This window comes from Scyliorhinus canicula, chromosome 8, assembly GCF_902713615.1.
Source record: "Scyliorhinus canicula chromosome 8, sScyCan1.1, whole genome shotgun sequence".
NCBI classification, from domain to species: domain Eukaryota; kingdom Metazoa; phylum Chordata; class Chondrichthyes; order Carcharhiniformes; family Scyliorhinidae; genus Scyliorhinus; species Scyliorhinus canicula.
The window spans coordinates 84,466,573-84,754,930 of NC_052153.1; the positions used below are offsets into that span (position 1 = coordinate 84,466,573).

General features: G+C 47.6%; 3 protein-coding genes and 1 pseudogene across 9 annotated transcripts in view; 3 read left to right on the plus strand and 1 right to left on the minus strand.

Annotated features, from left to right (window-relative positions):
- Positions 1 to 52,690: 52,690 nt before the first annotated feature.
- Positions 52,691 to 96,843, minus strand: c8h9orf64 (chromosome 8 C9orf64 homolog). Of its 6 annotated transcripts, XM_038804874.1 has the most exons (6): positions 96,722 to 96,813; positions 96,528 to 96,585; positions 85,084 to 85,447; positions 73,036 to 73,295; positions 64,818 to 65,013; positions 52,691 to 53,323 (listed from the first exon to the last, which is right to left on the minus strand). In XM_038804874.1, the coding sequence occupies exons 3-6, from the start codon at positions 85,418 to 85,420 to the stop codon at positions 53,094 to 53,096; spliced, it is 1,023 nt and encodes a 340-aa protein (XP_038660802.1). In that variant the 5' UTR covers positions 85,421 to 85,447; positions 96,528 to 96,585; positions 96,722 to 96,813; the 3' UTR covers positions 52,691 to 53,093. The 6 variants fall into 6 exon arrangements, with proteins under 6 accessions (XP_038660802.1, XP_038660800.1, XP_038660803.1 ...); XM_038804872.1 differs by lacking the exon at positions 96,528 to 96,585 and having other exon boundaries at positions 96,754 to 96,843; XM_038804875.1 differs by lacking the exon at positions 96,528 to 96,585 and having other exon boundaries at positions 96,722 to 96,806.
- On the plus strand, positions 83,322 to 83,491 carry LOC119970821 (annotated as a pseudogene).
- Positions 96,844 to 96,927: 84 nt separating the features above from the next.
- LOC119970367 (kinesin-like protein KIF27) lies at positions 96,928 to 241,807 on the plus strand. 2 transcript variants are annotated; one of them, XM_038804869.1, is made up of 18 exons: positions 96,928 to 97,096; positions 106,667 to 107,063; positions 113,903 to 114,103; positions 118,618 to 119,606; positions 130,201 to 130,344; positions 141,493 to 141,717; positions 144,401 to 144,588; positions 149,794 to 149,927; positions 150,943 to 151,116; positions 171,546 to 171,751; positions 173,762 to 173,959; positions 175,121 to 175,231; positions 187,123 to 187,299; positions 198,620 to 198,835; positions 200,302 to 200,508; positions 209,858 to 210,056; positions 216,468 to 216,635; positions 238,370 to 241,807. In XM_038804869.1, the coding sequence occupies exons 2-18, from the start codon at positions 106,766 to 106,768 to the stop codon at positions 238,813 to 238,815; spliced, it is 4,281 nt and encodes a 1,426-aa protein (XP_038660797.1). In that variant the 5' UTR covers positions 96,928 to 97,096; positions 106,667 to 106,765; the 3' UTR covers positions 238,816 to 241,807. The 2 variants fall into 2 exon arrangements, with proteins under 2 accessions (XP_038660797.1, XP_038660799.1); XM_038804871.1 differs by lacking the exons at positions 96,928 to 97,096; positions 106,667 to 107,063; positions 113,903 to 114,103 and adding an exon at positions 117,309 to 117,596.
- A 12,052-nt stretch (positions 241,808 to 253,859) lies between these two features.
- gkap1 (G kinase anchoring protein 1) overlaps positions 253,860 to 288,358 on the plus strand; it is a gene marked incomplete at its 5' end in the record, with an annotated part of 79,303 nt that continues 44,804 nt past the window's right edge. The window contains 6 exons of the mRNA XM_038804878.1: positions 253,860 to 254,123; positions 267,042 to 267,203; positions 268,971 to 269,048; positions 271,932 to 272,058; positions 276,638 to 276,660; positions 286,616 to 286,759. Of these exons, the coding sequence (XP_038660806.1) occupies positions 253,860 to 254,123; positions 267,042 to 267,203; positions 268,971 to 269,048; positions 271,932 to 272,058; positions 276,638 to 276,660; positions 286,616 to 286,759 (798 nt within the window). The remainder of the gene's footprint in view (positions 254,124 to 267,041; positions 267,204 to 268,970; positions 269,049 to 271,931; positions 272,059 to 276,637; positions 276,661 to 286,615; positions 286,760 to 288,358) is intronic.

Consider the following 288,358-nt stretch of genomic DNA (forward strand, 5'->3'; position numbering starts at 1 on the left):
CACCGGGGGACGAGACATGGGTGTCCCCTGTCCCCCTTGCTCTTTGCGTTGGCAATTGAGCCCCTGGACATGAGCTGAGGGAGTCGGGGAACTGGAGGGGCCTAGTGCGGGGTGGGGAGGAGCATCGAGTGTCGCTTTATGCGGACGACCTGTTGCTATACGTGGCGGACCCGGTGGGGGCAATGTCGGAGGTGATGAGTATTCTCAGCGAATTTGGGGGCTTTTCTGGGTATAAGCTCAACCTGGGTAAGAGGGAGCTGTTCGTTGTGCACCCGGGGGATCAGGAGGAGGGGATTGGTAGGCTCCCACTGAAGCAGACAGGGAGGAGCTTTAGGTATCTGGGAGTCCAGGTGGCCAGGAGCTGGGGGGCCCTGCACAAGCTTAACCTCACAAGGCTGGTGGAGCAAATGGAGGAGGAGTTTAAAAGGTGGGATATGCTACCGCTGTCGCTGGCGGGTAGGGTGCAGTCCGTCAAGATGACGGTGCTCCCAAGGTCTTTGTTCCTGCTCCAGTGCCTCCCCATCCTTATCCCGAAGGCCTTTTTTTAGGAGAGTCAACAGGAGCATCACGGGGTTTGTATGGGCACACGGGACCCCGAGGGTGAGAAGGGTGTTTTTGGAGCGGGGCAGGGTTGGGGGGGGGGGGGGGGGGGGGGGGAGGGGGCTGGCACTGCCCAACCTGTGTGGGTATTACTGGGCTGCCAACACAGCAATGGTGCGTAAGTGGGTAATGGACGGGGAGGGGGCAGCATGGAAGAGGATGGAGATGGTGTCCTGTGTGAATACGAGCCTGAAGCCGCTGGTAACGGCGCTGTTGCCGCTACCTGAAAATTAGGGGGCAATGGAGACGGCATAGGGGGGAGGTGGGGGGCTTGATGGAGTCCCCGATACGGGGGAGTCACCGGTTTGTCCCAGGGAGCGTTGATGGGGGGTTTCTTAGCTGGCACAGGGCAGGTATAAGGAGGTTGAGGGACCTGTTTGTAGATGGGAGGTTTGCGAGCCTGGGTGAGTTGGAGGGGAAGTTTGGGCTCCCCCGGGAACATGTTTAGGTACATGCAGGTTAGGGCGTTTGCCAGGTGGCAAGTGGCGGGGTTCCCTGTGTAGCCCCAGTGGGGGATCGGGACAGGGTGCTTTCGGGAGGAGGGAAGATTTCGGACGTGTACCATGTTAGGCAGGAGGTGGATGAGGCCTCGGTGGAGGAGCTGAAGGGTAAATGGGAAGAGGAGCTGGGTGAGGAGATTGAGGAGGGGACGTGGGCGGATGCCCTGGAAAGGGTGAACTCCTCCTCTTCTTGTGCGAGGCTTAGCCTCACACAGTTCAAAGTGCTGCATAGGGCTCATATGACCGGGATGAGGGTGAGCAGGTTCTTTGGGGGTGAGGATAGGTGTACTAGGTGCTCGGGGAGCCCAGCGAACCATGCCCATATGTTCTGGGCATGCCCAGCGTTGGGGGACTTTTGGAAGAGGGTAGCAAGCACGGTGTCGAGGGTGGTAGGATCCAGGGTTGAGCCAGGCTGGGGACTCGCGATAGATAAGAACATAAGAACATAAGAACTAGGAGCAGGAGTAGGCCATCTGGCCCCTCGAGCCTGCTCCGCCATTCAATTAGATCATGGCTGATCTTTTGTGGACTCAGCTCCACTTTCCGGCCCGAACACCATAACCCTTAATCCCTTTATTCTTCAAAAAACTATCTATCTTTACCTTAAAAACATGTAATGAAGGAGCCTCAACTGCTTCACTGGGCAAGGAATTCCATAGATTCACAACCCTTTGGGTGAAGAAGTTCCTCCTAAACTCAGTCCTAAATCTACTTCCCCTTATTTTGAGGCTATGCCCCCTAGTTCTGCTGTCACCCGCCAGTGGAAACAACCTGCCCGCATCTATCCTATCTATTCCCTTCATAATTTTAAATGTTTCTATAAGATCCCCCCTCATCCTTCTAAATTCCAACGAGTACAGTCCCAGTCTACTCAACCTCTCCTCATAATCCAACCCCTTCAGCTCTGGGATTAACCTAGTGAATCTCCTCTGCACACCCTCCAGCGCCAGTACGTCCTTTCTCAAGTAAGGAGACCAAAACTGAACACAATACTCCAGGTGTGGCCGCACTAACACCGTATACAATTGCAACATAACCTCCCTAGTCTTAAACTCCATCCCTCTAGCAATGAAGGACAAAATTCCATTTGCCTTCTTAATCACCTGTTGCACTTGTAAACCAACCTTCTGTGACTCATGCACTAGCACACCCAAGTCTCTCTGAACAGCGGCATGCTTTAATATTTTATCGTTTAAATAATAATCCCGTTTGCTGTTATTCCTACCAAAATGGATAACCTCACATTTGTCAACATTGTATTCCATCTGCCAGACCCGAGCCCATTCACTTAACCTATCCAAATCCCTCTGCAGACTTCCAGTATCCTCTGCACTTTTCGCTTTACCACTCATCTTAGTGTCATCTGCAAACTTGGACACATTGCCCTTGGTCCCCAACTCCAAATCATCAATGTAAATTGTGAACAATTGTGGGCCCAACACGGATCCCTGAGGGACACCACTAGCTACTGATTGCCAACCAGAGAAACACCCATTTATCCCAACTCTTTGCTTTCTATTAATTAACCAATCCTCTATCCATGCTACTACTTTACCCTTAATGCCATGCATCTTTATCTTATGCAGCAACCTTTTGTGTGGCACCTTGTCAAAGGCTTTCTGGAAATCCAGATATACCACATTCATCGGCTCCCCGTTATCTGGTAATGTCCTCAAAAATCCACTAAATTAGTTAGGCATGACCTGCCTTTAACGAACCCATGCTGCGTCTGCCCAATGGGACAATTTCTATCCAGGTGCCTCGCAATTTCTTCCTTGATGATAGATTCCAGCATCTTCCCTATTACCGAAGTTAAACTCACTGGCCTATAATTTCCTGCTTTCTGCCTACCTCCTTTTTTAAACAGTGGCGTCACGTTTGCTAATTTCCAATCCACCGGGACCACCCCAGAGTCTAGTGAATTTCAGTAAATTATCACTAGTGCATCTGCAATTTCCCTAGCCATCTCTTTTAGCACTCTGGGATGCATTCCATCAGGGCCAGGAGACTTGTCTACCTTTAGCCCCATTAGCTTGCCCATCACTCCCTCCTTAGTGATAACAATCCTCTCAAGGTCCTCACCTGTCATAGCCTCATTTCTATCAGTCGCTGGCATGTTATTTGTGTCTTCCACTGTGAAGACCGACCCAAAAAACCTGTTCAGTTCCTCAGCCATTTCCTCTAGATAGATAGAGATAGAGAAATACAGCACAGAACAGGCCCTTCGGCCCACGATGTTGCGCCGAAGTTTTGTCCTAGGTTAATCATAGAATTTTGGACAATTTTTCACGGCCAATCCACCCAACCTACACATCTTTGGACTGTGGGAGGAAACCGGAGTACCCGGAGGAAACCCACGCACACACGGGGAGGATGTGCAGACTCCACACAGACAGTGACCCAAGTCGAAATCGAACTTGGGACCCTGGAGCTGTGAAGCAATTGTGCTATCCACAATGCTACCGTGCTGCCCTTAAGAAGTTAACCTACACTCCATTATTCTACCCTAATCCATGTACCTATCCAATAGCCGCTTGAAGGTCCCTAATGTTTTCGACTCAACTACTTCCACAGGCAGTGCATTCCATGCCCCCACTACTCTCTGGGTAAAGAACCTACATCTGACATCCCCTCTATATCTTCCACCATTTATCTTAAATTTATGTCCCCTTGTAATGGTGTGTTCCACCCGGGGAAAAAGTCTCTGACTGTCTACTCTATCTATTCCCCTAATCATCTTATAAACCTCTATCAAGTCGCCCCTCATCCTTCTCCGTTCTAATGAGAAAAGGCCTAGCACCCTCAACCTTTCCTCGTATGACCTACTCTCCATTCCAGGCAACATCCTGGTAAATCTCCTTTGCACCTTTTCCAAAGCTTCCACATCCTTCCTAAAATGAGGCGACCAGAACTGCACACAGTACTCCAAATGTGGCCTGACCAAGGTTTTGTACAGCTGCATCATCACCTCACGGCTCTTAAATTCAATCCCTCTGCTAATGAACGCTAGCACACCATAGGCCTTCTTCACAGCTCTATCCACTTGAGTGGCAACTTTCAAAGATCTATGAACATAGACCCCAAGATCTCTCTGCTCCTCCACATTGCCAAGAACCCTACCGTTAACCCTGTATTCCGCATTCATATTTTTCCTTCCAAAATGGACAACCTCACACTTGTCAGGGTTAAACTCCATCTGCCACTTCTCAGCCCAGCTCTGCATTCTATCTATGTCTCTTTGAAGCCGACAACAGCCCTCCTCACTATCCACAACTCCACCAATCTGAAAATTTACTGACCCACCCTTTAACTCCCTCATCCAAGTCGTTAATGAAAATCACAAACAGCAGAGGACCCAGAACTGATCCCTCTGGGATATTTAGGGTAGCAGCGGAGCCGGGAGTGCAGGAGGCGAAAGAGGCCGGTGTTCTGGCCTTTGCGTCCCTAGTAGCCCGGCGTAGGATTTTGCTTCAGTGGAAGGATGCGAGGCCCCCAAGCGTGGAGGCCTGGATCAATGACATGGCGAGGTTCATTAAGTTGGAGAGGGTGAAATTCGCCCTGAGAGGGTCGGTGCAAGGGTTCTTTAGGTGATGGCAGCCTTTCCTGGACTTCCTGGCGGAACGGTAGGGAAATAGGCCGGCAACAGCAGCAACCCGGGGGGGGTTTGGTTCGGTGGGAGGGAGAATTGTGTACAAGGGTTTGTTGGATGTGGCGGGTGTTATCTCTCTCCTTTTTGTTGTTTTCTTTTGTTTGTTTTTGTAGTTGCTGGGGTGGGGGGGGGGGGGGGGGTTGGTTTTTGTTCTTTGGTTTTTACTATGGTTGTTGGATAATATTGTTTTATTGTTTATATTTTGTGAAAATCTTAATAAAATTATTTTTAAAAAAAAATTATGAGAGGTATGGACAGAGTGGATAGCAACAAGCTTTTTCCAAGAGTGATGGCTGTCAATTACAAGGGGTCACCATTTCAAGGTGAGGGGGGAAAGTTTAAGGGAGATGTTCGTGGAAAGTTTTTTACGCAGACGGTGGTGGGTGCCTGGAACACTTTGCCAGCGGAGGTGGTAGAGGCGGGCACGATAGCATCATTTAAGATGCATCTAGATAGATACATGAACAGGCAGGGAACAGAGGGAAGTAGATCCTTGGAAAATAGGCGGCAGGTTTAGATAAAGGATCTGGATCGGCGCAGGCTGGGAGGGCCGAAGGGCCTGTTCCTGTGCTGTAATTTTTTTTGTTCTTTGTTCTCCTTACTTTGAGCTGGCACCACCATTTTATCAAGATAAACTTAAATGTTTTAATTACTAACTCTTATTATCCATATATTTATATTTAATCTAATGAAAAATGTGAACTCTTCATGAAATTAGCTCTTTATTTAATTTCAACTTTATTCTTCCAGATCTGATTCATTAAACAGCGATTGTAATTACATGATTAATTACACAATATATAAAAAAAGATAAGTTAACGTTAATGCATTATATCAAATTCAGTTACATTTTAGTGCTTATGTCAATGATCAATCTCACTTACTTTTCAGGTTTCTTAAATTATTTTAATGTTTTCCTTTAGACTTACCAGTGTACCTTTTGTGTTGTGAAATCACTGTGCGATTCTTTTCCATCCATTCAGTTTACATTTTCAGTCAGAGAGGCCGCTCATTCGAGGCCTTGCTTTTCATTCCACTCAATTCCCAGTCTCACTCTTCACAACAGTCTGCTCCCAATGTCACTCTCTCTGAGTGCTCCTCTTCCCGCCTCATTCCCCTCTGATGTCTTGGCTCCCAGCATCACTCTTTAGAGCGGTCTGCTCCCAGTCTCAGTCTCAACCAATGATGCACTGATCCAACCCCACAACCACTACGTTGCCAAAGCATTATTGCCTGATTCTCATTCAAACATTCACTGAGAATGTGATTTTGCATATCAATGCATATGAGACACTTGTCATTATCAATCGAGGCATAAATTACAAAAGCAGGGAGGTTATGATGGAGTTTATAGAACTTTGGTGAGGCCACAGCTGGAGTACCATGCGCAATTCTGATTGCCACATTATAGGAAGGGTGTGATTGCACTGGAGCGGGTCTGGAGGCGATTCCCGGAATGCTGCCTGGGCTAGAACATTTAAGTTATGAACAGAGGTTGGTTAGGCATCAGTTGTTTTCGCTGGAGCAGAGAAGACTGATGGGGAGAACCTGATCGAGGTGTACAAGATTATGAGGGGCATGGACAAGGTGGATAGGGAGCAGTTGTTCCCCTTAGTTAAAGGTTCAGTTACGAGGGGACACAATAAGAAATCTTACAACACCAGGTTAAAGACCAACAGGTTTGTTTCAAACACTAGCTTTCGGAGCACTGCTCCTTCCTTAGGTGAAGAAGCAGTGCTCCGAAAGCTAGTGTTTGAAACAAACCTGTTGGACTTTAACCTGGTGTTGTAAAACGTCTTACTGTGCTCACCCCAGTCCAACGCCGACATCTCCGCATCGAGGGGTTCACAAGTTCAAGGTGAGGGGCAGGAGGTTTAGGGTTTTTTTAAAGGAAAACCTTGTCACCCAGAGGGTGGTGACGGTCTGGAATGCACTGCCTGGGAGGATGGTGGAGGCAGGTTGCCTCACATCGTTTAAAACATACCTGGATTAGCACTTGGCACGTTCTAACATTCAAGGCTGTGGGTCAAAGATGGCAAATGGGATTAGGTAGACAGGTCAGCTGTCTCTCATGTGTTGGTGCATCTGAACCATGTTGGGCGAGATGGGCTGAAGGGCCTCTTCTGCACTGCAGTATTTTGTGACTCTGAAGGTTTGATAATACAGTTTCAATAATTAGACTTGTTATTATGGAAGCCATTAGCTTCTCTGAAAGAGCATATTCTATGCCTTTCTCTGTAAGCAGAGCAAGGGGTTATCTACAGTTCTGATGTAAGGTCATCAACCTGAAATGTTAACTCTGTTATAAAAGCAAATTGCTGCGGATGCTGGAATCTGAAACCAAAGAGAAAATGCTAGAAAATCTCAGCAGGTCTGGCAGCATCTGTAGGGAGAGAAAAGAGCTAATGTTTCATAGAATCATAGAATTTACAGTGCAGAAGGAGGCCATTCAGCCCATCGAGTCTGCACCGGCTCTTGGAAAAAGCACCCTACCCAAGCCCACACCTCCAGCCTATCCCCACAACCCAGTAACCCCACCAACACTAAGGGCAATTTGGACACTAAGGGCAATTTAGCATGGCCAATCCACCTAACCTGCACCTGTAAACCGGAGCACCCGGAGGAAACCCATGCACACACGGGGAGAACGTGCAGACTCCGCACAGACAGTGACCCAAGCCGGGAATCGAACCTGGGACCCTGGAGCTGTGAAGCAATTGTGCGAACCACTATGCTTCCGTGCTGCCCGTTTTGAGTCCAGATGACCACGGGCTTTGACAAAGGGTCATTTGGACTTGAAACATGAGCTCTTTTCTCTCCTCACAGGTGCTGCCCGATCTGTGGAGAAGCTTCAGCATTTTCTGTTATTTAAGAATTCCAGCATCCACTGGAGTTTGTTTTTTTGCTATTTAAAGACCATTTCTTTATTTTATAAAAATAAATGTGGCTATAGTGACACTATGTGGCTCCAAAATAGCATCACATCTGAACAGATCTCATAAAATGGCAAATTAGTAAATTGAGTTGATTAAAATGGACCAGTTTTGAAAAAGACAGATCCATGTTCCGCAGTTGTTCAGTTAATAGGAATCAGATCATTCCATTCTGTCATTAAGTGTCCAAATTTTCAAATCCTATTTGAGGAATTCGAAATTAGATATTTTTAGTTTTTAACTTGTTTTGGTTCCAGTTTTCAGGTAACCATGTTTACTAGAATTAGAATTGCCCTCTTAATTCACATCATAGGGGTTTACTCTTGCATTTGGGGGATTGTCATGATGTGGAGATCTGAGGCTGCTCCATTTGGTGATTTTAGTTAATATTGCGCCTCATTCTGGATTTGGGAACACAGAAACTGTAATATGTAGAATATTATTTCTGTACAATTTAATAACTGAGGGCGGCACGGTGGGAGGACCGGGGTTCGAATCCTGGCCCTGGGTCACAGTCCGTGTGGAGTTTGCATTCTCCCCGTGTCTGCCTGGGTTTAAGCCCCACAACCCAAAGATGTGCAGGTTAGGTGGATTGGCCATGCTAAATTGCCTCTTTATTGTAAAAAAATAATTGGGTACTCTAAATGTATATTTTTAAAAATTTAATAACCGAACTGTAAGTAAAGATAGGTGCAGAATGCATAGACTGAGATTCTAGCATCCGACTACAGGTGGCGTGGTGACAGGAGTAGGTCACTGGAAAACAGGCCTCATGGCGATCTGAGGTAATCTCTTGGACAGCACAGAGAGACAGAATCTGAACAACAAGCACAGAGTACAATCACATATTGAACAGCTCCTGAGTCAACGTGAATTAATAAGAATTAACCATAGTTGTTTGTCTTTAGCCGTAATATCCAATTGTAATCTTACATCATGGAAACCCTTTAGTGATTTAGTTAATTAACAGTTTTTTGCATTTACAAAGCCATGTTCTCTGATCTCTTCAACTACAAAGACCTTGCAATCCATGCATACAGAGAACATGACAGAAACAATGTGTGAATGTGCACGTCAATTCTGTTTCAATCAATTCCTACACATGGAACTTGGCAAGAGATGAATGAGAGGAAATGGCAGATATTCCATCATTCAAGTTTGCTGTATCTACTATTAGTTGGATGCGATGCAATTTCTATGAATCAAGGGAACAGAGCTTTTGCTTTTTAGAAAGGGATGCTGTGCTGCCTTTCATTCATCTAAAAAACGGTGACCTATATGTACTTTAACTTTGAGTTCGGGGCGGTGCAGTGGTTAGCACTGCTGCCTCATGGCGCTGAGGACCCGTGTTCGATCCCGGCCCAGGGTCACTGCGTGTGGAGTTTGCGCATTCTCCCCGTGTCTGCGTGGGTCTCACCCCATAACCAAAGGTGTGCAAGGTAGGTGGATTGGTTACGCTAAATTACCCCGTAATTGGACAAAAATAATTGGGTACTCTAAATTTATTTTTTTAAATGTTGAGTTCCAGGACATGTTGATTGTATGGTGAGACCTATAAACAAGTTGGCAAAGAGGATGAATCTGTCAAGATTTCTAACAGTAATTTTCTTCTTGGTCTATTGAGGTGCCAACGACGTAAGTAGAATTAGGAGCGAGGTTCTGTTGAGGAAGTATGAATAGCTGGGGAATAAATTAAGAAGCAGAACTTCAAAGGCAATAGTTTATGGATTATTACCTGAGCCACAAGCAAATTCACGTAGGATAAATCAGATTTGAGAGTTAAATATGTGGCTCAAAGATCGATGTGGGAGAAATGAATTTTGATGCATGGAACATTGATTTGATTTGATTTGTCACAATAGCCAAAGTACAGTGAAAAGTATTTTTCTGCGGCCGAAGGAACATACACAGTACGTACTTAGTAGACAGAGAATAATCAACAGAGAACATTGACAAATGATACATCGACAAACAATGATTGGTTAAGTGCGGAACAAGGGGCCAATACATGAGCAAGAGCAGCATAGGGCTTCGTGAATAGTGTTCTTGCGTGGCACCAGTCGTGGGAAAATGGTAGCTGTAACATTGGAATGGTCTGCATCTGAACCATGTTGGGACTAATATTCTGGCGAGTTGTATAACTAGGGCAGTAGAGAGGGTTTTGAACTAAATAGTGGGAGCAAGGGATCAAGTTGGTAAAGATCTGATAAATTAAATATAGAAGACATGAAAAAAGAGCAAAGTCATAATAAGTAAAATGACAATCAGAATGCGGTAGGAAGGGACAGAGTGTACAAACCTGAGTCCACTAGCAGATAGGACGAGAAGTTAAAACACAGAACTGAAGGCTGTTTGAATGCACACAGCATAACAAAACAGATGAATTGACAGCACAAATAGAAATAAATATGTATGACCTGACAGCCATTACAGAGACATGGCTGCTGGATGATGAGACTAGTACCTGAATATTTAAAGATGCATGCTATTTAGGAAAAACAGGAAGCTAAGAAGAAATGGGTGGGGGTTGGGGGGGGCGGGGGGGGGGGGGATGGGCAGGTTGGTTCGACGTTGACTGCAACTGGATGCAGGGAAGCTAGAAACAAACATCTGACACCGGAGGTCATCTAATACTGTTTTATTTAACTATGAACTGCTGTACATGTTGTAGCCATCTGGGATGGCCACTTCCAGAACACAAAATGGATGTTTGCAAAGACTATAGGGAAACATGGACAATGCTAAGAAAGCAGACAGGCACAGAGCCTGGATGCGTATTGAGAAGGCAACTCCCAGACGAGACTCAAACTGTAGGTCAAATAGCATATTGATGGCCCATCTCCGGGAACATAGGAATAACATTCAAGTAACCGATACTATAGCAGACACCCCGGCGCCAGAAAGACAAAAACAAAGCAAGGCCAACGGCCACCAAAGACACGCCCAGCCATCAGGGCACCCACCCCTTTATTGGTCGAGATCAATACCAGTGATCAAGATGCGGTCCAATTGATTGGGACCAAGTTCAAGGCCCGCCCAAAAGCGCGCGAACCCCCTTTGGGTATAAAAAGAAGACCCCGAGAGAGAATCGCTCTCTTGGACTCGGCTCTCGAAGCGGAGAGACCTGTCCACCAGCTGCACCAGAAGCAAGTAAGTCCAAGGTCAACGCTCGCAATCAGACGGACGACCTTAGCTGTTCTCCTGTATACCTTCGCACCCAACAGCCTCAGATCTGAACAACGACCATTGTTCCTCTGACTATTGGGCACCCAAAGTTAAGTATAGGCATTAGTGTTAGAGATAGTTTAGTTTATGGTATTTGTGCATGAGTAGATATTACTGTACGTGTAAATAAATAATATTGATTTTGAACTGATGCATTGGTCTTTGATCAGTATTCGGGTTTGAACCTTGTGGCAGTATCGAAAGATACCTGGCGACTCTAGAGCAAAACATAATTAGGATTCAGGAAGGCGACCATATTTAGAACCAGATAAACAGAGCAACAATGTTCAGCTGTGGGTTGACACTCTACTAATCCTACTGATGACCTCTTAGTGGCTCGACCAGACTTACTAGCTACCACATGGCAGTAGTGCCCACTAACTTGTGCACTCTGACTGTCTCAGTATCTGGGTCCTGAGAGAGGGAGAGTCTTAATGCCCTGTGGGCTTTATGGTGGTGGTGTCCTGTCTGGTGATTGGTTGTTCTGTGTTGTGTGTTCATTGGTCGTCCTGTGTGTCAATCACTGCCTGTCTGCATCTCATTATATACATGAGTGGATATTATGACATCTCCCCCTTTTTTAAAGATAAGTTTTGGAACGTGAAGGTATATACATGCCTGACTATGTACAAGTGGTGAGTTAATGAACATATGTACATTGGAAGGTGTCTATCGTGTAGATACAGAGCAAACTGAACAAAATTTACAAGAGTAAAGTCTGCAGATTCAGTCTTTGAGGCGGGCGATGAATTCTTGTCGATCGCCGCAGAGGTGGAGCAGGAGACGCCGGCACTTGGTCAGCCGGGATTGCTGGCATTGCGGCGGTGTTGTGGACAGGCGGGGTCGCTGGCAGATCGGTGGCCTCGTGGCAGGAGACATCCGGTGGAGGCATGATAACCGGCGGAGTAATGCGGTTAGGCGGTGGGCGGGGAACTCTCCGCAGCGCCCTCCTGTTGTGCCAGAGAATAGAGCCATCAGCCATTTGAACAATGAAAGGCCTTGGGGCGGCCTTCCTGATAACAACAGCTGGGGCCGACCAACTGGACGCGAACAACATCTGCTGGAGCCAGCGCGGGCAGATCCGTGGCATGAGCATCATATGTGATCTGCTGGTCCCTGGACCGATGCACCTTTTGCAGCACTGTGAGTTGGTCAAGGCCTGGAATGTGAATGGCTGGAACAGTTGTCCTCAGGTTGCGTTTCACGAGCATCTGCGCCGGAGACAAACTAGTCGACAGAGGGGTTGCCCTGTAAGCCAGCAGTGCCAAGTTGAAATCGGAGGCTGAGTCTGCCCTTTCTCGGCCTTCCCATTTGATTGCGGGTAATGGGGGCTGGTGGTGATGTGTCTGAAGTTAGAGGATCGCGCAAAATCGGACCACTCCTGGCTGTAGAAACATGGGCCGTTGCCACTCATTACTGTGAGTGGTATCCCGTGTCTGGCAAACGTCTCTTTGCAGGCTTTGATGACTGACTTGGACGTGAGGTCCGACAACTTCACCACCTCCGGGTAGCTGGAGAAGTAGTCGACCAAGAGCACATAATCACGCTCATCGGCGTGAAAGAGATCTACCCCCACTTTAGACTACAGAGAGGTCACAATCTCGTGCTGTTGCAGCGTTTCCTTGGGCTGAGCTGGCTGAAACTTCGGGAAGGTTGGGCAGTTGAGGACCGTGTCAGCAATATCCTGGTTGATGCTCGGCCAATAAACCACCTCCCGATCTCTGCGTCGACATTTTTCGACCCCAAGGAGACCCTCATGGATCTGTCCGAGCACCGTAGCTCGCATGCTTTGAGGAATGACGATCCTATCCAGTTTAAGAAGGATTCCCTCAATGACCGTTAACTCATCCTTAACGTTGAAGAACTGGGGTCATTACCCTTTTGCCAGCCATGGGCGAGGTGTTGCATCACACGCTGCAGTAGAGGATCCTTGGCAGTTTCTTCACGTATTTGGACCACTCGTTCATCAGTGGCTGGTAGGTTGCTGGCAGACAACTGCACCTGTGCCTCTATGTGGCAGATGAAGTCGCCCTGTTCACACGGCGTGGTGATGGACCGGGATAGGGCATCCGCGATAATCAGCTCCTAACCCGGTGTGTAGACAAGTTTGAAGTCATATCGGCGAAGACGAAGAAGACTTCGCTGTAGCCGACATTTCATGTCATTGAAATCTTTCTAGATTATGTGGACTAAAGGCCTATGGTCTGTTTCCACCGTATACTTCGGCAGGCCATATACGCAGTCATGAAACTTGACTATTCCTGTCAGGAGACCCAAGCACTCCTTCTCAATCTAGGCATACCGTTGGCTTGGTCGGCGCCATGGCCCTGGAGGCATATGTCACTGGAGCCCAGGACGAGGAGTTGTCTCGCTGGAGGAGCACCGCCCCAATGCTGTCCTGGCTAGTGTCAGTAGATATCTTGGTGTCCTTGGTTGGGTCAAAGAACGCCAGTACTGGGGCTGTGGTGAGCTTCGCCTTTAGCTCGAGCCACTCCTTTTCATGGACGGGCAGCCACGAGAACACTGTTGGCTTCTTTACAAGATGCCGGAGGGCCGTGGTGTGGGCTGCTGATGCACGATCAATCACTACTGAAGCGAGATTGTAGTCCAATTGAAGGCTTTAATGAACAAGTAGTTACCCCAGCAGCTCCAGTACAGAATGACTGCTGTGGGTGAAACACAGTCTCTTATGCTCCGCCTGCTGGGCGGAACCAGCAGGCAGGTTCTACCACTCATACTACAGCATAAGGTACATCCCACCTAGGTACTGCGATACCCCTAATATAGCCTACCACATTCACCCCCTGTGTAAAAAAGAGTCCGGCGGGGGTGGTGGCCTTGCTTTTACAGTGGTATAGGTTATAGCGGTACCCTTCGGTGCCTTTGCATGCAATACACATATTTACAGACAATTATTTACAAGTTCATTTTACAATGAAACTATCAGCCGGTCGGGGGCCCTGGCCGTCCTCTGCGATCGTCGCAGTCCCGGCGGTGATGCTGGCTTCGGCTCGGGCATCCGTGGCTCTGGGAGTGTGTCGTCTTCAGCTTCATCGCATCCGGATGGGGCCAGTGGGAGGACGGATCCTCCTGGGAAGGGGGCTGTGGTGGTGTGCGCAGGTGAAAAAATGGTTGGGGTTGGTGGGGGGGGGGGGGATCCAGCCGGGGCCAGATCCCGGAGGGAGACCGTGTCTTGTCGGCCGTCAGGGTGTGCCGCATTGGCGTACTGGGGGTTAGCATGGAGGAGATGTACCCTCTCAACCAGTGGGTCCGACTTGTGGGCCCGTACGTGTTTGCGGAGTAGGACCGGTCCGGGGGCTGCCAGTCATGTTGGGAGCGAGGTCCTCGAGGAGGACTTCCGAGGGATGGCAAGGAGACGTTCATGAGGTGTTTCTTTGGTAGTAGTGCACAGTAGTGATCGGATGGAGTGAAGTTCATCGGGGAGGACCTCCTGCCAATGGGACACTGGGAGATTCTTGGACCATAGGGCCAGTAGGACGGCCTTCCAGACCGTTCCGTTCTCCCTCTCTACCTGCCCGTTTCCCCGGGAGTTGTAACTGGTCGTCCTGCTGGAGGCAATGCCCTTGCTGAGCAGGAATTGACGCAGCTCGTCACTCATGAAGGAGGATCCCCTATCGCTATGAATGTAGGCGGGGAAACCGAACAGGGTAAAGATGCTGTGGAGGGCTTTAATGACGGTGGAGGGTCCTGAGTCGGTCTACTTGTACACTGGCACAAGTGCCGCAGGACAGGGCATCAGGAGGCTCGTTGAGCTTCACGGGAGGATGCAAGATCTCGTAATTATAGGTGGAGAGCTCGATCCTCCACCGTAAGATCATATCATTCTTAATTTTGCCCCGCTGTGCATTGTCAAAAATGAAGGCTACCGACAGTTGGTCAGTGAGGAGAGTGAATCTCCTGCCGGCCAGGTAATGCCTCCCATGCCACACAGCATCGACAATGGCTTGGGCCTCCTACTCAATGGGGGAATGGTGGATTTCTGAGGCATGGCGGGTGCGTGAAAAGAAGGCCATGGGTCTGCCCGCCTGATTGAGGGTCGCAGCCAGAGCTACGACTGATGCGTCGCTCTCCACCTGGAAAGGGAGGGACTGATCGATTGCGTGCATCGTCGCCCTGGTGATATCTGCTTTGATGCGACTGAAAGCCTGGCGGGCCTTTGCCGATAGGGGAAAAACCGTGGACTGGATTAGTGGGCGGGCCTTGTCCGCATAATTGGGGACCTACTGGGCGTAATAAGAAAAGAAGTCCAGGCAACGTTTCAGGGCCTTGGTGCAGCGGGGAGGGGAAACTCCATGCGGGGGTGCATGCATTCAGGATCTGGGCCTACGACTCCATCATGCACTACGTAGCTGAGGATGGCTAGGCGATTGGTGCTAAACAAGCATTTGTCCTTGTTAAGTTAAGGATTTTTGCGGTATGGAGGAATTTGCGGAAGTTGGTGTCGTGGTCCTGCTGGGCATGGCTGCAGATGGTGACATTGTCGAGGTACAGGAACGTGGCCCGCAGACCGTACTGGTCAACCATTCGGTCCATCTCCCGTTGGAAGACCGAGACCCCATTTGTGACACCAAAGGGAACCCTTAGAAAGTGGTAGAGCCGCCCATCTGCTTCGAATGCAGTGTACTTGCGGTCGTCCGGGCGAATGGGGAGCTGGTGGTAGGCTGATTTAAGGTCTACTGTGGAGAAAACCTTGTATTGCGCTATCTGGTTTACCATTTCCGATATGCCGGGAAGAGGGTACACGTCGAGCTGCGTATACCTGTTGATGGTCTGACTGTAGTCTATGACCATCCTATGCTTCTCCCCGGTCTTTACAACCAAAACCTGAGCTCTCCAGGGGCTGTTGCTAGCCTCGATAATACCTTCCTTTAGTAACCGTTGGACTTCCGACCTAATGAAGGTCTGGTCCTGGGCACTGTACTGTCTGCTCCTGGTGGCGACGGGTTTGCAATCGGGGGTAAGGTTTGCAAACAGGGAAGGCGGCTCGACCTTGAGGATCGCGAGGCTGCAGACAGTGAGGGGGGGGGGGGGGGGGGGGGTATGGGGACGCCGAATTTGAACGTTAAACTTTGCAGGTTACACTGGAAGTCCAGTCCCAGGAGTGTGTCAGCGCAGAGATGGGGGAGGACGTAGAGTCGGAAATTATTGAACTCCACGCCCTGGGCCGTGAGGTTGGCTATGCAGTACCCCCGGATCTCCACAGAATGGGACCCAGACGCCAGGGAGATCTTTTATTTAATCGGGTGTACAGCAAGGGAGCAGTGTCTTACCGTATTGGGATGGATGAAGCTCTCCGTGCTCCCAGAGTCGATCAAGCAGGATGTCTTGTGCCCGTTGATGAGTACCAACGTCGTAGCGGTTGAAAGAGTTCGGGGCCGAGACTGGTCCAGTGTCACTGAGGCGAGTCATGGCGGAAGCTGAGAGATCTCGTCGGGCGATACACGGCCACCCAAGTCGGGGTCCTGAGAGGTCATCCAAGATGGCTGCCCCCATGAATCACACATGGCCGGCTGGGAGCTCTTATCAGGTGGTACATGGCCAGCCGAGTCGGGGTCCTGAGATGTCATCCACGATGGCTGCCCCCATGAATAGCACATGGCCTGTGAGGAGAGGAATGTCCACAGTGCGGACGTAGTGCTCTTTTAATAAAGTCATTGCGTCCTCAAAACCGTCTGCGTCTTCGATAAGCGTGTAGATTTCTGGGCTCACCCTTGAGTGGAGGACTTGCATTTTCTGTTCCTCCGTGTCGGTAGTTGGGGCCGTCCTGATGTACCCGTTGAAACATGCCAGCCAAGGTTTAAAAGTTGCTGCTGCATTTGCCGCGTGGGGGTTGATTTGTAGACACTCTGGCTTGATGCAGATAGCAGCCATTCTTCAATTTTGTTAATTAAATTGATGCACGATCAATCACTACTGAAGCGAGATTGTAGTCCAATTGAAGGCTTTAATGAACAAGTAGTTACCCCAGTAGCTCCGGTACAGAATGACTGCTGTGGGTGAAACACAGACTTATGCTCTGCCTGCTGGATGGAACCAGCAGGCAGGTTCTACCACTCATACTACAGTATAAGGTACATCCCACCGAGGTACCGCGATACCCCTAATATGGCCTACCACTGGGAATGAATTTCCCGAGAAAAGTTACCATCCTGAGGAAGCGGAGGACCGCCTTCTTGTGCTCCGGGGTCTTCATGGCATTGATTGCCAGCACCTTGTTGGCGTCAGGTTGCACACCCTGCTGTGAAATGTGCTCACCCAGAAACTTGATAGCGGATTGACCAAATGAGCATTTGGCCCTGTTGAGCTGGAGGCCATTTTTATGAATCCGCTGGAAGACCTGTCTGAGGCGGGAAATGTGATCCTCGGGCATTGTGGACCAGATGATCAAGTCGTCCACATAGACTGTTACCCCCTCGATGCCCTCCATCATTTGCTCCATAATGCGATGAAATACTTCGGAAGCTGATATGACACTGAAGGGCATGCAGTTGTAGCAATAGCGGCCGAACAGAGTGTTAAACGTGCACAGCTTCCGACTGGACGCGTCCAGCTGTATTTGCCAGAAACTCCGGGAGGTGTCCAGCTTGGTGAAGAATTTCACTGGTTGTGGTGAATGTAACGTAGTAATTCACACTGTATTTACCAATACTATTGTAAGCGCAGTAGCGTTATCCGACCATTAGGGGGAGTAGCTCTGGGAATGCTCAGGAGTTTGTACAGGGCTCCACCCTTGGCTCCGCCCATGACTCCTCCCCCTTGACTGCTGTATAAATAACCGTGTCCAGGGCCAGCCTGCAGTTCATCGAGAGTTCAACAGGTAACAGGCTGGCTCTGTAGTAAGTAGATTAAAACCACTGTTCATATCTTAAAACATGTGTCTCGTGAATTGATGGTTCTATCAATTTAATCTACTTAAGAACAGTCAGGATCGATCATGGAATCAGCCCTCAAGCCTGGACGCCTGGAACTCGACCCACAGGATGCAGAGGCAAATAAATCTTCTCCCACTGGCTGCGGTGCTTTAAGGCCTACCTGGCAGAAGCGAGCACAGCCGAAACAACAGAGGAACAGAAGTTAAGTCTACTGCACGCGAGGGTGAGCCACAGAATCTCTATGCAACTAAACTCGGCCGGTTCATATACTGCAGCGCTAGCGATACTCGATAAGATGTATGTAAGGCCCATTAACGAAGTTTACGCATGCCATGTGTTCACGACTCGCCGCCAGCAGCCTACAGAATCACTCGCCGAATTTTTAAGAGAGCTCAATAATCTATCTAATGACTGTAACTATCAAGCGGTTACCGCGGCTGAACATAGAGAACTTGCTGTACGCGATGTTTTTGTAGCGGGCCTCAGGTCTAATTATGTGCGCCAACGACTGCTGGAAAAGGGGGCCCAAGACTTAGAAACAACTGTGGAAATTGCTACCATGTTGGAGGTCTCCTTCCGCAGCCTCACCTCGTTCCCCGCGGACCCCGCGTTCCAATCATGGGCCCCTGACCAGCGACTCCCCCAGGCCTGTGCCACGCGGCCACCCAGCCACCAGGCTGCTCCAGCCAGCCACTATGCTGCTCCAGCCAGCCACTATACTGCTCCAGCCTGCCATTTCTGCGGCCAGAATCAGCACCCGCGGCAGCACTGCCCGGCCCGCAACGCGACCTGCAGCAGCTGCGGGCAGAAAGGCCACTACACGAGAGTGTGGCTCGCAAAAAGGGCCCCAGCTTCCAACTCCCCAGCGGCACAAAGTAATCGCTCCCCACACCCGCAGGCCCGCGGGGCCCGAAACGCTGCGGCCTATGCCCCGACCCCGCCCCCTCCCACCACGTGCGATCGATGGGGGCCGCCATCTTGGCAAACCTCCACCACGCGGCCGGCCACGTGCGACTCATGGGGGCCGCCATCTTGGATGCCATCTTCCTCGCCGCCCGCCACGTGCGATCCAAGGGCCCGACCTGCATCTCCACGCTCGGACAACTCATCGGAAGAGTACGACCTCCCCGGGCGCTCGTCACGCGGCCCGCAACTCGGCGCAGTCACCTTGGATCAATCACGCCCGAAGCATCTGCGAAATTCGATGGCAGAGGTCCAAATCAACGGGTACAACATGCCATGCCTTTTTGACTCCGGGAGCACTGAGAGCTTTATACACCCAGACCTGGTAAGATGCTGTTCGCTCCCCGTTTTCTCCGTGCAGCAAACTATCTCGCTTGCTTCAGGCTCCCATTCAGGGGCGCACAGCCGCGACACTCACAATCCGAGGCGCTAGCTACTCAAAATTTCAGCTCTACGTTTTGCCCGACCTCTGCGCGCCACTCTTATTAGGCCTAGATTTTCAATGTAACCTTAAGAGCCTCACCCTCGGCTTCGGCGGGCCCCTGCCCCCACTCACTATCTGCAGCCTCGCTACACTGCGACTCTCCCCCCTCCTCTCTTCGCCAATCTCACAAAGAACTGTAAACCCGTAGCCACTCGTAGCAGGCGATACAGCCTGTAGGATAGGGTATTTATCAGATCAGAGGTCCGAAGGCTTCTCAGTGAGGGGTTATAGAGGCCAGCAATAGTCCCTGGAGAGCTTAGGTGGTGGTCGTTAAGACCGGGGAAAAATTCCGCATGGTTGTCGACTATAGTCAGACCATAAATAGCTTTACGCTCCTCGACGCGTATCCCCTCCCCAGGATTGCAGACATGGTAAATCAGATCACCCAGTATCGGCTCTTTTCCACGGTGGATCTGAAGTCTGCATACCACCAGCTCCCAATCCGCCCGGAGGACCGCCACTACACGGCATTCGAGGCTGATGGCCGCCTCTTCCATTTCCTCCGGGTCCCCTTCGGCGTCACTAATGGGGTCTCGGTGTTCCAACGAGCAATGGACCGAATGGTGGACCAGTACAGGCTGCGGGCCACGTTTCCGTACTTGGACAATGTCACCATCTGCGGCTATGACCAGCAGGACCACGACGCCAACCTCCACTGTTTTTTCCAGACGGCACAGAAATTAAACATCACCTACAACAAAGAGAAATGCTTTTCCGCACAAACAGACTGGCCATCCTCGGCTACGTCGTGGAAAACAGAGTCCAGGGCCCAGACCCGCTTCAGAACTCTCCCCCCCCCCCCATTGCCCCAAAGCCCTCAAACGGTGCTTGGGCTTCTTCTCCTACTACACCCAGTGGGTCCCACAATATGCGGACAAAGCCCGCCCACTCTTTAAGGCCACACGATTTCCCCTGTCAGCTGAGGCACGCCAGGCCTTCAACTGCATCAAGGAGGACATCGCCAAAGCGGCCATGCGGGCGGTGGATGAATCCACTCCATTCCAGGTTGAGAGCGACGCCTCAGAGGCAGCTCTAGCAGCCACGCTAAATCAGGCAGGGAGACCAGTCGCATTTTTCTCCCGTATCCTCTCTGCTTCAGAACTCCGACACTCCTCAGTCGAGAAAGAAGCACAAGCCATTGTGGAGGCTATTCGTTACTGGAGGCACTACCTCGCAGGTAGGAGGTTCACCCTCATCACCGACCAAAGATCGGTCGCCTTTATGTTTGATAACTCGCAAAGGGGCAAAATAAAAAATAATAAAATTCTTCGGTGGAGGATCGAACTCTCCACCTACAGCTATGATATTAAGTATCGACCCGGGAAGCTCAATGAGCCTCCGGATGCCCTATCCTGCTGGACATGCGCCAGCGCGCAGATTGACAGACTGAAAGTCATCCACAACGACCTCTGCCACCCGGGGGTCACCCGGCTCGCCCACTATATCAGAGCCCGAAACCTGCCTTTCTCCAACGAGGAGGTAAACGCGGTCACCAGGGACTGCCCGATCTGTGCGGAGTGCAAACCGCACTTCTATAGACCAGACAGGGCCCACCTGGTCAAGGCTTCTAGGCCCTTTGAATACTTCGCGATTGATTTCAAAGGGCCACTCCCCTCAACTAACAAGAATGTTTACTTTCTAAACGTAGATGAGTTCTCCCGTTTCCCATTTGCTATCCCGTGCCCCGACATGACCTCACACACAGTCATTAGGGCCCTGCATAGCATCTTCCTCACCCTGTTTGGTTTCCCCAGCTACGTGCACAGCGACCGGGGTTCGTCCTTCATGAGCGACGAGCTGCGTCAGTACCTGCTCGACAAGGGCATTGCCTCGAGCAGGACTACCAGCTACAACCCCAGGGGGAACGGGCAGGTGGAGAGGGAGAGCGCGACGGTCTGGAAGACCGTCCTACTGACCCTCCAAGTCTCCCAGTGGCAGGAAGTCCTCCCAGATGCGCTCCACGCTATTAGGTCCCTCTTATGTACAGCGACCAATCAGACCCCTCACGAGAGGCTCTTCATTTTTTCCAGGGGCACTACCACGGGGGTCTCACTTCCGGCATGGCTGAGGACACCGGGCCCGGTACTCCTGAGGAAACACGTCAGGGCACACAAAACCGACCCCCTTGTTGAGAAGGTGCGCCTGCTCCACTCCAACCCCCAGTACGCCTTTGTCGAGTTCCCTGACGGCTGCCAGGACACAGTATCCCTCCGGGATCTGGCACCCGCTGGATCCAGCGCCCCCTCTACCCCCACAGAAGGACTCCTCACCCTACACCACATGCTTCCGCCCCCTTGCGCTCCCGAGCCCATGAGCTCGCTCCACCAGTTCCGCGCCCCCACGCCGGCCAGCCCCCAGCGCCCCCAGTCGAACCAGAAGAGTATGAAGCTCGGACACAACCCTCCCTGGAGTCCGCCATTGTACTCCAGCACACAACACCCATCCAGCCACCGCAAGAGGCTGCAACTCCGGTGCTCCGCAGATCACAGTGGACAGTTTGACCACCGGACAGACTTACTTTGTAGACCACCACCCCCTCTGAACTTGATTTTTTTGCAGGGGGTGAATGTGGTGAATGTAACGTAGTAATTCACACTGTATTTACCAATACTATTGTAAGCGCGCAGTAGCGTTATCCGACCACTAGGGGAGTAGCTCTGGGAATGCTCAGGAGTTTGTACAGGGCTCCACCCTTGGCTCCACCCACGACTCCTCCCCTTGACTGCTGTGTAAATAACCGTGTCCAGGGCGAGCCTGCAGTTCATCGAGAGTTCAACGGGTAACAGGCTGGCTCTGTAGTAAGTAGATTAAAACCACTGTTCATATCTTAAAACACGTGTCTCGTGAATTGATGGTTCCATCACTGGTTAACTCTTCACGCTTCGGGATCGGGTAGTGCTCCCGCATGATGTTGCGGTTCAGGTCTTTGGGATCAATGCAAATGCAGAGTTCACCAGAGGGCTTTTTTACGCAGACCATGGAGCTGACCCAGTCTGTTGGTTCCGTGACCTTTGAGATGATGCCCTGGTCTTGGAGGTCTTGCAGCTGCTTTTTCAGACAATCCTTGAGAGGAGCCGGCACCCGGCGTGGTACATGGATCATTGGGGTGGCGTTCGGCTTGAGCAAAATTTTGAGGCGATACGGGAGCGGGCTCGTTCCATCAAACACATTGTGGTGTTGTGTGAGAATGTCGTCAATCTCGGCCTGGAGATTGACATCGGGCGAGGCAGTCGCCGGTGTCGAGGGCATGGTGTGGACTCGCTGGACCAGATTCAGGAGCTTGCAGGTGCGAGCACCGAGCAGGGACACCCTGTCAGGCCGGATGATCTTGAATCATAAAGTTGCCTTGATTGCCTTGAGAGATACCCCTAGCCGACACGATCCACTGGCAGCTATGGCATTGTCATTGTAGTCAAGGAGTTGGCAGGCTGGTGGAAGAATGCTTGGTTGGTCACGGATGCTGTCGAGATCTGACTGTGATATGAGGTTCGCAGACACGCTGGTGTCCAGTTGAAATCAGATGCGAGCCTGGTTGACTGTGAGGATAGCACACCACTCGTCGTTGGGATCCACACTGAGGATCGAAAGGAGGGTTGCAGGTGCAGTGGAGACCAGCTCGCATGTGGTTATGATGCCCACCCAATATGGAGACTCGAGGTAGTCAGCATCGGGGTCCGTTGGGCTGTTGGGATCAGAATCCTGCATGTCTTGTTGTACCTAGCGGACGGACACTTATGCGCCGTGTCTGGGATCGCTGGCTGATTATCGGTGGAGCGGACCTGCAGCAGGCCGCGTAATGGCCAGGCTTCCCACACTGTAGGCATCATCGTCCTTTGGCTGGACATTGACGCTTTAAATGGGCGGAGCCACAATTCGGACACATCATAACGCTGATATCAGCGCGTTCCGTGCGCCAATGCACATGCGCAGTGTGGTCGGCCGACGTACGCATCTGCGCATTAGGGTTTTCGGCCTCATCGTCCACCCGGTCGTGGCGCGCATGCGTAGGGACCCGGGAAAAGCGCGCGAAACGGCCACTCTCCTCGATACTCAGGCCTTGCATTTTTTCAATGGCCTGCACCCGTTCTGCCTTGTGGGAGGCCAGTTTTGCATTTTCTGCCGCCCTGATGTGGGAGTAACGATTCTTGGCATGTTCATGGACTACGCATGTTTCGATCGCGACGGAGAGGGTTAGCTGTTTGATTTTTCGGAGTGGACCCAGAAAACGATCTGATCCCGGATCATGGAATCAGCCGTCGAGCCATAATTACATGACTGCGCCAGGATGCGGAGATGGGTCAGGAAGGACTGAAAAGATTTATCCTTACCCTGAAGCCTCTGTTGGAAGATGTACCGTTCAAAGCTCTCATTCACTTCAATGTCGCAGTGGCTGTTGAATTTTAGCAGAACTGTTTTGAACTTTGTCTTGTCTTCGCCATTGGCAAACGTAAGCGAGTTGTAAATATGGATGGCGTGATCCCCTGCGGTCGAGAGAAATAGCGCGATCTTCCTTACATCTGATGCTGCCTCGAGGTCGGAGGCCTCGATATACAGGAGGAACTTTTGTTTGAAGATTTTCCAATTGGCGGCGAGGTTGCTGGAGATGTGGATTTGAAGAGGAGGCTGAATGTTTTCCATTTCGCTGGATGGCCGCTTGCTGGTTTTGCAGATTCACTCGAGGTAGGTTCGGCAGGATTAATAGCACTCTGGTACCATGATGTGTTAGGCAGGTTGGTTCGACGTTGACTGCATCTGGATGCAGGGAAGCTAGAAACAAACATCTGACACAGGAGATGATCCAACACTGTTTTCATAGAATTTTTTTTCATAGAATTTACAGTGCAGAAGGAGGCCATTCGGCCCATCGAGTCTGCACCGGCTCCTGGAAAGAGCACCCTACCCAAGGTTAACACCTCCACCCTATCCCCATAACCCAGTAACACCACCCAACACTAAGGGCAATTTTGGACACTAAGGGCAATTTATCATGGCCAATCCACCTAACCTGCACATCTTTGGACTGTGGGAAGAAACCGGAGCACCCGGAGGAAACCCACGCACACACGGGGAGGATGTGCAGACTCCGCACAGACAGTGACCCAAGCCAGAATCGAACCTGGGACCCTGGAGCTGTGAAGCGATTGTGCTATCCACAATGCTACCGTGAACAATGCTACTATGAACTGCTGTACATGTTCAGCTGTGGTTTGACACTACTAATCCTACTGATGACCTCTTACTGGCTCGACCAGACTTACTAGCTACCACATGGCAGTAGTGCCCACTAACTTGTGCACTCTGACTGTCTCAGTATCTGGGTCTCGAGAGAGCAGGAGTCTTAATAATACCCTGTGGGCTTTATAGTGGTGGTGTCCTGTCTGGTGATTGGTTGTTCTGTGTTGTGTGTTCATTGGTCATCCTGTGTGTCAATCACTGCCTGTCTGCACCTCATTATATACATGAGTGGATATTATGACGGGGGGGGGGGGGGGGGGGGGGGTAGCTTTATTAAATAAGGGTGACAATGTGACAATGGTACAATAGAGAGGGATGATATTAGTTCAGGAGATCAAGATGTAGAATCTGTTTTGGTAGGGATAAGAAATAGTAACGGTAAGAAGTAATTTGTGGGAATGGTTTATAGGCCCCCAAACAGTATCCACACTATAGGACAGGATGTACAGGAAGAAAGGGAACACAAACCGCTTCCAGACGGGGAGAAGCCGGGAAAACAAACGGACCCACCCTCCCTCTCAAACTCAAGCGATGCCCTCTCTGTGTCTCTACAGGAGAAGCTCTCCCACAATTCCCAGGAGTGGGCCCAAACTGGCGTAGTGGTCTGGACATATGAATCCTCACCACCTTCAAGGAATGGGCCTTGGAAGTGACTGGGGTGGCCGAGGGCAGAGTGGTCACCAATTCGGAGGTTGGTGCATCCACAGAGGTGAGGATCTACCAGGCCCCACCCGGTGTCAGACGTGAGACGTGAGTTGTTATTGCCATTCTGACTGACCCATCCCTCCCACTGACCACATGTCCATTCTCCGCAGGTCTTCCAGCCAATAGCGTTGGCACATCCAGGGTGGCCCCCTCCCACCCTTCCATGAGATCACCTTGGAGGAGAGTCCGAGGATGCCACGATCGATGCATCACAACTGTCATCCCCACCCTCCACTGGCGCAGAGACACACACCTCGGTGGGAAATGCTAGTGGACAGGCTTCTAAGGCACAACCTGGTGAGCATCACACAGTTGCTGATGTACATCAGGTGGAGGTAGGAGCACCCAGGCGAGACAGCAGTCAAAGGTCTGCTTGATCCCAGGACCCAGCCAGATGCTGAGCCTATTGAACAGGTATACATGGAGCTGATTGAGACGTTGGGGAGCGGCCGGGACATTCAGAGGGAGATGTCAGCGACACTCCAGCAGGAGAAGACCCAGAGGCTACGGGCGCAGGAGATGTCGCGGCAATGTGTGGCACTGAGGCCAACACTGCAGTGGTGACTGCAGTGGAGAGCCTGGTGCACGACGTCAGCAGCATTAGTGAAGGTGTCCAAGGCGTGGCAGTCGGTGGTGGCCATAGCTGAGGGCCTCGGCAGAATGTCCATGACCCAGTACCAGGTCGACCTTGATGAGATGCTGCGGGACATGCCCTGCTCTTAGATGGGAATGGCCAAGGCGCTGCGGAGCTTGTCCCAGTTGCAGATGGGCATTGCCGAAGCACTGCAGAGCATAGCCTAATCACTGAGAAACATCACTGAGGGCGTCAACACAATGGTGCAGAAATCGGGGAGCCACCAGGGCTGGCAGAGCTAGATGATGCGGGGCAGCCAAGGTTCAATCCAGCTGCCCCTTCGTCCCAAGGTGAACCCCGGGGCCCTATTGATATCGAGCGGGAGGAGAGGGTGCTGGGTGCCAAACCAGACTCGTCCCATGGATTGGGGACAGTGGCCACCAGCTCCCCCGAATTCAACCCCTCTGATGAAGCCGCGTCTTGAAGTCAGCACATGTTTCAGGGCGGCAGGACTGTGCTGTGCCGTACTTCGACAAGTACGCCGGGGCCCTCCGACCCCAGAGACACCAGAGGACGCCCACCAGAGGCATCAAAGGCTATGGGGCGAGGAACAACGCTACAAAATACAGTAAGGTATTCATAAACTTGCAGAATGAATGCATAATTTAATTTCAATTAATTTCAACATACCGTATATTGGGTGTTTAAATTGACCTGGCATATAAGATAACCCCATTTTCTCAGTGTCCAAATCCATGTTTCGGTGTATTAGACAAACATCCATTTTTCAGCATTGGGCTTAATTTTTAGCTCATGTTTACGGTTATACTCACCTTATAAGTTGGTGCATGGGATCAAGCAGGTGATACAAGCCATGTTGCCAAGAAGATGCATGGGAGTTTAAGAAATGTCCACACAGAGCAGATGGTAACTGACAAACAGAAATGGTCATCCAGCTAAAATAGTGAAGTAATAATAATAATAATCTTTATTGTCATAAGTAGGCTTACATTAAGACTGCAATGAAGTTACTGTGAAAATCCTCTAGTCGCTAAATTCCGGCACCTGTTCGGGTACACTGAGGGAGAATTTAGAATGTCCAATTCACGTAACAGCGCGTCTTCGGGACTTGTGGGAGGAAACCGGAGTACGTGGAGGAAACCCACGCAGATACAGGGAGAACGTGCAGACTCCACACAGTGACCCAAGCCGGGAATCGAACGTGGGACCCTGGCGCTGTGAAACAAAAGTGCAACCCGCTGTCTACCATGCACGAAGCTGGTTTCAAGCTAATGTTGTATCATTTGTTAACTCATCAAATAACTATGCTGCCGCAAAGGAATTTGCGGTTCGTGAAAAACGGTGCAAGAAGGAAGAAGATATCCAACCTGAGGAAGATGCCAAAGACCAAACACGCCATTGAATAGGGGCCAGCCACTCGCCTGAACTTAAGAAATATGTATCTGAACGAGTCCTCTAAAATTGTCAGAATGGCTACATTGTCATCAGAAATGCAACGCGTTTATACACACTTAAGTAAGCCAAATCAAACTTTTGAGCCCAGCAAAGATTCTAGAGCAACTGGCGGTTGGTGTAACTGCTTTATGGAGCAAAATTGTCCAGCATTGCAGTAGAAGACAAAGATCACTTAGAAACTATCAAAATACCTCAGTTCCATTTTCCAACGATTCATAATCAGACAGTGGCAAAAATATGAGTCCTTATTATGTCACACCAACAACATGGATGAAATGCGCATGAACTTTGATATGCCCAGCAACTGACCTGTGGAGTGGGAAGGTTAGGCAGCCTGGGCAAACGGCACAGCTTATTAGTTTGGGAGAGATCCAATATAACCAATGACATCAAGAGAGGTCTGTAAGAATTGACACTCAAACAAGTTATTCCAGGGGATCTAATGCTTGTAGTTCAGTATTTGGAGATATATGCCTCAACAAGCCATTCACGGATCATGTTTGCACCAAACAAAATTGGTGAATAGTTGATGGAGAAAAAAATAACACAAAGAATGCCCGCTGCCCCACTTGATGTTTAATATGGCTTCATCATCAAATCATGCTGTGCTGTTAATAGACAAACTCATCAAATTGTTCAAAAACTGCCAAATATCCAATTCGATGAAAGGAGAACAAGATGATTTGCTGCGGAGAGATAATTATGGAAGTGCCACATCTGATTCAGAATGGGATCTTTATGAGGATCCCATAGTCAAAGTGAGCCAAGATGAATTTGACAAATTCCTTGCATCGGAGATCAAAAATTATTAATTTGATGGTTCAAAACATCCTTGTAGAATTATGTCATTAAACAACACGTGACACACTATTTTCATTTGAAATACTGGGGTGTTATGATTTTTTTTCCACATTTCTAAATGGAGACCACCTATACCAGCACCAATGGTTCACATTTTATACTCCGCATAAGTCAACAACCGTTTTCGGAAGGATTTTTCCATGCTTCAAAGATCAACCCATCAGCCATGATCTATGGTAGATAAGTGTGGTTCATTTTGGCAAAAGGATTCACAAGAATGACACAATAACTAAGAGGTTATTGTTATGGACAGGAGTGGGGATTGATTTTTTCTGTTGCCACTTGTCCTGAAGTAGAAGGTATTTTGATTTCCGCCTTTAGAAGCAGTGGTGTATTTCCCAGCACCTTAGTTCTGGTGTGATCTATTTTTTTTATTAATAACCCCATAGGAAACTAAAGATAGGATGAACTCTTGTAATCAAACATGGGAGGAGGATAGCAATTTTGCCTCCTTGGCATTCTTTCAGTGACAGAGGGATAGAGAAAAGAAAGATTTACTGGGCAAAGACTACAGAGAAAATAATTGTTGTTACACCTATATCCAGAGTCTAGCCTCAAAATCCAATGAGGTATCCTTTCGCGGAGGTATGTAGGCTTAAACCCAATGCTGTATAATTTGCTTTTCTGATAGTGCGACTTCACAAGAGGAGACAGGCATGCAGCGGTGAATCAATCTTATAATTAATGGTACAAAAGCTCCAGTAAAAACAGTGTAGTTGGGACCAGGCATTCAATCTGTAATGTATTATTTTTTTTTTTTTTTTTTTTTATAAATTTAGATTACCCAATTATTTTTTCCAATTAAGGGGCAATTTAGCGTGGCCAATACACCTACTCTGCACATTTTTTTGGTTGTGGGGGCGAAACCCACGCAGACACGGGGAGAATGTGCAAACTCCACACGGACAGTGACCCAGAGCCGGGATTGAACCTGGGACCTCAGCGCCGTGAGGCGGTTGTGCTAACCACTAGGCCACCGTGCTGCCCTTCTGTAATGTATTATAATGTGTGCATTTTAAACAATACTTGGACATTAAAGGGGTTAAAATGTAAACTGTCTGCTGGGAGGGTATACAGATAGCTAATGGATCTGGAATAAGTTAATTTTGGGTACCTTTGCAATAGGAAATTAAAGAGAAACATATTTATCCAAAGCGTGGTAAAAATGTAGAACATGGTACCATAACAATGGAGGCAAATAGTTGACATACAGGGAAACTAAATACTTTAAGTACATGAGGGAGAAAGGAACACACCACAGATCAGTTGGGCCAAATGGCAAATGTAATAGCATAAGTTTACAGATGTAAGTGTATTGTAAAAGAAGGAAGTATTTCAAATTATAGGGTAATAAACATTAAACTTGTCATCCCTCCCTCCTACACACATTTTAAGAAGTTGTTCAGCGCAGTTAATGAGGATATCCAATTGTAGACGTTCAAACTCTTTGGAACCACTTTCTTTTGTGTCTCTGAGTAGTGTACACAAGGTTTTCCTTACAGTCTCTCAGTAGACATCTTGGTGCAGAAATGCATTCTTGCAGACCAGAAGAAAATGTGGTTGTCCTCCCAGTGAAGCGTTTTTGTTCAGTGACTCCCTGTAATCAACATGATTTTGATCAAAAGTACTCGGTGCAATTTAAATCTTAAAGATTTGATCCTTCTATCATCATCCTGACAAACTTTCGGGGCAGCACGGTGGCGCAGTGGTTAGCACTGCTGCCTCACAGCACCGAGGACTCGGGTTCGATCCTGGCTCTGGGTCACAGTCCGTGTGGAGTTTGCACATTCTCCCCGTGTCTACATGGGTCTCACCCCCCACGACCTAAAGATGTGCAGTGCAGGTGAATTGGCCACGTGAAATTGCCCTTTAATTGGAAAAATAAATTAGGTACTCTAACTTTACAAAAAAAAAACATCCGAACAAATTTTATAAACCCTCCCATCATTGTGCCTTTTTCAATGGTTTGCTGGATATGGTGAATACCCACAAACTAATTTCAGACCACTTTGACTTATTAACAACATTATAACGGCAGTCATGTTATTCTGAACCAGCTGTTCAGCTCAACAGGCTGCAAAAGGATTACCGTGAAACCCTTAAAAAATTTTTTTTAGAGTACCCAATTTTTTTTTCACAATTAAGGGGCAATTTAGCGTCGCCAGTCCACCTACCCTGGGTTGTCAGGGTGAGACACACGCAGATAAGGGGAGAGTGTGCAAACTCCTCACGGACAGCGACCAGGCCCGGGATCGAATCTGGGTCGGTGGTGCTGTGAGGCAGCAGTGCTTACCACTGTGCCACCGCGTTGCACTACCGTGAAACATAATGTATAACTTGCATGTTTTCCATGGCGGGTCGCAGTGATTTTTGAATATAGCATGCAATTTATAACCTAGATTTTAAAATCCTGAAGCTAAAGTTAACAGATGAACGTGAGTACCAAAAGCTGATGTCTTTAATATTCACTAGCATTCATGTAAACTTTGACACATATTTCAAACAGTGATGCTGACCTTTTACATGCACCAGTAATAATGTTGATCTCCATTGAATCTGGACCCTTGCCCAAAGGCACAAGTGAACTTCAGTCTCTTTTTTTTAAAATATAATTTTTATTGGAATTTTTTACAGAAAATATAAAACATAACGACAAACAATGAAATGCAACAAAATAACCCATAATAACCGTACCACCCCCACCGTATCGATGCATGTATCCCATCCCCCACCCCCCCAACCCCAATGAACAACAAAAGAACTTCAAAATAAATTGAAATTAAATAAACAAACATAGTCATCGTCTGCACCCCCCCCCCCACACACCTTTTCCCTCCCCCCCCCCCCCCCCCCCCCCCGGGTTGCTGCTGCTACTGTCCCCGTACCCTATCGTTGAGCCAGAAAGTCGAGAAAAGGTTGCCACCGCCTAAAGAACCCTTGTAGCGACCCTCTCAGGGCAAATTTGACCTTCTCTAGCTTAATGAAACCCGCCATGTCATTGATCCAGGTCTCCACGCTTGGGGGCCTCGCATCCTTCCATTGTAGCAAGATCCTTCGCCGGGCTACTAGGGACGCAAAGGCCAGCACACCGGCCTCTTTCGCCTCCTGCACTCCCGGCTCCACCCCAACCCCAAAAATCGCGAGTCCCCATCCTGGCTTGACCCTGGATCCCACCACCCTCGACACTGTCCTCGCTACCCCCTCCCAGAACTCCTCCAGCGCCGGGCATGCCCAGAAGATATGGGCATGGTTCACTGGACTCCCCGAGCACCTGACACACCTGTCTTCACCCCCAAAGAACCTACTCATCCTTGTCCCAGTCATGTGGGCCCGGTGCAGCACCTTGAATTGGATGAGGCTAAGCCGCGCACACGAGGAGGAAGAATTAACCCTCTCCAGGGCATCAGCCCATGTCCCGTCTTCGATCTGTTCCCCCAGTTCCCCCTCCCACTTAGCTTTCAGCTCCTCTACTGACGCCTCCTCCGCCTCCTGCATAACCTTGTAGATATCAGATATCTTCCCCTCTCCGACCCAGACCCCCAAAAGCACCCTGTCGCTCACCCCCCTCGCGGGAAGCGAAGGGAATCCCTCCACCTGCCACCTAGCAAATGCCTTTACCTGCAGATACCTGAAGATGTTCCCCGGGGGGAGCCCAAATTTCTCCTCCAAGTCCCCCAGGCTCGCAAACCTCCCATCAATAAACAGGTCCCTCAGCTGTCTGATGCCCGCTTTGTACCAACCCTGAAATCCCCCATCAATGTTCCCGGGGACGAACCTATGGTTCCCCCTCAACGGAGCCTCCATCGAGGGTGCTATGTCTTTTCGTCCGACGTCATTTCGTCCAACGACACTTCGTCCACGTCTTTTGGTCCAACGTCTTTTTGTCCGCCCGTCTTTTGGTCCAACGTCACTTCGTCCAATTATCCAATTACAAATAGTTTAATTTAGTTTTTCAATGTTACTGCTCAAGGATCCTCTCCACCTATTTTGCCTCTTGAAGTTGAGTTCTGCATTTGTGCTGCTTGATCTCCAGACATTATTAAGATAAGCTGCAGGATATTCACCCATGTATGCTCCAGCGTGATGAGAGCCATTGTATCTGATGGAATATTTGATCATTTCAGACCTGTAATGTCAGAACCCACTGCCAACCAGAGGTTTTAATCACTCGACGAAAATCGAGTTTAAATCTGCTTCTTTCAGAACTGCACTCATTGTCTAAATCCAATGAGACTCCCACTTATATCTGTGTCTGTCAGAATTGTAGAATATCAAATCATCTTGTCCTCTCCCCATTATTCTCTCTCGGGTACAGTTCTGGAAATCTAACTTTTAGGGAATTTCGGGAATTTACAATTTACATCAATTTTAAGTAATTTCGGGAATTTTAAGTAATTAGTAAACTTTTAGATTTTTTAACTGCATTTTTAGATTTTTTAACTTTTTAACTGCATTTTTCAACTTGCATTTTACTTGCATTTTATCAATTACTTGCATTTTAGCAAGTAAATTAACGGAGTTAATTTGTAATTGGATAATTGGACGAAGTGACGTTGGACCAAAAGACGGGCGGACAAAAAGACGTTGGACCAAAAGACGTGGACGAAGTGTCGTTGGATGAAGTGACGTCGGACGAAAAGACGTGACACGCCATCGAGCCCCCCACTTCTCCCCTATGTCGCCTCCACTGCCCCCAAATCTTGAGGGTAACCGCCACCACAGGACTCATGGTGTACCTCGTAGGAGGGAGCGGCCACGGCGCCGTTACCAGGGCCCCCATGCTTGTATCTCCACAGGACGCCCTCTCCATCCGTTTCCATGCTACCCCCTCCCCCTCCATTACCCACTTGCGCACCATCGACACATTGGCCGCCCAATAATACCCCGAGAGATTGGGTAATGCCAGCCCCCCCCCCATCTCTACACCGCTCCAGGAAGACCCTCTTCACCCTCAGGGTCCCATGCGCCCAAACAAAGCTCATGATGCTGCTCGTAACCCTTCTAAAAAAGGCCCTAGGGATAAAGATGGGCAAACACTGAAAAAGGAACAAGAACCTCGGGAGAACCGTCATTTTGACGGACTGCACTCTACCCGCCAACGATAGCGGCACCATGTCCCACCTTTTAAATTCCTCTTCCATCTGCTCCACCAGCCTGGTAAAATTAAGCTTATGGACAGTCCCCCAACTCCTGGCCACCTGCACCCCCAGGTATCTGAAACTCTTCACTGCCCTCTTAAATGGGAGTCTCCCAATTCCCTCCTCCTGATCACCCGGGTGTACTACAAATACCTCACTCTTGCCTAAATTTAACTTATAGCCCGAGAAGCCCCCAAATTCCGCTAACAGCTCCATCACCCCCGGCATTCCCCCTTCTGGATCCGCCACATACAACAGCAGGTCGTCCGCATACAGCGATACACGATGTTCCTCCCCACCCCGCACCAGACCCCTCCATCTCCCTGACTCCCTCAACGCCATAGCCAAAGGTTCAATCGCCAGTGCAAAGAGCAAGGGGGACAGGGGGCACCCCTGCCTGGTCCCACGGTAGAGCCTAAAGTACTCCAATCTCCTTCCATTTGTAACTACACTCGCCATCGGAGCCGCGTAGAGCAGCCTCACCCATTTGATGAATCCCTCCCCGAATCCGAACCGCTCCAGCACCTCCCACAGGTACCCCCACTCAACTCTATCAAACGCTTTCTCCGCATCCAGCGCCACCACTATCTCCGCCTCCTCCTCCACCGCCGGCATCATAATAACATTTAGCAGTCTCCGCACATTCGTGTTGAGCTGCCGTCCCTTGACAAATCCTGTCTGATCCTCGTGTATCACCCCTGGCACACAGTCCTCTATCCTGGTGGCCAGGATCTTCGCCAGCAACTTAGCGTCAACATTGAGGAGCGAGATAGGCCTGTATGATCCACACTGCAAGGGGTCCTTATCCCGCTTTAGGATCAGAGAGATCAGTGCCCGCGACATCGTCGGGGGCAAAGCCCCCCCCTCCCATACCTCATTGAAAGCTCGCACCAACATGGGGCCCACCAGATCCGCATACTTTTTATAAAATTCCACCGGGAACCCGTCCGGCCCCGGCGCCTTACCTGACTGCATTTGCCCAATCCCCCTGACTAGCTCCTCCAACTCTATCGGCGCCCCCAGCCCCTCTACCAGCTCCTCTTGAACCCTTGGGAACCGTAGCCTGTTCATGAAGCTCTCCATCCCCCCTCTCCCCATCAGAGGTTCTGACCGGTACAGTTCCTCGTAGAAGTCCCTAAAGACCCCATTTACTTCTGTCCCCTTCTGCACTACATTCCCACCCCTATCCGTCACTCCACCAATTTCCCTAGCCGCATCTCGCCTGCGGAGCTGATGCGCCAACATCCTGCTCGCCTTCTCCCCATACTCATATACCGTGCCCTGCGACCTCCTCCACTGTGTCTCCGCCTTTCTGGTGGTCAACAAGTCAAATTTGGCCTGCAAACTGCGCCGTTCCCCCAGCAACCCCTCCTCCGGTGCCTCCGCGTATCTCCTGTCCACATCCAGGAGCTCCCCCACCAGTCTCCCCCTCTACTTCCTCTCCCTCCTTTCCCTATGGGCCCGGATGGAGATCAGCTGCCCCCGGATCACTGCTTTCAGAGCCTCCCAGACCATCCCCATCCGGACCTCCCCCGTATCATTGGTATCAAGATACCCCTCAATACTTCCCGGACCCTCCTACACACCTCCTACACAGCCAGCAGCCCCACATCCAGGCGCCAGAGCGGGCGCTGGTCCCGCGCCTCCCCCATCTCCAGATCAACCCAGTGCGGAGCATGGTCTGAGATCGCTATGGCCGAATACTCTGCATCCTGCACCTTCGGGATCAATCCCCTGCTCAGGATGAAAAAATCTATTCGGGAATAGACCCTATGGACATGGGAGAAAAAGGAATACTCCCGCGCACTCGGCCTCCCAAACCTCCAGGGATCCACCCCTCCCATCTGGTCCATAAACCCCCTCAGCACTCTGGCCGCCGCCGGTCTCCTACCCGTCCTTGAACTGGACCGGTCCAGTGGGGGATCCAGCACTGTGTTAAAGTCTCCCCCCATGATCAGGCCCCCTGCCTCCAGGTCCGGAATGCGGCGCAACAAGCGCCTCATGAAGCCGGCATCATCCCAATTCGGGGCATATACATTAACCAGCACCACCTTCTCTCCCTGCAGCCTACCCTTCACCATAATATATCTGCCCTCCTTGTCCGACACCACCTCAGCCGCCTCGAACGCCACCCTCTTCCCCACCAGGATCGCCACCCCCCGGTTCTTCGCGTCCAATCCTGAGTGAATAACCTGCCACACCTGCCCCTTCTTCAGACGAACCTGTTCTGCCACCTTCAATTGGGTCTCCTGGAGCATAGCCACGTCCGCCTTCAGCCCCTTCAGATGAGAAAATACCCTGGTTCTCTTAACGGGCCCATTCAGCCCCCTCACGTTCCAGGTAATCAGCCGAATCAGAGGGCAACCCGCCCCTCTCCCCCGCCGGCTAGCCATAGCTTATCGACTGCTCGCCCCAGGCCAGCTCGCCCCGCCTGACCCGTTCCCCATGGCGTTAACGCCTCTCCTCTACCCCCCCCGGCCCACGCCAGCTCCTTCCTGGCCATTCCAGCAGCAACCCGGTATCCCCCCCACCCCCCCAGGCTAGGACCCCACCTAGCCGCGACGCACCCTCCATGGTACTTCCGTGAGTCAGCTGACTTCTGGTGACCCAGCAGCTCCTGCCAAAACCCATCTCCTCCCGGCATGGGGTCATCCCCCTCTTGCCACACCTCCTTGGCACCGCTTCAGCGCGGGAAAGAAAACCAGTAGAGGCCACGCCCCCACCTCCAGCTCCGCCCCCCCTGCCCCGCAGCGCGGACAACCAGAGGAAAGCCCGCGCTTTCACACTGCCACACCCCACCCTTCCGATGCAGCACCTCAAAATCCAGTTTCACCCCAACCCCCGGCCCGGTACAGAAGAGAACATATAAAGCACATACCCCCAACGTTCCCCACATACCCCACACCCATACCCAACAGACAAACCCACCCGGAAACAGAGCAAAAAGAAAAGCAGCATAAAAAAAACACGTGTCAAATTGAAGAACAGCAACAGCGAAAACAGCAACGGCCATAGTGTGTCCCCAGATCCTAGCTCGAGTCCAGTTTCTCCGCCTGTACAAAGGCCCACGCCTCCTCCGGGGACTCGAAGTAGTGGTGCCGGTCCTTATATGTCACCCACAGACGCGCAGGCTGCAGCATTCCAAATCTGACCTGCTTGACATGCAGCACCGCCTTCGTCCGGTTGAATCCGGCCCTCCGCTTTGCCACCTCCGCACTCCAGTCCTGGTAGATTCGTACTACCGAATTCTCCGACTTGCTGCTCCTCTCTTTCTTGGCCCAGCGCAGCACACACTCCCGGTCACTAAATCGATGGAACCGCACCAGCACCGCCCGCGGGGGTTCATTTGCCTTAGGCCTCCTGGCCAGCACTCTGTGAGCTCCCTCAAGCTCCAGGGGCAAATGGAAGGACCCCGCTCCCATCAACGAGCTCAACATCGTGGTCACGTACCACGGGAGATCCGACCCCTCCAGCCCCTCCGCCAGGCCCAGGATCCTCAAATTCTTTCGCCTCGTGCGAACGTCCAGCTCCTCCAAGCGGTCTTGCCACTTTTTGTGAAGTGCCTCGTGCAACTCCACTTTCCCCACGAGGACCACGGCCTCCTCCTCCCTCTCAGCGGCTTGCTGCTGCAACTCCCGGATAGACACCTCCTGGGCCGCCTGAGCTCCAAGCAGCTTGTTGGTAGTCGCATTCAGTGAGTCCAGCAACTCAGCCTTCAGCTCCGCAAAACAGCGCAGAAGAGCAGCTTGCTGCTCCTGCGCCCACTTCCACCAGTCCTCAGGTGTTCCGCCGGCCGCCATTTTGTCCTTCTTCCCCCGCTTTTCTTATGGAGCTGCTGCAGCCTTTTCCTTTGCCCCACTCCAGGTGAGCACCATAAATTATGGGGAATGCTCCTCTAGACACCTTCCCCCACCGGGATTCGTTGCGACAGCGCCATTTGGGGCCCTCAAATCGGCCCAAAAGTCCTTAAGTAGCGGGAGCTGCGGTGACTGCAAAGCCGGTTTTCTGACCGCTCCACTCCTAGTCCAGGCCATCCACCGGTGGAGAATCTGAGAAGGAGTGTTCCCACACGGGGAAAATTCGAAACAGCACCACTACGAGCCCTTAAAAGAGCCCCAAAGTCTGAAAATAGTGGGAGCCACTGAACGTGCGGCTTAGCTCCGCATCACCGCTACCAGAAGTCCGTCCCCGCTTCTTTAATGGCCTTGATGAGATCTTTTCACAGTTCTTCCCTCTGCTGCTGGAATTCAGCTTTCATAAAGGCCCTCAGGTCAGCTTGAGACCTCTAAGATGGCCCTTCCCCCGCTAGCATGCTTGCAGAGGCTTTTGTTTGTTGCTGTTCAGACAAATCTTGCACTGTTTCTGAGGGTCTGATAACCAAGAAACATCCTATTCCTGGGGGAAAATACTCCTTGAACATTCACCCACGCCTTTTCATCGAAATTCCAACCGGTGCTGCCCAAAAAAGAGCTCTTTTCTGCAACCTTAGGCAGGAGCTGCCTCTGTGTGCTCACTCACTTTATGATGCACACCAGAAGTCCCCGAACTTCAGTCTCTTGATTGCTGTTTATGAAATTCAAAATCTGATGCCAAAAGAAAAATCACAAACAGCAAATAAAACAGGATTACGAAATGTCTGCAGGTAAAAACAATGTTAATAAAAACAGTCTGTGCTGGATAAACGCAGCATGCCTGGCAGCATTGTGGAGTGAGCGGGCACAGAGTTAATGATTCAAGTCTGTATGACTTCTTCAAAGCCAAAGAGGGGTAGAAATACAATGGGTTATATAACTGGAGAGAGGGTGGAGGAGGTGGGGCAGAATAGAAGGTCAGGCATCTAATGTACTTGTTGGACGGCCTGAATTATATTACAAGAACACTTGTAGCTAAAGCTATAAACAATTTATTAACATTAACTGTGGGTCAAATATATACAAAACAACAAATGAATAACAGTATGAACATGCGCAAGCAACCTCTCTCCCAGCTCCCAAGTCAGTCTGAGGTCACTCTAACATTCACTTATATACTATGAGACTCCTAGTGGTTAGTTGGTGAATTACAACACAGCCATGATATCACTACAACTCCTTTCCTTTGAAGGAATAAATCAATACATTATAATCTGTATATTTACAGGTGATATCATTAGCCTGTAAGTCTAACAGTATTAATCTTTTCTTCAAAACTTTTAAAACTGGTTTAACACATAAATATAAATATTATTTATTCAGGGGCCTCACGGGTAGCATGGTGGTTAGCATCAATGCTTCACAGCTCCAGGGTCCCAGGTTCAATTCCCGGCTGGGTCACTGTCTGTGTGGAGTCTGCACGTCCTCCCCGTGTGTGCGTGGGTTTCCTCCGGGTGCTCCGGTTTCCTCCCATAGTCCAAAGATGTGCGGGTTAGGTGGATTGGCCATGCTAAATTGCCCGTAGTGTAAGGTTAATGGGGGGATTGTTGGGTTACGGGTATACGGGTTACGTGGGTTTAAGTAGGGTGATCATTGCTCGGCACAACATCGAGGGCCGAAGGGCCTGTTCTGTGCTGTACTGTTCTATATATAAATATGTACAAATAGTCTAAAGCTGTAAATTGCAAATTCGGGGAATTACAACACAACCATGATATCGCTACAAGGAATAGGTCGGAGCTAAGGAGAGACTAACAACGATGTCATAGACATAAGACAAAGGGTTTTCAAGAGTGCGCGATGATTTCTTCTTAAAAACCAGCCCATGCGTGACGATTTCTTCTTAAAACCAACCCTTCCCCTGTCTGTGCATTGTAAGAAATGCAGATCGTGGCATAAAGATAAGATCGCAGAATGTGTTAATAGGAGTAAAGGTCAGTGTTCAGTGAAAGCAAAACTGCACAAATAACAGATGGCCCTGTGGGGGCAGGGTGTTTGCATTGGGACAAACCAATGAAACAGGGTTAAGATGGAGGGTAAAGTTCATAGTCTAAAGTTGTTGACCTCAATGAGTCAAGAAGGCTGTAAAGGGCCTAATTGGAATTGTATTGTTCCTCCAGTTTGATTTGGGCTTCACTGGAGCATTGCAGAACATTAAGGATGGACATATGGGCATGAAAGCAAAGTGCTGAATTGAAATGGCAAGTGTCAGGAAAGTTGGAGTTATGCTTGTGGGCTGAGCGAAGATGTTCCGCAAAGCAGCCTGCGTTTAGTTGCCCCAATGTAGTGCAGACCACCTTGGGAGCAGCAAATAGTAGACCAAATTGAAGGAGCTTCAAGTGAAATACTGCTTTACCTGATAGGACTGCTTTGGGCCTTAGACAGTGAGGAGGCAGAAGATAAAGGGGCAGGGTCTGCACATTCTGTGACTGCATGGTAAGGTGCTGTGGGAAGGGCATGAAGAGTTGGAAGCAATGGAGGAGTGGGCCAGGGTGTGTGGAGCGTGCGGTCCTTGCAGAATGCTAACAATTTTAATATTCTTATGGGCTTCCGGTGGCAGCCATGGTGTGACCAATAATAATAATCTTTATTAGTGTTACAAGTAGGCTTACATTAACACTGCAATGAAGTTTACTGTGAAAATCCCATAGTCGCCACACTCCGGCGCCTGTTCGGGTACACTGAGAGAATTCACAATGTCCAATTCACCTAACAAGCACGTCTTTCATGACTTGTGGGAGGAAACCGGAGCACCCGGAGGAAACCCACGCATACACAGGGAGAACGTGCAGACTCTGCACAGACAGTGACCCAAGTGGTGACCCAAGCGGTGACAGTGACCCAAGTGCTAACCATTCTGCTACCATGCCACCCAGTCTCACACAGGGTGGCTTCTGCGTGAAGTTGTAGGTTTTAGAACTTACTGCGCATTTGATGGGCGTTTTTTGGTAACGATAGTGAGGAGAGAAGTGTGCGGTGGACTCTTCCCCAGTGTTGGATGATGATGGGCTACCAGACCCGATTAAAGTTGGTGAGCATCCTCGCCCAGGAGTTGGAAGGGCCTTGTGGCGCAGCAGCAGTAGAAAACATAGTGGAAGGGAATGGGTCGTCATCGACAGCCACATTGCAGATGGAACAGACTGGGCTTCATTAATGAGACATTCAGCCAACAGTGCAAGGAGATACAAGGGGACTGGTCAATGGTGATTGAGGGTGTGATGGCACCTCTTTGCCGGTCCCTAGAGCGATTGGAGAAGTGGCTGAAGGCATAGGGGACGACGATCAAGGAGGTTGAGAAGACGGTATCGGACCAGAATTACTGAAACATCTCGCTGGAGGCCGAGGTGGTGATGATGGGGGAAATGTGCTAGGTGCTGCAGGCGAGGGTCGATGAGCAGGAGAATCAGTCAAGACCACAGAACATGCGTATTGTGGGGCTGCAGGAGGGAGTGGAAGAAATGAGTGCCGCCAGTTATGTCGAGGATGTTCGGGAAGCTGGTCGATGAGAAGGTCTTCAAGAGGGTCCCTGAAGTGGATCGGGCCCACTGGTCCTTCAGACAGAAGCTAAGGGTGGGGGAGCCATCCCGGCTGTGATTGTGTCAATGCACACATTTTAAGACAAAAGAGAAGATCCAGAGGTGGGCCAAGGCAACTTTGGGCTGCAGCTGCGAGGGGAATTGGGTCCAGATAGATCAGGACATTGAGGTTAAACTGGCCAAGAGGAGGGGGTTAAACAGGGCCAAGGTGGTGCTCTTTCAAAACAAAGTTCAGCTCAGGGTGTTGTACCCCACCAAGTTGTGGGTGAAGGAGAAGGAGCATTATTTTCAGACACCAGAAGAGGCTAATCACTTGGTCCGGGACCAAGAGCTGGGGGAGGGTTAGGGATGGGTTGAATTGTGTCTTTTCATAATTGGTCAAGTCTTTGTCAAACTGTATTGTTAATATGTTATTGATTTTTGCAAATAAGCGTGATTTTGATGATGTGCATTTCTTGCTGTGATTGGGCTTTCCTGCCCACGATACTCATTTAGGAAAAGGTAGAGGAGGGGGGAGGTCTTGGGAAGGTGGGATCTTTTGTCTGGAAGGTGGTGGGAAGCGTGATGGGTCGCCGAGGGAAGTGGATGGAGGAAAAGGAATGGGGTATGGGTGGTGGAGGTGAAGTCCTTTGTGCCTCCAGGTGGAAGTCACCATGCTAGCATGGTGTGCTAGTATAAAGAAGCAGAATCGGGGAGGGGGCTGTGATGAGTAGCCAGACAAGAAAGGGGGAGGACATTAAGGGAAGGGAGAGGGAGGGGTGGGGAGGGGAGGGTTAGTGACACTGTTGTTTTTTTTAAGTTGGATCGAGGGGAAGATGGAGGGGCCACCAATTTCTGTGGGCTCAAGTCACTTGGGAAGTAGATAGTTGGGTGGGTTTGGGAGTTGGAGATGATGGTGGATCTTAATAGAGGGGATCGAAAGCCTCCGTTTTGGATTGGAACCTTGAATGTCCGAGGGTTGAATGGGCCGGTCAAAAGATCAAGGGTGTTTGAGCACCCAGAGTTTAAAGGTAGATGTGATTTTATTGCAGGAAACGCATTTACGAATAATAGACGAGATGCTGAGAGAGGGATGGGTGGTATAAACTTTCCACTCAGGGTTTGATTCTAAGGCAAAGGGGGCCACAATACATTCTGTAAGAAGGTGATATTTGCAGTGGTGAGAGAGGGACGGGGCCCGTGGAGTAGGTTTGTGATGGTGAGTGGGAGGTTAGCTTGGACACCGGTGATTATGGTCAATGTGTATGTGCCCAATTGGGATGATGGGGACTTCATGAAAAAGTTATTAACAACATCCCGGATCTGGATTCCCACAAGTTAATAATGGGGGGGTGATTTTAATTGTGTGCTGGACCTGAAGGTGGACCGGTAGAAGCCCAAGAGCAAATGGTGTTGTTAGATGTAGATGACCTACCGCCATATGTAGCAGATCCATTGGATAGCAGAATAATTAAAACATTCTGGGAACATTTGGGGCTTTCTGAGGGTACAAATTGAATGTCAGAAAGAGGGAGGTCTTCCCGGTGAATGGATTAGGAAGGAACATGAATCTGGGGGCTCTGCCGTTCAAGATCGTGAGTGTGCGGTTTAGGTATTTGGGGATCCAGGTGGCGCATGACTGAGTAATGAAGCACAGATGGAACCTAACAGGACTGGTGGAGGGAGTTAAGGTCATCTAAAGAGGTGGTATGCCTTGTCGTTGTCAGGGAGAGTACAGGTTGTGAAAATGAATGCGTTGCCTAGGTTTATTTTTAAATCTCTCTTCCCAAATTTTTCTTCCCAGTGATTTTATGGATGGTGGATGGACTAATCTAGATATATGGGTGGGTAAGATACCACGTGTTAGGGTACTGTTGCAGAGCGAAAGGCAAGGATGGGGGCTATCGCTTCCCTATTTGCTGCAATACGGCTGGACAGCCAATGCGGAGAATCATAGAATTTACAGTGCAGAAGGAAGCCATTCAGCCCATCGAGTCAGCACCGACTCTTGGAAAGAGCACCCTACCCAAGCCCACACCTCCAGCCTATCCTCATAACCCAGTAACCCCACCCAACACTAAGGGCAATTTTGGACACTAAAGGTAATTTAGCATGGCCAGTCCACCTAACCTGCACATCTTTGGACTGTGGGAAGAAACCCAACGCACACACGGGAAGAACGTGCAAACTCCGCACAGACAGTGACCCAAGCCGGGAATCGAACCTGGGGCCCAGAAGCTATAAGGCTATTGTGCTAACCACTATGCTACCATGCTGCCAGTGGAGAAGGTGAGGCAATGGTGGGCAGGGGGGAGGGGGGGTGGAAATCAGACTGAGTACTCCTGCAAGGTGTCGAGTCCGAGAGCCATGATAACGGCCCTGCTCCAGTTTGCCCTGGGAAGGTACTCGAATAATCCAGTGGTGGTCTCTTCGATAAAGATTTGGAACCAGCTGAGGAAGCACTTGATGTTGGGATGGGGGTTGGTGCTGGCCCTGGTGTGTGGGAACCATAGGTTTGCGCCCAGTAGGATGGATGGGATGTACGAGAGGTGGCGAAGGGTAGGAGCAAAATGACTGAGGGATCTAATTTTAGAAGAGTGGTTTGCAGAATGGAGAAATTGGAGTTGCTTCGGGGAAGTGAGCTTCAATACTTACAGGTGCGGGATTTCGCACAGAAAGAACATCACATGTTCCCTTCGTTACCAGAATATACGCTCCTGGAAAACCTCCTGGTTCTAGATCAATGGGGAGAAGAGAGGATTGGGGATACTTATGGATGGCTGTGAAAGAAAAATGTGGAGATGCCGGCGTTGGACTGGGGTGAGCACAGTAAGAAGTCTTACAACGCCAGGTTAAAGTCCAACAGGTTTGTTTCAAATCACTTGCTCTCGGAGCACTGCTCGTTCACCTGAGGAAAGAGCAATGCTCCAAACCTGGTGTTGTAAGACATCTTACTGGGAAAGAAAGAGACATCATCAGTGGACAGGATTAAGGGCAAGTGGGAAGAGGAGCTGGGGACCCAGCTTGGATGGGTGATATGGAACAAGGCACTGCGCTGGGTCAACGCGCCTTCCTCCTGTCTGAGGAAGAGTCTCATACAATTCACAGTGGTGTGCAGGGTGCACATGAACAGGGCCCGGATGAGTAGATTCTTCCCAGGGGTGGGAGATCACTGGGAGAAGTGTGGGAAGGGGCTGGCGAATCACACCCATATGGTCTGGGGGTGTAAGAAACTAAATGGATTTTGGGGGGGTGTAAGGCTTTGTCAGAGATACTGGGGTTTGGGGTAACGCCGTCCTCCTTGACGGCGATATTTGGGGTGTCAGAAATGCCTGAGCTGCAGCGCGGGAAAAGGGGCCGATGTGGTGGCGTTCGCCTCTTTGATTGCCTGGTGAAGAATATTGATGAACTGGCGGTCGGCAGCGCAGCCAGAGATGATGGCGTGGATGGGGGACGTGCAAGAATCTGAACCCGGAGAGGATTAAGGATTAAAGGGCTCTGAGGAAGGGTTCTGCGTACGATGGTATCCATTCTTGTCCATGTAGAGCTGTTTGTTACCGGGGGGAGGCATATAAAGGGGAAGAAAAATGTATTGTTGCTCGTTCTGGTGAGTGCGCTTTACACTCAATTGGCTCTGTTTTATTACTTAGCTCTAGAGTCGCCAGGTATCCTTATGATACCACCACGAGGTTCAAGGTCAAATCAATGACTCAATACACCAATTAGTAAGGTTCAAATCAAAACACCTTTATTAATACACAGTTAATTGCTACTCATGCATACAATACTAAAAGACTAGGCTATTCCTACCACTAACAGGCCAATACTTATCTGGACAAGGGAACCCGCTGGGTCAGGGAACAATGGCCTCTTGCTCGATCCTGAGTCTGCAGGCTTCCAGCTGGTATGGACTAAGGGGTCAGGAGCATCTATCTCGTAGCGTGCGTTGACTGGACACTTACTTGATGGTGCAGCAGTTGGCCACGCCTCTCCTTCTTACGGTCAAGTTCTTCGAGAGCTGATAAGATGTTCTGCTGGGAGGGCCGGCTAAGAGAGCGAACTGAACTTGGGACCTGTCTTTTATAGGTCCCAGGGGCTTCGCGCCCTTTTGGGCGGACCCCGAGCTTACTTCCAATCGATTGGATCCCATACCAATCGATTGGTTTGAATTCCCCAATACTGGGGCTGTTTCTCGACTGCTGGGCGGTTCTTTCTGGCTTGTTTATCTTTGTTTCGGACTCCCGTTGGCGCCGAGGAGTATAACTTGCTATTGAGTGTCTCAAATGTAGCTAATTGTTCCCGGGGATCGCTCATCAATATGCATGGCTGCTGGTTTCAGTACTGTCTGCTTTCTTTGCAGGCAGAATACACAGGAACTCTGCAAAACAGCTTGTTTGGTTAGACTGTCCATTTTTCCCTGCTGTCTTTGCGATTCTCCATTTTGTTTGGGGAAGGACCAGATATACTCTTAAATACTGTACCACTGCGAGCTGTCTCGCAGGCTTTGCGTTTTACCATCCAAATGTTTCTGGATGTAAATAGCATGGGCAAAAGAAGGGTCCATCTAGCTGCTCTAATTTGACTAACTGTGCCGTCCTTCAGTCGTCCATCTAACAAAAGCTGGGTGGGGGTGTGTTCGGTCAGAATCGTGATGGGGTCAGTCCGGTGATGTAGGAAAAATATTGCACTGCCCAGAAAACTACGAGCAGGTGCCTTTCACAGGCTGAAAATCCTTGCTCCACAGGACCTAAGATTCTGGAGGCATAAACCACTGGTCTTAGCTGCTTGTGCCGTTCCTGAAGGAGCACGGCCGAAAGGGTCAGATCTGTACTTGCTACCTCAATTGCAGAGGGGGAAAGTGGGTCTGGAACTTGGAGTGTGGGGGCTGCGATAAGGGCTCTTTTTAAATCGTCCACAGCATCCGTATGCTGCGGAAGCCATTCCCAAGGGGCTCCTTTCTTTAGGAGGTCGGAGAGGGGGGCTGCATTGGTCGCGAAACCGTCAATGTGGTTCCGACATTAGCCAACCAGTCCTAAAAATGACCGGAGGACTGAAACATTCTGCGGAAGGGGCAATTTAGCAATCGAGTCAATCCTTTTGTGCTCGATCTTGCGTTTGCTGTGCGTGATAATCGTACCCAAATATATCACTTTACTATCCAAAATCTGGGCCTTTTTGCGGTTCATTTTACAGCCAATTGTCTGTAGTAGTTCCAGGAGTTCAGACAGAAGCATGATGTGCTCTGCCTTGGTGTCTGTCTGCAGTAATAGGTCGTCCACATACTGGACCAGACATTCGGGGCGAGAGAATTTAGACAAACCATTTGCCAGCTATCGGTGGAAAATGGAAGGGGAGTTGTGGAATCCTTGTGGAAGGCATGTCCACGTATACTGCTGTCCTTTAAATGTGAAGGCAAATTTGTACTGGCACGCCTTTGCCAATGGAATGGGCCAGAAGCCGTTACTGATATCCAAAACCGTAAAGTACATAGAACATAGAACATAGAACAGTACAGCACAGAACAGGCCCTTCGGCCCTCGATGTTGTGCCGAGCAATGATCACGCTACTTAACCCACGTAACCGGTATACCCGTAACCCAACAATCCCCCCATTAACCTTACACTACGGGCAATTTAGCATGGCCAATCCACCTAACCCACACATCTTTGGACTGTGGGAGGAAACCGGAGCACCCGGAGGAAACCCACGCGCACACAGGGAGGACGTGCAGACTCCACACAGACAGTGACCCAGCCGGGAATCGAACCTGGGACCCTGGAGCTGTGAAGCATTGATGCTAACCACCATGCTACCGTGAGGCCCCCTTTGAGTTGAGTCCCTGTTTGAGCATGGTCTCGGGACTTGTGGCTACCGTGGGGGCTACTGCGGGGGTGACTTTATTGAGTTCCCGATAATCGATGGTCAGTCGCCATGATCCATCTGGCTTTCTCACTGGTCAAATCGGGGCATTATTAGTAGAGACTACTGATCTAAGTACGCCCTGCTCTAATAAGCTGTCGATAACTTTTGCGATTTCTCCCTCTGCCTCTTGGGGAAATCCATATTGCCGTTGGGGTCTAGGGTCAGATCCTGTAATTTGAACCGGTCCAGACATTCTGCCGCAGTCGTGCCGGTGACTGGCAAATGCTGACCTGTTCTTTTGCAAAACTGCCCTAACCCGTTTGTCCGTGCTGAGCGTGGTCGGATCAAAACAATACTCTCCGACTGCGCTGATCCTGTTTGCATACTCACCTACTGTGAGCGTTGCGGGGGCTCTTTCTGACCTTGCCATCCTCCAGACACATTGATTCACTGGATCAAATGACAGGTTGTGTGTGTTCATAAAATCTATGCCTAGAATGTGTTCGGCTGTGGGGGGCAGATCTACTAATACAATGAGATGTTTGGTGGTAATGGTCCCTAGCTGAATGGGTACAGGGGCTGTGATGTGTCCCTGCTGTGACTGGCCTGTAAAGCCGCTGAGGGTGATTGTGGCTGTAGTGGGCCACGTGTCCGTTTGAAACATATTGGAGGAATTAATTGTGATGCGGGACCCTCCTGTGTCCCAGAGTAATTCTATGGGCTGTCCCCGTATCTTTGCTGCGACTACCGGTCATCCGGACGTATCCCAAAGGGTGACACAGACCCAAGTGGGGGAGCCCAAACACCGTCAGTCCATGCCGTTCATGTCTCCTTGGTCTGAACGGGTGCTGACACTATGAATAGGCTTTGTCCTATTTCTGTTCAGAGTGCCTGTCTGTTGGCCTCTCTGACTTCTGCGGGGGGTTGTTCTTTTCTTCATTCACCCAGGCGGGGTTTTGGTGCGCTCTGACTGCCTGAATATCAGCCTCTGCCTGCTGATCTTCGGGTTTCCTAACTGCGGGTTTACTATGGCCAGATTGCTCCCAAGCACGGGACAACCCTTTTAGTACCCATTTCTCATTGTGAGCGTCTTCTGATGGGTCATAATTCACGCCGCTTTCTGCCCTGCCTCTGTGGCATGGGAGATAAGGGTGCGGGTCCATTTGGCCATGTTGTCTGGAGTCAAATGGGTGCGATCTAAGTTTCCAAACACTGCTGTGAAATGGATCCACAGCCTTCCTGCAAACACTGTGGGGTGCTCGGTTTTCTTTTGCCTGCACTTGTTCAGGCCTTCTACGGGGTCACCTCTATTGTATCCAATTGCATCGAGGATCGATGTGTGCATCTCTTCGAGGGTGCCTCCTCCAATGTTCTGAGAGTCTGGAAGGGCTGCCACTACTGAAGGGTCTAAACTTAAAACGGTGAGCTTCACCTGCTCACGCTCATCCAGGCCGTACATGGTCGCCTGTTGTTTTACTCTCGCGAAGAATTGGTGGGGGTCTGAGGTGGGGAGGAACGGTGGATTTCGTCGGACGCGTCCCGTAATTGGGTCACGGTTAAGGGGGTGCTATAAGAGAAATCTGGTGCGTCGTCTGCGGATGCTTTGCGTTGGATGGTGACTGGATTCATGGGTGCTGGTGCTATCTGCTCTGTAGGGGGTTGGGGTGCTTTCCTCTTCTGTGGTTTCTCTTGCACACATGTTCCCTGAACGTATCTCTGTGCCGTTTCGTTTAATTCCTGCCAACCGGGGCCATTTTCCTCATCTAATTGAGTCCCAAAGGTGCTTTGGAACCCATTCTGAATGGAAAGCAGAGACTGCAGTTCTGCAATCTGCTTCCGGCATTTCACGTGGTCCACTGAGCTTTGCCTCTGCTCTGTGGTGGCAGCATGGAGTGCTCTTAACGCTGCCTTTAAGTCGCTGCATTGCTTCTGCAATGCCTCTACCTGCTTCTCAGATTCTTCTTTTATCAAGACTGTGCTTTGCATGTCCTGATAGGCCTTTTCATACTGGATTTGGGAGCTGCTTAAGTGCGCCAGACAAGACTGGTGTGCCCTCTTGGCATCATCCACCTCTACGTCTTTTGCTGGAAGCCTCCGTCTCAATTCGATATTCTCTCTCTCTACATCGCTGACGTCAATCTTACCCATACTATTTCTTTCCTCTAAATCTGCGCGGAGCGTCCGAACGACCTCCTCTGTGCCTCGCAATTGTGCCAAACAGGAGACCATTGCCATCGGCTTACGAGCTTTTCCTAAACTCTTCTTGTGTATTTCGCCGAGGTTCTCCCACCAAGTATGTCCTATACTCTGGGGATCTGTTTCCTCATTTGAACAGAATTCGCTCCAAAGGGGCCATCCCTTCCCTTTGAGGTACTTTCTGATCTCGACTTCCCAAACAGAACACTGTCCTACTCTGCTGCTGGTCGCTGCGACCACAAAACTCTTGAGGGTTCATGAGGCATTCCATTGCCTGCATGACCATCTTTCCCATCTGTGCTCTCTTTAAATTTAGAACGAGGGGTACAAAGGCGGTGCAATAGACACGGGTACGGCTTTCGCTATTTTCCGGAATATAAACTCCCGACAGTTTTTCGCAACAAAATCTATCGTTTTACCTTATAACCCTGTTAGTTACGCATGCAAAAACACACTTCCCAATTATGAGGATTGATCAGAACTGCTTGAACACTTGGGATAGTTTCTGTTCCCAATTGGACTTCTAATTTCAAATTGCTGGGTTCTCTCGGAGTGGGGGTGCCACTTCTAGTCGAGTCCCGTCAGAGGTCGTCACTAAATGTTGCTCGTTCTGGTGAGTGCGCTTTACACTCAATTGGCTCTGTTTTATTACTTAGCTCTCGAGTCGCCAGGTATCCTTATGATACCACCACGAGGTTAAAGTTCAAATCAATGACTCAATACACCAATTAGTAAGGTTCAAATCAAAACACCTTTATTAATACACAGTTAATCACTACTCATGCATACAATACTAAAAGACTAGGCTATTCCTACCACGAACAGGCCAATACTTATCTGGATAAGGGAACCCGCTGGGTCAGGGAACAATGGCCTCTTGCTCGATTCCGAGTCTGCAGGCTTCCAGCTGGTATGGACTAAGGGGTCAGGAGCATCTATCTCGTAGCGTGCATTGACTCGACACTTACTTGATGGTGCAGCAGTTGGCCAAGCCTCTCCTTACGGTCAAGCTCTTCGAGAGCTGCTAAGATGTTCTGCTGGGAGGGCCGGCTAAGAGAGCGAACTGAACTTGGGACCTGTCTTTTATAGGTCCCAGGGGCTTTGCGCCCTTTTGGGCGGACCCCGAGCTTACTTCCAATCGATTGGATCCCATATCAATCGATTGGTTTGAATTCCCCAATACCGGGGCTGTGTCTCGATCGCTGGGCGGTTCTTTCTGGCTTGTTTGGCTCCTTTGTTTTGGACTCCCGTTGGCGCCGAGGAGTCTGACTTGCTATTGAGTGTCTCAAATGTAGCTAATTGTTCCCGGGGATCGCTCATCAATATGCATGGCTGCTGGTTTCAGTGCTGTCTGCTTTCTTTGCAGGCAGAATACACAGGAACTCTGCAAAACTGCTTGTTTGGTTAGACTGTCCATTTTTCCCTGCTGTCTTTGCGATTCTCCATTTTGTTTGGGGAAGTGGCCAACTCAGGTGGCTACAGTACAAATAATTTTTTTTTTTTTTTTTATAAATTTAGAGTACCCAATTATTTTTTACAATTAAGGGGCAATTTAGCGTGGCCAATTCACCTAACCTGCACATCTTTGGGTTGTGGGGGTGAAACCCATGCAGACACGGGGAGAACGTGTACAGTACAAATAATGTATATTAATGGTATGTGTAGATGTTCTTTGTAACAATATTTGGTTCGAGTTTGGAATAAAACAATTAAAAAATATTCTTGCATAATTAATAAATTTAAAGGGGTCTGCTCATTTCTAATCTTTTACATAAAATTAAGCTGCTGCTTGTGGTTTCCAAGTGCAATTAAAAAAAAAACTGGAAACATACAGGCATTGCGTTGGCAGAAGTCTAGTTTTATTAGTTGCCACAGGATTGCTCAAACTTAACAAGTAAAATTCACATTTCCAGAACAAAATTAAAATGAAAAATGTTATCTTCAAAGTTTGCATGAGAGTATTCATCATTTTCCCCAAATTCAATCTGTTTTCAACATTTAACATATTCTGCTAACAGTAAAGTCCAAATGGGGTAACCCCTATCCCCATCCAGACTGGTTGTGAATCAAACAATAAGGTTTTGCGATCAGCTGCGCAGTAACTTCCATTAAAAAACACAATAAGATTGCATTTTTAATCTTGATTTACAAATAAATGCTGGGTACATATTTGGACCTTTATAAAGCTATGGGTTAGTCCACAATTAGAATATTGCTTCAGAAAGGATGTCAGAATCCTTGAAAAGATTGTGGAAACTTACCAGAATGGAAGGGGATTTCAGCTACAAGGTGAGGTTGGAAAAGCTGGAGATGTTCTTGAAGATTTGCTAGAAGTGTACAAGTTTACGACAAGTTTGGATAAGACGAACAAAGAAAAACTGTCTCTATTAGTTGATGGTACATGGACTGGAGGGTGCAAAATTACGGTTTTGGGAAAGAGATGGGGAGAATGTGAGGAAGAATTATGTAAAAAAAATTAAAAAATTGTAAAGACCTGGGCCGGAATTCTCTGGAGAATCGCCTCGAATCGCTCGCGTGCGGTCTACGCGGCGCGGGTAGGGTCCATTGACAGAGGCCCCCCCTGCGATTCACCAGCGAAAACTGGCCGAATTCCCATGTGGTTCTAACCACCTTTTGCCTGTAGGGAACATTTAGTGGCAGCTGCAGCCCTGGTTGGGGGGGGGGGGGGGGGGGGGGGGGGGGGGGGGGAAAGAGATCCTTCATGGGGGGGGGTGGGGGAAGGGGCCTCATGGACGGCCAGGCTAGCGATCGGGGGCCACCGATCAGCGGGCAGGTGAGATTTCGGCGGGGGGGGGGGGGGGGGGGGTATTTTTGGGGCCGCTCCGCGGTGCGAGTCCATCATGTCATGTGGGGCTGCCGCCTAAGGCCGCCGCCATGCACTTGTGCGGACTCCCGACCGGACGTGCAGGGCCCCGTATCGACAGGCCGAGCTGCGTGGAGCACTCCGGGGCCCTGCTGGCTCCCTTCAGGTAGGGGAATCACACTGGACTTTCTTCAGGAAAGTCCAGAGTGAAACGCCAGCATTTTGACACTGGAGTGGGGACCTAGGCCCATTTATTGGAGAATCCCACCCCTGGAACCCAAAGTTGAGAGGAAGCAGAGATAATGGTTGATTTGAAAAATAAATTGAATGGACACTTGGAGGAAATAAACTTGCTGGGTTATGGGAATAGAATTGGAAAAATGGAATTTACTGAACTGCTCTGCAGAAATGCAGCATTGAATTTAATGGACTGAATAGCCTCCTTCAGAGTTTGAATGACTATGTGCAGTTCTGATATGATTGGCTTTGCAGATTTCAAATGCCCCTTATTTCAAAGGTACAAAAGGAAGCTCCCTGGCTATGTAACAAAGTCCCAGGTGAAAGCTAGTGCTGCTCTCACTTGGCCACAAGCACAATTACTAGACCAGCTTACTGAAGATGTCCATCCAATTTTCTTTGGCTTCCTTCTGATGGAAATAACTGGATCTTTTTTTATTTTGTTTTAATTTTTTTTTTTAAATTTAGAGTACCCAATTAATTTTTTCCAATTAAGGGGCAATTTAGTGTGGCCAATCCACCTACCCTGCACATCTTTGGGTTGTGGGGGTGAAACCCACACTAACACGGGGAGAATGTGCAAACTCCACACGGACAGTGACCCAGAGCCGGGATCGAACCTGGGACCTCGGCGCCATGAGGCTGCAGGGCTAACCCACTGCGCCACCGTGCCGTCCCTAACTGGATCTTAATTCTGCACCCTCAATATGGAGTTATTGGGAAATCATTAGACAGAATTAACTTGGATCGCTACGTGCACTTATCAGGGGGCAGCACGGTAGCACAGTGGTTAGTACTGTTGCTTCATAGCTCCAGGGTCGATTCCCGGCTTGCGTCACTGTCTGTGCGGAGTCTGCATGTTCTCCCCATGTCCCCGTGGGTTTCCTGCAGGCACTCTGGTTTCCTCCCACAGTCCAAAGATGTGCGGGTTAGGTGGATTGGCCATGATAAATTGCCCTTTGTGTCCAAAAAAGGTTAGCTGGTGTTACTGGGTTACGGAGATGGGGTGGAGGTGTGGGTTTGAGTGGGGTACTGCACATAGTCATTCGAACTATGAAGGAGGCTATTCAGTCCATTAAATTCCATGCTGCATCTCTGCATCAAGGTGCAGACGCGATGGGCTGAATGGCCTCTTGCCGCACTGTAAATTCTATCATTACAATGTTTTGTAAAAGACCATTATTTCAATTTGCCATTTCGGAGATGTGGACTAAGATTTGGGCCTACAAATTAGTACAAGTGAGCTCCCCAATCTCCCCCACGCCAAAAATAAGTTGTGTGCCGTTGCTTCATACAAACTGTTTAGTGTCACTAGTAGTAGATGCAGCGAACACGATGGATGGGAATATCTGCCATGTCCTTTCGGTGATCTCTTGCATAGTCCCACAGGTAGTAATCGATCAAAACAGAATTGATATGTGTATTCGTGCATCCTCTCTGCGCTTGAAGTTCCAGAATGCGATGCAATATTAACTCAATGCACCAAATTGAGCAGCCTCGAATCTCCACTTCCTGACAGTCCCCTGATCGGAAGAGGGTACCTATGATAGGAATTAAACAGGCAGCTCTTACTCCAATAAAAATGAATACAGCAACAAAATCCTGAACCAAAATGGTAACAAATTCAAAACGATTGTGAAACACTACTTACATTTTTTGGACGAGTGTGTTTGACAAACAGTTCATGACAAAATGCAATGTTCTAGTTAGCAACTGAATAATTGTGGGTCATGGATCAGCCTGTTCCAAAACGGTCTTATATTTTAAAGCAACTCAATTGTTCATTTGCAGCTCCATAGGGCAAGATTTTCCAGACATAGAATATTTTCAGCTGTTAAGACCATTTACAGGTCTATAAAATGGCCATAAATACTCTATTGTATGCTTTATAACTGGATCAACAATAACTTCAGTGTATATCAGTCATAGAGGTCTACAGCAGAGAGGTCTACAGCACAGAAAAGGCCCTTCGACCCCTCGCGTCTGCACCAGCTAAAAACAACCACCTAACTAATTTCCTTGGATCCCAATGGCTCTTTTGCGGTGCATTTCACAATACTAGACACTGGGTTTTTCATCTTTAGAACTTGTTTAGCTTAGAACGATGGGGCGAAAATATCCTCTCTCTGCTGGCAATGAGTCTTTTTCAAGGAGTTTAGGCAATCTCTTAATATGCATGGACTCCCAGAACAAAACGGTCCAGAACTTGGCACTCATTCACAATCTTACCTCACATAAGCCTGAAGATGAAGAATGTAGGAAATGAATTTAGCTCACTTGGCTAAATCGCTGGCTTTTCAAGCAGGCCAGCAGCATGGTTCAATTCCCGTTCCAGCCTCCCCGGACCGGCACCGGAATGTGGCGACTAGGGGCTTTCCACAGTAACTTCATTGAAGCCTACTCGTGACAATAAGCGATTTTCAAATCCAAAAGCAGATGGTGCCGGTCAAAGGTTTGGGTCGAGATAAATTTTTGTGATGTGGAGATGCCGGCGTTGGACTGGGGTGAGCACAGTAAGAAGTCTCATAACACCAGGTTAAAGTCCAACAGGTTTGTTGCAATAAAGTTTTGTGGCAGACACAGAGCTTTATTCTACATGTAACTACACTTGACCTGGGGGCTTCTGACCTCAAGAAACCAGTGGATGTGGTCTTATGGTATGGGCAACAAATGATGGTTGCGCCAGTGATGCCCATATATCATGAAATAATTTTTAAAAATTGTCGCAGTAATCACTAAATGTTCCTGGATTTAAGGACTGGCTGAGGACAACGAGATCAATCCACTGTCTAGCCTTTATCTTCCTTCCCTTATCCTAGCTATCTGCTGCAGAAGTATGCTAAAGGGAACTTTCCATAGATTTCAGAGAATTTACAGTGCAGAAGGAGGCAATTCAGCCCATCGGGTCTGCACTGGCCCTTGGAAAGAGCACCCTACTTAAGCCCATGCCTCCACACAGACGGTGATCCAAGTCGGGATTCGAACCAGAGACCTTGGAGCTGTGAAGTACATGTGCTAGCCACTGTGCAACCATGCTGCCCAAGTTGGTGCAGTTATGGGCATTAAGATCACAAGACATAGAGCAGAATTAGGCCACATGGCCCATTGACTCTGCCCCACCATTCAATCAAGGTTGATATTTTTCTCATCCTCATTTTGGGGCAGCACGGTAGCATGGTGGTTAGCATAAATGCTTCACAGCTCCAGGGTCCCAGGTTCGGTTCCCGGCTGGGTCACTGTCTGTGCAGAGTCTGCATGTCCTCCCCGTGTTTGCGTGGGTTTCCTCCGGGTGCTCCGGTTTCCTCCCACAGTTCAAAGATGTGCGGGTTAGGTGGATTGGCCATGCTAAATTGCCCGTAGTGTCCTAAAAAGTAAGGTTAAGGGGGGGTTGTTGGGTTACGGGTATAGGGTGGATACGTGGGTTTGAGTAGGGTGATCATTGCTCGGCACAACATCGAGGGCCGAAGGGCCTGTTCTGCGCTGTACTGTTCGATGTTCTATGTTCTATTCTCCTGCCTTCTCCCCATAACCCGATCCCCGTATTAATCAAGAACCTATCTATCTCTGTCTTAAAGACACTCAGTGATTTGGCCTCCACGGCCTTCTGCGGCAAAGAGTTCTACAGGTTCACCACCCTCTGGCTGAAGAAATTCCTCCTCATCTCAGTTTTAAAGGATCGCCCCTTCAGTCTGAGGCTGTGCCCTCGGGTTCTAGTTTTTCCTACTAGTAGAAACATCCTCTCCACGTCCACTCTATCCAGGCCACGCAGTATCCTGCAAATTTCAATAAGAACCCCCCTCATCCTTCTAAACTCCAACGAGTACAGATCCAGAGTCCTCAACCGCTCCTCATATGACAAGCTTTTCATTCCAGGGATCATTCTGGTGAACCTCCTCTGGACCCTTTCCAAGGCCAGCACATCCTTCCTTAGATACGGGGACCAAAATCTCTCACAATATTCCAAATGGGGTCTGACCAGAGCCGTATACAGCCTCAGAAGTACATTCTTGCTTTTGTTTTCCAGCCCCATCAACGCAAATTCTAACATTGCATTTGCCTTCCCAACTGCCGACTGAACCTTCACATTAACCTTAAGAGAATCTTTCCTTTTTTAAAAAAAATTTAGATTACCCAATTATTTTTTCCAATTAAAGGGCAATTTAGTGTGGCCAATTCACCTCCTCTGCACATTTTTGGGTTGTGGGGGCGAAACCCACGCAGACACGGGGAGAATGTGCAAACTCCACACGGACAGTGACCCAGAGCCGGGATCAAACCTGGGACCTCAGCGCCGTGAGGCAGCTGTGCTAACCACTAGGCCACCGTGCTGCCCTACCTTAAGAGAATCTTGACCTCGGACTCAAACTCCTTTGTGCTGATTTCCTGAGCGTTTTCCCATTTGGAAATGTAGCTATCTGGATGGTCACTTACAAAGGATCCTGGGTAATACGGCCACCTGCAAAGGACCATGGGGAATATGGTCAACCCAGGACTCAGACGCTCAGACCTTATGTATATTGGCAACTCAGATAACTAGACGCTATCGAAACCCCCAGCTACTTTGCATTCTAATGGCCCATTTCCCCAGAACAAAAGACCTGTACTCAGGTAACAGATACAGAAGCAGACTCATCAGCACCACTCCCTTTGCTCAGTGAGCCCAAAAAGCCGAGGTCAATGACCGCTTAGGACAAGCCCCGCCACCAAGGCACCCGCCCCTCTATTGACCAAAATCAAAGGCAGTAATCGAAGCCTGCTGAATTATGGAGTCGAAAGCTAAGGACCGCCTAAAAGAGCATGAAACCCCAGAAGGATAAAGAGAGACATTGCCATGTGTTCGGTCTCTCTTGGCCCCGGCCTACGCCTAAAACCAAGTGTAGCATGACGACCAGAAGACAAGTTCAAGACCAACGATTGCTACCAGACGGATGAGCCCAGCAGAAACGAAGTCACTTCTACAGACCCAGCCACCAAGATCCGAGCAAAGGCCCTGTTCCTCTGCATAAAGCTGGGTGCCTGAAGTTAAATACAGGTTGTTGTTGTGTTAGATCTAATTTAGCTTGTAGTGTTTTATGTTGCACGTCGAATTAATTCTTGTGTGTAAATAAACTAGCATTGAACATGAACTAATTAACTGGTTGTTTGGTATTTGATCGATATCCGGTAAAACCTTGTGGTGGTATCATTTGATACCTGGCGACTCGGAAAAGCAATATCATCATTAATAATGGTCATATCAGTATCCGGTTAAAAAGAGCCACATCAGGGCAGCACGGAGGCCTAGTGGTTAGCACAACCGCCTCACGGCGCTGAGGTCCCAGGTTCGATCCCGGCTCTGGGTCACTGTCCATGTGGAGTTTGCACATTCTCCCCGTGTCTGCGTGGGTTTCGCCCCCACAACCCAAAAATGTGCAGAGTAGGTGGATTGGCAACGCTAAATTGCCCCTTAATTAGAAAAAATAATTGGCTAATCTAAATTTATTTTTAAAAAAAGAGCCACATTATTGTCGTCTCCGGTGCGAATTGGCAACAGAAAATAGTCTATGCCTCCATTTCTCCTTCCAAAGTGCATAACCTCACATTTTTTTACATTGTATTCCATCTGCCTCGAACAAGTATGCTCTTTTGGATACTGATGAAGGGGATGGCCCATCAGGTGCCAGCAGCAGCCAGAGAGGTGGTACCATGGCTAGCCCTGCTGTACAGAGAAGGGAGCAAAGCATAATAGAGCAATACTATTTGAGGATTCGATAGTCAGAGGCCCAGGTCGCAAGAGATACAAGAGACACTACAGGATGGTGTGTTGCCTCCCTGGTGCCAGGGCCATGGATGTCTCGGAGTGGGTACAGGGCATCCTGAAATTGAGGGCAATCAGACAGATGTCATTGTCCACATTGATACAAATGACACAGGCAGGAAGAACAGCAAGGTCTTGCAAAGACATTACAGGGAGTTAGGTAGCAAGCTAAAAAGCAGGATCTCCAGGGTAGTAATTTCAGGATTATGCCCCAAGCCATATGCTAACTAGGAACAGAGAGATACTACAGTTGAACATGTTGCTAAAGAGCTGGTGTAGGGATGTCTTCCAGCGAAGGTGGGACCTGTACAAGGATGGCTTGTACCTAAACTGGAAAGGCACCAGTACCCTGGATGGGAGATTTGCTAATGTGGTTTGGGAAGGTTTACACTAGAATGGCAGGGGGGTTCGAACCAGAACAGCAGGCCAGCAAGTGTAGAGATTAAGGAAGAGCTGGAGACTAAGACAAGTATAGCTAAGAGGGAGAGCAGGCAGGGGTAGGTCGCTGAACTCAATGGGTTTGGTGTGCTTTTGCTTCAATGTAATGAGTATAACAGGTAAAACGGATGAACATAGAGCCTGGATAATGTGGGGAATGGATAGTGTTGCTATTATGGAGACATTGTTAAAGGAGGGACAGAACTGGCAGCTTAATATTCCGGGATATCGATGTTTAGACAAGACAGAGTGAATAGCAGAAAAGGGAGGGCGGTGGGGGGAGTTGCATTAATGGTTAGGGAACATAACACAGCTGTGATGAGGGAGGACATCTTAGAGCGATCCTGCAGTGAGGCATTAGGGGTAGAGCTCACAAATAGGAAGGGTGCAAACACAATGTTGGGGTTGTACTGTAGGCCTCCCAACAGCCAGCGGGACACAGAGGAATAGATATGTAGTCAGATTCTGGAAAGATGTGAAAATAGCAGGGTTGTTGTGATGGGTGATTTTAATTTTCCCCATATTGTCTGGAACTCCCTTAGTGCCAGGGGTTCAGATGGAGAGCAATTTATTAGGTGTGTCCAGGAGGATTTTTTTTTTGTTGAAACAGTATGTTAACAGACCAACCAGGGAGGGGGCCTTACTGGACCTGGCATTGGGGAATGAGCCCGGTCAGGTGACCAAAGTTTCAGTAGGGGAACATTTTGGGAATAGTGCTCATAATTCCGTAAATTTTCGAAAACTCATGGCTTAGGACAAGAGTGGTCCTCAAGTGAGGGTGCTAAATTGGGGGAAAGTCATTGACAACAGAATTTGGCAAGAGCTGGAGAATGTGGATTGGGATCGGCTGTTTGAGGGTAAATCCATGTTTGTCATGTGGGAGTCTTTTAAAGACTAATTGATTAGAGTGCAGGACGAGCATGTCCCTGCAAAAAGGAAGGACAGAAATGGCAGGATTAGGGAACCATGAAAGACACGGGAAATGGTGAGACTAGTCAAAAAGGAAAAGGGAATCATGTATAAAGGTCGAGGCAACTAAAAAGACAAAGCTTTTGAAGAATATAGGGAAAGCAGGAACAAACTCAAATTAGGAGTTAGGAGGGCTAAAGGGAGCTATGAAATGGCAAGCAGGATCAAGGAAAATTCTATGGCCTTTTATGCATATAAAAAAGGAGCAAGAGGCTAGACAGGAAAAGTGTAGGCCCACTCAAGGACAAAGGAGGGAAGTTACGTGTGGAGTCAGAGCAGGTGGGTGAGATCCTTAATGAGAACTTTGCATCAGTATTCACCAAGGACACGGACATGATGGATGTTGAGATTAGGATGGGTGTGTGAATACTGATAAAACACATCAGGATACTGAAGGAAGTGTTGGATATCATAAAATGCATTAAGCTAGACAAGTCCCTTGGTCTGGATGGGATATATCTTAGGTTACTGTGGGACGCAAGAGAGGAAATAGTTGCAGCCTTAACAGATATCTTTGCATCATCTTTGACCACAGGCGAGGTTCCAGAGGACTGGAGAATAGGCAACGCTTTTGTTTTGTTTAAGAAGGGAAGTAGGGATAATCCAGGTAACTATAGGCCGGCGAGCCTGATATAGGTGGTGGGGAAGCTGTTGGAGAAGATATTGAGGGGCAGGATTTATTCACATTTGGAAGCGAATGGACTTGTTAGCGATAGGCAACATGGTTTTGTGTGGGGAAGGTCATGTCTTACCAACTTGATGAGAGTTTTTTTGAGGAGGTGACAAAATTGACTGATGAGGAAAGGCTGTGGATGTCGTCTTCATGGACTTCAATAAGGCGTTTGACAGGTTCCCTCATGGCAGACTAGCACAAAAGGTAAAGTTGCATGGAATTCTGGGTGTACTAGCTAGATGCATAAGGAACTGGCTCGGCAACAGGAGACAGAAAGTAGCAGTAGAAGAGAGTTTTTCAGAATGAATATCTGTAACTAGGGATGCAGAGCGAATCAGTGCTTGTACCACTGTCATTTGTAATATATAAATTATCTGGATGAAAATGTAGCTAATCTAATTAGAAAGTTTGCAGACGCCACTGAGATAGGTGGAGTTCACAGAATCATAGAATTTACAGTGCAGCCATTCGGCCCATCGAGTCTGCACCGGCCTTTCGAAAGAGCACCCTACCCAAGCTCACAGCTCCACCCTATCCCCGTAACCCCACTCAACCTTTTTGGACACCAATTTTTAATTTAGCATGGCCAATCCAGCTAACCTGCACATCTTTGGACTGTGGGAGGGAACCGGAGCACCCGGAGGAAACTCACGCAGACACAGGGAGAACATGCAGACTCCACACAGTCAGTGACCCAAGCTGGGAATCGGACCTGGGACCCTGGAGCTGTGAAGCAATTATGCTACCATGCAGACAATGAAGGGGACTATCAGAGAATACAGCAGAATATAGATAGATTGGAGAGTTGGCAGATGGAGTTCAACCCAGACAAATGTGAGGTGATGCATTTTGGAAGATCAAATTCAGATGTGAATTATACAGTAAATGGCAGAACCCTTAGAAGCATTAACATACAGAGGGATCTGGGCATTCAGGTCCATAGTTCCATTAAAGTGGCAATGCAGGACTTCCGGTGGCGCCCTCGAGGAGACAGGTCGCAGGTCGGATCGCTCCCGCCCGAGATGGGCAAACGGACCTTTGTCAACGGACTTTTTTGGGACCTGGCAGCCTGAATCGGTGGAGGAGACGATAGGGAAGAGGCTTCCTTTCCGGGGTATGGGCAGCTGGACCAGAAGTGGTCGAGTGGAGCGGCAAGGATCGAAGCGGGAGCAGCAGGGACCCCAGGCTGGGCGGCCAAGCATGGCGGAGCGGAGCGGAGGCTCACTGGCCAAGGGAGGAGCAGATGGAGTTCTTCAAGAACTGCTTCGCCGAGCTGAGGAGGGACACGCTGGACCCGATGAGAGCGGTGATGGACCGAATGGTCGAGACACAGGCGGCCCAAGGGAAGGCGCTCAGGGAGGTCAAGGCGAAGCTCTCCAGTCAGGCGGGCACGGTAACGGAGCTGGAGCACGAGGTGGAGGAGCTGAACGCCCGTCAGAGGAGGATGCAGGAGCAGCTTGAAGAGCTGGGGAACAGAGCCAGGAGGCAGAATTTACGAATCGTTGGCCTCCCCGAGGGCTGTGAGGGGTCAGATGTGGGTGCATACGTGACGGGTATGCTTGTGGCGCTGATGGGACCGGAGGCCTTCCCTCAACCCCTGGAGTTGGATGGGGCACATAGAGCCCCCGCAAGGAAGCCCAGGACGGGCGACCGACCGAGGGCCTTGGTGGCCCGCTTTCACCGGCTTGCTGACAGGGAACGTGTACTGCGATGAGCCAAGGCGGAGAGGAGCAGCAGATGGGAGAACTGCGAGGTGCGCATTTACCAGGACTTGGGAACGGAGCTGGCCAAAAGGCGGGCAGGATTCATCAAGGTAAAGGCAGCCCTCTACAAAAAGGAGGTGAGGTTTGGAATGCTATATCCTGCAAAACTTTGGGTTACGTTTGAGGAACTCCACTACTATTTTGAGACACCAGAACAGGTTTGGACCTTTATTAAAGACAAGAAGCTGGACGTGAACTAATGGGCACTTAGTTCTTTCAGTGCTGTACAGTGGCGGCGACCTGTTAACTCAAAATTGCTCTGATTAGGACTTTTACTAAAAGAAGAAGCTGGACTGGAACTAAAGGACTTGGGGCTCTCAGACCTTTTGTGTGGCGGCGGTTTGTTAAACTATCCTGTACTGTAATGTTTTATCCAAGATTGTTTTCAGCCTGGACAGAGAGTGGGGGCTGGAGGGCGCACTGTTTAGGGTCCTTTGGGGGGGATTGCAATGGGGGGGGGGGGGGGGGCCTGTGCTTGATACCTTTTGGCGCGAGATCGGGGCCTCTGATAGGGGGATGGGCTAGGGGCTAGTCACGGGACTTGAAAGGGCACGGTGGGATACAATTAGGTTAATGGGTCCCTGGCGTGTGGGGGGAGGGCCTAAGCGCTAGGACGGGAGACAGGTAGGCGCCAAGGGCAGGGGTCAGTGTGGCTAGCGTAGGTCAGAGGGCACCAGGGAGATCGGAGGGGGGGCGGGGCGGGCTAGGGCCAAGCGCAGGGCTGACCTGGCAGGTCAGGCCTTGGGGAGCAGGGGAGACCAGGCGGAGGGGGGCGGGGAGAGGGAAGAGGGTTAGGGCCACGTTAGTTTAGTTGAACACGTGTGGCATGGGCAAACAGAGCTGGCAGGGAAAGTGCCTTATGGAAGGATCTTTGGCTTCAACACTTATTAACATGTTTATTCTTTCCCACTGTTTGTTTTCACTATGTTAAGGCTCTTTGCACAGGGCCATTTTTCTCTCTGTAACTGTTACAAATTTGTGTTAAATAAAAAACTTCAAAAAAAAAAAAGTGGCAATGCAGGTGGATAAGGTGGTCAAGCATGCATATGGCATGTTTGCCTTCATCGGCCGGGGCACTGAGTCCAAGAGTTGGCAAGTTATGTTATAGTTGTATAAAATTGTAGTTAGGCCACATTTGAAATATTGCGTGCAGTTCTGGAGACCACACTACCAGAAGCATGTAGATGCTTTGAAGAAAGTGCAAAGAAGATTACCTATATGTTGCCTGGTCTGGAGGGTGTTAGCTGTGAGAAGTTGAATAAACTCGGATTGTTTTTGTTGGAATGTTTTTGTTGGAAAGACGAAGGCTGAGGGGAGACTGACTGAGGTCTACAAAATTACGAGAGGTATAGACAGGGTGAATAGTCAGAAGCTTTTTCCCAGGATGCAAGGTTCAATTACAAGGGGGCACAGGCTCAAGGTGAGATGGGGAAAGTTTAGGGGGGATGTAGATGAAAAGTTTTTCACGCAGAGGGTGGTGGATGCCTGGAATGCATTGCCAGTGGAGGTAGTGGAAGTTGGCATGATAGCAATGTTTAAGATGCATCTGGATGGACACATGAACGTGCGGGAATGGATGGATACAGATCATTTGAGCAATAAGTAGGAGGTCTAAATAAGGAATCTGGATAGGCACAGGGTTGGTGGGGCCTACGGGCATGTTCCTGTGTTGAAATGTTCTTTGGAACTGACAACTTATTATCCAGTCCAAAGGACAGTCTGACAGAACAGTTTCCATGAGCTGCTTTTCAAAGGCAATCCTCTACTTGGGAATGCCCTTACCATTTGCAAGGACTGCAGCGGCTCAAGAAGGTAACTCAGCACCATATGTATATATATACTCTCCAAGTTCTATATCTACCTCTTCATTCTCTTGGGTGAAGACAGGTATAAGTATTCGTTCAACACCCTAATGTCCTCTTGTTCCACCCAGAGTTCTGTGCAGGTCCCTAATGGGCCCTAGTTATCCACTTCCCATCGATATACTTATAGAATATCTTCGCATTTTCCCTACTTTTACCAGCCAGAGAATTCTCATATCCCCTCTTTGCTCTCCTAATTGCTTTCTTAAACTCCATCCTGCACTTTCTGTATTCCACTAATGCCTCCATTGATTTGTTCCTCTTCTACTTGCTAAAAGCCTCTCTTTTCCTTCTCATCGTATCCTGAATGCCTCTGGTCATACGAGGTTCTCTGGGTTTGTTACTCCTCCTAGAGGGAACATGTTGGGCCTTTACCCTCTCCATTTCCTTTTTGAACGTGTTGCTCTGTTTATCTGGTTCTAAATATGGTGCTCAGTGTGGTCGCCTTCCTTAATCCTAGAGTCGCAAGTATCTTTCGATACCGCCACAAGGTTCAAACCTGAATACTGATCAAAGAACCAATGCACCAGTTAGTTAGTTCAAAGTCAAAACTATTTATTTACACACAGTAGTGTCTACTCATGCACAAAATACCATAAACTAAACTATCTCTAACGCCAACACCTATACTTAACTTTGGGTGCTCACTCAGTCAGAGGAACAATGGCCATTGTTCAGATCTGAGGCTGTTGGGTGCGAAGGTGTAACAGGAGGACAGCTAAGGTCGGCCGTCTGATTGCGAGCGTTGACCTTGGACTTACTTGCTTCTGGTGATGCTGGTGGAGGGGTCTCTCTGTTTCAAGAGCCGAGTCCAAGAGAGCGATTCTCCCTCGGAGGCTTCTTCTTATACCCAAAGGGGGCTTCGCGCGCTTTTGGGCGGGCCTTGAACTTGGCCCCAATTAATTGGACCGCATCTTGATCACTGGTATTGATCTCGACCAATAAAGGGGTGGGTGCCCTGATGGCTGGGCGTGCGTCTTTGGTGGCCGTTGGCCTTGCTTTGTTTTTGTCTTTCTGGCGCCGGGGTGTCTGCTATAGTATCGGTTACTTGAATGTTATTCCTTTGTTCCCGGAGATGGGCCATCAATATGCTAATTGACCTACAGTTTCAGTCTCGTCTGGGAGTTGCCTTCTCAATACGCATCCAGACTCTGTGCCTGCCTGCTTTCTTAGCATTGTCCATGTTTCCCTATAGTCTTTGAAAACATCCATTTTGTATTCTGGAAGTGGCCATCCCAGATGGCTACAAACGCCCCCTTAAGATGCACTTACATAAACCACTGGCACTGAATTGACTTGATACAGTAGTCAATGGTCATATTTCCCCAAGACTTCTCTCTCATTTTTTCTTACATCTACAGTTTCTCTCTCTTGCACAAATCTGGGGAATTACATTCCGCTATTCCATTCAGCAGCCGCTTGCCAACCAGTGAAATGCTTCTTCAATTTACTGTGCCAAGTGCATCATGACTGTAGCCAGAGACAGGTATGAGAGCAACTTTCTGCTGTGTTGGTACAACATGTATTACAAACCTTGTTTAAGTTTTTGCATGAGTTTTTCAGAGTACTTCATGGCTCCAAGGTAGACAAGTGCCTGAGGGATTCTGTAGTCGGCAAACATAGTTAGACTGGTCATATCATGAAAGGCACCATCCTCCTTTCCTTCCAATAGGCCCCAGATATCCGCGATAAGGATTTGTGCCCTTTTGTAAAAAGCAACTTTCTTGCCCTAAATAACAGAAAGAAATAATTGTGAAGAGTACAAATTTTCAATACATCTAGTAACATTTCAAATCCATAATTTATTTTATTCAATGGATGTGAGCATTGCTGTCTGGGCCAGCCTTTATTGCCCATTCCTGAGGCATTCAAGAGTCAACCACATTGCTGTGGATCTGGAGTCACATATCGGCCAGATAAAGGACAACAGATTTCCTTTCCCAAAGGACAACATTGAACCAGATGGGTGTTTTGTTTTTAAAGCAACAATGGGTTTAAGGTCACCATCATCAGACTTTTAATTCCAGATTTCTTTTATGAATTCAAATTTTACCATCTGCCATGGTGAGATTCGAACTCGGGTCCCCAGAGCATACCCTGGGTCTCTTGATTACTCCGGTGACAATAGGTCATTGCCTCCCCATATATATCACATTTGGAGAAGTTTGAGAGTTCTGTTTTTATAATTGGTGGCAGTGTATGCTGTAATATTATTTTGCAACCTATCCCATCACAAATAAAAAAAATACCTACACAGAACTATAAACTCTTAATCCTGTGATGTGACCAGTGGCTAGCCTGATCACAGGGCAGTTTACAAATGACAAGGCAGCATCAAGCTGTGGCAAAACAACAAGAAAGATAGGGTGTGACATAGATTTGGAGAGGAAGCATGAGCGAACTGTACCATCATGTATCTTAATCTTAAGTTCTGAGCAATGTGTAGCCACCTGGGGTGGCCACGTCCAGATTCCAAAATGGACACTTGCAAAGAGTAAAGGGAAAATTGGACAGTACTAGGAAAACAAGCAGGTGCAAGGTTTGCCTGTGGATTGGAACTTGCAGCTCCCAGACAGAACTGATACTACAAGCCATTAGCATAGTAATGAGCTATCTCCGGGGACAAAAGAGAAACATTTAAGCAAACGGTACCAGAGCAGACTCCCCGGCGCCAGTGGAGACTAAAACAAAGGCAGGCCAACGGTCACCTAGGGCTCGCCCAGTGATCAAGCAACGACCCCTTTATTGGAGAAATCAATACAAATGATTGGGACATGGTCCAATTAATTGGGGCCAAGTTCAGGAACCGCCCAGAAGGGCGCGAAACCCCTTGGGGTATAAAGGAGTCCCCGAAGACAGATCGCTCTTCTTTTTCTTCACCTTCATCTTGGCCTTGGCTCTCAGCGACGAGAGACCCGCTAAGCACCAGCCAAGTAAGTACAAGGTCAACGCACACTACGAGATAAGCGCTCCTAGCTACTATTCTATACCAGTTCGAAGCCAGCAGTCTCAGAACCGGACAACGGCCATTGTTCCTCTGACTGAGTGGGCACCCGAAGCTAAGTATAGGCTTTTAGTAATAGTTGTAGTTTAGTGAGTAGAGTTTGTGCATGAGTAATAATTGACTGTGTGTATAAATAAATGTGCATTGATTTCAAACTTACTAAATGGTGTATCGAGTCTTTGATCAGTATTCAGTTTTGAACCTTGTGGTGGTATCAAAAAGATACCTGGCGACTCTTGAGCAAAGGTAATTAAAACAGAGCAAATTAAGGAAAGCATAACGAGCAACAAATGACGCCAGAGTCTCTAATTAAAAAGCCCTGAACTACAAAGTAATTAGACTGCAGAAGAAAATTCAACACAAAAAATTGTTGTGGAAATGTTTATGTACTACTTCTTTAGCCGTTTCCTCAGTAAAAGAAAAGCAATTGTAAAATTAAAAGGGAAGCAAATTTCTTCACCTCATGAAGGCCATAAACTACTTCCAAAAGGGTAATCTTGTCAGGCCACTGGGCTACACCTGCTGAGGCTAGTTTTGTGTGGAGTATGACAATACTTTGATACATATATAGATACATAGATAGGAGCAGGAGGTGGCCTTTTGGTCCTTTGAGCCTGCTCCGCCATTCATCACGGTCATGGCTGATCATCCAACTCAATAGCCTAATCCTGCTTTCTCCCCATAGCCTTTGATCCCATTCTCCCCAAGTGCTGTATCTTGCTGCCTCTTGAATATATTCAATTATTTAGCATCAACTACTTCCTGTGGTAATGAATTCCACAGGCTCACCACTCTTTGGGTGAAGAAATGTCTCCTCATCTCTGTCCGAAATGGTTCACATCAAATCCTCAGACTGTGGCCCCTGATTCTGGACACACCCATCATTGGTAACATCTTCCCTGCATCTACCCTGTCTGGTCCTGTTAGAATTTTATAAGTCTCTGTGAGATCCCCCCCTCATTCTTCTGAAGTCCAGCGAGAACAATCCCAACCTAGTCAACCACTCCTCATATGACAGTCCCGCCATCCCTGGAATCAGTCTGGTAAACCTTTGCTGCACTCCCTTGAGAACAAGAACATTCTTCCTCAGAGAAGACCAAAATTGCACACAATACTCCAGGTGTGATTGGAGCAACACATCTCTGCTTCTATACACTAAACCTCTCGCAAAGAAGGTCAACATACCATTAGCCTTCTTTACCGCCTGCTGCACCTGCATGCTTACCTTCAGCGACTGGTGCACAAGGACACGCAGGTCCCGTTGCACACACCCCTCTCCCAATTTACAACCATTCAGGTAGCAATCTGCTTTCCTGTTTTTGTTTCCAAAGTGAATAACCTCACACTTATCCAAATTATACTGCATCTGCCATTGATTTGCCCACTCACCCAACCTGTCCAGATCATGCTGTAGGATTCCTGCATCCTCGTCAGTTCACCCTCCCACCTAGCTTGGTATCATCTGCAAACTTTTGAGAGGTTACATTTTGTTCCCTCATCCAAATTAGGGCAGCACGGTAGCATTGTGGATAGCACAATTGCTTCAAAGCTCCAGGGTCCCAGGTTCGATTCTGGCTTGGGTCACTGCCTGTGTGTAGTCTGCACCCCGTGTGTGCGTGGGTTTCCTCCGGGTGCTCCGGTTTCCTCCCACAGTCCAAAGATGTGCAGGTTAGGTGGATTGGCCATGATAAATTGCCCTTAGTGTCCAAAATTGCCCTTAGTGTTGGGTGGGGTTACTGGGTTATGGGGATAGGGTGGAGGTGTTGACCTTGTGTAGGGTGCTCTTTTCAAGAGCCGGTGCAGACTCGATGGGCCGACTGGCCTCCTTCTGCACTGTAAATTCTATGGTATGGTAAAATCATTAGTATATATCATGAATAGTTGGGGTCCCAGCACCAATCCCTGCAGCACCCCACTAGTTACTGCCTGCCAATTTGAAAAGGGCCCATTAATTCCTACTCTTGTTTCCTCTCTTCCAACCAGTTTACTATCCACCTCAATACATTTCCCCCAATTGCATGCGCTTTTATTTTGGCACAATAACCTCTTATGCGGGACTTTGTCAAGCGCCTTCTGAAAGTCCAAATACATCACATCGACTGACTGGCCCTTGTCAACTGTACTGGTTAAATCTTCAAAGAATTCCAACAGATTTGTCAAGCATGATTTTCCCTTCATAAATCCTTGCTGACTGTGACTGATCCTGCCACTGCTTTCTAAATGTTCCGCTATAAAGTCTTTGATAATGGATTCAAGAATTTTCCCTACTACCGATGTTAGGGTTACTGGTCTATAATTCCCTGCTTTCTCTCTACCTCCCTTTCTAAAAAATAAATTTAGAGTGCCCAATTCATTTTTTCTCAATTAAGGGTCAATTTAGCGTGGCCAATCCACCTAGCATGCACATCTTAGGGTTGTGGGGGCAAAACCCACGCAAACATGGGAAGAATGTGCAAACTCCACACAGACAGTGACCCAGAGCCGGGATCGAAACTGGACCTCGGCACCATGAGGCAACAAGGCTAACCCACTGCATCACCGTGCTGCCCCCTACCTCCCTTTTTGAATATTGGAGTGACCCGAGCTACCCTCCAATTCGTAGGGACTGTTCCAGAGTCTATAGAATTCCGGAAGATGACCACCAACGCATCCACTATTTCCAGAGCCACCTCCTGAAGCACTCTGGGATGCAGATTCTCAGGCCCTGGGGATTTATCTGCCTTCAATCCCTTCAATTTTCCCAGCACCATTTCTCTACTAATGCTGATCTCCCTCAGTTCTTCCCTCTCACTAAACCTTTCATTCTCCAACATTTATGGTACCTGATTGGTGTCCTCTTTTGTGAAGACAGAACCAAAGTATGTATGTAATTGCTCAGCCATTTCTTTGTTCCTTATTATGCATTTCCCTGTTTCTGTCTGTCGGGGGCCTACATTTCTCTTTACCAATCCCTTTCTCTTCACATATTATTAGAAACTCTTTGTGTCAGTTTTTATGTTCCCTACACACTTCCATCGTATTGTACTTTCCCCTTCTTAATCAATCCCTTCGTCCTTCTTTGTTGAATTCTAAACTGCTCCCAATCCTCAGACTTATTATTCTTCTTGACCAATCTGTATGCTTCCTTGGATTGGATACTATTTCTAATTTCCTTTGTAAGGCATGGATTGGCCCTCTTACCCATTTTGCTTTTGTGCCAGACAGGATTGAGCAGTTGCTGTAGTTCCCCCATGCGTTCCTTGAATGTTCGCCATTGCCTACTTACTGCCATCCTTTTAAGTATCTCCCCCAATCTATCAAGGATAACCCACGCCTCATATCTTTATTAAGATTCAGCACCCTAGTCTCTGAATCAACTACTTCACTCTCTCTGTTGATAAAAAAAATTCTATCGTGTTATGGTCGCTCATTCCCAAGGGGTCTCACACAGCCAGATTGGCAATGATTCTCTTCTCATTACACAGTACCCAGTCTAAAATGGCCTTCTCTCTAGTTGGTTCCTCCACATATTGGTCAAGAAAATCATCCCATGTATACTCCAGGAATTCCTCCTCTATGGCATTGTGGCTAATTTTATTTGCCCAATCTATGTGAAGATTAAAATCACCCATGATCACCGATATTCCCTTATTACAGGCATCTCTAATTTCATGTTTAATGCCATTCCCAACATCACCACTGCAATGTGGGGGTCTATATATGGCACCCACTAATGTATTTTTCCCCTTCGTATTTCTCAACTCGGGCCATACAGAGTCCACATTGTCAGAGCTAATATCCTTTCTCACCAGTGTGTTAATTTCCTCTTTGCTACTATTAGGTATCATCACCAATAATTCAACATAATTTTCTACTGGCTCGATAAGGAATAAAAAGTCATCTAGCTTATTAAAAAAATCAGCAACCAATGTTCTTAGAAGTCAAGCAGGTCCACCTCCAGAATTGTTATTGGGAATCTAAACACAGAATCCATATAGAGCAGAAGCAGGCCATTCGGCTCATCGAGTCTGCACCAACCCTCCAAAAGAGCATCTTATCTAAACTCTCCTCCTTCTCCCCCCCTCTCCTCCTTCTCCCCCCCTCTCCTCCTTCTCCCCCCCCTCTCCTCCTTCTCCCCCCCCCTCTCCTCCTTCTCCCCCCCCTCTCCTCCTTCTCCCCCCCCTCTCCTCCTTCTCCCCCCCCCCCTCTCCTCCTTCTCCCCCCCCCCCCCCTCCCCCAATATCCCCACGCATTGATCAATGTTAATTCACCTGACCTGCACATCTTTGGACTGTGGGAGGAAACTGGAGCACCCGGAGGAAACCAAAGTAGACACGGGGAGAACCGCCAAACTCCACAGTCACCCAAGGCACCGTAAACAGCAGTGCCACCGTGCCACCCAAGTAAAGAACACAGCATGAAAAAAATCCAAATGCTTGTCTTTTAATAAGAGCATGCAAATTAAATGATACAGCAGTGAAGTACAATATAATGCACTTAAATTTGCTTTTAAGTATTGATTTTTAATACTAATCTCAAAGTTACTTTGAAAACTGAGCTGTTCATTACTGGAATATTAATTGTTAATTTCAGTAAGCCACAGTCAACAAGAGGATTTTTATTTCCACACAGCAAGTTGTTGTGATCTGGAATGCGTGAAAGGGTGATAGAAACAGATGATTCAATACTAACTTTCAAAATTGGAAGGGAAAAATTGTGCAGGACAATAGGGAAAGAGAAGGGAAGTGTGACCAGTTAGATAAGCCTACCAAAGAGCCAGCAACATATAGGCTGACTGGCTTCCTTTTGTGCTGTAAAACTTATGATTCTGTGCCGAAGAACAAAGAAAACAAATTTCCAGTTCAAAACATTGCTACAAGTGCCACCTGTTCCTAGATGAGGCTTTCAGTAAGCTGCTTTCCTGCTCTGTGTAACAATCTCCTCAGGACTAGAATGGTACAAAGTGGTGGACTGCAGTTGCCAGGCAAACTTATATGCTACTAGCAAGCAGATGGGTCCTGCCATAGGAGCTGCTGCTGGCTGCATCCCAGGAACAAGAGCCTGGGCCACCTTGGTCTCATTTGCTATGCCCATAGAACATAGAACATAGAACAGTACAGCACAGAACAGGCCCTTCGGCCCTCAATGTTGTGCCGAGCCATGATCACCCTACTCAAACCCACGTATCCATCCTATACCCGTAACCCAACAACCCCCTCCTTAACCTTACTTTTATTAGGACACTACGGGCAATTTAGCATGGCCAATCCACCTAACCCACACATCTTTGGACTGTGGGAGGAAACCGGAGCACCTGGAGGAAACCCACGCACACAGGGGGAGGACGTGCAGACTCCACACAGACAGTGACCCAGCCGGGAATCGAACCTGGGACCCTGGAGCTGTGAAGCATTTATGCTAACCACCATGCTACCCTGCTGCCCAGTTAGGACTTTGCTGCTGAAACTAGCCAAGAAGATGAAAGGGATTCGGGAGTTAGGAAATTAAGATGTCTGGTCACTGTGAAGTGGCAAATGAAACAGACAGAATGTGTAATAATTTAATTCACAAGAACTGATTTCTATTCTCTCCAGGCAAAAACCTTGAATGCTGCGATCAAACTTCGGCATCGAGACAGAAGGGGAAGAAAAAAGCCAGAGATTTGCCCAGAGTGGATACTTTGGTACAGAAAGCATAAGTGTTTAATGGAGGTAAGCGGGAGGGAGCATAAAAATTGCAGGACACTATGATGAGCAACAGTTAAATTCAGAGCACTTTTCCACATTGGGTAAAACAAACTCCAAGGTAACTTAGCACTAATTAGGATCTAAAAATATTTTATTGTACTGGCCAAGGACAATTATAATTGCAGAGCACCAGATGAAACAATCATCAAGTTAACTGCAGTTCTACTTTGTGAGACTTTTGAAAGTTAGTATTGAATCTGTTTCTATCACCCTTTCATGCATTCCATATCACAACAACGTGCTGTTACAGGATCACCACTGTCAGGTGATTTGCACCTTTCTCAGCCGTACTGAAAAATCACTGGAACACGGTAGCCTATCTACCCAATGGTACGGATCAAATTACACATTGCATGGAACTTGAATCACTCCACAGCAGGAGGATGAAATTGCACAATTAGTCTTGACCTCTGGCCCAACCCAATGTTTTGCAAATAGATATTAACAACATATGGAACCACAGAATTTACAGTGCTGAAGGAGACCATTCAGCCCATTGAGTCTGCACTGGCCCCTGGAAAGAGCTCCCCACTTAAACTCATATCTCCACCCAATCCCTGTAACCCAGTAACCCCACTGAATCTTTTGGTCACTAAGGGCAATTTATCCTGGCCAATCCACCTAACCTGCTCGTCTTTGGACTGTGGAAGGAAACTGGAGCACCCAGAGGAAACCCACGCAGACATGGGGAGAAAGTGACAGTCACCCGAGGCTGGATTTGAATCCAGGACCCTGCAGCTGCGAGGCAGCAGTGCTAACCACTATGTCACCAGTTAAACGTGCACCAGTTAAATATATTTCGCAAACGGAATTCGTTTTCCATTAGGCCACCAAGTGAGAATTGAAAAAAAATACCTTATGTTCAGCAATAAAGAACAAAATTGCAAGAAATCATTTTTGCCAGCATCATCATAATGCATAGTAGAAGAGTTTCCTACATTCAAAATCTGACAATTCCAAACACAGCAAATTTTCTCATCAATCAAATAGAGAAAATCTACATTGATCAAAATGGACTTACCTGAAATGTCGCTTCATCCCGATATGAAGGAAAATTTTCCACCACAAGCCGTAGCAGCTTCTGGGCACTATTTTCACTTTTCTTAATGCAGTTAAGGAATGAACCATCAAATCTCTCCAGCAATATGTTTCCAGCTTCCTTAAGTACTTTGAGACGTTCTTCAATCAGAGGCATTGGAACATCAGTGTCTGAACGTAGCACATATTTCAACTGACCCAGTGTTATGGTAGCAAAATATGAAGCACTGGTAATAGGAATACCTCAACAGGAAGAAAGAATACCAGCAATATTAACATAATGACTCCACCTACGATAAAAACTTGAAGTCAGATCATGGCAGGTCAACAGGGAAATGCATCATTTAGTACAGCTCTTATCAAAGTTACAAATCATATTCAATGTATCAAAGGGAAATGATCTCTCCTCAGGTTTCTCAATCTGGGGCGGCACGGTGGCACAGTGGTTAGCATTGCTGCCTACGGCGCTGAGGACCCGGGTTCGAATCCCGGCCCTGGGTCACTGTCTGTGAGGAGTTTGCACATTCTCCCCGTGTCTGTGTGGGTTTCACCCCCACAACCCAAAGATGTGCAGGTTAGGTGGATTGGCCATGTTAAATTGCCCCTTAATTGGAAAAAATGAATTGGATATTCTAAATTTAAAAAAAAAAGGTTTCTCAATCTGTCTGTAATCTCTGATACTGTTGATTCCATCATCCTCCTCTATTGTCACTCAGCTGAGTTGGACTGCTCACTCTCACCCATGTGAATAAAAGCAAATTACTGTGAATGCTGAAATCTGAAACAAAAGAGAAAATGCTGGAAAATCTCAGCAGGTCTGGCGGTATCTGTAGGGAGAGAAAAGAGCGAACGTTTCGAGTCCGATGACTCTTTGTCAAAGCTTTGAAGACAGACCTCACCTATGTGAACATAGGCATAGTCACCTGCAATACCTTCTCTCATGTCCTGACATTGCCATCTCTGATATCCCACATGGAACTATTCCTGGATCCATGGCGACAACACCGAAAGCACAGTGTTATATGTATGGTAACAACACCCAGCAATAACACCGTGATCTCTCATTTTTAAAAAATATATAATTTTTATTGGAATTTTTAACAGAAAATATAAAACATAACGACAAACAATGAAATGCAACAAAATAACCCATAATAACTGCAACACCCCCAGACCGTATCGACGCATGTATCACATTCCCCCACCCCCCCCAATGAACAAAAGAACTTAAAAATAAATTTAAATTAAATAAACAAAGTCATCGTCCGCCCCCCCACCTTTTCCCTCCCCCCCACCTTTTCCCCCCCCCCCCCCACCGTTTCCCTCCCCCCCACATTTTCCCTCCCCCACCTTTTTTTCCCTTCCCTCCCCCCCCACCTTTTTTTTCCCTCCCTCCCCCCCCCCCACCTTTTTTTTCCCTCCCTCCCCCCCACCTTTCCCCCCCCCATCCTTTTTTTCCCCTCCCTCCCCCCCCCCCCCCCCCCTGCACTCTACCCGCCAACGATACCGGCACCATGTCTCACCTTTTAAAATCCTCCTCCATCTGCTCCACCAGCCTGGTAAAATTAAGCTTATGGACAGTCCCCCAACTCCTGGCCACCTGCACCCCCAGGTATCTGAAATTCTTCACTGCCCTCTTAATTGGGAGTCTCCCAATTCCCTCCTCCTGATCACCCGGGTGTACTACAAATACCTCACTCTTGCCTAAAATTTAACTTGTAGCCCGAGAAGCACCCAAATTCCGCTAACAGGTCCATCACCCCCGGCATTCCCCCTTCTGGATCCGCCACATACAACAGCAGGTCGTCCGCATACAGCGATACACGATGTTCCTCCCCACCCCGCACCAGACCCCTCCATCTCCCCGACTCCCTCAACGCCATAGCCAAAGGTTCAATCGCCAGTGCAAAGAGCAAGGGGGACAGGGGGCACCCCTGCCTGGTCCCACGGTAGAGCCTAAAGTACTCCAATCTCCTTCCATTTGTAACTACACTCGCCATCGGAGCCGCGTAGAGCAGCCTCACCCATTTGATGAATCCCTCCCCGAATCCGAACCGCTCCAGCACCTCCCACAGGTACCCCCACTCAACTCTATCAAACGCTTTCTCCGCATCCAGCGCCACCACGATCTCCGCCTCCCCCTCCACTGCCGGCATCATAATAACATTTAGCAGTCTCCGCACATTCGTGTTGAGCTGCCGTCCCTTGACAAATCCTGTCTGATCCTCGTGTATCACCCCTGGCACACAGTCCTCTATCCTGGTGGCCAGGATCTTCGCCAGCAACTTAGCGTCAACATTGAGGAGCGAGATAGGCCTGTATGATCCACACTGCAAGGGGTCCTTATCCCGCTTCAGGATCAGAGAGTTCAGTGCCCGCGACATCGTCGGGGGCAAAGCCCCCCCCCCCCCCATGCCTCATTGAAAGCTCGCACCAACAGGGGGGCCCACCAGATCCGGATACTTTTTATAAAATTCCACCAGGAACCCGTCCGGCCCCGGCGCCTTACCTGACTGCATTTGTCCAATCCCCCTGACTAGCTCCTCCAACTCTATCGGCGCCCCCAGCCCCTCTGCCAGCTCCTCTTGAACCCTTGGGAACCATAGCCTGTTCATGAAGCTCTCCATCCCCCCTCTCCCCATCGGAGGTTCTGACCGGTACAGTTCCTTGTAGAAGTCCCTAAAGACCCCATTTACTTCTGTCCCCTTCTGCACTACATTTCCACCCCTATCCGTCACTCCACGAATTTCCCTAGCAGCATCTCGCCTGCGGAGCTGATGCGCCAACATCCTGCTCGCCTTCTCCCCATACTCATATACCGCGCCCTGCGACCTCCTCCACTGTGTCTCCGCCTTTCTGGTGGTCAACAAGTCACATTTGGCCTGCAGACTACGCCGTTCCCCCAGCAACCCCTCCCCCGGTGCCTCCGCGTATCTCCTGTCCACATCCAGGAGCTCCCCCACCAGTCTCTCCCTCTCCTTCCTCTCCCTCCTTGCCCTATGGGCCCGGATGGAGATCAGCTCCCCCCGGATCACTGCTTTCAGAGCCTCCCAGACCATCCCCACCCGGACCTCCCCCGTGTCGTTGGTATCAAGATACCCCTCAATACTTCCCCGGACCCTCCTACACACCTCCTCATCAGCCAGCATCCCCACATCCAGGCGCCAGAGCGGGCGCTGGTCCCGCGCCTCCCCCATCTCCAGATCAACCCAGTGCGGAGCATGGTCTGAAATCGCTATGGCCAAATACTCTGCATCCTGCACCTTCGGGATCAATCCCCTGCTCAGGATGAAAAAAATCTATTCGGGAATAGACCCTATGGACATGGGAGAAAAAGGAATACTCCCGCGCTCTCGGCCTCACAGGGATCCACCCCTCCCATCTGGTCCATAAACCCCCTCAGCACTTTGGCCGCCGCCGGTCTCCTACCCGTCCTTGAACTGGACCGGTCCAGTGGGGGATCCAGCACTGTGTTAAAAGTCTCCCCCCATGATCAGGCCCCCTGCCTCCAGGTCCGGAATGCGGCCCAACAAGCGCCTCATGAAGCCGGCATCATCCCAATTCGGGGCATATACATTAACCAGCACCACCTTCTCTCCCTGCAGCCTACCCTTCACCATAACATATCTGACCTCCTTGTCTGACACCACGTCGAACGCCACCCTCTTCCCCACCAGAATCGCCACCCCCCGGCCCCCCGGTTCTTCGCGTCCAATCCTGAGTGAAAAACCTGCCCCACCCACCCCTTCCTCAGATGAACCTGGTCCGCCACCTTCAAGTGGGTCTCCTGGAGCATAGCCACGTCCGCCTTTAGCCCCTTCAGATGAGAAAATACCCTAGTTCTCTTAACCGGCCCATTCAGCCCCCTCACGTTCCAGGTAATCAGCCGGATCAGAGGGCAACCTGCCCCTCTCCCCCGCCGGCTAGCCATAGCTTATCAACTGCTCGCCCCAGGCTAGCTCGCCCCGCCTGACCGGTTCCCCATGGCGATAACGCCTCTCCTCTACCGCCCCGGTCCACACCAGCCCCTTCCTGGCCATTCCAGCAGCAACCCGGTATCCCCCCCCACCCCCCCAGGCTAGGACCCCTCCTAGCCGCGACGCACCCTCCATGGTACTTCCATGAGTCAGCTGACTTCTGCTGACCCGGCAGCTCCTGCCAAAACCCATCTCCTCCCGGCATGGGGTCATCCCCCTCTTGCCACACCTCCTTGGCACCGCTTCAGCACGGGAAAGAAAACCAGTAGAGGCCACGCCCCCACCTCCAGCTCCGCCCCCCCCACCCCGCAGCGCGGACAACCAGAGGAAAGCCCGCGCTTTCACACTGCCACACCCCACCCTTCTGACGCAGCTCCTCAAAATCCAGTTTCACCCCAACCCCCAGCCCCGTACAGAAGAGAACATATAAAGCACATACCCCCAACGTTCCCCACATACCCCACACCCATACCCAACAGACAAACCCACCTAGAAACAGAGCAAAAAGAAAACCAGCATTAAAAAAAAAACACGTGTCAAAATTGAAGAACAGCAACAGCGAAAACAGCAACGGCCATAGTGTGTCCCCAGACCCTAGTTCGAGTCCAGCTTCTCCGCCTGTACAAAGGCCCACGCCTTCTCTGGGGACTCGAAGTAGTGGTGCCGGTCCTTATATGTCACCCACAGACGCGCAGGCTGCAGCATTCTAAATCTGACCTGCTTGGCATGCAGCACCGCCTTCGTCCGGTTGAACCCGGCCCGCCGCTTTGCCACCTCCGTACTCCAGTCCTGGTAGATTCGCACTACCGAATTCTCCCACTTGCTGCTCCTCTCTTTCTTGGCCCAGCGCAGCACACACTCCCGGTCACTAAATCGATGGAACCGCACCAGCACCGCCCGCAGGGGTTCATTTGCCTTAGGCCTCCTGGCCAGCACTCTGTGAGCTCCCTCAAGCTCCAGGGGCAAATGGAAGGACCCCGCCCCCATCAACGAGCTCAACATCGTGGTCACGTACTACGGGAGATCCGACCCCTCCAGCCCCTCCGCGAGGCCCAGGATCCTCAAATTCTTTCGCCTCGTGCGAACGTCCAGCTCCTCCAAGCGGTCTTGCCACTTTTTGTGAAGTGCCTCGTGCAACTCCACTTTCCCCACGAGGACCACGGCCTCCTCCTCCCGCTCAGCGGCCTGCTGCTGCAACTCCCGAATGGACACCTCCTGGGTCGCCTGAGCCCCAAGCAGCTTGTTGGTAGTCGCATTCAGGGAGTCCAGAAACTCAGCCTTCAGCTCCGCAAAACAGCGCAGAAGAGAGGCCTGCTGCTCCTGCGCCCACTTCCACCAGTCCTCGGGTGTTCCGCCGGCCGCCATTTTGTCCTTCTTCCCCCGCTTTTCTTGGGGAGCTGCTGAAGCTTTTTCCTTTGCCCCACTCCAGGTGAGCACCATACATTATGGGGAATGCTCCTCTAGACACCTTCCCCCACCGGGATTCGTCGAGACAGTGCCGTTTGGGGCCCTCAAATTGGCCCAAAAGTCCTTAAGTAGCGGGAGCTGCGGTGCGGCTTAGCTCTGCATAGCCGCAACTGAAAGTCTCCAAAGCCGATTTTCTGACCGCTCCACTCCTAGTCCAGGCCATCCACCGGTGGAGAATCTGAGAAGGAGTGTTCCCACATGGGGAAAAGTCCAAACAGCACCACTATGAGCCCTTAAAAGAGCCCCAAAGTCCGAAAATAGTGGGAGCCACTGAACGTGCGGCTGAGCTCCGCATCACCACTACCAGAAGTCCGTCTCCGCTTCTTCAATGGCCTTGGTGAGATCTTTTCACAGTTCTTCCCTCTGCTGCTAGAATTCAGCTTTCATAAAGGCCCTCAAGTCAGCTTGAGACCTCTAAGCTGGCCCTTCCCCCGCTTGCATGCTTGCAGAGGCTTTTGTTTGCTGTTGCTTCAGACAAATCTTGCACTGTTTCTGAGGGTCTGATAACCAAGAAACACACTATTCCTGGGGGAAAGTACTCCTCGAACATTCACCTACACCTTTTCATCGAAATTCCAACCCGTGTTGCTTAAAAAAGAGCTCTTTTCTGTAACCTTAGGCAGGAGCTGCCTCCGTGTGATCACTCACTCCATGATGCACACCGGAAGTCCCCCCACCGTGATCTCTCATGACCATTCCACTGTTGCTAAATTATAAATTTAGAGTACCCAGTTATTTTTTTCCAATTAAGGGGCAATTTAGCATTGCCAATCCACCTACCCTACACATCGTTGGGTTGCGAGGGTGAAACTCACGCAGACACGGGCAGAATGTGCAAACTCCATATGGACAGTGACCTGACGCTGGGCGAAAGTCAGGGTCATTATAATATTGCAACATGGTAGCACAGTGGTTGGTACTGTTGCTTCACAGAGCCAGAGATCAAAGATTCCCAACTTGGGTCATTGTCTGTGCGGAGTCTGCATGTTCTCCCCGTGTCTACATGGGTTTCCTCTGGGTGCTCCATTTCCTCCCACAAGGGAGATGTGCTTGTTCGGTAAATTGGACATTCTGAATTCTCCCTTAGATTACCCGAACAGGCGCAGGAGTGTGGCGACTAGGGTATTTTCACAGTAACTTCATTGCAGTGTTAATCCAAGCCTACTTGTGACATGAATAAAGATTATTATAATAAAGTAATATCAGTAAGCATAGTAGGGAAAGGGAAGTGTAGTTAGCATAAGGGAGGAAAGTTAATGGTATTCTTATATACAAGCATAATTTGTTTGTTAAAATGGGGGAGTAAATAAGGGGCTTCAGGATAATCATGGCAGGAGAGCTCACACCAGTAATATGTGGCAAATCATGGAGGCTTCAGTTATCCCTGGTGATCATGCGTGCAGGTGTATCCAACTGCTGCTACTGGCTAACGAAATGTTGAAGTAGAGCATCCGTAGTTGAAGATATAATGTAGGAGGGAGGGGCATTTAGCTTTTTGGGATAGTGGGATCATTTTGGGGGATGGTGGGACTTGTACAAGGTAGATGGGCTGCACCTGAACCAAAATGGGACCAATGTCCTTGCAGGAAGGTTTGCTAGTGCTAATGGGAGTGTTTAAACGAACTTGACAAGGGGATGGGGTTCTGAGAGAAGCAGGAGAGATGCACAGACAAAATTAGAATTGACAGCAAGAGAGCTAGGAAGCATAGCGGTTATAGGCCAATTAAGTCACAAGGGTGTTTGGCAAGATTGGATGTGATATATTTTATTGCAAGGAGTCTGACGAACAAGGAAGATGATTTGAGGTCACAAAATAAAACATGGTGTGATGTCATTGCTGTCTCTGAGACATTTTGAGAGAGGGGCAGGATTGGCAGCTTAATATTCCAGGATACAGGATCTTCAGACGAGACAGGGAAGGAAGTAAAAGAGGAAGGGGTGTCACAATTTTGATCAGGGAATCAATTTCAGCAGTAAGGAGGGACGACATCTGAGAAGCTGTTCAAATGAAGACATAGGGGTAGAAATTAAAAATCAAAAAGGAGAAATCACATTGCTGGGAGTGTTCTATAGGCCCCCTAATATTCCAAGAGAAATAGAAGAACAGATGTGTTGACAAATTTCAGAAAATTGCAAAAACAATATGGCAGTGATAGTGGGGGGATTTCAACTTTTCCAACATTAACTGGAATAGTCATAGCGTGAAAGGTTGGAAGGGAGCGGAATTCTTAAAACGTGTACAGCAGAACTAATGCCAGTACATAGAAGGTCCTACAACAGAGGGGTAGTCCTGGAATTAATTTTAGGCAACAAAGCTGGGCAAGTGGTCGAAGTATCATTGGGGGAGCATTTTGCAGGCAGTGATCCTAACTCTGTTAGATTCAGGATTGCTCTAGAAAAGGATAAGAATGGGCCTGAAATCAAAGTTCTAAATTGGGGAAAGACCGATTTTAATAAGATCAGATATCATCTGGCCAGAGTGGACTGGGAGCAGACACTTTTAGGTAAATCTGTGACAGAACGGTGGGACACATTTAAGAAGGAAATAGAGAGAGTACAGGGCCAACATGTTTCAATCAAGAAAAAGGGTGGGACCAACAAATCCAGTGAACCCTGGATATTGAGGGATACACAGCATTGGATAAAGAGAAAAAGGGAGGCTTATGGCAGATAATGAGGGCTCAAAACAGCAGAAGCCCTCAAAGACAATAGAATGTGCATGAGGGAACTTTTTTAAAAACAAAAAGGGCAATTTAGCATGGCCAATCGACCTACCCTGCACATCTTTGGGTTGTGGGGGTGGGACCCATGCAGACAAGGAGAGAATGTGCAAACTCCACATGGACAGTGACCTGGGGCTGGGATTGAACCTAGGTCCTCTGTGCCAACCACTGCACCACACAAGTGTATGAGGGAACTTAAAACTTAATTAGGAAAGCAAAAAGGGGACATGAAAGGATACTGGCAGGTAAAATAAAGGAATATCCTCAGTTGTTTTACTTGTACATTTAGGGTAAAAGGATAACGAGGGAAAGAGTAGGGGCTATTGAAGACCGCAGTGGTAATTTGTGTGAAGTGTGTGTTGGTGGGGTTCTAAATAAATACTGTGTGTCATGATTTGGGTATAGAAATCAGGGAGAAAGGAAAGAAATTAACATGGACAGAGAGGAGGTTCAGTGGTCTGGCAGGCTTAAAAGTAGATAAATCTCCAGGGCTGGATTAAATGTATTCCAAGCTGTTGAGTGAGGCAAGGGAGGAAATAGCAGGGGTTTCGGCAATAATTTTCAATTCCTCCCTGGCCACAGGAGAGGTGCCCGAGGGCTGGAGGATAGCCAGCATGGCATCAATATTCAAGAAGGGAGCAAGGGATAAACCAGGAAACTACAGGCTCGTCAGTCTAACCTCAGTGGTGGGGAAGAAATTTGGAGAGATAGAATTCATCTGCATTTGGAGAGGCAGGGATTAATCAAAAACAGTTAGCATGGTTTGGTTCAGGGGAGGTCATGTCTGCCGAACTTTATTGAATTTTTTGAAGATGTGACCAGGTGTGTACACAAGGGCAATGAACGTAGTCTACTTGGACATTGACAAGGTTTTGATAAGGTCTCACATGGGAGATTGATAACGGAGGTAAGAGCCCATGGGATTTAAGGAAATCTGGCACATTGGGCCCAGAATTGGCAGTGAGGTAGGAAGTAGAGGATGTTGGTGGAGGGGTGTTTTTTTGACGGAAGCCTGTGTCCAGTGGGATCCTGCATTTTGGGGCCCTCGTTGTTTGTGGTTTATATAAATGATTTCAACTTGAATGTAGGAGGGCTGATCAGTAAGTTTGCGGATGATACATAGACAGGCTGATCAGAGGCAAATGGAATTCAATCCTGATAAGTGTGGGCAGGACAAACAAGGCAAGGGAATACATGATGAATGGTAGGACCCTGGGACGCATCGAGGATCAGAGGGACCTGGATGTGCATGTACATTAGCCCCTTAAGGAAGCAGGGCAGGTGGATAAAGTGGTTAAGAAGTCGTAAGGTATAGTTGCCTTTATTAGTCGAGGCACAGAATATTTTTTCTTTATCAGCCGAGGCATAGAGTTTAAGAACAGGGAGGTTATGCTGGAATTATACAAAACATTGGTTAGGCATTATATTGTGTGCGGTTCTGGAATCTACATTATGGGAGAGATGTTATAGCACTGGAAAAGGCGTAGAGGAGATTTCCCAGGATGTTGCCTGGGCTGGAGAGTTTGAGCTGTAAAGAGAGATTTGATGGACTGGAGTGGTTTTCCTTGAAGCAGAGGAGACTGAGAGGGGACATGATTGAAATGTATACAATTATGAGGGGTATAGATAGAGTAGACAGGAAGAAACATTTCCCCTCAATTTTGTCTGATGCAGATGTGATGGGCCTAAGGGCCTTTTCGGTGCTGTGGACCTTTATGACTAATGTATTGGCAAGTCTGAAGCTATAGTTTTCAGCCCCTGCTCCAAACTCCATCCTGGCAACAATCGGAGACCAGAATTGATTGGTTCCCAACCCGTGACCTTTTTGACTTGGAGATGAACTTCCAACCACTTGCAATCACTGAGAGTACCCATTTCCATCTCCAGCAACATCTTCTGAACTTGTCCCTCTCCCAGCTCATCTGCTACTGAAATCCTTATTCATGCCACTGTTATTTCTAGACTGGACTATTCCAAGTGAGCTGTACTCCCACATTCTATCCAGTCAATGCCTGGAAGGGTAGCAGGTTCAGCCAAGGCTTTCAAAAAATAAATTGGGTAAGCATTTGAAAGGAAACAAGAAGTGCAGGATTACAGAGAAAAACGTTTCTCGGCCTTTTGGCTAAGATCAAGTGTAGTATCAGCTCTGCATTTTGGCTCAGATCTGGCATGTCTCTCTTGTGGGGACCATGAATTGGATTCAATTTGAATTTGAATTGGTTTTTGGAGCAGGCAAGGAGCTGGATTAGGGATCCGCCCCTGTCCACACTCTGAGCCCTGGCTTTGTAACGCAGAAGCAACAAAAAAAAAAAAAAAAATGGATTACAGAGAAAGCGCAGGGGAGTGGAACTAAATTACTCTTGCAGGGGGCTGGCACAAGCTCGATGAACCAAATGGTCCCCTTCTGCACTGTAATCAGTCCAAGTTTCCATGGTCGGAGTCAGGAAGCAAAATCAGCCAGGGTCGTATTGGGAAATGTGTGCGGGTGCACAAGGTGAAAACTTGGTCAGGCTGGTTTTCTCTATTTCCTTAAGGTTTCCCATGTCCACCGTTGGATAAAACATACTATGGGCCTCTAACAACTCTGCTCACACGAGGACAGCATTTTGGTCAGGAATCAGCATTGCTGGTGCCCGTGAAAATGTATTTTAGCTAATCGAGTGGCAATTGTTTAGCAATAACCTGCTTACTGACATGCAGTTTACTCCGCCAGAATCACTCAGCTCCTGACCCCATTTCAGAGAATCTAGCCATCTCCCCTCTACATCAATGGCATTACCATTGCTGAATTCCCAACTAATAACATCCTGGTAGTTACCATTGACCAGAAACTGAACTGGACCAGCCATGTAAATGATGTAGTTACAAGAGCAGGTCAGAGGCACAAATCAGGCGTGTGATGGAATGCTCGGCACATGCCTGGATGAGTGCGGCTCCAACAATGCAAGACAAAGCAGCCCACTTGACTGGCACTCCATCCACAAACATTCACTCCCTCCACCACAAACGCACAGTGGCAGCAGTATGTACCATCTGCAATTAGCACATCAGGAACTCATGAAGGCTCCTTGGAGAGCACCTTCCAACCCATAGAAGGACAAAGGCAGCAGATGCATGGGAACACCAACCACTTGCAAGTTCCCTTCCAAGCTGCACACCATTTTGACTTGGAAATATATCGTAATTGGGTCACATTCCTGGAACTCTCTCCCTGACTGTACAGTGGGTGTACCTACATCATATGGACTGCAGCTGTTCAAGGGGGCTCCACTACCTTCAAGGGCAACTAGGGATGGGGAATAAATGCTGGCCTAACCAGCAATGCCCACATCCCTTGAATTAATAAAAAAATGTAATTATAGTCAAGAGTGGGGGAAAAAAAAAAAGTTATATTTCTTCAAGTTATAGAACATTTCATCACTATGACGTCGATGTTTGAGGGATGCTGCTGTATGCAAATTGGCTGTTGCGATTTCTCCAATCCTCCAGAAGTATTTAAATGACTGAATAAGTGCTTTTGAGATGCACTCAACATTGTGAAAAGCACTATGCAAATGAATGTTGTTTACAGGAAAATTAAATGTTAACTGTATATATTTGTTTGCATGGGTCTCACCATCACAACTCAAAAGATGTGCAGGGTAGGTGAATTGGTCATGTTAAATTGCCCCTTTATTGGAAAAAAAAAATTGGGTAATCCCTAAATTTATTTTAAAAATTGTACATATTTAATTTCCCCCAACTGGACTCGGGTCAATTTCTTTAACACCGCACCTCGGAAATAATGATTTCTGAACGTGGCACTGGTAGAATTTTCAAAGCCTGTCACAAAGATAAGAGAATAAAATACAACCGGGAACTAACCTTCATCTAGTGCTCTGTTAATAGCAGCACAAAGTGACCAATAGCCACTATGCATTCTGCCTTTGTACTTCACCAAACACTTGTGGTCATCATTTTCAGACCAAAAGGAAAAATTGAGGGTATCTGTAACAAATACCCAGTTGACAGAGGCTTCACTCATTGTTTGTGGGTTCAGGTCATGGAGTAACTTCCACCCTGTTGCATCAAGTTCCTTCGAATTTCTTTTTTCAAACAGCATTTCGGCAACCGTTTGAACTCCTATTTCTAAAATAGACACATCTTTGCTGTTCTCAGATATAAATTTTCCAGCTTCCTTTGGCAGCAATGGTGAATCCATTTTTTCTCCTTTTTTAAAAATTAAATCCTGAGGGGGTGAAAGAATATATTGAAATTTATTTGTCATATCCCAAAATAAATACAGCAGCAGATTCTGAGAATTCCTTACAGCTCATACCAAAATATATATATATCCAGCAACTTATTACTAAATAATATTTAGACATTTGAAAGGAGTGGTGTCATATTACATAAGCAGCTCATCACTGATTGCAGCTAACCACAAAGTTTAAACTTAAATTTGGTGAGTGAGGGAATTTGGTGCAGTAAGCAATGAGGGAAACAGGTACATGATTGGTTGGTGAGTTTTATGCTCATTCATCTTTCAAAACTAGCCATTACTAGTAAGGTTTAATGGAAATAGTAAAGCTATTGGAATCGTGAGATTTTAAAATATTTTAAAAATTATTCATAATAAAGATATCAGGGGGCATCATGGTGGCTCAGTAGGTTAGCCCTGTAGCCTCAAGGCGCCGAGGTCCAAGGTTCGATCCCGGCTCTGGGTCACTGTCCGTGTGGAGTTTGCACATTCTCCCAGTGTTTGCGTGGGTTTCGCCCCCACAACCCAAAAAAAAAATGTGCAAGGTTAGGTTAATTGGCCACACTAAATTGCCCCATAATTGGAAAAAATGAATTGGGTACTCGAAATTTATTTTAAAAAATAAATAAATAAAGATATCAGGGCAGGTGATGTATTGCGACTGAAAAATGTTGGCTAAGCCAGCATTTAAAAAAAGTATTTGTATTCAAGGCATTTAACATATATACACAGATCAGAAGAACACATCAACCCAATAAACAACCACAATGCTCCAACCTCCGACACCAACTTCCCTGCCTTCCCCATTTTAACCCACTTCCTCCCCCCCCCCCCCCCCAATCAAATCCCCCTTCCCCTTACTGACCCCTCAATTCTCCTTGAAGAAATTGATGAATGGTTTCTACCTCTGGGTGAACCCCTCTACTGACCCCGCAGATATTAGTGAGAAGGGCTTTGCAAGGTTGACAGGACTAGGTTCCTATTGCTTTTCCAGTACCTAGGTTGATGCTGGGTGATCCATTTGGTTTTATTCCTTTTTGTTGACTTTGTAACTTGTTAGGTCTTTTCAGAGAACATTTGAGAGTCAACCACATTGTTGTGGGTCTGGAGTCAGATGTAGGCCAGACTAGTGAGGACAGCAATTTTCCTTCCCTGAAGGACATTAAGTGAACCAGGTTTTTTTTAAAACAACAATTGACAATGGTTTCATGGTCATGGTCACTAGTACAGCGACCAGTTTTTTTAAAATTCCAGATTTATGAACTGAATTTAAATTTCAGCAGCAGCAGCGATGGGATTCGAACCAGAGCCCCCAGAGCATTTGCCTCGGTCCCTGGATTACTAATCTGTTGAAGTTACCACTCCAACATCGCCTCCCCAAAGTGTAAGCATCTTGGGGTGGAGGGTGAGCTGCAGACACTGCGATGCATCAGGGAAGAGAAAAGTTATTCGGACACTTTATTCCAGGAGGTGGTCACACCATTAGGATAGGGTATTCTGATTTGGTCAGTGGTCAGAAACGGGAGGGTTTGACTTCAAGTGAGGCAAGTCAGGAGCTGGAAAAAGTAAAATGGAGGAGGCTCAAATCTTGAAATTGTCCAATAGGATTGAGGTCCTTGCAGGGACCAGTGCAGTGGCTTCAGGATAGATGAGCAAACCGACCATGGTTTTGTGGTACACAAAGCCATTAATGTGTGAATGTGTTCATCGGAATGTAGTAGTGGTAGGGGACAGTATAGTCAGGGAATTGACACAGTTCTCTGCAGCCGATAGTTAGGTTACCTGCCTGATGTCAAGATACAAAACATTTGCTTGAAGCTGGAGAGGAACTTGCAGGGGGAGGGGAAGGAGCTTGTTGTCAATGGTACCAAGGATATAGACAAGATAAGGAAACAGGTTCTGCTGCGGGATTACAAGCAGCTAGGAGCAAGTTTAAAGAGAATTGCAAAGGTAATAATCTCTGGATTGAACCAAGAGCATAATGCTGTAGGGTAAGTAGGACATTTAAAAAAAAATATTTTTATTCTCCTCCTTTTTCACATTTTCTCCCAAATTTACACCCGCCAACAATATGCAATAATCAGGAATGAATATAATGTCAATCCCCATATCGATAACAACGATCCCATCCTCTCACCAAACCCCGAACATTAGCCCGCAAGTTAACATAAACAAATGACAAAAAGGAATCAGGAATCACCCATAGTCACCATTAACACACACAGTCCCTCTTCCCCCCAACCCCCCCCCCCCCCCCCAACTAATATACAATGTTATCCAGTTCTTGAAAGTGCATAATGAATAATGCCCATGAATTGTAGAATCCCTCCAACCTTCCCCTCAGTTCAAACTTAACCTTCTCAAGAGTCAAGAATTCCAACAGGTCCCCCCACCACGCCAGAGCACACGGTGGAGAGGTTGCTCTCTATCCCATCAGGATCCACTTTCGGGTGATCAACGATGCAAAGGCTACAACATCTGCCTCCGCACCCGTTTCCAACCCTGGCTCGTCCGATACCCCGAATATGGCCTCCCGAGGGCCCGGGTCCAGTTTCACATGCACCACTTTAGAGATTACCCTAAAAACCTCCTTCCAGTAATCCTCCAGATTTGGACAGGACCAAAACATATGAACGTGATTTACGGGTCTCCCACCCGCAACATTCACACACATCTTCTACCCCTTCAAAGATTTGGCTCATCCTCACCCTTGTAAGGTGTGCTCCATAAACCACCTCCAGCTGTATCAGCCCCAACCTCGCGCACAAGGTGGAGGCATTCACTCTCTAGAGCACCTCACACCAGAACCCCTCCTCCATACCCTCTCCCAACTCTTCCTCCCACTTCGCTTTGATCCCTTCCAGTGCTGCCTTTTCCTCTTCCAAAACAGCTCTGTAAACCGCCGACACTACCCCCTTCTCCAGTCCCCTTGTCGTCAGCACCTCCTGCAGCAATGTGGAGGCCGGCACCACTGGGAAGCTCTGTATCTCCTTTCTGGCAAAATCCCGAACCTGCATGTATCTAAACATTTCCCCCTGCTCAAGACCATACTTCACTTTCAGCTTCTTCAATTCTGCAAACTGACCCCCAAGAAGCAAATCTTTTAGTGTCTTAATCCCCTTCTCCTCCCATTTCTGAAAAGTTCCATCCCACTTCTCAGACTCAAATCTGTGGTTCCCCCGAATTGGCACTTCCCTTGACCCTGCCCCCAACCCGAAGTGTTGGTGAAACTGCCTCCAAATTCTCAATGAAGCTATTATTACCAGACTCCCTGAGTATTTCCCAGGGGCCATCGGGAGCGGCACTGCTGCTAGCGCCTTCAATCCCAACCCCATGAACAAACTCTCCTGCATTCTGACCCACTGGGATCCAACCCCTCTGACCCAGCTCCACAACTTCTCCACATTCACCGCCCAGTAATAATACATCAGGTTCGGAAGACCCAAACCCCCTGCCTGCCTTCTCCTCTGTAGCAGCACCTTTCCAACTCTGGCCACCTTCCCTCCCCATATGAATGAGGTAATCATTCCTCAATCTCTCTGAAAAATGCCTTTGGCGGGAAAATCGGCAGGCATTGGAAAATAAACAGAAATCGCGGCAACACGTTCATTTTAGGGTAAATAAGATTTGAAGGATAGTTGCGCAGCTCAAAGACTGGATTCTGAAGAAGAGTTGTTTCTCAGATTTGCTTCTGAAAGCTTCTCTCCAAAGGACTTTGTGAATAAATCTGTAAGCCATCAAGTGTTAACTGTATTACTAAGTGGCATTTGACCCAGGTGTGTGGATTTTGCTTAATTGAACGTTTAGAAGTTGATGGGAAACTAAGCTCACAGACCTTGTTATTTTTATTTTTTTGTTCGAATGGCCTACTCCTGCACCCAAGTCCTATGTTAGTGCCATTCATTAGCAGCCTCAGTCCCTCAAAAAGCTTTGCTCTGAAAATTGCTCCATCTGAGAAAATATAACACAGTTATCTTAAGCAAGGCTTATGTTCAACCCCATACCTTTATTTGAACAAATGCAGGCACAATTGTTAAGTGATGCAGAACTGAGACAAAGAGCAGGAAGATCCCAGTTACAGCGAAACTGCGTTCACCATGAGAACAAAGCCTTGGGGGAAGGGGTACAGAATGAATAGAAGCAAGGAGTAACATTTGATCATATCAATCCCATCATTTGCAACTCATAGATTTTACAGTGCAGAAGTAGGCCATTTGGCTCATCGAGTCTGCACCGGCCCTTGGAAAGGGCACCCTATTTAAATCCATTCCTCTATCCTATTCCTGTAACCCCACCTAACATTTTGGACACTAAGGGGCAGTTTAGCATGGCCAATCCACCTAACCTGTACATCTTTGGATTATGGGAGGAAACTGGAGCACCCGGAGGAAACCCACGCAGACACGGGGAGAACGTGCAGACTCCGCACAGACAGTCACCCGAATCCAGAATTGAACCGGGTCTTGGAGCTGTGAGGCACAGTGCTAACCACTGTGCCACCCTGAAAAAACATAACAATTTTAAAAATCAGTTATTTTCAGGATATTGCCAATAAGGCATTGAAGAACATAAATATAATATATAAATGATTTGGAGAAAAATGTAACTGGTCTGATTAGTAAGTTTGCAAACGACACAAAGGTCGGTGGAATTGCGGATCGCGATGAGGACTGTCAGAGGATACAGCAGGATTTAAATTGTTTGGAGACTTGGGCGGAGAGATGGCAGATGGAGTTTAATCTGGACAAATGTGAGGTAATGCATTTTGGGAGGTCTAATGCAGGTAGGGAATATACAGTGAATGGTAGAACCCTCAAGAGTATTGAAAGTCAGAGAGATCTAGGTGTACGGGTCCACAGATCACTGAAAGGGGCAACACAGGTGGAGAAGGTAGTCAAGAAGGCATAAGGCATGCTTGCCTTCATTGGCCGGGGCACTGAGTATAAGAATTGGCAAGTCATGTTGCAGCTGATAGAACCTTAGTTAGACCACACGGAGTATAGTGTTCAATTCTGGTCGCCACACTACCAGAAGGATGCGGAGGCTTTAGAAAGGGTGCTGAAGAGATTTACCAGGATGTTGCCTGGTATGGAGGGCATTAGCTATGAGGAGTGGTTGAATAAACCCGGTTTGTTCTCACTGGAACGACAGAGGTTGAGGGGCGACCTGATAGAGGTCTACAAAATTATGAGGGGTATAGACAGAGTGGATAGTCAGAGGCTTTTCCCCAGGGTAGAGGGGTCAATTACTAGGGGGCATAGGTTTAAGGTGCAAGGTTGAGAGGAGATGTACGAGGCAAGTTTTTTTTTACACAGAGGGTAGTGGGTGCCTGGAACTTGCTGCCGGAAGTGAAGGTAGAAGCAGGGATGATAGTGACATTTAAGGGGCATCTTCACAAATACATGAATAGGATGGGAATAGAGAGATACGGACCCAGGAAGTGTAGAAGATTTTAGTTTAGACGGGCAGCATGGTCGGCACAGGCTTGGAGGGCCGAAGGGCCTGTTCCTGTGCTCTACTTTTCTTTGTTCTTCTTAAACCAAGAATTAATTTGCTCTCATTAGCATCCTTCCATCTACAAGAGAAGACAGGCATGCAGCAAACAAATCCTTTTCAGATGGGGTGCCTTATTATGACAAAGCTTATAATATAATCTTTATTATTGTCTTAATTAGGCTTACATTAACACTGCAATGAATTTACTGTGAAAATCCCCTAGTTGTCACACTTTGGCGCCTGTTCGGGTACACAGAGGGAGAATTGAGAATGTCCAAATTACCTAACAAGCACGTCTTTCAGGACTTGTGGGAGGAAACCAGAGCACCCGGAGGAAACTCTCGCAGATACAGCGGGAACGTGCAGACTCTGCACAGATAGTGACCCAAGTGGGAATCGAACCCAGGACCCTGGTGCTGTGAAGCAACAATGCTAACCACTGTGCTACCGGGTCTGCCTGATATCTGAAAGGCCAATCCTTGGGAAGCAGGTTCTGCCATAGCACCACACATCAACTTACTGAGTATGACTGGGGGTTGTTACTTTTGACAAAAGCATCTTTTGCCACACCACCAGTCATGATGGTGGTGCATGCCAATCCACTGGAGACTGTCATCAGCTAATACTGATAACTGATATCTGGGGCGCCATGCCATGATTGCAATCATCCTTGAAGTGGAGCTTTGGGCATCCTACAGGTTTCTGGCTCTAGCTACCTCAGCATACAGAAAGTCTTTGGATAAAAGCCACCATCTTTCATCCTGCTGACTTACCCAAGTCAACGAGGCTGCTTTTGTTTAAGTGCTAACTGTCATAATATACACCAGTATATCATGGTGCAGACACATACACTGATTGACACACAGCAAGACCAATCAACACCGCAGCCAATCACCAGTTAGAGCACACTCACTATAAAGACAGAGGGCATCAGTTTTCCCGCTCATTCGGGATGCAGCCTCTCAGAAGGACAGAGCTCACAGCTTACAGCACAGATCTTCACCATGTGCCGAGTGCATAGGCTGGTTCGGATAGGCATCGGTCTTTAGTTTAATCTAACATAGTGTCGACCCACAGTGAAAGTTTGTTCAACAGTTTCTAGCTTAATAAAATAGTGTTGTACTATTTAAAGTGTTGGTAGCCTGTATGTGTTACTGCTGAGGTAAACGCAGTCTCCACGGATCCAGAGTACCCAACACATCACTAACAAACTTGGGATCTCTGCCTTTGTGTGGCTTGCCTTATTCCCAATTTAATCCTGCCAGGAAATACCCAAAATGCAGCACAGACAGCACTGGTGTAATTTTGCTGTAAATTGTATCAATATAGCAAATTGCTCCAGATAAAAATCTTTAAAATGAGTATCCACTACATTGATTGAGATTGTGCAAATACTGCAATTCCTTCTCGGGAATTATTTGCTAAACCTTTACATTATTTAATTGATTTAAAGGGGAAGTAAAGACTTTTGACAGCTTTTGTGTTTAAGTATTTCCGCACTTCATACAAGTATACATTAGCCATAGGATTGACTTGGGAAAATAAAATATATTACACAAACTCACACAAAGGTTTCCTTGCCAGAAAGTTATGCATACCTATTAGGCCACTCTTACTGGCAGGGAATATCCTAGAGTTTACACAACTTAATTACCATAATAAAAAAAACAGAAAATGCTGGATAAACTCAGCAGGTCTGGCAGCATCTGTGAAGAGAGAAACACAGTAAATGCTTCGAGTTCATTGACCGTTCTTCAGAATTACCACAATGACACTGGTAAAACAGCCACTCATTAATGAGGTGGGCATGATAGTTGAAGGATCATCTAGCCTATAAACTAGAGGACACATGATTTGACTGAGAAATTTAAAAAGTCATTTTAATTTTCAAGGTTCAAATCAAGATTGTTTGACAGTTGTCGCAGATAGAAGTGCAACTTGAGTTTATTTTCAAAACTATGGTGAAGCCATGAAGAAAGAAAAGGCACCATTTTTAAATTAGCGAAGCATAATTCCCAAGTAAGAAGTCTTACAACACCAGGTTACAGTCCAACAGGTTTGTTTCAAACACTAGCTTTCGGAGCACTGCTCCTTCCTCAGGTGAATGAAAATTAAATGAAAATCGCTTATTGTCACGAGTAGGCTTCAATGAAGTTACTGTGAAAAGCCCCTAGTTGCCACATTCCGGCACCTGTCCGGGGAGGCTGGTACAGGAATCGAACCGTGCTACTGGCCTGCTTGAAAAGCCAGCGATTTAGCCCAATGAGCTAAACCAGAGGTATGTTCCAGAAACATATATATAGACAAATTCAAAGATGCCAGACAATGCTTAGAATGCGAGCAGGTAATTAAGTCTTTACAGATCCAGAGATAGGGGTAACCCCAGGTTAAAGAGGTATTAAGCATGCGGAGGAGTCCTCCTGCAAGGGGACCTCTCTCCGGGCCCTCACCATGGCGGCACTCCTATCCCCACCCAAAAAGCACTCCAGCAGCCCAGTGGTCACCACCCTCCAGACCTGGAACCAACTACGGCAGCAATTTGGCCTGACCAATGTTGGACAAAGCCCCCATCTGCAACAACCATAGGTTCACACCAGCACTCACTGACGCCACCTTTAAAAAGTGAAGACAGGACAGGGCGGGGGGGGGCTTGGAGATAGATGGTGGCCATGCTGAGTGGGCCAGCTGGAAGTGTCACTGGTGAGGCCTCTGCCCTGAATGGGGTAGTGTGTCAGGGAGGGTGCGAAAGGACACGGTGCATGTGCCCATTGTTTGGGGTGAGCTCTGCTATTCCCCTGCTTCCCCTACAGTGGGGCTGTGCTTCTGATGAGAGCACTGAGGAGTGACAGCACCTGGTGAGCAACTGATTGAGCTTGGTCATGCCCACCCCGTTGATGGGTCAGCTGGGGTATAAGGGTTTCCAGAGGAGTGGCCTGGGTGGGCTCCCAAAAGACCAGAGACTCTGTGAACATTTATCGGACACAGTGGGCAGTCAGTAGAGTGAGCAGCCATGGCCTGTAAGTTGTACCAAATGGTTGCTTTTAAAACAAATACTGCAGTAATGGCGACAGTGCCTGCCCACCCCGATCCCGAGTGAGACACATTGAATCCACTTGTATGTCAGCAGGTTGCTCCCCGCTACTCCCCCAGATCTGGCAGCCACCCCCAGCAAGCACTATGGTTCGCTCCCCCTGTGTACGATAAATGAAAAGGGCAGGCTGCCTTTTAACTGACACTGAAGGGGTGTCACCTCTGAGGGATCAAAATAGGGTGGGGACTCTGGAGTGAAGCACTGCATAGGGTCAACTCAACCTCCAACTTGACGCAACTAAAGGTGGTACATAGAGCCCACTTAACAAGAACCCGAATGAGTAGGTTATTACCGGAAGTGGAGGACAGATGTGAACTGTGTCAAGGAGGCCCGGCCAACCATACCCATACTTTCTGGTCTTGCCCCAGATTTGTTGGGTACTGGACAGCCTTCTTTGAGGCAATGTCCAAAGTGGTGGCAATGAGGGTTGAGCCATGCCTGAAAGTGGCGGTCTTCGGGGTATCAGACCAGCCAGAGCTATTCATGGCGAGGAGGGCAGACGCCCTTGCCTTTGCCTCCCTGATCGCCTGCCGCAGAATCCTGCTTGGCTGGCGGTCAGCAGCACCACCCAAAGCTGCAGGCTGGCTGTCCGATCTAGCAGAATCTCTCTAATCTGGAGAAAATCAAATTTGCCACAGAACGTGGGAGCCATTCACCCAATTGTTCCGGGACCTGTTTGTAGCCAAAGAACGAGCTGAAGAATAATCAAGTAGCCAAGAGCCAGGGAAAAGTAGCCAAGGCATGAGAAGGAGGGAAAGACCCAGGGTGTGTGGGGGGAGCAGTGCAGGGGGATAGCAAACTCAAGAGAAAAGGTGAACTGCAGGGAAAGAGATGGTGTGGGGGGGGGGGGGGGGGGGGGGGGGAGAAGAAGGAAACAGAGGAGGCAAGGGGGGGGGGGGGGAGAAGAAGGAAACAGAGGAGGCAAAGACCAATAGAGGTGAACCAGAGGGGAGGGGGAAGACGGGGAACACAAGCTGGAAGGAGAGCACAGGAAACGACAACAACCACGGCAAACACAGCAACAGAGAGTAAGAAAGTACAGGAGGAAGAAATGCCGAACGGCTGAAGCAGATGCGATCACGCAACAACGGCAGCGAAGGCCGACCGGGAGAAGCAAGCAACAATATTAGGCGCACCACCCAGATCCATTTTTGTATTGCCGAGGTTGTGTTCACTCTCTCTGTACTGTACAAAAAAATGTATAAAAATGAAAGAAAGCACAAAACGGGTACATACACAGATGCACTGTAATTGTTTGTCCAGTACCTCGATGTATATATATCTCCCCAGTTTCCCCCCCACATTTGCTTTAATTGTTAATCACATGATTTTGCTAACTATATAGTGTTGTCTTTTATCTTGTGTATAATATCTCCAATCCTGCAGCCAAGTTCTGACGCCAGCGTGAAAAGCAGCATGAGTCACTCCAGCGTCAACGGGCCTCAGGTGGCAGGTACCCAGCCCTTCCTAGGGGGCTAGTATGGCATCAGAGTGGTGTTCGCAGCTCCAGTGCCCGAATGCTGGGTGCTACATCCGGCACAGGTTTGCACATGCACATGTGTTCCCATCTCCAGCAATATAGCAGAGCCCTACAGGGGCCTGGCATGGAGGAACATAGGCCTCCACGGAAATAGCCCGCCCACCGATTGGTAGGCCCCAATCGCAGGCTGGGCCACCGTGGAGAGCCCCCCCCCCCCGGGGTCAGATCCCCCACCAGGACAGCCCTCGCAGACAGAACTCAGAGGTCCCGCCGGGTGGGACCAGACGTAACCGACGCCGGTGGGACACGGCCAAACTCAGCAGGCACTCAGCTGGGAGGGGGCTTTCAACAGCCCCCGATCAGTGCGGCAGCATTCACGGAGATTCAGCGAGCCAGTGTCAAGGGGGCATGGCACAATTCTCACACATCCCCTGGCGATTCTCCGACCAGGCATGGGGTTGGAGAATCCCGGCCAATATGTTCCAAAACCCAATTAAAAAAAACTGTTGTAAAAAGAAATTATTCTTAAGACACATTACTCTTTAAACAAGTATCATTGTACATGGTAAATGGTATCATTGTACATGGTAAGTTCAAGAAGTAATACCAAGAAGTGAAACTAGGAACATGGAGTTTCACAGCATGTGTGCCGGCCATCCAACACCCATCTATTCTAAATGATGTGGAGATGCCGGCGTTGGACTGGGGTGAGCACAGTAAGAAGTCTTACAACACCAGGTTAAAGTCCAACAGGTTTGATTCAAACACGAGCTTTCGGAGCGCACCTCCTTCCTCAGCTGCGCTCCGAAAGCTCGTGTTTGAATCAAACCTGTTGGACTTTAACCTGGTGTTGTAAGACTTCTTACTGTGCATCTATTCTAATCCCATTTTCCAGCACTTGGTCCGCAGCCTTGCATGCTGTGGCATTTCAAGTGCTTTATCTAAACGTTTCTGAAATGTTGTGAGGGTTCCCGCGGGTTTCTCACTGGTTATTTATTTACCTGGGACCTTTGTGCTGAGGATCAAGTCGAATCCCAGCACACACTCTGCAGCCTCCGTCTGTAAAAAAAAAAGGGGCGTCCAGCTGAGGGTAAATCATCACCACCACCACCAGCCAGCTGTAAGGGCCTCTGGCCAACTTACTGATAGATGGGACAGTCACTGCATTGCACAACCCACTGTCTCCAATCCTCACCTGGGGCCTTTATAACCGCTGCACACACTCACCAGCAACCTGTTCACCGTTCTGGTGTGAGGGGGCGGGGTGAACGTTCCTGTGACCCAATCTGCAGCTGCCCCTGATAGCGAGCGGAAAGCGCACGCGCACAGGGGGGGACGCATCGCCATCAACCGGCAGTTCAACAGCCCATCGCCGTGTGCGCGTGCGCACCAGTCCCTCCCCGTCTCCTCAGCCCACCGTGGCTGCCATCTTTGTGAGGTCCAGACGAGCCGGAAGTGATGTTGCTAGGACACAATTATAAACAGAGTAACCGCAGGCTGCCGATTTGGAAAAGACCCCCCTCCGTTAAATATGTGGATAGCGCCTTAGATAAAAGGAACGGAGAGGGAGGTAAGTGAAAGAAAGGTAGCAGGCGCGGAGCATACTTGTATTGGAGGCAGTTACAGCAACGCGTCACTAGATTGGTCTCTGGGGGTGAGAGGGTTGTCCATTGATGTGATACTGTGCACATTGAGTCTGTCTCTGGAATTGCAAAGAACGACATGTGACCTCACTGAAACATTAAAGCTTTTGGAGGGCCTCGATGGGGTAGACACTGAGTGGTTAGTATCCCTGTCTGGGGAATGAAGAGAAATGTCTCCAGTCAGTGTTCTGGATCTTTCGAACTCTCTACCCAGAGGGTTGTGAATGAGCCATCGTTGAGTCTATTTAAAGCTAAGATGGAAAAATGTTTGGTACCTCGGGGAATCAAGGGATAAGGGGAGCGGGAAAACAGGCGGGAAAATGGAGTGAAGCCCAAGATCAACCTTGATCATAGTGAAATTGTGGAGTGACTTGATGGATCACACGGTCTACTCCTTTTATGTTCCTTTGTTCTTCATGATGTAGTAGCAGAGGGAAAGGAAGTGTGAAGGAAGAGAGGCCACGAAAAGTGGCAGAGGCACTGGGGCAAAGCGCTGACAGGGCTTGACCAGAAAAGATATGTTTCTGCTTGGCTGTTTGTGAAGAGCAGGGTGGACAGCAGAAACTGCAACATGAGTGACTGCAGTCCTCAGGCTAGAGCTCCAGATTAGTGTTAAAGGAAAACACATCTCGCTCCCTCCAGTTAACCAGTCAAATTCACTGCTGGAAACTTTCTATTTCTCCGCTCTTAACTTGTACTTATTGCAGGTACATAAACCAACTCCTTGCCTTCAACTCTCCCAAGTTTCACTTTAGCTTAATTTCAGTTAAATCTTTTGGTCTGAAACCCAGTGTGGGAACCACAGAGTAGCTGATCTATACAGTTTATGTATCTGTATTTACAGAGGTGACACCCCTCAGTGTCGGTTAAAAGGCAGCCTGCCCCTTTCATTTATCGTACATGGGGAGCGTTCTTTAATCTCTTGCCAACTGCTGCAGTGTCCTGATGACCATCTGCCCAACCGGTGAATCAAACTCTAAACTTTCCAGTTAAGAATGATTCAAATAACGGTGTTGACAGGAATTCTTTTTCAATATTGTACCATCTTCTTGTTGTGGGATAGGAGGTTACTCTCTAGTATTGATGGCAGCATTCTTCATTTTGGGTTCCTGTTGCTGTAAGGGTTTGAGTTCTGATAGTTCTGCAGATTGCTAGGCAGTCTCTTCTATATTTTTCTTGCGAATGTAATGTCTTGACTGTACATGGGTTGAGGAGTTCCACCTCAGCCCCTCAAGCCTGCTTCGTTATTCAATATGATTGTGATTGATCTCTTTGTATTTGGAGTTCTACATTCCCATCTATTGTGATAACCTTTCGATTCCATTGCTTAACAATAGTTCATCTACCTCTGCCTTAAAAATATTCAGGACTTGGTCCAGACTGAAGTTTATGTAGTCCGCTGCCTAGGCATGTAGGGCATCCTTAACAGTGCGGATGTACCTCTGCCGATGCCTGAGATAGCCCAGATAGGTCGCTGCTTGGCCCCTGGAAAGACCCCGTGGTATAAACATTCAGGGCGACTGTCACCTTTACGGCCACTGGGTGCGGGTGTTCTCCTCCATACCCTGCAGTTTCAGATGTACTACCAATCTCCCTGATTAGTTGAAATCTTTGGAGACACGCTCAGTCCAGTATGTCCTCGAAGGACAGCCGCTGAGGGTATACATGTGGCCTGATGCGGTGCATCCTTCGGACCTCCTCCTCAGCCTGTTGGATGGCTAGATCTCCAACCTCGCTGGCTGACATCTCCTCTTCTGGGCAGGCTCCTGTTGTGCAGGGTCCTCCCTGTTCAGCAAGCCAGAGCAGCTGTGGCCAGGTAGATATAAACATTCCTGTATGTACTCCGAAATTCATTTTCTGCAGGGCAGGGGGTGGAAAGAAAAGAGAAGACATGTTAGCAAGATGCGTATTCCCTTGCTCATCCAATTCCAACAGGCTACACCATGACCCTGAATTGTACTAAAGCTCCACCCTCCTAATGTCCCCTCCAATTCCCCCCCCCCCAAAATGTTGCTCACCACACTTTTCCCCCAACCTCATCAGTGAGTGTCACCGAGGAGCCTCTTTCTCCCTGATATAGCAGTTTGACCCACCCTATGAATCCCTCCCCGAATCCAAACCTACCTAACACTTCCCACAGGTACTCCCAATCCACCCTGTCAAAGGCCTTCTCTGCATCCATTGCAGCCACTACTGCATCCCCTCCCTCCGTGGGCATCATAATAATATTCAGGAGCCTCCTCACATTTGTGTTTAGTTGCCTGTCCTTAATGAAACCTGTCTGGTCCTCCTCAATCACTCCCGGGATGCAGCCCTCTATTCTGATAGCCAGAATTTTTGCCAACAATTTGGCATCTACATTCAGGAGCGATATCGGCCTGTAAGTCCCACAATGAAGCAGATCCTTCTCCCTCTTCAAAATGAGCGAGATCAATGCCTGCAACATCTTCGGGGGGAGGATTCCTCTCTCCTTTGCCTCTTTAAAGGTTCTTAGCAGGAGCGGGCTCAGTAGCTCCCAGAACTTCTCATAAAATTCTACAGGAAAGCCGTCCAGACCCGGGGCCTTTCCCGACTGCATACTTGCCAGTCCCTTAACTATCTCCTCCAACTTAATTGGGGCCCCCAGTCCCTCCACCCGGTCCTTGTCAACCCTTGGGAACCTCAATTGATCCATAAATTGCTTCATCCCTTCACTTCCCCTCCGGGGTTCTGACTCGTACAGCTTCCCATAAAACTCCTTGAAGACTTCATTGATCCTCTCTGGGCTCAACACCGTATTACCCTCCTTGTCCCTCACTCCCCTGATCTCCCTGGCCGCCTCTCTCCTGCGAAGTTGGTGCGCCAGCATCCTACTTGCGTTCTCCCCATACTCGTAGACTGCCCCTTTCACTTTCCTCAACTCCGCCTTCCCCGTGGTCAGCAAATCAAACTCCGCCTGTAATCTCCGGCGCTCCTTTAGCAGCCCCCCCTTGGGGGCCTCCGCGTACTTCCTGTCTACCCTAAGCATCTCTCCCACCAGCCTCTCCCTCTCTGCCCTCTCCTTCTTCTCTCTGTGGGACCTAATAGAGATTAACTCCCCTCTGATAACCGCCTGCATAGCCTCCCAAACCGCTGCTGCTGTTACCTCCCCTGTGTCATTCATTATCACATAGTTCTGAATGCTCCTCCTTATCCGCCCACACACCTTCATCCGCCAGCAGCCTCACATCCAGTCTTCAGAGAGGGAGCTGCCGCCACTCCACCCCCAGTCGCAGGTCCATCCAGTGGGGGGCATGGTCTGAGACCGCAATGGCTGAATACTCAACCCCCCTCCACCCTCGGGATTAACACCCTGCTCAACACAAAAAAGTCAATCCGCGAGTAGACTTTGTGGACGTGAGAGGAAAAGGAGAACTCCTTTGCTCTTGGCCGTGTGAATCTCCACGGGTCCACGCCCCCCCATCTGATCCATGAATTCCCACAGGGCCCTGGCCGCCACGGTCTCTTTCCCGACCTGGAGTTAGACCGGTCCAGCACCGGAACCAAGACCGTATTAAAGTACCCCCCCATGATCAAGTTACTTGACTCCAAGTCCGGGATTTTTCCCAACATGCGCATCATGAATTCCGCATCATCCCAGTTTGGGGCATACACGTTCACCAACACCACCCGGGCCCCCTGTACCTTGCCACTCACCATTATGTACCTGCCCTCCTTGTCCGCCACGATGCTCTCTGCCTCAAACGCCACCCATTTACTGACCAGAATTGCCACCCCTCTGGTCTTTGAGTCTAGACCCGAGTGGAACACCTGGCCCACCCATCCCCTCCTTAACCTTGTTTGGTCAGCGAGTTTTAAGTGCGTCTCCTGTAGCATGGCCACGACTGCCTTTAATCTCTTTAAATGCGAGAACACGCGGGACCTCTTGACCGACCCGTTCATGCCCCTCACATTCCACGTGATCAACCTGGACGGGGGGGCTGGGAACACCCCCCCCCCCCCCCCCCCCCCCCCCACCCCACCCCACCGACTAGCCAACTCCCTTTTTCGGCCAGCCACGTGCCTGCGCCCCCTGCTCGCTCCAGCCGGAGGCCCCCCAACCCGACTCTCCATTTATCGCCAACAGTTGGCTCCCCTTCAGTCAGCAAAGCAGCACCCCTTCCACACCCAACCCCCCAATCCCAACCCCCCATGCCAAGCACCCGCTTAGCACTGATTTTGGTTTCTAACAATTTTACAAACTTTGCTTACCGTCTTTCTCTCTCAGCAGCCATGGTGCACAGTCGCTGTTTGTAAATACCTGCAGGAAACTGTACCCGCGTGACTTCCGCCGACAGGGGTTGAGCACCGTGGAGCATACTGGGTCACACCAGCTAATGATATGTTATCACATGCAAATACCGTTTTAGGCATGTCGCCATTGGCGCAAGGCACAAATCGCGTTGGCACCACCAGCAGGGCCTCGGAGCATGGTTTTCAGTTCAGCACTAGGCGCAAAACTCTATTTTTGGAATTCCAATTCTCCGCCTGAACGTGACTCGCATTTCCAGCATCGTGGGGCAGTAAATGCAACCCATACACCTAACCCAAACACCTACAGTTTCCATTATTGTCCCTATACTTATTTAAATTAAACAGTTCACACTTTTTTTGAGATTGTCTCTGTGTTCAAGTGAAACCCCAGTTAATGCCGACCACCGAGATATACAATTAACATCCTACTTGCAAACGTTGCAATAAGATTCTTCAGCCTCCCATTATTATGGTTCTATTTTCGGCAGGTGTCTCCATTTCCTTCGAGATCATTTCTTTTCAGTTCTTAAACTGTTGGGTCTGGCATCTACTGCCTTTTGGGGGCATCCATTCCCTTCCAATGTTACAGACCTACCAAAATAAAGGGCAGGAGAAGACAAACTGGTCGCAAAGACAGATTCAATCAATCATGGTGACACATCTGCAAAGATGACCCCCTCTAACCTTTGGCTTCCTTACCAGCTGTGTTGCTGTCCTTCTAAGTGAAGATGTCATGTCCATCATATAAGGTGTTTGGGACTGTTCTGGTGAGAACGGAGGTAACTGCTAAGGCTAATTTGTGCATTTAAGGTTCTGCTGCAAATGGGACAGGATACTGCAGCTGATAGAATTTTGGATGAGCTGATAGCCCGTCATTTCCACTCTTTACATTTTCACTCTACCTCTGATGTGCGCTTGCTTTCGAACGAGGCCACGCTATTTTTAGTTTGTTGAGACGGGTGCAGCAAATCTGAATGAACTTCCCCCACAATTTTTGTCAATATCAAACTCTTGAGTGAAAGTTTCAGCATGTTCTTTACATGCTTCCTTTGACAACCGTGTGAGTGCATCCCAGACTCGAGTTCTTCATAGAAGAGTGACTTTGCTTACCGAGTGTCAGGCATTCTGGCCATATGACCAGCCCAACTCAGTCTTTTTTTTTAAATTTAGAGTACCCAATTATTTTTTCTCCAATTCAGTGGCAATTTTAGAATGGCCAATCCACCTAACTTGCACATCTTTGGGTTGTGGGGATGAAACCCACGCAGACATGGGGAGAATGTGCAAACTCCACATGGACAGTGACCCAGGGCCGGGATTCGAACCCGGGTCCTCAGTGCCGCAGTCCCAGTGCTAACCACTGGGCTGTGTGCCGCCCGCCCAACTCAGTAATGATAATTTCTATGATGTGGATGCTTGGCATGCATGCTCGATGATCACCGCAGTGTCTGTTATTTTGTTCTGTTCTGCCATCTGATCTTCGGAAGTTTCCAAACACAGCTGAGGTGAAATTAGTTCAGGTTCTTGGCATGACGATGGCAAAATAAAAGAAAGGGAAAGTAAGGAAAGAAACAGGATGGACTCTTTCCTCCCTCCCTAAAAGAATGGATCATCAGGACATGGATGTTTCATTATGAGGTATGCAGGACACAAATCACAAACACAGACTCATCCATCCATCCCCATTATAAGTTTCCTTCTCAGTCTGTACATTGGTAACTAGGCAGCCCTTAAACGCGTGATGAAACATCTGCAATCACATTATCCTTTCCAGGAATGTCTACAATTTTAACATTGACTGTTGTAATAATAAACTCCAATGGAATAATATTGCGTTTCAGGTTTTAAACTTTTCAGTAAACGCAAAAGGATTATGGTCTGTATAAACAAAGCTTTGTTTATTATCAGGATGGACATATACTTCAAAGTGCTGAAGAGTAAGCAGCACTGCCCCTACCCCCAGGTCACTGTCATCTGTGGCCATTTTAATGATCTGCATAAGTCTGGGGCAGCCAGCACCGGTTCGCCCACTAACATGGCCTTCAATCTCCCAAACTCGGGTGTTCTGTGGACCACAACGTTTCCGCTTGTTTCTGCAACATGTCCAGCATGCATAGTATTTCAGTCTCTGACTGAGCCAATCTTTATGGTTTTAGTCAAAACGAATATGGCTTTATAGGTTCAGAGTTTCTTATATCTACATCATGGTTAGTTAACCGAGTGCCCCCAGTGTTTCCCCACAACTCTGTCGACACTTGTTCAGTATCTTTATTAGATCTTCACTCTGTCCTCCTTCTGTTGATAGGTTTGCATCTTTGGTTTTAGGATTCCCTCTAATATCTTCAAACGGTGCCTTGTTTTCACTCTCGTCTACAAAATCAAAGACGACATGCTTCCCTTTGTTAGGTTTCTGACTATCCAAATTAGAGAGGACACCTTGAATAGTTTCTTCAGCATTTCTGTCTCTTTTTGCCTCGTGTCCTGCAGCCAAATTACAAGTAGTATTGTCAATGCTGAGGGAAATGTTTGGTTAATTTTTAATCAGCACTCTTCAACCACTCCAGCTTTACATTTTCTCTTTTCTTTCACATGCTTACTTTCAGTGACAAGTAAAGCTGAGGGTCAAACCTTCGCAGAGTTGGTTGACTGTATATGCACCATTCTTTGTTTTGCACATTTTACCTCCTCGTCGGAGTCTTCATAATCACAGTGCTTTTCTCCATTTGGAAAATGGACTGATACAATTTGTGCTTCCCAGATTTCGACTGTTCTTTACTTTAAGAATCAGAGGATGGCACATTGTTAGTTCCATGAACTTTTTGTTTTTTGTTAACAGATACGGTGGTAGAATCACTACGTGGTTCTATAGAATTTACAGCGCAGAAGGAGGCCATTCGGTCCATCGAGTCTGCACCGGCTCCTGGAAAGAGCACCCGACCCAAGGTTAACATCTCCACCCTATCCCCATAACCCAGTAACCCCACCCAACACTAAGGGCAATTTAGCCTGGCCAATCCACCTAACCTGCACATCTTTGGACTGTGGGAGGAAACCGGAGCACCCGGAGGAAACCCACGCACACACGGGGAGGATGTGCAGACTCCGCACAGACAGTGACCCAAGCCGGAATCGAACCTGGGACCCTGGAGCTGTGAAGCGATTGTGCTATCCACAATGCTACCGTGCTGCATTCTACATTCACATTCCTTTAATTTTCAAAAGGAATTGATTACTGATTATTTCATCTCCTTGGCTGTTTTCTTCCTTTACCTTAAAGAGGCACTGTGAGCCTTGAATGCTTGGTGTCACTTCACAGTCCTTGTTGTCCTCATCCTTAATAACTGATGCCAGGCTATTGGGTATATTTCCCTTCAAAACAGACATGTTCTGAGGGGAAATATTTGCACCTGAAGTGAATGGCAACGGGTTTACTGCAAGAGGCGGTTGTGGTGAACCACTGTACACCTGTATTAGGGGATGTAAGGTAGGACCTGTATTACAGGTTCGCCGGTAGCCCCTGCCGGCTGGCTCCGCCCAGTAGGAGGAGTATAAATATGCATGTCCTCCATTGATCTGCCATTTCGCCAGCTGCAGCAGGAGGCCACGCATCTGACTGCAATGAAGCCACAGTTGTACCCAACCGTAGTCTTTGTGCAATTGATCGTGCATCAGCGGTAACAAATCACTTTTCGGAAAACTACTTTAAAACGACCTTTGTTTTCCTAACAATAGAGCAGACTGGGCAGGACTTCTCCACTATAGGTTTTTAGATTGGTAGGCTGACTTATTCTTCTTTGTTCCTAAACTGATGCTCAAAGTGTACAGAAGGGTACACTTGCTTTGGAAATTTTTGCATGTACCTCGTCATTTGATATAGACAGGTTGAGAGAATTTATTGCTGATTGATTCTGGTCATAGGCTGAAAACATGGGCTCGAGTTGGATTATGTCGGAGGAGGCTAATTCATTACTTCAGTTTTCTTCCTGCTGATTGTAAAGCCGAAGTTGCAACATGATTTGGAGAACAAGTCCATGCCACATTGCATGTCCACCTCTGACCCATCAGATTTGTCCACCTCTGACCCATCAGATAGTGTACTTTCATCAGCACTTAGGAAATTGCGGAGTTTATGCTTGGAAACCTTGGCATTTTCTTGGAATAATCTCCGATTGAGCAGTTTCCCATCCTTGCGATTCCTGATTTTAATCCCAGGATCACCATCATGGAAGGCATTGGAAGAATGTCAGAAAAAAATGTGTTAAACAGCTTTGGTGCTGGAATACATCTGTGCTAAATGCCATTACTGACTGAGAATGGGTCAGAAGATGCAGCATCACCCAGGACATGTGCGCACGTACTGTCATGGAACTGTGAAAACAGGCCAGCCGAACGTCTCCATTACCTTCCAGAGGCCCTCATGGCTGAAAGTGACAAAGTCTTTGGTCTTTGGTCAGGTGAACAAAAGTCCATGTTCAGCTAAACTAACGCCCACTTCCTGGGGAACCTGGAGGCCAACTGAAAAATTCCCATCAGCTTCCTTCACTTGGTCTTAAGTGGCCTGTAACAAGCCTGATTGGCTACTTACAGCGTACCGATAGGTGCGCCTGCCACCTCCCCATTGCACCTCCATGAAAATGGCCCAGGAATGGGATGGGGCCTTCCTGCACTCCTAGCTCTGTGTGAACTAAAATTCAAGCCCCTGGTCACTCCTTCAATCACCGAGCCTGATGGTACATTTCATAACCTCCTATTCTAAAGATTGATATTCACTATTAATAGATGTTGTCCCAGGACAGAACTCTGTGTGACACCAATACCCAGTTCCAGCTACTTTAAGGAACTATCTTTAATTCCAACTTTTTATTTCCTCCTTGCTAACTAGTTTTTATTTCCACTTGCTCTCCCTCTCCTAGTTCCATACTGCTCATGTATACCAAGTTTACTGTATTTCCCATCCCACCCACCATATATGATGACTCCAAAGATGTGCTGGTTAGGTGGATTTACAGGGATAGGGCGGGGGAGTGGGCCCACCTAGGGTGCTCTTTCAGAGGGTCAGTGTAGACTCGGACTGAATGGCCTCCCTCTGCACTGTAGGAATTCCAGGGCTCTATGGACTCCTTGAACAGTATTAGGTTTTCAAAATGCAGGCTTTATTTTCATACATAGAGGAATAAACAGTTTATCACATTCGTCAAGTTGAAATTCCAACTTTTTCTTTCAAGTGTATGCAATATGGAACATGGAAAAAAGATGACCTGCAAAAATGGATGCACAAAAGTTAAAGACTAATTTCATGAGCCAAACATTTCAATCTGGTTAATATGGAAGAGATTGCAGTTAAAGTCGCGGTACGGATTCGACCTCTGCTTCCAAAAGAAATCCTCCATAACCATCAAGTTTGTGTTCGGATTGTTCCCAACACACAGCAAGTTGTGATTGGGAAAGATCGTGCTTTTACATTTGATTTTGTATTCGGACAAAAATCATCCCAAGAAGATGTATATTCTGCCTGCGTAAAGCCTTTAGTGATATCAGCAATTGAAGGTTATAATGCCACTGTCTTTGCTTATGGACAAACAGGATCAGGAAAAACATACACAATTGGCGGAGGACATATAGGTAAGGTTTTTGAAAATCCTCTCTGCTTTGAAACGGTTACTGTACACTGATTTTAAATCCTATTACTGTGAAATATCTATAATAAGTAGTGAGACAATACATTAATAATATATCATTCTGATGTTAATGTGCGCCTTGAATGGGAATGATCAACGTAATCCCAGTGTATTATGTCTAAATGTTAAAATTCCCACAATTCCCACCTAAACAAGTTTCCAATATTTCCTGTGCAGCCATAGCTAGTCATCTATCATGAGCTTCCTCAGGGGCTGGGAGAGTCACCACAAACTGTCCCATATACAAAGGGAATCGGTCTACCCTCCACTGGTTTAAAATCTAGAACTAGAAGGTATAGTCGATAATTAGAGCCAGGCCTTTCAGGAATGAAATTAGGAAATAAAATGAAAGGGAAATTGTTTTTTCCTAGTACCTAGTTTATTAGAGTTGTTTGGTAAAGCTGTTAATGTGTACTTGGATTTCCGAAAACACATTTGATAAGGTGCCACATCAAAGGATACGACAAAAAATAAAAACTCATGGTGTAGGGGATGATATATTAGCATGGATAGAGGATTGGGAGGAAGAAGAGAGTAAGGATGTTGGAAAGCTGTAACTAGTGAAATGTCACAGTTCTCAGTGCTGGGGTCTCAACTATTTACATTCTATATCAAGCACTTGAATGAAGGGATCAGATGCATGGTAGCTAAATTTGCTGATGATAACAAGATAGGTAGAAAAGCAGTTGACAAGAGGAGGTCAAGAGGCTTAAAAAAGGATATTGATAGGTTAAGTTGGTGAGCAGAAATTTGGCAGATGAAATATAAAGTGGAAAGTATAACGTGGGACAATGTGAATTTGACTATTTTGGCATAAAGAATGGAAAAACGGGATACTATTTAAATGGAGAGAGATTGCAGAACTTAGTGGAACAGAGAGATTTGGCTGTCCTGGTACATGAATCACCAAATGTTAATGTGCAGGTACAGAAAGTGATTAGGAAGGCAAATGGAATGTTTATGGGGCGGGATATTCCGTGCCCCTGCGGCATGCTTCTCAGCAATGTGAAACGGCCCACTGGTGGCTGGCAGCAGGATCTTCTGGTCATATTGCGGTCAATAGGATTTCCCATTATATCCACCCCCCTGCTGCCGGGAAACCTACAGAGAGGTTCGCCAACAGTGGGGCAGGAAGATCCTGCTGGTGTGAACGGCCAGAAAATCCTCCCCTATGTTTCTTGCAAAGAGAATTGGTCATACAGATAGGAAAATTTTGTTGCCACTGTACAGGGCCTTGAGACCTCATCTGTATAGTTTTGGTCTCCTTATTTGGAAAAAAGATATAAATGTATTTGATGAATTCAGAGAAGGTTCACTCAACTCATTCATGGGATGAAGGGTTTATGCAGGAACAGGCTGCGCCTATACGCACTGAATTTGATGGATTAGAAGTGATCTTTTTGAAACATGCAATATCATGAGGGGACCAGATAAGGTGGATACTGAGAGAATGTTTCCCCTTGTGGGGGAGACTTGAACTAGCGGCCACAGAGTTGGATAGATTTTTGATAGACAAGATGGAAAGGATAGGAAGGTGGAGTTGAGACCAAAATCACATCAACCATGAACCTATCGAATGGTGGAGCAGATTCGAAAGGCCAAATGGCTTACTCTTGTTCCAATATTCCTTTGTTCTCATGTCTCAGCCCGTGTATTCAAAATACCACAAAGAACACCAGTTTGTTAAGATCCCTGTAAATCCTGTTATGGGCCAGGGTTTAGAAATTCAAAAGTATATTGTGGAGTTCACCTGACCTATAACTTTTTGTTGAATTTGGCTAGGATGAGCACAAGAGCCTTCACTTGAGGTGTGATTCAAGAGTCTTCCTAGACACTTTAATTAACTTTTCCAATTCAAAAACAAAATCCCATAAACCAAAAACGCCGTTTCAAGGTTGTGACCCAGCACTCTGCATTCTTACTTGAATGAGACTGACTTTCCCTGAGAGTCTGACCCCGTCTCACCAGCAGGTTTAAGCCCTTCCGAAAGCAAACTATATTTTTAAAAGCTACCACCAAGGTGATTTTGACTGGACAGATAATTAAAATGAAAGTAGAGAGAAAGACAGGCCAAACACTTCTGTTCTCTGAGTCCACAGCAGCCAAATGTAAAAGCGAAAATAAAACTCTCACACAGCCACAGCTCAGCTCCTCCGACACAATGACATCACTGAAGCCATGTGATAAGACAAAAATCTTTCTTAAAGGGACACTCACATGACAATACCAATAACTTAAAAAACGATTTTCTACTTCAGTTAGGGGCGAAATTCTCCGACCCCCAGCAGGGTCGGAGAATCGCCTGGGGGCGCCTAAAATCCCGCCCCCGCTGTGGCAGAGATTCTCCGCCTCTCGGGAAGTGGCGGTGGCGGAATCTTGCCACTCCGATCGGAGAGGCCCCTGCGGTGATTCTCCGGCCCGGATGGGCCGAAGTCCCGCCGCTGGGAGGCCTCTCTCGCCGCCGAGGTTTGAACCACCTCTGGAACGGCGGGATCAGCGGCGCGAGTAGGCCCCCGGGGTCCTGGGGGGGCGGGGGGCGATCGAACCCCGGGGGGTGCCCCCACGGTGGCCTGGCCCGCGATCGGGGCCCCCCGCTCAGACTCCGGGCCAGTGCCCTGGGTGCACTATTTTCCTCCGCGGCCACCACGGCCTCTGCCATGGCGGTAGTGGAAGAGAACCCCACATCACGTATGCGCCGGCAGTGACGTCAGCGGCCAGCTGCCGCTGACGTCACTGCCGGCGCATGCGCGGACTGGCGAAAGCCTTTCGGCCAGCCCCGCTGCCGGGGGCGCCGGTTTTTTGCGCCAGTCTTCTGGTGCAAACCGCTCCGGCGCGGGGCTGGCCCCCAAAGGTGGGGAGAATTCATTTTTTAAGTTATTGGTATTGTCATGAGAATTCCTCACCTTTGGGGAGGCCCGACCCCTGAGTGGTTGGCGCTACTCCCCTACGCCGGCACCCTCCGTCACGCCGGGTAGGGGAGAATGCCGCCCCACAGCTGAAAGGATAACATGACAAAATTCACATTTTAGTCTTTTATTGTACCACAAGACTAGTACACTTTTTATAAGGCAGCTTGTATTTTAAACAGACCCTAACTTTCCCATTACTTTTAACATAATCAGTAAAACCCACTTTACGGGCAGCACGGTGGCACACTGGTTAGCATTGCTGCCTACGGAGCTGAGGACCCGGGTTCGAATCCCGGCCCTGGGTCACTGTCCGTGAGGAGTTAGCACATTCTCCCCGTGTCTGCGTGGGTTTCACCCCCACAATCCAAAAAGATGTGCAGGATAGGTGGATTGGCCACGCTAAATTGCCCCTTAATTAGAAAAAATAATTGGGTACTCTAAATTTATTTTTAAAAAAACAACCCACTTTACAGGTATATGTTATACTGTCCTTTTAAATGGACATCAATTCTCCCAGAGCCAGTGCAAAATAATTCTTAGCTCCCGATGGTTTACTTCCAATTTTTTCTTTTCCCAGCCTGGATCTCCAGAACTGTCTTTCATGGTGCAAGTTTTCTTGGAGACCTCTCTCTGCAGCTATAGCCAGGAATCTTCCAGCTCTGTTTTCACTTTGCATGAATTTGATCTTTCCAATCGAAGTGGAACTTCCTTCGCACTTCTGCATGGTGAAACGTAAAATCCTTCGGCCTCTAGCTGAACTTTAGACCTCTAGCTGCTCTCTCTCTTGTACCCTGGCACATTAACCTGTCTGAACTTTCAGAGATATTAGGAAACCTTCCTCCCACAATATCCATCTCCACGCAACATTAATCACAAGAATCTGGTAGCCAGATAGAAATACCGATTAGTTCTCCTTGAGACCCCAACTCTCTTTTATCTTGGAAGTAAATGGACAGTTTGAAGCACAACTGTCTGCACCCAGACAGTCTCAGCACATTTCTGAGATTTTGGAGATTTGTAGTTTATTCACTGTTTTCCTTTAAATTTAAAGTACCCATTTTTGTTTTCCGATTTAAGGGGAAATTTAGCATGGCCAGTCCACCTACCCTGCATATCTTTGGGTTGTGGAGGTTTGACCCAAGCAGACATGGGGAGAATGTGCAAACTCCACACGGACAGTGACCCGGGGCTAGTATCGAACCCGTTTCTTTGGTGCATTTGAGGCACCTGTGCTAACTACTGCGCCACCGTGCCACCCCTAGTTTATTCACTGTTAGCACACCAGCTGCTGCCATTGTGTCTAAGTGTAAATTGCTTGCACCTTCTTCCCAGTAAAACAATTTGAGTCCCCTTTAGCTACCCAGGCTTACTGTTAGATCATCCTCAGAATAGTTTATATCAGTGTTTTTCAAACTGTTTTTCCCGCGACCCACTTTTACCAACTGGCGGACCTTCGGGACACATGCCGGCCGACGTTTGCGAGACATGCCAGCTGACGTTAGCGACCCATGCCGGCCGACCTTCGTGACATACCATTATTGCTTACCTTTAATGTGGCAGGTGGGCCTGCTTGGTCCTCACGTAATGTCTTGCTTTGTCATTCAATGTTACATTTAGGCTAAGAACTTCAGCTATCGATTTAAGTTCTTGCTGTATGCTTTGAAAAAAAATCAAGAGGTTTGTCCTCGTACTCGCCATGCTTAGTTTTCGAATGACTTTGAAGATTTGAGGGTTTTAAACTTCATTTGACAGCACTTCCCTGCATATAACACATATGGGCTTTGCATCCCGCTTTGCATTTGCACAATTAGTGCCATACCTCAAGAAATCATCTTTTACACTGCTTTGTTCCCAATTTCAGTTTCTTCTTAATTGTTGTTCACCAGAGGCCCTGGAGCTCGGGATACAGCTTACACAAGCACTGCCTTGTCCTACCGTGGACTTTTCTGAGAAGCTCTCTCCAGCAGATTTAGCTGTGAAATCCTGTTCTGTTTGTATCTCTGGCCCTCTCTACCTTATTACAAAATTACCCATCTTCATTTCTTCACACAGTCCTGTTGCTTGCTTTCTGACAGCTACAAAATGGAGTAATCACACCTCTATGATTTTGCGCCAAAGCATTGACTTGCCGGGTGCATGACCTTCTCTCTGCCACTGCCTCTGATAGAAATACACATTGTCATATTTAAGGCCAGTCATGGCCGGCATTCTTTTTTTTACTTTGAAACTTTATTTCTAACACCTAATTTTTCCAAATTTATGACTTTTTAACTGCTAAAAATTAAATTAACTTCAGTTGAACATGTGCAGTCTTACATTTACACACAAACTTTGTTTTAAATATGTTACCATTTCTTTAGCAATTTAATCAATTATAAAAAAGGACACTCTTGTTTTTACTTTACAAAGTACGACTTTAGAGGAGATGAAATAACTTGTCAAACACACACAATGTCACACAATTTTTTCTGGGTCCACTGCATTGCAGTATCCAAACATCCAAATCACCTCCTGCTCCAATCTCACCAAAAGCTCTGACTTCCTGGTTTCCAGAGAGTGTCGACACAAAGTGATGACTGAAAGGTTTCTTCCAGTGTTCACATATGTCAGCCCTATTGACTGGCCTCGGTTAATCAGTATTCTGAGAAACCTGGCCTGGCATCCTCTCACTGTACCCACCCCAGTCACAGACCACTTAGCGACCAGTACTTACCGTTGTGGAAGTGCTAACGGACGTTGTGCTGGCTGCTGAATGGATTGACCAAGTAGCCGCAGGCTGCATACTGCCGATTGGTGGCGGGGGACGAGCAGAGCAGCGTGCAAAGAATGAGCACAAGAGTGGAGCTCCAAGATGGGGCCATCATTTTTAGCATCGCGCCCACGTGGACACCCGTCAACCCATCCTCCCCCAACACTCTGCGCACGGTGACCAGCACACAGCCTAGTCTCGCGCAGCCTGCCCCCTCAAAACCGCAACCAATCGGGGACTGCAGTTGGGAACTTCTTACCGCGATCGGGATTGCCACAACCGATCGCTCCACGACCCACCCGACACCTATCCGCAACCCACCTGCGGTCGCGACCCAGAGTTTGAAAACCCTTGGTTTATGTGACCCCTTTCATTTTATCGTAAATTAAAGACGACCCTAAACATAATAATCTGGTACTTATACTTTATCCCATAGAGAACTTTGGAAAATTAAAACTAATGCACCAACTATCTCCCTAGCTGCTTTTCTCAAACCTTAGGATGAAGTCCATCCGGATCTGGGAATTTGCCATCCCACAGTCCCAACAACTTTCGCAATACCATTTCCCCGATGATTGTAATTTTTACTGAGTTCCTCGCTCCCTTCCATTTCCTGATTTGCAGCTATTTCTGGGATGTTATTTGTATCTTCCATAGTGAAGCCTTCAGCTGGTTTGGGACTTTAACCAGCACCACTGCCATTATCAAGCACCATGTTCTAACTGGTCCTACATGACATCTACCACTCTAGCTATTCTGGAACCAAATTGGATAGAAATGTTCATGGCTTGAGTTCTGAAATTGTTAAAAACCACAGGACCCAAATTATGATTTTTCCAGTCTGGCAAATCACAAGCTACACATCATTTCCCCAGCTGCAAGCATCATGGAATCTTTCCTCGAATGTATATTTTTGTAACTGTAACCGCAAGGTAAATGTCACATGCTCTAAGAAGGTATTGCATTAGAATGTTAGCCCTCACCTACATAACTAGTGGCTGCATCATAAAAGCTAAGTATTGTTCAGAAAAACTGTATTTGATCAGGTTTCGTTGTTTACGGATTAATTAGAATAATTGTGCATGAAATATAAAAGATTTATAAGGACTTTTTATAACCTTAAAGCCTCATTTTCTGATGAGTTGAAAGGCATTATTCCACGTGCCATTCACGAGATCTTCCAAAACATTACCGAACATCACAATATAGACTTTCATGTGAAAGTATCCTACATTGAAGTGTACAAGGAAGAGCTGAGGGACCTTTTGGAGTTACAGAGCACCAGCAAAGACATTCATATCAGAGAAGATGAAAAAGGAAACACAGGTAATCCTGCCATTTGGTTAATATAAACCTAATAAATGAAGACTTTTTATCAATGTATTTCTTGTTCTCTCCTCATTTTATTTATAAATAATTTTCTCTCATCTCACTTGCATAATAAGTATTAAGTTGATTTTATTATGTTTAAGATTCTTTAGAAGTATGCTTGTTTAATATTAAATTTGTATCCGTTACCGCCATTTGAGCTTCTTTAGCAGATAAGTCACACTTATAGTAACTTGTTTCCAGAGTTCTTTATTTTTACCTCTTCCGTTCACCTGAATGTTTCAAGTTGGCACTTCAGAATTCATTTTGATCTAATAGAGCCCAATCGACCTCTATAATTAACACAATACTACAGATGTGGGGCAGCACAATGGTGCGGTGGTTAGCATTGCTGCCTCACGGCACTGTGGTCCTGGGTTCGACCCCGGCTCTGGTCACTGTCTGTGTGGAGTTTGCACGTTTTCCCCGCCTCTGCGTGGGTATCACCCCACAACGCAAATAGATGTGCAGGGTAGGTGAATTGGCCACGCTAAATTGCCCCTTAACTGGAAAAGAAATTATTGGGTACTCGAAATTAAAAAAAAAAAAATAATGCTGCACATGTGTCTATGTGTTTGCCCCACTTGCATGCGATTTGAACTGAGACCAAATTTCTATTCACCGGTGATCAGCTGCAATTTTCTAAGCAAACAGCAAATTTAGGCTCAGCATTGTGCATAGATGTTGTGCACTAGTCCCTAATTTTGACTGGAATTTGGCAGAGAAATAGAATTATAGATCTAAATTACTTGTAACATAGAGTCTCGGTCAATTGGTAAATTAGTAGGCCTCATTCACAATGTTTCTGTGATCTGCTACCTATGGTTGGAAACCCAAGAGCACAGCAAGTCAAACAAATTTACAAATGCCTGATTATCCACTTTGTGTTCTTCGTTCTAGGGAGGAGTGGCATGGTGGCATAATGGTTAGCACTGCTACCTCACAGCGGCAGGGACCCAGGTTCAATTCTGGCCTCGGGTGACTGTCTGTGTGGAGTTTGCACTTTCTGCCCTTGTCTGCGTGGATTTCCTCCAGGTGCTTCAGTTTCCTCCCACAGTCCAAAGATGTGCACGTTAGTTGGATTGGCCATGCTAAATTGCCCTTTAGTGTCCAAAGATGTGCAGGTTAGGTGGGGTTAGGGGGATAGGGCGGGGCAGTGGGCCTAGGTAGGGTACTCTTTCAGAGGGTTGGTGCAGACTCAATGAGCCAAATGGCCTCCTTCTGCATTGTAGGGATTCAATGGTTCTTCTACAGATAGAATTTCAGCTATGATGCTTTGAGTAGAATTGGATGAAAAGTATGATTTTAAAAAAATCATAATTATTTAATTGTTGAATCAAAAATGCAACTTCTAAATTTGTGAATTACACCAAATTTTGGGGGTAGGTGGGTGGATAGACGATACTGAGGAGGACTGCAACAAATTACAGGACAACCTTGATATGTTTGCAGAATGAGAAAATAATTGGCAAATAAAGTTCAACCCAGATAAATGTGAGGTAGTACATTTTGGTGGGAACAGGCCACTTATTATTTGGAAGGTGCATTTCTAGGTGGGTTGGAAGAATAAAAGAGTGAATAAATCCACCAATCACTAAAGGTTGTACCAATGGATTTGAAAAACAATAAATTTAGAGTACCCAATTCCAAAGAGGTAATTTAGTGTGGCCAATCCACCTATACTGCACATCTTTGGGTTGTGGGAGTGAGACCTACGCAGACACTGGGAAAAGATGTAAACTCCATAGGGACAGTGACCTTGTGCCGGGATCAAACTCGGGTTGTCGGCGTCGTGAGGCTAACCACTGCGCCACCATGCCACCTCTGTGCCAGCGTTTAGTAAGGCCATAACAAAAGCAATCTAGGCACTGGAAATTCAAGAGAGATAGAATTAAAAGGTAGGAAAGTTAGCTAAACCTGCATCGAACCTAGATTAAAGCACACTCTCACATGCCGTTCTGGTCACCATATTATAAAAAAGAGAGAGAGGCACTGGAAATGATGTAGGGAAGATGTACATGGGTGATAACAATAATGCGTGGATATACTTTCAGGAAAGGTTGACAGGCTATATCTGAAAAAGACTGGCAGGTGACTTAATAGAGGTCTTCAAAATTATAAAAGGTTTTGATAGACTGGATACAGAGAAATTATTTCCTCTTGTGGGAAGAACATAATTTGTGGCCATCAATTAGTGGTGGCACGGTAGCACAGTGTTAACACTGTTGCTTCGATGGGCAGCACGGTGGCCCAGTGGTTAGCATTGCTGTCTCACGGCGCCAAGGTCTCAGGTTCGATCTCAGCTCTGGGTCACTGTCCGTGTGGAGTTTACACATTCTCCCCGTGTTTGCGTGGGTTTTGCCCCCACAGCCCAAAGATGTGTAGGGTAGGTGGATTGGCCACACTAAATTGCCCCTTAATTGGAAAAAATGAATTGGGTACTCGAAATGTATTAAAAAAAACACTGTTGCTTCACAGCGCCAGGGTCCCAGGTTTGATTCCCGACATGGGTCACTGTCTGTGCGGAGTCGACATGTTCTCCCCGTGTCTGCGTGGGTTTCCTCCCAGTGCTCCAGTTTCCTCCCACAAGTCTCGAAAGACGTGCTGTTAGGTAATTTGGACATTCTGAATTCTCCCTCCATGTACCTGAACAGGTGCCAGAATGTGGCGACTAGGGACTTTTCACAGTAACTTCATTGAAGTGGTAATGTAAACCTACTTATTCAATATAAGGTGGTCACCAAGAAATGCAACAGAGAATTTGTGAGAAATTCCTTTACCTAAAGGATGGCAAAAATGTGGAACTTTGTGTCTCAGGGAGTAGTTGAAGTGAATAGTATAAACGTATTTAAGGGGAAATTAGATGTGCATATGAGGGAGAAGGAAATAGATGGTTACTGCCATAACCTGGGGTTAAGCAGGGCATGGGACACTAATAAAACCTTAAGCAGGTCATGGGACATTTATGAGACTGGCGGATTGATATTCCCAAAGTATGGGGTTTATGCACTCCCCCACTGACAGGCGGGGCACCCCTTTTTACATCCTGTATAAAACCGGAGGGCCATGAACTGTGAGCTGGATCCTATATTAAAGTAACTGCTATGTACTCTTGTTCTGTTGCATTAAGCCTTTTCCTTTTGATTCAACCTGTTCGGCTCGGTATGGACTCCTTTCCGGACCTCTTAATGCTGGTGACGAGGAGTAAACTCTAGTCTCTGGATGATGCTGCAGCCTTTGGCCTCCGCCACCTCCGAAGACCGAGTTCCAGTTGGGTTCTTTTATGCCCCCGGATGCCATTGTTTCATCAGTTGGATCTGTTTGATGATGCTTGGGAGTGTTGGATCTGCTAAGCTGAGAGCGTTTGCTTCTTCTGTTGGACCAAATGCCATTGCTGAGAATGTATGGCAAGTGATGGTGTTCCTCACCGTGTTGGGGGCTGAGACTTAAGGTTTGATCCAAGACTTGTTTTTTCCCGCCGCCCCCCCCACTCCCACACTTTCGAACAGCTGATCGAGGTGGTCAGCGGCCACTTTAGCCCTCCATCTTCTGTATTAAAGCAACAGAACAAGAGTACAGAGAAATTACTCGACTACAGGAGCCAGGTCACAGTTCATGGCTCTCCAGTTTTACACAGGATGTAGAAGGGGGCTCCCGAACCCTCAGTGGGGGTGTGTGTATTCCCCTTTGGGAATATCAATCCCCAAGTCTCATAAGTGTCCCACGACCTGCTTAAGGTTCCATTAATGTCCTATGACCTGCTTAACCCCTGGTTATGACAGTTACAATGCTTGATTTAGATCGTAAGAAAGATGGGAAGAGGCTTAAGTGGAGATAAACGCAGGCATGGAATTTTTGGGTCAGTTTTCTTGTTGTAAACATCCTATGTTGTTCTAACTTCATGCAGGCCAAAATTAAACTTGGGAGCTGCTTGTTGAATGCTTTGCATTTACTCAATGGTCCACTGGGTGGCTTAGTATAGACTGCAGTATGGGCTTGTATAGACTGCAGCAGTTTAAGAAGGCAGCTCACTACCACCTTCTCAAGGACAATTGGAGATGGGCAATAAATGCTGGCCTAGTCAGCAATGCCCACATCCTGCAAAAGAATAAAAGAAGTATAAAGTAACTGTTATAACCCACAAAGGTTTTACAGGGTGAGAATGATTAACTACCCCATGGACCTTGCAGAACATGAGTTTCCCCAATACAAGGGTGGGGATCTTTAACAATGCCTGGTTATGTATAAGTAGAGTTAGCCACTAAGGCACCGACAAAGGAAGACTCAGTAAGTAGCTACTGGAGCTGTATATAATAATAGTTGTAAATAAAGCTTTCTTTTCTACAAAACTGGAATTGGACTTTTCGTGGCCTTTGTAAAAGTAACATTCAGCTAATTGTATTATTCTGGTCTCATTGTACTATTTATCAAAAAGCTAGCTGACAAACAATTCCTTCCCTTTTTTGTTTTAGTGATTATTGGGGCCAAAGAGTATGAAATTGAGACACCAGACGAAATGTTGAGTCTCTTGGAGGCTGGCAATGCAGCTCGTCACACAGGTACCACACAGATGAATGAGTACTCCAGCCGATCACATGCTATTTTCACAATATACCTCAATCAAAAGCAACCTAAAAACGGACAACCATCAAATACTGATGAAGAGGACATTATAAAAGAATCAGAAAGGTCATTTCAGTTGATTTCTTCCAAATTTTGTTTTGTTGATCTAGCTGGCTCAGAAAGAGTTACCAAAACAGGAAACACAGGTGAACGATTTAAGGAATCGGTTCAAATAAACAGTGGTCTCCTGGCACTTGGGAATGTGATCAGTGCACTTGGAGACCCAAAGAGAAAAAGTATACATATCCCCTACAGGGATACTAAGATAACTCGTCTGCTGAAGGACTCTCTTGGAGGGAATGCCAAAACTGTTATGATTGCATGCATTAGCCCCTCATCATCTAATTTTGATGAATCGCTCAATACTCTGAAATATGCCAACAGAGCCAGGGACATAAGAAACAAACCAATTGTAAATTATGACCCAGACTGGGATCGGATTGATGAAATGGAATTACAAATCAAAACACTCCGGGAGGCACTGCAGAATCAACAGACAAGCCTATTGACTCGTGGCAGTCAGGTTTCACAAGACTCGTTGTGTCAGGACAAAAAACGGATCCATTATCTGGAGGAGCAGGTCGCCCATCTACAAATGGAAAACTATCACTATAAACACTGCATAGATGAAGCCTTGCACTTCTTTTTGGAATTTAGAGATGCAAATAGTTTGAAAGAAGGCCAGTGGCAAAAGATGAAGGAGTGGTTCAACATGATAGAAGAACTGCAAAATGAATTGCCTGACCTGTTTGGTGCGAACAGTGGATTTGGAAGTGGAGGACCAGATTCTCATCACATTACAATACTTCAGTTGAAAAGGGAGCTGAAGAAATGCCAGGTAAGTGCAATATATTTCTATAAGCTTAATGGCCAATGCAAAAATTCTTTAATAAAGGCTGATGTTTTGTAACTGTTACTGTGCAATAACTAGGCCAAAATTTGCTCCAAAGTGCTATGATAATTAAGGAGGATATTTTAAGCATGGACATATTTTAAGCAAGTCACATAACATTGGTAGATACGAGTAGATTACATAAGGCCAATATGGTGCCCATACCCAATAAAGGTGATTAAACAGATACTGGCAACTTTACAATTCATCTAACTTCACCTCTGTGTAAAATAATGGATTTATCAGGTGTAATGTAGCAAGTTGTACCTCAATCTCGAAAGACAAATTTGAAAAGTTCTGAATGAAACATCAAGCTTAGAGCATGCATTTTAAAGGAAATTATTGGAATAAATAAGACACTCATTGAAGATTCATATATTACTGAGATACAGGAAAGGCATTCGCGAGCTCAAGGTTGGAAAGAAAAGAGCCATGAGGCTGAGCCCTGTTGTCAAAAACGTAGCCATGAGGAAAAAATGGCTTTCATGGGGAATTCAAGAGGTGACCTCTGAATATCAGACAGAGACATGTGCGTGTGAATGTGAGACAGAGACGAACGAGTGTGAATGTGAGAGAGATGCGTGTGCCCGATATTAAGATCAGCATTCCAGCATTATTCCTCCCATTAAAAATGATAAATGGTAATTACTAATATATGTTGAATCAGATAATTTTTAAATGATAGTTAATGGCATGGAGATAATTGTGTGAAGAGGGCAAGAAAATCCACAAAATCAGCCATAAATGTTAAACAACTCCAGACTGATGTCGGGACTGTGTTATGATCCACATGGGGTAATAACTTTAAATAAGATATATGAATTCCCATTGGCTAACTATAAAGGATTTGCATGATTTGCAAAGGATTTCACGTTTTAATACTTTTACTGTAACAAACCAACTAAAAGCAACATTGACTAAATATTACCTAGTGTTGCTCGTTTTACTGGAGTGTGATTAACACGCCTCCGTTTAAAGGCCGTGTGCTTAACACTACTATGGCTCTGTATGTGTAATTATGCTCGGAGTCGCCAGGTGCCGTATTGAGACACCGTCACAAGTATATCAAGGTCAGGTTCAAAGTAATAAATCCGTACACCGATTAGTAAGTCCAAATGATTGGTGTTTATTATAACAAATATAATAAATACACATGCATACGCTAAAGAGACTAACTTACTTCTAATACTAAACAACTAAATACTTATCTAGACAGGAACAGGCAAGGTCAGGGAACAAGGCCTTCGTCCCGTTCTTGGTCTGCAACCTTCTGATTCGCAAAGTTGTCAAGGCTAGCAAGGTCTGGATCACGTAGCGATCGTTGTGTTGGCACTTACAGTTCGATGGCTGATGCTCAACGGCCGGTGATGAAACTGGAGTCAGGATGCGATGTAACAGGTCTGGGCCGGAGCAAAACAGCAGACCTGGGCCGGAGCAAACAGACCGAACCATGTGCGGGACCTACTCTTATAGGTCCTAGAAGTCCGTGCCCCTTGGGGCGGGTTCTTTCACCTGCCAGGTATCGATTGGGTCTCTCCCAATCGATATCTTTCAAACTCCCCAATCTGAGGGTCGTTCCTCGATGGGTGGGGCGGTCCCTACAGCTCTTTGTGTTGGTTGCTTTGGCGCCATTCTGTCTGGGCGTCTATGGAAAAGTATCCATTGATACTTAAATGTTTCTATTGTCCGGGGTCTGGATCTGGATCACCTCATTACTATGCAGATCTGTTTCCCATTTGCACCTTTGGCTGAAACTCTGCACCTGGCCAGAAACTGGTTTCTGTACGTGCAGAATGCAAAACAGTCTTCTGCAAGCTGCTTGTTCTCACTATGACTGTTTTTCCCTGCAGTCTTAGCAGTTCTCCATTTTGTAGCCCAGTGTCCATCTTAGATGGCTATATTAGGAAGGAATTAATATTCTAAACCAGGGGTTCCCTTGATGGGGGCGGGATTCTGGGCCTTGGGAAAGTAAGTGGTGGTTCCTGGCCTCAGGAAAGGGGTGGGGGTTCTGGCATCAGGCAAGTGGGAGAGGGTACTGGCCTAAGGAAAGGTGGATGGAGGTTCCGGTCTCTGAAATGCATGGGATGAGGGCATGTGGAGATCGGGTCTTTAAAGAAAGGAAAAGGGGCTTGGTTCAAGCCTTGAAAAAGGAGCTTGGGGGACTGTTCAGATCTCTGAGAGGGCTGTGGGTGTGCTTTTGTGTGTGTGAGGGTGAGTGTTTGTGAATGTGTGAATGTGAGAGCAAGGTGAGCGTGTGTGTGAATATGAGAGAGGAAGACGTGAGCGTGTGTGTAAATGAGAGAGAGGGGGACGTGAGTGTGTGAGTGTGTGTGTGAATGAGAGAGGGAGACGTGAGCATGTGTGTGCATATGAGAGAGATGCGAGCGTGTGAATTTAGATTAAGCAACTTGAACATGAGAAAGAATTAAAGTAGCTTGAATATGTAATGAGAGAAAAAGAAAGAGAAAGGGAGATACAGATCAGGGAAAGAGAAGGGGAGAAACAGATCAGGGAAAAAGAAAAGGAGAGAGAAAAGAAACAAAGAAAGAGATAGGAAAAGTAAAGAGACAGAGGAAAGGGAAAAAGAGAGAATTTGAACTTCAGAAAATGGCTATGAAACATAACAGTCAGTTAAAATTGGCAGACGCAAAGAGAACATACAGTTGGAGGATCGTGATGAGGATAGTCAAAGGCTTGGTGGGGATCCATTTAAATATGTCCAAGCATTGCCAAGGTTTGATGAGAAGGAGGTAGAAGCCTTTTTCATTTCATTTGAGAAGGTAGCTAAACAAATGAAATGGCCACAGGACATGTGGGTATTACTGATTCAAACAAAGCTGGTAGGTAGGGCTGGTGAAGTGTTTGTATCACTACCGGAGAAGGTATCTGGTACGTATGAGGAGGTGAAAAAATCCACCTTGGGTGCATATGAACTAGTGCCTGAAGCCTACAGACAAAGGTTTAGAAATTTAAGGAAAGAATTTGGTCAAACATACGTGGAGTTTGAAAGGCTCAAACAGAGTAATTTTGATAGGTGGACAAGGACTTTGAAAATAGACAAAACGTATGAAGCTCTCAGAGAAATTATACTTTTGGAAGAGTTTAAAAATTCAATTCCTGATGTAGTGAGAACTTGTGGAAGAGCAGAGGGTTAAAACTGCGAGATTAGCAGCAGAAATGGCAGATGATTATGAATCAGTTCATAAATCAAAGCTTGGTTTCCAACATCAGTTTCAGCCTGTGAGGGATAGAAACTGGGGATATGAGAAATACTCAAGTGGTAAAGGTAAAAGTGATCTGATGGGAGATAATAAGAAGAGTGTACCTCAGATTAAAAAAGAAATCCAGCAGGGTGGAAAAGAAATGAAAAGTTTCAAATGTTTTCACTGTAATAAACTAGGCCATGTAAAGTCACGGTGTTGGTGGTTGAAGAAAAGCACTGGGAAGGCTGATGTGGTAAAACAGGATGAGACAGTGGGGTTTGTTAAAGTGGTAAAGGAAAGCCCAAGTGAAGCGAAGGAGGTGCAAAAGATTATACAGCCTGATCAAGAAGTGATTGATAAAAGGTGCCAGATTTCTTTAAACAATTTAATTGTGTGGGTAAAGTTTACTCATGTGTATCAGGAGGAACAGGTAAAGAAGTCACAATTTTAAGAGATACGGGAGCTAGTCAATCTTTAATGGTAAGAGATGAGGAGTTATGTAGTTTGGGAAGAATATTGCCAGAAAAGGTGGTAATATGTGTAATTCAGGGTGAGAAGAGTAGTGTTCCATTATATAAGGTAAGGTTGGAAAGTCCAGTGAAGAGTGGTGAAGTGGTATTAGGAGTAATAGAGAAACTATCTTGTCCAGGAATACAGTTTATCTTGGGTAATGATATAGCTGGATCACAGGTGGGAGTGATGCCTACTGTGGTTGATAAGCCAGGGGAAAATCAGACAACTGAAGTGTTGAAGGACGGGTATCCTTGGATTTTTCCGGATTGTGTAGTAACAAGGTCGCAAATTCACAGGTTAAGACAAGAGGGGAAATCCGGGTGAAGATGAAGTTGAAGTGCAATTATCAGAAAGGATTTTTGATCAGATGGTTGGAAAAGAATGGTTGGAGGATGAGGCGGATATTTTTAGTTCAGGAAAATTGGCGGAGTTACAACAGAAAGATGTAGAATAAAATGGATGGATCAGAAAGCATACACGAAAGAGGAATCTGAGTGGATACCAAAGTGTTATTACTGTAAAACTGATGTCTTGATGAGAAAATGGAGACCTTTACATATGCAGGCGGATGAAAAGTGGGCAGAAGTTCAAGTAGTATTGCTGGTAGGGTATAGAAAGGAGGTGTTGCAAGTTGCACATGAGGTATCAGTGGGAGGTCATTTGGGGATAAGGAAAACTCAAGCTAAAATCCAAAAACATTTTTATTGGCCTGGACTACATAAAGATGTAGTTAAATTTTGTCAATCATGTTACACATGTCATGTGATGGGGAAACCTCAAGAAGTGATAAAATTAGAGCCCTTGATACCCATTCCAGCATTTGAAGAACCTTTTACGAGGGTCCTAATTGATTGCGTATGACCACTTCCTAAAACAAAAAGTGGAATCAATACCTTTTGATGATAATGGATGTGTTCATTAGGTTTCCAGAGGCCATTCCAGTACGTAATATTGCAGGATCAAATTTTACCTCAAGGTTATTCAAAGAAGTTATGGATAGTTTAGGAATAAAACAATTTAAATCAACTGCATACCATCCAGAATCACAGGGAGCGTTAGAAAGGTGGCATCAGACATTAAAGACAATGTTGAGGGCTTATTGTCGCTATTATCCAGAGGATTGGGATAAAGGAATTCCATTCCTACTATTTGCAATTAGGGATGCACATAATGAGTCAACCAAATTCAGCCCTTTTGAACTAATTTTTGGTTATGAGGTAAGAAGAGCACTTAAATTGATTAAGGAAAAATTGGTGAGTTGAGAAATCGGAAATTACATTATTGAATACGTGTCAAATTTTAGGGAACGATTAAATAGAGCAGGTGAATTGGCTAGACAGCATTTAAAAGTTGCACAACATGTGATGAAACATGTAGCGGACAAGAAATCCAAAGTTCGTAGTTTTGCCAGTGGCGATAAAGTTTTAGTATTGTTACCAGTGGTAGGTGAGCCTTTAAAAGCAAGGTTTTGTGGACCTTATCAGATTGAAAGGAAATTGAGTGAGGTGAATTATGTGGTAAAAACGACAGATAGAAGGAAGACTCACCGAGTGTGTCATGTGAATATGCTTAAAAAGTACTTTGAAAGGGAAGGAGCGAAAAAGAAGATTTTAATGATTCTAACTCAAAGTGACGAACCAAATCCAGATGACTGTGAATTTGACATACCTCAAATTAAATTGGAAAATTAGGATGTTCTTAAAAATTGGGATGAATTGTTGAGTTACCTTCCAGAGGAAATACGATCTGACCTGAAAGAGTTATTGATATCACATGGGCAAGTTTGTGGAGATAAATTGGGAAGTACTAAAATGGCTATACATGATGTAGATGTGGGAAAGGCTGTTCCAATGAAACAACATCCAGACAGACTTAATCCTTTAAAATTGGCACAGGTTAACAAAAAGCTTGAGAGTATGATTAAAAATGGCATAATTGAAGTGGGTTGCAGCCAATAGAGCTCGCCCATAGTGATGGTACCAAAACCAGATGACACCCAATGGTTGTGTGTGGACTATAGAAAGGTTAATGCAGTTACAAGAATGGACTCTTGTCCTATCCCACGTTTGGAGGATTGCATTGAGAAAGTGGGAAAATCAGCTTTTATTTCCCGGCTGGGTCACTGTCTGTGTGGAGTCTGCACGTCCTCCCCCTGTGTGCGTGGGTTTCCTCCGGGTGCTCCGGTTTCCTCCCACAGTCCAAAGATGTGCGGGTTAGGTGGATTGGCCATGCTAAATTGCCCGTAGTGTCCTAATAAATGTAAGGTTGGGGGGGGGGGTTGTTGGGTTACGGGTATAGGGTGGATACGTGGGTTTGAGTAGGGTGATCATGGCTCGGCACAACATTGAGGGCCGAAGGGCCTGTTCTGTGCTGTACTGTTCTATGTTCTATTCCACAATTGAGAAGGAGAAAACCCCAGCAGACTGGAATCTTATGCTCCATCAAACCTTCCACCCCGCCTGTGGGAATTTTCAGATAATCAATTTCGCAAATGTGGTTGAACCCGTCGAGGAATATTTTAGGACTTCATGGCAAGTAAACACTGCCTCCACCACTGGAGAGGACCACAGGAGATGATAAACACAGGATCATAAAATGAGTGGTGATGTGAGTGTGGAGTGAGTAGAAAGTTCTCTTACCCCAGCAGAGAAGATGAGATCATTTATCCATTTGCTGCACTGCAGTAGATGACCGCCATGTTGACCTCATCCCAGGCCACAGTGTTCAGACTAGGGGGCCTCCTGCTGCCATCCTTTGGAAAGAGGACATCACGCCTTTCCTCGACAGCCTTGCGGAAATTCCCCAGGGAAGCATCACTAAAGCATGGGCCCAGCACTTGCTGCCTTCTCACAGACATTTTCGGCCCCCGAAAGTCTTAGCATGAAGAATGCCTTTTAGATATGGCGCCCAGACATGATGGTGGGGCAAGCATATGCCTGCCCTGCCACAAGACTCGACGCAAACCTCACAGCTGCGTAATTAATGATCAGGGCAGCGCATGATTCGGCGTGCTCTCCTGCTCTGCTCCACAGCTCAGTCTGATGATTCTGCACGCTCTCCTGCTCTGCTCCACAGCTCAGTCTGATGATTCGACGTGCTCTCCTGCTCTGCTCCACAGCTCAGTCTGATGATTCGGTGTGCTCTCCTGCTCTGCTCTACAGCTCAGTCTGATGATTCTGCACGCTCTCCTGCTCTGCTCGATGGCTCAGTCTGATGATTCTGCATGCTCTCCTGCTCTGCTCTACAGCTCAGTCTGATGATTCGACGTGCTCTCCTGCTCTGCTCTACAGCTCAGTCTGATGATTCGCCGTGCTTTCCTGCTCTGCTCCACAGCTCAGTCTGATGATTCGGCGTGCTCTCCTGCTCTGCTCCACAGCTCAGTCTGATGATTCGGCGTGCTCTCCTGCTCTGCTCGATGGCTCAGTCTGATGATTCTGTGTGCTCTCCTGCTCTGCTCTACAGCTCAGTCTGATGATTCTGCACGCTCTCCTGCTCTGCTCGATGGCTCAGTCTGATGATTCTGCATATTCTCCTGCTCTGCTCTACAGCTCAGTCTGATGATTCTGCACGCTCTCCTGCTCTGCTTGATGGCTCAGTCTGATGATTCTGCGTACTCTCCTGCTCTGCTCTACAGCTCAGTCTGATGATTCTGCGTGCTCTCCTGCTCTGCTCTACAGCTCAGTCTGATAATTCTGCGTATTCTCCTGCTCTGCTCTACAGCTCAGTCTGACGATTCTGCGTGCTCTCCTGCTCTGCGTTTACTTTAACGATGGAAAGGGATAGGTATAAACCGCAGGGCAAGAGTTATTGCTGGGGGAAAGGCAATTATGATGCGATGAGGCAAGACTTAGGATGCATCGCCTGGAGAGGAAAACTGCAGGGGATGGACACAATGGAAATGTGGAGCATGCTCAAGGAACAGCTACTGTGTGTCCTTGATAAGTATGTACCTGTTAGGCAGGGAGGAAGTGGTTGAGTGAGGGAACCATGGGTTACTAAAGCAGTTGAATCACTTGTCAAGAGGAAGAAGGAGGCTTATGTGAAGATGAGACGTGATGGTTCAGTTGGGTCGCTTGAGAGTTACAAGTTAGCTAGGAAGGCTCTAAAGAGAGAGCTAAGAAGAGCCAAGCGAGGACATGAGAAGTCTTTGGCAGGTAGGATCAAGGATAACCCTAAAGCTTTCTATAGGTATGTCAGGAATAAAAGAATGACTAAGGTAAGAGTAGGGCCAGTCAAGGACAGTAGTGGGAAGTTGTGCGTGGAGTCCGAGGAGATAGGAGAGGTGCTAAATGAGTATTTTGCGTCAGAATTCACGCAGGAAAAAGACAAAGTTGTCGAGGAGAATACTGAGATACAGGCTACTGGACTAGAAGGGCTTGAGGTTCATAAGGAGGAGGTGTTAGCGATTCTGGAAGTGTGAAAATAGATAAGTCCCCTGGGCCGGATGGGATTTATCCTAGGATTCTCTGGGAAGCTAGGGAGGAGATTGCTGAGCCTTTGGCTTTGATCTTTAAGTCATCTTTGTCTACAGGAATAGTGCCAGAGGACTGGAGGATAGCAAATGTTGTCCCGTTGTACAAGAAGGGGAGTAGAGATAACCCCGGTAACTATAGGCCAGTGAGCCTTACTTCTGTTGTGGGAAAAGTCTTGGAAAGGTTTATAAGAGATAGGATGTATAATCATCTGGAAAGGAATAATTTGATTAGAGATAGTCAACATGGTTTTGTGAAGGGTAGGTCGTGCCTCACAAACCTCATTGAGTTCTTCGAGAAGGTGACCAAACAGGTCAATGAGGGTAAAGCAGTTGATGTAGTGTATATGGATTTCAGTAAAGCGTTTGATAAGGTTCCCCACGGTAGGCTATTGCAGAAAATACAGAGGCATGGGCTTCAGGGTGATTTAACAGTTTGGATCAGAAATTGGCTAGCTGATAGAAGACAAAGAGTGGTGGTTGATGGGAAATGCTCTGACTGGTGTCCAGTTACTAGTGGTGTGCCACAAGGATCTGTATAGGGGCCGTTGCTGTTTGTCATTTTTATAAATGACCTGGAGGAGGGCGTAGAAGGATGGGTGAGTAAATTTGCAGATGACACTAAAGTCGGTGGAGTTGTGGACAGTGCAGAAGGATGTTACAAGTTACAGAGGGACATAGATAAGCTGCAGAGCTGGGCTGACAGGTGGCAAATGGAGTTTAATGCAGAAAAGTGTGAGGTGATTCATTTTGGAAGGAATAACAGAAAGGCAGAGTACTGGGCTAATGGTAAGATTCTTGGTAATGTGGACGAGCAGAGAGATCTCGGTGTCCATGTCCATAGATCCCAGAAAGTTGCCACCTAGGTTGAGAGGGTTTTTAAGAAGGCGTACGGTGTGTTAGCTTTTATTGGTAGAGGAATTGAGTTTCGGAGCCATGAGGTCATGTTGCAGTTGTACAAAACTCTGGTGCGGCCGCATTTGGAGTATTGTGTGCAGTTCTGGTCGCCACATTATAGGAAGGATGTGGAAGCATTGGAAAGGGTACAGAGGAGATTTACAAGAATGTTGCCTGGTATGGAGGGGAGATCATATGAGGAAAGGCTGAAGGACTTGAGGCTGTTTTCGTTAGAGAGAAGAAGGTTAAGAGGTGACTTAATTGAGGCATACAAGATGATCAGAGGATTAGATAGGGTGGACAGTGAGAGCCTTTTTCCTCGGATGGTGATGTCCAGCACGAGGGGACATAGCTTTAAATTGAGGGGAGATAGATATAGGACAGATGTCAGAGGTAGGTTCTTTACTCAGAGAGTAGTAAGGGCGTGGAATGTCCTGCCTGCAACAGTAGTGGACTCGCCAACACTAAACGCATTCAAATGGTCATTGGAAAGGCATATGGACGATAAGGGAATAGTGTAGAGGGACTTTAGAGGGGTTTCACAGGACGGCGCAACATCGTGGGCCGAAGGGCCTGTACTGCGCTGTAATGTTCTATGTTCTATGCTCTACAGCTCAGCCTGATGATTCTGTGTGCTCTCCTGCTCTGCTCTACAGCTCAGTCTGATGATTCTGCGTGCTCTCCTGCTCTGCTCTACAGCTGTCTGATGATTCTGCATGCTCTCCTGCTCTGTTTCACAGCTCAGTTTAATGATTCGGCATGCTCTCCTGCTCTGTTCCACAGTTCAGTCTTATGATTCTGCACGCTCTCCTGCTCTGCGCTACAGCTCAGTCTGATGATTCTGCGTGCTCCCCTGCTCTGCTCCACAGCTCAGTCTGATGATTCTGTGTGCTCCCCTGCTCTGCTCCACAGCTCAGTCTGATGATTCTGCACGCTCTCCTGCTCTGCTCCACAGTTCAGTCTTATGATTCTGCACGCTCTCCTGCTCTGCGCTACAGCTCAGTCTGACTTCCGTCCTTGCCACAGGACGTGGTCGCGGAGTGGAAAATTCCAACCTTTGTATTTATTTATGACTCATTTATCCCATCTTTCGTTTAAGTGATGCTTTCTGCTCTCCTGCTCTGCTCTACAGCTCAGTCTGATGATTCGTTCAATAGTTAATTTTAGTTAATAATACAAGTAAGTTGCTAATTGTCAACTGGGAAATAACTTTAATGAAGTACTTTTATCACTGTGTTTGGCCCAGGCGAAATAGAAAAATTAATGAGGTTTTTCCATACATGTAAAATTTGGAAATTATTTTATTAATTTATTTCTTGCTTTCATGTAATTTTTCGTCTCAAATAATAATTTGTCAAATAATAATTAGTATCTATTAGATTCTCTGTGCAGCCTTCATTGTGCTATGGGTGATATTTGCAGTAAATTATTTTTACTGATTAATTATCTTCCTCAGGATGCAGTAGCCACAGATGAGGAATTATTCCGTCAAAAAACAGCTGAGCTGAAGAATTCATTAGAGCAAATACTAGCATTGGAACAGGAAAAGGAAGAATATTTGTCAGCTTTAACAGAATTCCAAGAAAGGTGTCACATTCAAGTAAGTTTTTATTGTATGGAATCAAAATTTTGCAAATGCTGGGAATCAGGAACAAAAACTCAATGGAAACACACAGCTGGTCTGGCAGCATCTGTAGAGAGAGAAACCAAATCAAAAGTTAAGGCTAAACAACAAAAAAAATTTAAGTTAAAAAGCCATTGACTTGAGATGCTAATATTATTTCTCTCCACAGGTGCTACCAGACCTACTGAGTATTTCCGGCATTTTCTGAGTTTAATACTGTACTGCTTCAGTTACGTGATTAAATTAATGAATCAATTATTTTCTACACACCTAAATAATTTCTGCTTTAGGCAAAGTAAAGGTTGGTACATAGATACATAGAAGATAGGAGCAGACGGAGGCCTTTTGGGCCTTCGAGCCTGCTCCGACATTCATCACGATCATGGCTGATCATCCAACTCAATAGCCTAATCCTGCTTTCTCCCCATAGCCTTTGATCCCATTCTCTCCAAGTGCTATATCTAGCCGCCTCTTGAATATATTCAAAGTTTTAGCATCAACTACTTCCTGTGGGAATGAATTCCACAGGCTCACCACTCTGTGTGAAGAAATGTCTCCTTATATCTGTCCGAAATGGTTTACCTGGAATCCTCATACTGTGGCCCCCTAGTTCTGGACACACCCATCATTGGTAACATCTTCCCTGCATCTACCCTGTCTAGTCCCGTTAAAACTTTATAAGTCTGTATGAGATTCTCCCTCATTCTTCTGAGCTCCAGCGAGAACAATCCCAACCTAGTCAATCTCCTCATACGACAGTCACGCCATCCCTGGAATCAGTCTGGTAAACCAGATTGATGCTTTAAACAGTTTGATAAGTCAAAAGTCACAATGCTGAACCTTAGAACATAAGAACATAAGAACTAGGAGCAGGAGTAGGCCATCTGGCCCCTCGAGCCTGCTCCGCCATTCAATGAGATCATGGCTGATCTTTTGTGGACTCAGCTCCACTTTCCGGCCCGAACACCATAACCCTTAATCCCTTTATTCTTCAAAAAACTATCTATCTTTACCTTAAAAACATTTAATGAAGGAGCCTCAACTGCTTCACTGGACAAGGAATTCCATAGATTCACAACCCTTTGGGTGAAGAAGTTCCTCCTAAACTCAGTCCTAAATCTACTTCCCCTTATTTTGAGGCTATGTCCCCTAGTTCTGCTTTCACCCACCAGTGGAAACAACCTGCCCGCATCTATCCTATCTATTCCCTTCATAATTTTAAATGTTTCTATAAGATCCCCCCTCATCCTTCTAAATTCCAACAAGTACAGTCCCAGTCTACTCAACCTCTCCTCGTCATCCAACCCCTTCAGCTCTGGGATTAACCTAGTGAATCTCCTCTGCACACCCTCCAATGCCAGTACGTCCTTTCTCAAGTAAGGAGACCAAAAAACCTTAAACGCCAGTTGATTTTTACTTCTGCATCTCCTGGGAAACAAGTTAGCATCTGCTACTTTGTGAGACAGCGAACCAAAATTAGACTGGGGATGGGGATTTTGCACCACCGGTAGCGGAGGTCCTGATACGATGGAGAATCCAGCGTTTTCGGACTCTGATCCCGTTCCGATGCTCTGGTCCGCAGCTGGCAGCAGGTCAAGGTTCAAGCCACGTGCCAGCGGGAGGATGCAAATAGGACTAATTGCCCCATTTGCTTCCTATTAACGGGGTGGGCATTAGATTCTCCAACACTGCATAAAGGACCAGGATTCACGTGGATAAGAATTGGGGCAGATATTACCCAACACACCCTGGCACAGTGGGCCAAGGGTGTAACTTTTTTAGGGAGTTGTCGCCGAAGTCCATTGGAAGGCCGCACTCTCCCCACAATGCAAATCCTTCCAATAGCCCACCAGAGACTTCCCATAAGAGGGACCCCCCCCCCCCCCCCTCCCATTTCAGAGTTGCCTGGAAATCCCCCCCTCCCCATTACAGATTCCTGCCTGGAAGCCCCCAATAACAGGAACCCCTGCCTGGAAGCCCTCATTACAGAGACCTGTTATGGGCCACGGTTTAGAGAACCCCAAAGTGCATCATGGAGTTCACCTGACCCACAACTTTTACTAGATTGTGGTATGTGGAGCACACGGCCTACTCTCCAGGTGTGGTACAGCAGAAATCGAAAAGTATTTTTTAAAGCAAAACAATGTTTATTCTATTAACTCAAGTCAACCTTTTTAAAACACAGTAAACATCTTAGCAACCATCAATTCAAATACAACCCCCAAAGAATACAACACTAAGTAATCATTAAACTTCTAGCAACCATCAATTCAAATACAACCCTCAAAGAATACAATACTAAGTAATCCTTAAACTTTCCTTTTAACATCCATTAGACATAAAAAGAAAACCTGTGAACAGAAGCACGTCAGGTTTAAGTTCACTACTGAGAACAGTTATCACTGTGAATTCAGCAAATGATCAAGAGATAATCTTTACATGGCAGAGAGAACAACTCTGCAGCTGCAGCTCCAACTCCAACACTGAAACCAAACCAGAAAACACAGACACACCCAAGCTTTTCTCAAAGTGAAACTAAAAGCTGACAGACAGCCAGCTCCACCCACACTCTGACACCACTGCAGTAACTTGAGCAGACAAACATTTCTTAAAGTGACATTCTCATGACAGACCCCTGCCTGGAAGCCCGCCATTGCAAATCTACCAGCCGGCCCTGCGAGCTTTCTGTTGTCCCTGATGAGTTTCCCAGCCGGACCCCCCCCCCCCCCCTCCCCCCCCCCCCCCCCTCCCCCCCCCCCCCCCCCCCCCCCCCTCCCCCCCCCGCCTTCAGCCAGGAGTCCTGCTGGTGTGTGAATTGGTGCAAATCATGAGAAACAAGTAGTTTGCAGTCCAAGGGATGGCAAGGGGGGCAGTCCCCCCCCCCCTACAAATGCCTCCACGGTGTATAATTGGGGCCTTCATGGGAGGTGGGAGTTGAAGGGGCTTGTGCTGAATTGGAGGGTCTCATGGGTCTTTCCTAAAATGAAGGTTATTTTCCTACTCTTTCCATCTGCAGCCTTTAAACCCTGTGGACGTTTGTCAGTATCTCAAAAATATAGCACCGTGATAATAAAGTCGGTAGCGCAGTGGTTAGCAGAGTTGCTTCACAGCACCAGGGTCGCAGGTTCGATTCCCAGCTTGGGCACTGTCTGTGCGGAGTCTGCATGTTCTCCCTGTGTGTGCGTGGGTTTCCTGGGGGTGCTCTGGTTTCCTCTCACAGCCCAAAGATGTGCAGGTTCGGTGGATTGGCCATGATAGATTGCACTTCGTGTCCAAAAAGGTTAGGTGGGGTTACTGGGTTACGGGGATCAGGTGGAGGCATGGGCTTAAGTAGGGTGTTCTTTCCAAGAGCCGGTGCAGACTCGATCGGCCGAATAGCCTCCTTCTGCACAGTGGATTCTGTCATTCTATTATTCTACCCCAAACCATTTAAACTGTTTGTCATATGTCAAGCTCAAAGAACTGTGAGATGAAGGTAAAGGTATTCCCTTTAATGTGGTGGAAACCTTTGCATTAGTTTTTTCAAAGTCAATTTCATTGCCCTTTGACTTTTTCTTATCTGTTTGTATGCCTTGATGCCGAAGAGTTTTGAACTGCATTGTTTACATTCAATTTCACAAACCATTGACTTTCACAAGCTTTCTGATTGACCAGTCCAGGAAGTTTCAAAGAGGGTTTTAAGATTGTTTATTTACATAGCCCTGCAGGGTTTCATTAACTCAGAGGAACAGCTGTCTTTCTTTTTTTTTAATTTGATGTGCCCAATTCTTTTTTTTTCCAATTTAAGGGCAATTTAGCATAGCCAATCCATCTAGCCTGCACATCTTTGGGTTGTGGAGGTGAGACCTCCCACAGACACGGGGAGAATGTGCAAACTCCACACGGACAGTGACCCGGGGCCGGGATCGTACCTGGGTCCTCGGCGCCATGAGGCAGCTGTGCTAGCCACTGAGCCACCCTGTCGCTCAGGGAACAGCTGTCTTTCTAACTGCAGTTTTAGTTTAAGTGTCTATGTCTCTTTGTTCTCAAGAGCTTCTAGGTGCTCAGAACAAAGGCTGAGGGGTGGGACTGAAGGGGTGAGGGGACGCTGCAGCAGCATTCTGAGATGAGGAGCTGGACCTGTCAGATTAGGTTCTGCTCCTCTTGGGTCCAGTGAACACGTCAGTGTGCCATGGAATGGCACTGAAAACCCGATTGAGGGTAAAAGTGCCATTGAGAGGAACACTGAGCTCACTCCGGTTTTCCTGCTGATGGGGTTAGTTTGTCTCCGATCGGGAGAATCGCACCCAGAATTTTGCCTACAGAAATTTTCCATATGTAATGAACTCCAATTGGCTTTATTGGTTGGCCAATTGGAGTATGAGCTCCCTCAATGATAGCTCATTGAGGGGGCCCATATAATCACCTGTGTAGGCTTTGTGAGCCAGTCTTAAGTTGATGGACTGCTAGCAGCACTGTTTGTAGCTGCTCCTGTAATATCGTTATTGTAAATAAATATTGATGTGGTGACGGAACTCCTGCCTCCCATGGATTACTACAGTGGCGACAAGGTAAACTAAGAATTTTGCGGAGACCAGCTGCCGCACTCGGAGGGTAAGCCTCGCCATTTTAAAAATGCCGTGTTTTGGAAGGTTAGAGCCATTCGACCCGGCTATTGAGGACTGGTCCCAGTATGTGGAGAGAATGTGTTACTTCTTCCGGGCAAATGATATACTGACGGACGAAAGGAGACGGCTTATCCTGCTGTCGGCGTGCGGACCCTCAGCTTTCGCCATTATACGTAGTCTGACTTATCCCGATACGCCGGACACGAAAACTTTCCAAGAAGTAACGGAATTGGTGAAAGAGCACTACGACCCAAAACCACCCCTCATTTTGCGTAGGTACAGATTCTACACAGCGAAGCGGGAAGACAGGGAGTCAGTCACGAATTTCTTGACCCGCCTAAGAAGGCTGGCGGAAAAATGTGAGTTCGGCCTGATGCTAAATGAAATGCTTCGGGACCGGTTAGTGTGTGGTATAAACGGCCTCACAACACAGAAACGCCTGTTGGCGGAAACGGAGCTAGACTGCAGGCAGGCGTTACAGCTCGCACTGTCCCTAGAAAAGGCAGCAAGTGGGGCGCAGGAACTACAGGGCACGCCAATGGAGGTAGATACCTGTGAGAAGGACTACCACAGCGGGTCCTGCTACCAGATTGCCGTCCTCAGGAAAAACCTGAGGAATAGAGGGAAAAAGGAAAACCCCAGAACTGCCCCCAAGTCTGCCAGGACTAACTGGAGACAGAGGGAAATACCGGCTGAGGCTCCCCCAATAGAGAAGGACCGTTTCTGGCACCAGACAGAGTGGGGTAACAACGACAGAAACCCTAGAAGGAGGTGGCAAAAGAGGAATAGCAGGTGGGGACGCAGGGAAGTATAGAACCTAGACCCCCCATCCTCCTCTGAAGGGGAACAATTATATAATATTGCAACGAAGAAAGCAGAACCCATTAGGATTACCCCACGGGTGAACGGGCGGCCGACAATAATGGAAATAGACACGGGTGCGGCCGTATCAGTAATGGGAGTGGCAGCATTTAGAAAAATCAAAGATGGACTCCAGCCACTAACCCTAACAAAAACATTGACGAAACTTAAAACCTACACGGGGGAACCCTGGAAGTTCTAGGCACGACTCATGTACCCGTGGAATATGAAAAACAATTGCTCAGATTACCGTTGACTATAGTAGAGGGCTCCGGACTGAGCTTAATTGGACGGAACTGGCTGAAAGACCTAAAATTAGATTGGATGAAAATTTTCCAGAGTGGAAGCGGGCAGTTGAGTGGAGTACTCCAAAAATACCCGGAGATCTTCCAGGAAGGTTTGGGGGGAAATCATAGGCGCCAAAGCAACTTTGCACGTGGACCCAGAAGCCCTTCCGAAATTTTGTAAGGCCAGGCCGGTACCTTTTGCATTAAGGAAGAAAGTAGATGACAAAATAGAAAGGTTATGGCGCGACGGCATTATCAGGCCAGTACAGTTTTCGGAATGGGCAGCGCCGGTGGTAACAATTTTGAAGCCAGACGGCTCGATACGTCTCTGTGGAGATTTCAAACAGACAGTAAACAAATACGCACTGCTGGACAAATACCCAATCCCGAAAATAGACGACCTATATGCCAAATTGGCAGGTGGGCTTTTGTTCACGAAACTGGACATGAGCCACGCCTACCTGCAGTTAAAACTGGACAAGGGCTCCCAGAAGTTCGCTACGATCAACACCCTGAAGGGCCTTTTTCGTTATACTAGGCTACCTTTCGGAGTTTCATCAGCCTGCGCTATATTCCAGCGTACGATGGAAAATATTCTGCAGGGACTACCGCAGGTGGCGATTTATTTGGACGATGTCTTAATCACGGGTAGGACAAACAGGGAACACTTAAGGAACCTGGAGGAAGTGCTCAGGCGTTTCGCAAAGGCAGGCGTACGGCTAAAAAGGGAAAAATGTGTTTTTCTGGCCCCACAAGTGACGTACCTGGGATATAAAGTAAACGAGTTGGGTTTACACCCATTAGAAGACCGAGTAAGGGCAATAAAAGAAGCCCCAGCTCCCACCACGGTCCAGGAGTTACGATCATTTCTAGGGTTGGTAACCTATTATGGAAAATTTATAGAAAATAGGGCGTCCATCCTCGAACCCCTCCACCAGCTACTAAAAAAGGGGCAAGAATGGAAATGGTCCACCCGCCAAAACCGAGCAGTTAGGGACATTAAGGAACAGCTGTCATCCGAAAATGTCCTAGAGCATTATGACCCAAGGAAGGAGTTGGTGGTCACTTGTGATGCATCCCCCTATGGGGTAGGAGCCGTCTTAGCCCATAGAGGAAGGAATGGGGAAGAACGGCCAATAGCCTATGCTTTGAGGACCGTGGCGATGGCGGAGAGGAAGTACGCCCAAATCGAGAAGGAAGGACTGGCGGTGATATTCGCAGTAAAAAAATTTCACCAGTATCTGTACGGGCGGAAATTCACCATAGTGACGGACCATAAGCCGTTATTAGGGTTATTAAAAGAAGACAAGTCAATACCCCCGATTGCATCAGCTAGGATCCAACGCTGGGCGTTGCCACTGGCGGCGTATAGATACGTTCTGGAGCACAGACCAGGAACGTGAGTAGCAAATGCAGATGCTTTGAGCAGACTTCCCCTTCCGGACACTCCGCCGCAAATACCAAAAGTAGAGGAGACAGTAATGAGTCTACATTTTTTGGACACCCTACCAGTAGACGCACAACATATTCGGTTGTGGACGCAAAAAGACCCAGTTTTAGCCAAGATGAAGCATTTACTGCTAACAGGGGAACTGGAAAGACCAGTGGAGCCCCAGATGCACCCATACTGGAGCAGAAGGGACCAAATAACCGTAGAAGACGGTATCCTATTATGGGGAGCCCGAGTAATTGTCCCAACTCAGGGCCGTCAGGCAGTCTTAACCGAGTTACATCACGGACACCCAGGGGTGTCTAAAATGAAGATGCTAGCTCGAAGCTACGTTTGGTGGCCAGGTTTGGACACAGACATAGCAGCCTTGGTACGTTGGTGCCAGGAGTGCCAACAGGGGCAAAGAGTGGCACCAGTGGCGCCACTGCACCCGTGGGAATGGCCAGGCAGACCGTGGACCCGCCTGCATATTGACCACGCCGGCCCTTTCATGGGCTCAATGTTTTTGGTGATAGTGGACGCCCAGTCCAAATGGTTGGACGTCCACCAGGTAAACACGGCAAGCACAGCATCGACAATTGAAAAGCTCAGGGCCTCGTTTGCAACACATGGACTTCCGGAGGTATTGGTGTCGGACAACGGAACGGCATTCACAAGTGGGGAATTTGGGAAATTCCTGAAGGAAAACGGAGTCGTCACATCAAAACGGCCCCTTACCATCCAGCGACCAACGGCCTGGCAGAGAGAGCGGTCCAGACACTTAAAACGGGACTCAAGAAGCAGCCGGTAGCGTCAATGGACACAAAGCTCTCCCGTTGGCTGTTTGATTACAGGACCACACCGCATTCCACAACGGGCATACCGCCAGCTGAACTCTTAATGGGAAGGCGGCTGCGAACGAGGTTGAGTCTCCTTTTCCCAAATTTAACGGGGAAAGTGGAGAAACAACAGGAGGCCCAACGCAGGGGGCATGATAATAGTCGGCAGCAGAGACATTTCCAGGTGGGGGCACCAGTTTGGGTCAAGAATTATGGGAATGGACCAACGTGGGTCAAAGGCACGGTAGAGTCCCAAACAGGGCCCATATCCTATGAGGTTTCAATAGGAGGTAAGGTGCTGAAGAAACACCTAAACCAAATAAGGGCAGCGGAACCACACCTGGAGGCAGGCGAAGCAGGGCTGCCTCAAGCTGGGATAGCCCAGACGGAAAGGATACCCACACCCCAGCCCCGAGCAATTTCTCCAGACCCCGTCATCCAGTCCTCAGAGTCGGAGATGGATATGCTCGACGAGGCTGCCGCGGCACCTCTCCCCAAGGAGGAGGAAGAACAACTTCCAAGGAGGTCGTCAAGGAAAAGACGGGCACCTATAAGGTGCACCCCGCCCACGTCGGAGAACGAGCCGGCGGACGACACAGAGGTGACAGACCCAGACATGAGTAGCAGGAAGAAGCTCAGAGGAATGCCAGCTGGCAGGAATTCCTCGGACCTTGGGGGGAGGGGTGTAATGAACTCCAATTGGCTTTATTGGTTGGCCAATTGGAGTATGAGCTCCCTCAATGATAGCTCATTGAGGGGGCCCATATAATCACCTGTGTAGGCTTTGTGAGCCAGTCTTAAGTTGACAGGACTGCCAGCAGCACTGTTTGTAGCTGCTCCTGTAATATCGTTATTGTAAATAAATATTGGTGTCGTGACGGAACTCCTGCCTCCCGTGGATTACTACACCATAACTCCAGCTGCTTTCATCAGGGTTCAGAATTTCATGAGCATTTACAGATCATGGCACATAAGCTGGCCTATGAAGCCTCCAAAAGATTCCTCCAAAAAGGGAGTTGAATTACACTCCCAAGTATGAAATGTGAACAACCGTTTTGGGTGTTGGTGGTTGCCATTTTGAAATGTGAGAAAAAACATAACACAGGTAATTCATACTAAATTAACGTGGCACAATTCAATTAGTGAATTAATTGTACAAAGATACCTTCAACCACATTCAAAGCATTTTGAAACCGTCAAATTGATTGTCTTCAGCATTCAACCAAAGGGTTCATGGAATTCATTAAATCACTTTGACCATAGCATCATTGTAAGGATTCGCTCTGGATCAGATGTTGCACTTTCATTTCTGCATCACCCAATCACAACAAATCTTCTTTCTCTCCATCCACTGAATTGGATATTCCACATTTTTTGAATGATCTGATGACACTTGGTGCATTAACAACATCCCATGATTTGATAATGAAATCATACAAAACATCAAACGGGAAAGCAGACATATTTCCACTCTTTGTGAAGGTTTTTTGCTCTGTCAACCATCTACCTATTGCATTCGGTGTGAACATGATCCCTGAATGGCTTGTAATGCACACATCTAAAGGCTGAACTGCAAGTATCAGACTCTTGGTATAACTGCAATGTGGGTTTTACATTGGGACATTTTAATTCTAAGTTTGGGAAAGTAGTTCCTATGAGCAGGCTACTGTCTCTTGTGCTATTGAATTTTGCACACTCAGTTGTTGACCTTGAATAGTTTCTCATGAGATAGGGAAAGAAAGAAATGACTTGCATTTATACAGCAGCTTTCTCACCAACAGTACATCTGAAAATGCATCACAGTCAATTTATTAGCATATAGATGTAGGGTCATTGATTTGTACAATGAGGGAAATATATAAAGAATAAGGCAATGAAAATAATGAGAAAATATGCAACTTGTTACTTTTTAATCTCCAGGCCAATGATGAGACTCAGGGCGCAATTCTCCGCACTCACGACGGTGCGGAGAATAGCGGGGTTCGTAAATTTTTACGGCCACGCTAGTCCGACGCCCTCCCGGTATTCTCCCCCCCCCCCCCCCCCCCCCCCCCCCCCCCCCCCCCCCCCCCATGCCCGACTCCCGACACGAATCGCTGCCGCCGTTTTTTTACGGCGAGCAGCGATTCTCAGCTGGCCGATGGGCCGAGTTCCAAGCCCTTTACGGCCGTTTTTACGAACGGCAAACACACCTGGTCTGGCCGTTCGTAAAAACGGCCGTAAAGTCCCGATCTTGCCAACCATGGCACCGATTGGCACGGCAGTACCACGGCCATGCCAAGGGTGCCATGGGCCCGCGATCGGTGGGCACTGATCACGGGCAGCGGGTCCGATTCCCGCGCACTCTTTATCCTTCCGCCGCCCCACTGTATCCATTTGCGGGGCGGCTGAGGGGCATCCCGGCCCGCGCATGCACGATGACGTCATCCGCGCATGCGCGGGTTGGAGTCTTCCAATCCGCGCATGCGCGGCTGACGTCATGTGATGCGTCAGCCGGCGCAAACTCTGGCAAGCGGGCTTAACGAATTTCGTTAAGCCCGCGATGCCGGAGTTCACGGCCGCGGCATACTAGCCCCGACCGGGGACCAGAATCGGTTGCCGGTCGGGGAGGGGGAGGCTGGCGTCAAACCCGCCCGGATTTGACGCCAGCCTTACGATTTCTCCCTGTCTGGGAGAATCGCGCCCTCAGTGTTGTTGACAGTGGTTTTATAATTTATGGTTTATGCCCCACATTGTTTGATCTGAAAGCTAAGAGAAATAAGTAAGATATCAATTGCCCTTGTTGTCCTTCACATAGAACATTTTACAATCTTAGCCTTCACTGGTTTGAGGATGACAAGTGAGTGGAGAATAGTTGATTTCCCACTGGGGAAGGGGAAATTGGGGGACCCACAGTGTACTTATGTAATTCTTGCTGATTTACTCAATCATGATTCAGGCAGATGATTCTGACTATTTTAGTCAAGAAATATCACCAGATATCCGATAGAAAACTATGAGAAAATATTCATTTAAAAATCTATGAGAAAATAATTAGAAAACTAGGATTGCTTTGGTACATTTTGGTTTTTGCTATTTTATTTTTAATCCTACATTTACAGAATGACAAAATAGTGGAACAACAACTTATTATGGATCAACTCCAGGAAAAAGTACAGCTCCTTAAAACTGACGAAGTTTCAATTCATAGCCGAGGTTCAGAAGGAATAGATTTAACTGTGACCACAGCAAGAAGACCTCACAGTGTGCCATTATCCAATATCCACCTTAAGTCCTTCAATGTAATACAATCCAGTCAAGCTACACCCAGCACAGACTCCAGAAAGGTATGTGTTTAGAAAGAGAAAATGATATTTCCATATGACTAAAGCTTAGATGTGACCTGATTATATTTAGGTGAAATAAAAATAGAAAGAGTCTGGATCATTTTCACTCTGTGTTGATTCACTTCCACCAGTCACCCGTTGTACGTCTTGCCCAACTTTCCTTCCATTGACTTCACTGGAACAAAGAATTGGACAGGGTAACAAGAGGCTGCTCTGCTATTTCCAGTTTACCACCCCATCCATAGTGAATATGACTTCCATCCCTGTTTTTAATAATAAACAGATGGAATCAACAATAGAATGCTGATTGTTTTCCACTAACAGGAAACCTGATACATTTTGAGGGATGGACCTCATTACCACATTCTCAGTAAACAGTTGGCCTCACTGCAGCTCATTCTGTGCCAGTTGGCATAATATATGAATGGGGTGTGGGCGAATATGGGATGTGAGCTACCCACGTTATTCATGTGGATCCTAAAGGAGCACTGCAGCTCCTGATGGTCCCGCAAAAATGAAAACTTACCCTTTTCTGCTGTACTGCGCGGTAAAGTGAGGTGACCCATCATGGTACACATTCCACCCAACTCAAATCTAAATTTACATTTGGGGTGCAATGACAATCATTTGTAAGTGCTTTTCCACCTTTTTCAATAGTCTTTGACACTCTTTCTAGCCATTGTTTTTTTTCTATAGTTTTATTTTAATAGGTGAGAAGTCTTCATTGGGCATCTGGTTTAGACAAGTGGATATCTTGACAATATAAGGGATTGAAATAACGTTGCTCTATAAAATTTATTGTACTGTGAGTGCATCAAAAGTCTCATGATCTCCACTTTTGGCTAATTCCTTCACACTGATGGATCTGTGCCTTTTCGAAATCTTGTGATGTCCTCAGCATGTCCTGCCTGAAATATCACTTCTGAATGTGGACGCAAAAGTATTGGCGAAGGTACTGGCGGGTAGGCTGGAGGAGTGTCTCCCGAAGGTGATAGGTGAAGATCAGACGGGGTTCGTGAGAGGGAGGCAGCTCTTTTCGAACGTTAGAAGGGTTGAACGTCGTTATGGCACCGGCAAAGGGGAAGGTAACAGAGGTGGTTGTGGCATTGGTCGCTGAGAAGGCATTTGACCGGGTAGATTGGGGGTACTTGATGGCAGTTCTGGAGCAGTTTGGGATTGGGGGGGGGGGGCAAATCACGTTCAGATGTTTTGGTCCTGTCCAAAGCTAGAGGATTACTGGAAGGAGGTTTTTAAATTTCTAAAGTGGTGCATGTGAAACTGGACCCGGGCCCTCGGGCGGCCATATTCGGGGTGTCGGACCAGCCAGGGTTGGAAACGGGTGCGGAGGCAGATGTTGCAGCCTTCGCCTTGTTGATCGCCCGAAGGCGGATCCTGATAGATTGGAGAGCAACCTCTCCACCCTGTGCCCTGGCGGGACCTGTTGGAATTCTTGACTCTTGAGAAGGTTAAGCTTGAACTGAGGGGAAGGATGGAGGGGTTCTACAATTCATGGACATTGTTAATTATGCACTTTCAAGAACTGGATAACATCGAACATTAGTTGGGGCGTGTGGGTGGGAAGGTTTGGGGGAGGGGGGCTGTTTGTGTTATTGGCGACTATGGGTGATCCCTAATTCCTTTTTGTCATTTGTTTATGTGAACATGCGGGCTAATGTTAGGGGTTTGGTGGGAGGATGGGATCATTGTTATCGATATGGGGATTGACATATTTGTTACTGATTATTGTTTATTGTTGGTAGGTGTAAATTTGGGAGAAAATGTGAAAAAGGAGGAGAATAAAAAATATTTTTTAAAAAAGTACATCCTGTGAGCTTAACATTTGGGTGCAGAATGAATGGGATTCTCAATTCCAACACATACCTGAACAAGGGTATTTGAGGCCAATAGAATATTAGCTGGTTAACTTGGTGGCAGGTAAGTCCTGAGGAATAGGTTGAAGAGGAGGAAGGGAGGTGGTCTGATTGTAGACCGGTAATGGTAGTACTTTGGGATCAAGATAAGAGCTTCTTCTCCCTGGTTCTACATAATAAAAGGTAAGTTTTATTTTAAATTTACTGATTTTTCTTTTCACCGCCTGCAACAATCAGTGGAAGAACTGCTGATTAGGCTACTCCGGAATACTAAAAACCACTATGAGCATTTGTAGCACGTGATGCACCAGTCTTAAGAAATTTCACAAATGGGTGCTAAAACCTCATATGACTATGCCACTTTAAAAAAGGCCGTGGTAAATTTAGCAGCTGTCTGTAATGTTCATGATTGGGCATGAAAATGTTAAATTTATCCCTCCGAATCCATGTTCACAGGTCCACTACTGGTACTTTTACAAGTTTTAGTGAGATGATGCAATTATTCAGTATAATCAGTATGCATCTTGCCAGCTTAAAAGTTTGAGTTAATGTGAATTTATTGGATAAAACTCTTAAAACTCACTTTCATTAAGGTATATGGCCATATTGATTTGCCTTTAAAAAAAATTCCATTTGAGTATAGTGTTGTCTTTTCATTAACATCAACCTATGCACCAATTGTACAATAATAAGCCTTCCACTAAGGACCTGTCACATAGATAACTCTATGTGTTAACTCTGGCGGTAGGATCTGCAATATATTGAGGCATCAGAACCTGTAAAGATATGTAATACTTGCTCTTGCTGATCAGGTGCACACAAGTCCCCCTTCATACGCTCTTGATAGGGTTGTGGCAGGCTTTCGAACACGCAGTCAGATGTTAGTGGGACATCTTGAAGAGCATGATGAGGTTCTTCGTCATAAATTAACGGATGATAGTGATGATGCTGAAGAAGAAGAAGAAAAGAAGAAAGAAAATACCAAAGCAATGGCTTCCAGGTAGGAAAAATATGAGCTATTAACTACGAAATTAAGAAGTTCTAACATCCTTGTACATGGTTTTAGTTTGACCAAGAGTCTTGTTATACTATTGGCACCAGAAAAAGCTAGAGGAAAGTGAGCACATGCTCCTACTCCAAGTTATTATTTAGAAAACTCATCTTTTGGTGTCTGCAAATACCAAACACCAAATTTTATTCCACTTTAATAGGTAGATTTATTTCAATCTTGGAAAATTTGGTAGCTATCATCTTTTGACAAAATGTGGTTTAAATTGCACATTTGAATTCTGTGTTATTAGCCCTCTAGATCGGGCAGCACCGTAGCGCAGTGGTTAGCACTACTGCCGAGGACCCAGGTTCGATCCCAGCCCTGGGTCACTGTCTGTGGAATTTGCACATTCTCCCAGTGTCTGCGTGGGTCTCACCCCCACAGTCCAAAGATACGCAGGGTAGGCGGATTGGCCACACTAAATTGCCCTTAAATTGGAAAAAAAGTAATTGGGTACTCGAAATTTATAAAAAAAGAATTCCTCCAGATAACAATCTAGAGCATTGTGACCAGATGCTGAACGTTATTCTTGAGTGTAACAGTAGATCTACTTTTAGTTTGGTGAGAGAAGCGGTAATTATTACAAGGAGATGAGAAGGGCAACCTGTTTAGTGACAACCTCAGAATAGACATAGAAAGAAATATTTGAATCAGATGTAAATCAAAAAGTAGATTCCTTACTATCTCTCTTCCATTGACCTTGTCAATCAAAAAAAATTAATAAATATATATTTCAATATATCTGTGGGCAGAATTCTCCCATCCTGTCCACAGTAGGTTTGGTGGGAGGGGAGAATCTAGCATGAGCCAATGAGTCGGTAATCTGCTGGCATAAATTCAGCGCCGTGTTCCTGCGGCTGAGGAGCAGAGTGGTCTTCTTCCCCCTGGTGCCACACACCACTGTCTTCACAGGACTGTGGTAAGGGACTCGTGCAGCCACCGCTACAAAGGTCCAAAGTTCAACCAAAGTTGGAGTACAAGGGGTGGATATGGTCTGACGAAGATGAGGGGGGGGCAATGTGGAAGGAGACTGTTGCAAGGAGGTGAGGGGGCTGCGCGGGGTCAAGCAGAGGGGCAAAGGGGTGGATGAAGAAGACTTAACAGTGGAAGGCAGAGGGAAGATTGAGGGGAGGGAAGTTGGACCCCTGACAAGGCTGCAAAAGCTCAATAACAAGGGGGTCAAAGGGATACCACGTTAAAAAAATAAACATTTTATTGAGATATTTTTGGTTTTACAACAATGACAAAATAAACAACATACATAAGTCTATAAACATAGTGCAAAAAGCCTGCTTCCTCCTTTACAGGTCCCACCTTTATTAACCCCCCTACTCTAATCTAAACTAACCCCCCCTCCCCCTTCTGCTGACATTTAATTTTCTGCAAAGAAGTCGACGAACGGTTGCCACCTCTGGGTGACCCTAACAGTGACCCTCTCAAGGCGAACTTGATTTTCTACAAACAGAGAAAGCAAGCCATGTCAGATAGCCAGGCCTCCAACTTCGGGGGCTTTGAGTCCCTGCAAGCTAATAATAACCGCCTCCGGGCCACCAGGGAAGCAAAGGCCATAACATCTGCCTCTTTCTCCTCCTGGATTCCCGGATCTTCCGACATCCCGAAAATCGCCACCTCCGGACTTGGTGTCACCCTTGTTTTTAATACCTGTAGCCACCGAAATTGGCCATTCCCTCAATACAAAATGGAGGAACGCAAAGCTTGCAGGTTAAAATGGACAATGTTTGCAGCACAAGCAGGCTGCACCAAGCCAATGTGTATTCTGTCTGCTAAGAGAGCAGACAGCACCGAAACGAACATTCCGCATACTAATGAGGCACTCTCCGGGATAGTTAACATAGCAATGGAACGATCCCAGGGACAATGGACACAAATAGAGAAGTGATTGCAACAGTGTATGGGAAACCAGCCACCCTGGCACCAGCGGGGTTCGAAAACAAAGCACCTGAAGGCCCGCCCAGTAGCCGAGAGATAGCCTCAGTATTGGGGGGATTCAAACAAATCGATTGGGAAGAGACCCAATCGATTCCGAGCAGGTAGAGGGTCCACCCAAAAGGGGGCGAAGCCTTAGGACCTATAAAAGACAGGTCCCACACTTAGTTCGTTCTTCTTGACCAGCCCTCCTCTCTGGACCAGCATCTCGACCAGCTTTTGCCAAAGAAGACCTTGAATGAGAGAGAGGAGAGGTTTGGGACAGCAGCCGCCAGCAAGTAAGTGTCTCACAACAATCGCTACCAGAGATGGCCACTCCTGACCCCTTTTTAACCCGTACCAACCTGAAGTCTGCAGACCAGAGCAGAGCAAGAGGCCTTGTCCCCTAATCCGGCAGTTCCCTTTGAGATAAGTATTGGTTTATTTAGTGGTAGGAATAGTTTAATCATCTTAGCGTGTGCATGGGTAGTATTATAATTGTATTATAATAAACTCAGTTGTTTGAACTTACTAATTGTTGTATGGTTTTATTGCTTTGAACTTGACCTTGAAACTTGTGGCGGTATCTTAACGATACCTGACGACTCCAGAGCTAAGTAACGAAACAGAGCCAAATTGAGTGTTAAGCACACTCACCCAGAACGAGCAACATACTGTGGACATGATGTCTGCAAACCCCTGCCAGAATCCTCTGAGCTTTGAGCATGTCCAAAACATGTGGACATGGTTCGCTCCCCCCCCCCCCCCCCCCCCCGCACACCTTGCCCACCTATCGTCTACCCCAAAGAACCTGCTCAGCCGGGCCACTGTCATGTGAACCCGGTGAACAACCTTAAACTGTATCAGGCTGAGCCTGGCGCATGTTGTGGGCGGGTTGACTCTACTCAATGCCTCCACCCAGAGACCATCCTCTATCTCTCCTTCTAACTCTTCCTCCCACTTGCGCTTCAGATCCTCAGTCTGCGTGTCCTCTGACGCCATGAGCTCCTTATAGAGGTCGGAGACCTTCCCTTCTCCCACCCACACTCTGGCAACTACCCTATTCTGAATCTCCCTTGGTGGTTGGAGCGGGAAGGTTGAGACCTATCTACGTAGGAAGTCCCGCACCTGCAGATACCTAAATTTGTTTCCCCCTCGCCAATCTAAATTTCTCCTCCAGCTCCCTCAAGCTCGGAGAGTTCCCTTCTATAAACATATTCCCCACCCTCTCAATTCCTGCTTCTGCATGTCCGAAACCCCCCGTCCATCCTTCCCAGAGCAAACTGATGGTTATTACAGATTGGAGACCAGATTGATGCTCCCTCCGCTCCCACATGCTTCCTCCATTACCCCCAGACTCTCAGGGCTGCCACGGGGCTGGTGGAGTACCGTGCGGCGGGAATGGCAGAGGTGCCATTATCAACGCCCCCAAACTGGTGCCCTTACATGATGCCGCCTCCATACGCTCCCATGCTGACCCCCCCCCCCCCCCCCCAACACCACTCACTTCCTGCTCATGGCTATATTCGCCGCCCAATAATAGTTACTGAAGTTTGGTAGTGCCAGCCCGCCCTCTCCCCGGCTCTGCTCAGTCATCCCCTTTTTTACTCACGGGGTCTTGCCCGCCCATACAAAGCTCGTGATAAGTTTGTTAACCCGTTTAAAAAAAGGTCCACGGAATAAAGATGGGGAGACACTGGGACACAAACAGGAATCTCTGAAGGACCGTCATCTTCACCGTCTGGACCTTCCCAGCTAATGACAACAGGAATGCGTCCCACCTCTGAAAATCATCCTTCATTTGGTTCACCAGACGGGCTAGATTCCGTTTGTGCAACCGTTCCCATTCCCGTGCCACTTGGATGCCTAGATACCTAAAACTTCCCCGTACCACTCTAAACGGCAGTTCCCTCAGTCGTCTCTCCTGTCCCCTTGCCTGGATTCTCATGATTTCATGGATCCCCTAGAATCCTCATGATTTCTTCCATCCCCTCTGCTGGGTCCGATACATACTGGAGCAGATCATCTGCGTAAAGTGAGACTCTGTGTTCCACTCCCCCTTCCAGCCCCTTCAGGCTCTCAGCGCAATTGCCAGAGGCTCTATAGCCAGCGCGAACAACAGTGGGGAGAGGGGGCACCCCTATCTCGTCCCCCGGTGTAGCCAAAATAATCCAATGTCGTCCTATTCGTCCGTATGTTCGCCACAGGCGCCTGATACAGTAACCTGACCCAGTCAATAAAGCCTCGCCCAAATCCGAACCGTCCTAGTACCTCCTGCAGATATTCCCATTCTACTCTATCAAAAACCTTCTCTGCGTCCATTGCGACCACTACCCCCACCTCCTACCTTCTGGGGGCATCATGATCGCATTTAGCAACCGTCTTACTTTGGACACCAACTGCCTTCCCTTAATGAACCCTGTCTGGTCCTCCTCAATCACGTCCGGAACACGGTCTTCAATCCTAGAGGACAAAATTTTGGCCAACAGTTTGGCAGATACCACATTGTTAACTGGAAGGAAATGCACAAAAACTCCAGATGCGTGGGTAGAGGTCCAAGTGGGGCATAGGTACCTCGGATGTGATGGGCTCGTTGAAATGGTGGTTGAATCGAGAAACAAACTGCTTTCTTGAGGCTGCTAGCCTTTTCACTCTGGGTTGCTAACATCCTGCTCGGTCTGGTGAAGACAGGTGTGCTGGAGAAGAGTGATAGGAGTCTGCTGGGCTGGTATTTGAATATCGTGCCGGGACCATCGAACCCGCCAGAGGATGGCAAGTACTCAAATCCGCTGCTGGTCTACCAGGTGACTCGGGGAGGAACTCGCCTTTGCATAATTGATGAGGTTCCAAGCGCAGAATCTTGCCAGTGGGAAAGCTGCTGCGGGAGTCACCAGCCACTTAGTCTCTAAATGGGAGAATTCCACCCTGTGTGTTCACAGTATAGCTGTTAAAATAATACCAATTAAGTAAGAAATGAATTGTAATCCAGGCAATGAAATACTTTTCAAATCGCTGAAAATATTTATTGACAACCAACAATTTACTAGAATTGGCATTCAAGGGCCACTAAAGATAAGACACGTGGTATCCTACAATAACTCAAGCCTAATGTTCAGTGTATCTGATTGTTTATGTATAGCTCATTTATCAAAATGTTTATGTGATTTGCTTGTGGTAGATGCCTATAATAATTGTAACTAAATTGTAAGTTATTTTCTGCTATGTTAGGCATTCAATAAATCAGACATGGACTCAGAAACAAGCCCCTGTGATTAATGACACAAGGTTTTTCAAAAACAAATTCTTCCATATGGACAATCCAGGACAAGGTGACAACAAAACAGAATTGGAGTCAGAGAAAGGTACATGCATACATAGTTTGAGAGTAATTATTGCCCTAAAGAACTAGAACTTTTCTTCAACCCAGGTGAGGATCTGAACAGTTTCCCAACTGGAGAACATTAAACATTCTAATCAGGGGTATGATGGGTTAGGTGCCACAACAGTAATTTTTGTTCATTTTTCAATTTGTTCATTTTAAAATTATTTTGTTGCTTTAGATTTTCTTCATTTCATTACCCTGATCACAAGGACAAGCAAACAGAGAGTGGGGATAATGAGAATGTACGCTGATTGACAGGATGTGACAAGTTAAATTCCTCCAGGGTCTGTAGTCAGTTTTTCATTGTATCTATCAATGACTTGCGTGAAGGAACAGAGAATTGTGTATTGAAGTTGTGGATGGCAGTAAGTTAGGAGCCCCAGTAGGTTATGTTGACGAGAGCAAGAAGTAACTAAAGGACATCTACAAATGAAATGAATGGACAGAATTGTGGTAAATCCTAAAAGGAGGGCTATGCCTTTTGAGAAATCAAATCTGAAAACAAAGATTTTTCACAAAAATGGTAGAGAAAATCTGGAATTCATCCCCCTCACCATCCCAGCTTTGGATGTTTTGGCAATTGAAATTTTCAAGACTGAGATTGACAGATTTTTTATTAAATCAGGGCATCTAAGATTATAGCTGTCAAAAAAAGTTCATCCATGATCTAACTGAATGTTGGGATAGACACAAGGGACTGAATTGCCAACTAATTTCTGTGTTTTGGAAACTATAATCAAAACAACATATTCCTATTTTTATGCCAATGTTGTAGTTCAGTTGTCCACAATGAGCTATGCAAAGGCAATGCATTTGGACTCTTTCTCAGATTTTCTTTTGTTCACAGAATACCTTCCTCCGTGCAGTTCAGTTGCAGGAAGATGCTGTCACTACACCTTCATGTGCACATACCATTAACCTAACTCTGCTAGTTCTATCTAAGTGTGTGGTATAATTTATTGTAAAATTTATTTTCTTTTCATTTAATTGTGTAGCTACACAACATAATTCCTCCTCTGAGGCTGACCGCTTGCGTCAGAGCCAAGTAATAAACATGAAAAAATTGAAGACTGCAGACATGGATGTGGCTCATTCCAAGCAGAAAATAAGGGAGCTAGCCATCAACATTCGTATGAAGGAGGAACTCATCAAAGAACTGGTTAAAACAGGTTAGAAATGTTAAAATATGCTGAGTATAGGTTGTCAAAACACCAATTAATTTGCCTTAATGTAAAAAATAACTAGAAATAGCCAAAAGTATCTGTTAATGTTCCCCAATTTGTTGCTAAACTAACTAATAAGTAATTGTCTTTTTTTTATCCTCTATTATTAGAATCCATCTCATCATCCAAAGGGTGAATCAAAGAGCACTTACAGATTTTCTCTCTGTAGTCTCGTGTGAGCCATGGGAGCTCCATTGCTCGTCAATACAATATAAAGGGCTCACACGATAGCTTTAGAGGCCTTTAGGTGCTCAGGTAACTTTAACCACACAATGTTGGAGCATATGGGCTCACGGGGTCTTGCCCGCCTTGCTTGATCTTCAAAGTATCAAATTATTTTCTGATATAGGCGGCGGATGTTCTGACAATATGGAACAAGATTGCGGTAGCCCATCGGATTGAAAACTAAGTTCTAAATTTGATGTCCATTTACTCATCATCAGGAAGTATATAGTTTCTATGCAAACTGATAGCAAGACCACACAGGATTCTTACCTGTGTAGGATTTTGGCGAAGGATTCTAATTTTTTTTAAATGCAGAATTTCTTCAATATTAACAGTTCATATCTAATATAATTATATTAGTTCAGACAATACAATCTGTAATTTGAACAGTTAGTGAGCAGATCAGTTATGTTCAATGACTATTAGTGAACACTGCTACAGTGATTAATATAAATTATCCAAGTTTCATTCAACTTGAAGGATATTGTGCTACTGCCAGTGGGAAAACCCCCACCCCTTAAGAGTCAATGGGGCTATGTTGGCACTGACAAGGAGCGAGACCTGAGGGGAGGCGGGACTATGGCATGTGGGGGTGGGGGGTCCTGAAGGGGGGAGGGGCATTTGGCAAGCCCATAATGGAGTGCCGTTCACTTGGGGGGGGGGGGGGGTGGAGAGGCTGCAGTGTTATTTTGAAATCCTATCTCGGAGGAGTGAGACCGGTCAGTTTAGGCCTTGGCTCTCTCAAGGTCTTTCCTATGTGGCTTTGAAAATCATTAAACTGTCTTTCAACATGTCAAGCTGTAGTTAAAAGTATTTCCCTGATGTGTTTGAACCCTTTGTCTCTCCCAGCATGCCAAATTCAAAGATTTGTCAGATGAAGGTAAAAGTTTTCCCTTTGATGTGTTGGAACCCTTTAGTGAAAGTCTTCCCACTGTAGCCTCTCATGTTGGAACCTTTTTGAAGTGTTTTCTCACAGTCAGTTTTATTCCCCGTTAACTTTTTTAAGCCTCTGGGCATGCTGAGAAGCCTAAAAGTTTTGAACTGCATTGTTTACATTCAATTTCACAGTCCATTACCTTTTACAGGCTTCTTGTGTGACAGGTCCAGGCTATTGCAAAGGAGAGTTAGCTTTGTTTCTATAGCTTTTCACAGTCTATTGACTCTGAAGAGCTTCTTCTTTTGAGCAGGTGTTGTTTCTAACCACAGTTTTTTAAAGAGGTTATTTCTTTGTTCTGATAAGCTTTCTAGAAAAACCAGGTGCAGAAGTAGCACTCAGACAGAGACCCGGGTCTTTTTAGGAAACAACTTGTCAATATCTACCCTGTCAAGCCCCTACAGAATCTGTACCATGTCATTGAGATCACCTTTCATTCTTCCAAACTCGAGAGTCAGCTGAGACCTCTAATGCTCAAAACCATTTCCTGCCTAGATACAGATTGAAAAATTAGCCACTTAAATGCATTCTGAGAGAGTTACTCTTTGCCTGAAATTGTATTTCACCATGAATCACCAATTTCAGGAGAGACAAAGGGAGAAAATTAGAGGAACTTGAGTTACAGTACACGGGGAGGCGGGAGCACATTGCACATTTAGTTTCCGTAGTTTGTTGGCTCTAGATTGATCTCAATGATCCTTCCTCAGAGCTAAAATTCTCCATTCCGGGCAACATCCTCACAAATTTCCTCTGAAACTGCTCTAGTGTGATCACATCCTCCTGACTTGAGGTGACTAGAATCATAGAATTTACAGTGCAGGAGGAGGCCATTCAGCCCATCGAGTCTGCACCGTCCCTTGGAAAGAGCACCCTACTTAAGCCCCACGCCTCCACCCTATCCCCCTTTCTCCCCGTAATCCAGTAACCCCACCCAACCTTTTTTTTGGACACTAAGGGCAATCCAGAATGGCCAATCCACCTAATCTGCACATCTTTGGACCGTTGGAGGAAACCGGAGCACCTGGAGGAAACTGATGCACATACGGGGAGCAAGTGCAGACTCCACGTAGACAGTGACCCAAGCCGGGAATCGAACCAGGTACCCTGGAGCTGTGAAGCAAATGTGCTAACCACTGTGCTACCGTGCTGCCCACTAGAATTGTAAGCCGGACTCTACCTGTGGCCTAACAATTCTGGCATAATCCCATGCTCTTATATTTTAGATCTTATGCAATAAAGCAAAATATCCCATATGCCATCTTGAACACTTTTACTTACTTGCTAAATCTAGCAATCTGCATTCGCAGGTGCCATTTGCCATTTTCTATCCTCCTTGATATCTCCCTGCAGTCTACTGTTTTCTTCCTTATAATCAACTACACTACCAATTTTTGTATCATCTGCAGCCTTCGTAATCATCCTCGCATGTTTAAGTCTAGTTCATTGACATATGTCACAAAAAAACAATTCATTGAGTTTTGTGGAATCTTGTTAGGATCAGCCTTCCTGTCACAAAACAGCAATTAACTATTGTCCTTCAGTTTCTGCCACAACTTTGGATCCAACTTGCTAATTGTTCTTGGATTCCTTAGGCTCTTACTTTTCTGATTAATCTACCATGTGGGGCCTTGTCAAAAGTCTTGCTAAAACCATGCAAACATCATCTGTCCTTGTTACCTCATTAAATATTTTTGGTTATTGCATTAAAAAAATGTAGGAATAAAAAATGAAGTTAATTATATTTTGGATGTGATCATTATTGTTTCCACTTAATTAAATATCTACTTATAGTTCTCATTCGGCTTGGTGGCACAGTGGATAACACTGCTGCCGCACAGCACCAGGGACCCGGGTTTGATTCCGGCCTTGGGCGACTGTGTGGAGTTTGCACGTTCTCCCCGTGCCTGCTTGCGTTTCCTCAGGGTGCTTTGGTTTCTTCCCACGGTCCAAAGAGGTGTAGTTTAGGTGGATTGGCCATGATCAATGTGCGGGGTCATGGGATTAGGGCAGGGGAGTGGGCTTAGGTAGAGTGCTCTTTTAGAGTTCTCCCTGTGTCTGCGTGGATTTCCTCTGGGTGCTCCGGTTTCCTCCCACAGTCAAAAAATATGTTCGGTGGTTTGGCTATGCTAAATTGCCCCTTATTATCCAGGCATGTGCAGGTTGGGTTGCGGGGTGGGCAGAGGAGTGGATCAAGGTTGAGTGCCCTTTCGGACGGTCGGTGCAGAATCGATGAGCTGAACGACCTCCTTCTGCACTGTAGGGATTCAATGATTCCAATGCTATGTAAAACCAAAAGGAAGCATTCCTCACAAACTGTCTGACCTGAGTCAATCACTGCTCAAATATAGTGTATTAATGGGACGACGCGGTGGTTAGCCCTGCTGCCTCACTGTGCCGAGGGCTCCTATTTGATCCCGGCCCTGGGTCATTGTCCATGTGGGGATTGCACATTCTTCCCATGTCTGTGTGGGTCTCGCCCCCAGAACCCAATGTGCAGGGTATGTGGATTGACCACGTTAAATTGCCCCTTAATTGGAAAAATGTTTCATAAAGTGTATTGGGAGACTACAGAATATATCATTTTGGTGAATGTGTTGAGTTGTTTTTTGTTTAAAAATAATGGCAAAAGGTTTTAGCATGAAATAGTCTCAGATGAATAGAATTTAATCCAGGCAATGGAGGTATCGGTCAGCTGGAAAGCTAGCATGAGTCCACATCACCAATTTTGGAAAGGCCTGTATGAAGTGCCAGCCTTGGGCCTTCCCCAGAATCAAGGAGCCTGGAGTGGAAATCCCATGACCCGAGAGCAGCTGTCCAATTGAAAGCCAGCAGCTCTTCACTGCAGGCATCGCCATTAAGGGAGGCCAGGAATGTCTCAGGGCACAGGTGAGTGAGGTTAGTATGATATTTGTGGAGCGAGGAACAGTATAAAGGAATAAGAAGAAACCGTAAGGAGATGTCACTTGGCAAGCCACTTCCTGATGCCAGGTCCCTTGATCAGGCACCGAGTGCCTTTGAATGAGTGACCCTCCCCTGCTGTCTGCTACAGGGAGTGTGCAAACAAGCATGACTTTGTCTTCCATTTGGAGACTGTTCCATCCACTGCTAGTTGAGTACCATCAGCAGGGGAATGAGGCCCTTACGTGGACATTAATTGTGCACTTAAGGGTCTCAATTGGCATTTGTGTGGAAGGCCATCCATATACCTACCTGCCCCAGACTTTATCAGGGGTGAGCCAGGAAGGTGGTGCCAGCACCACCCTGCCTAATTAAATGCCCTTGCCACCTTCAAACATGTCTTGAGAGAAGACATTAAATTTAGCCCGATGTATGTATTTCATCCCATAATTTAATCTCGGTCATCACAGTTTCTAAAGTGATTGACATTTAAAAGGACAAACTTTTGCAGCACAAGTATCAATCAGATTTGTTAATGGTAAAATTGAAGAGATTTATTTGAGCATCAAGACTAATTAACAGGGTGTTTTATTGTTAAGTAGTAAAAGTTGAAATATACGTGATTAGAAATTAAATTCTTATTTTAGATTGATAACATTTTGGTATTACAGTTTAGGAGTTCAATCTTTAGTTGTATGCTTGGACACCTGACCTAATATCTTGTTATGTGTCTTGTGGCAGAACATACGGTATCCTGCACCCTTCAGGTTGTGTGAGTATGGGGTGGGGGCATAAAATGCTCTGCGTGCCTTTCCTGCCTCCTACCCAACTGCCCCAACCCACCCCTGATTTAACAGGACTCGGGTGAGCCTCCCACCCATGACCAATTGAGGTCCTTAAAGTGGCTCATAATTGCCCACTTAAGAGCCACTTTCACCCAGCCACAATTTTTCAGCTGGCAGAAAGAGGTCAATGGCTGGTGGGAAACCTAGCAAATGAACCCACTTGGGCCTCAGGCAGGAAAAAAGAGGCAGGCCCCCCTCTTGCACCAAGCTCTAGCACTGAGCCACTTATCACTGCTCTGAGCATTCAATGATTGCAGATCAGCCCACCAGAGTGGGAGCGGGTTTCACAACAATGTTATTGGTGGTTGTGCAATAAGCCCCAACGCTCAGAAAATCTTGCCCTTGGTGTCAACTCTTGTTTGATAATGCTCTTGTGAAACATCTTGGTACATTTTATTGCATTAAAGATGCCATATAAATACATGTAAGTTTTGTAGTTGTGCCAATAGAGTAGAAATGCATCTCTAAACAAAGTTAGCTGTCATTCTTGAAATGACAGGAGAGAGGGACAGGAAAGAGGTTACAAAAGATAAATGGATTTACAGCTGCCTGGGTCAAATTAGAGAGATTTTGGGTGGGATTCTCCGAGCCACCACGCCAAAATCGCAATCAGCGCGGTGGCAGAGAATGGGCGTCCAATCCGAGATCGGGTCCAACGCCGGAGAATCGCCGCCAATCGGGCGCGCGCAGTCGACGCGGTGCCGGTCGAGGGCCATTGAAAGAGGCCCCGCGCGTTGATTCACCGAGTGATGATGGCAGAGTTTCTGATGGCGGGTTCTCTGGTTCCACCTGGCGGGAACTCAGCTTGGCGGCTGCGAACTCAGTCCGCGACAGCCCTGGTGAGATCATTCACGGCGGGGGGGGGGGCCTCCAGGATGGCCAGGCTACCGATCAGGGGCCACCGATCCGCGGGCGCATGCGATCTGGGGGGACCTATCTTCTTGGTGCCGGTCCGCAGTGTGGGTGCGCCATGTCTCGCGGGGCGGCCGATGCAGGCCGCTGCCATACACATGTGCGAACCCCCGACCGGAAGTGCAGGGTCCCGTATCGACAACCGGAGCTGCAAGGAGCATTCCGGGGCCTGCTAGCTGCTTGCAAATGGAGAATCACCCTGGACTTTATCCAGGTAAGTCCAGAGTGATTTGCGCGTGTTTTTTCACGGGCATGGGGGACATAGCCCCATTATTGGAGAATCCCGCCCTTGAATATTACTAATGAAAGAGAAATTTCTGAGACTAAGGGAAATGTTAACTAGTCCAACTTCTGTAAAGTGAGAAGAATGTTCTGAAAAAGTTGTATTGGAATCAAAATGTTAACTCTGTTTCGCTCCTCACAAATACTGTCAGACCTGCTGAGTATATTCAGCACTTTTTGTTTTTTAGTTCCTGAAATCGTTGTTAATGCTGTGAGCAAATAAGTAGTAAAATATGCTGAACTAGTTGCATGCACATGCATTATATCTATAACAACAACTTTATATATCACCTTTAATATAGTAAAACATCCTAAAGTGGCACAGTAACATTACCAAACACAATTTGACACTAGGTCACATAAGAAGATTTTAGGATAGATGATCAGAAACTTTGTGAAAGATGTATGTTTAAAGCAACTTCTTAAAGGAGGAATGGGAAATAAAAGATACTGAGAGGTTTAGGAAGGGAATTCCAGAGCCAGTGCTTGGTAGCTAACGGCATGGCCACCTCTGACAGAGGATTCAAATTGGGGATGCTCAAGAGCCAGAATTGGAGGTGCACAGTCATCTTAAATCGTTGCAGGGCTGATGGAAATTACACAGATAGAAAGAATAAGACCTTTTGACGGATTTGTAAACAAAAACAAGGGTGTTGGTGAATGGGATTGATCCAAGTTAGAACATGGACAGCAGAGCTTTGGATGGCCTCCAGTTTCTGGAGGAAAGAATGCGGAAGGCAGACCAGAATTAGACAGTCTATAAATAACAAGGCATGGATGAGGATTTTAGCAGCAGAACTAGGGCAGGGGCGGAGTCGATTGATGTTAAGCAAGTGCTTGGAGATTTGTAGTCAGATGTTCATCTTGTGATTAGATATGATACCAAGATTGCGAGCAGTCTGGTTCAGCTCAAACAGTTACCAGGGTGAGGGATCGAGTTTGTCACAAGATCCAAAGGCAATGGTTTTGGTCGTTCCATTTTTGTTTGGAGGAAATTTCTCAGCCAGTCATGGATATCAGAGCAGTAATGTGATACTTTAGAAACAGTGAAGGAGATGAGAGAGATGGCAGTGAGGTAGAACTGGGTGTTGTGAACACACATGCGGAAACTGACCCTGTGTTTTCAGCTGCTGTCACTGAGGGAAGAGGGCCAAGGATAGATCATTGGATGACACCAGAGTGATGGTGCAAGAGTGAGAAGAGAAGTAATTGAAGGTGGTTTTGTGGCCACAACTAAATAGAAAACAAAACCAGGTGAGTGCTAACCTAACTGAACTAATGGAAGTCAATTGGCAATTTAAAAAGTCAATTGTACACTAATCTCACCATTTTGTCAATCCGTGTTGCTAAACTTAACATCAGTTTATAGATTTAGATTAGATTTAGATTTATTGTTGTGTACCGAGGTACAGTGAAAAATATTGTTTGCAAAAAGTCCATGCAGATTGTTCTATACATAAAAAACATAGGACATACGATAAATACACAATGTAAATACATTGACATTGGGTAAGCCATAAGGAGTACAGAGCTACAACAGTAGAGAAGATGCATAGAAAGATCAGTTCAGTCCATAAGAGGGCCATTCAGGAGTCTGGAAACAACATGGAAGAAGCTGTTTTTGAATCTGTTGGCGCGTGTTCTCAAACTTTTGTATCTTCTGCCTGATGGAAGAGTGACTAACGCAGATGGGAGGGGTCTTTGATTATGCTGCCCGTTTTTCCAAGACAGCAGGAGGTGTAGACAGAGTCAATAGATAGGAGACGGGTTCGCATGATGGACTGGACTGAGTTCACGACTCTCTGTAGTTTCTTACGGTCTTGGGCTGGGCAGTTGCCATATCAAGCTGTGATGCAGCCAGATAGGATGCTTTCTATGGTGCATCTGGTAAGAGTCAATGTGGACATGCCAGATTTCCTTAGTTTCTTGAGGAAGTATAGGTGTTGTTGTGCTTTATTGGTCGTAGTGTCAATGTGGGTGGACCAGGGCACATTGTTGGTGATGTGTACCCCAAGGAATTTGAAGCTGTCAATCACTTCCACCTCGGCACCATTGATACAGACAGGGGTGTGTATGATACTTCGCTTTCTGAAGTCGATGACCAGCTCCTTGCTTTTGCTGACATATAGAGAGAGATTGTTGTCGTTGTACTATGCCACTAGGTTCTCCATCTCCCTCATGTACTCTGATTCATTGTTGTTTGAGATCTGACCCACTATGGTTGTGTCATCAGCAAACTTGTAGATGGAGTTGGAGCTGAATTTTGCCACACAGTCATGTGTATACAGGAAGTATAGTCGAGGGCTAAGTATGCAGACTTGCGAGGTCCCGGTATTGAGGACTATTGTGGAGGAGGTGTCTTTGTTTATCCTTACTGATTGTGGTCAATGGTCTATAATGAGCAAGTTAACATTTTTTTTTTTTATAAATGTTTTTATTCAGTTTTCGTATTTTATATTGAACAAATTACAAATTGTTAGGAGAGAGAAACAAAAAAAAAAAAACAAACAAAAACAAACACGCAAAAATTAACATACATATTTACAGGTAAGCATCTTCGTAGTAGTAACTGCGCCCCCCCCCCCCCCCCCCCCCCCCCCCCCCCTCAACATGTTTATTTAGCTTGGTTTTGGGCCTTAGCTAGCCATCGAACCCCCGTAACGAACCTGTAGCCCCCCCCCCCCTCCCGCTACCTTCCCCCGACTATTCTTCCTCTTGTACATTGGCCACAAATAGGTCCCGGAACAGTTGCATGAATGGCTCCCACGTTCTGTGGAAGCCGTCGTCCGACCCTCGGATGGCAAATTTGATTTTCTCCATTTGGAGAGATTCCGAGAGGTCGGACAGCCAGTCCGCAGCTCTGGGCGGTGCTGCTGACCGCCAGCCAAACAGGATTCTACGGCGGGCGATCAGGGAGGCAAAGGCAAGGGCATCCGCCCTCCTCCCCAGGAATAGATCTGGCTGTTCTGAAACCCCGAAGACCGCCACTATCGGGCATGGCTCCACCCTCACTCCCACCACTTTGGACATTACCTCGAAGAAGGCTGTCCAGTACTCCACGAGTCTGGGGCAAGACCAGAACATGTGGGCGTGGTTGGCCGGGCCTCTTTGGCACCGTTCACATCTGTCTTCCACCTCCGGGAAGAACCTACTCATACGGGTTGAGCAAGTTAACATTGAATTACTGTGACATAGCTGAAGTGCCTTCATTACTTACTATCAGCTAACCATATCTATTCAATAATTTACATTATTAATATTTGAGACATAAATACTGATACGGTGATTGTCAGCATGTAAATCTTTCCATCATGTCTATTGGCTGGACATGAAAGCAGGATAGTTTCCTGGTTAGCCATACTGCAGAGGTTAACAGCAAACCATTACTGTACTTTGCCATCCTTAATCATGGACATGATCCAAAGTCCATCGTCACCAAAGCCCTCTTAGGACACATTACCCAAAGGATGAGGAAGAAGGGCTGATAATTTGATCAGAAGGTTTAAAAGATTAAAAATTGTTTCTTGCCTTTATGGTTTGACTGCTTTTTTGATGATGGAGAACATGGGGTTAGTTCAAGCAATGGTTTATACATGCTGTAAATGTTGATGTACTCCAAACTGGCTGATTCTATTGAGATAGTGAGCCAAAATTAAGCATTGTTTCCATCCTGGTGGTGATCCTCAAGAGTTCCTTTTAAAAAAAAAAACATTTTTATTGAAATTTTTTTACAAAATATATAACAACAAACAGTAACAAGCAACAATAAAACAACATAATAAGCATAGCACCCCCAAGACCGTAGCAATGCATATATCGAACCCCCCCCCCCACCCCCTCAAACCCAGTAAACAACAAGAGAACTTGAAAATAAATTAAAATTAAATAAACAAACATAGTCAACCCCCCTTTTCCCCCCTCCCCCCCGGGTTGCTGCTGCTGCTGACCTAGTTCCCTATCGCTGAGCCAGAAAGTCGAGGAAAGGCTGCCACCACCTAAAGAACCCTTGTACCGATCCTCTCAGGGCGAATTTGACCTTCTCCAGCTTAATAAAACCCGCCATGTCATTGATCCAGGTCTCCACGCTTGGGGGTCTCGCATCCTTCCACTATAGCAAGATCCTCCGCCGGTTAATAGGGACGCAAAGGCCAAAACACCGGCCTCTCTTGCCTCCTGCACTCCTGGCTCCACCGCAACCCCAAAAATCGCGAGTCCCCAGCCTGGCTTGACCCTGGATCCTACCACCCTCGACACCGTCCTCGCCACCCCCTTCCAGAACTCCTCCAGTGCCGGGCATGCCCAGAACACATGGGCATGGTTCGCTGGACTCCCCAAACACCTGACACACTTGACTTCACCCCCAAAGAACCTACTCATCCTAGTCCCGGACATATGGGCCCGGTGCAGCACCTTGAATTGGATGAGGCTAAGCCACGCACATGAGGAGGAAGAGTTAACCCTCTCCAGGGCATCCGCCCATGTCCCATTCTCGATCTGCTCCCCCAGTTCCCCCTCCCACTTAGCCTTTAGCTCCTCTACTGACGCCTCCTCCACCTCCTGCATTACCTTGTAGATATCAGATACCTTCCCATCCACGACCCAGACCCCCGAAAGCACCCTATCCCTCACCCCCTCGCGGGAAGCAAAGGGAATCCCTCCACCTGCCGCCTAGCAAACGCCTTTACCTGCAGGTACCTGAACATGTTCCCCGAGGGGAGCTCAAATTTCTCCTCCAACTCTCCCAGGCTCGCAAATCTCCGATCAATGAACAGGTCCCTCAACTTTCTGATGCCCGCTCTGTGCCAACCCTGGAACCCCCCATCAATGTTCCCCGGGACGAACCGATGGTTCCCCCTTAGCGGGGCCTCCATCGAGCCCCCCACTTCCCCCTATGTCGCCTCCACTGCCCCATGATCTTGAGGGTAGCCGTCACCACCGGACTCGTGGTATACCTCGTAGGAGGGAGCGGCAACGGCGCCGTTACCAGGGCCCCCAGGCTTGTGCCTCCACAGGACGCCATCTCCAACCTTTTCCATGCTGCCCCCTCCCCCTCCATCACCCACTTGCGCACCATCGACACATTGGCCGCCCAATAATACCCCGAGAGATTGGGTAACACAGCCCCCTACCATCTCTGCCCCTCTCCAAAAAGACCCTCTTCACCCTCGGGGACCCATGCGCCCAAACAAAGCTTATGATGCTGCTAGTCACCCTCCTAAAAAAGGCCCTAGGGATAAAGATGGGCAAACACTGAAAAAGGAACAAGAACCTCGGGAGCACCGTCATTTTGACGGACTGCACTCTACCCGCCAGCGATAGCGGCACCATGTCCCACCTTTTAAATTCCTCCACCTGCACCCCCAGGTACCTAAAACTCTTCACTGCCCTCTTAAACGGGAGCCTACCAATTCCCCCCTCCTGATCACCTCCTGATGCACTACAAATACCTCGCTCTTACCCAGATTAGCTTATAGCCCGAGAAGCCCCCAAACTTAGCCAACAGCTCCATCACCCCCGGCATTCAGCCCACTGGGTCCGCCACATACACCAGCAGGTCGTCCGCATACAGCGATACCCGATGTTCCTCCCCACCCCGCACCAGACCCCCCCACCTCCCCGACTCCCTCAACGCCATAGCCAGAGGTTCAATTGCCAGTGCAAAAATCCTCAAGAGTTCCTTGATTGACAATCAAAGGGATTTGGGCACCATGGTAGCACAAGTGGATAGTACTGTGGCTTCACAGCGCCAGGGTCCCAGGTTCGATTCCCTGCTGGGTCATTGTCTGTGCGGAGTCTGCACGTTCTCCCGTGTCTGCGTGGGTTTCCGCTGGGTGCTCCGGTTTCCTCCCACAGTCCAAAGACGTGCAGGTTAGGTGGATTGGCCATGATAAATTGCCCTGAGTGACCAAAAAAGGTTAGATGGGGTTATTGGGTTATGGGAGTAGGATGGAAGTGAGGGCTTAAATGGGTCAATGGGCCGAATGGCCTCCTTCTGCACTGTATGGTCTAAGTCAAATATGGATTCATCTGGGACCTTTGTTTTAATAAATATTCCTTTCAAGATTTATTAGAGTGCTTATTCCATTGTTTCCATTGTTTCTGCAAATACCTGAAGCTTAATTGGTGTTGTCAGTGGCAGCACCTCCCATCAAAGTAAGATGATAGACATGCAACCAACCAAATCCATTGGGGATGGGGGGTGGGGGGAACTTTACTTGGTACACTTCAGCTGACGGCTGAAGTGACCAATCCGTGAGAGGTAGGATCTGCCACACGTGCCAGATGTGAAGTAGTTATCAGGTGTCATTATGGTTTGTTGTTTTTGCTGTGGCGGCTGTTGCGCGGCTGAGCGGTGAAATTATACACACGGGGGAGAGGAGGGGAGTAAGGCTTGTTTGTTTTTGTTTGCTGTTATTTTTTATTCACTTTGTATAGTTTTGTAATATCTGCAACCATGCGTATGGGGTGTAGGATTTGGGGGTAGTAAGCGTTAGTTGGTAGGGTGAGGATGGTGGGGAGAGCTGATGTGGGGATGAAGGAATTTGGTGGTGCAAGTTTCAAGTAGGGTGGAGCAGGGGGGGATATGTGGGTTTTTTTCTAAATAAAAAGCGGAATTTAATGGCAAAATTGCAGTTAATTTGTAGCGGGTTTTGAAGGGAGTTCCGGCAAATTCCCCACCACAATCAAACGATATGTAGTCACTTTTTGGGGTCCTAGGGAATTTCTCACCGGTTTAGCTCACACTTTAATTTTTTTCATGATGTGGAGATGCCGGCATTGGACTGGGGTGAGCACAGTAAGAAGTCTTACAACACCAGGTTAAAGTCCAACAGGTTTGTTTCGAATCACTAGCTTTCGGAGCACTGCTCTGGAATTGGCTGCCATTTTGAAAGGGTTCCCTGATCTCTAAGTGAGCTTGTGGGTACAACCCCCCCCCCCCCCCCCCCCCCATCTCCCAAAAGCACCTTAAAGGCCCGCCCACTCCATGACCTCCATCCTTCAAACCTCCACCCTCCTTTCAAAGGCACGGCCCCTCTCGGGCACTGACCCTTGGCAGTGCCATCCAGGTACCTGGGCACCCTTGCACTGCCACCCTGGCAGTGTTCCTGCCAGCTTGGCAGTGCCACCCAGGCACCTTGACATGAAGCAGTTTCTGGATGGCTTGGATTTCTCGGTGGTGGAAGAGGGGACAGTGCAGGGGCTGGGGCCCCCATTTGGGCTGGAGGATGTAATGAGGTGCATTGGTTCACTGCAGTCTGTGAAAGCTCCGGACCTGGGCAGATTCCAGCAGAATTTTATAAATGTTTGCAACAGAGTTGGGGCCTCATCCCCGGAAATGTTTAGTAGCTCGTTAGCCCGAGGAGAGCTCCCACTCACGTTGGCACAAGCTTCGATTTCGCTCATTTTGAAGAAGGGCAACGATCCAGTGGAGTGCAGTTCTTATCGGGCAATATTTTAAAAAATATATAATTTTTGCCATGTTTTCATCATACAAAAAAAACCAGAAGCAAAACAACTCCAATAATATAAAACAGAAAAGAAAGAATTCCCTATCCCGGCCACCTCTCCTTCCTCCGCACCCTCAATATTCACGACAACCAAGTCCCAAAAGTGCATAATAAACAAACCTCAAGAATTGCAGAACCTCTCCTTCACCCCCTCAAGCTCAAACTTCACCTTCTCCAGGGTCAAAAACTCCAGTAGGTCCCCCGCCACGACGAGACACAGGGTGGATGGCTGCCCTAAAATGCCCCCCCCCCAACCCGCCTGCAACTCGGGCTGACCTGACACCCCACCAATGGCTTCTAGGGACCGGGCTTCACATCCGAATGCAAGACCCAGAGATTGTGCTAAATACATCCCGCCAAAACCTGTCCAGCTTCGGGCAAGATCAAAACATGTGATCGTGGTTTGCGAGTCCCCTCTCACAGCGCTCACAGACATCCTCCACCCCCTCAAACATCCTGCTGGACTTTGATTTTGTGAGGTGCGCCCTATGCATGACTTTCAGCTCTAACCTCGCACACGAGATTGAGGCATTTACCCTACGCAGCTCCTCACACCACAATACCTCCCACCCCCACAACTCCTCCTCCCACTTTGCCTTAACCCCCTCCATAGACACCTGTCCTCCAGGATTCTCCCATAGATCATCAAAACAACCTCCCCTCTCCGACACTCCCACTGACAGCACCGCATGCAGCAGTGAGGAGGCCGGTGCTATCGGGAAGGTCGGGTCAACCCGTACTTCTCTCCAACTCCTTCTCGCAATCGTCCTCCAAGATACAAGTCCTTCATTTCCTTAATCCCTAGGGGCGGCACGGTGGCGCAGTGATTAGCATTGCTGCCTACAGCGCTGAGAACCCAGGTTTGACCCCGGTCCAGGAGTGGAGTTTGCACTTTCTCCCCGTGTTTGCGTGGGTTTCACTACGACAACCCAAAGATGTGCAGGTGGATTGCTCTTGCTAAATTGCCCCTTAATTGGAAAACAAATTATTGGGTACTTTAAATTTATTTATATTTAAAACCCCTCTCTTGTCCCATCTCCGAAATCTCACATCCATCCTCTCCGGCTTGAACCACGGTTCCCCCAATCGGCACTTATCGGCCAATATTGCTGTTAAACGTGAATGCAAAGTTGTTGGTCAAGATGCTGACAGTGTGCCTGGAAGATTGTGTGCCGGGGGTGATAACTGAGAACCAGACGGGGTTTGTGAAGGGGCAATATATTAGGAGGATGTTAAATGTGGTGATGACGGCCCGATGAGTCAGGAAGCAATAGTGATAATATCCATGGAGACGGAGAAGGCACTCTATCGGGTTGAATGGGAGTTCCTTTTCAAGGTGCTGGGGGCGGTTTGGTTTTGGGCCGGAGTGATTGGGTGGATTAGGTTGTTGTACAGGACCCAATGGCAAATATTCGCACTAATGTGACAAGTTTGGGGTATTTTGAGTTTACATTGGGAAACAAGTCAGGATGTCCATTTTCCACGTTGCTTTTCTCATTGGCGATTGAACCATTGATAATGGCGCATCGGGCATCGATGGAGTGGAGGGGAATAGTGAGGGGAGTGTGGAACATTAAGTATCCCTATATGCAAATGACTTGCTGTTATATGTAGTGGACTCGATTTCTAGCATGAGTAGGATTATGGAGATACTGACTAAATTAGGCATGTTTTCGGGGTATAAGTTAATTGTGGGGAAAAGCGAGGTGTTCCAGGTAAGTTCCTAGCTACAAGGAAGGGACCTGGAGAATTTGTCGTTCCGGCAGGTTAGGTCAGGTTTTTGGTGTCTGTGAATACAGGTGGTGGTGCATAGCTGGGCTCTGCATCAATTGAATGTGGCTAATTTGGTAGCGGGAGTGAATGATAATTTAAAGAAATGGGACCTTCTTCTGCTATCGCTGGCAGAGCTGTTCCAAACCGTGAAAATGACAATCCTCCTAAAGTGTTATTTATTTTTCAGAATCTCCCAATTTTCCTGCCTAAATATTTTGGCGGGGGGGGGGGGGGGGGGGGGATAAATAGGATAATTTTGCCTTTATATGGGTGGGCACACAAGGTACCTCTGATTCAGAGAGTATTGGGGGGTGTTGCCGTGGCCAAATTTGCTGAATTATTATTGGATGGGTCTTGGAGGAAGGGTCGGTTTGGGGGCGGATGGAGGTGGCTTCATGTATGGGGAAAAGTTTGAGGGCTCTGGTGAAGGCTCCGCTTTTGTTCTCGCCGGCCAAACACTATAGGAGCCCGGTAGTGGTTGCTTCGTTAAGAGTTTGGAATCAGTTCAGGCATCATTTATGCTAGAGAGCATGTCGCTGTGGGCGCTGATCTGTGGAAATCATAGATTTATTCCAGCAGGATTTAGAAATGGGAGGGAATAGAGAGGTTTAGGGACTTTTCGTGGAAGGTAGATTTGCAGAGTGGGTGGAACTGGTAGAGAAGTTTCAGTTGCCATGGCGGAATGGATACCGGTACTTGCAAATTAGGAATTTCGTGAGGAAGGAGTTGGCCTCGATTCCGTGGTTACCGCCGCCTTCGTTGCTAGAAATTATTGTGTCTGAGGATGAGATGGGGAAGGGCAATGTCTTGGATATCTATGGACAGTTTTTTTAATATAAATTTAGAGTACCCAATTAATTTTTTCCAATTAAGGGACAATTTAGAGTGGCCAATCCACCTACCTTGCACATCTTTGGGTTGTGGGGGCAAAACCCACACAAACACGGGGAGAATGTGCAAACTCCACACGGACAGTGACACAGAGCCGGGATCAAACCTGAGACCGCGGTGCCGTGAGGCAGCAATGCTAACCATTGTACCACCGTGCTGCTCCATCTGTGGACAGTTAATGGAGAGGGAGAGGGCTTTGATAGAGGAGATAAAGAGGAAATGGGAAAAGGAGCTGGGTGGAGCATTTGAGGGAGGGGGCTCTGGAATGAGATTTTGAGCAGGATAAACTCTACCTCCTCATGTGCGAGATTGAGTTTAATTCAATTTGAAGTGGTGCACAGAGCGCATATGACAAAGACATGTAAGAGGGTTTTTTTCTGGAGTTGGAGGACCGATGTGAGCGGTGTTTTTTTATATAAACATTTTATTGAGGTATTTATGGTTTTATAACAGTAACACAAGAAACAGTGTACGTACAAATATAAACATAGTGGAAAAGCCGTCTTCCTCTCTCACAGGTCCCAGCTTTTCTAGCCTCCTACTCCACATTAAACTACCCCCACTGCCCCCCTCCCCCTTCTGCTGACGGTTAATTTTCCCTAAAGAAGTCGACGAACGGCTGCCATCTCCGGACGAACCCTAACATTGACCCTCTCAAGGCGAACTTGATTTTCTCCAGAAAGAGAAAGCTAGCCATGTCAGTTAGCCAGGTCTCCGACTTTGGGGGCTTTGAGTCCCTCCAAGCTAATATTATCCGTCTCCGGGCTACCAGGGAAGCAAAGGCCAGAAAGTCTGCCTCTTTCTCGTCCTGGATTCCCGGGTCTTCTGACACCCCAAAAATCGCCACCTCTGGACTCGGCGCCACCCTTGTTTTCAATACTTTGGACATGACCTCCGCAAACCCCTGCCAGAATCGGGCATACCCAGAACATATGAACATGGTTCGCTGGTCCTCCCGCACACCTTGCACACCTATCTTCCACCCCAAAGAACCCCCCCCCATCCACATCCTATTCATGGCTATATTCGCTGCCCAATAATAATTACTAACGTTCGGGAGTGCCAGCTCGCCCTCCCCTGGCTGCGCTCTAACATCCCCCTTTTAACTCACAGGGTCTTACCTGCCCATACAAAGCCCTTGTTGACCCGTTTAGAAGAGGACCAAGGAATAAAGATGAGGAGACACTGAAACACAAACAGGAATCTTGGGAGGACCGTCATTTTCACTGCCTGTACCCTCCCAGTCAGTGACAATGGGAGCACGTCCCAACTCCGAAAATCCTCCTTCATTTGGCCTACTAGTCGAGCCAGGTTAAGCTTGTGCAGCCGTTTCCATTCCCGCGCCACCTGGATGCCTAGTTACCGAAAGCTTCCCCTACCACTCTAAACGGCAGCTCACCAAATCGCCTCTCCTGCCCCCTCGCCTGCATCGCGAACATCTCGCTTTTCCCTATGTTCAATTTATAACCCGAAAACTGCCCAAAACCCCCAGAATCCCCATAATTTCTTCCATCCCTTCCAATGGGTCCGACACCTATAAGAGCAGAACATCCGCGTATAGCGAGACTCTGTTTTCCACCCCACTCCCGGGCTAATCCCTTTCAACCCTTTGAGGTTCTCGACGCAATTGCCAGTGGTTCGATGGCCAGTGCGAACAACAGCGGGGAGAGGGGGCATCCCTGCCTCGTACCCCGGTGCAGCCTAAAATAGCCGATGTCATCCTGTTCATCCGAACACTCGCCACGGGCGCCTGATACAGCAGCCTGACCCAGTCAATGAAGCCTGGTCCAAATCCAAACCGCCCCAGTACGTCCCACAGATAATCCCATTCCACCCGGTTAAATGAACTGGAAATGAAATGAAAATTGCTTATTGCCACAAGTAGGCTTCAAATGAAGTTACTGTGAAAAGCCCTTAGTCGATACATTCCGGTGCCTGTTCGGGGAGGCTGGTACGGGAATTGAACCATGCTACTGGCCTGCCTTGGTCTGCTTTAAAAGCCAGCGCCCTGTGCTAAACCAGCCCCTAAATGCCTTCTCTGCGTCCATTGCGACCACTACCTCTATGTCCCTACCCTCTGGGGGCACCATGATAGCATTCAACAGTCTTCTTACATTGGCCGCCAACTGCCTCCCCTTAACAAATCCTTCTGGTCCTCCCCAATCACGTCCGGGATGCAGTCCTCAATCCTTGAGGACAAGATCTTAGCCAACAATTCGGCGTCTACATTTAGTAGGGAGATCTGTCTGTAGGACCCGCAAAACTCCGGGTCCTTATCTCGCTTCAGAATCAATGAGATAGTGGCCTGTGACATCCTCGGGGACAGCTTCCCTCTCTCCCTTACCTCATTAAATGTCCTCATCAGCAGTGGCCCCAGCATCCCAGAGAACTCCACGGGGTACCCATCCTGACATTTCGTCATCTGTCTACGCACCTCCTCATCAGCTAAAAGTCTCACATCCAGCGTCCAGTACGGGCGCTGGCGACTCTCCTTGCTCACCTGTAGGTCAACCCAGTGCGGGCATGATCAGAGATCGTGATCGCTGACTACTCAGTGTCCACATCCCCCGTCAGCCTGGTTAGGGGGGGGGCACACATGTTTTGGTCCTGCCTGAAATTGGTGGGATTTGGGAGTCCTTTTCGGGGATGATATCAAAGATCTTGGGGGTGAAGGTGGCCCCGAGCTGATGGGTGGTATTTCGGGTATCAGAAGATCCGGGAGTGCAGGAAGGGAGAGAGGCTTTTATGTTGGCCTTTGCATCTCTGATAGCCCGAAGGAGGATCATGTTAGGGTGGCCTGCTCAGGAACCTCCAACCAAGGGCGAGAGGGGTGAATCACCTGGCGGTTTGGCATTAGGGGGTTTAGTGGGGGGGAGCGGTTCTCCTTGAGGCGGAAGCTGTTCATCTCCTTCTTTAAGAGTTGGTAAATGTCAGCGGGGGGATGTTTTATATAATAGTTATAAAGTGGGGCATGTGGGATGGTATGGTGGCGGGTGTGTTTGTAGTGAGAAATGTATAAGGATGAATGTAACTTTGGGCGCGATTCTCCGCAAATGCGGAGAGTCGTGAAGGCTGCCGTGAAACTGGCCGTGTTTCACGGCAGGCTCCGCGCCCCCTCCCGGGACCCGATTCTGCTCCCCGGTCGGGGCTAGCAGCGGGGGCCCCGTGAACCTCGGCATCGCAGGCTTAGCGAACTTCGCTAAGCCCGCGCGCCAAGGGTAACGGCGGCTGACGCGCACGATGACGTCAGCCGCGCATGCGCGGATTGGACGGCTCCGACCCGCGCATGCGCGGATGACATCATCACGCATATGCGTGAAACCCGCGCATGCGCGGGCCGTTATGCCCCTCAGCCGCCCCACGGACTGATCCAGCGGGGCAGCGGAGGAACAAAGAGTGCGCGGGGTTCGGACCCGCTGCCCGCGATCAGTGCCCACCGATCACAGGCCCATGCCACCCTTGGCACGGCCGTAGTGCGGCCGTGCCAATCGGTGCCATGGTTCTCGAGAACAGCACTTTGCGGCCGTTTCCACGAACTGTGAGAGCAAGTGTGTTGGAGTTCGTGAAAACGGCCGTAAAGGCCTGGGAAATCGGCCCATCGGATTGGGGAGATTCGCTGCTCGCCGTAAAAAAACGGCGAGCAGCGATTCGTGTCGTGGGCGGCCGTAGGGGGGGGGGAGAGAATAGCGGGAGGTCGGGAAAAATGTCAGGAAGGCCCTCCCGCTATTCTCCGACCCGTCGTAGGGGGCGGCGAATCGCGCCCATTGTGTTTTGTAAATAAAATCAACATGTCCTGACTAAAAATGTTTTTTTTAAATAGTCCATATTCCATAATCTCTTGCATTGAGTTGTATGCCTCATTTTAATATATACTAGGACAAATGAGTGTGACTACATATTTGCTAACTTTTCAACACTTGGGTGCCTTAATGGTGAGGTATAAAAAGGTAAGATACAATCTCGGTTATTTTCTGAGATGACTGAAGGTAATGTACATTTTTTTTTGAAGAGTTGTCCAAGTTTGCCTTTATTAGTGTTATTGTCATAATTTATTACTGATTACTTTATTGCACCTCTATCTATTTATTTGTTAATTTATTCATTCAGGTCGGGATGCCCAGGCTGTAAACCGACAGTATTACCAAAAGATCACTCAGTTAGAGCAAGAAGCTGAGCAGGCCAAGACTGAGCTGTCAGAAGCTCAGAAACAACTGCAGGAACTGGAGAACAAGGAACTCCGGGATGCGACAGAGAAAGCAAAGTTACAAAAAGAATTTCGCAAGAAAATGGAGACAGCTAAAGATAAAATGCAGGTTAGATATTTATATAATAGATTAAAGTAAGAAATATTCAAAATTAATCCAGTATGTAAAATTCAGCAAATAAATCATTGGATAGTTTCGAGAGCAAGTGTTTCGAGTCAAGGGTAGGTCTGAATTATACTTGGGGATTGCAATGTGCGATCAATCCGCATCGTTATTTGTAACGTCAACTTCATGCTGCCTCCACATTTGAAAGATATCTGCATCCAGGCAATGCTTGCCGTGCTGTTCACATCAGCAAGGAACCAATGTTATGAGTTGTTAGCCCTACTTGAAGCTAGCCAGCACTCCTTGAAGCTAACTTTCACCTCTTAAAGAAGAGATGCATTGTGGTTGGAGTGGGTGCTGGCAGTCACTGAATCTAAGAGAATCTAACCTGGGAAAGAGTGTATGTTGGAACAACAAATCTTTTGGGTGCGGCATAGGCAGTCCTCGTGGAGGAGGTTGAAAGGAGGAGACAGAGCCTGTGTCCACAGGTGAGAAGAAGGCCCTCCAGAACCATGGTTGAAAGGCTGTGACAGCAGGTAGCCGTGGAGGTTAATGCCAGGGGCCGTGCCCCAAGGACCTGAATGCAGTGACACAGGAAGTCCACAGAAAGTGATCTCATGAGTAGCCAAGAGTTGTGACATCTTCAAATGTCAAATCTTACAATCCGCACTCGTAACTTCAGCCTCAGCACCACCCAGTTACTCATCATTGAGCCGAATGTTCACATGCTTCACCTCACCCTCACACACCAGGTACTTCTTCAAACCTCACGCCCATTTCTCACGGCTTGCATAGACTGTCAGCTATTTAACTATGTCAACTGCATCACTGAAACCTATTGCAGAATACTCACTGATTTGTCCAAGTGGCCAAATAGTGTTTTCCCAAATTATTATCTCTAAAAGCATTCTCACCACCAAGGTTAAACTAACTGGCCTGTACTTCCTTGTCTTATCCTTACATTCTTTTTTTTTTTTTTAATTTCAATTAAGGGGCAGTTTAGTGTGGCCAACCCTCCTACCATGCATATCTTTAGGTTGTGAGGGTGAGACACAGGCAGACATGGGGAGAATGTGTAAGCTCCACACAGACAGTGACCCGGGGCCGGGATCGAATCCGGGTCCTCGGCGCCGTGAGGCTGCAGTGCTTTTTTCGTAAATTTAGAATACCCAATTGATTTTTTTTTTCCAATTAAGGGGCAATTTATCGACGCCAATCCACCTACGCTGCACATCTTTGGGTTGTGGTGGCGAAACCCACGTAAACACGGGGCGAATGTGCAAACTCCACAAAGTAAATGACCCAAAGGCGGGATCGAACCTGGGACCTCGGCGCCATGAGGCAGCAATGCTAACCACTGCACCACCATGTTACCCCTTACTCCCTTTTTTAAACCAGAGTGCAATATTTGCAATTCTCCAAATGGAGGTTGAACATTTTACTACAGTGGGGAAGAGGGAATCATGCCTAGTCATCTTTTAACTCTGTTACAGAATAAGACTGGCTGACCTCTTTGGAGCACCACCTGTATGATCTCTCAAAGGATGACGTTGAAGAGAAAGCAATAAAATATCAGGACCCAAGCTTTGTGCTTTAAAAAAAAAGATTTGGATTGGGGCTGGTGGAGTTACATTTGACCATTGCCAAGGTTTCTTTGGGCATTGGGTGAGGGTTGGGGCAGGGTGGTTTGCAGGTGCTTCTTCCACAACAAAGGAAGAGATGGGACGATGAGATGACATGATTGGCTGGAATTCCAGTTTACTTCAATGCTGTTGCTCCAGAATATTATACACTTGCATGGAGCAGGCTCACATTACTTGCATAGACTTCATCCTGGAAGTAATGTTAACAATAATTTGAAAGGCTAAATCGTGAAGTAATTAGTTGTTAGGATACCAGGCTGCTTTGGTTTGAATAGCTTTGCTCATTAAAATGAAAGTCTGGTAGTTACAAGTATATTTCTGCCTTTGGTGGAACAAAGTAATTGAAGTATATTGATCCTGTTTCTTTTAGACCCTGCAGAGGAAGCAGCAGGAAACAAAAAAGTTGTTTTCTTTATCAGCGCAGAGTGAGAAACGTTTCGTCCAACTAAGCCAGAATGTGCAAAATATGAAACAACAGCAACAGCTGCTTCAGAAAAAACTGCATGAAGAAAGTGAGAAAAAACTAAAATTGGAAAATGAGATTCAAAGAGATCAACAACTGATTAAAGTAAGAACATTTCACAATACAATTAACAATCACAAAGATTTATATAAGTGGTATGTATAATTAAGTTTTCAGGTGCACATATGAAAGATGCCAGGGTGGATTCCCCTGATGGATCACCCGAAAAACAGGATGATCGCTGGGTGCCAGATCTGTTGCAGTGTTCTGCTGCTCTGCGACCAGCCCCAGTGAAGTACCCAGCTGCCGCTGGCGACACAATGCATATTCACAATTTACATGTATTTAAACCTAATTAACGGGCTGGCAGCCCAAATCACCACACCCCTGTTATGCAACCTCCTTGTTCTTTGTTCCTGGAAATGCGAAGTTTGTTATCGTATCCCGGGCGCTCCCTCTGGCTGTAATTTCCCTGCCTCTCACCCCCCCCCCCCCAACCACCTCCCTGGTTCTCCTCTCTTGCCCCCCCCCCCCCCCCCCCCCCCCCCCCCCCCGCTTCCACCCCCACTTCCGCCCCCCTCCCCCCCTCCTGTGGTTCGCCTTTCTTTCCGCTTAGGTTTAGCTGTCGTCCGTCCCCCCCTTTCCCAGTCTATCTCTCCCTCTCATGCTTTGGCTACTTTCCCCTGATTCTTGGCTACGTGGCTATTCTTCTGCTTGTTCGTTGGCCACAAACAGGTCCTAGAACAATTGGGTGAATGACTCCCACGTTCTGTGAAAGCCGTCATCTGACCCTCGGATGGCAAATTTGATTTTCTCCATTTGGAGACATTCTGAGAGGTCGGACAGCCAGTCTGCTGCTTTGGGTGATGCTGCTGACTGCCAGCCAAACAGAGTTCTATGGCGGGCGATCAGGGATGCAAAGGCAAGGAAGTCAGCTCTCCTCCCCAGGAATAGATCTGGCTGGTCTGAAACCCCGAATTTCTGTGCTATAACATGCCATTACAACAAATGATATAAAACCAGCAATTGCTGTCTCTTGGTTTTTTAATGGTGGATTGACAAATACCCACATTGAAACATGAGCCAATATCTGTTATCAAAAATGAATGTGATGAGGAAAGAACAAATTCTGTCAGAATGTTTTCGATCTTGCAATAGTATTTACATCCGCTGCCCTGAAATGAAAAGATAACTCAAAAAATTCTAACAGTATTATCTTCTGAAATAAAATCAGAATTTCAAGATAAATTTGTTTCATTTCTCCAGGAGCTGGAGCTAAAGCGAGAGCAACAGCAGAAAATTCTGAAAAGAAAAGCTGGAGAAATTACCCATTTGAAGAAAAGGAAGGGCTCCCCTGTCATCTCACAGGAACAGCAGGTGCGCTTACAAAGCTGTAGAACTGCCTGGTTGCTATGTGTGTTCTCTAAACAATATTTTTATTGTCCCAATGGAACAGAAGGTTACGTTAAATACAGATTGGGTTGTTGATTTGCTGTAACCCGATTTGCGTTACCACCTGGTTGATACCCCAGGAGCCACTCGCTGAGGTACGGTCCCATGACCATCAGTACTTCCAGTGGTTGAGTAAAGATCCATTACTATGTGAGGCTGAGTTTCACACACAAACGTACGGCCAACATGTTTGCATTGTTAAAAATAGTGGAACTGACTCAACCCTTTCTTGAGCTAGTTTCCCATAAGAGGTTTACATCTGTCTATTAAGCACACAGCTGCATTCGTTCCTCAGTTATTTTTAAACAAATAGTAGTGGTATATTGAAGAATATGAGGCAGGTACAGTACATATGGAAAATAATAATTCATGGGCAACTGTGGTGTTTATCTAGTTCAAGGTGGGCACGTAAAAGACATTGACCCAACTCCAAATGTGCAGCGAAAACAAAGAGTGGGGAATACTCAGCAGATCTGGCAGTATCTATGGAGAGAGAGTTAATTTTTTTGAGTCAAATATGACTAATCTTCAGGACTGAAGCGGGGTAGAAATGTGATGGGTTTTATGCTGTCGAAAGGGGGGGGGGAGAGAGAGAGAGGAGGCGGAAGAACAAAAGCAAATCATAGAATCACAGAATTTACAGTGCAGAAGGAGGCCATTCGGCCCATCAAGTCTGCAGGGCCCCTGGAAAGAACACCCTACCCAAGCCCACGCCTCCACCCTATCCCCATAACCCAAAAATCCCACCTATCCTTTGTGGACACTCGGCAATTTTTCATGGCCAAACCACCTAACCTGCGCATCTTTGGACTGTGGGAGGAAACCGGAGCACCTGGAGGAAACCCACGCAGACACGGGGAGAATGTGCAGACTCCGCACAGACAGTGACCCAAGCCGGGAATCAAAGCCAGGTCCCTGGCACTGTGAAGCAATAGTGCTAACCACTGTGCTACCGTGCCGCTGGATTGGGGAGAGGGCAGTAGAGAGAGGACGGTAGAGATTAAGGACGAGATCTACCGGTCGTGTTACACCCTTGCTCGAGCGCAATGCGGCCAGTAGATTCCGTGAGAAGCCTCTCACGGGCTTCCTGGCAGCCTTTACGCCTCGCGGGACTTAGGCCGATCCCGCGAGGCATCGGAATCACGGCCATAAGGGGCTTGACCAAATGGCACACCCCTAAGTAGGTATGAAAACTACTTACCTGGGATCGACTGGCCTCCCAGATTTGACCAGCCTCCGCCTGTGGACCAGGAGGAACTAGGGGGGTCTGCCAGGCCATCGGGGTGGTCAGGGGTGGTGCAGGACTGCTCCCTGACCCACCCCCTGGAACGCAGGCACCTTGGCACTGCCACCCTGGCCCTGTGCACGACGTTGACTCATTCACCCTCCGGCACACCTCACACCATTACCCCTCTTCAATATACTTCCCCAACTCTTCCTCTCACTTCACCTTAACCCTCTCTAGCAAAATGTTATCTTCCCCAGAGTCACCCCATAAATTGCCGACACCATCCCCTGTCGTCAATATCTCTTCCAACAGTGTGGGAGCCGGCACCATCGGAAAGCTCTGTATCTCCTTCCTGGCAAAATTTTGGACCTGTATTTACATAAACATCTCCCCCTGCCCCAACCCATATTTCTCTCCCACCTCCTCCAACTTCGCAAACTGGCCTCCTAGAAAAAAATCCTTTAATACCCTAACTCCCCTCTCCTCCCGTCTCCCAAAATTCCCACTTTCCTGGCACAAATCTATGATCGAATCGTCATTTCCCTCGATCCCGCCCACAACCTAAAGTGCTACCGCAACTGCCTCCAGATCTTCAGCGTCGCCACAACCACCGGACTCCCTGAATATTTCCCCGGGGCCATGGGGAGCAGTACTGTTGCCAATGCCCTCAACCCCGACTCCCTGCATAGACTAAGTTAATTATTCTTATTCTGGATTGTTCTTTCCCGTATCTAACCTAAATAGTAATGATTACTGTCCCCTAAATGTTCTCCTACTGGCACTTGATCTTCTTGGCCACTTTATTCCCAAAAACCCCCACGACGGGTCGGAGAATAGCAGGAGGGCCTTCCCGACATTTTTCCCGACCTCCCGCTATTCTCCCCCCCCACGCCCGACACGAATCGCTGCTCGCCGTTTTTTTACGGCGAGCGGCGATTCTCCACTAGCCGATGGGCCGATTTCCCAGGCTTTTACGGCCGTTTTCACGAATGGCAACACACCTGCTCTCACCGTTCGTGAAAACGACCGCAAAGTGCCGTTCTGGGTAACCATGGCACCGATTGGCACGGCCGTGGAAAGGGTGCCATGGGCCCGCAATCGGTCGGCACCGATCGCGGGCAGCGGGTCCGAACCCCGCACACTCTTTGTTCCTCCGCCGTCCCGCTGGATCAGTCCGCGGGGCGGCTGAGGGGCATACCGGCCCGCGCATGTGCGGGTTTCACGCATATGCGTGATGACGTCATCCGCGCATGAGCGGGTTGGAGCCGTCCAATCCGCGCATGCGTGGCTGATGTCATCGTGCGCGTCAGCCGCCGTTAACTTTGGCGCGCGGGCTTAGCAAATTTCGCTAAGCCTGCGATGCCGTCGTTCACGGGGCCCCGCTGCTAGCCCCGACCGGGGAGCAGAATCGGGTCCCGGGAGGGGGCGGGAGCTGCCGGGAAACACGGCCGGTTTCACGGCAGCCTTCACGACTCTCCGCATTTGCGGAGAATCGCGCCCCAAGTCTCGCAGTCTCTTCTCTTTATTGGACTGAAAACATACTGCTGCAGAGAATTTTCCTAAACACTAGGAACTCTTGTCCCTTTTGCCCTTTAAACGACCAATAACCCCGGCTATATTGGATAATTAATGTATCATTTTTACACCTCACTACACCGAGCAATGTATAGTTAATGCACCCTTTTTTTGTTCCTTAGCTCCAGTTAATTCTGTCCTTGACCCCTCTGGGACATGCTTTCTCTCCAGCACTGCAACATTCTCCTTAATCAAACTGCCACCCCTCCCCTTTTCTTCCTTGATCTTTCCTGAACACCTTGTTTCCAGGAATATTTAATACCCTATCCTGCCCTCTTTAAGCCATGTCTATTATAGCCACATTGTATTTCCACATGATATCCTGCGCTTGTAGTGTACCAATCTTATTTACCACACTCCATGCATTTACATACATGAACAGTAACCTCGATTTAGACTTTATTACTTTCTCCCTTACCCTGAACCCAGCTGATAACTTATTATTTCCTACTCTAATGAAATCTATCTCTCCCGGTATTCTGTGCTCCTTGGTATTCCTCTGATATTGTCTCCCGATTCCCACACCTCTGCCAGGTTGAGGTAAACCCTCCACAATAGTTAAGATTTGCCGTTTGTTTACCTTTTTTTGCAACTTCCTGAGCTCCCCAACATTTGTACTCCCCTCCCCACTTTTTGTTTTAGAAGATTAATAACATGGGAATAGGAGTATGCCATTCAGTGCCTTGAGCCTAGTCCCAAATTCAATTAGATCATGAATAAGTTTTTTTTAAAAGGTTGCCACCACCAGAAGAACCCTTGTACCGACCCCCTCAGGGCAAACTTGACCCTCTCCAGTTTGTGGAACCCGGCCATGTCATTGATCCAGGCCTCCGGGCTCGGGGGCATCGCGTCCCTTCACTGTAAAAGAATCCTACGCCAGGTTACTAGAGACGCAAAGGTCAGGATACCGGCCTCCCTTGCCTTCTGCACTCCCGGCTCCGACGCTACCCCAAAGATAGCGAGCCCCCAGCCCGGGTCCACCCTGGAACCGACCACCTTGGACAAGGTCCCCGCCACCCCCTTCCAGAACCCCTCCAATGTCGTACACGCCCAGAACATGTGGATGTGATTCACCGGGCCTCCCGAACACCTCCCACACCTGTCCTCACCCCCAAAGAACCGGCTCAGCCTGGCCCCAGTCATGTGCGCCCTATGCAGCACCTTCAGCTGAATTAAGCTGAGCCATGCGCAAGAGGAGGCCGAATTCACCCTCCCCAGGGCATCCGTCCACGTCCCCTTGTCGATCCCCTCCCCTAGCTCCTCCTCCCAATTCGCTTTCAGCTCCTCCACCGAGGCCTCCCCCCCCCCTCCTGCATCACCTGATAAATTGCCGAGATCCTACCCTCACCGAGCCACGTCCCCGAGAACACCATGTCCTGCACCCCCCTTGGCGGCAATAGCGGAAACTCCGTCACCTGCCCCTTAACAAACGCCCAAATCTGCATATGCCTGAAAGTATTCCCGGGGGGAGACCCCACTTCCCCTCCAACTCCTCTAAGGTCGCAAACTTCCCGTTGAGGAAAAGGTCCCCCATCCGCCTGATGCCTGCCCTATGCCAACTCAAAAACCCACCATCTATTCTCCCTGGTGCAAACCGGTGGTTGACCCGTATCGGGGTCCAAACTGAGGCCTTCACTCCCCCCCTATGCCGCCTCCACTGCCCCCAAACTTTGAGGGAAGCCACCACTACTGGACTCGTAGAATACCTTGCCGGGCGGAGTGGGAGCGGAGCCGTCACCAATGCCTCCAAACTCGTGCCCACACAGGACGCCACCTCCAACCTCTTCCATGCGGCACCCTCCCCCTCCATCACCCACCTACGAATCATTGCCACATTCGCAGCCCAGTAGTACCCACACAGGTTGGGCAACGCCAAACCACCTACCTCCCTGCCTCGCTCCAGGAATACCCTCCTCACTCTCGGGGTCTTCCGCGCCCACACGAACCCCAGAATACTCTTATTAACCCTCCTAAAAAAGGCCGTCGGAATCAAGATGGGGAGACACTGGAAGAGAAACAAAAACCTAGAGGAGCACCGTCATCTTAACCGACTGGACCCTGCCCGCCAAAGAGAGTGGCAGCGCATCCCACCTCCTAAACTCCTCCTCCATCTGTTCCACCAATCTCGAAAAGTTTAGCCTATGCAGGGCCCCCCAGCTCCTAGTTATCTTGACGCCTAGATATCTAAAGCTCCTCTCCGCCCTCTTCAACGGGAGCTCCCCTATCTCCCTCTCCTGGTCCCCCAAGTGCAACACAAACAGCTCACTCTTCCCCACGTTGAGCTTATAGCCCGAAAAGTCCCCAAACTTCCCAAGTATCCTCAACACCTCTGGCATCCGCCCTGCCGGATCCGCGATGTACAACAGTAAATCATCTGCGTACAGTGAAAACCGGTGCCCCCCCCCCCCCCCCCCCCCCCCCCCCCCAAAATCCCCCTCCAGTTCTTCAAATCCCTTAGCGCCATGGCCAGGGGTTCAATCGATAACGCGAAGAGCAGGGGAGACAAGGGGCACCCCTGCCTCGTCCCCCGGGATAGCCGAAAGTCCTCCGACCTCCTCCCATTCGTCACCACGCTCGCTACCGGGGAACTATACAGCAGCCTCACCCATCTAATGAATCCCTCACCAAACCTAAACCTCCTCAACACTTCCCACAGGTAGCTCCACTCTACCCTATCGAAAGCTTTCTCTGCATCCATCGATGCTACTATTTCCGCCTCCCCATTCGCCGATGACATCATCATAAGATTAAGAAGCCGCCGCACATTGACATTCAGCTGCCACCCCTTCACAAACCCCGTTTGGTCCTCATCGATAACCAGCGAGACCACATCTTCCACCCTCCTGGACAGTATCTTAGCCAACAACTTTGGGTCCACGTTGAGGAGCGAGATCGGCCTGTAAGACCCACACTGGAGGGGGTCCTTATCCCGCTTCAGAATCAGTGAGATTATTGCTCTAGACATTGTAGGGGGCAAAGCCCCCCCCCTCCCTCGCCTCATTCAGTGTCCTCACTAACAACGGGCCCAGAAGGTCTGAGAACTTCTTATAAAACTCCACCGGGAACCCGTCAGGTCCCGGTGCTTTCCCTGTCTGCATGCTCCCCAGCGCCTCCATTAGCTCCTCCAACTCGATTGGGGCCCCCAGACCCTCCACCCGCTCCTCCTCCACTCTTGGGAACTCCTGTTTATCCAGAAAGCGGTCCATCCCGCCCACCTCCCTAGGGGGCACCGACCGGTACAGCTCCTCGTAAAAGGATCTGAACACCCCATTAATGTCCCTACCACTCCGCACCAGGTTCCCTCCTGCATCTGTGACTCCCCCATCTCTCTCGCTGCCTCCCGCTTCCGGAGATGGTGGGCCAGCATTCGATTTGCCTTCTCCCCGTACTTGTACACCGCCTCCTGCGCCCTCCTCCACTGCGCCTCTGCCTTCCGGGTGGTCAGTATATCGAACTCCGCTTGGAGACTGCGACGCTTCCTCAAAAGCCCCTCTTCCGGGACATCCGCATACCTCCTGTCCACCCTTACCATTTCTTCCACCAACCTCTCCCTCTCAACCCTCTCCCCCTTTCCCTGTGCGCACGAATAGATATCAGCTCCCCTCTAACCACCGCCTTCAACGCTTCCCAGACCACCCCAACTTGCACCTCCCCATTGTCATTAGCTTCCAAATACCCCTCTATGTACCTAAGGACCCGCCCACATACTTTCTCCTCTGACAGAAGCCCCACATCTAACCTCCACCGCGGGCGCTCATCCTTCCCCTCCCCCAGCTCCAGGTCCACCGAATGCGGAGCGTGGTTAGATATAACTATCGCCGAATACTCCGCCCCCACCACTCTCGGGATTAACACCCTGCTGAGGACAAAAAAATCAATCCAGGAATAAGCCTTGTGGACATGGGAGAAAAAGGAAAACTCCCTACCTCCCGGCCTCAAAAACCTCCAAGGGTCTACCCCTCCCATTTGATCCATGAACCCCCTCAGCACTGAAGCTGCCGCCGGCCTCTTGCTGTCTTAGACCTTGAACGATCCAGAGCTGGGTCCAACACAGTATTAAAATCCCCTCCCAAGATCAAGCCCCCGGTCTCCAGGTCCGGAATCCGGCTCAACATTCGCCGCATGAAACCCGCATCGTCCCAATTGGGGACGAACACATTAACCAGAACCATCCACTCCCCTTGAAGCCTACCACTCACCATTACGTATCTACCACAGCTGTCCGCCACCACACTCGACGCCACGAACGACAAGCTCTTGCCAACTTAAATCGCCACCCCTCGATTCTTCGCATCTAGCCCTGAGGGAAACACCTGTCCAACACAGCCCTCTTCTCAGCCTCACCTGATCCGCCACCTTAAGGTGCGACTCCTGGAGCATAGCCACGTCCGCTCCCAGCCCCATCAAATGCGCTAAGACCCGGGACCGCTTCACCGGTCCATTCAGCCCCCTCACGTTCCATGTGACCAGCCAAATCTGGGGGGTCTTCCCCCTCCCTCTGCGCCGGTCAGCCATAGCTCTCCCTCGGCTCACCACGTGCCCGCAGAACCCCCCAGGCCCCATCCCCACAGTGGCAGTCTCTCTCTCTCTCTCTCTCTCTCTCTCTCTCTCTCTCTCTCTCTCTCTCTCTCTCTCTTCCCCCCCCCCCCCCCCATCACCAGCAGTTTCCCTTTGGCCCCTCCAGCAGCAACCCAGTACCATCCCCCCCCTCAAGCCTCCCCTCCCCCCAATCTAAGGCCCCCCCCCAGCTGCGTACTCCCTTCCATCGTACTTCCGTAAGTCAACTGACTCCTGCTGACCCCGGCTGCTCCCACCACCCCAAAGACCCCCCTTTCAGTGCCGGTCCCGCCCACTGCGCCTCCAGTGCGGGAAGAAAGCCTGCGCTTCCATGTCAGACCCCGCCCCCCCCCCGACCCAACACGCGGCCTAGCAGGACCGCGAACAGCTCCCCAGCCCTCCACCAGTGAAAAACAAGAAAGCACCCGAATAAATAAATAACAGCCTCAAAAAGCAAAAAGGCATTAACAAACACAACCATAAAAAGGAAAGGATACCAAGGAGGACAAAGCCTCCGGATTATGTACATCAGTCCCCAGCCCCCCCCAGTCCTCAGTTCAAGTCCAACATCTCTGCCTGGACGAAGGCCCAGGCATCCTCCGGGGAATCGAAGTAAAGCTGGCGATCTTTGTAAGTGACGCAGAGGCGAGCCGGCTGCAACAGGCCAAACTTCACCCCCTTCTTGTGAAGCACTGCCTTCGTCCGATTAAAACCAGCCCTTCTCTTCGCCACCTCCGCGGTCCAATCCTGATGAATCCTGATCTCTGCATTCTCCCACTTGCTACTCCTCTCCTTCTTCGCCCATCTCAGCACACACTCACGGTCAACGAAACGGTGAAAACGGACCAGCACCGCCCTAGGCGGCTTTTTCGGCTTGGGCTTCCTCAACAGCACTCGATGGGCACCCTCCAGCTCCAAGGACCCCTGGAACGACCCCATGCCCATTAACGAGTTCAGCATCACGGCCACGTAGGCCCCCAAGTCCGAACCTTCCAGCCCCTCCGGGAAGCCCAGGATCCGCAAGTTCTTCCAATGGGAGTGGTTCTCCATCTCCTCCATCCTCGCTAGCCATTTCTTGTGGAGCGCCTCGTGCGACTCCACCTTCACTGCCAGGCCTAGGAGTTCGTCCTCGCTCTCCGAGGCCTTTTGCCGTAGCTCTCGGATCTCTGCACCCTGAGCCGTCTGAGTCGCCATGAGCTTGTCCAGCGAGGCCTTACACGGTTCCAGGATCTCAGCCTTCAGCTCTCTGAAGCAGCGCTGAAGCTGCTCCTGCGCCCACTGCTGCCACGCTGCCGGTTCCCCGCCCGCCGCCATCTTGTTTCTCCTGCCTCGCACCTTTCTCTGCTCCAAAGTCGATTTTCTGACTGCTCCGCTCCTGGTCCAGTCCATCCACCGACAGATAAGCGCAGTGGATGTGTTCCCACACCGGGAAAAGTCCAGCCAGCACCGCTACGGGCCCTTAAAAGAGCCCAAAAGACCGAAATTTGCAGGAACTACCGAACGTGCGGCTTAGCTCCGCATCACCGCAACCGGAAACGATCATGAATGATTTAATCTTATCTTTATTTCATAGATCATAGAATTTATAGTGCAGAAAGAGGTCATTCAGCCCATCGAGTCTGCACCGGCTCTTGAAAAGAGCACCCCGCCCAAGCCCACACCTCCACCCTATCCCCATAACACATCTTTGGACTGTGGGAGGAAACCGGAGCACCCGGAGGAAACCATGCAGACACGGGGAGAACGTGCAAACTCCACACAGACAGTCGCCCAAGGTTGGAATCGAACCAGGGTCCCTGACGCTGTGAGGCACCAGTGCTAACCACTATGCCGCCCCAAGTATATAGCCAAGAAATAGTTCTGCCTAATGCTTCCGAATTGCTTAAGGCATTTAACGATTTTCTTTTTGTAAAGGGGCAGTGATGGGGGTGAATGTGCAAATTCCACACGGACAGTGGCCAGTGGCCCGGGGTCGGGATCGAACCTGGGTCCTCAGCGCTGTGAATCAAGCAAGATTTTGTGAGTTTCCATCATTAACCCTGCATCATACAGGCAATGTACTCCATTTCAAATGGAATATAGGAATTAGGAGCAGAAGTAGGCATTAAGTCCTTGAAACTTGTGGGCAGCACGGTAGCATGGTGGTTAGCATAAATGCTTCACAGCTCCAGGGTCCCAGGTTCGATTCCCGGCTGGGTCACTGTCTGTGTGGAGTCTGTATGTCCTCCCCGTGTGTGCGTGGGTTTCCTCCGGGTGCTCCGGTTTCCTCCCACAGTCCAAAGATGTGCGGGTTAGGTGGATTGGCCATGCTAAATTGCCCGTAGTGTCCTAAAATGTAAGGTAATGGGTGGTGTTTGGGTTACGGGTATAGGGTGGATACGTGGGTTTGAGTAGGGTGATCATGGCTCGGCACAACATCGAGGGCCGAAGGGCCTGTTCTGTGCTGTACTGTTCTATGTTCTATGAACCTGCTCCACCATTCAATCAGATCATGGCTGATCTCTTGGTCTGAAATCCACCTCATCCGTCCCCATGTCACTTTAACCATTTCGTAAAAAAATCAGAAATATGTATCTCCTTTTTAAAACCATTCAATGGCTCTATGGAGCAGTGAGTTCCACAAATTCACCACCGTCTGCGAGTAGTTCCTTCTCAGTTCTAAATCAACCGCCTCTCGTTCTAGATTGCCTGACAAGGGGGAACATTTGGTCTACGTTTACTTTATTTTAGTATTTTATATCCCCTCACATCCGTCTAAACTCCAATGAGTATAAGCCAAAACTGTTTAATCACTCCTTATATGTCAGCCCTTTCATCCCTAGAATCAAACTGGTGAACCTCCTCTGAACTGCCTCCAATGCCCCCACACCCTTCCTCAAATAAGGACACCAACACTGGACACAATTACTCTTGATGTGGTCTCACCAACACCCTATATAATTGCAACAAAATTTCTCTACTTTTATACTCCAGTCGTTTTGCAATAAACGCTAACATTCCATTAGTCTTTTTAATTACATGCTGTACCTCCATACCGACTTTCTGCGATTCATGAACAAAGACACCCAGATTCCTCTGCTTGTCCCATTTTGAATCTGCTTTCCATTTTGATAATAATTTGCCTGACTATTTTTTTCGGCCATAATTGATAACCTCACACATTGCATTAAACTCCATCTGCCAAATCTCCTAAACTATCTGTACCCATCTGTAAAGTCTTCTCTGCCTACTTTCCCACCTATTTTAGTATAATCTGCAAATTTTGTTATGCTACACTCTGTTCCTGCTTGCAGATCATTTATATAGATTGCAAACAGTTGAGTTCCGATGATTGACCCCTGCGGCACCCCGCTAATTACAGTTTGCCAACCAGAGACGGACCCATTTATCCCAACACTCTGCTTTCTGTCAGTCAGCCAATCCTCAATCCGATCTAGTGCTCTTCCCCCAATCCCTTTGCTATCTCACCTTCTGGATGAGTCTTTTATGCGAGACCTGCATGTGATAAACTTTAAACAATGAAGATTAAGTATAAAATTGCAAATCCTTGAAATCGGAAATAAAACCAAATATTTGGAAATGCATGTCAGGTCAGTAACCATTTGAAAGAGAAATGCAGCTTAATATTTCTTTTTTTAAAAATAAATTTAGAGTACCCAATTATTTTTTCCAATTAAGGGGCAATTTAGCGTGGCCAATCCACCTAACCTGCACATCTTTGGGTTGTGGGGGTGAAACCCACGCAGACACGAGGAGAATGTGCAAGCTCCACACGGACAGTGACCCAGAGCCGGGATTCGAACCCGGGTCCTCAGCGCCGTAGGCAGCAATGCTAACCACTGTGCCACGTGCCGCCCCAGCTTAATATTTCAAGGGTAATCTTTCATCATTGTCTGTTTAGAAACTGTTTTCACTTTCAAATTTTAATTAATCTGCTATGCATTTCCACTATTCTCTGTTCTTATTTCAATGTTAGGCAGTATTGTACATCTCGCTCACAAAGGTGGGGGGCACAGTGGCGCAGTGGTTAGCACTGCTGCCTCACGGCACCGAGGCCCCGGGCTCGATCCCAGGCCCGGGTCACTGTCCATGTTGAGTTTGCACATTTTCCCCGTGTCTGCATGGGTCACACCCCCACAACCCAAAGATGTGCAAGGTAGGTGGATTGGCCACGCTAAATTGCCCCTTAATTGGAAAAAATCTCTCTCACAAAGTCAATATATCTCTGCTGTACAAAATGCATACCACTGTGTATGTGTATGTAACAGCACAGTGGGTGTACATTTACAAGATGGAGTGCAACAGTTCAAGAAGGTAGCTCATCATCTTCTCAAGGGCAATTAGGAATGATCTTGCCAGCGGAAATAAAAAAGAGATGATAACCTTTTTAATCACTATCCTTCCCTTTTGTACTTCGTGTTTGTTGTTTCCTGTATATCTCTGAATCTATTTCTAGAGGATTGATGAACAACGCAAATGGTTGGATGAAGAGGTGGAAAAGGTTCTGCAGCAAAGACAAGCTCTAGCTGAGTTGGAAGAGGATTTAAGGAAAAGAGAAGTTATTGTAGACAAAAAGGAGGCACTGTTACAGGAAAAAAGCCAATTGGAAATCAAACGGTTACGTTCCAGTCAGGTAAGAACATACCTCTCAACTTGTCTTGCATTAATTGGGATATCACAACATTAAACGGCACTACTGAGAAAAAGATGCTGATGGGAATATTCTAAAGAAAGCCACACTCCCATCCCAAGTTCAACATTACAGGTTGATAGATAATGGATAAATCTTAAGAAAGCTGCTGGGACCATAAGATATAGAAGTAGAATTAGGTCATTTGGCCCATCGCGTCTGCTCCATCATTGGATCGTGGCTGATGTGTTTCTCATCATCATTCTCCTGTCTTTTCCCCGTAACCCCTGATCCCCTTATTAATCGAGAACCTATCTATCTCTGTCTTAGAGACACTCAGTGATTTGGCCTCCACAGCCTTCTGCGGCAAATTGTTACACAGATTCACCACCCTCTGGCTGAAAACATTTCTCCTCATCTCAGTTTTAAAGGATTGTCCCTTCAGTCTGAGGCTGTGCCCTCGGGTTTCAGTTTCTCCTTCTAGTGGGAACATCTCCATGTGCACTCTATCTCATATTCTGTAAATTTCAATAAGACTTCCCCTCATCCTTCCGCACTCCATCGACTACAGACCCAGAGTCCTCAACTGCTCCTCATATGACAAGCCCTTTATTCCGGGGATCATTCTTCTGAACATCCTCTGGACCCTCTCCAAGGCCAGGACATCCTTCCTTAGATACAGAGCCCAAAACTGCTCACAATATTCCAAATCGGGTCTGAGCAAAGCCTTATACAGCCTCAGCAGTACATCCCTGCTCCAGTATTCTAGCCTTCACATAATGAATGCTAACATTGCATTTGCCTTCTTAACTGCCAACTGAACCTACATGTTTACCTTAAGAGAATCCTGAACTATGATTCCTAAGTCCTCTTGTGCTTCAGATTCTGAAGCCTTTGCCCATTTAGAAAATAATTTATACCGTTATTTTTCCTACCAAGTGCATAACCTTAAACCTTTCCACATTGTATTCCATCTACCACTTCTTTGCTCACTCTCCTAGCCTGTCCAAGTCCTTCTGCAGCCTCTCCTCTCTTCTTCCTCAACACTACCTGTCCCTCTGTATATCTTTGTGACATCTGCAAACTTCGCAATAATGCCCTCAGTTCCAGATCGTTAAAGTATATCATGAATAGTTGTGGTCCCAGCACTGGCCCCTGCGGAACACCACTAGTCACGGCTGCCATTCTGAAAAAGACACCTTTATCTCCACTGTTTGCCTTCTGCCAGTCAGCCAATCCTCGATCCATCTCAGTACCTTGTCCCTAACACCATGGGCTCTTTTCTTATTTGGCAGCTTCCTATATGGCACCTTGTCAATGGTCTTCGGGAAATCCAAATAGATGACATCCACTGGCTCTCCTTTGTCTAACTTCCTCGTTACCTCAAAGAATTCCAACAGATTTATCAGGCATAACCTCCTCTTGACAAAGCTGTGCTCACTCCTAGCCCAATTTAACCATGCACTTCCAAGTGCACTGCAATCTCATACTTAATTTTAAAAAGAAATCTTTTTATTGGCATTTTCAACATTATGTACATTGACGTCCGTGTTTATTTATTGTAAAGAGGAGGGGGGTTGAGTTGAGTGCCCAGGTTGAGTTTGCAACCTGAGAAGGTTTCGAACTATGTTAGGATCTGCATCATTGCTTTTAGTCCTTCCTGTGGCTTTGAGAGGTACAGGAGCAGGTCATCTGCATAGAGTGAAACTCTGTGCTCTCTGTCTCCTCTTTGGATGCCCTTCCAGTTTTTTGCACCCCGTACGGCTATCACTAGGGGTTCGATTGCTATTGCAAACATGAGTGAGGCCTTGTGCCTCTTTGTAGTTGGAAGTATTCAGAGCTGGTGGTGTTGGTTCGAACGCTCGCATTGGGAGTGTTGTACAGGAGTCTCACCCAGGCGGTGAATCCTGCTCCTAGCCCAAAACGTTCCAGTACCTTGAGGAGGTACAATCAACCTTAATAATGGACTCTAAAATCTTGCCAATGACCGAAGTCAGGCTAACAGGCCTATAATTTCATGTCTTCTGTTTCCCTCCCTTCTTAAACAGGGGTGTTCCATTAGCCATTTTCCAGTCGTCTGGGACCCTCCATGACTCGAGTGATCCCTGAAAGGTCACCACCAATGCCTCCACAATCTCCTCAGCTATGTCCTTCAGAACCCTGGGGTGTCGTCCATTTGGTCTGTGTGATTTATCAACTTTCAGACCTTTCAGCTTCCCCAGCACCGCGACATTCACCTCTACGCCCTGACTCCCTTGAAGTTCTGGTATGCCATTGGTGTCTTCCACTGTGAAGACTCATGCAAAGTACATATTCAATTCCTCTGCCATTTCTTTGTTCCCCATGACTGCTTCTCCAGCCTCATTTTCCAGTGGTCCAATGTACATTCGTGTCTCTCTCTTACTTTTACATATCAAAAAAAGCCTCTTCCAACCTTCTTTTATATTACTAACTAGCTTACACTCCTCTTTCATCTTCTTTCTCCCCACTCCTCCATTGCTTTTTTAGTTGTCCTCTGCTTACTTTTAAAGGCTTTCCAATCCTCTGGCTTCCCACTAATCCTCGTCACATTTAATGCTTTTTCTTTTGCTTTTACGTTGTCCCTGACTTGTCAGCCATGGTTGCCTTGTCCTCCCATTAGCATGTTTCCTCCTTCTTGGGATGAATATATGTTGTGTCTTCTGAATAACCCTCAAAAACTCTTGCCATTGCTGTTCCACTGTCTTTCCTGCTAAGCTCCCCAATCAACTCTGGTCAGCTCCTCCCTTGTGCCTTTGTAGTTATCTTTACTCAATTGTAATACAATTACATCTGATTGCAGCTTCTCCCTCTAATGGCAGGCTGAATTATAACATATTGTAGGAGATGCACAAGAGTGGTAGAAACCACTAAAGCTCTGATTTTCTTTCCCTGCACCCCAGTTAGCTTGCAGTTATTACAAAACGCGCAAAAGGGACAATAAAAAAGATGAACAGAAATCAGCACATAGATTTACAGGCAACTGTCTTCCCTCCTGCTGTGGCCGTGGCCCTTCTTTAGTCAGTATACATCTGTTGCAAACCCAAGTGTGACCAGAGCACATATTCACAAGTGTCTATTTACAGTTTAGTTTGGACTTCAGCTGGCCCTCGGGCCAGTCCCCATGGCTTTGTACCTTGTCCAAGGCACCGTTCACATTTGTCCTCCACCTCTAGAAAGAATTTACTCATTTCAGTTCCAGTTAGGTGCGCTCTGTGCACCTAGGCTCAGCCCTGCACACATGGAGGTGAAGTTCGACCTGTGCAGTGCTTCTTTCCAGAATACTCTCCCTATATCTATGCCTAGTTCCTCCTCCTATTTTTTCCTGGTCTCTTCCAGGGAAGGAGTGTACTTCCTCCAACAGTCGCCCGTGCAAGTCTGCACGGTTTGCCTTCCCTAGGTCACCCGCGTCCAGCTGTTCTTCCACTAACGAGTATCCTGGTATCTGGGGGTACATCATTGTTTACTTACGGAGGAAGTTTATGACCTGAATGTATCTCGGGTTGTTTCATCTTGGTACTTGGAACTTCTCCATGAGTTCCCCCAGGTCGCTACTCTATCATCCTTGTACATGTCCCTAACTGTCAGTGTCCCCTTGTCCCGTCTCCACCTTTTGATGCTAGTGTCCATTATTGTGGGAGTAAACCTGTGGTTGTTGCAGATGGAGGCCATGATGGAGTTAATGGGAATTGGGGGGAAACTCTCCATTGGGTGGAGTCATACCTGGCACAAAGTAAGATGGCTGTCATGGTTGGAGGTTAAATCATCTCAGCTCCAGGATATCACTGCAGGAGTTCCTCAGGATATCTTCAGCTGCTTCATCAATGACCTCCCTTCCATCATAAGGTCAGAAGTGGGGATGTTTGCGGATGACTGCACATGACTACACAATGTTCAGCACCATTTGCGACTTCTCGAATAGTGAAGCAGTCCATGTCCAAATGCAGCAAGACCTGGACAATATCCAGGCTTGGGCAGGTTACATTTACGCTACACAAGTGCCATGCAATGACCATTCCCTACAAGAGAGGATCCAACCACTGCCCCATGATATTTATTGTCATTACTATTACTGAATACCCCACAATCAACATCCTGGGGGTTATCATTCATCAGAAACTAAACTGGACACTTCCAGTGGCGACCATGCTGTGAACAGTCGCACATTTAGCAGCTCCCACTCTTGGTGGTGTTTTGACAGCTTTTAAGCTGGATTTTCGTGGAAATGTTTTCTCTGTATTTTTTTTTTTTTAAATTTTAGAGTACCCAATTAATTTCTTCCAATTAAGGGGCAATTTAGCGTGGCCAATCCACCTACCCTGCACATCTTTGGGTTGTGGGGGCGAAACCCACACAAACACGGGGAGAATGTGCAAACTCCACACAGACAGTGACCCGGAGCCGGGATCGAACCTGGGACCTCGGCGCTGTGAGGCAACAGGGCTAACCCACTGCGCCACCGTGCTGCCCCGTGGAAATGTTTTCTAACATAAGTGGATAAAAACGAGAGGAGGAAAAGGCGACCCCTATCCTGTGGAATTACGCTCGAAAAATAATCACAAAAGAAGGAATCAAAAGTTGGTTGGAAGTGAAGAGCTGAGCTTGGTGGCTGCAATGGCAGAGAAGCGAGATCCGGCCCCGTCGGCCCAATGGTCAACAGTGGCCATTGCAGCCACTGCTCAGCTCTTCACTTCCAACCAACTTTTGATTCCTTCTTTTGCGATTATTTTTCAAGCGTAATTCCAGAGGATAGGGGTCGCCTTTTCCTCCTCTCCCTTTTATCCACTTATGTTATTCCAGGGTTGCATACCTGGATGAGAAGTTCACCTGGCACCGTAAGGAGTTTGCGGAGGACCTGACCAAGGTGGTTGCCTCGATTAAGGAGGTTGTCGACCGTATGGAGGTGAGAGTGAAGACCCAGGGACAGTCGATCCAAAAGCTGCAGGAGCAGGCGATGAAGCAAGAGGAGCAGTCCACTGGGATGGCACTGCAAATTGGTGTTTTACAAGATCGGCAAAAGCGGCTGCTGGAAAAGGTGGAGGACCTGGAGAATCGTTCCCGCAGGCAGAACGTTCAGATCAACTGTCTCCCGGAGGGAAAGGAAGGATCAGATGCCAGTGCATATGTTGTGAGGATGTTCGAGAAAATGATGGGGCAGAGGCGTTCGACAGGCCGTTGGAGGTGGACCGGGCTCACAGGGCACTTATGCGCAAGCCCCAGGGTCATGAGCCCCCGAGGGCATTGGTGGTGAAGCTGCACCGATTCCTGGACAAGGAACGCATCATGAGATGGACTAGGGAGACAAAACGGATCGTATGGGAAGAAGCTGAGATCCGGGTCTACCAGGACTTGGGAGCAGAACTTGCTAAGAGGAGGGCGACTTTTAATGAAGTTAAAGCGGCCCTGTATACGAAGGGAATAAATTTAGACTTCTCTACCCAGCCCATCTTTGGGTAACCTATGAGGAATGGGAACTGTATTTTGGCTCGCCGGAAGAAGTAGTGGACTTTATGAAAGACAACAACCTGGGGGACCGATAAGGACTTAATAAAAAGAGAAAACTGGTCGGTAGCAATTTACATCAAAAAGTTCTATGCTGCATGTAACTTGAGTTGCGATGACTGAGAAGTGAAGGGGGTTTGTTTTTTCTTTAATTTTGACCTTTCAGTGTATATGTTAAGGTACAGTTTCTTCCTTTTGTTTGTGCTTGTAAAAGATAAAAAGGGAAAATAAAAATAAAGGGGAAAATAAAAGAACGGAGTGGGGAGAAGAAGAATTTTCAAATTAAGATGGTCGAGGAGGTAAAGACATCTGTTCGAGTTTTTACACATATAACTTTTTCTGTCTCTCCATTTGCCATGTTTGTTTACACTTCTATTGTTTGGGGCTCTGTTTGAAGGTGATGGGATTGATAAGATGTTGTAAAGGGGGACGGGTGGGCCATTAAGTTTGGGCCATGGGCTAGGGGCTGGCCGAGGAAAGGTCATGGCTGATCAACAGGGGAGGGGACCCAGCCCGCCCGACCAGACTGGTTACATGGAATGTTTGTGGCCTGAATGGGACGGTCATGAGGGCCCATCTGTTCGCACATTTGAGACAGTTAAAGGCGGACGTGGCCATGTTACAGGCAACTCACTTGAAGCTGGGGGATCAATTTAGACTTAAAAAGGGATGGGTCGGCAGGTGTTTCATTAGACTTGAAAACCAGGGGGGTGGCCATCCTGATTAACAAAAGGGTGGCGTTCGAGGTGGGGAAATTGTGACAGACCCGGGAGGCAGATTTATCATGGTGAATGGGAAACTGGAGGGAATGGCAGTGATGCTGGTGAATATATATGCCCCAAACTGGGATGACGTCGCGTTTGTTAGGAAGATGCTGGGAAAAATCCCGGACCTCGATTCGCACCGGTTGATCTTGGAGGTTGAGTTTAATACGGTCTTAGATCCTAGGATGGATCAGTCACGTTCTAGGTCAGGGAAAGTGTCAGCAATGGTAAAAGAGCTGCGAGGGTTCTTGGAGCACATGGGATGTGATGATCCGTGGAGATTTGAGAAGCCAAGGAGTAAACAATATTCATTCTACTCCAGGATCAACTTTTTTATATTGGACAAAACATTATTAGTTGGGGTAGTGGACACAGAGTATTCAGCAATCGTAGTATCGGACCATACGCCATTGGCTAGACCTACGGTGAACACGGAAAATTCTCAGCCCCCACAGTGGAGGCTAGATGCAGGGTTGTTAGCAGACGATAAGATATGTGAGGGAAGCCATTCGGGGGTATATAAACACCAACGACACGGGAGAGATTGCGGCTGTGGTGGTGTGGGAGGCATTGAAAGCGGTGATCAAAGGGAAATATATTTCGATTCGGGGCCCATAGGGAGAGGGCTGAACGGGCGGAGCTCGATAGGCTAGTAGGAGAAATCTTGAGTGCGGATAGGAGATATGAGGAGTCCCCGAATGAGGAGCTCCTGAAGGAGCGCCAGAGACTTCAAATGGATTTTGGGCTCCTTTCCACAGGTAAGGCGGAGGGACAGCTGAGGAGGGTAAAAGGGGCAATATATGAATCTGGAGAGAAAGCTAGCAGGATGTTGGCGCATCAGCTGAGGAAGCAGGAGGCAGCAAGAGAGATAGGGAAAATTAAGGATGTGAGGGGGAAAGTAGTGAGGGACCCCGGGGCAGTTAATGACGTGTTCTGTGAATTTTATAGCTGTTTATACGAGTCTGAACCCCCTGGGGCAGGGGTGGGGGGGGGGGGGGGGGGGGGGGGGGGGGGGGGGGGGGGGTTGAATGTGGATGCTAAATTACTGGCAAAGATCTTGGCCACCAGAATAGAGGATTGTGTCCCGGAGGAATAGGTGAGGATAGATGAGGTTTGTGAAGGGCAGGCATCTGACGTCTAATATTAGGTGGCTTCTCAATGTTATAATGATGCCAGCCGAGGGGCGTGAGGCTGAGGTGGTAGTAGCCACGGACGAGGAGAAGGCTTTCGACCAGGTGGAGTGGATGTACCTATGGGATATTTTGGGCAGGTTCGGGATCGGGCAGTGATTTGTGGACTGGGTCCGGCTGTTGTATCAAGCCCCGGTGGCAAATGTGAGAACCAACCGAACCTGGTCAGAATATTTTAATCTCAGGAGAGGGACAAGACAGGGATGCCCGCTCTCCCCATTACTGTTTGCCCTGGCCATAGAGCCTTTAGCAGTGGCCCTTGGAGCATCGAGTGCGTGGCGGGGATTGTGAGGTGGGGGGTGGAGCACAGGGTTTCTGTTCATGCTGATGACCTGCTGCTTTATGTTACAGACCCGGTGGGGGAATAAGCGAAATCATGGAGGTACTGGGAGAATTTGGGCGATTTTCAGGCTGCAAGCTGAATATCGGAAAGAGCGAGATGGTTGTGATGCAGCCGCGGGGGACAGGAAAGGAGACTGAGGGAGTTCCCTTTTAAATTGTGGCAGGGAGTTTCAGATATTTAGGGATTCAAGTGGCTAAAGAGTGGGGGCAGCTCCACAAGTTAAATCTGGGCAAAGCGGTCGACGAAATGAAAAGGGATTTCCACAGATGGGACATGCTCCTGCTGATGTTAGCAGGAAGGGTCCAGACGGTGAAGATAACAGTCCTCCCAAGACTGCTTTTCTTTTTTCAATGCCTTCCGATTTTTGTCCCAAAGGTTTTTTTAGAACAATAAATGCGGCGATTACAGGTTTTGTATGGGCGGGGAAAACCCCGAGAGTAAAGAGGACACTTCTGGAGCGCGGTCGCGTGGAGGGGGGCCTGGCCCTCCCGAGCTTTATTAATTATTACTGGGTGGCCAACATATCGATGGTCAGGAAGTGGGTAGTGGGGGAGGGATCGAGTGGGAGGGAGTGAAAGCAGCATCCTGTAAGGGCATGAGTTTGGAGGCTTTACTAACGGCGTCCCTGCTGTTTTCGCCAGCTCGGCACTCTGCAAGCCCTGTGGTGGTGGCAGCCCTAAGGGTGTGGGGGCAATGGAGGCAGCACATGGGATTAGAGGAGGCGTCAGTGTGGTCTCCAATCTGTAACGATCACCGGTTTATCCCGTGGAGGTTGGATGGGGGCTTCAGGAGGTGGCAGCAGGCAGGGATCGAGAGATTTGGGAATTTATTTATTCAGCAGGGCTTACCGACCTTGGAGGCACTAGAGGAGGAGTTTGAGTTACCGGGTGGGAATGGGTTTCGGGAATGACTTTGTCCGGAGGCAGGTTCCAAGCTTCCCTCTCCTCCCCATGAGGGGACTACAGGATAAAGTGATGTCAAAAACTAGGTTTGGAGAATGGAGGACTTCGGAGATATACAAGGAGTTGATGGAGTGGGAAGGGGCCCTGATCAGGGAGGTGAAGCAGAAGTGGGATAGCTAGGAAATAGGGCATGGGCATTTGGGGACATTGTGTTTTTTTTTAAAAAAGAATATATATATATATATATATATATACATATGCGTGTGTTTGCCCACACGACTGTTTTAAGAAATGTTAATGTGTTAAACTGTGAAAATTTTAAATGCTTCAATAAAATATTTTGTAAAAAAAAAACTAAACTGGACTAGCCAGTGAGTGTAATGGAATACTCTCCACTTGTCTGGATAAGGGCAGCTCTAACAACACTCAAGAAGCTCGACACCATCCAGGACAAACATTCCGCTTGATTGCTCCTCCTTCCACAAACATTCAAACCCTGCACCACTGATGAACAGTGGTAGCCATGTGTACCATCTGCAAGATGCACTGCGGTAACTCACCAAGGTTCCTTCGACAGCACCTTCCAAACTCAGGACTACTACCCTTAGAAGGACAAGAGCAGCAGATACCTGGTAACTCAACCACCTGGTGGTTCCTCTCCAAGTCACTCACCACCCTGACTTGTAAATATATTGCCGCTCCTTCACTGTCGCTGGGGCAACATCCTGGAACTCCCTCCCTAACAGCACAGTGGGTGTACCTACAACTCAAGGACTGCAACGGTTCACTACCACCATCTGAAGGGCAACTAGGGATTACCAACTTCTGAAGGGCAACTAGGGATGGGCAATAAATTTTCCCCAACCAGTGACGCTCAGCCCATGAATTAATTTTTTAAAATTTTGTTCGGCCGAAGTGCTGCCTCATTTGATACCATGTCCGGAGCGTGGCTACTACCATTGGGCTTCAAGTGTTTGGCCGGGAAGAATGGGAGAGCAGCTGTGGCTAGGGCTTGGAGGGACATACCTATGCAGGAACTCACCTCCATCTTCACCCATTCTGCTTCTGGTCCCTTCACCCATCCCCTCAGTCTTTCTGTGGTGGCTGCCCAGTGATAGAACTGTAGGTTCGGAAGGGCCAAGACGACCACATTTCTTTTCCTATTTAGGGCTTTCTTTTCGATCCTCGGGTTCTTCCCCCCCTCCTCTCCCCCTCCCCTCCCCCTCCACACACACACACACACACAAACACCATGATTAGTTTTTCAACTGTGTTGAAAAGGTCTGGGGGATGTAGATTGGGAGGGATCTAAACAGGAAGAGGACCTTGGGCAAGACGTTTATTTTGATCATCTGTATTTCCCCTGTGAGGGAGAGTGGGAGTGGGCCCCCCACCTCTGCAGATATCTTTTGACTTCCTCCACCAGACTTGCCAGGTTCCATTTGTGGATCTGCATCCAGTCCTAGGCTATTTGGATCCCAAGTAGTGGAATTTGGTTTGGGCTTGCTTGAACAGCAGTTCCTTTGTCCCTCCCATCTGTTGCAAAGATAGTGGGTATTGAATATCTATAAATGGGGATAACTGGAACGCTGGAGGGTGAGTTGTGTTGACAGTTCAGTCAATAAACTCTCATCAGCAAAGAAAGCCGCTGGATCCAGTTAACAATTACCTCTCTCAATTGGACCACAATTTCAAGATTTAGCACAAGCACAGATCGGTTCAAAGATTCTGAAGATGCATTCTATTATTCACTCCAACGTCACAGGCCATTCTGCAAACTATCTCTCCAGAGCTGACATTTAACAAAATCAGTTGATTTGGAGAGAACTTCTCCTTTTATGTTCACATCTCACTGTCTTGTTCAGTGCAGTATAATTGGATTTTTAATGGAAATTTGAATAATTACCACTGCTGAACAACCAATCTGATCCTGGAAAAGTAACTTTTTATTTGAGAAATGTTGTTAGATGTCTCCATTGTGATTAATGGCAAGATTTGAAAAACATTTTTAATAATTAATAAAGTATAATTGTTTCTAATATTTGTATGTTACAATCATTATTTCATTTCCTGTTATTTTTTTTTAAAGTGATTTGATTATTAGTGTTTTTCATTTCCTGCTTGGTTGTCTCTGAGATTTTTTTGATGGGATTGGCTGCTTGGACAGTTTGATGACATCACGGCAGCTCAAAGCTTGGAATCCACATGGAACAACATTATGATCAATTATACATCCAAAGGTGATGTTCTTGCCACACAGATCACAAGGTCTCTCAGCATAGCTTTCTTTGAAAACCTGTGATGAGCATCTTGCATTGCCAGTGACTGCAAAATCCAAGCCAAAATCATTCATGACTAATGTTCCTTGGCTAGATAATGTTGCTGGTTCTGAACTTCCAATTCAATAACCAGTTTTGGATGTAGTATTAACTCTGTAATTACTATGTTGAAATACCACAGCTTTGAAATATAAATAATATGTCAAACCATTCATTATTTTATCAATTCCTGAATAAGATCACATACAATGCATCTGCTAACTGCATTAATTGGAGTTCTAACATCTGGTTACAACACAAGTCAGTATTAATTATTTCTTTTCAGGCCTTGAACAAAGACATTTTAAATTTATCCACTCGTTTAAACACAATAGAAAAGGAAATATCAGACAAAAGCTCACAACTTCAGAACAGTACTACAGAGGAAAGAAAAACCATATCAGAAGAGATGCAAGTACTTCAACAGGAACGTGCTCAGCTGTTGAAAAGAAGGCATTGTCTAGATGAGAAATTAGAGCTTGGAAGTGTTCTATCCCCTGAGGTATAATCATTATATTTCCTATTAGTGATATAACTTGCTTATTACACAGATCTAACATAATAAGTGAATGTTAAAGTCCGATATGTACTGCAGAGCTTCAAGTGATGTAGCCTTGAATGCAGTCATAAGAAATTCCTCTTATTTCCTTGGTGTGCTACAGCCTTGGCGCACCTGCTCTTGTGTGTTTTTTTTTAAATTTCGTATTAGTTGATCTCCCATGACATTGCACACAATGAATCAATAATGATTATAGTTTTCAACTGAAGCAGTGTTAGCAGAGATAAAAAAACACAGGATGCAACAGCATAAATCAGCCCTCATTTAAGGTCACCTGACTGCCCTTATTTTTATATTGACATTATATGTTTCTTCGTTGGCCTAAATAATAGAAACCCTTGATGTAAACTCGTCACACTATAATTATGCCCTCCTTCTACTTGTAGCACTGCAATTTTACAAATGTATCTTTTATTTTAATTGTGGACATAGGATTTTATAATGGAAAAATTGCCAGGAAATATGTAGAGCTGTGAAACTTTTAATATTGATACAGGGTGGGATTTTCTGGCAGTCCCCACCAATAGGATCTTCTAGTCCTGCCGAATGTGATGCCTCACGTGGGTTCCCCACCAGGGAAGGGGATTCTGCAGTAACATTAAAATTAATCTGCCACGAAGTGGAACCCTGTACTTTTACATGTAGTGTTCTTTTGTTGTTGTACTCTGTGTAAGCCGCAGCAAATGGTATAGATCAGGTAACCTGGCTTTGCATCACCTTCAATGACACAAAATTGTAAAATTTGTGGATGACTTGAAAGTAGAAATTGAAACTAAATCACATTTTGGCACATAAAAACTGAAATTGATGAATCAAAAATAAGGGGTGCAATTTTTCGGGTCCGTTCATCATGGGCGCAAATTCCATTATGGGCGCTAAACCTGAGAGGGCCAAATGAGATTTGCACTGGCAGTATCTCGGTTTGAAAACTTCCCGGCCTCTGCCGGTGAGGTGATGAGGTTCAAGTCCATTACCATAAATTTGCCTTTATTTAAACCTCACTAAATGGCTTTATGCATACCTTCCAGTCCTATGTAATGTTGTATCTCCCGCGTTGAACCCGTCATCATGCTGGTGGGAATCACTACAGGTTTTTGAAAATGAAAATGATGACCAGGTTGGAGGTGCAGAGGTGCCTGGAGTCCCCGGGGTAAATCATGGAAACTTGCAACACAGTAAACCATTTTGCTCATCATGCTTGTGCCTGCTGTTTTGAAAGAACTGTCCAGTTAGTCCCACTGCCCTGCTCTTTCTTCACAACACTGTAATTTCTCTTCAAGTGTACAACCAATTCCCTTCTGAAATTTACGATTGAATTAGCTTCCATCATCCTTCCAATTTTAATAACCAAGGTATCGAGCAGAGGTGAAGCAAATTCAACAGGTAATCCCATCTGTTTTATTTCTCAGGAGGAGCGAATATTTTTTCAATTGGAGGAAGGTATTGAAGCTCTGGATGCTGCCATAGAGTACAAAAATGAAACTATTCATTGTCGCCAACACTCATTAAGGGGCTCAGATGGTAGCATTGCCCAAAGTGATGCAAATGTAATGTTTAAACTCGGTGCGTTATCGGCTGCTGAGACACGAGTCCTTCTCTGCAGATATTTTAATAAGGTAAAGCCCTACTTTCCATACATCAGTTCTAAAGTTGTAAGTATAGAATGTGATTTGTTAAATCATAATTAGCATTTATGATTTAAGCCAATCCAATATTATGTATTTTGGTTCATCCCAACAAGGATCTTAACAAGACATATTTTTGTCAATCAAAAATATATTTTCTGAATATTGGTAGCTTTTGAAATGAGTAGAGGTTATAACACATGTAGTACATCCCACACTTCTGAAATACCAGTTAGAAGGACAAATCATGGCCCGGACTTGCAGATCCCGTCAGAAGCATCGATGGGTCAGCGCAGACATCCATGAGAAAGACCTTCAAAAAAGGTCTTGAGGCTTTCTAGCAGTGGGTGAGTGGGTAATTAGATAAATGAGTGAGTGGGTTGAAGGTTAGTTGGGTGGGGTGGGTAGTCAGGTGGGGTCTGAGGGTTCCTCAGGTCAGTTTGGTGGGACATTGAAGCAAGAGAGAATAGTCAGGAAGCGGGTTTAATGGGGTTGGGCTGGGAGGTTGGAGTGTTCCCTTGACTTTTCCTGGCTAATAACTCAGTTAAATCAGTTAATAACCAGCGTAACATTTCCAGGGTAAGTGTGCAGGTAAGTCCCAGGATATAGCTGTCAAGCACATTCCCTGGGAAGCATGCACACATACATGATCTTGAGGTGGTGTTCACACACAAGTTGAAGGTTCATGGAGTGGAACCCCTGGACCGCTCGGTGCGCATAAGGCGACATGCGTGCCATCTTACTAGAGTCACATATAGACCAGACCAGGTTAGGAAGACAAATTTCCTTCCCTAAAGGACATTAGTGAACCAAATGGGTTTTTAGGACACTCAACAATGGTTTCATGGTCATCACTAGACTTAAAGTCCCGATTTGTATTGAATTCAAATTTCACCATCTGTTGTGGTAGGATTCGAAACCGGGTTCCCAGAGCATTACCCTGGGTCTCTGGACAACTAGTCTAGTGATAATACCACTGTACCATTGCATCCCCGCACCGTCCCCTTGTTGAAGCGGAGCCTCTCGTGGCACATGCTGTCTGACATCTCCTCAAACGACCAGCGGCGGCTGTACACCTTGGGTCGTTACCGGCCTACCCTTCTGGGTTCCTCCCTGGCCTTCCTTCCTCTCCTTCTTCTCCTTTCCTTCCTTCCTCTCCTTCCTTCCTCTCCTTCCTCTCCTTCCACCCTCTCCTTCCTCTCCTTCCTTCCTCCCTCTCCTTCCTTCCTCTCCTTCCTTCCACTCCTTCCTTCCTCTCCTTCCTTTCCTTCCTCTCCTTCCTTCCTTCCTTCTTCCTTCTTCCTTCCTTCCTTCCTTCTCCTTCCTTCCTTCCTTCTCTTTCCTCTCCTTCCTTCCTCTCCTTCCTTCCTTCCTCTCCTTCCTTCCTTCCTCTCCTTCCTTCCTCTCCTTCCTTCTCCTTCCGTCCTCTATCTCCTTCCTTCCTCTCCTTCCTTCCTTCTCCTTCCTTCCTTCCTTCTCCTTCCTCCCTTCCTTCCTTCTCCTTCCTCTCCTTCCTCCCTCTCCTTCCTTCCTCTCCTTCCACTCCTTCCTTTCCTTCCTTCTTCTCCTTCCTTTCCTTCCTTCCTTCTCCTTCCTCTCCTTCCTTCTCCTTCCTTCCTCTCCTTCCTTCCTTCTCCTTCCTTCCTCTCCTTCCTTCCTCTCCTTCCTTCCTTCCTTCCTCTCCTTCATCTCCTTCCTCCCTCTCCTTCCTCCCTCTCCTTCCTTCCTCTCCTTCCTTCCTCTCCTTCCTTCCTTTCCTTCCTTCCTCTCCTTCCTCTCCTTCCTCTCCTTCCTTCCTTCCTTCCTTCCTTCCTCTCCTTCATTCCTTCTCCTTCCTTCCCTCTCCTTCCTCTCCTTCCTCCCTCTCCTTCCTCCCTTCTCCTTCCTCTCCTTCCTTCCTTCCTTCTCCTTCCTTCTTCCTTCTCCTTCCTCTCCTTCCTTCCTTCCTTCTCCTTCCTTTCCTTCCTTCCTCTCCTTCCTTCCTCTCCTTCCTTCCTCTCCTTCCTCTCCTTCCTTCCTTCCTCTCCTTCATTCCCTCTCCTTCCTTCCTTCCTTCTCCTTCCTCTCCTTCCTCCCTCTCCTTCCTACCTCTCCTTCCACTCCTTCCTTTCCTTCCTTCCTCTCCTTCCTTCTCCTTCCTCTCCCTTCCTTCTCCTTCCTCTGCTTCCTTTCTCTCCTTCCTTCCTTCCTCTCCTTCATTCCTTCTTCCTTCCCTCTCCTTCCTTCCTTTGCATTCCTCTCCTTCCTCTCCTTCCTTCCTCTCCTTCCTTCCTCTCCTTCCTCCCTCTCCTTCCTCCCTCTCCTTCCTTCCTCTCCTTCCACTCCTTCCTTGCCTTTCTTCCTTCTCCTTCCTCTCCTTCCTTCCTTCTCCTTCCTTCTCCTTCTTCCTTCCCCTTCTTCCTTCCTTCCTTCCATCCCCTTTCCTTCCTTCCCTCTCCTTCCTCTCCTTCCTTCCTTCCTTCCTTCTCCTTTCTCTCCTTCCTTCCTTCTCTTTCCTCTCCTTTCTTCCTTCCTCTCCTTCCTTCCTTCTCCTTCCTCTCCTTTCTTCCTTCCTTCCTTCCTTCTCCTTCCTTCCTTCTCCTTCCTCGCCTTCTTTCATTCTTCCTCTCCTTCCTTCCTTCTCCTTCCTTCCTTCTCCTTCTCCTTCCTCTCCTTCCTTCCTTCTTCCTCTCCTTCCTTCCTTCCTTCTCCTTCCTCTCCTTCCTTCCTTCTCCTTCCTTCCGTCCTTCTCCTTCCTCTCCTTCCTTCCTTCTCCTTCCTCTTCCTTCCTCTCCTTCATTCCTTCCTTCTCCTTCCTTTCCTTCCTTCCTCTCCTTCCTTCCTTCCTTCTCCTTCCTCTCCTTCCTTCCTACTCCTTCCTTTCCTTCCTTCTCCTTCCTCTCCTTCCTTCCTCTCCCTCCCTCTCCTTCCTCCCTATCCATCCTATCTCTCCTTCCACCCTATCCATCCTTCCACTCCTTCCTTTCCTTCCTTCCTTCTCATTCCTCTCCTTCCTTCCTTCCTTCCTTCCTTCTCCTTCCTTTCCTTCCTTCTCCTTCCTCTCCTTCCTTCCTCTCCTTCCTTCCTCTCCTTCCTTCCTCTCCTTCCTCCCTCTCCTTCCTCCCTCTCCTTCCTGCCTCTCCTTCCACTCCTTCCTTTCCTTCCCTTCCTTCCTCTCCTTCCTCTCCTTCCTTCCTTCTCCTTCCTTCCTTCTCCTTCCTCTCCTTCCTTCCTTCATTTCTTCTCCTTCCTTCCTTCCTTCCTTCCTTCCTTCCTTCTCCTTCCTCTCCTTCCTCTCCTTCCTCTCCTTCCTCTCCTTCCTTCCGCTCCTTCCTTCCTTCCTCTCCTTCCTTCCTTCCTCTCCTTCATTCCTTCTCCTTCATTCCTTCTCCTTCCTTCCCTCTCCTTCCTTCCTTCTCCTTCCTCTCCTTCCTTCCTCTCCTTCCTTCCTCTCCTTCCTTCTCCTTCCTCTCCTTCCTTCCTTCCTCTCCTTCCTCTCCTTCCTTCCGCTCCTTCCTTCCTTCCTCTCCTTCCTTCCTTCCTCTCCTTCATTCCCTCTCCTTCCTTCTTTCTCATTCCTCTCCTTCCTTCCTTCCTTCTCCTTCCTCTCCTTCCTTCCTTCCTCTCCTTCCTCTCCTTCCTTCCTTCCTTCCTCTCCTTCCTTCCTTCCTCTCCTTCCTTCCTTCCTCTCCTTCATTCCTTCTCCTTCCTTCCCTCTCCTTCCTCCCTCTCCTTCCTCCCTTCTCCTTCCTCTCCTTCCTTCCTTCCTTCTCCTTCCTTCTTTCTTCCTTCTCCTTCCTCTCCTTCCTTCCTTCCTTCTCCTTCCTTTCCTTCCTCTCCTTCCTCTCCTTCCTTCCTCTCCTTCCTCTCCTTCCTTCCTTCCTCTCCTTCATTCCCTCTCCTTCCTTCCTTCCTTCCTTCTCCTTCCTCTCCTTCCTCCCTCTCCTTCCTCCCTCTCCTTCCTACCTCTCCTTCCACTCCTTCCTTTCCTTCCTTCCTCTCCTTCCTTCCTTTGCATTCCTCTCCTTCCTCTCCTTCCTTCCTCTCCTTCCTTCCTCTCCTTCCTCCCTCTCCTTCCTCCCTCTCCTTCCTTCCTCTCCTTCCACTCCTTCCTTGCCTTTCTTCCTTCTCCTTCCTCTCCTTCCTTCCTTCCTTCTCCTTCCTTCTCCTTCTTCCTTCCCCTTCTTCCTTCCTTCCTTCCATCCCCTTTCCTTCCTTCCCTCTCCTTCCTCTCCTTCCTTCCTTCCTTCTCCTTTCTCTCCTTCCTTCCTTCTCTTTCCTCTCCTTTCTTCCTTCCTCTCCTTCCTTCCTTCTCCTTCCTCTCCTTTCTTCCTTCCTTCCTTCCTTCTCCTTCCTTCCTTCTCCTTCCTCGCCTTCTTTCATTCTTCCTCTCCTTCCTTCCTTCTCCTTCCTTCCTTCTCCTTCTCCTTCCTCTCCTTCCTTCCTTCTTCCTCTCCTTCCTTCCTTCCCCTTCCTCTCCTTCCTTCCTTCTCCTTCCTTCCGTCCTTCTCCTTCCTCTCCTTCCTTCCTTCTCCTTCCTCTTCCTTCCTCTCCTTCATTCCTTCCTTCTCCTTCCTTTCCTTCCTTCCTCTCCTTCCTTCCTTCCTTCTCCTTCCTCTCCTTCCTTCCTACTCCTTCCTTTCCTTCCTTCTCCTTCCTCTCCTTCCTTCCTCTCCCTCCCTCTCCTTCCTCCCTATCCATCCTATCTCTCCTTCCACCCTATCCATCCTATCTCTCCTTCCACTCCTTCCTTTCCTTCCTTCCTTCTCATTCCTCTCCTTCCTTCCTTCCTTCCTTCCTTCTCCTTCCTTTCCTTCCTTCTCCTTCCTCTCCTTCCTTCCTCTCCTTCCTTCCTCTCCTTCCTTCCTCTCCTTCCTCCCTCTCCTTCCTCCCTCTCCTTCCTGCCTCTCCTTCCACTCCTTCCTTTCCTTCCCTTCCTTCCTCTCCTTCCTCTCCTTCCTTCCTTCTCCTTCCTTCCTTCTCCTTCCTCTCCTTCCTTCCTTCATTTCTTCTCCTTCCTTCCTTCCTTCCTTCCTTCCTTCTCCTTCCTCTCCTTCCTTCCTTCCTCTCCTTCCTCTCCTTCCTTCCGCTCCTTCCTTCCTTCCTCTCCTTCCTTCCTTCCTCTCCTTCATTCCTTCTCCTTCATTCCTTCTCCTTCCTTCCCTCTCCTTCCTTCCTTCTCCTTCCTCTCCTTCCTTCCTCTCCTTCCTTCTCCTTCCTCTCCTTCCTTCCTTCCTCTCCTTCCTCTCCTTCCTTCCGCTCCTTCCTTCCTTCCTCTCCTTCCTTCCTTCCTCTCCTTCATTCCCTCTCCTTCCTTCTTTCTCATTCCTCTCCTTCCTTCCTTCCTTCTCCTTCCTCTCCTTCCTTCCTTCCTCTCCTTCCTCTCCTTCCTTCCGCTCCTTCCTTCCTTCCTCTCCTTCCTTCCTCTCCTTCCTTCCTTCCTCTCCTTCATTCCTTCTCCTTCCTTCCCTCTCCTTCCTCCCTCTCCTTCCTCCCTTCTCCTTCCTCTCCTTCCTTCCTTCCTTCTCCTTCCTTCTTTCTTCCTTCTCCTTCCTCTCCTTCCTTCCTTCCTTCTCCTTCCTTTCCTTCCTCTCCTTCCTCTCCTTCCTTCCTCTCCTTCCTCTCCTTCCTTCCTTCCTCTCCTTCATTCCCTCTCCTTCCTTCCTTCCTTCCTTCTCCTTCCTCTCCTTCCTCCCTCTCCTTCCTCCCTCTCCTTCCTACCTCTCCTTCCACTCCTTCCTTTCCTTCCTTCCTCTCCTTCCTTCCTTCTCCTTCCTCTGCTTCCTTTCTCTCCTTCCTTCCTTCCTCTCCTTCATTCCTTCTTCCTTCCCTCTCCTTCCTTCCTTTGCATTCCTCTCCTTCCTTCCTCTCCTTCCTCCCTCTCCTTCCTCCCTCTCCTTCCTTCCTCTCCTTCCACTCCTTCCTTTCCTTTCTTCCTTCTCCTTCCTCTCCTTCCTTCCTTCCTTCTCCTTCCTTCTCCTTCTTCCTTCCCCTTCTTCCTTCCTTCCTTCCATCCCCTTTCCTTCCTTCCCTCTCCTTCCTCTCCTTCCTTCCTTCCTTCCTTCCTTCCTTCTCCTTTCTCTCCTTCCTTCCTTCTCTTTCCTCTCCTTTCTTCCTTCCTCTCCTTCCTTCCTTCTCCTTCCTCTCCTTTCTTCCTTCCTTCCTTCTCCTTCCTCGCCTTCTTTCATTCTTCCTCTCCTTCCTTCCTTCTCCTTCCTTCCTTCTCCTTCTCCTTCTCCTTCCTCTCCTTCCTTCCTTCTTCCTCTCCTTCCTTCCTTCCTTCTCCTTCCTCTCCTTCCTTCCTTCTCCTTCCTTCCGTCCTTCCTTCTCCTTCCTTCCGTCCTTCTCCTTCCTCTCCTTCCTTCCTTCTCCTTCCTCTTCCTTCCTTCTCCTTCATTCCTTCCTTCTCCTTCCTCTCCTTCCCTACTTCCTCTCCTTCCTTCCTTCCTTCTCCTACCTCTCCTTCCTTCCTTCTCCTTCCTCTCCTTCCAATCCTTCCTTCCAATCCTTCCTTCCAATCCTTCCTTCCTCTCCTTCCTTCCTCTCCTTCCTCCCTCTCCTTCCTTCCTCTCCTTCCTCTCCTGCCTGTCCTTCCTTCCTTCCTTCCTTCCTTCCTTCCTCTCCTTCCTTCTCCTTCCTTCCTCTCCTTCCTTCTCCTTTCTTCCTCTCCTTCCTTCTCCTTTCTTCCTTCTCCTTCCTTCTCCTTCCTTCCTTCCTTCCCCTTCCTTCCTCCCTTCTCCTTTCTTCCTCTCCTTCCTCTACATCCTCTCCTTCCTTCCTCTCCTTCCTCTCCTTCCTTCCTTCCTTCCTTCCTTCCTTCTTCCCTTCCTTCTCCTTCCTTTCCTCTCCTTCCTTCCTTCCTTCCTTCCTTCCTTCCTTCCTTCCTTCCTCTTTCCTCTCCTTCCTTCCTTCCTCTCCTTCCTTCAACTTCCTTCCTCTCCTTCCTTCCTTCCTTCTCCACCCTTCCTTCTCCTTCCTCTCCTTCCTTTCTTCCTTCCTTCTCCTTCTTCTCCTTCCTTCCTCTATTTCCTCTCCTTCCTTCCTCTCCTTCCTATCCTTCCTCTCCTTCTCTCCTTCCTCTCCTTCCTTCCTCTCCTTCCTTCCTTCTCCTTCCTTCCTTCCTACTCTTTTTTTTCTTCTTATCTTTATATCATGGAATTCACCTGACCTACAACTGTTTATAGATTTTGGGTACGATGAGCACAAGGGCCTGCCTTTCAGGTGTTATTCAACAGAGGCCAACACTTTCAATCAAAAACAAAGTTTATTCTACCAATTTAGTTAACATTTTTATAAACACACACACAAACCATTTTTATCTACTGCCAACATAAATACGCCACACAGCTACAGTACCTAATGTATAATCCTTAATAAGTTCCCCTTTTATCTGTTACAATTTGATAACAATATCCCATAAACCAGAAACCCCTTTTTGAAGGTGTAGCCCAGCACACAGCACTCAAGACCTGGTTTGGATGCTCTTGTGTCCTTTCCAAAACCGCAGGTTTGAATTCCTTCCAGAAAACAGTTATTTCTTTCCAAGCAGTCTGGGAACAGCTTTTAAAATGCAGAAAAGAAAAAAACCTTCTTTCAACCTGTGCAGAACAAAACCAGTTCAAACTCAAAGCGAAAGTAAAACAACTCCCTGAGCCACAGCCAGGTCCACCCACACAATGACATCACTGAAGCCATGTGATAAGACAAAAACATTTCTTAAAGGGTCACTGTCCTGTCTGTCTGTCTGTCCATCCGTCCCCTTTCTCTTCCATCTTCCTCTCCCTCTCCCTCTCCCCTCGCTCACTCCCTCTCCCCTCCCCTCCTCTCCCCTCCTCCCCCCTTCCCCCCTTTTCTACCTTCCCCCCCTCCCCCCTCCTCCCCCTTCCCCCCCCTTTTCTAACTTCCCCCCTTCCCCCCCTTAACCCTGATAAGTGCGAGGTGGTTCATTTTGGTAGAACAAATTTGAATGGGGATTACAGGGTCAACGGCAGGGTTCTGAGGAATGTGGAGGAACAGAGAGATCTTGGGGTTCATGTCCACAAATCTCTGAAGGTTGCCACTCAAGTGGATAGAGCCGTGAAGAAGGCTTATAGTGTGTTAGCGTTTATTAACAGGGGGCTTGAGTTTAAGAGCCGCGGGGTTATGCTGCAACTATACATGACCTTGGTGAGACCACATTTGGAGTATTGTGTGCAGTTCTGGTCACCTCATTATAGGAAGGATGTGGAAGCATTGGAAAGGGTGCAAAGGAGATTTACCAGGATGCTGCCTGGTTTGCATGATAGGTCTTATGAGGAAAGGCTGAGGGAGCTAGGGCTTTTCTCTTTGGAGCAGAGGAGGATGAGAGGCGACTTAATAGAGGTTTATAAGATGATGAGGGGGATAGATAGAGTGGACGTTCAGAGACTATTTCCTTGGGTGGATGTAGCTGTTAAAAGGGGGAATAACTATAAGATTCAGGGTGGGAAATATAGGAGGGATGTCCGAGGTAGGTTCTTTATTCAGAGAGTGGTTAAGGTGTGGAATGGACTGCCTGCTGTGATAGTGGAGTCGGACACTTTAGGAACTTTCAAGCGGTTATTGGATAGGGACATGGAGCACACTAGAATGACAGGGAGTGGGATAGCTTGATCTTGGTTTCGGACAATACTCGGCACAACATTGAGGGCCGAAGGGCCTGTTCTGTGCTATACTGTTCTATGTTGTTCCTCCCCTCTCTCTTCCCCTCTCTCCTCCCCTCTCTCTTCCCCTCTCTATATCTATATCTATCTACCAATTTATCTATTCACACAGTCAATCAAACACAAAAGGCATGAGGGGTGTAAAGTAATGATGAAAGTAAAAGGATAAGTGTCTTTGTTTAAGATGGATGTCTTCCGGAGAGAGAGAGACAGCTTCTTCTTCCAGGGTCTAGAAGCTTCAGCTTTCAGACAGTAGGCAGCAGAGCAGAGAGAGAGCTGCTTCCACTTGAGGGTCCAGTGGCTTCTCATGGGTTCTCTAGAAAACCTCCACCTGACGGGAACCAATCGTTGTTGGTTGCCAAGCAGAATACTGTCCCTGGCTAATCCATTGGCCACCAGCCAACCAATCGAAACAAACCCCTCCAATCTCTTGGGTACCATAAAGTCTGGTTTTCTGCCCAACACAAAACTTTATAACACAGTGTTATTTTCACACTTCGAATTACTTCCTCTGTTCGACTTAAAGGTATGTCTCCATTAACGATCCATAGACCAAAAAAAGACAAAATAAAATAAATAGGAACTAAGGGAATCAACAGGACGGGCTCTTACAGTATCCATTAAGCTTTTAACATGGCTATGATCCTGTTAATGCTTGTTTATATTTTAATTTTTGGTAGGTGATCAACCTACGTGAGACTGAACGAAACTTGCAGGTGCAATGTGCAGAAATGTCTGTGAAGGTAACTGAGCAAGAGAATGTGGTCTATGAATTAGAATCTGCAGTGGAGCGTTTATCAATGGAGATAGATAGGCGACTGACAATGCAACAGAAGGAACATGAACAGAAAATGCAGCTGGTACTACAGTACTTTAAAGGTATTTGGGTTGATGCTGTTCAAATGTTGTCGCTGTACTGGCACCCAATGTACAGAGATGTAAGCAGGCAACATGCAATTATATTGATAGTTCACACATTTCAGTCATGCTGATATAAGTTTAATCATTATAGTCAATCTCCTGTGGTGCCGCGCACTGCGAGCTAAACTTAAAGGGGTTTGCAGCAGTGGGCAAAGAGTCAGGTAGGACACTAAAAGATTGGAAGGGAAGGGGGGCAGGTGAGATTATGTTTCGGCGCCTTCCTACTACTGTAGCATTTTACCAGCACCAGGGAAGATGGGAGAATGGCCTTCCTGCCCAGAGGCCAAATATGATATTTAAGTGGATAATTAAGGGCTCCTTCCCACCGTCCGTGTAGGTTGGGCACTCTGTCATGTGGGGAGACCACCATTAAAACCTGAGGGTCAACCTCTGAACTAATACCTGTGGCCCATGAAGAGGTAATGTCTGCCCCTGCAGCAACACCGCCTGCCCTCATCTTCCAGCTGCATGCAGAACCAACATTAGCCATTACTCTCTTTGACGCTGCGGGACTGAAGAACAAACGGCCTTCCTACTGGCTGACAGCTCTTAGAGTTGGGGTGCATCCCTTAAAATGATGGAGGCCCCAAGGGCAGTTCATTAACTGCCTGATTACCACAGAATTCACCCAGGGCTCCCCAAAAATGATGAAGGCAGGGCTACTCCCCAGCTTTCCAACCTGTTGTCAGGGTCATCGCTACACCGTAAAGGCCAGCCCAGTTATCTAGAGAATATGGTTGCTCCCTTTTCTGCCCCTGCCATGTTCGTGTGGATGCTTCTTGCACGGTCTCTCAGCTTTTGTTTTTCTTTTCACTGTCTTCTCCGCTTAACACTGTTTTGCTTTGTTATCCTCTTCTGTGTCTATTTTTTTTCTCCTTTGCCTTCTTCTTTCAGGTGGGAAGTGGTGTAGTGGGTGAAGGAGCCTCCAATAGTTGCAGGTTGAACTTGGGGTGGGGACTGTTGGTAAATGTGGTTCTCTTAGCATTCCTTCTACCCCACTGATCATTCGAGTTTCCCCTACTCTTCTTCTTCTTTCTACCAACCTCTTCCCCTCATTAGAATCCACTTTTACCCCTTTGAGCTACATGCTTAACCATTGTAACATGCCCTCTCCATTTTGAGCTGACCCCTTTCTAATCTTTAAGTCTCTCACTTCTACTTGTTGACCTCACCCAAGTGAAAGTAGGGAGATGTCAGAAACCCCTTCATCCTATTTTTCTGCTCTCTTGCCCCCCCAACTAGCTTTTCTTCCTACCTGTTTGATATGGAGAGGCTTTGCTTGCATTCCAAATTATTTTTTCTTTCCAAAGAACAGTATTAAAATGATGAAAAAAAAGTGCCTGCCTTTCTCTGCATCTTAGTATTTTTTCTGGCTCCCACCTCTATTGCCAATCTTCTCTCTCTCTTGTATCCTTCCCAATCCCAGTCTCATAGGTGTTAGAAATTCGAATTTCTGCTTTACAGCTGTAACATTATCCTTTTCATATCAATGCTTCAAAATTCAACTGAGAAACTAGCATTAATTATGATTTTTTTCCCCTGCTTCATTTTACAAATATCATTCTTTTGTCAATGCTGGTTAGTCAGCATTCATAGCCCATTCCTGTTGCCCTGAATGGTGGTGTTGGGCCTTCTTTTTGAACTGCTGCTGTCCATATGATAAAGGTGCTGCCACAATGCAGTTAGGTGGCGAGTCCCAGGACTTTCAGCCAGTGACCGTGAAGGATCAGCAATATGTGATCAAGTAAGGATAGTGCGTGACCTTTAGCAGAAATACAAATTTGTCCATTTTTCCCAATCTGCAGACTCATTCTATTTCAACAAAAGAATATAAACACCCAAGGAGGTTTTTGACTTGACTCCCTTAACGCAGTGACAAAGGAATATTCTTTTCAACTTAAGGTAGCTGAAAACAATTTTCAAAATCATGGGCGCGATTCTCCGCACCCCATGCCGGGTGGGAGAATCGCGGGAGGGCCGGGCGAATCACGCCACGCCGCCCTGGCACCCCCCGATTCTCCCACCCCCCTCAAAATGGCGTGTCGCGTTTTGCGACAGGCCGCTCGGAGAATCGGCGCTCGCCGTTTCTCACGGCGATCGGCGATTCTCCGGCCCGAATGGGCCGAGCGGCCTGCCAAACCCGATCGGTTCACGCCGGCGCCAACCACACCTGGTCGCTGCTGGTGTGAACAGCGCGCGACCTCTGTGTGTGGGGCCTGTGGGGGGCGGAAGGAGGATCGAGCACCACGGGTGTGCTCAGGAGATGTCTGGCCCACGATTGGTGCCCACCGATCGTCGGGCCGGCGTCTCTAAAAGATGCACTCTTTTCCCTCCACCGCCTCGCAAGATCAAGCCGCTATGTCTTGCGGGGCAGCGGAGGGGAAGACGGCAACCGCGCATGCGGGGCTGACGTCACTTAGGCGCGCCGCTTTGACGCAAGGGTCAAGGTCGGGCGCTCGGAATTCACGCGCCGCCGCTCCTAGCCCCCCGGGGGGGGGGGGAATAGGGGGCGTGGGGCGGCCTCCGACACTGGAGTGAAACACTCCGGGTTTCACTCCGGCGTCGGCTGTTTGTCTCCCTTTGGGAGAATTGCGCCCCATATATGCCCATCTCCCTCAAGTCACTAAAAGTATGTAGTTCAGAAATAACGGAATATCAAGGGACTATCGACTTCTCTGTTAGACAGAGACAAGTGTTTATAAAGCTTGAATAGCACCACTCCACACCAAGCGTAGGGAAAGGCACAGAGGCAATCCCAATGAACTACCATAAATGATGCTGTTGGCATCATTTTGCACTACACTCTAACCATCTAATTTCTACCATTTAAAACTAGTTATGCACTATGAACTCCAGTCCATCTGATATGGTTGAGATGATATGTTATAAATGCTAGAAAATCTAAGTAATACTAGGAGAACTGAGAGGCCTCAGACTCTTCCCTCCTGTGCTGAGTTAGCTAATCTAATTTAAGTACATAGAACATAGAATACAAGTGCAGAAGGAGGCCATTCAACCCATCGAGTCTGCACCGACCCACTTAAGCCCTCATTTCCACCCTATCCCAATAACCCCTCCTAACCTTTTTTTTTGGTCACTAAGGGCTATTTACCATGGCCAGTCCGCCTAACCTGCACATCTTTGGACTGTGGGAGGTAACCGGAGCACCCGGAGGAAACCCACGCACTCACGGGGAGAATGTGCAGACTCTGCACAGACAGTGACCCAGCAGGGAATCGAACCTGGGACCCTGGCGCTGTGAAGCCACAGTGCTAATCACATGTGCTACCGTGCTGCCCTTAAAGTAGTTGGTAGAGATTCTCCAATTGACCTCAACACAATAGATTGGGGAAGGAAGAGCTGGACATTGTTAGTGCTGCTTATTACTATCTAATGACTCCCACTGCAAATGTGGATGTTAAGTGGGGACAAGAAAGGCAACACTTGTGATGCTGTCAAACTCACCTCATCCCCTTCAACTAAATGTCAAAAAGCCTTATTGCTGGTCTTTCTGCTGAAGTTATGGTGGGCAATCGAAAGATGCATCAGAAGAAGAGTAGGAGAGTGGACTTCATGTTGGGGAGAAAGGAAACCAAAATCAGTAAATGGTGTAAGTCAGAATGGAATTTATTTTATTTATCAGGCCCTACTCAAGCCGCCTCCTTCGCTGTTGGAGTGGTTTGTGCATTTCCAACATTCCAGCCAGTAGTTTATTGTGAGCCTTGCAGAGATTTTCTTATTTCTGTCTTTCCTAGGCCTCGTATAAGAACATAAGAACTAGGAGCAGGATTAGGCCATCTGGCCCTTCGAGCCTTTTCCGCCATTCAGTGAGATAATGGCTGATCTTTTGTGGACTCAGCTCCACTTTCCCACCTGAACACTATAACCCTTTATTCCTTTATTCTTCAAAAGACTAGCTATCTTTATCTTGAAAACAGTTAATGAAGGAATCTCAACTGCTTCACTGGGCAAGGAATTCTACAGATCCACAACCCTTTGGGTAAAGAAGTTCCTCCTAAACTCAGTCCTAAATCTACTTCCCCTTATTTTGAGGCTATGCCTCCTAGTTCTGCTCAAATGATCCGAGCCCTATAATTTGTTATGGTGTATGAGCCTTTCTGCTTGGGTAGCCTTGCGGTCCACTTCACCACTCTTCTGACGATGGAGCAGCATTAACGCTTTTTCAAACCTCAAGATGGGAGCAATTCTATATATTTTCCAGATATTATTTTGGTTATCTAGTTTTTAATACCATTGTTTCTTTCACTTTCAGTGTCTTACAACACTATCACTGACAAACCCTTTGCTCCCTATGAACTAGAATCTGCCTCTACATGCCCAATTTCTAGGGACTTCTACCACATACAGATTATAAAAAGGGATCATTTGATAGAAATTAAGTGAGAACCCTAGCTGGTATTCCTCCACCCAGCATGGTTCTCGTTAGTTGCTCACACCAAAATTACTTGTCAAAATGTAATGAATACAGCCAGTACCTCATATATCCTGATATCACTTGCAAAGTGAGGTCTGCGGGAATCCGAGTGGTACGTAGCTAGTAGTTGCCAGGGAGGCTTCCCCAGGCTTGCTGATGGCCATTGCGCCTCGCGAGATCTAACAGATCTTACCAGACGTTGCGATCTGTAACCAGATCTGGTGGGTGGGACCCAGTCTTGCTAAGTGGGTTTGGGAACCCACTTACCCATGCTGACGCAGGATCTAACCTGCTCCCGGCATCTATCGGCTTCCCCAGGGAGACCCCAGCCAGGTGCCGATCAGTACTAGTCCGCAGCAGGGTCGTCTCCCGGGCTGTTGGAGACCTCTGGGTGGTCAGGGACAGGGAAGGGTGTCTCCCGGGCACCTTGGCACTGCCAGGCTGGCACCTTAGCACTGCACCGTGGCACTGCCAAGATGCCTGGGTGGCACCCAAGCTGGCACAAGTACTGCCAGGTTGATGCCCAGGTGGCACTGCCGAGGGTCAGGGCCTGAGGAGGGTCGGGGGATGGGATTATGAAAGATGGCGGGGTGGGGGGTGGAGGTGAAGGGCAGGTATGAAGGAGCCTCTGGAAGGTTTTGGGAGGGGTGAAGGCTGGGGCTCCCGGAAGGGGGGGGGGGGGGGGGGGGGGGAAGGGGCCGTGGGGTGCGTTCTCGGCACTGGGGTGACCTTACTTGGTGGGGGGGGGGGGGTAGTGCCCATGTGTGTGGGTGGGTGACTGCCCATGGGTGGGGAATGTGGGGGACCCTCAAGCTCACTTACAGATGGACACCCTTTCAAAATGGTGGCCCGATCTCTGAGGAGCCGATCCGGCCTCCGAATTGCCACTGGAACCCCATAAGGATCTATCCTTGGCCCCTTCATATTTCCTATTTACTTGTTGCTCCTCAGCAATGTCATCTGAGCATGCAACATCCGGTTCCAAATATAAGCTGACAACATTTATCTCACCGCGATCTTTCCAAACCCCTATACTGTTTCTGATATGTTTCACTACTTTCCTGACATTCAGTACTAGTTGGGAGGAAATTTCCTTCCACTGAGTACTAGGAAGAACAATTGTCTTCAGGCCCTGCTGCAAACTCTGTTTCCGAGTCACCAGTTTCATCCTTTTCCCTGGCAATTGTCTGAGGCTAAACCAGATCAGATACTACTTTGGTGTTAAATTTGACGCCAAGGTGACCTTCTGACCACATTTCTGCTCCATCACCAGGACTACCTACGCTTACCTTCCTAATGTTACCTACTCAATGCCTCTCCTGCTACTGAAACCCTTATCTATGCCTTTATAACATCTGGACTTGAGTATTTAAATGCTTCCCTGGCTGATCTTCCATCTTTGCACCTTAAAGGACCTTGAGCTTATCCAAGACTCTGCCAGGATCCTAACGCACACCCAAGTCCTATTCACCCATCACCCCTGTGCTCACTAATAACATTGGACCCCGCTCCAGCAACAACTCAGTTTAGAAATTCTCATGCTTCATTTTAAATCCTTCCACGGTCTTTCCTTTCCCTATCCTTGACCAACCATCTAGCTCTCCTCTAACCCTGCTGCTCCAAGTATAGCCTCTTGCTCTTGAATTCCCTCGCTTAACCTATCTGCCTATCAACCATTTTCTCCTCATTAAAGCACTCCTTAAAACCCACCTCTTTAGCCAAGCTTTTGGTCATTTGTGCTAATATCATCTTATGTAACTTGTCAAACTGTGTTGATAACACTATTTGAAACACCTTATGATGTTTAACTACATTACGGAAGCCATATAATTGCAAATTGTTATGGTGTATGATAGAATGCTGTTTGAAGTACATTTTGTGAAGTTGATATAAAAACAGTTAGAAAGTAAAACGACGATTCTCTGTCCTTTCAGACGGAAGTAGTGAAGGATTTTCAGATGGCATGAAGGCATATGAGTCAAAAATCCAACAACTGGAGAAGGACCTGTACTTCTATAAAAAAACAAGCCGAGAACTGAAGAAAAAACTGCGGGAATTGGTCGAACCTCTCAACCAGAACCAGCAAGTGGCAACTTTAAGAAGTACTTAACTGTTTTATCATTCATGCTTTCAATTATTTTTCATGGAAACAATTTATATTTCTTATTTTCCCCTAAATCTCTCTTCTCCACACATTTACTGGATATGAAATGAAATGAAAATCACTTATTATCACAAGTAGGCTAAAATGAAGTTACTGTGAAAAGCCCCTAGTCGCCACCTTCCAGCGCCTGTTCGAGGAGGCTGGTACGGGAATTGAACCGTGCTGCTGGCCTGCCTTGGTCTGCTTTAAAAGCCAGTGATTTAGCCCTGTGCTAAACTAGCCCTGGGTTCAATAGGCCAAAAGACCTCCTTCTGTTCCATACTAATTCTATGACTAGTTGCTGGAGATGAGTGCAAATTGCCTAAGTATGCCCCTGATGTTTATTTCTCAGTGACTGTATTTAGACTTTGCTCAATGTCTCCACAATAATATATCAAAAATCAGAAGATTACTGTACACATTCTGGAGTTCCAGCGTGCTACATCACTGCCATCTCTTGGCTTTTGATTTTAAAGAAAATGAAACTACTTTCTCAAAATGTTGGCAATCTGATTTTGACTGGCCCAACCACAGCGATGGGCTGAATGGCTTCCTCCTGTGCCTTAAATCTTCCTTGTATTCCTATGTATCCACTCCATGTTGACATTTGTAACTACATGAGCAGTAGTCATAATCCTATACGTCTGCCCTTTTTCCGTATCCATTTGTTCCCATTTCTTCAACCATTTAGGTATCCTGTTCTTAAATTCTGAAATAGTTGGAACTTCAAACATGTAATCTTGTAGTCTATTCCATTACAGTTTTGTTTAGTTATTTAAGAAAAAAGATTCTCTGCCCAATTCTCCTACATTTATTCTTGTATTGGTGTCCCATCGTTGTAGACCTCTCAATCACTAGAAACTGTTTATTTCTATCTACTCTATTCCATATCATCATTTAAAAAAAAAAATTTTTTTTATTTTTAGAGACTCAATTATTTTTTTTCCAATTAAGGGGCAAATTAGCGTGGCCAGTCCACCTACCTTGCACATCTTTGGGTTTTGCGGGTGAAACCCACACAGACACGGGGCGAATGTGCCAACTCCACACGGACAGTCACCCAGGGCCGGGATCAAACCCGGGCACTCAGCGGCGTAGGCAACAATGCTAACCACGGGCAGCACGGTGGCATAATGGTTAGCACTGCTGCCTCACGGCGCCGAGGTCCCAGATTCGATCCCGGCTCTGGGTCACTGTCGTGTGGAGTTTGCACATTCTCTCTGTGTTTGTGTGGGTTTCACCCCCACAACCCAAAGATGTGCAGGGTAGGTGGATTGGACACGCTAAATTGCCCCTTAATTGAAAAAAATGAATTGGATACTCAAAAAAAAATTTTTCTTAAACCGTGCTAACCACTGCACCAGAGTGCCGCCCTGATCATCATCATTTTATTGGATAAACTAGGCCTATATTCCCGAGAGTTTAGAATGATGAAAAGGGATCTCATTGAAACGTATAGAATTCTTAAGGAGCTTGACATGGTAGGTGGCGGAGTGATGTTTTTCCTTTGCGGAGAGTCTAGAACTAGGAGTCATAGGTTCAGAATGAGGGGTTGCTCCTTTAGGACTGAGATGAAGAGAAATTTCTTCACTGAAAGGATTGTGAACTTTTGGAATTCTTCAACACAGCAAGCTCTGGATGCCAAGCAGTTGAGTATATTCAAGCCTGAGATTGACAGATTTATGGATGCTAAGGGAATCAAGGGATGTGAGGATTGAACACTTGTGCTTTAAAGTACCCAAGAACTACCACCTTTTAAAAAAAAATGATTTCATGGATGTGGTCATCACTGGTATTTGTTGTCCATCCCGAATTGCCCTTGAAATGGTAATTTCAGAATCAACCGCATTTCTGTGGAATCACATGCCGACCAGACCAAACCAGATATGGTTTCCTTCCCTAAAGGACATTAGTGAAACCAGATAGGTTTTTGTGACAATTGATGATAGTCATGGTGACCATTACTGAGATTAGTTTTTAATTCCAGACTTATTAATTGAATTCAAATTCCACCAACTGCCATGATGGAATTTTAATCCATGTCCCCCAGAGCATTCGCTTGGGCCCCTGAATTACTGATTCAGTGACATTAACCCAAAACCACCATCTCCCCTGAAAAGCTAGTGGTGTCTGAGGATGAAGGACCAGCGGAAGAGCACACCTCTGAGGAAGAAGCACTACACTTACAGCCACCAGCTCTTACACTGACATCCTATATACCTTAGAGACTATTATAGAGGCAGGATTTGAATGTGTATGTACCCCAGGCTGTTTTTAAAAAAAAAAAAGCCAGGGATGAAATAGCAGAAGCTTTCAATCCTCGTTGAATACAGGTGTGGTGCAGGACCATTGGAGGACACCTAACCTTGTACCTTTGTTTAAAAAGGGGAGCGAGGGATAGACCAAATAATTACAGGCCAGTCAGTCTAACCTCAGTAGTGCACAAGTTATTTGAATCAATTCTGATAGACAGAATCAATGGTCACTTAAAAAGGCATGGGACTAATCAAGATTTAACATGTGGAGATGATATAGAAGCTGTACGACTCACAGGTGATTTATATACTTGCATTTTCTGATCAGAAAACTCTCCGTAGTGCATAACACTCTAGCAGATTGGGTATTTGTTATGTGTGCCTTGTAAAGTAAAAGTGCTCGGCAGGGCAAGGGTTAATGTGGGACTGGAGAATAGCACCAGATAGATCTGCATGGTAAACAGTCTAGATGGAGACTGCATGGGCACAGCACCATGCATTGCAGTAACTGGGATCTGTGCACAGTTAAGGGTTACCAATAAATAATCAATGTTTAAACATGTACGTCTAAGACCTGATTTTAAATTCCTTTACTGGATGTGGGCGTCGCTGATTAGGCCAGCAGTTATTGTCCATCCCTAGTTGCCCTTCAGAAGGTGCGGTGAGTTGCCTTGTTGACCGCTGCAGTCCCTGAGGTGTAGGTGGTGTACCTACTGTGCTGTCAGGGAGGGAGTTCCACGGGCACCCCAGCGCCCGTGAAAGAACAGCGATATATTTCAGAGTCAGAGTGGTGAGTGACTTGGAGGGGAACCTCCAGGTTGTAGGATTCCTAAGTATCTGCTGCTCTTGTCCTTCTAGATGGTGGAATTTTCACAGTAACTTCATTGCAGTGTTAATGTAACACTACTTGTGACACTAGTAAAGATTATTATTATTATTAATGGACGTGGGTTTGGAAGATGCTGTCTAAGGAACCTTGGTGAGTTACTGCAGAGCATCATGTAATTGGTACACACGGTTGCCACTGTTCGTCAGTTGTGGAAGGTTTGAATGTTTCTGGAAGGGGGAGCAATCAACCTGGCTGCCTTGTCCTGGATGATATTGAGCTTCTTGAATGTTGTTGTTAGTGATAGATAGGCTGGATAGACTGGGACTTTTTCCCTGGAGCTCAGAAGGCTTGGGGATGATCTTATAGAGATCTATAAAATAATGAAGTGCACAGACAACATCTTTTCCCAAAGTAGGGGAGTCTAAAACTAGAGGGCATAGGTTTAAGGGGAGAGGGGAGAGATACAAAAGGTTCCAGAGGAGCAATTTCTTCACACAGGAAGTGGTGAGTGTCTGGAATGGGGTACAATTTTATCTTTTAAAAAGCATTTATATAGTTATATGGGTAAGATGGGTGTAGAGGGATATGTGCCAAATGCAGGCAATTGGGACTAGCTTAGTCATAAAAACTGGGCGGCATGGACAATTGGGCTGAAGGGCCTGTTTCTGTGCTGTAAACCTCTATGACTATAGTCAGCATGGATTTGTTAAGAGAAAGTTGTGTCTAACTTCTTTGAGGAGGAATGATGAGGGTAGTGCAGTTGATGTGGTCTGCATGGATTTTAGAGAAGTTTTTGACAAAGTCCCACCCACGTGTTCTAGGGGAATGTAGCAAGCTGGATACAAGATTGGCCCAGTGGCCATGATTCTATGATTCTTTCTACTTTCTGAGTCACCAGGCACAAGTTGGGGGGGGAAATAGCACTTGTGCCAGCAACACAGAGGACAGGGACTCCAATGAGGTTGTTGTTAGGGCACTATACAAAAAAGGGCTGATGAACATGCGTGCCCAAAATTCTTAGTGTGTGCTTGTTTGCCCTGTCAAAGGTCATGGAGGAGTCCAAGTCCAACTTGACATCGGGCTTCACACATGGAGGTGACCAACTTCACGGAGCCTAGCTGTGATGCTAAATATGGCTCTAAATATGGCGGTCAGTGTGGTCGCCTTCCTTAATCCTGATTATGTTTGCTCTAGAGTCGCCAGGTATCTTTCGATACCGCCACAAGGTTCAAACCCGAATACTGATCAAACAACCAATGCACCAGTCAGTTAGTTCAAAGTCAATACTATTTTTTTTTTAATAAATAATTTTATTGAGGTAGTTTTTGGCTTTATAAACAGTTACAGACATCATCAGAAAGAAAGCAAAAAAGGCAAAAATGTGCAAACATCCATGTACTTTCAATACTTCAATCATAACATATTGCACAAGCCCGTTCCTCTCCCACCGGTACTACCCGCCATATTTTCCTCCTACTCTACTCTACCCGCCCCCTCCCGCAAAGAAGTCAATAAATGGTTGCCACCTCCGGGCGAACCCCTGCACAGATCCCCTCAAGGCGAACTTAATTTTCTTCGTACCCAGGAAACTCGACATGTCCGCAAGCCACAACTCAGTCTTCGGGGGCTTTGAGTCCCTCCACGCCAATAGTATTCGTCGCCGGGCTATCAGGGAAGCAAAGGCCAAAACATCGGCCTCTTTCTCCCCCTGGACCCCCGGGTCCTCCGAAACCCCAAAAATTGCCAACCCTGGACTCATCACCCTTGTTTTTAGCACCCGGGACATGACCCCCGCAAATCCCTCCCAGTACCCCCTCAGCTTAGGGCATGCCCAAAACATGTGCACGTGGTTCGCTGGTCCTCCCGCGCACCTAGCGCATTTGTCCTCTATCCCGAAGAATTTGCTCATCCGAGCCACCGTCATATGGACCCGGTGAACGACCTTAAATTGAATCAGCCCGAGCCTAGCACATGTCGCGGTCGAATTTACCCTACTCAGGGCCTCTGCCCACAGCCCATCCTCCATTTCCCCGCCTAGCCCCTCCTCCCATTTAAGTTTCAGTTCCTCTGTCTGGGACCCTTCCTCCCTCATGAGCACCTTATATATACCCGAGACTCTACCCTCCCCTTCTTCCCTCCTAGAGACTATTCTGTCGAGGATTCCCATTGGCGGGAGGCGTGGGAAAGATGGGACCTGTCTACGAACAAAGTCCCGCAACTGTAGGTATCTAAAATCATTTCCCCTTACCAACCCAAATTTCTCCTCCAAGCTCCTCAAACTCGCAAAGCTCCCTTCCAGGAACATATCACCCATCCTTCCCGCCCCCGCCCGCCGCCATACTCTGAACCCCCCATCCATACTCCCGGGGGAAAACCGATGGTTGTCGCAGATTGGCGCCCAGACAGACGCCCCCATCTCCCCCACGTGCCTCCTCCACTGGCCCCATATCTACAGGGTCGCCACCACTACCGGGCTGGTGGTGTACTTGGCCGGCGGCAGCGGTAGAGGAGCCGTGACCAGGGCTGCCAAGCTGGAGCCCCTGCACGAAGCCGCCTCCACCCGCTCCCAAATAGACCCCGTACCCACCATCCACTTCCTTATCATAGCGATGTTGGCCGCCCAGTAATAATTGATCAGACTCGGCAAAGCCAGCCCTCCCTCACTGCGGTTCCTCTCCAACATCGCCTTCTTCACCCGCGGGGATTTTCCCGCCCAGACAAAGCTCATGATCAGCCCGTTAACTCTTTTGAAGAAGGACTTTGGGATAAAGATCGGGAGGCACTGAAAAATAAACAAAAATCGAGGGAGGATTGTCATCTTTACAGTCTGCACCCTCCCTGCCAGCGACAGCGGGAGTGCATCCCATCTCCGAAACTCTCCCTTCATTTGCTCCACCACCCTGGCCAAATTTAACTTATGCAGCCTGCCCCAGTCTCGTGCCACCTGGATTCCCAAATACCGGAAATCTTCCTCAACCAGCCTAAACGGTAGCCCTCTCAATCTGTTCTCCTGGCCCCTTGCCTGGACCACAAACATTTCACTCTTGACCGTATTTAATTTGTATCCTGAGAACTGGCCGAACTTCCTCAGCATTCCCAGTATAGTTCCCATCCCGGCCACTGGGTCCGACACATACAGGAGCAGGTCGTCTGCATAAAGAGAAACCCTATGTTCAACCCCGCCCCTCACCATCCCCTTCCAACCCTCTGCGACTCTCAGCGCAATCGCCAGCGGCTCTATGGCCAGCGCAAACAGCAGCGGGGAGAGCGGGCAGCCCTGTCTGGTCCCTCGGTACAACCTAAAATACTCCGACACTTCTCTGTTGGTCCTGACGCTGGCCCTCGGGGCCTGATATAATAGTTTGATCCAATCCACCAATCCCTCCCCGAACCCAAACCGTCCGAGCACCTCCCATAGATAGTCCCACTCCACCCGGTCAAAGGCCTTCTCGGCGTCCATTGCCACCACTACCTCCACCTCCCTACTCACTGGGGGCATCATTATCACATTAAGTAATCTTCTCAGGTTGGCCGCCAGCTGCCTACCTTTCACAAACCCTGTTTGATCCTCCCCAATCACCTCCGGTACACAGTCCTCCATTCTACCCGCCAGTACCTTTGCCAGGAGCTTGGCGTCTACATTAATCAGGGAGATTGGCCTGTAGGACCCGCACGCCTCCGGGTCTTTACCCCGCTTCAATATCAGTGATATGGTGGCTTGTGACATTGTCGGCGGCAGGGTCCCTCTGTCCCTTGCTTCATTAAAAACCCTCGCCAAGACCGGGCCCACCAGCTCAGAGAACTTCCTATAAAACTCTACTGGGTATCCATCTGGCCCCGGGGACTTCCCCGACTGCATGGCCTTAAGGCCCCCCAATATCTCCTCTACTCTAATCGGGGCCCCCAGCTCTTTCACTCGCCCCCCCCCACCTACAGTTGGGAATGTTAACCCGTCCAGAAACCTTTTCATCCCCTCCGGTTGTTCCGGCGGCTCCGAAGTATACAGCTTACGTCAATACTATTTATTTACACACACAGTAATATCTACTTATGCACAAAATACCATAAACTAAACTATCTCTAACGCTAATACCTATACTTAACTTCGGGTGCCCACTCAGTCAGAGGAACAATGGCCGTTGTTCGGATCTGAGGCTGTTGGGTGCGAAGGTGTAACAGGAGAACAGCTAAGGTCGTCCGTCTGTTGGCGAGCGTTGACCTTGGACTTACTTGCTTCTGGTGGAGGGGGCTCTCCGCTTCGAGAGCCGAGTCCAAGAGAGCGATTCTCTCTCGGGGGCTTCTTATACCCAAAGGGGCTTCGCGCGCTTTTGGGTGGGCCTTGAACTTGCCCCCAATTAATTGGACCACGTCTTGATCACTGGTATTGATCTCTCCCAATAAAGTGGTGGGTGTTTGATGGCTGGGCGTGTCTTTGGTGGCCGTTGGCCTTGCTTTGTTTGTGTCTTTCTGGCGCCGGGGTGTCTGCCTTAGTATCGGTTACTTGAATGTTATTCCTTTGTTCCCGGAGATGGGCCATCAATATGCTAATTGACCTACAGTTGCAGTCTCGTCTGGGAGTTGCCTTTTCTTTTTTTTTTAAATGATTTTTATTCAGATTTTCACAAAATCTCAACAACAGAAAATATTAACAGAAAATAATATTAACAGCTAATAAAAACAAGAAAGAACAACCCCCCCCCCCCCCCCCCCCCCCGGGTAAATACAAAAAAGAAGAAATAGATCAACACCCATCATAGACAAGGTACACATGTACACGTCCCTTCAAACCAACCCACCAAAACGACACCCACCAAAACGACACCCCCCCCCCCCCCCTCCTCCCCGGCCTGCTGCTGGCCTTTTTCCCTACCGTTCTGCCAGGAAATCTAGGAAAGGTTGCCACCGCCTGAAAAACCCCTGTACTGATCCCCTCAGGGCAAATTTCACCCTCTCCAATTTGATGAACCCCGCCATATCATTGATCCAGGCCTCCACGCTTGGGGGCCTCGCATCCTTCCACTGAAGAAGAATCCTCCGCCGGGCTACGAGGGACGCAAAGGCCAGAACACCGGCCTCTTTTGCCTCCTGCACTCCCGGCTCCACAGCAACCCCAAAAATTGTGAGTCCCCAGCCTGGCTTGAGCCTGGATCCTACCACTCTCGACACCGTGCTTGCTACCCCCTTCCAAAATTTCCCCAGCGTTGGGCATGCCCAGAACATATGGACATGGTTCGCTGGGCTCCCCGAGCACTTAGTACACCTGTCTTCGCCCCCAAAGAACCTACTCATCCTCATCCCGGTCATATGAGCCCTATGTAGCACCTTGAACTGTATGAGGCTAAGCCTCGCACAAGAAGAGGAGGAGTTCACTCTTTCCAGAGCATCCACCCACGTCCCCTCCTCAATCTCCTCACCCAGCTCCTCTTCCTATTTACCCTTCAGCTCCTCCACCGAGGCCTCGTCTACCTCCTACATCACTTGGTACATGTCCAAAATCCTTCCCCCTCCAACCCACACCACCGAGAGCACCCTGTCCTGGACCCCACGTGGGGGCTACAGAGGGAACCCTGCCAGCTGCTGCCTGGCAAACGCCCTTACCTGCATATACTTAAAAATGTTCCCCGGAGGGGAGCCCGTATTTCCCCTCTAACTCACCAAGGCTCGCAAACTTCCCGTCTACAAACAGGTCCCTCAACCTCCTAACACCCGCCCTGTGCCGACTCATGAACCCGCCATCGATTCTCCCTGGAACAAACCGGTGGTTCCCCCGTATCGGGGACCCCATCGAGGCCCCCGCCTCCCCCCTGTGCCGTCTCCATTGCCCCCAAATTTTGAGGGTAGGCGCCACTACCGGGCTCGTGGTATACCTCGTTGGAGGGAGCGGCAACGGTGCCGTTACCAGCGCTTCCAGGCTCGTGTCGACACAGGACGCCATCTCCATCCTCTTCCATGCTGCCCCTTCACCGTCCATTACCCACTTACACACCATCGCTGCGTTGGCAGCCCAATAGTACCTACAGAGGTTGGGCAGCGCTAGCCCCCCCCTATCCCTGCCCCGCTCCAAAACCACCCTTCTCACCCTCGGAGTCCCATGCGCCCATACAAATCCCGTAATACTCCTGTTGACCCTCCTAAAAAAGGCCTTCGGGATAAGGATGGGGAGGCACTGGAACAGAAACAAATACCTCGGGAGCACCGTCATCTTGACTGACTGCACCCTGCCCGCCAGCGACAGCGGCAGCATGTCCCATCTTTTAAACTCCTCCTCCATTTGCTCCACCAGCCTTGTACGGTTAAATTTGTGTAGGGCCCCCCAGCTCCTGGCCACCTGGACTCCCGGGTACCTAAAACTCCTCTCCACCCTTATTAGTGGGAGCCTACCAATCCCCTCCTCCTGATCCCCTGGGTGCACGACGAACAACTCGCTCTTCCCCAGGTTGAGCTTGTACCCCGAGAAGTCCCCAAATTCCCTGAGCATCTTCATCACCTCCGGCATTCCCCCCACTGGGTCCGCCACATAAAGCAATAAATCATCCGCATAAAGCGACACTCGGTGCTCCCCCCCCCCCCCCCCCCCCCCCCCCCCCCCCCGCACCAGTCCCCTCCAGTTCCTCAACTCCCTCAACGCCAAGGCCAGGGGTTCGATTGCCAACGCAAAGAGCAAGGGGGACAAGGGACACCCCTGTCTCGTCCCTCGGTATAACCGAAAGTACTCGGATCTCCTCCTATTCGTGGCCACGCTCGCCATCGGGGCCTCGTATAACAACCTCGCCCATCTGACAAACCCCTCCCCAAACCTTTCCAGCACCTCCCACAAGTACCCTCACTCAACCCTATCAAAGGCCTTCTCCGCGTCTAGCGCCACCACTATCTCCGCTTCCCCCGCTACCGCCGGCATCATTATAACATTCAAGAGCCTCCGTATGTTGGTGTTCAGCTGCCTTCCCTTCACGAACCCCGTCTGGTCCTCGTGGATGACCCACGGCACACAATACTCTATTCTTGTGGCCAAAATCTTCGCCTACAGCTTGGTGTCCACATTTAACAGCGAGATCGGCCTGTATGACCAACACTGCAGGGGGTCCTTGTCCCGCTTAAGGATCAAGGAAATCAGCGCCCGGGACATAGTCGGGGGCAAAGCCCCCCCCTCCCTTGCCACGTTAAAGGTCCTAACCAACAGGGGGCCCAGCAGGTCTGCATACATTTTATAGAATTCGACCGGGAACCCATCCGGTCCCGGCGCCTTCCCCGACTGCATGCTCCCTGTCCCCTTGACCAGCTCCTCCAGCTCAATCGGTGCCCCCAGTCCCTCCACCTGCCTCTCCTCCACCTTCGGAAATCTCAGCCGGTCCAAGAAGCGCCCCATTCCTCCCCCCTCCGCTGGGGGTTCAGACCGATACAATTCCCCGTAGAAGTCCCTGAAGACGCCATTGATATCTACCCCCCTTCGCACCACATTCCCTCCCCTATCCTTAACTCCATCTATCTCCCTGGCCGCATCCCGCTTACGGAGCTGATGCGCCAGCATCCTACTCGCCTTCTCCCCATATTCATAGACCGCTCCCTGTGCCTTCCTCCACTGAGCTTCCGCCTTTCTGGTGGTCAGTAGGTCGAACTTGGCCTGAAGACTACGCCACTCCCCCAGCAATCCCTCCTCCGGAGACTCCGCGTATCTCCTATCCACCCTCACCAACTCCCCCTCCAGCCTCTCCCTCTCTCTCTGCTCTCTCCTCTCCCTATGGGCTTGGATGGAGATCAACTCCCCTCTAATCACCGCCATCAATGCCTCCCAGACCATCCCCACTCGGACCTCCCCATTATCATTGGCCTCCAGGTACCTCTCGATACAACCACGAACCCGCCCGCCCACCTCCTCATCTGCCAGCAGCCCCACCTCCAAGCGCCAGAGTGGGCGCTGGTCTCTCTCCTCTCCCAGCTCGAGGTCCACCCAATGCGGGGCATGATCCGAAATGACAATCGGTATCCTCCACCCTCGAAACAAGCCCCCTGATCATAATAAAAAAGTCGATCCGGGAATAGGCCTTATGCACATGGGAGAAGAATGAAAACTCCCTGGCCCTCGGCCTCGCAAACCTCCAAATATCCATCCCTCCCATCTGATCCATAAACCCCCTCAACAGCTCAGCCGCCGCTGGCCTCCTACCCGTCCTGGACCTGGATCGATCCAATGGGGGATCCAGCACTGTATTGAAGTCCCACCCCCCATTATCAGGCCCCCCGTCTCCAAATCTGGAATGCGGCCCAACATGCGCCACATAAAACCCGCATCGTCCCAGTTCGGGGCGTATACGTTCACCAGCACCAATAGCTCCCCCTGTAGCTTGCCACTCATCATTACATACCTCCCGCCGCTGTCTGCCACCACATTTGACGCCTCAAATGGCACCCTCTTTCCCACCAGGATCGCCACCCCCCGATTTTTTGCATCCAGCCCTGAATGAAACACTTGGCCTACCCACCCCTTCCTCAACCTAACCTGATCCGCCACCTTCAGGTGCGTCTCCTGAAGCATAGCCACGTCTGCCTTCAGCCCACTCAGGTGCGCAAACACACAGGCCCGTTTGACCGGCCCATTCAGTCCCCTCACATTCCAGGTGATCAGCCGGATCAGGGGGCTCCCTGCCCCCCTCCCCCGCCGACTAGCCATAACCCTTCCCCTGCCCGCCACTGGCCAGCGCCCCCCGCTCAGCCCGTTCCCCACGGCGGCAAATCCCCATCTCGACCCCTCCTGCATACTCCAGTTCCTCCCTGGCCATTCCAGCAGCAACCCGGTTACCCCCCCCCCCCCCCCCCCCCCCCCAAGCTAGGACCCCCTCCTAGCTGTGTTACTCCCTGCATAGTACTCCCGTAAGCCAGCTGACTCCTGCTGACCCCGGCAACTCCCGCCACTCCTCCGACCCCTCCCATCGTGGGGCTACCCCTCCTCCCCAGTGTCCACCAGCAGGCTCTCCTCCTCCCCCTCCCACTCTCACGTGGAAAAAAAAAAGCCTGCGCTTCTCTGCTCCGACCCCGCCCCCATCAACGCTCAGCGCGGGAAAAAGCCTGCGCTTTCCACCTGCCCGACCCCGCCTCCTCTAAAGCAGCTCCCATTGTCGGCCCAAGCCCCTCGCTGGGCCCCAGCCCCCTTCCCACCATCAGCTCCCCACACTGCAAGTCTACCTCCCGCCTCAAGCCCATCCATCGAACCCACGCAAAAAACCAGTGCCCCACCCGCCCGGAAAACAACACAGAACCAGCATTAAACAAAAAGCCCCCCCTCAGAAAAATAGCACAGTTACAAACAGACCCCCGCACCCAACCCTCAGTTTGAGTCCAACTTCTCGGCCTGCACAAAGGCCCACGCCTCCTCCGGGGACTCGAAGTAAAAGTGACGGTCCTTGTAAGTGACCCACAAACACGCCGGCTGCAACATGCCAAACTTCACTCCTTTTCTGTGTAGCACCGCCTTCGTCCGGTTGTACCCGGCCCTCCGCTTAGCCACCTCCGCACTCCAGTCCTGGTAGATCCGCACCACCACGTTCTCCCACCTGCTACTCCGCTCCTTCTTGGCCCACCTGAGCACACACTCCCGGTCAACGAACCGGTGGAACCGCACCAGCACCGCCCGTGGCGGCTCATTTGGCTTGGGCCTCCTTGCCAGTATTCTGTGGGCCCCCTCCAGCTCCAGGAGCTCCTGGAAGGACCCAGCTCCCATCAGCGAATTCAGCAGGACGACCACGTAGGCTCCCAAGTCCGACCCCTCCAGCCCCTCCGGGAGGCCCAGGATCCACAATTTTTTCCGCCTCGACCGGTTCTCCATCTCCTTGAACCGCTCCTGCCACTTTTTGTAGAGCGCCTCATGCATCTCCACATTTACCGCGAGGGCTGAGACCTCATCCTCTCTTTCAGAGACCTGCTGTCGGATCTCCCGGATTGCCACCCCCTGGGCTGTCTGAGTCTCCAGCAGCTTGTCAATGGAAGCCTTCAACGGCTCTAGCAGCTCCGCTTTGAGCTCCCGAAAGCAGAGCTGGAGAGTCTCCTGCTGCTCCTGCACCCACTGCCTCCATTCCTCTAGGTCTCCGCCGGCCGCCATCTTGTGCTTCTTCCCTCGCTTTTTCTTTGACGCTGCCACCGCTCTCTTGCTCGTCCCACTCCTGGTCCAGGCCATACACCGATGGGGAACTGCTGCTGACTCCTTCCCACGTCGGGAATCGTCAAAAAAGTGCTGCTGGGGGCCCTAAAAAGAGCCCAAAGGTCCGTTCTTGGCAGGAGCTGCCGAACATGCGGCTTAGCTCCACATAGCCGCAACCGGAACGGAATTGCCTTTTCAATACACATCCAGGCTCTGTGCCTGCCTGCTTAGCATTGTCCATGTTTCCCTATAGTCTTTGCAAACATCCATTTTGTATTCTGGAAGTGGCCATCCCAGATGGCTACAGTAGCCTTTGATTGCCACTGGCAGTGCCCACCTCCTCCTGCCACCCTGCCGTTACAGGTTCAGCAGTATTGAAACTTAACCAGCACAGACATTGCTCCTTGGTGAGGGGGAGGTAGGAGAAATGCTCCCTGAAGGTCTAAGTTGGCAAATCATCCTGTTGAAAGCCCTCCTCCCACTACAAACAACTTCCCATCTCTGCTACCTCTGTCCCATCTCTCTTGTCATGCTGCAGCCCAAGAAGAACTGTAACTATGGTCCCACAACTGGGAGCAAATGTTCTGCTCAGAGACCTTCAAAACAACACCATTCCTTCAAAAGGCCAAGCACCATTTCCTTCTGAAAGACCAATCAGCTCCCAAGATGACAGTACTTCCACTAACTGCAGCAGCAAAAAGATGATCAAAAACTCCTGAACTAAAGGTTGAATGACCTTTAATAACACTGGTAGGGACTTCCGGGTGTGCATTATGGAGTGAGTGTGCACACAGAGGCAGCTCCTGCCTAATATTGCAGAAAAGAGCTCTTTTTTGGGCAGCACGGGTTGGAATTTCGATGAAAAGGCGTGGGTGAAGGTTCAAGGAGTATTTTCCCCCAGGAATAGGATGTTTCTTGGTTATCAGACCCTTAGAAACAGTGCAGGATTTGTCTGAACAGCAACAAACAAAAGCAAGCATGCTAGCGGGGGAAGGGCCAGCTTATAGGTCTCAAGCTGACCTGAGGGCCTTTATGAAAGCTGAATTCCAGCAGCAGAGGGAAGAACTGTGAAAAGATCTCACCAAGGCCATTGAAGAAGCGGAGACGGACTTCCGGTAGTGGTGATGCGGAGCTAAGCCGCACGTTCAGTGGCTCCCACTATTTGCGGACTTTGGGGCTCTTTTAAGGGCTCGCAGTGGTGCTGTTTGGGCTTTTCCCCGTGTGGGAACACTCCTTCTCAGATTCTCCACCGGTGGATGGCCTGGACTAGGAGTGGAGCGGTCAGAAAATCGGCTTTGTAGGTGCGGCACCGCAGCTCCCGCTACTTAAGGACTTTTGGGCCGATTTGAGGGCCTCAAACGACGCTGTCTCAACGAATCCCGGTGGGGGAAGGTGTCTAGAGGCGCATTCCCCATAATTTATGGTGCTCACCCGGAGTGGGGCAAAGGAAAAAGCTGCAGCAGCTCCCCAAGAAAAGCGGAGGAAGCAGGACAAAATGGCGGCCGGCGGAACACCCGAGGACTGGTGGAAGTGGGCGCAGGAGCAGCAGGCCTCTCTTCTGCGCTGTTTTGCGGAGCTGAAGGCTGAGTTGCTGGACTCCCTGAATGCGACTACCAACAAGCTGCTTGGGACCCAGGCGGCCCTGGAGGCGTCTATTCGGGAATTGCAGCAGCAGGCCGCTGAGCGGGAGGAGGAGGCCGTGGTCCTCGTGGGGAAAGTGGAGTTGCAGGAGGCACTTCACAAAAAGTGGCAAGACCGCTTGGAGGAGCTGGACGTTCGCACGAGGCGAAAGAATTTGAGGATCCTGGGCCTGGCGGAGGGGCTGGAAGGGTCGGATCTCCCGTGGTACGTGACCACGATGTTGAGCTCGTTGATGGGGGCGGGGTCCTTCCATTTGCCCCTGGAGCTTGAGGGAGCTCACAGAGTGCTGGCCAGGAGGCCTAAGGCAAATGAACCCCCGCGGGCGGTGCTGGTGCGGTTCCATCGATTTAGTGACCGGGAGTGTGTGCTGCGCTGGGCCAAGAAAGAGAGGAGCAGCAAGTGGGAGAATTCAATAGTGCGAATCTACCAGGACTGGAGTGCGGAGGTGGCAAAGCGGCGGGCCGGGTTCAACCGGACGAAGGCGGTGCTGCATGCCAAGCAGGTCAGATTTGGAATGCTGCAGCCTGCGCGTCTGTGGGTGACATATAAGGACCGGCACCACTACTTCGAGTCCCCGGAGGAGGCGTGGGCCTTTGTACAGGCGGAGAAGCTGGACTCGAACTAGGGTCTGGGGACACGCTATGGCCGTTGCTGTTTTTGCTGTTGCTGTTCTTCAATTTTGACACGTGTTTTTTTTATGCTGGTTTTCTTTTTGCTCTGTTTCCGGGTGGGTTTGTCTGTTGGGTATGGGTGTGTGGTAAGTGGGGAACGTTGGGGGCATGTGCTTTATATGTTCTCTTCGGTACGGGGCTGGGGGTTGGGGTGAAACTGGATTTTGAGGAGCTGCATCAGAAGGGTGGGGTGTGGCAGTGTGAAAGCGCGGGCTTTCCTCTGGTTGTCCGCGCTGCGGGGCAGGGGGGGAGGAGCTGGAGGTGGGGGCGTGGCCTCTACTGGTTTTCTTTCCCACGCTGAAGCGGGGCCAAGGAGGTGTGGCAAGAGGGGGATGACCCCATGCTGGGAGGAGATGGGTTTTGGCAGGAGCAGCCGGGTCAGCAGAAGTCAGCTGACTCACGGAAGTACCATGGAGGGTGCGTCGCGGCTAGGAGGGGTCCTAGCCTGGGGGGGTGGGGGGGATACCGGGTTGCTGCTGGAATGGCCAGGAAGGAGCTGGCGTGGGCCGGGGGGGTAGAGGAGAGGCGTTATCGCCATGGGGAACGGGTCAGGCGGGGCGAGCTGGCCTGGGGCGAGCAGTCGATAAGCTATGGCTAGCCGGCGGGGGAGCGGGGCGGGTTGCCCTCTGATCCGTCTGATTACCTGGAACGTGAGGGGGCTGAATGGGCCGGTTGAGAGAACTAGGGTAATTTCGCATCTGAAGGGGCTGAAGGCGGACGTGGCTATGCTCCAGGAGACCCACTTGAAGGTGGCGGACCAGGTTCGTCTGAGGAAGGGGTGGGTGGGGCAGGTTTTTCACTCAGGATTGGACGCGAAGAACCGGGGGGTGGCGATTCTGGTGGGGAAGAGGGTGGCGTTCGAGGCGGCTGAGGTGGTGTCGGACAAGGAGGGCAGATATATTATGGTGAAGGGTAGGCTGCAGGGAGAGAAGGTGGTGCTGGTTAATGTATATGCCCCGAATTGGGATGATGCCGGCTTCATGAGGCGCTTGTTGGGCCGCATTCCGGACCTGGAGGCAGGGGGCCTGATCATGGGGGGAGACTTTAACACAGTGCTGGATCCCCCACTGGACCGGTCCAGTTCAAGGACGGGTAGGAGACCGGCGGCGGCCAAAGTACTGAGGGGGTTTATGGACCAGATGGGAGGGGTGGATCCCTGGAGGTTTGGGAGGCCGAGAGCGCGGGAGTATTCCTTTTTCTCCCATGTCCATAGGGTCTATTCCCGAATAGATTTCTTCATCCTGAGCAGGGGATTGATCCCGAAGGTGCAGGATGCAGAGTATTCGGCCATAGCGATTTCAGACCATGCTCCGCACTGGGTTGATCTGGAGATGGGGGAGGCACGGGACCAGCGCCCGCTCTGGCGACTGGATGTGGGGCTGCTGGCTGATGAGGAGGTGTGTAGGAGGGTCCGGGGAAGTATTGAGGGGTATCTTGATACCAACAACACGGGGGAGGTCCAGGTGGGGATGGTCTGGGAGGCTCTGAAAGCAGTGATCCGGGGGGAGCTGATCTCCATACGGACCCATAGGGAAAGGAGGGAGAGGAAGGAGAGGGAGAGACTGGTGGGGGAGCTCCTGGATGTGGACAGGAGATACGCGGAGGCACCGGAGGAGGGGTTGCTGGGGGAACGGCGTAGTTTGCAGGCCAAATTTGACTTGTTGACCACCAGAAAGGCAGAGACACAGTGGAGGAGGTCGCAGGGCGCGGTATACGAGTATGGGGAGAAGGCGAGCAGGATGTTGGCGCATCAGCTCCGCAGGCGGGATGCGGCTAGGGAAATTGGTGGAGTGACGGATAGGGGTGGGAATGTAATGCAGAAGGGGACAGAAGTAAATGGGGTCTTTAGGGACTTCTACGAGGAACTGTACCGGTCAGAACCTCCGATGGGGAGAGGGGGGATGGAGAGCTTCATGAACAGGCTATGCTTCCCAAGGGTTCAAGAGGAGCTGGTAGAGGGGCTGGGGGCGCCGATAGAGTTGGAGGAGCTAGTCAGGGGGATCGGGCAAATGCAGTCAGGTAAGGCGCCGGGGCCGGACGGGTTCCCGGTGGAATTTTATAAAAAGTATGCGGATCTGGTGGGCCCCCTGTTGGTGCGAGCCTTCAATGAGGCATGGGAGGGGGGGGGGCTTTGCCCCCGACGATGTCGCGGGCACTGATCTCTCTGATCCTGAAGCGGGATAAGGACCCCTTGCAGTGTGGATCATACAGGCCTATCTCGCTCCTCAATGTTGACGCTAAGTTGCTGGCGAAGATCCTGGCCACCAGGATAGAGGACTGTGTGCCAGGGGTGATACATGAGGATCAGACAGGATTTGTCAAGGGACGGCAGCTCAACACGAATGTGCGGAGACTACTAAATGTTATTATGATGCCGGCAGTGGAGGGGGAGGCTGAGATAGTGGTGGCGCTGGATGCGGAGAAAGCATTTGATAGAGTTGAGTGGGGGTACCTGTGGGAGGTGCTGGAGCGGTTCGGATTCGGGGAGGGATTCATCAAATGGGTGAGGCTGCTCTACGCGGCTCCGATGGCGAGTGTAGTTACAAATGGAAGGAGATCGGAGTACTTTAGGCTGTACCGTGGGACCAGGCAGGGGTGCCCCCTGTCCCCCTTGCTCTTTGCACTGGCGATTGAACCTTTGGCTATGGCGTTGAGGGAGTCAAGGAGATGGAGGGGTCTGGTGCGGGGTGGGGAGGAACATCGTGTATCGCTGTATGCGGACGACCTGCTGTTGTATGTGGCGGATCCAGAAGGGGGAATGCCGGGGGTGATGGAGCTGTTAGCGGAATTTGGGGGCTTCTCAGGCTATAAGTTAAATTTAGGCAAGAGTGAGGTATTTGTAGTACACCCGGGTGATCAGGAGGAGGGAATTGGGAGGCTCCCATTTAAGAGGGCAGTGAAGAGTTTCAGATACCTGGGGGTGCAGGTGGCCAGGAGTTGGGGGACTCTCCATAAGCTTAATTTTACCAGGCTGGTGGAGCAGATGGAAGAGGAATTTAAAAGGTGGGACATGGTGCCGCTATCGTTGGCGGGTAGAGTGCAGTCCGTCAAAATGACGGTTCTCCCGAGGTTCTTGTTCCTTTTTCAGTGTTTGCCCATCTTTATCCCTAGGGCCTTTTTTAGAAGGGTGACTAGCAGCATCATGAGCTTTGTTTGGGCGCATGGGACCCCGAGGGTGAAGAGGGTCTTCTTGGAGCGGGATAGAGATGGTGGGGGGCTGGCGTTACCCAATCTCTCGGGGTATTATTGGGCGGCCAATGTGTCGATGGTGCGCAAGTGGGTAATGGAGGGGGAGGGGGCAGCATGGAAACGGATGGAGAGGGCGTCCTGTGGCGATACAAGCCTGGGGGCCCTGGTAACGGCGCCGTGGCCGTTCCCTCCTACGAGGTATACCACGAGTCCGGTGGTGGCGGCTACCCTCAAGATTTGGGGGCAGTGGAGGCGACATAGGGGAGAAGTGGGGGGCTCGATGGAGGCTCCGTTAAGGGGGAACCATAGGTTCATCCCGGGGAACATTGATGGGGGATTTCAGGGTTGGCACAGAGCAGGCATCAGACAGCTGAGGGACCTGTTTATTGATGGGAGGTTTGCGAGCCTGGGGGAGTTGGAGGAGAAATTTGGGCTCCCCCCGGGGAACATGTTCAGGTATCTGCAGGTAAAGGCATTTGCTAGGCGGCAGGTGGAGGGATTCCCTTCGCTTCCCGCGAGGGGGGTGAGCGACAGGGTGCTTTCGGGGGTCTGGGTCGGAGAGGGGAAGATATCTGATATCTACAAGGTTATGCAGGAGGAGGCGTCAGTAGAGGAGCTGAAAACGAAGTGGGAGGGGGAACTGGGGGAACAGATCGAAGACGGGACATGGGCTGATGCCCTGGGGAGGGTTAATTCTTCCTCCTCGTGTGCGCGGCTTAGCCTCATCCAATTCAAGGTGCTGCACCGGGCCCACATGACTGGGACGAGGATGAGTAGGTTCTTTGGGGGTGAGGACAGGTGTGTCAGGTGCTCGGGGAGTCCAGCGAACCATGCCCATATGTTCTGGGCATGCCCGGCACTGGAGGAGTTCTGGAAGGGGTTGGCGAGGACGGTGTCGAGGGTGGTGGGATCCAGGGTCAAGCCAGGATGGGGACTCGCGATTTTTGGGGTTGGGGTGGAGCCGGGAGTGCAGGAGGCGAAAGAGGCCGGTGTGCTGGCCTTTGCGTCCCTAGTAGCCCGGCGAAGGATCTTGCTACAATGGAAGGATGCGAGGCCCCCAAGCGTGGAGACCTGGATCAATGACATGGCGGGTTTCATTAAGCTAGAGAAGGTCAAATTCGCCCTGAGAGGGTCGGTACAAGGGTTCTTTAGGCGGTGGCAGCCTTTTCTCGACTTTCTGGCTCAACAATAGGGTACGGGGACAGCAGCAGCAGCAACCCGGGGAGGGAAAAGGGGAGGGAAAAGGGGGGGGGCCGACAATGACTATGTTTGTTTATTTAATTTTAATATTTTTTAAGTTCTTTTGTTCATTAGGGTTGGGGGGGTGGGGGGATGTGATACATGCGCCGATACGGTCTGGGGGTGTTACAGTTATTATGGGTTATTTTGTTGCATTTCATTGTTTGTCGTTATGTTTTATATTTTCTGTAAAAAATTCCAATAAAAATTATATATAAAAAAAAATAACACTGGTAGGAAGGTCCTTAGTTAAGCTGTATGTATTTGAGAGTCAGTTTGGGTGCTAGAGATGTTGGGGAGAAGAGGCAGATTGCCCCCCCCCTCGCTCCCCAGTCCCCCACTCAAATGGAAAGGCAGGTGGATGATGATGCTCACAGGCCACTTGCTATCACTGAATGCATACAGAGGTGACCACACCACCCTTTGACAAATAATTATTACAGACTGAGACTCCATTTTAGCAGCAAGCCTGATGCCAAGATACTTGCAAGGGCCTGACTAACTATTATACTTCTTCAGAAGCCTGTTATGCCTTATATTGTACTGCATGGAAGATGGCATCTGAGTGAGGTTTCCATCCAGAACAGTTTGATTGACTACTTTTATCAGATTGATATTTACCATTATTGCAAGCTCTGTCATATCCACCTGGCAATGGCTTTGAGAAGTTTTGTTTTTTTTGCTGGGTTTGGTGAAAAGAGCCAACTGCAGAAGTGCAGCATCAGCTGTATAAATGTTTTGAATTTGCTCATGGGGATGGAGGAATGAATATTTAAGCTGGTGGTGATGATTAAGCAGCTGCTTTGGCCTGGATGATGTTGAGCTTCTTGAGAGCTGGACCCAGGCAAGTGCAGAGTATTCTGTCACACTTGTGCCTGTAGATGGTGGGCAGGCTTTGGAGAGACTGGAGAAGAATTACTTGCCTGAGAATGCCCAGTCTCTGCTCAGCTCTTTTAGCCACAATATTTTACATGGCTGGTCTAAATAAATTTTGGGTCAATGGTTACCATCAGGATATTAATAGTGGGTGATTCAGCGATTATAATTTTGCTGAATGACGAGGTGGGAATGGGACATTCGGCACTTTAGTTGGAGATGGTTATTGGCTGGCACTTGTTTGGCTTGGAAATTACTACCACTTAGCCCCCTATTTTGAATGCTGTTTTATTTGCCTTCATTTCTGACTGTCACTTTTTCATCCTCTATTGTTTCAGTCTTGGTAAATATGAAATGAAATGAAAATTGCTTATTGTCACAAGTAGGCTTCAAATGAAGTTACTGTGAAAAGCCCCTAGTCGCCACATTCCGGCGTCTGTTCGGGGAGGCTGGTACGGGAATTGAACCGTGCTGCTGGCCTGCGTCGGTCTGATTTCAAAGCCAGCGATTCAGCCCTGTGCTAAACCAGCCCCTGATGGTTGATGGATTGAGGCTTTAAGAATTTTTTGGCATTCCCCATTATTTGTCCCCGCACTTTACATTGTCACTTGCATCAAAGTTCCTCTGCTACAGTACAGTGATCCTATACGTGGCCTGCTCTGCACGCAGATCTGTGAGGTAATAATACAAATAACCTGACCAAGTAATTTCAGTGCAATTAACACATTATTCAAACAGATTTAACACATGCTCTTTAGCCACAACTTGCACCAGAAGTGGAAAATTAGCTTCACTATTAATATTCTGCTGGTTAACAAAGAATATAAGATAATGTAATATTTAAAAATTAATTGATTGCAGATACCGGTGATACAGTATTAAGCCAAACAGGAGCAGAAGGTTATATAAAAGAACAAAAATGGGCTTCAAGACCATCTAAAAGTATTGAAGAAGAAAATAACAGTTCTCCAGCCACATCTGGAGCACACAAAAAACAGAAATTTTGGAAAGAAATTTCTGAAATGGCACAAGACTCCACAAGAATGATCCATGAGCAAGAGTTCACTTCAGAAGTGGCAGATGAAGCACAGCCAGCAAATGCCCACACTTCATCAACCAAGCTGTCTCAGATTGAAAAGCCATCACAGCTTCATATTATTACTCCTGTAAGATTATCCCGTAAAGAGTTGCGGCAGATTACTGCCACACAGGTGTCCATGAGGCGCTCGAGTTTCAGTAGCAGCATAAACTCTGTCACCACGGATTCAATTGAAATGACCAGAAAATCTCTGGACTTAAATATGTAGCTCAAAATTTGCTGATTGTGAATCTTGCACTGTTCTTGTACTGGAACCATACAAGCTTATTCCTAGTTTGGCTTGGGAAATGAATTTATAAGTGTGGGTTTGCTCCATTAAGCAGGATTGTATCACAGGGATACTTATTCCAAATATCCATGTAATGGATTCTGAACAGTTGCTGAGAGACCTACATTCCCATAGTGCATTCCTCCAGCTGACTGCATTGACTCGATCACCTCTAATGTGTAATGGCACAAAAAGTTAGTCCTGTAGTTTTGCTTCTAACCTTTTCACATAGCATTATCAGAAGACTGGAGGATGTTAATTACAGATGTATCTGAATGAAGACTAGAATGCACGGATAATAGTCCATTATTATTTCATGGGGAGGAGGATTACGTAAAGCATAATGGGAGTAAAACTTCAGCCAATGAACAGGTAAAGCACTTACTGAACTAATTCATTCCATCACTAAGACCCTCTAGTTCCACCTCCGTAACATTGCCTGACTCTTCCTCTCATCCCACCTCAGCTCATCTGCTACTGAAATCATGCCTTTGTTACCTCTAGCCGTGACAATTCCAATGCTTGGCCGGACCAACCATATTTTATCATCCATAATGTTCAGGTCATCCAGAACTTAACAGCCCATGTCCTAACTTGCAGCAAGTCTCACTCACCTACCATCCCTGCGCTTGTTGATCTATATTGGCTGAGAATGTCTTGATTTTAAATTCTGGCCCTGGTTTTCAAATATCAGCCCCCCCCCCCCCAAAAAAAACATAGCCCTCCCCTATCCCTGTAATATCCCCCAGCGTGCACCACTCAAGTATCTGTGCTCCTGTTTCAAATTTGGCTTATAATCCTTCGGTAAAAGGCATGGGCACATTTTAGTCCATTAATGAAATTATATAAATACAGTTGTTGCTTATTTGTGAAAATGTAAACATGCTTAATTTGAATGATAAATAGCACTCCAATGAAGCTTTTCATAACATTGTTTTGAAAGCAGAGTTGAATTTACTTTAAATGTGCAGGATTTAGTTTGCACAACCACTTTAGGTTATGCTTTTAAATATCTGCCCTTAACTCGTGGATGGGTTAATGAATTTCACAAGTTCTGAATGACTGGTCACTTCACAATCTGTCTCATGTTCTAAAAATGCAAGTGCTAAAAGTACATTTATTAATACTGTCTACTTGGCATAATTGGTATTGTATTTGCTTCTGCCTTAAAGGGGGGTCATTTTTGCCTGCACTGCTTGGCAGATAAACCAGTGGGTTGGATTACCACTATTTTGTAAATGAACTAAGGGAAGTGGGACAAATTACCCATCCATTATAGAAACTGACCAATTTTCATTCCCATTCAACTAAATCGTCTCTAAAATGAGTGTGCAAATAGCTCTGCCAATTTGCTACACAAGCATTAAAAACAAAATTTACTTCCAGAAGGCGGTGCATTGGAATGTCATTCCAGGACTTGAGCCTATAACTAAAGCTGTTACTGTAGCGCAGTATTGCTCATTATTGGTGATGCATACTTTTGGATGAGGCATTAAAATGAAACCCCATCTGCATATTCACATAGATGTTTTAATGATCTCATGACACCATTGAAAAATAGACAAGGGAGTTCTGTCCTGGCCAACATTCCTCCCACTAAAATAACCTAACTGGCTATTTATCTTTTTTTTGTGGAAATTGGTTCAGGTCAAACTAATTCAATGCCTGTGAAGTGTATTATATAACTGTTCTCTCACTTTTGTCTGTTTTGCTTTAACTGGTTATTTGTCCCCATTCCATTGTCTGACAAAAACGGTATTGTACCCATAATAAGCTATGTGAAGGGAAACGGAGTGGTGTATTTTAATTAGACTCTGACCTTTTATATAGGACTCATTATCAATTCAAAATTTTTTAAAAATTCAAATTAAGGAACAATATAACGTGGCCAATCTACCTACCTATTTGGGGAGAATGTGCAAACTCCACGCGAACAGTGACCTGGGGCCAGTATCAAACCCGTGTCCTCGGCGCCGTGAGACAGCAGTGCTAATCACTGCGCCATTGTGCTGCCCCAATCCATTTTTTAAAAAAGATATTTAATTCCAAACACAATAACATCAATTCTACATCCAATCAAAGCAAAGTATACAGTTTGTACATTTTCACCCGTTTAATCCCTCCCCCCCAGAGACTGTTCCTCAAATATTGCCATAAATGACCTCCATCGTACCTCTAAGCCTTCTTCCGACCCACTTAAGGCAAATTTGATCTTCTCCAACCAGAGAAACTCATATAAATCCCCGAACCAAGCTGCGACCTCCGCTGGCGCAACCAACCTCCAATTCAAAAGAATCTGTTGCCGGGCAGAGAGGTGAAGGCCACAACAACGACCCTCTTCCCCTCCAGCAGCTCTGGCACCTCCATCACCCCGAAGATTGCCACCATAGGGTCCAGCTTCACCTCAACCTCTACTACCCTCGATAAGGTCCCGAGCACCACCTCCCAGTATCTCTTCAACCCCACACTTCCCCAGAAAAATCCAATCCAAACATGAAAACTTAATGTGTCCTGTTTACTGGATTAGCTGGACTAAGCTTGAGTAAAATTATTTCTGTTCCATTAAACATAGGTCTCCAGCACATAACAGCCCTGAATTTAATGTTAATTGGCAGTTTTGTTCAGCTGTGGATAATGGGGGAAAAGGGTTCACTATTGTAGCAGGGATGCTGTTCTGAGGTTAGTGCTGAGGCACCTCAGTGAATGAGAACAGGGGGAACTTTTGGTGGTGCTTTCCTGACCCCTGGGACTGCTTGATGGTAGCACTGATCCACTTCCTGGTATCAACATTCCTCACCCTAAGCACAGAACTTGAAAAAAAGATATGGTGATTGGCACGGTGGCGCAGTGGTTAGCACTGCTGCCTCATGGTGCTGAGGACTCGTGTTCGATCCCAGCACCAGGTCACTGTCATGTGGAGTTTGCACATTCTCCCCGTGTTTGCGTGGGTTTCACCCCCGCAATCCAAAGATGTGCCGGGTAGGTGGATTGGCCGCACTAAATTGCCCCTTAATGAAAAAGAAATAGGGTATTCTAAATTTATTTTAAAAAAAGATATGGGGCGAGATTCTCCGCAAATGCGGAGAATCGTAAAGGCTGCTGTGGGACAGGCTGTGACCCACGGCAGCCTTCACGCCCACTTCCGGGGCCGATTCTCCCCCCCGGGCGGGGCTAGGAGTGCGGGCCCGTGCGTCACGGCAGCGCGGCCTTGACGACGGTCGTCAACGCCGCACGCCAAGCGTCACGCCGGCTGACGCGGCCGATGACGTCAGCCGCGCATGTGCAGGTTGGACAACGCCAACCCGCGCATGCGCAGTTGCCGTCTTTTCCCTCAGCCGCCCCGCAAGACGTGGCGGCTTGATCAAGCGGGGTGGCGGAGGGAAAAGAGTGCGTCTCGTGGCGTGGGTCGGGCGTGGGGGGGGGAGAATAGCAGGAGGGCGTGAAAAATGGCGGGAGGCCCTCCCGTTATTCTCCCACCCGGCGTGGGGGGTGGAGAATCGCGCCCATGGGATGCGATCTTGCGTAGGTGTCATTTCAGGAGAGGTTAGCTGCGGGTTTCCCACCGACTGTCGGTGAATTCCCCACCGCTATCTAACCACACTTAGTCACTTTTTCGTGCCCTGGGGTGCTCCCTCTGGGCTTGTCCGCACTTAGAAAGTTTTCCATCACTGAGGAGCTGAACGCACTGTCCAGACTGGCTTCTCAGAGATTGAGCCACAATTCTGAAAGGTGCCACACCACTTACCGCACCAACCCCCACCCACAGGCAATGTCACACCCCCACACACATGGGCACTACCCCCCACCCCAAGTGAGGACACCCTGCCAAGGGATCACTACCCCCCCCCCCCTTTTCAGGCCGTCCAACGTCCCTTTTCAAGCCATTCCACCCCCCAATTCCAGGACACGCACCCTTCGCCTTCATATCTGTATTTCACCCACCCTTCACATCCCTCCTTCATCCCTCCTTTCATGGACATAGCGGCCTTAGGCCCTGACCCTTGGCAGTGCCACCCTGGTACCTACGCATTCTGGGAGAGCTCCTGCCAGCCTGACCGACCACCCTGGCACCTTAGCAGTGCCAACGTGCCCGGTGCCAGGGGGAGAACCAGGGTGCCACATTGCCCTGTCCCTGACCGCCCAGGGGCCTCCAATGGCCTGGGAGAACACCCAGCTGCTGTTCCGCTTGGTCCAAATTTGTGTGGACCAGTCAATCTGCGCCCGGCTGGGGTCTCTGAGGAGGCCGATAGATGCTGGCAGCCAGTTAGATCCTGTGTCACCACAGTTAAGTGGGTTCTTAAACCTACTTAGCTGTGTGAGACTTGGCCATGCCCATTGTGGGTGGGATCCTGAACGCGGCACCTCACGAGATCTGGTTCGATCTTGAGAGGTGCAATGGCTGTCAGGAAGCCTGAGGGACGCCTATCCCGTATTCTACCGGCCTCGTCCCGCTCCGATTCCAGTGGGATGTGGCTGGTAGATTGTGCCCTTGCAGTAATCTCACTGGTATATTTTAACCTTACTGCAAACTTAATGAGGACGTTAAATGTGCTCCTTACTGTGCAATTGCTCACATAAGTGACAATGTCAAATTAAAGGTTAGCATTGCTGCCTCACCGTGCCAAGGATCCAGGTTCGATCCTGGCACCCGGGTCACTGTCCATGTGGAGTTGTCCATGTGGAGTTTGCACATTCTCCCCGTGTCTGTGTGAGTCTCACCCCACAACCCAAAGATGTGCAGGTTAGGTGGAATGACCATGCTAAATTTCCCCTTAATTGGAAAAAAATAATTAGGTACTCTAACTTTATTTTTTTTAATTGTAAAATTAAAAAATAAAATTGCACTAAAGAAAATAATTATTGGGTGTCCCCGATTGGATTAGGATCCTGTTATTTTCCATATGCAGTGAATATAACCATTTTATGTTGGTGTTTCAAACATGCTAAATTTCTGTCCCTATGGTGTCGTGGTCTAAATGTTCTTAAGTGTTCTACATGTTTTCATTTTTGTACTTTAATGAGGATGTTGTAGTATTCCAGTTTAATGTTTTTTATAGAAGCACATGATTCATGTATAAAGCAAATACAATTGCACAAGTTAATTTTATTTGAAGAGATTTTTGTACTTGTATAAAAATAAAACAATGTAAGATTGTTTCCCTGAATTGAATCAATATTTTAAGAAAATGGTTCGGTACCAGGACCCTTTTAAAACATTAACTATTAAGTTGAATAAGGTTAAATAAAAAGGAGGCAATAATGTGAATACTAATAGTTCTTTGTAATGGTTTGATTTTCGAAATGAGTACTGATGGTGAAATTCTTTTTAAACACATTTTCAGAGCTGCTTTGTGCTAAACTAAGTGGCCAAATAAATTCCAAATCAAATCTAGACAAATCTATTTGTGTTCCCTTCATTTTACGTTAATGTGAAGTTTATTTTTGTACAATTATAACTGAGTATTTGTCTCAAAAAATTGCTGAATATCAGCGGATCTCAAAATACTTCAGCGTGAATAGTGGTTCCATAGCGTTTTTCCACATCACTGACTTTATATCTTATTTCCTTATGAAAAGATAAACAAAGCACTGATGCAGTATAAACTTAATTTGCAGTATTTCTGTTAATCATTTTGCAGAATTATGTGATATCCATTAAGAACTGTCACTATATAACTCAGTGCATATTATTTATCATGTCTAAGTGTACCCACTGGGCAATAAGAAGTTACACCAAAGGGTCATCTGGACTCGAAACGTTAGCTCTTTTCTCTCCCTACAGATGCTGCCAGACCTGCTGAGATTTTCCAGCATTTTCTCTTTGGTTTCAGATTCCAGCATCCGCAGTAATTTGCTTTTAATAAAAAGTTACAATTGGGCATTTCATCCTAAATTTTCACTTCACAGGCAAGGCCCACAATCTTTGCTTCCAGGCAGAGTTGACATTTATTCTGTTTTTAACACGTACTCTGAATCAATTCTTTGTTTCTTTACTACTACTATTACCACTCCTTGGGCGGAATTCTCCGCAAGGCCCGATGCCATCTTGAAACCCGGAGAGGTTCACAATGGTGTCGGAAGCCTCTCCCGGCCCCCTATTCTCCCCTCCCCGGGGGGATAGGAGGGCCGTACCGGGAAACTCGGCCGCCGGGCCTTGTCCCTGGCTTCAAGGCCCAGCGCGCCAAGAATGACGCCGCGGCGGCGCCTAATGACGTCAGCCGCGCATGCGCGGGTTGGACAGCTCAAACCAGCACATGCGCGGTTGCCGTCTTTCCCCTCCGCCGCCCCGCAAGATCAAGCCGCCACGTCTTGCGGGGCGGCGGAGGGGAAAGAGTGCGTCCCCTTGAGACGCCGGCCCGACGATCAGTGGGCACCGATCGCGGGCCCGTCCCCTCCCGAGCACGGTCGTGGTGCTCGATCCCCGATCTGTCCCCCACAGGCCCCACACTTACCTGGCGCGCCATGTTCACGACGGCAGCGACCAGGTGTGGTTGCCGCCATCGTGAACAGGTCGGGAATGGCACGCCGCTCGGCCCATCCAGGCCGGAGAATCGCGGGCCGCCGTGAAAAACAGCGGCCCGCGTTTCTCCGAGCGGCGTGTCGCAAAACCGGACACACTATTTTGGGGGGGGGGGGGGGTGGGAGAATAGCGGGAGGTGCGGGAGCGGACCTCCCACTATTCTCCCACCCATCGTGGTTGCGGAGAATCACGCCCCTTGCCTTTTGTTCCATGACATATTTGGTATTTAATCTCTCCCACTCTGTAACCTATCCCTGACCTTTCCTTTTGTTCTACTTGACCCTGTCCACTTTTTCAATAGCATAAAACCCATCCATAACATTTCTACCTCTCTTAATTCCAAAGACGAGTCATATGGGACTCAAACACTAACTTTATGAACATGGGAAATAGGAGCACAAATAGGCTATTCAGCCCCTCACGCCTTCTCTCCTATTCAAAACATCATGCCTGATCTGTTAGTGTTCTGAATTCCATATTCCCATCTATTGGCGACCATGTTTGATTCCATTGCCTAAACAAAGAACAAAGAAAATGACAGCACAGGAACAGGCCCACCCAGCCTGCGCCGATCCAGATCCTTTATCTAAACCTGTCTCCTATTTTCCAAGGTCTACTTCCCTCTGTTGCCGCCCGTTCATATACCTGTCTAGATGCCTCTTAAATGATGCTATCGTGCCCACCTCTACCACCTCCGCTGGTAAAGCGTTCCAGGCACCCACCACCCTCTGCGTAAAAAACTTTCCACGCACATCTCCCTTAAACTTTCCCCCTCTCACCTTGAAATCGTGACCCCTTGTAACTGACACCCCCACTCTTGGAAAAAGCTTGTTGCTATCCACCCTGTCCATACCTCTCATAATTTTATATACCTCAATCAGGTCCCCCCTCAACCTCTGTCTTTCCAACAAAAACAATCCTAATCTACTCAACCTTTCTTCATAGCTAGCACCCTCCATACCAGGCAACATCCTGGTGAACCTCCTCTACACCCTCTCCAAAGCATCCACATCCTTCTGGTAATGTGGCGACCAGAACTGCACGCAGTATTCCAAATGTGGCCTAACCAAAGTCCTATACAACTGTAACATGACCTGCCTACTCTTGTACTCAATACCCCGTCCGATGAAGGCAAGCATGCTGTATGCCTTCTTGACCACTCTATCGACCTGCATTGCCACCTTCAGGGTACAATGGACCTGAACTCCCAGATCTCTCTGTACATCAATTTTCCCCAGGACCCTTCCATTGACCATATAGTCCGCTCTTGAATTTGATCTTCCAAAATGCATCACCTCGCATTTGCCTGGATTGAACTCCATCTGCCATTTCTCTGCCCAACTCTCCAATCTATCTATATTTTGTTGTATTCTCTGACAGTCCTCCTCACTATCTGCAACTCCACCAATCTTAGTATCATCTGCAAACTTGCTAATCAGACCACCTATACCTTCCTCCAGGTCATTTATGTAGATCACAAACAACAGTGGTCCAAGCACGGATCCCTGTGGAACACCACTAGTCACCCTTCTCCATTTTGAGACACTCCCTTCCACCACTACTCTCTGTTTCCTGTTGCCCAGCCAGTTCTTTATCCATCTAGCTAGTACACCCTGAACCCCATACGACTTCACTTTTGCCATCAACCTGCCATGGGAAACCTTATCAAACGCCTTACTAAAGTCCATGTATATGACATCTACAGCCCTTCCCTCATCAATTAACTTTGTCACTTCCTCAAAGAATTCTATTAGGTTTGTAAGACATGACCTTCCCTGCACAAAACCATGCTGCCTATCACTGATAAGTCAATTTTCTTCCAGATGTGAATAGATCCTATCTCTCAGTATCTTCTCCAACAGTTTGCCTACCACTGACATCAAGCTCACAGGTCCGTAATTCCCTAGATTTTCCCTGCTACCCTTCTTAAACAAAGGGACAACATTAGCAATTCTCCAGTCCTCCGAGACCTCACCCGTGCTCAAGGATGCTGCAAAGATATCTGTTAAGGCCCCAGCTATTTCGACCCTCGCTTCCCTCAGTAACCTGGGATAGATCCCATCCGGTCCTGTGGACTTGTCCACCTTAATGTCTTTTAGAATACCCAAAACTTCCCCTTTCCGTATGACAACTTGACCTAGAGTATTTAAACATCCATCCCTAGCCTCAACATCCGTCTTGTCCCTCTCCTTTGTGAATACCGATGCAAAGTACTCATTAAGAATCTCACCCATTTCCTCTGAGTCCACGCATAAATTCCCTCTCGTCTTTGAGTGGGCCAATCCTTTCCCTAGTTACCCCCTTGCTCCTTACATAAGAATAAAAGGCTTTGGGATTTTCCTTAACCCTGTTAGCCAAAGATATTTCATGACCCCTTTTAGCCCTTTTTATTGCGCGTTTGAGATTCGTCCTACTTTCCCGATATTCCTCCAAAGCTTCATCAGTTTTGAGTCACCTCGATCTTACATATGCTTCCTTTTTCATCTTAGCTAGTCTCACAATTTCACCCGTCATCCATGGTTCCCTAATCTTGCCATTTCTATCTCACATTTTCACAGGAACATGTCTGTCCTGCACTCTAATCAACCTTTCCTTAAAAGACTCCCACATTTCAAATGTGGATTTACCCTTAAACAGCTGCTCCCAATCCACATTCCCTAGCTCCTGCCGAATTTTGTTATACTCTGCCTTTCCCCAATTTAGCACTCTTCCTTTCGGACCACTCTTGTCCTTGTCCATGAGTATTCTAAAACTTATGGAATTGTGATCGCTATTCCCAAAGTAATCACCGACTGAAACATCAACCACCTGGCCGGGATCATTCCCCAATACCAGGTCCAATATGGCCCCTTCCCGAGTTGGACTATTTACATACTGCTCTAAAAAACTCTCCTGGATGCTCCTTACAAACTCTGCTCCATCTACGCCTCCAACACTACGCGAATCCCATTCAATGTTGGGGAAGTTAAAATCTCCCATCACAACCACCCTATTGCTCCTACATGTTTCTATAATCTGTCTGCATATTTGTACCTCTTCTTCATGCTCACTTTTGGGAGGCCTGTAGTAAAGTCCCAACAATGTTACTGCACCCTTCTTATTTCTTAGCTCCACCCATATTGCCTCAGTGCTCGAATCCTCTGTCGTGCCCTCCTTAATCACAGCTGTGAATCTATCTCCCACCACCGTAAAAATATTCAATGATCTTACCTCCACCACCTTTTCAATCAAGTCATCCTCACTCTTCTAAACTCCACTCATTCTAGGTTTCAATCTAGTAAACCTCTGAACCGCCTCCATTGCATTTACAGCCTTCCTTAAATAATAAGATCATAACTGCACAAAGTATTTGAGATGTGGTACCACAATGCCCTGTATAATTGATGCATAACATCCTTACATTTATGTTCAATTCCTCTGGTTATAAAGGATAACATTCCATTAGCATTCTTAATAACTTGCTGTACTTGCATGTCAACCTTTTGTGATTCGTGCACTAGAACACATAGAATTGTCTGCACCTCCAAATTCTGCAGTTATTCTCTGTTTAAGTAATACTCTTTTTTTTAATCTTCCTGCCAAATAAAAATCTTCACACTTTCCCACATTATACTTCATCTGCCAGATTTTTGCACACTCAACCAGAAAAATTGCGCAAATCAGGGGTACCAAAGGCACGTTGGAAACAGAACCAGAGAGGATTAACAAAACCTTCAAGACCTTCTACCAAGAACTGTACACCTCAGAGCCCCCAACGGGGAAGGCTGGGATGAACCGGTTCCTTGATGGACTGGACATACCAGTCGTGGGAGAGGGCAGAAAACGGGACCTGCAAGCACCACTAGCACTGGGAGAGATCATGGACAGCATTACCTCCATGCAGACGGGGAAGGCGCCGGGACCGGACGGATTCCCGGCAGACTTCTACAAAAAATTCGCGACAGCGCTGGCCCCGCACCTGCGGGAGATGTTCACAGACTCGCTAGCTAGGGGCACACTGCCACCCACGTTAGCACAGGCCTCAATCTCGCTGATACCTCAGAAAGACTTAGGGGCGATCCAGCGTAGCACGCACCTGCGCAAAGCGGTCCGTGATGTCAGCGCGCTCGCTGCGTGTGGGGGCGGGACTCCGTGAAAAACGCGCGAAATGGCCGCCATCATTCAGGTCCAGAGCCTGAAGAGATTTTATCATCTGGACCTGTTCTATCTCGTAGGGGGCTTGCCGCGCCGTTTCAGCAGCCTGGATGCATGAGTAGCGCGTGGAGGCATGCTCATGAAGCACACAGGTCTCAATGGCTGTGGAGAGAGTGAGCTGCTTTACTTTCAGCAGATGCTGGCGCAGGGGCTCAGATTGAACACCAAAAATAATCTGGTCACGGAGCATGGAGTCAGAGGTGGACCCGTAGTTGCAGGACTGCGCAAGGATGCGGAGGTGGGTCATAAAGGACTGGGAAGGCTTGTTCTTACCCTGAGTTCGCTGCTGGAACATGTATCTCTCGAAGCTGTCGTTGACCTCGACCCCGCAGTGGCTGTCGAACTTCAGAATTATGGTCTTGAACTTCGATTTGTCCTCCCCCTCATCGAAGGTGAGCGAGTTGTAAATGTGCAGAGCATGGTCACCGGCTGTGAAGAGGAAGAGAGCAATCTTACGTGCGTCCGAGGCAGCTTCCAGGTCCCTGGCTTCGAGGTACAGCTGGAAGCGCTGGTTGAAAAGTTTCCAGTTGGAGCCCTGGTTCCCTGCAATGCGGAGAGGCGGCGGCGGGCAAACAGAGTCCATTCTGTAGGATGGCTGGAGACTGGTGGAAGGCAGATCACTGAAGGGTAGGACTCAGAAGTGCAAGCATCCCTCAATTCCTGGTATCATGAAGTGTTGGCTAGTGTAGGCTTGAGAGATGAAGACACTTCCAACACAGATGAAGGTTCAACTCAATTTTATTAACTACTTCTAACTAACTAACACACGATGACTGTGGGTCTAAATAATGCTAACTTGAACTAGAGACCTAAGCCTTGTCCGAACCAGTTGATTCTCTCAGCACGTGGTGAGTCTGTGCTGGGCTGAATAAGTTTCTGTTACACTGAGAGGCAGCACCCAGAATGAGCAGGAACCATGGTGCCCTCTGCCTTTATAGTGTGTGTGTTCTAACTGGTGATTGGCTGCGGTGTTTGTACATGTTGATTGGTCCCTGTGTGTGTCCATCAGTGTGTGTCTGCACCATGATATTTTGGTATATATTATGACAGAAGGGAGATGTCAAACAGACAAATATTGTGGTATACATTGGTACCAACAATATAGGCAGAGAAAGGGATGAGATCCTGCAAGCCGAATTTAGGGAGCCAGGAAGTAGACTGAAAATCAAGACCCAGAAGGTGGTAATTTCTGGATTACGTCTGGTGCCACCTGCTAGTGAGTATAGAAACAGGAGGTTAGTCTAGATGAATGTGTGGCTGGAGAGATGGTGGAGGAGGGAGGGTTTTAGATTTTTGGGACTTTGGGACCATTTTGGGGGATGGTGGGACCTGTATACCTGAACCGAAATGAGACCAGTGTCCTTGCAGAGAGGTTTGCTTGTGTGGTTGGGGAGGGTTTAAGCTAACTTGGCAGGGGGCTGGGATCCCGAGAGAAGGTTCAGCAGGGATAGATGCACAGCCAAAATTAGAAGAGACATCAAGTGAGGCAGGAAGATATAGAATTGCCAGACCAGTTAAATCACAAGGGAGTCTGGGAAAATCAGATGGTATTTATTTTAATTCAAGGCAGATGAATTAAAACACAGGGTATGTTATTGCTGTCTCTGAGACATGGTTGCAAGGGTGCAGGATTGGTACCTCAATATTCCAGGATATAGGAACGTAATGCGAGACAGGGAAGGAGGTACTGTGCTGTACTGTTCTATGTGTATTTAAAACCCAACATCAGAAACAGTTAATCTTTATAATAATCTTTACTGTCACAAGTAGGCTTACATTAACACTGCAATGAAGTTACTGTGAAAAGCCCCTAGTCGCCACATTCCGGCGCTTGTTTGGGTACACAGAGGGAGAATTCAGAATATCCAAATTACCTAATACTGTAGCACACCTTTCGGGACTTGTGGGATGAAACCGGACACCTGGAGGAAACCCACGCAGATACCGGAGGACGTGCAAATACTGCACAGACCGTGCCCCAAACTGGGAATCGAACCTGGGAACCATTGTGCTAACCACTATGCTACCGTGCTGCCCATGGTATTATTTGAGCTATCAAGCAAATTAAACTTGCAGCCATCCACTGTAATATGTTGTGAAAATCTGTCAAGCATTAATAATGCTACAGTATAATGATAGCACTTATGGTAACAGCTGGCTTCTCATGCTCTCCAGACTGGAGAATGTCGTACAGCATCTTTAACCTGGAGATCTTCCTGACCAAGTACTGGAGGGCAAGTCGATGTGCATGGATAACTACTAGGTGACGAGGAATAGTTAGTAATGCTATAGGGCACGACTCTCTGGAGAAAATCTCAGGCACCAGCTGGGCACTACCTCTGCTCGAGGACCCCAATAGTTTACCCAATGATAGTTCTAATGGCAGAGTTGATTCTCTTGGTATGAGTGCTCAGCTGGCTCCTGAGGTTTTCTCCAGGGTGTCATGGGCATCAGCAACCCCCTTATGAGACCTAGCACAAGTAGTTATCTATGCATACTGTGTTACAACTCAAAGATCTGTGAGGTGGATGGCTGTCTTGCTTTAAAAGCATTATGGCAGCTCCCTAAACAGTAGATCTGCATGATGTACTGCCAATAGGCTCATAGCTGCACTGAGGGAATGAAATCCTTTCATGCTCCTGAAAACCTGAGCTTATAGAGCGTCTCTCATGGCCACATGTACAGACAATCGCACCTTGGATCATGATGAATCCTGCAAACCTAAAGTTTGTTGGCCCTATTCTTCTCAGGCAATAGAGAATTATATATAGTATTCCTCAGAGTATATTGAGCTCAGTGACCTTTTGAAGCAGAAGTGTACAGAAGATTGTGATATGTGACTGAAATGACCTGTGACAATCTGAAAGGCTTCATTGGCATAAAAATTAAGTGATAAAGCTATGCTGTGACATTTGGGCCTTCCACGCACAGATCTTTGTGATGATCTTCTTGGAAAAACACAGCATCCTCATTCATCGCTCTTGGGTCATATGAATGTGACTGGGTTCCTCCGAGGATCCTGGATACTTAGGAACTTCTGCTGAGAGCTTTCCTTGCATTCCTCTCCCTCTATCCTCCGCAGCATAGCTTCTCATGCTTGCACCTTCAATTCCTTATTCGTGTGAGGATTGCTGGCAAGGCTGGTGACTCCAGTAAAGTCTCCAATAAGGTAGAGTAACACTGCATTGACTCTTTTCAGATCATGTCCTCAAAGATTTCCCCAAAAAAAGTTGTGTTGAAGTATCCCAGAAATTCCTTCATGCAGTGTTATTGGATGATCAAGATCAGTAAGTGAACAGTGAAAGCACAGTGTTACGTGTACTCTCAATCCTCACTTTTTTTTACATTTCTGATCAACTTGTCCCTGTTCGGAGAATAAAATTAGAAAATGCCAGGAAAACTCAGCAGGTCTGGCAGCATCTGTGGAGAGCAAACAGAGTGAACGTTTTGAGTCTGTATGGCTTTTCCAAAGTTGTTAACTTCAGCACCAGCCAGCAAAATAGCATTCAGCCTTTTCAATGAGAGCCAGGATCCAGCCGAATTGGTCATCAGAGGCTGAGCTGTCCTGGGCCATTTGTACCTATCGGGCTGCAACGAGATGGCACGTTGCACTTACGTTTTGCTAACCTGGTCAAGAGTCCCCTCATGACCAGACTGGAGACTCTGTACCCCCTAAACTACCAACACTAGTGTGGGCTGGGGAAAGACCCTCTTCCCCCCCATCCCCCCATCTATTTGTGTTATGTGTGAATAGGAAGCTGCAGCATTGCGATTCATTGGGTGCAGCAGTGGTTAGCACTGCTGCCTCAGGACACCGAGGACCCGGGTTCGATCCCGCCCGGTCACTGTTCCTGTGGAGTTTGCACATTCTCCCCGGGGGGGGTCTCACGCCCGCCCACAACCCAAAAAGATGTGCAGAGTAGGTGGATTGGCCAAAATTTCCCCTTAATTGTGGGAAAAATGAATTGGGTACTCTAAATTTATATTTAAAAAAAACATTGCCGCTCGAGCTAGTGTGTGTGGGTGCGCGCACGCGCGCCCGGCTCCAATGTCCCGGGATTAGGAACGCGCGCCCCCGTCTCCGCCCAGGCGCGCCCCGGGACCTGTCCAAGCGCGCTCCCCGAACCTGCCCAGCCCAGTCTAAGCGCGCTCCGGATCTGCCCCTCGCGCGTTCCCGGACCCGCGGGCACCGGCGCCGAGGTGGCAGTCAGAGCGTGAGGGGAAGTTTCCTCCGTCTGCCGCCTCTCCGACAGCTCCCCTCCCCGTCTGATTGAAGCGCCCGTCATGGCGGGCAGCAGTCGGCTCGGCCTCGCTCCCCGCCACCGCCTCTCGCTTTGCTCTGCTCCGGGTGGAGGGTGACTCGTCCGATTCCGAGTCAGACTCTGGGCGGAATAACAACGCCGGTGTCGGGAAAAGTCCCCGAGCCGAAGCAGCCAAGAAAAATAGCAGCAGCCAGCCCGGGGCCGGCAACAACGAGAAGAAGAAACAGAAAAGGAAGAAGAAGAAAGAACAACAGCAAAGCGAAGCGAATGAGGTAAGGAGACAGGAGGCAGACTCAGGCCGATCTCCAAACAGAACGGAGCAGCAAACTGTTCCGTTAAAAAAAATCAGTCCGGTTGTCTCGAATGTTTACATATGCGGGGCACAAATCTTCCGTTAAGTAGGTAAAAGAAATAACTTGCATTGTGCATTTCTGTTCACACTTTTTAAGTTGTGTCAACTGATCTTTATGGGCAAGCCTTTTTGTTCAATAAATTTAAATTTGTAACTTTGTGCAAACCGAGAAGTGAGTGGGGTGAACTGTAATCAAACCGTGCCGAGATGTTCATTTCAATTAAATGAATGTGGCTTTTTGAGGGTGTGGGTGTCCCTTCGACCACAACGTGTATTTAATTAGCGTCTTAAATTTAGTCAAAGCAACGTCATAAAACAAAACATGGCTGAGCCAGATAAGGTAATAGGATAGATGTCCAAAAGCATGGTCAGTGTGAAAGATTTTAAGAAACATCTTAAAACAGGAAAGTGGAGGGATTTAGGCAGGGTATATATTCCAGAGCTTGGGCCTGGGCAACTGAAAGCAAGGCCAGGTGGTTTGGTGGAACACTGATAACTCTTGAGAGTTATTGGGAGGGAGGCAAACTAGAGGTAGGAAGGGGCCAGACCGTGGAGGGATCTGAAAACAGGGATGGGAATTTTAAGATGAGATGTTGCTTAACCAATGTAGGTCAGCAAACACAAGAGGTGACAAGTGGAGCAGCACTTGGTGCATGTGAGGCAGCAAACTTTTGGATGACTTCAAGTTTACGGAAGGCACAATATGGGAAGCTGGTGAGGAGTGCTTTAGAATAGTCTAGTCTAAAGGTAATAAATGGTATGGATGAAGATTTCAGCAGCAGATGAGCTGAGACAAGGGCGAAGGTGGATTACAGAATGGAAAATATTATAGGCAGTCTTAGTGATGAAATATATATGTGGTCACAAACTCATCCCTGGTCAGATATGTCTGGATTGAGATCAGTTCACTCTGATACAGTTCCCATGATCAGGAATGAAGTCTTGCTATGAAACTGAATTTATGGTGTAGACTGAAGATAATGGGATTTCGTCTTCCCAAGATTCCTTGTAGGAAATTTCTGCTCAACAGGTACAGGATGATGGACAAGCAGCATAAAAGTTTAGAGACAGTGGAGGAATCAAGAGAGGTGATGGGTGGTGAAGTAGAGCGGGTGTCTTCAGTGTACATGTGGAAACTAATGTGTTTTCAGATGATTTTGTCAAAGGGTGGCAAGTAGATAAGTAGGAGGGGGCCAAGACTAGATCCTTGGGCAACATCAGAGGTAATGACCCAAGAGTATAAAGAGATACCATTGCAGATGACTTTCTGGGTCCAATTAAATAAGAATGGAGCCAAGTGAGAGCAGTGGTCCAAACTGCGTGATGGTGGAGTGACATTGAAGGAGGGTGGTGTGCTCAACCACATTAAAGGCTGCACAGGTGGAGAAGGAAGGACAGTTTACTTTAGTCACAGTCATATAGGTTGTCAGCCTGTGGCTTATAATAGCCATGTGGTACTGCGGCAAGTGTGGAAACCTGATTGGAGGGATTCAGACGTGGAGTTCTGGCAAAGGTGGGCACAGATTTGGCAGATAATAGCTCTTTTGAGAGGAAAGGGATGTTGAAGACGGTGGTAGTTTGCAGAAGACTTTTTTTAGGTATAGGACAATGACTGCAGATTTGAAGGAAAGGGGGAGAGTGTCTGAGGTAAGATTAGGATGACACAGTGGTTAGCACTGCTGCCTCACAGGGCCAGGGACCTGGGTTCAGTTCCGAACTTTGGTGACTGTGTGGAGTTTGTACGTTCTCCTCGTGTGGTGCGTGGGTTTCCTCCCACAGTCCAAAGATGGGGCAGGTTAGGTGGACTGGCCATTTTAATTGTCCCTCAGTTCCAAAGGTTAGGTAGGGTTACGGAGATAGGGTGGGGGAGTGAGCCCTCACAGGATGCTCTCTCTCAGGGTGATTCAGACTCGATGGGAATCTCCTTTACACTGTGCGATTCTTTTTTTTTAAACAAACATTTTATTGAGGCATTTATGGTTTATAGAACATAGAACAGTACAACACAGAACAGGCCCTTCGGCCCTCGATGTTGTGCCGAGTTATGATCACCCTACTCAAACCCACGTATCTACCCTATACCCGTAACCCAACAACCCCCCCCCCTTAACCTTACTTTTTAGGACACTACGGGCAATTTAGCATAGCCAATCCACTTAACCTGCACATCTTTGGACTGTGGGAGGAAACCGGAGCACCCGGAGGAAACTCACGCACACAGGGAGAGGACGTTATTATAATGAAATAATAAAATATACAAGTACGCAAGCAAACAGAGTTTAGTGCGTAACACATCCCTCCATCTCCTACTGTTCCCGCCTAAAACCCCCCCCCCCCCCCCCCCCCATTGCTGACAGTTTAGTTTTCTCCGAGTCGATAAACGGCTGCCACCTCCGGACGAACCTTAATGTTGATTCTCTCGGGGCGAACTTAACTTTCTTAAGACTGAGAAACCCAGCCATGTCACAAATCCATACCTCTGATTTCGGGGGCTTCGAGTCCCTCCACGCGAGTAATATCCATCTCTGGGCTACCAAGGAGGCAAAGGCCAAAACGTCATCCTCTCTCGTCCCCCCCTGGATTCCTGGGTCTTCCGACACTCCAAAAAGTGCGTCATACATTTGATCTATTTTTAATGTTCTTACCCACCTATCAATTATTTTGTTTAATTCTTTTAAATTCCATATATGCCTGACCAGTTTCTTTCTTTAGATTTCTAAACTTTGGTCTGGCACTACTTCATATGCACTTAATATGGTTTTCCTCTCTTAATTCCTAGATACCTCCTCTGATAGAGATGCAAACACTTCAGTAGCTCTACTACCAACTTTGTTTGAACCAACACTACCCATATTGTCTTTGGCCAATTCAATTGTTTAGCCACTTTCTCAAATGAGATGAAAAAGGCCTCCATATCTTTCTCATCAAGTCTTGGCAATTCTTGGAATATATTTAAACATATCCCTACTAAGGTTTTGGCGAGGAAGTATTTCATCTTCCTCTAGACCTTCCTCAGCTTATGCCTTTAACTCTAACAGTTGAATTTTATGTTCTCTTTACAGTCCCAGTTTCAGAAGTTCAAATTCTTTCTTTTTCCTTATCCTTTCTTCATTTGCTATTTTTAAATTTCCACCTCAATCTTTCTCCTTTCCATTTCTTTTTGAAAAGCTCTTTCTGTTTACTTTTTTCTGCCATTGCCAATCTCTACTTTTCCTTCATTTCCAATTTCTCTTCACTTCCGTTGTAATGAATTTTTAACTAATCTAATGATTCACGCCGTGTCTCTGGCAAATTTGAATATTGAGCTTGTATTATCTCTACCTTCCTCACCCCTTTAGATAAGGTTACTGCAGCTACTCCGCCAAACTCTAAGTTTTGCTTTAACCTTCCTTTGTAAACTATCCCGAGTATTCTCTTCCATACCCAAGAAAATGTTTGCAACTGAAAGAGCAATCTCCAGTCACTCCCTATTTAAATTTTAAAACCTGAAAGAATGCAATTGTTCCACACACACTCACTATCTTTAAGTTCAGTAACCCAAAGCCAAAAAAGGAATTATACTTAAAATCCTGGACCCAAGCCCCTATTATTACAATCCCAGACCAAACCCCAATAGTGGCTACGTTACCGGACCAAAATCCCCAATATTTTAGTTTGTTTGCAAGACTGTGCGGAAAGAATGATTTGCTCCAGGAGTGATTGTATAAAAATATAGGGCGTCACACCAAAAAAAAACAATTACCCCTTAACACTACTGCTCAATTTCCCATTAAACAACAAGAAAAGAAACCTGTAGCTCTCAATTCAGCTTAAAAATCCTTCGTTCGTCACAGAAGCAATGAGGAGGTACGTAGAGTTATTTCATAATATGGTAACTCTAAATGTCAATCCAATGTCTGAAGCAAAGTATGTCTGCAGTACTCCAGGGGCTAGTTGGCTGACCAACTAGCCTAGCTCACTAATGGTACCCGAGGGTGAGTTTACCATTAGGCATTGAAACTCTTCAACAAGTTGCACGCAAAATTGCAGAGCGTGCTCTAATGGGATTAATGGTATAAAGGTGGTTTCAACCAGACGACTACCAGTGTTGGGTGGCTTTAGGATGGACAATTTATTTAGTGACCTTTAAAGCACTGCCAATATACACATTTGGATGTTGTCACTCCTAATCTCTCTCACTTGGGTAGATTTGATATGTCTCTTTAGTGGGAAAAGTGTGAACTTCATTACGAATTCATTATGAATTTCTCAAAGCTGCATTTGGAGACTGTAAACATGGTGTGGGGTTTGTGCTTACCAGTTGATCAAAACACATTTGAAGAATGCAATATGAAAAATTTCCTTACTCTTGATATGTTACTACTATGATAAGCAATGGAGAGTTGAAAGAAACAGCTATTACTTTTTAAAATTAGCTGAGTTTTTAGAAACACATTAAACAAAAACAGCTCAGATTTTGGTTTATTTATATTTCTGTATATCTTGAGATATAATTACTTAAAATAATTACCTTGCATATATGCAATGAATACAAGGACAAGTGTGTCAGGTGGTAATGTTTCTGGTCCTTTCAAGTGCTCATGAAACTTGACTAATCTTCCATGTTTTGTTGATTCTCTTCTACTTGTAGCTGTGTACTTGGCAAATGTCAGGCTATTTGCCTTCTGTTTACTGCCCCATTGGCTGAAGGAGAGTTTGGAGTCCGACCTAATACAAAGGAAGGCGGTTGTGGTTGTTGGAGATCAATCATCTTAGCCGCAGGATATCGCTGCGGGGACTAATACTTGCGCCACTACCCGTGCCAGCCAATGACCATATTCAACAAGAGATAATCTATAACTCGGCCCTTGCCGTTCATTAGCATTAACATTCTCCATTATCAACAAACCCAGGATTATTATTGACTAGCAGCTGAACTGGACCAGCCATATAAATACTGTGGCTATAAAAGCCAGTCAAAGAATGGGAATTTTGCAGAGAGTAACTCCCCTCCTGACTCCAATATCCTGTCCACTATCTCCCAAGGCACATTTTAGGAGTGTGATGAAATAATCCCCACTACCTGGATGAGTGCAGCTCCAACAACAGTCAAGAAGCTCAATACCATCCAGGGCAATGCAGTCTTCTTGATTGGCACCCATCCACCACCTTAAACATTCACTCCCAGTACCCAAACAAAATGTTAGCAGTGTGTACCATCTCCAAGACTCATTAAGTCTCCTTTGACATCACTTTCCAAACCCGTGACCACCTCCACTTGAAAGGACAAGGGATGCATGGGAACATCAAACTGCAAGTTCCCCTTTGAGCCAAACACTATCTTGACTTAGAACTGTATCACTGTTCCTTCACTATTGCTGGATCATCAACCTAGAACTCCTTCCCGATCAGCATTGTGGGTATGCCTATACCGCATGTACGGCAAACCAGCAGGAGGCCAAAGAGGCCGGTGTTCTGGCCTTTGCGTCCCTAGTAGCCCGGCAGAGGATTCTTCTTCAGTGGAAGGATGCGAAGCCCCCAAGCGTGGAGGCCTGGATCAATGATATGGCGGAGTTCATTAAATTGGAGAAGGTGACATTTGCTTAGAGGGGATCAGTACAAGGGTTCTTTAGGCGGTGGCAGCCTTTCCTGGACTTCCTGGCAGAACGGTAGGGAAATAGGCCGGCAGCAGCAGCAGCAACCCGGGGGGGGGGGGGGGGGGGGGGGGGGTTTGGGTTTGGATCGGTGGGAGGGAGAACTGTGTACATGGGTCTGTGGGATGTGGCGGGTGTTATCTCTTTCTCTTTTGTCGTTGGGTGTTCTTTTGGGTTTTTTTTTGTCTTTGTAGTTGCTTTTGAAGTTGGGTGGGAATTGTTCTTGGGGTGTTACCACGGTTGCTTTGTTAATAGAATTGAGCTGTTTATATTTTGTAAAAATTTCAATAAAAATTATTTAAAAAAAAAAAATGTACGGCAAACCATTCAAGAAGATGGCATACCACCACGGCAATCAGGGATGGGCAATAAGTGCTGACCTAGCCATGATGCATACATCCCGGCAAATGAATAAATAAAGAAGACCCCTGGCACCAGAATGATAATATTGAAAACTTTACTGTGGGGTGAAATTCCCTAACTTTGTATTTGGAAGGTCAAAACCCTCTCACCCATTGATGCCTTGGTCTTCCCGTTACACTGTCCCCACCCAAAAGCCACCTCATAAAATACTTTGATTCTTGTGTAGAATAAATGTAGAATTATAATTCTCCAATTTGAATTTGCACTTATTAAAATTCTGTCATTTTGCAAAATATTTATTGGTGTGCTGAAGCAAAATGCATATTTATAATTAATATGACCATTTCCAAGGCAAGTGATTGTTGCATTCCTATACTTGTGTTGCTGGAGCAAATTTGGAGGAGTAATTTATTGCCCGAGTGCCACACTTTTCCATAGCATTAGAGACAATGAAAATACCGGTTAGAATTTTTGAATGATGTTGTGCCTACATGCCATTGTGATGTAAAGGTGCTCGCCTACAATATGGTGTATGGAGTCACATGGTATTAGACTCCGAGAACATTTTGCTGACCATTGGTAGCAGCACCAAGCATGTCATTAACTGAAATCTGTACATGGTTAAAGATGGGCGGCAGGGTAGCACAGTAGTTGGTACTGTTGTTTCACAGTGCCAGGTTCAATTCCCGGCTTGGGTCACTGTCTGTGTGGAGTCTGCATGTTCTCCCTATGTCTGTGTGGGTTTCCTCTGGGTGCTCCAGTTTCCTCCCACCAGTCCTGAAAGTTAGGTAATTTGGACATTCTGAATTCTCCCTCTGTGTACCCGAACAGGTGCCGGAATGTGACGACTAGGGGCTTTTCGCAGTAACTTCATTGCAGTGTTAATGTAAGCCTACTTGTGACAATAAAGATTATTATTATTGTTATATGAACAATAAATGGTTTATGTTTAAACATACAAATCTCAAGATCTGATAATTTGAGACCCCAAACAAACCCATAACACAACAGTAACTCTTTCAAATCACCTGTCACAAAATACTCCTTCCTAAGACCATTCCGAGAAATGTTTTGGTGATTATTTTAATAAATTGTCTTATTGGTTCTTTTATAATTGCAGTGTGTAAGCAGTTAAGTATTCACTGAATTGGAAAGTAGATCCTTTTCAAACCAAAAAAAAAGTGTCGTCAAACGAGAAAAGGACAAAGAGGGAAGCTATTCAGCCCCTTCTCACATGGTTGTAACAGGTATTAATGCACTATTGAGTGTATTCTAAAGACCACTCAACTAGTGGGAAATATATAAAAGAACATATTTGCAAGGAAATTACAAAGAGGTTCAAAACCTATAGAATAATTATAATGGGGGACTTTAATTATCCTAAGTGTTCTTATCGTGTAACGGCAGGAGAGGAAGAGTTTATAATGTGAATTCAGAATCTTCTAGAGCAGTGTGTTCCAATCTGCGAGGAGGAAGGCATTGCTGAATGTTACTCTGAGGAGTGAGGCACGTCAAGTGGATCAAGTATCAATAGGGGAATATTCAGGAGACAGTGATCATAATATTTTAAGATTTAGCTTAGAAATGGAAAGGCAAGGAGTAAACCAGTAGAAAAAATAACTAATTGGGGGAGGGACAATATTAATCGGATCGAGCACACTCAAATTGGAATGAAAAATTGTCAGGCAAGTAGCTGAAGAAGATAGATACTAAGTCGAATAACAAAACCAGAACACCCGACTCAATGAAAGAAGTTAGATAAAAAGGTGCCTATGATGGGTGTTAGGGAGATAATACAAGTAAGAACCAGGGTAAATATGAAGTACAGAGGGGAAGTGAAAAAAATGAAAAGCAAAAAGAGAGCAGACACTAGGAGCTATCGAAAAAAGGGAATCTAAAAGTCTTCAACATTATCTCATTCCAAACCAAGTACGAAACCAGATGCTGGTCTTTTTTATATAGTAGTAGATGTATTTACAGAGTGCAGCGTGATATATGCTGCCTTCTCCCTACCCAACACCCAGTGTCCCAGCAATCGTCCTTGAAATGTGCTTAAGGTACTGAATCAATCAAAGTCCTCCACCTGTGTATCCTTAACCTTGATAACTAATTAACATTTTATAGGCATATAAATAGTGAGTGGGTGCTAACAAAAGGAGTGGTGCTTTATACATGGGGGTTGAGGCTTGGCTGCAATACTAAATGAATACTTTGTATATGTCTTTACCATTGAGGAAGGTGTTGCCAAAGATGAAGTGAAAGACAAAGCAGTTGAGAATCTTTTGTTTATTAAACAGTCAACAGTAACAAACATGAGAAAATCAACTACAGAGCATTCCACATATCACACTAACCATTAAACAACAAAGAAACAGGGTAGCACGGTGGCGCAGTGGGTTAGCCCTGCTGCCTCACGACGCCGAGGTCCCAGGTTCGATCCCGGCTCTGGGTCACTGACCGTGTGGAGTTTGCACATTCTCCCCGTGTTTGTGTGGGTTTCGCCCCCACAACCCAAAAATGTGCAGGCTAGGTGGATTGGCCATGCTAAATTGCCCCTTAATTGGAAAAAAATAATTGGGTACTCTAAATTAAATTTTTTAAAAACCAAAGAAACACCACTGTTCCATATTGGTACCAATACAATACTTTCTCAGCTCATTGTCACAAACCAAACAAATGATATCACCCCTCTTAGGTTCCTTAACAGAAACTGGCGATAAGTCTGAGAATGTGTTATCATGTCCAGAACTACAGTACTGGGTTGGTTAAAATTGATGAAGAAGAGGTAATAGATTGGTTTTGTTTAAAGTTAATAAGTCACAAGGACCAAATCAGATGCATCTGAGGATACTGAGGGAAATAAAGGTGGAAATTTCAGAGGTAGTGGCCATCATCCATTTATCATTGGCTATGGAGTGATGCCAGAGCAATGGAGAATTTTACCCTGTTTAAAATGGTGCTCGGTGTAAGAGGCTCAGAGACCAGACAATAAATTTGAACAAGGATGCTCTTGATGCCGTGATTATCAGGATAATTTATCAAGCAACAACGTTAGAGTTAACTTAAGAAAGCAATCAATATCCTTGTTTAGATCATTGTTGATTCCCTGATTTTTGTGGCTACGGACAGCTCATGATGCTTTCTCCCTCTCTTCTTCACCCCCCCCCATATGTATTCCTGAAATCTATGCAACATGCTTCTTCAAATCTAATGCTTTTTATCCTCTGTAACCAGAGCTTTTCCCCATATTCTGATGATGCCATTGTGCTTTGAACTTGTAATTTTACCTGTCCATACTTACAGCAACTCGTCAATCATGACCACACCTGTGGTGACAACCTGAATAGGATATACTTAATGTAATCATGAAAAGCCCCTAGTCGCCACACTCCAGTGCCTGTTCGGGTTCACAGAGGGAGAATTCAGAATGTCCAAATTACCTAACATGACGTCTTTTGGGACTTGTGGGAGGAAACCGGAGCACCCAGAGGAAAGACACAGGGGCAACGTGCAGTCTCCGCACAGACAGTGACCCAAACCGGAAATCGAACCTGGGGCCCTGGCACAGTGACGCAACAGTGCTAATCACTGTTACCATGCCGCCAATTTAACTCGTCACAGAGACAATGTTTCCTCTAAAATTAACCATTCATCTCATACAAAATACAAAACGTATAAAAGATACAGAAAGAATAAAAGTTTCACAATTTTTTCACAGGCTAAGCCCAGCAATTTACAGGCGAATCAGTTTAATCTCAATGGTAGGAAAGCTTTTAAAAATGCTAATCCTGGAACAAAATTAACAGTTACTGGGAAAGGTGTGGATCAATTAAGGAAACTTGGTGCAAATTTGTTAAAGGCAACCCTTCTTTGAGTTTTTGGTGAGGATAATGTTGTTGAGGTGGTTAAAAAAACATTTTTTTACTAATACTAATTTCCTTCAGCTCCTCACTAAAACTTGTGTTTCTCAGAACTTCTGGTACATTATTCATGCCTTCCTTTGTGAAGACAAGCAAAGTACGAATTTAGTTCCTCAGCCATTTCTTTGTTCCCTGTTATAAATTTCCCCGTTTCTGACTGTAAGGGGCCTACATTAGTTTTGTCAACCTTTTTCTCTTTACATATTACAGTCAGTTGTTAAATTGTGTTTTCAAATTGTATTTTCCCCTTCTTAATCAATTCCTTGGTCTGCCTTTGTTGAATTTGAAACCGTTTCCAATCCTCAGATCTATTGCTTTTTCTAGCCAATTTGTATGCCTCTTCTTTGAATCTAATACTATCTCTAATTCAACTTGTAAACCATGGTTTGGCCGCAGTTCCCTTTCTACTCTTGCGCCAAATAGAAATAAGCAACTTTTGGAATTCATCTATCCGTTCTTTGAATGCCTGCCATTGCCTGTCCGCTGATCTTCCTTTCAGTAATGTTTCCCAGTCCGTCATTCCCGTACCAGCCTCCCTGGACAGGCGCCGGAATGTGGCGACTAGGGGCTTTTCACAGTAACTTCATTGAAGCCTACTCGTGACAATAAGCAATTTTCATTTCATTTTTCATTGCCAGCTCATGCCTCATACCATAATAGTTACCATTATTGAGGTTCAGGACCTTGGTCTCAGAATCAACTACCTCACTATTCACCTTGATAAAGAATTTTAGCATATTATGGTCACTCAACCCCAAGGGTTCTCTCTCTCAACTAGATTGCAATCTAATCCTTCCTCCTTGCACAACACCCAGTCTACGATGGCCTGTTCCCTTGTTGGTTCCTCAACATACTGGTCCAGAAAACTTCCCGCATACACTCCAGAAATTCCTCCTCTACTGCACTGTGACTGATTTGAGTCACCCAATCTATATGCAAATTAAAGTCACCCATAATCGCAGATGTTTCTTTAACACAGGCATCTCTGATTGTCTGTCAAATGCTATTTCCAACATTACCACTGCAGTTTGGTGGTCTGTATAGCACCCCAACGAATGTTTTTTGCCCCTTGATGTTTCTTAACTCGACCCAGACAGATTCCACCTCATCTGTACTAATATCTTTCCTCAATATTGTATCAATATCTTCTAAAGGGCACAATTTAAAAAAAAATTAGAAGACACAAAAGTTCAAAGTATTACGAACTGTGAGGAGGATAGACTTCAGGACGGCATAGACTGGTGCAATGGATGGCTACATGGCAGGTGAAATTTAATGCAGATGTGTGCTACATTTTGGTAGGAAGAATGAAGAGAGGCAGTATAAAATAAAGACTATAATTCTAATGTAGTGCAGGAATAGAAATCTGAGGATATATGTGTTTAAATCATTGAAGGCGGCAGTGTAGCTTCACAAAGACTTAAAGGAGCAAATGGAATCCTGGGCTTTATAAAATAGAAGCATAAACAAGGATGATCCTTTTGTAAAACGCTGTTCATCCTCAACTGGAGTACTATGACCAATTCTATGTATCACATTTTAGGAAGGATGCAAAGGCTCTTGGAAAGGGTACAGAAAAGATTTATGAGTGGTTTCTAGGGTAAGGGACTTCAGTTACTTGATAGATTGGAGAAGCTGGATTGTTACCCCAAGAGAAGGTTGAGAGGTGATTTGATAGAACTGTTCAAAATCATGAAGAATCTAATTTGAATAGATGAAGGGAAATTGTTTCTGTTAGCAGAAGGGTCAGGAACCAGGGGATACTTACTTAAGATATTTGCCAAAAAAATCAAGAGCAATATGTGAAAAATCTTAGCAACGCTCATTAGTTTGGACCTCGAAGTCTCCAGTGGGGATCTCCAGTGGCAGGGTGGTATGACTTATAGTGGGGTATTATCAATATAGTGTGAAAAATTGGGGGAAGTTTCATTTGGTGCAGATTTTATGTAAGGTGATAAGAAATGATTTTTACTGAGGTCAGTTTTAACTTGATAGTAAACATTCCATTGTATTGTGTATATTGTTAATGTAGGTAGGAATCAAGTTTCAGGTCTCTTCACTGATCAAATGTTTAATTGGTTTTTAGCCATGTTCAAATTTATTGATCTGATTTAAAGTTTAAAAAACCCTGAAACTTCAGGGACTGGTTTAACATCGAAATCCTATTTCTTTATCGGTATTGTATCATCTATTGCAACAATTGCCTGAATTCTAAACCAAATAATTAGTTTTTCAAAAGTATACAATATTATTATCATAAGGGCAGCACGGTAGCATTGTGGATAGCACAATCGCTTCACAGCTCCAAGGTCCCAGGTTCGATTCCGGCTTGGGTCACTGTCTGTGCGGAGTCTGCACATCCTCCCCGTGTGTGCGTGGGTTTCCTCCGGCTGTTCCGGTTTCCTCCCACAGTCCAAAGATGTGCAGGTTAGATGGATTGGCCATGATAAATTGCCCTTAGTGTCCAAAATTTCCCTTTGTGTTGGGTGGGGTTGGGGATAGGGTGGAGATGTTGACCTTGGGTAGGGTGTTCCTTCCAGGAGCTGGTGCAGACCCGATGGGCCGAACGGCCTCCTTCTGCACTGTAAATTCTATGTCTATTGTTTTGAGACGAGGCTAAAAATAATTTTATTGAGAATAAGGATGAATTATTGAATTAAAATTTAAGAATTTGATTGTTTTGTGCTTCTTTCCCCCATCTCCTCTCCCCTCCACAAGTGGAAATTACTGTGTCCAATGCTTGAGTTTGTAAAAGATCTGAATTTAGCCAGGGACTGTAAAGCATTCAAATATGACTTTGAGACAAACCAGAACAACAGCAAAATGATTAAATCATCAAATGGTTTGTCATCAGAATCAATCTTGACTTTGGTACAAAAATATATGTTTTGATTATTTTTTTGTTTCTTTTTCTTTTTAAAGCTAAGAAGTCTAGCCTTTGGAAAAAATGTTTCAAAATCCTGTTCTGTTACTGCTCCCAGTGTGAATACTGGATCTTTGCAGTCAGAGCAATTCCTGAACAGCCAGAATCTACCAGTAGTAGAGGGTGAGAAGTGGGAGCAGTGGAGAGAAAAGGACGAACAGGTGAGAACTGTTGATGGAAATACAATAATTAAAATATTCTGAAACTGAATGTTGCAGTAATTAATTATGTTTTAGTCATTTACAATAAACCTTTTCATATATTTTTCTTAACTTTACTGCTGCGGTGCCCCTAGCCAACCTCCCCCAGTACAGCTATAACCCTAGCATCTAACTGGCAGTGTGAAAAATTGTCCTGTACACAAGAAACAGGTCAAATCCAGCCCAGTCAATTACCGCCCCATCAATCTACTTCCTGTCAGCAGTGAAGTGATAGGAAGGATCACCAACAGTGCCATCAAATGATACTTAATGAACAATAACCTGCTCGCGGACGCTCAGTTTGATTTCTGCTCCTGACCTCATTATAGCCTTGGTTCAAACATGGACAAAAGTGCTGAAAGCCAGGCGAGGGTGACAGCCCTTGATAACGAGACTGAGCAGGGCAGGTAGGGGGAAACCCTCCGCTGGTTGGAGTCATACCTGGCACAAAGGAAGATGGTTGTGGTGTTTGGACGTCGATCATCTCAGCTCCAGGACATCACTGCAGGAGTTCCTCAGGGTAGGGTCCTCGGCCCAACCAGATGCTTCATCGATGACCTTCCTTCCATCATAAGGTCAGAAGTGAAGATATTCGCTGATGACTGCACAATGTTCAGCACCATCTGCGACTCCTAAGGTACTGAAGCAGTCCCTGTCCATATGCAGCAAGACCTGGACAATATCTAGGCTTGGGCTGACAAGTTGCAAATAACATTTGCGCCATTCAAGTGCCAGGCAATGACCATCGTCTACAAGGGAGGATCTGACGTTCAATATCATTACCACCTCTGAATCCCCCGCTATCAACATCCTGGGGATTATCATTGACCAGAAACTGAAATGGTCTAGCCATGTAAATATAATGACTATCAGAGCAGGTCAAAGGCTAGGAATCCTGCAGCGAGTAACCCCCTCCTGACTCCCCCAAGCCTGTCCACCATCTACAAGATACAAGTCAGGAGTGTAATGGAATACTCTCCACTGACCTGGATGAGTGCAGCTCCAACAACACTCAAGCTCAACATCATCCAGGACAAAACAATCCACTTGATTTCTACCCCTTCCACCACCAACCAACAGTGGCAACCGTGTGTACCATCTTCAAGATGCATTGCAGGAACACACCAAGGTTTCTTGGGCAGCACCTTCCAAACTCATAACTAGAAACTGAAATGGACTAGCCATATAAATACTGCGGCTTCCAGAACATACCAAAGGCTAGGTATTCTGCGGCGGGTAACTCACCCAAGTCCTGTCCACCATCTACAAAGCACAAGTTTACTACCACTTCAATATAGAAGGACAAGGGCAGCAGATACCTGGGAACATTATAACCTGGAGGTTCCCCATCAAGTCATTTACCATCCTTCACTGTCACCTAGGTCCAAATCCTGGATTTCCCTCCCTAACAACACTCTGAGTGTACCTACACCTTTGGGACTGCAATGGTTCAAGAAGGCAGCTTACCGCCATCTTCTGAAGATCAACCAGGATGGGCAATAAATGCTGGCCTTGCCAGAGACACTCCCATCCTGTAGATGAATAAAAAATGTCCAATACTAAAAATTATAGACTGCCTTTTAGTAGGTTATGACGATTTTGAAAATACATAATCATTTAGAATGCAGAGACCATTTAATACAGACTGTTGTAACCGCAGTATTTCTGGAACCAATGATAAAAGTTTCACTAAACATTGTGTGTTTTTTTTTATTGTTTTGTGAATAGCTGACGAGTGAATTATATGAAGCAGATCTCCAAAAAGCTTTACTGATTAGCAAGTTGGAATATGAGGAGCATAAGAGTGTACGTAAATATCTGGCACCTGAAAAATAAAGTTAATTGTTTTTTTGAAATTGTTGTAGTACGAGATTCTAATTGTGAGAATTGACATAGATATACTGTTCCATGAAAAGTATCCTGCGTGGATATAGATGCCCCTTATTTTATCTGCAATAGAAATAGTAGCACCCCTGAAACATAAAAAGTTACCAATAATGTCTCCGTACAATTTCAATTTTCTGGATGGTGCTTGGTCCATTTGAGAAGAAATCTAATTGTGAACATGCCCATATATGTTCAGACTCACTCTTGCTTGTTTCTCATCCCAGTTTATCCAGTCAAATAAGTTATTTCATGCTGTGCTCATTATTAACTTCAGCACTTCGTAGCATTCTGATTTTATAATTTATACAGTGCAGAAAGAAATAAACTAGTCACAAAGGATTTGATTTTAATAATCAATTAGTTTGTCAAAACAGTGAATCAATTTAAGAATAAATCTTGGCTTTTTTGTGCACATTATTAACTACAAAATAATATCTACCTCACCCACCAAAGAACAAGGCATGTTTTACTTTGTCCTGGAATCATTGCTGTTTTTGCTACATTTTCTAAGTAGTTGATCATCTGCTTATTCCTTACATTACTAGTTTGCACATCTCAACTTTAATATAAATTTTAAGAGTCGATACATCATGAATACAATGAACAAAGTTATCTGACCATTTTAATTTAGCTTCAGGAACATAAGAACAGGCATATGCCATGTGGCATCTTGAGCCTGGTTCCTCGATTCAGTTGGGTCATAGCTGATCTATACCACAACGCCATCCAAGGTTAGTAATTCCTATGGGGTGGTGCACAAAACTGAACACTAATTCAGCTGAAGACTGACCAAGGCTCACTGTACAAGTAAAGCATCACTCCCTCATTTTTCTATTCCAATTTCCTTGGGATAAATGCCTTCATTCTATTAGCCTTTTTGAGTTATTACTTTGTCCATTAGCCTTCAGTAATTAGTTTATGTAAACACCAAAACCCCTTTGTTTCTCCACAGTTATTACTCTTTCAGCATTAATTAAATATTCCAATTTGTCTTTTCTCTGATCAAAAATGGATGATCCAGACTTTTGCACATTGATTTCACTGCCATAGTTTTTCCAACTCTTCATTTATGCTCGCAATGTACTCTGCACCCTAATAGTAATATCACACCCAAAACTGGGTATGCAACTCTGTTGCTTTCTTCAGATAAATGATGTTTATCATGGAAAACTAAGGCTTCAACATCATTCAGGAACATCACTTGTTATTCGCCAGTCAGCTTGTTTCCTTTTACCTCGTTTTTTTCCTCTCTCAACTCTAGTCACAAGATTGCTTCCAATTTCATGTGTTTTTAGTTTGCTAATAATTTCTTCTGTAGTGCCTGCTTTGAATCTACAAACACTCAATTTTCCAGCATGCTCCCGACTTCCTTAAATTCTGGTTGATTAGTCTGACGTGACCTATACATCAGAGATCCATGTTAATCATTTTGTTTTAATCAACTCTTATGATTCCTGTGGAGGAGTGATAATCAAAATGACCAAGTTTACCAAAGCGCCCTCAAAAGAAGAAATTACTCACAAGTATTCATTTTTATAACATTTACTTTAACATGAATCAGAACCAATACAAATTAATATGAATAAAATGATACTTAAAATAGGAATGTGAATTTCACTTTAAATACATCAGCGCTATCTCTTGGACAACCACAAGAAATCCCCTTCTGCATTACCTAGCTACGCAGTTTGCTATATTCTGTTTTTTCACACAGGGTAGGTCATACGTTGTATCGTAAGCTTTCATATGTTTTTTATGGATATGGTTATAATTAAAAAAGCAAACTTCTACATACCCTCTCTCCCTCTGCTGAAGATAGTCCTTGCTTTGCTCTTCCAGAATTCTTTCTGACCTACCAACCAAGAATATCCCACTCACGATCTGGCCCTCTGATACAAACTGTCAGTTCTTTCACATGTCTGAAATATTTGCACCACTTTTTAGGATTCAGTACCTTTTATCTGGCTTGCACATCATTCCCCCAAGAACTTCTGGAATCCTATTTTTCTTCTTACTGCTAAACAGAAAACTAACCTTTGCCTGGGGCTTTGCTGGCTTCTCTCACAAAGTTTGTGCATTTCTTTCTGGCTCTATTTGCTTTTCCTTTGTGTCTACATCTATGTGTTGATTGCCTTCACCCTCCAAATCTTCTGCGTGTAGCTCTCCTTTGTCCTTTATAGCAGGTGCTTCTTTGTCTATCTTTTCTGTGACTGGCCACACATCTTTTCGTATCTTAACTTCCTGCTGCTTTCAGGTCAAGGGTTGCCAGGTCACGTGGAGCAGTATTTCTTATCTCAAATTACAATTTATCCCTTTTCAATTGATGCAAACTCGCAAAAGTCCTTTTCAAGCATCCTTAAAAGTAATTCTAGATTCCATAGATATTTTAAAGAAATTACAAATGTTCCTTCCTGTACTACTTTCGGGTCAGAGGTCGTCGTAGTTCCTATTTATCCAAGTACCCACTCACTCTGTCCCCATTGATTGTATCAGTTGTGGGAAATTACTAGAAGTTAAATTAACAGGGCTGTAAGATACCAAGCTCTCCGTCATTTCTTAAATGCTAAAGTGACATTTGCAATTTACCAATCCAAGTGCACAATTCCTCATTCTGCTTTATTCTTGCCATTCTAATTGTAATGCCTGACTTACAATTGATGCAAATTCTTAAAAGCTTTTTTCAAACATTCTTAAAAACAATTAGAGATTCCTTAAACATTTTAATGAAATTACAGTTTTGAATGTACATTAATATTAAACTTTCAGATTTAAATTCAAAATCACTTTTCTAATTTTTTGCAGTGTTATGCTGATAATACTTCTCTCAAAACAAAAGGGCCAAGTAGAAAAGAAAAAAGAAAACACCTTCAGGGAAAAGATAAACCAGCCACCGTTTCATTAAAAGATTTTCAAACTGATGGAAGTACAGGTAGTATTGGGGTTATGTTGGTGTTCAATTTTATTTTGAAATGTGTTGTTTTAGTAGAAAGAAAATCTGATGTTCATACACAGGAATGTTTCTCCCATTTTTAAATATTACAGCTAGCTTTTACATAATATGAAACATTACAGCACAAAAAGAGATCATTTGCCGAATTGTGCCATGAGCCAACTGGTCTAATCCCCCACCTCCTTGGGTGGCACGGTGGCGAGCACTGCTTCCTCACGGAGTCTGGGACCCGGGTTCGATCCCGGCCCCGGGTCAGTGTCCGTGTCGAGTTTGAACATTCTCCCCATGTCTGTGTGGTCTCACCCCCACAACCCAAAGATGTGTAGGTGGATTGGACATGCTAAATTGCCCCTTAATTGGAAAAAATAATTGGGTACTCTAAATTTAAAAAAATATATATATAATTCCACCTCCTTACTTGGTTCCTACAATCTTTAAAATCTATTCAGAATTTAGTGTAGCCAAGTCTGGAGGACCAAAAGCATCAATGAGGGTTTCAACAGCAGGTAGGCTGAGATGAGAAATATTAGAGGTGTAAGTAGGCAGTCTTAGTGATGGAGAAGATTTGGAGTCAGTTCAGTTTCAGGTTAAATAGAGTGGTGAAGTTGTGAGCTGTGTGCTTCAGCTGGAGTACAGGAAAGGAGATGAAACCAGTGGTGAGGAAATGAGATTTGTGGTGGATATTGTAAGCTTTGTGTTGTCCTCATTTGGAGAGACCTCAAGTCAGATCATTGGATGCCAGACTTCATGCAATTGATTTAACGTTGGGTAATTTGGATGACAAAAACTGGAGTTCCATGAACTGTGTGTTGCAATATTTAAATAAAGATTTTAATAACTCCCTCGTCAAATTGCTCATTGTGCAAGGCTGTGCTGGCATCCATAAAAGCTGACCACATGATGAGTGAGATATGGCTGACAAAAGTAGGTTACTTAAATATGGCTTTGTTGCAAATTTAATAAATGATTGCATTTTCAATTGGCTGATCCTGCACTGTTCTCTTTGCGTTAATTGATTTTAGTGGATAGTCATCAATTTCTACAATTTTATTTTTGTGTTCTCGGTAAAACTTTGTTTGGAATTTGAATTATCATGAAATAATCAGAAATATTGTACAAAGTGATGAGATTGAGTATTGGTTTGGGGTATCCACATTTTCTGGATTAATGTGAGGAGGAGTTCCTGATGGGCCAACAAAAACAGCTTTGTGCACTGTTCTGCTGATGCCTACATTCCCCAGATACCGTGATGGCCCCTCTTAATTTAGTTTCCAGTGAGCTTTACTATAATTTGTTTTTCCTTTCCAGTTAAGTATTTTCCTAATGTTTCCTTTTCCTTTATGTTTAGTGTTTTACAAATGGTCGCCTACTTTGTCACCCCATTTTGCAAAGTGTGTGTAAAAGGTTCCCAAATTTCTGTTCACGGAACATCCTTCATAAATTTGTGTCCCATGTGCACCCCTGTCTTTCAAAGTGAAAGTATTTTACATAATTGATGTTGCTGTAGATATTGCTGGTAAACTTTGGGTTGAGATGTGAAGTTTGAACGTAACATCAGGAATTCCTCTTATATGTTCATGTTTCACTGCAGTTACCTTGCTGGAAGTGTGGCAACTCAGTTTCATGCATAAACTAGATTTATACCACTTCTGGAAGCAACAACACACAAGTGTGATCATATTTAAGGATCAAATGTGGAACTTATCAGCCACAATGTCAGCAAACTCACTGAAGGGAAAACTGCCACCCTCAACTCTGGGTTGGGAATATGAGTCAAGTCCAGGATAGGAACATGAGAATTAGTAGCAGAAGTAGACAATTCAACCCTTTGAGCCTGCGACGTCATTCAATCAGATCGTGACTGATCTCTTCCTGGTCTCAAATCCACCTCCTTACCTGTTCCCCATATCCCTTTAACCCATTTTGAAGGATTAACAGACCTCTGCTGCAATAGGTCAGTAGTGAGGTTGTTTTCAGATGGGACAAGGAAGTAGTGAATCATTGGTTTGTTTTGTAAGAAATAAAATGCAAGCTGATCCTTTTTATGCAAGCATTAAATTAATAAATAATTTATTTCTCAATTTAAGGCAGTAACACTGAATCCTAAAGGGCAAGATAAAATGTTCAAAAAGCTGCAAAACAATGGGCAGTAAAGCAATTTTTAAAGCCGTGACAAGCATTTTAAACAAGGGTTATTTATCTATTTCTGTAACAGGGCGAAAGGATTCATGAGAACTTCAATGTAGGGGCAAAAAAATGGATGTTCCACAAAGCTGCAGAACTCAGGCAAACAACCTTTTAAACTTTTTTCTAAATGTAGTTGGGAAGGGGGCAGTTACTTGCTATTGGTTTATTTCTCTGTTTATTTCTCTGTCAAGGACTTAATGAACACTTGCAAAACAAATTTAAGTTATTCAGATCTACAGAATAATAGATGGCACTTCTGGAAAACTGAAAGGGATCTATTTATGCTGAGGAAAACTTAAAAATCTGTACGGTGGAATTATATTGGGGGAGACTTGAGGTTTGGAGAGAGCAGAGTTCGAAATCAGTCCGAGGGAAATGTTACATGCCGCCCATAGCGAAAATATATGTTGCAGGTGTCCCTGAGAGAAGACGGGAAGAAAAATATGTCTATCCTGACAACCTGGTTATAAAATTATTTATTTCTCTGCTTTTCAAAATGGGCAGTTGCTGGGCTGATAAAATGGCTGCAGCGGGTCACATGATGAGTTCTAGAAGTTGCTGAGCAGTTTGAAAGCGGGCTCACACCTCGCACCTCCTGGATGAAACACCGTTTGCATCTTCTAAACCTTCAGCCAAGCCAACACAATTGTTTAGCAGACGAGATGTCTGTCCCAGACAATCCTAATCTCCAATGTAATAATGGCCCAACATGCTCCAAAACAGAGTTTCAACAAAGGGCTTTGTTAATCAAGCCAAAACCTCTCTGTTCCTTGAGCAGTCCGAATTGCTTTAGTTATTGTTGGTTCTTATCTTCAGTCACTGTTTGACCTCCGAAGTGAAACAGGACCCCTGTGTCGGTCTACCATTTATCATCTCACAGGTAGCAGCAGAAAAAGCCCATGCCCAGGTTTGCAATTGCTTGGCCCTCATATAGACTGTGAACTACTGGAGCATTGGAACTTGCACCTTCAAGACTAATCCAATTCTTATTTCCCATTGCCGAAGTCCTCAATTGTGAAAAGATGGATCACCCAGCAACAGGCAGCCAGCTACCCTATGAAGGAGTGGCCATTAGATTTTGACTTTGTAAAACCAGCACTCATTTTATTCATTGTCTTGCCCTTTCCATCTTCTATCATGTGTAAAAAGGGTGTATGTTGCAAAACCCATTTCATGCATTTTGTGTGTGTGAAATAAACCAATCCTCTTTTCTTGAGTTTGCTGTGCAAGTTATTCATAAGAGGATTGGAACACTCCAAATTTAAGGACTGGAGAAAATACTGAAGGGAGAAATTCATAAATCAAAAACACCTTTCTGTTTACCGATGGGTAGTCATAGGAGAAATCAGGGCTGTTTAAATTAAACCCCTGCCTGTCCATAATCCAGGCAATACCTGTTAGTAAATAGTAATCTTTCATCTCTGATATCTTGCTGTGCTTCCATTCCCTAGACGTGGTCTTGCCAACGTCTTACATAACCAGCAAAATCTCCCAACTTTAATATTCCGTTGTTATGTTATAATTTTCTGATTTAATTAATATACACCTATTTACCCTCACTTGAAATCTGTATATTTTCTTCATAGCCCAGGAACTTGTCCACTCATTACAAGCATGTTTTCTCGGACAATTCGTTTTTATTTCTTTTCTTTGGGCACCACACAGTGCAGGTGATGGTTTGAAGAGATACTTGGGACTTCATACATGCAGTTAAGAGAAGCTGGATAAACATACATGGGAGAAAGAATAGAATAGCCTGTTGGAGGTTAGATGAAGAAGGTGGGAAGAGCTTGAATGGAACATAAACAACAACATGGACTTATTGGCTGAATGGCCTTTTTCTGTGCTGCAAATACTGTGCTGGTATAGGAAGAATAGCACAGTACTGATTCAACCAACAGAAAGAATAGTGGTAAATGACAAGTTAAATTTGTCTCATATGTGACTACTGTAATTCTCCACCTTTCCTTCCCTAAAGTGCAAGATTATCAAGATGAATAGAAAATATTATTTCCATTTGATGCCTCTTACAGTGACTCACACTCACACAGTAACTGACAGTCAAAATAGCCATTATTATAATTGTTGGGAAATCCTGAAACTCAAATGTATAACTTTTGAATCAAGAGGCAATTCTGATTTAAAAAATAAACTTATTAAAACTAATCCTGCTAGATGCTTGAAAATGCAGCATATTCATCTTTCCAATGTAAAAAATCAATTTTGCAGAAATAAGAATGGGTGTTTAAAACATGCTGGTGTATAGTTTGTGCCATTTTCAATCAGATATATTAGACACAATTTAGTCCATGAAATGTATTGCCATGTTTTCTTATGATGCACCATATTAACTTTCATTTTCTATCTCTAGACCCGACAAACAGAAAATCTGAGGTATGCAACTTAGTTTTGTTTGTGCAAATAACTTCTTTTTTTTTTAAACATGAAGAAATTTAAATCTCTTTTATAATTCTACTGTTTTATAATGCCTGGAATTTGAAATATAATTTTAAAATAAATTTGAACAAAGTGGTGGGCCAGTTTGATTGGTTTGGTGATTGGTTTAAAAAAAAACTAGAAGGACTTCCGGTTGCAGCTATGCCTAGGTAGGTCACATGGTCGGCAGCTCCCGCCGATAACAGACTTTTGGGCCCTTTTAAGGAGCTCCAGCGGCACTTGTACGACGATTCCCGGTGTGGGCGGAAACAGTGAGGGTCCCCCTGGATGTATGGAGTGGACCAGGAGTGGGGCGATCAAAAAAGTGGCTTTGGAGAAGAAGAGGAGAACGGGCATGAAAAAACAAGATGGCGGCCGGCGGGGATCAGGCAGCGTGGGCCCAGAGGTCACGGGAACAGCAGGAGTTTCTCAGAAGCTGCTTTGCCGAGTTAAAGGCGGAGATGTTGGCCCCTATGAAGGCTTCCATTGAAAGGGTGGTGGAGACCCAGAAGATGCAGGGGACGGTGATCAAGGAGGTGCAGCAGAAGGCCTCTGATAACGAGGATGAGATTTTGGGCCTGCCGGTTAGACTGGAGGCACACGAGGCTCTGCACTAAAAATGGCAGGAGAGGCTGGAAGCCCTTAAACAGGTCAAGGAGGCAGAACCTGCGGATTCTGGGACTCCCTGAAGGCGTGGAGGGGTCGGATGCTGGTGCGTATGTGACCACGATGCTGGGAACGCTGATGGCCGTGGGGGCTTTCCCGTGGCCCCTGGAGCTGGATGGGGTGCAGAGAGTCCTGGCAAGGAGGCCGAGGGCGAACGAACCGCCGAGAGCTATGATAAGATTCCACTGCTTCACCGATAAGGAGTGTGTCCTGCGATGGGTGAAGAAGGAGCGAAGTAGAAGGTGGGAGAACTGTGAGATCTGTTTTTTCCAGTACTGGGGTGCAGAGCTGGCCAAGAGGTGTACGGGATTCAACCGGGCCAAAGCGGTCCTCCACAGCAAAGGGGTGAAGTTCAGGCTGCTACAACCGGCGAGACTGTGGGTTACATATCTGTGGACTTTTATAAAGAAAGAGAAGCTGGACTCAAACTAATGGACTGCAGTATGTTGTCGGGGCATGCTGGTGGGGGCGGTGTTATGTTGGGTTCTCCCCCCGTGTTCTCTTTTGTTTTTGTTGCTCCCTGTGCCCTGGGCCCTCGGGGTTCTGGGCTGGGTCGCAGTTGGGAAGAGCTGCATCACAGGTGATGGGGTCGGGCCAGACAGTGAGGGCAGTTTATTCGCTCAACGTTGGGGGTATCACCCGAAGTTTGTTTGTTTGAGAGAGTTTTTTTTTTCTCTGTACACACGGGATGTAGGGGGGAGGACTCTCTCTACCTCACTTAGTTGAGGGGGGGAGGTTGGAGATCCGTAGAGGGAGCCAACAGGGGCACTGGAGGTAGAGGCGGGAGCGGCCGGGGTCAGCTGTCTTGCGGGAGGGCAATGGGGGGGGAAAGGGGGGTTAAGCGAACGCTTGACTAGGGTGGGGGGGCTGGGATGCTGCTTTGCTGACTGGAGAGGAATCAATTTTCGGAATAAAGGGGAGAGTCGGGACGGGGTGCCTCCAGTGGGGCTGGAGTGTGCGGGAAGCGCGGGCATGTGGCTGGCAGAAAAAAGGAGATGGCTAGTCGGCGACGGGGGGTGGTAATGAACCCCCCGACCAGGCTGATCACGTGGAACGTGAGGGGCCAGAATGGGCCGGTCAAGAGGGCCCGTGTTTTTTCGCACTTAAGGGGGTTAAAGGCAGACGTAGCCATGCTACAAGAAACGCATCTTAAGGTAGCGAATCAAACCAGGCGAGGAAGGGATGGGTGGGACAGGTCTTTTTTTTTTTGAAATAATTTTTATTCAGATTTCCCCCCCGGGCTGCTGCTGCTGTTGGCCTTTTTCCCTACCGTTCTGCCAGGAAATCTAGGAAAGGCTGCCACCGCCTGAAAAATCCCTGTACTGATCCCCTCAGGGCAAATTTCACCCTCTCCAATTTGATGAACCCCGCCATATCGTTGATCCAGGCCTCCACGCTTGGGGGCTTTGCATCCTTCCACTGAAGAAGAATCCTCCGCCGGGCTAAGAGGGACGCAAAGGCCAGAGCACCGGCCTCTTTCGCCTCCTGCACTCCCGGCTCCACTGCAACCTCAAATATTGCGAGTCCCCAGCCTGGCTTGACCCTGGATCCAACCACCCTCGACACCGTGCTTGCTACCCCTTTCCAAAATTCCCCCAGCACTGGGCATGCCCAGAACAGATGGGCATGGTTCGCTGGGCTCCCCGAGCACCTAGTACACCTGTCTTCACCCCCAAAGAACCTACTCATCCTCGTCCCGATCATATGAGCCCGATGTAGAACCTTGAACTGTATGAGGCTAAGCCTCACACATGAAGAGGAGGAGTTCACTCTTTCCAGAGCATCCGCCCACGTCCCCTCCTCACTCTCCTCACCCAGCTCCTCTTAATATTTACCCTTCAGCTCCTCCACCGAGGCCTCGTCTACCTCCTGCATCACTTGATACATGTCCGAAATCCTCCCCCCTCCAACCCACACCCCCAAGAGCACCCTGTCCTGGACCCCACGTGGGGGCAACAGGGGGAACCCCACCACATGCCGCCTGGCAAACGCCTTTACCTGCATATACCTAAAAATGTTCCCCGGGGGGAGCCCAAAATTCTCCTCTAACTCACCTAGGCTCGCAAACTCCCCATCTACAAACAGGTCCCTCAACCTCCTAACACCTGCCCTGTGCCAACTCAGGAACCCGCCATCGATTCTCCCTGGAACAAACCGGTGGTTCCCCTGTAGCGGGGACCCCATCGAGACCCCCACCTCCCCCATGTGCCATCTCCATTGCCCCCAAATTTTGAGGGTAGCCGCCACCACCGGGCTCGTGGTATACCTCGTTGGAGGGAGCGGCAACGGCGCCGTAACAAGCGCCTCCAGGCTCGTGTCCACACAGGATGCCATCTCAATCCTCTTCCATGCTGCCCCTTCCCCGTCCATTACCCACTTACGCACCATTGTTGCGTTGGCAGCCCAATAGTACACACAGAGGTTGGGCCGCGCCAGCCCCCCCTATCCCTGCCTCGCTCCAAAAACACCCTTCTCACCCTCTGGGTCCCGTGCGCCCATACAAATCCCGTAATACTCGTGTTGACCCTCCTTAAAAAAAGGCCTTCGGGATAAGGATGGGGAGGCACTGGAACAGGAACAAAAATCTCGGGAGCACCATCATCTTGACTGACTGCACCCTGCCCGCCAGCGACAGCGGCAACATGTCCCATCTTTTAAACTCCTCCACCATTTGCTCCACCAGCCTTGTAAGGTTAAGTTTGTGTAGGGCCCCCCAGCTCCTGGCCACCTGGACTCCCAGGTATCTAAAGCTCCTCTCCGCCCTTTTTAGTGGGAGCCTACCAATCCCCTCCTCCTGGTCCCCCGGGTGCACGAGGAACAGCTCGCTCTTACCCAGGTTGAGCTTATACCCTGAGAAGTCCCCAAATTCCCTGAGATTCTTTATCACCTCCGGCATTCCCCCCGCTGGGTCCACCACATGTAACAAGTCATCCGCATAAAGCGACACGGTGCTCCTCCCCACACCGCACCAGTCCCCTCCAGTTCCTCGACTCCCTCAACGCCATGGCCAGGGTTTCGATCGCCAACTCAAAGAGCAAGGGGGACAAGGGACACCCCTGTCTCGTCCCTCGGTACAACCGAAAGTACTCGGATCTCCTCCTATTCGTGGCCACGCTCGCCATCGGGGCCTCGTATAACAACCTCGCCCATCTGACAAACCCCTCCCCAAACCTTTCCAGCACCTCCCACAAGTGCCCCCACTCAACCCTATCAAAGGCATTCTCCGCGTCTAGCGCCACCACTATCTCTGCTTCCCCCGCTACCGCCGGTATCATAATAACATTCAAGAGCCAACGTATGTTGGTGTTCAGCTGCCTTCCCTTCACGAACCCCGTCTGGTCCTCGTGGATGACCCACGGCACACAGTCCTCTATCCTTGTGGCCAAGATCTTCGCCAACAGCTTGGCGTCAACATTTAACAGCGAGATCGGCCTGTATGATCTACACTGCAGGGGGTCCTTGTCCCACTTAAGGATCAAGGAAATCAGCGCCCGGGACATAGTCGGGGGCAAAACCCCCCCCTCCCTGGCCTCATTAAAGGTCCTAACCAACATGGGACCCAGCAGGTCTGCATACATTTTATAGAATTCGACCGGGAACCCATCCGGACCCGGCGCCTTCCCCGACTGCATGCTCCCTATCCCTTTGACCAGTTCCTCCAGCTCAATCGGTGCCCCCAGTCCCTCCACCTGCCCCCCCTCCACCCTCAGGAATCTCAGCCGGTCCAAGAAGCGCCCCATCCCCCCCCCCTCCGCTGGGGGTTCAGACCGATACAATTCCCCGTAAAAGTCCCTGAAGACCCCATTGATGTCTGCCCCCCTTTCGCATCACATTCCCTCCCCTATCCTTAACTCCACCAATCTCCCTGGCCGCATCCCGCTTATGGAGCTGATGCGCCAGCATCCTACTCGCCTTCTCCCCATATTCATAAACCACCCCCTGTGCCTTCCTTCCACTGAGCTTCCGCCTTTCTGGTGGTCAGTAAGTCGAACTTGGCCTGAAGACTACGCCGCTCCCCCCAGCAATCCCTCCTCCGGAGCCTCTGCGTATCTCCTATCCACCCTCACCAACTCCCCCTCCAGCCTCTCCCTCTCTCTCTGCTCTCTCCTCTCCCTATGGGCTCGGATGAAGATCAACTCCCCTCTAATCACCGCCGTCAATGCCTCCCAGACCGTCCCCACTCGAACATCCCCATTAGCATTGGCCTCCAGGTACCTCTTGATACATCCTCGAACCCGCCCGCCCACCTCCTCATCTTCCAGCAGCCCCACCTCCAAGCGCCAGAGCGGGCGCTGGTCTCTCTTCTCCCCCAGCTCGAGGTCCACCCAGTGCGGGGCATGATCCGAAATGACTATCGCCGAATATTCGGCATCCTCCACCCTCGAAACCAGCCCCCTGCGCATAATAAAAAAATCGATCCAGGAATAGGCCTTATGCACATGGGAGAAGAATGAAAACTCCCTGGCCCTCGGCATCGCAAACCTCCAAGGATCCACCAAACCCGCATCGTCCCAGTCCGGGGCGTATACGTTCACCAGCACCACCCGCTCCCCCTGCAGCTTGCCGCTCACAATCACGTACCTCCCGCCGCTGTCCGCCACCACTTTTGACGCCTCAAACGACACCCTCTTTCCCACCAGGATCGCCACCGCTCAATTTTTTGCATCCAGCCCCGAATGAAACACTTGGCCTATCCATCCCTTCCTCAGTCTAACCTGATCCGCCACCTTCAGGTGCGTCTCCTGAAGCATGGCCACGTCCGCCTTCAGCCCCTTCAGGTGCATAAACACACAGGCCCATTTGACCGGTCCATTCAGTCCCCTCACATTCCAAGTTATCAGCCTGATCAGGGGGCTCCGACTAGCCATAACCCTTCCCCTGCCCACCACTGGCCAGCGCCCCCCCCGCTCGGCCCGTTCCCCACGTCGGCAAACCCCCATCCCGGCCCCCCCCCCTGCATACTCCAGCTCCTTCCTGGCCATTCCAGCAGCAACCCAGTACCCCACCCCCCCCTAGCCGCGTTACTCCCTCCATAGTACTCCCGTAAGCCAGCTGACTCCTGCTGACCCCGGCAACTCCCGCCACTCGGGTGGGGCAGGTCTTCCACTCGGGGCTGGATGCAAAGACCAGGGGGGTCGCAATCTTGGTGATCAAGCGGGTGGCATTTGAGAGGGGGGTTATTGTGGCGGATAAAAGGGGTAGATATATTATGGTGAGTGGAAAGCTGCAGGGAGCCCGGGTGGTGTTAGTGAATGTGTATGCTCCGAACTGGGACGATGCAGGGTTCATGAAGCGGATGTTGAGTAGGATTCCGGATTTGGAGTCGAGCAGTTTGGTAATGGGGGGGGGGACTTCAACACGGTCCTGGACCCGTCACTGTATCGGTCTAGGTCTAGATCCGTTAAGAGACCGGCAGCGGCCAAGGCCCTGAGGGGGTTCATGGACCAAATGGGGGGAGTGGACCCGTGGAGATTGGCTAGGCCAAGGGCAAAGGAGTTTTCTTTCTTCTCCCATGTTCACAAGGCGTACTCGCGGATTGACTTTTTCGTGGTGAGTAGGGCGCTAATCCCGAGAATGGAGGGGGTAGAGTGCTCAGCCATTGTGATTTCGGACCATGCCCCGCACTGGGTGGAGTTCGGGCTGGGGGAGGAGAGAGGCCAACGCCCTCTGTGGAGACTGGACGTAGGACTATTGGCAGATGAGGAGGTCTGTGGGCGGATGAGGAGGAGTATCCAAAACTATGTGGCGACCAACGATACTGGGGAGGTTTCAGTGAGTGTGGTCTGGGAAGCACTGAAGGCAGTTATCAGCGGGGAGCTCATTTCAGTCAGGGCCCACAGGGAGAAAAGGGATAGGATGGAGAGGGAGAGGTTGGTGGGGGAGATACTTGGGGTGGACAGGAGGTATGCGGAATCCCCCGAGGAGGGGTTGTTAAAAGTGTGCCGGAGTCTGCAGGCGGAGTTTGACTTGCTTACCACAGGGAAGGCAGAGGCTCAGTGGAGGAAGGTACAAGGAGCAGTGTACGAGTATGGGGAAAAGGCAAGCAGGATGTTGGCGCACCAACTACGGAAAAGAGAGGCGCCCACGGAAATTGGGGGAATTAGAGACGGGGGGGTAACACTGCTGAGTTTGGCAAGGATCAATGAGGTCTTCAAGGACTTTTATGGTAAACTATATGAGTCAGAACCCCGGGGGGGGGGGGGGGGGGGGGGGGGGATGAAGCGATTCTTGGACCAACTGAGGTTCCTTAAGGTGGAGGAGGGGCGGGTAGAGGGATTGGGGGGCCCCGATTGAGATGGAGGAATTGGTTAAGGGCTTGGAGGGTATGCAGTCGGGCAAGGCCCCGGGACCGGATGTATATCCTGTAGAATTTTACAGGAAATTCTCAGCTGCTGGGCCCGTTATTGTTGAGAACCTTCAACGAGGCTAAGGGGAAGGGAATCCTTCCCCTGACAATGTCGCAGGCTCTCATCTCGGTCATCCTTAAGCAAGATAAGGACCCGTTGCATTGTGGCTCCTACAGGCTGATTTCACTCCTTAATGTGGATGCCAAACTGTTGGCCAAGATCCTGACCACCAGAATTGAGGACTGTGTCCCGGGAGTGATCAATGAGGATCATACAGGGTTTGCCAAGGGCAGGCAGCTGAACACAAAATGTGCGGAGGCTCCTGAATGTGATTATGATGCCCTCGGAAGGAGGGGATGCAGAAATGGTGGCGGCAATGGACGTGAAAAAAGCCTTCGATCGGGTGGAGTGGGAGTGACTGTGGGAAATGTTAGGCAGATTTGGATTTGGCAAGGAATTCATAGGGTGGGTTAAATTGCTGTATCAGGCCCCTGTAGCGAGTGTGTCGACGAACTGGCTGCGGTCGAAGTACTTTAGGCTACATCGAGGAACGAGGCAGGGGTGCCCCCTGTCCCCTCTGCTGTTTGCCCTGGCAATTGAGCCGCTGGCCATGGCGCTGAGGGAGTCTAGAAACTGGAGGGGGCTGGTTCGGGGGAGGGAGCATCGGGTTTACTGAATGCGGATGACCCTCTCCTGTACATTTCAGATCCGGTGGAGGGGATGGGGGAGGTCTTGCAAACCCTTAAAGGTTTCAGGGACTTTTCGGGGTATAAGTTGAATGTCGGGAAAAGCGAGCTTTTCGTGATACATGCGAGGGACCAGGAAAAGAGACTGGCAGAGCTACCGCTTAAGGTGGTGGAGAGGTGCTTTCGCTATTTGGGCATACAGGTGGCTAAGAGTTGAGATGCCCTGCACAAGCTCAATCTAGGTGGATCAGATGGAGGAGGACTTTAAGAGGTGGGACATGCTGCCGCTTTCCCTGGTAGGCAGGGTGCAATCCGTGAAGATGACGGTCCTCCCCAGGTTCTAGTTCGTCTTCCAGTGCCTTCCTATCCTCATCCCCAAGTCCTCTTTCAGGCAGGTGAACAGGATTATTACGGGATTTGTGATTTGTATGGGCAAACAAGACCCCGCGGGTTAAGAGACTGTTCTTAGAACGCAGTCGAGGGGGGGTGAGGCTGGCGCTGCCCAACGTCTGCTGCTATTACTAGGCAGCGAATATATCCATGATTTGGAAATGCGTAGTAAAGGGAGGGGGCGCGGCGTTGAAGTGATTGGAGGAGGCGTCTTGCAGGGATACTAGTCTGGGGGCATTGATTATGGCACCGCTGCCGCTCCCGCCGACATGGTACACTATGAGCCCGGTGGTGATGGCAACATTGAGGATTTGGGGTTAGTGGAGACGGCACAGGGGGGAGGTAGGGGCCTCAGTTTGGACCCCGATACGGAACAATTACAGGTTTGTTCCAGGTAGAATAGACGGTGGGTTCCTAAGCTGGCACAGAGCGGGTTTCAAAAGGATGGGGGACTTGTTTATTGACGGGACATTTGCTAGCCTGAGGGCGCTGGGAGAGAAATTTGGGTTGCCCCCAGGGAATACCTTTAGGTACCTGCAGGTCTGGGCTTTCGTGAGGAAGCAGGTGGGGAATTTCCGCTGCTACCGGCCTGGAGGATACAGGACAGGGTGGTCTCTGGCATGTGGGTAGGGGACGGAAAGGTATCGGACGTATACCAGGAGCTGCAGGAGGCAGAGGAGGCCTCGGTGGAAGAGCTGAAGGGCAAGTGGGAGGAGGAGCTGGGTGAGGACCTGTCGGCAGATGCCTGGGTAGTTGTCAATTCCTCCTCATCTTGTGCCAGGCTTAGCCTGGTTCAGTTTAAGGTGGTGCACCGGGCACATATGACAGTGACGAGAATGAGCAAGTTCTTTGGGGTGGAGGACAGGTGTATGATGTGTTCAGGGAGCCAGCAAACCATGTCCATATGCTTTGGGCATGCCCAGCACTTGCAGAATTCTGGAGAGGCTTTGCAAAGGCTATGTCCAAGGTTTTGGACACTCGGGTAAAGCCGAGTTGGGGGATAGGGATATTTGGGGTGTCAGAAGATCCGGGAGTGCAGGAGTTGAAAGAGGCCGAAGTCTTGGCTTTTGCCTCCTTGGTAGCCCGGAGACGGACCTTGCTAATGTGGAGGGACACTAAACCCCCAAGTGTGGAGACGTGGGTCTGTGACATGGCTGGGTTTCTAAGTTTGGAAAGGATAAAGTTTGCCTTGCAGGGGTTCTCCAGGCGGTGGCAACAGTTCCTTGACTTTCTCACGGAACATTAAGTGGATGTCAGCAGCAGCAAACCAGAGGAGGGGGGTGGAGGCAGTATGGGTGGTGGATTGATTTTACTTGTAAAGGGCAGATACCCCACCTTGCTTTGTTAAGTTGTTAATTCGTTTTTCTTTATTATTACTATTATGTTTTTTGTTGTTTTCTTTCTGTCGTGGTTTATAAAATTTTGAATAAAAACAAATTTTTTTAAAACTAGAAGGAGACTAGTCTTTTAGCATGCAGTGAGTAATGATCTGGGATGCACTGCTTGGTGGTGGAAACGGGTTTGGTAATACCTTTCAAAAAGGAATTGGATATATACTTGAAAGGAATGATATCACAGGGACTTCTCAGCCACAATGTCAGCAACCTCATTGAAGGGAAAGAGCAAGGCAGTGGAATTGTACCGCTCTTTCAAAGATTCAATTCCCAAGATAGTAGGCTGTATGCTTCTATGAAGTATCCAAGCTTTTCAAACTTGACATGAACTCAATGAAATGAGTTTTATAGCAACTTGGTTAAGGATGAGCATATCTTAAACATGCTTTTGATGTTCGCCTTGGGCTGACTGCTGTATTCTTGTCCCCAGGAACCCAAATCCTTGCCTGCTACAGCAGAAGAGGATAGCTTTTTTAATAAGCTAGAAGAAGATGCAAGTAAAATATTGTTGATGGAGAAAAGAAAACAGTTATCAAGTTCAAATGGACTGGATATCGCTACTCAAGAAAGTCAAGTATGTATTTGCTAAAATGTTTTTACGGTAGCTGGTTTCCATTGCATTCATTAGGAGTTGAAGCACAATGAAATTTAGCTGCTAAACACATTGTTAAGGCTAGTGATTAGTGTTTTTTGTGGTAATGTTAAACAGCTGATTGTAATTGGTTCAGAAAGGTTTGCAGATTGTCAATTGCTTGTAAATTTCCAGATCCTGGTCAGTTTTAAAATATGATAGTGCATCTTCATTTCACTTACTACTTCTGCTTCCTACAAATTGAGATATAATGGATGTTCTCAAAACTTTTACAATCACTGAGATGAATATATATTTTTCACAGTAAACCAGTTTCAGAGAAATAAGATCTGTTTTGAGTAAATGTTGGTGAACTCATGGAGGAGGAAAATGTCTTTCAGAAATTACTGACTTCATAAGTTTGAGGGATTGAATTAACACAAAAAGATAAAGATGAATCATCTTTAGTTTAGTTATATGAGCTGAAAATTCTGTTCTCTACCACTATCAGAATAAGTGGATCATCAATAATGTCAGCACTGCTGGAATTTTATTCCCTGCCACTGGAATTTTACCAGTAGCAGAGTGGTCAGCACTGTTGCTTCACAGCTCCAGGGTCCCAGGTTCAATATCCGCTTGGGTCACTGTGCAGAGTCTGCACATTCTCCGTGTGTCTGCATGGGTTTCCTCTGGGTGCTCCGGTTTCCTCCCACAAGTCCCGAAATACGTGCTTCTTAGGTGAATTGGACATTCTGAATTCTCCCTCTGTGAACCTGAACAAATCAGGTGTGTGGAGACTTGCGGATTTTCACAGTAACTTCATTGCAGTGTTAATGTAAGCTTGCTTGTGACAATAAAATATGATTATTATTAGATTATTACTATAACTCTCACTCTTAAACACTTGATAGTGAAAATAAACTCGCATTCAAAAAATCTTCCAATGTGAATCAAACCCTGGTGCCAAGGGTCAAGAAATCCATTTAACACTTTGAAATCTCCCCAAGTAATTAATTTGTTATAACAACAGACAGACTTCTATTCAGTAGCCAAGTTTACGGCAGTATTCCTTTATTAGCCTGCCAATTAAACTGTGAACTCAATCTCCTGTTGAGATAATTGTGTCTTTTGAAACTGCAACTAAGCATTCATCAATACATAGTAGCCCTTGGTGAAATGTCAACAAAGACCTCTACTGAAATACATATTTTCCTTTCTAAAGTACACCAAGTGGCCTGAAAATCCAAGCAGTCCAGAAAAGGGATGTTTTTGTAGCTCTCACTACCAGCTTCAGCTTTTTTTCTTTTTCATGTTTAAAGTGCAGGATATTCAAAAAAAAAATCTAATCACGACACTGAAGCAGACCATAACCACTGTGTTTACATCTACTCTATCAATTTGTGACTCCCACTCTGCAGGTTAAGGCCCTTGCCACAGTCAAAATGGAATCTGTTGAACTCAGCACTAAATTCAAATGACCCTGCTGAGTTTTTAAGTTTTCCCTCCTGTATGAATCACGTCCAGGTCCCAGCAGCAAAAATTGGATTTGTTGGAAATAGGGACAGGATATCTGGGTCCCACCCGTCATTTTTGATGGTTTGC

Coding starts and splice junctions, on each gene's coding strand:
- c8h9orf64 (XM_038804872.1), bottom strand. CDS start 85,420: ATGGATTCACCATTGCTGCCAAAGGAAGCTGGAAAATTTATATCTGAG. Junction 73,296..85,083: donor TAACAGAGCACTAGATGAAG/GTTAGTTCCCGG, acceptor CTTCCTGTTGAG/GTATTCCTATTACCAGTGCT. Junction 65,014..73,035: donor GGGATGAAGCGACATTTCAG/GTAAGTCCATTT, acceptor TCTGTTATTTAG/GGCAAGAAAGTTGCTTTTTA.
- LOC119970367 (XM_038804869.1), top strand. CDS start 106,766: ATGGAAGAGATTGCAGTTAAAGTCGCGGTACGGATTCGACCTCTGCTT. Junction 175,232..187,122: donor TCATCTCACAGGAACAGCAG/GTGCGCTTACAA, acceptor ATCTATTTCTAG/AGGATTGATGAACAACGCAA. Junction 187,300..198,619: donor AACGGTTACGTTCCAGTCAG/GTAAGAACATAC, acceptor ATTTCTTTTCAG/GCCTTGAACAAAGACATTTT.